Consider the following 282463-nt stretch of genomic DNA (forward strand, 5'->3'; position numbering starts at 1 on the left):
GAAGCAATTATGGCAAGATATTAACATTAGTTAAAATCTTTTTAAATAATAATTTCTATTGGGACCTCTTAGAGCCCTTATCACAGTCCATACATAATCTGCACATGTGTCAAGCACGTTTGCACATATGTTGCCATCATCGTTTTTCAAAACATGGTTAAAATCTTAACAAAATTAAAAAAAACTTCACTGCCTTGGGATTGATTCTGACTCACGGTGACCCTAAAGGACAGAGCAGAACAGCCCCTGTGGGTTTCCAAGACTGGAACTCTTTACAGCAGTAGAAAGCCTCATCTTTCTCCTGAAGAGCAACCTGTGGTTTCCAACTGCTGACCTTGAAGTTGGCAGCCCAAAGAGCAATTTACTACATCACAAGGGCTCAAGGTATGGAAAGCACCTTTTTAACACATATCAAGCACATATATTTAACAATATAATGTTAATGTACATATAAATCTGTTGGGTATCACATTAAAATACAAATTTTGGGGTGCATTAGCAGATGTGGCGAAGAAAGTTGATGGTGCCCAGCTATCAAAAGATATAGCGTCTGGGGTCTTAAAGGCTTGAAGGTAAACAAGCGGTCATCTAGCTGAGAAGCAACAAAGACCACATGGGAGCACACCAGCTTGTGTGATCATGAGGTGTCGAAGGAATCAGGTATCAGGTATTATCGGAACAAAAAATCATATCATAGTGAATGGGGGGGGGTCAGAGTGAATACCCAAAGCCCATTTATAAGCCACTAGACATCCCGTTACAAAAGGGTTTTGGGGAGAAGACAAGCCAGTAAGGTGTGATATAGCAACAATGAAACATACAAATTTCCTCTAGTTTCTAAAAGCTTCCTCTTCACTCAATATCACGATCCCAATTCCACTTTACAAATCTGGCTAGACCAGAGAATGTACACGGGTACAGATAGGAACTGGAAACACAGGGAATCCAGGACAGATGATCCCTTCAGGACCAGAGGTGTGAGTGGTGATACCAGGAGGGTGGAGGGAGGGTGGGTTGAAAAGGGGGAACCAATTATAAGGATCTACATATAACTCCTCTCTGGAGGACGGACACAGAAAAGTGAGTGAAGGGAGACATCAGACAGGGCAAGATATGACAAAATAATAATTTATAAATTATCAAGCGTTCATGAGGGAGGGGGGAGCGGGGAGGGAGGGGAAAAAATGAGGAGCTGATGCCAGGGCCTTAGGTGGAGAGCAAATATTTTGAGAATGATGAGGGCAATGAATGTACAAATGTGCTTTACACAACTGATGTATGTATGGATTGTGATAAGAGTTGTATGAGCCCCTGATAACATGATTTTGAAAAAGAACTTAAGATACAGTATGTAAACTCTACAAGAGGAAAGTTTGTTTTAAAAGTCCAATTTAGAAGAAGTCAGTCTAGACTTCCCTGTCGTGCTCACTCATCACAGAGCTCCCAGAGCCCTTTCTGACTGCAGAGATGTCTGGTTCATCGAGTGCTGCTATAACGGAAACGCCACCAATGAGCAGCTATGACAAATACATTTGTTTTCTCACAGTTTCCAAGGCTAGAAATCTGAATCCGGGGTGTCAGCTCCAGAGGGGTACATTCTCTGCCAGCTCAAGGGCAGGTCCTGATCTCTTTGAGCGTCTGCTTGTGGGTGATTTTCATATGGCTTAGGATCCCTCTTCCCCCATCTCTACTTCTGCTTTTGTATTTAAGATCTTGTGTTGTTTCTCAAAGAGATGAACTCAAGATGCAGTGGGCGTGAAACCTCTTTCATGAATGTAACAAAATCATCCATTTCCAAATGGAATCATAACCCCAGGCAAAAAGGCTAGAATTGACAATGTGTATTTTGAGTGAACAAAGTCCATCTTGTTGTAACAGAGGGCTTGGTACCAGGTCCAGGAATTTGTATTTGATCACACACATATACACCAATGGGAAAAATTCCTTTTGTCAAACCTAGCTCCATATTAGAATCACCTGAGTGTTTTTATAAAAAATACTGCCTGGATCATGGCTGCAAAGATTCTAACCTAATAAGTCTGGCCTGTGGACTCAGTGCCAGAACTTTTTAAAATTCCCTAGGTGACTGTAAAGGAGCCCTGGGAGTCCAGTGGTTACACGCTGGGCTGCTAACCTCCAGGTTGACAGTTCAAAACCACCAGCAACCCCAAGGGGAAAAGACAGGCCTTTCTACTCCCATAAACAGTTACAGTCTTAGATATTCAGCAGAGATGGGTTTTAAGTGACTCTGTGCACAGGCACAGTTGAGAAATACCAGCTGGGGAACACTGTTCTCTGATAACAGATTTAAAAGAACAGTCCCTCACCTGGTAACCCATCCTCCAATCCCCACTCAAAAGGGGTATAGGACAGCCCTGGAGACCCAGTCCTGACCCTTGCCTGGTGACCAGCCCTCCAGAGCAACATGAGACTTCTCCAGGGAGCCCTCTCATCTTACCCCAAGCCCTTGGAAGAAGCTGTTGCCCCACCCCAAGCAGTTCTGGACCTCTTTGGTAGGACTGCCAGACCAGCAACAAGCAGTGCAATGCTATATATACAAACAAACCTCAACCCAATCAATAAATAAAATAGCACATTAATGCCTTGAAGACAGTAGACAATATCAAATCACATAAGGAAGCAAGTGACCCAACAAGGAGACCCTTTATCACCACTTTGATTCAGAATGGAACTGGAAGTCCTGTCTAGACAAGAAAGGTAAATAAAGGCACTCAAATTTGTAAGAAAAAAGTAGAACTATATTTGTTTGCAGATGATATGCCCCTATGCATGGAAAACCCCAGGGACACTACAAGAAAGATACTGGAACAGATAGAAAGGCTTTAGCAAGGGTCATGTACAAGGTCAACAGACAAAAATAAGTCAGGTACTACTACGTTAACAAGGAGAGTTCTAAAAAGAAAACGAGGAACACAATATCATTTAAAATAGCCTCCCAAAAGATGAAGTGCTTAGAATAAATCCAACGAGACCCACAAAAGACTTAAAGAAAACTACAAAACAAAATACTACTGGAATCATAAAAAAAGAAATCTACAAACTAGAAAAAGACACCATGCTCATGGGCAGGAAGACTTACTATTTTGAAAATCTCTATATTATGCAAAGCCATCTATAAATATAATGTATTGCAATACAGATTCCAATGACTTTTTTTAACAAGATGAAAAAAAACCAATCACCAACTTTGCATGGAAAGGAAAGAGCTCCCAGAGAAGTAAAACATGATAGAAGGACAAGGTAAGAGGCCTCACACTTGCAGATCTCAGAACCTACTATGTAGCCATGGTAACAAAAACAGCCTGATACTGGTATAACAACAAGCACATAGACCAATGAAACAGAACTGAAAACCGAGAAGTAAACCAATTCACCTGTGGGCAATCTATCTTCAAGAAAATCTCCAAATTCACTGCCATAGAGTTAATGCCAGCTCATAGAAACCCTTTAGGGCAGGGCAGAACTGCCCTCGGTTAGTTTCCAAGACCCCTGTGGAGCAGCTGGTGGTTTCGAACTGCTGATCTTGAAGATCACAGTCAAACTCATAATCACCATGCCACCAGGGCTTCTCGATCTTCAACAAGGGGTCAAAATTCATTGACTAGAGATGATCTCTCTAACAGATGGTTCTGGCCAGACGGTATCCCTATTGTAGAAAAACAAAACAGGATCCATACCGCACACCATACACAAAAACTAACTTAAGACCATCAAAAGCCAAAATATATCATCTGAAACTGTGAAGATCCTAGAAGAAAAAAGAGGGATATTAATATGGCTCCTAATTTATGGTATCGATAGTTGATCAAACATAACTAAAAATGCACAAACATCAGAAGATAAAACAGATGACTGAAAACTCCTTAAAAATCAAATAATTATGCTCATCAAAAGAGTTCTTTAGAAGAATAAAAGACTTCTTTAGAACACAGAGTAGGGGTAAATTTTATCAACAGCATATCTGATAGAGCTCTAATCTCTAAAGTTTACAGCGCTAATGCTTCCACAACAAAAAGGCAATCTAATTTCTTTCCATTGACAAAGGGCGTGAATAGACACATCACCAAAGAAGACATTTAAGTGGCCAAGAGACATATAAAGAGATGCAGGTTATCATCAGATATTCAAAACTAACTCTCCAACCATGGGAGAGATACAAATGAAAGCAATGTATCATTTCCCCTCCGCCATAACAGCAATGATGAAAACAAAACCAAAGCTAATGCTAGAAAAAACCCATGCTAGCAAGAGTAGAGGGGGCCTGAAAGTCTCGTACACTGCTTGTAGAAATGTAAAATCATGCAACTGCTATGGAACACAGCACAGAACTTCCTTATAAGCTTGAAATAGAACGATCATACAGTTCAGAAACCCCACTACGAGGCGAACCTCCTACAGAAATAAGAGCCATGACACAAATAAGCATATGCGTACTCATGGTTCACTGCAGCTTTTGTCCACCAGAGCCAAAAAAGGGGAGACAAACTAAATATACTTATCTGTGGATGAATGGATAAACTGTGGGGCATACAAACCGTGTCATGCTCAACCAAACACACACACACACACACACACACACACGCACACACACACCCTACTGACATTGATTCCGACTCCTAAAAACCCTATAGGACAGAGTAAAATTGCTTCCTAGGATTTCTGAAGCTTTACAGGGGTCCAAAGTGCATCTCTTTGGTAGGCTTTAACTATTGACCTTGCAGTTAGCAGTTCAACTTGCAACCCATCATATGCCAGCAGTGCTACATGGCGTTAAAGAATGGTGATGTCTCTGAGCGCTGTCGCACAACATAGATGAACCCGGAGGACATTATACTGAGGAAAGGGGTTCAGTCACAAAAGGATAAATGTTGTGTGAGGCCCCTATTATGAAATGTGAAGAAAAGGTTTACACAGACACAGAATCATTCCTTGATGCTGGGCCAGAAAAGAATGGGAGGGAGAATATCTAACTAGGTAGCAGACACTTGCTAACTTTGGTAGATTGCAAGATAATAGCTAATGTGACGAGAGCATCCATGAGCATCTATGTATAGGTTTAGCGGAAGATAGCCCTACATATATACAAGGGGGTACAAAGCTCCATGAAAAATTCCATTGTATTTTAATTTACCTTTCCATGAACTTTTTGAAGCCCTCCTCCCTCCTCCCACCCAATAATTGTACATGCTGTAAAGATACCCATGTGTATTACAGGGAACACAACAGACAGAGTTATAAAATCCTTTTAGCTATGATGAAGCTGTAGGGTTGGGGGCCATGGGCCTATGGAACATGTACATCAATTGGCATAACATAAGCTGTAAAGACAGTGTTCCACATGCTACTTTGGTGAGTAACTAATGGCGTTGGAAAAGTTGGTGAGCAGCTAAGTTACAACTATTCATCTCTTTCTGTCAGAAACCAAGAGTCAAGAAAACCAAAGACTCAAGGAAACAATGAGTCCAAAAACGATGGACCATATATACCACAGTCTCCACTTATCTGAGATCAGAAAAACTAGATCGTTTTATTGACCATGAAAAGGCATTCGCCTGTGTGGATCATAACAAATTATGGATAAAATTTGCCCAAAATTGGAGATCACAGCTTTCAGTATGGATTACATTTCAACATCAAGAAAACAAAATTCTTTACAAATGGATCAATAAGTAACATTGTGTTCATATGAAACCTCCACAGAGATCAAGAGGAGGTTGTTCCAATGGACCGAAAGAACACTGCATGATTTAACATCCTGAGTGGTGTGTATCAGGGCAGAATCCTTTCATCATACTCATTCAACCTGTGTGCTGGGAAAATGATCTGAGAAGCTGAACTATATGTACAACCACTTGGCATCAAGAGTGGAGACTCATTCACAACTTGAGATATGCAGATGACACAAACTTGCTTGCTGAAAATGAGGAGAACTTGAAGTACTTACTGTGAAGATCAAAGATCACAGCCTTCATATGGATTATAGTTCAACATAAAAAATTCTTACAAATAGATAACATTGTAACAAATGGAGAAAATATTGAAATTGTCAAGGAGTTCATTTTTCTTGCATCCACACTCAATAGCCATGAAATAGCAGTTTTAAAAATCAGACAATGTACCTCTTTGGGAAAATCCACTTCAAAGGACTTCTTTAACGGGCTAAAATGTTAAAAGCAAAAATAATCTCCTCCTTGGAAGATGGGCAACAGAAAAATGGGTGAAGGGAGACGTCAGACAGTGTAAGATATGACAAAATAATAATTGATAAATTATCAAGGATTCATAAGGGAGGGGAGAGCAGGAAGGAAGGGGAAAAAATAAGGAGCTGATACCAAAGGCTCAAGTAGAAAGCAAACATTTTGAGAATGATGATGGCAACAAATGTACAAATGTGCTTGACACAATGGATGGATGTGTGATAAGAGTTGTACGAACCCCAAATAAAATGATTAAATTGTGAGTCAGAATTGACCCAATCACAGTGAGTGATTTCCTCCTTGTATGTATGCTTGAAATATTTATTTTGTTCACTTATAACATATGAGTTAAATGGGTTTAGTGTTTTTGGTAGTGTGCTTGTTAGTTGTAACATGTTAGGTACAAGTATGACTTTATTATTGTCATTATTTCGAGATGATATATCACTTAAGGCAGAAGTAGAAAAGATTCTTTTTCTACCAAGGGCCATGTGGCTATGCATAACATCATTCTTGAGCCATACTGGTCGAGTATTTGATTAACTTAACTCTAATGTAATGGCTAGAACTGCTTCTCTTTGGCAGGACAGGTATCGTTAGCTGGTACAGTTGATTTTGTGGGTTTTATATGACCAGCACACCAGATGTTCCCCACTCCTGGTTTAAGATGTGTGCCAAGGTGCCAAATTGACAAGGGGTCAACTGTAATGCTTAGCTTTTTGGGTAAAATGGCCCAGAATTCTCAGTAGTTTGACAGTTAAGACTTAGTAATTCCCTATCCTGTGACCGAACACAATGTACTAATCATAACTGGATCTGCTACAAGCAATTAGTCTTTGTAAGATTAGGGTAGGATGCAGCCTATAGACTCACTCATTCAGCTGAAAGGAAGTTCCCTTGGATGTATGGCCTGCTTCCAATACAAGTGGATGCTGTGGAACTGCTCGCTTGCTTTTTGCTAGATCTGGATACTATTTACGGCTCATTGACCTCCACTTCTTTGGACTTGAGGCAATGTCCTGCCACCTTCCTTGGCAATCCTGTGAGTGATCTGTAGCCTGCCATCTGACCTGCCAACCTTGGACTCATTTGCCTCTGCAGCAATTAGACTGTGACCTGCCAGCCAATGGAGGGTTCATCAGTCCCTACAGGCAAAATCTTCAGCCTGACATCAGACCCACAGACTTGGAATTGGACTACACTTGGATTTGCCCACGTCGACAATAGTTTGAGTCATTTGCTTGATGTAAATTTGTCTGTATAATCAGCTTTGTTGGTTTTACTCCTCTAGAAAACCCAGCCTAAGATTGTTGTTCCAAGTTGGAGCTCACTCACTGGTCCTTAACAACCAAATAGCATACACGCCCCCAAGGCAATACAGCAGCAAGATGCAGGAAGGGGGCTATTCAAAGGCTGTCTTTGCTCCCCTAGGAAGTGCAGCGTGTCAGCTGGAAAGGTGTACACCAGAAACGTGTTTGTCCATAGTTTCCTTTTTCTGTGGCTAATAAAAAAAGTCCTGTGCATTTAATTTCAGCCTTGCCAATTAGATAAAGACTTCCTTGAAGGTTGAGTCTGCGTCTTACCCTTCCATAGCATCTGTGATAATTTGTCATGAGAACATGCCATGATGAAGATACTGCAATTTACAAGGTTGTGTTATAACCTGTCCATAAATTCATAAAAAAGCAATCCACCCAACTCTAACAACAGGGCATCAGAGAGATTGGAACGTAATAGGAACAAGGGTAGCATTTCAGAATGGCTAATTCTGGTGGAAACCCTGATAGCACCTAATACAGTCCCAGCTGACCGAAGGTTTTGCCTGCCCTTGAGAGATTGCATAGTTAAGCCTCAGTCGGGCCAGCCCCCACTTTTGTTTAACACTGCTTACAATGAGCTCCCTAAAACCAGATCACCGTGTGACTTTAAAGTGAAAGCTGAGTAACCCAACACCATTGCATTGACTATGAGTCGCAGTGATTCATTTGGTTGCTGAAGCTGTAAATACTGTGAGAACAGTTTCATCTTTCTCCTGTAGAGCCTCTAATGGGTTTGAACCATTGACCTTGGGGTTAGCAACCCAATGCTTACCAAAAGGTGGCGATTTCCTATCCATTCTGATAAGACCCTCTTTCCCATGGATTGTTGTGCTTTCTGCTAAGTAACTGGTTTTCGTTTTCCCTTCGTGCCATCGTTCGTGAAGGTTCTTCTAGCATGACTTGTCTTGACAGGCAATAGCTTATTAAAATTTGCAAGAATTTCTCTCTCTGCTGCAGATTGATTTTTCTTTTCTCACCTTTACTTCGTAGGATACACTTGATCTATTGCTGAGGGGAGCAGGGGGCAGTCATTTTCTGCAGTTAATAATGAATGGGCAGTTTTGTTTCTGTGATTCGATTACAAGATTGGGGGAGTAAGCCACAGACAGCAGAGGATTTCTGTAAGAGCACCAATCACCCAAATGTATTGCTTCAAAACATGTGCTCCAGAAACATGTGAACTTTCAGAACAAGCATGACCTTAAACATAGGCCATGTTATGACCGTCTAGACTTGAGGCCATATAGATTGCTGCATACATTTTAATCCAGTATCAACATGAAATCAAAATGCCATCTTCACCTCTTTGGACCTACGGAGGGCACAGATACAGGATTGGGCTACTACTGAGTGTGCCAATCACTCCTCCCAAGGACCACTCCTCAATTTTTGTAAACATTCGTTATTGAGGAATAACATACATACATACCATAAAGAGAATAAATCTCCAGGGCACAGTGCAATACCTATACAATGCATGTGTATGTGTATAGAGGTACATGTATGCATATACATATAACTATCACCAGATGAAGAAGTAGAACATTTCCAGTATTCTAGACGATTTCCTGTGCCCATTAAACATCACTGCTACCACCTCTCTTCAAAGTAACCACTGTCCTGACTTCTACCATCATAGAATCATTTTGCCTAGTGATTCTTACTTAAATGGGTCAAACGGTATTGTTTTGTGTCCATTTCCCTCTGCTCATCATTATGCTATGAGATTCAGCTATGTTACTGTGTGTGTCACTAGATTATGCATTACAAAAATTGTTGACCAGTAGTCTATCTTACATACAGTTTATTCTTTCATGCTATTGCTGATGAACATTTAATTTCTTTGAAAGAAATTTAACAAACTGAACTTATAAATGGATTTTTACCCATCACAAAATAACCTCCGAGGAGAAATTAAGAAATATACTTTATCCTCTTCCTGCATATCCAAAATCAGTGTTTTCAATGGCTTTTTTTTCTCTATTATAGCAACACCTAGTGGCTTAAGGAAGCTATAGATCAGAATGCATACACTTAAAACTTGGAAATGCTGAATTTTTGTTGTAAAAGGTCTCGTACAGTTTCAAGACCAGTGGTTTTCAAATCTAGGTGTCCATTAGAACCAGCAGAATGTAATATAAGACATGGGAATGTCCAAGTCACATCCCAGACCAGAAAAAGCAGATAAATGTGGGACCCCAGCATTCGCATGGAAATAAAAGCTGTCCAGGTGATTCTAATGGCGTCAAGAGTAACAATGACTAATCTGGGCTCTCGTACTTCTGTGTGCATCACAATCATGAGGAAGGTTTGCTCAAACAGCCAGCTGGGCCCCATCTGAGTTTGTTTCAGGAAGTGTGGGATAGGGATAATCAATTGCGCTTTGAACAAGTTCTCTGAGGATGCTGGTGTGGCTAGTTCAAGAATGGCTGCTCTAAACTAACTAGGAGAAATGGAGGATCAAATGGTCTGCTCAGTCACTTGCAGGAGTCCTGGAGGCAATTAGAACCAAGGTTATAATTAGAACAGAGGTTTCACAATCACATATCCTCCTGTCTGATAAAAATCACAATTGGACATGGCTAAATGCTATGTCATGTGAAATATGTTAAAAAGCCCATATCCCCTGAGGTCCCATGAAAATTAAGAAAACAGTGGAGTGCCCACCTCCCTGATATGATCACTGAAGACAAGAGGATGCACAAGCAAAAGTGGTGAAGAAAGCTGATGGTGCCTAGCTATCAAAAGATATAGGGGTCCTAAAGGCTTGAAAGTAAACAAGCAGCTATCTAGCTCAGAAGCAACAAAGCCCACATGGAAGAAGCACACTACCCTGTGTGATCACGAGGTGTCGAAGAGATCAGGTATCAGGCATCAAAGAACAAAAAGAATTGCATCATTGTAAATGAGGGTGAGTGCAGATTGGGGCTCCAAAGCCCTTCTGTAGGTAATGGGACATCCTCTTACAGAAGGGTTGCAGGGAAGACGAGCCAGTCAGGGTTCAGTGTAGTAACAATGAGACATATAACTTTCCTCTAATTCTTAAATGCTTCCTCCCATCCCACTATTATGACCCCAATTCTACCTTACAAATCTGACTAGACCAGAGGATGTACACGGGTACAGATAGGAACCGGAAACACAGGGAAACGCAAGACAAGTGACCCCTTCAGGACCAGTGGTGAGAGTGGCAATACTGGAAGGTGGAGTGATGGTGGAGTGGAAATGGGAAACTGATTACAAGGATCTACATATAACCTCTTCCCTGGGTGTGGACAACAGAAAAGGGGATGAAGGGAGGGAAACATCGGACAGTGTAAGACGTGACAAAATAATAATTTATAAAGTATCAAGGGTTCATGAGGGAGGGGGGAGCAGGGAGGGAGAAGAAAAATGAGCTGAAACAAGGACTTAAGTAGAGAGCAAATATTTTGAGAATGATGAGGGCAACAAATGTACAAATGTGCTTGACATACACTGTATGTATATGTGAATTGTGATAAGAGTTGTATGAACCCCCAATAAAATGATTTTTTTAAAGAAAGGGAAATAAGACAATAAGATAGTGGTAACATTTTTCTAGAAATCTATTATAAAAAATCCAACATCCTGAGAAAGAGGAAGCAGATCACATACTTGTATATTATGACCAGAAAATGGAGAGTTGAAAAGAGTGGTGGGAAAAGGAGGATCCCTTTCTGAGCTCTATCCATGGCTCAGGAAAGCAGATGCCCCCAGGACCCCTCTTTATCCTCGCCTCAGTCAGTCACTTCTCAAAGCCCGAGCAGCAGCAACCGGCCTGTAGTTTGGCCAGGAGACACCTGAACCCATAGTTTATCCACTCTTTCCACATCTTTTTATATCGTGCAAGACTTGTCTGTCTTGACTTCAGTGTTGGATCGCGCAACAAGCAAGTTAAGTATGGGCTTACTTACTAACCTATAGGGAGCACTTAATTTTTCTTTTCTTTTTCCCACTAATATGAGAGATTTTGCTTCTAGGTGTGGCTGGCATACATCTCTCTTCCAAGCCCCCAGCACCTTCCTATAGAATGAAGCCTTTCTTTTCATATTTACACTCCCTGTCATTGACGGAGTACCCAGTCAACAAAGCACTTTGATATGGTTTTTAAAAAAATAAATAAATGAAACAAAAAACATGTGAAACTGTTCGTTGTAGATTATCAAGTAAGCACAATAAAACTGTGCGTATCCTGCTTATTAGGGAATCAGCCTCTGCTTGCTGTATTTCCATATTGCTCCTAAATTTCACCCATCCTTGCCCTTTGAAGTAGAACGTTCCCTGTTTTGCCCATTGGTCCCGGCCAGTGATGGTTCATGTCTGAGGTACAAGCCAGCTCTGTGGCTAAGAGTCCTCAGGACCACAGTTGTCAGGCCGGATATGAGCCCATCCTCCCAGCTGTCCTCACCAGCTGGTAATGGCACAATGCCCTGGCAGCTTGGACCTTGTCCTGCTCAACCAGTGCCTAAGTCCCTCCTCAAAGAGCTTTATCGATGGAAGTCCAGGGATCTGGACTTTGAATACACAGCACAGGTGCTTCTAACATACAGCCTGGCCTGGGATCCACTGCCCAGTATCATATTGGGCATTTATTCATGAATCATCATCTGCTATCTCAGCAAGGTGTATTAATGGCATTACACAGTGATATTTCACAGTGTCCACAATTGTCAGCTCAGTGAAGAAGGAGTAGTGAGTGTTTTCCCCCAGTAGATGAGAATAGAGAAACACTAAAAACAAAACAAAAGAAGCTATACTAGCCAGATGCTACAGGAATAGAACATTCACATGTTGAATTTTAGAAAATATTTTCCAGAGAAAAATGGATACAGACTCCTTTTAATTAGAGAACAAGCAAATACTTGAGGATTCGCTAACAAAGGACAAAAAAGGAACCAAGTCCGGTAGGCAAGAACAATTTAAAAGTATAAATAAACAAAAAAAGAGAGGATCTACAAGGGACAATATGATTTTCCTGCAACTCTATCACCACTAACTTAAAAGTACCAGAGGCTGATAGCAGAATCCACCTTTTTGCTTTTTTATGGTTTGTTTTCATCATTGAAAGTGGGCCCAGTTCCCTACCACACTGAGGTGAAACACTAAGGGTGTGCAACAGAGCAGCAAGCGGAGCAAACCAATGAAGTTCCCAAAGAATACCAAAAATAGATATGGGGCCGGGGAGTGGCACCCCATCAGACTTTAGGAATGGAAAACACTCCTAAAGGTCAACAAACAATTTATAGGCTTTTCCTTTTTTGTCCTTGTTGTTTTGTTCTACCCTGTCTTGTTTTCGTGCTTATTATTGGCTCTGTATGTCTATCTATATAAGATAGGCCAGATAAACAATCCAGTGGAGAAAACAATGGTACTGAGGGTTCTGAGAAGACATGGGAGGGTGGGGGAGCCTTGTGAAAGGAAGTGGGGTGTCAAGAAACTCAGGGAACAATAAGTTATCTAAAATCAATGGCGAGGAGGGTACAGGATGCATGGTGGGGCTTGATCAGGGGCGATGCAGCCGAGAGGAATTACTGAAACCCAACTGAAGGCCAAATATGATAGTGGGACAAGAGGAAAGTAAAAGGAAATAGAGGAAAGAACTAGGAGGCAAAGGGCACTTATAGAGGTCTAAAAACAGGCATGTACATATGTAAATATATTTATATTTAACAGTAGGGAAATACATCTATGTACATATATTTATACATCAAGTATTAAGGTAGCAGATGAACATTGGGCCTCTACTCAAGTACACACAAGAACACTTTGTTCTAATTACCTGGCATTCTGCGATACTCACCTTTCCAACATGATCACTGAAGACAAATGGGTGCATAAGGAAATATAGTAAAGAAAACGGATGATGACCAGCTATCAAAAGACATAGTGTCTGGGGTCTTAAAGGCTTAAAGATAAACAAGCAGCCACCTACCTGAGAATCAACAAAGCCCACATGGAAGAAGAACACCAGCCTGTGTGATCATGAGGTGCTGATGGGATCAGGTATCACGCATCAAAAACCCAGAATGAAAAATCACATCGATGTGAATGAGGGGGAGTGTGGAGTAGAGGAGTAGAGACTCAAAGCCCATCTGTAGACAATTGGACATCCCCTTACAGAAGGGTCACAAAGAAGATATGAGCTAGTCAGGGTGCAGTACAGCACCGATGAAACATACAACTTTCCTCTAGTTCTTTGATGCTTCCTCCCCTCATTGATCATGACCCCAATTCTACCTTATAAATCTGGCAAGACCAGAGCATGTGCACTTGTACAGATAAGAGCTCACAGGACAGATAAACCCCTCAGGACCAATAATGAGAGTAGCAGTAGCAGGAGGTGGGGTAAAGGTGGGGGCACAAAATGGGAACCGATCACAACGATCAACATATAACCGCCTCCTAGAACAGCAGTTCTCAAATTGTGGGTCGCGACCCCTTTGGGGGGTTAAACAACCCTTTCACAGGGTCGCCCGTTCATAACAGTAGCAAAATTACAGTTATGACGTACCAACAGAAATAATTTTATGACTGGGGGGGGGGTCACCACAACTTGAGGAACTGTATTAAAGTGTTGTGGCATTAGGAAGGTTGAGAATCACTGCCCTAAGGGACAGACAACAGAAAATTGGGTGAAGGGTGACAGCAGTTGATGTAAGACATGAAAAAATTTTTAAATAAATTATCAAAGGTTCACAAAAGAGGGAGGGTGGGGGAGGGGGGAGATTCGCTGATACCAATGGCTCAAGTAGAAAGAAAATATTTTGAAAATGATGAGGGCAATATATGTACAAATGTACTTGACACAATGGATGGATGGATGGGTTGTGATAAGAGCTGTATAAGCCCCCAATAAAATGATATTTTTAAAAAGAAAGTGGGCCCAGTTATACATCTGTTGCCTTCATGCATGCCCTGACTGAACCACCCCCCTCCCCTAAGATTCCTTGTTACACACACAGATGATGTACACGTCCAGAGGGTGTGTTTATGGATGCTTGAGTGACTGCGATGGGCCCTGATTGTGAATCCATATTTAGGGTCTAGAATGAGCAACACAGGTACGTATTTCTCTGTTGCTGAATTCTGTCCTAATGACACTCTGTTAAGGAACCCTGGTGGTGCTTGTGAGTAAACACTGGACTGGCAACCACAAGGACAGCAGTTCAAACCCACCAGCCATGCTGAAAGCTTCATCTTTGAAGCTGTCTGCGCTCATAAATATTTACCAAGTCCCAGAAACCATATATGGGTCAGCTTGAGTCAGAAGCAACTAGATGGCAATGGGTTGTGTTGTGTTGTGTTGGGGAGATGCTCTTTTGAGAGAGGTGATATTCCCCCTGGGATTTGGTTGCTGGGTTGACGATCTTCAGTCACCCTAGAAATGACCTTCTTCATAACTAGTAGAAGGGGCAACAGGAAGGGGAGCTGATAGGAGAGAAAGGAGTATGCTAAGGTGAATACAAAATGATACAAATGTTGGGAGTTAGACTGTAATCTGAGTATTTCAAAATAATCACAGGAGAAATGCAGTGAATTTTCCCATCTTTCCATGCTTACGAATCTTAACATAGCTTCTTTGGGTGACTGAGTAAAATCTGAAATTTTCTCCAAGCTATTATACCACTCAACTTCTGACTTCTACAGCTAAACATGTCCACAACAGACCTACCTCGGATGAAGACAAAAGAGAAAAACACAAATTCTGATCTTAAAATTTCATACTAACTTATCTACTCAGGCAATGTGCTGGACTACATGCTCTCTACATGTCTTCTAATTCTAAAACTCTGCTCAAACAAAACTGTAGACACAATGGGTGCTTTATACAGTTTCATAAAAGATACAGTGTGTCGCTGGGAGCGACACAGGATGGTGCCAGATTTCAGAACTCCAAATTTCCATTGCTACCATTGGGATTATTTAGTGTGAAGGACAATATTGTCTGAAATGTATTTAAGTAGAATCTACACATATGCACGTGTGTATATGTTTGTATGTGCACACACATATATAGATGTATACCGATGTGTTCTCACACAAAGATTTACATTAAAATGTTCATAGCATCATTATTAGTAATAGACATGTGGTGATTACATAATTTCACATCAACTTGATAAATAGAGTGAAGGAGTGGAGTTTAGTCTGTCACTCAAGTCACAATCTGGGGACTTCTGCTCTCCTTTTCTGTTTTCACTTTCCTGTTGGCAAGCCACGCAGCTGAGACCTGCCAGAGCTCCGGAGATGTATCCACCACCATTGGATCCACAAGACTTTTCACCCACCAGTCTGTGACTTTCCTGTACTTTACATCATTGCATGCAGCTGAACATCTGAAGAGGGTTGTACGGACTAGTATTTGACTTATGGGCCTGATCTGGATTGGGATGGGATGTTTGCTTGATATATAATTACTTCATGATATAAAGCTCTCTCTTACACATATATTAGTGTCTCTGGATTTGTTTTCCTAATCAACCTTGCCTACGTAGAAAAAAATGTAAATTTGAGGGAGTGAAAAGTATATCCATACAATGAAATACTATCCAACAGTAACAAAACAAAACACAAACTACTGATACATGGTATAATGTGGGCAAACCTCAGAGAAGTCCCGAGAAGGGAGAGATGCCACATTCAAAGACTCCATTTGTGCGATTTATACGAAAGTTTCATAAAAGCTCATTCTACACATGCAAAAACTAGACTAGTGTTACCTGAGCTGGGGGTGGTAATGGGGGCAAATGCAAATGGGCATTAGGTAAATTTTGAGTGATTGAAATGAGATTGTGCATCTTCCTAATTCATGAAAACCACAAATCTGTTTCCTAGCTCCTCAATTTTGTAATTTTGAGAATGTTACGTATATTGAACCATTGTTGTTAGGTAAAATCGAGTCATTTCGGACTCCTGGAGACTGAGATAGTTAAAGATTATTGTGCTATCCTGGCCAATAAACACATATGGGGTTAATTGAAGGGCAGAGAGATAAATGGCTCTGTAAGCCTCGCCTTTTGAGTTCTCAGGTCTCTTGCTTTCTGATGGTCGAACCAGGGTACAGCTGCCTTAGCCAGTACCCTGTTTCAACTGTCAAGACTCACTTCCTGCAAGATATCCCCAAGGAGAAGCCACATGGACCTACCCCAATGCAGCCCTGGGTGCTGGAGCAGCTGCATGGAGACCCCTGCCAGTGCTGAGATGTTCACACATTCACTGACTCAGCTTTCCCCCTGCAGTCGGCATCATTGTATGTGTTTTGTGAGATGGAGGAGGACTTTGTGGATTGGTGTCAGACATATGGGCTAATGGTGGACTTGTGGGCTTGGGCAGCACTGGGTTGGGATGTTTTCTTGATGTGCACTTCCCCTTTATATAAAACACTCTCATACACATGAGTTTCTGTGGATTTGCTTCTGTAATGTACTGAGACAAGCACAGAGATCCTGTGAATAACAGATAGAAACATCGTCCATCTGATGTCACCTTCACAGTTGTTCCTCTGCTTGAGTCCATTATTGCAGCCACTCACGGAGGGTCTTCCTCGTGTTCACCGCCCTCTACTTTCCCCAGCATGGTGTTCTTCTCCAGGGACTGGCCTCGCCTGACAACAGGTCCAAAGTACGTGAGATGAACTCTCTCCATCCTTGCCTCTAGATAGTATTCTAGCTGTACTTCTTCCATGGAACAAACAAACAAAGAAAAGTAGATCATGGGGATGGCTACACAGCTCTGTAAATTTACTAAAACACTGACTGGTAAAGTTAAAGTGGGTGAATTTGGTGGTATGTAAATTACACCTCTATTGAGCATTTTAAAACATTGAGATGGAAGTTTCACAACAGTGTGTGAAAGTTTTCACAGAATTTACAGCACAGTGAAGTCTGATATTTGACAAGTGATTCCCAACCATTCTCAGATGGAGAATTTCTTTTTAACAGCAAAAAAGGTCACAGTCCGCCACCTATTAATTGAACCTGTGGCATACGTTGGGAAAAAAAACCAAAACAGCCATAATTTAAAATATTACGGATCCAGTAATAATTGTAATTGAATTTGCATTTAATCAACCACATCATCTAGATAAAAATAGTATATATATATAGATGCAAGACATATTACTTATATTACTTAGTCTACTGATTAAGCTAGGGACATTGTCAAGGACTCCTTATCTAATGTTGAGATCTCTCAAGGACAGAGGCTCCTGAATTGAAGCTTCGTCTAAATCTTTTCACCTCCTGATGTAATGTTATTTTTTAAAAATCAAAAAGGCACAGATACGGTTTTAAGGTCAAATTCCACAACTTTCTTTTTAATTACCTCTGCAGTTAGTTTCAAACTGGAAAGAACATGACTGACTTTTGGACAACAAACATGTTTTATGTGAGGGCCAAATGTACACAAGTGGATCTTATCGAAAAAGAGGAAGTTGTTTGATTGGAACAATGAAGAAAGGTTGGCTGGTCAGACGCGTGTCCAAACATAATGGAGCTGCTTTGTGGATTCCTGTTTTGTCTCTAATGTATCTCCTACGGCCCAGGGCTCATCTGGGGTTGTGTTACCACACTGCTGTACCGGGAAGACCTCACATTGAAGGGCCGTGACCCTGCACAGACAGCCTGCCCCTCACTGTCGCTTCCTTCCTCGGGGATTCTCATGTGCTCTAGGATATCCGCTGGACTTCACCCACAGTACCACAGCATCATTACGTGTTTCCAGCACTACCAGTTGAGGACTTCCCACCCACAAATCATTCACTTCATAGGATCTGAAATGCATTATGTCCATCGCCAAGAAACGGATTGCCAAACCGTTCCAAATTATTTATAAGAAACATTTGTTTTAGTAAGTCCTGTTTTTGCCACTGTCCACTGATGGCCACTCACGCTGCACCTGCTTTGTGTCAGCTGGCAGCCACAAGTGTTAGAAAAGCCAAACACAGAGATACTTATTTTTAAACAGCATGCAATTGTCCTGCGACCCTCTCAAACAGTTGTGTTCAAAATACGTGGCGGTGAAGACTGAGAAATAACTCTACTCCCAGATTCAGGGGGTGCTTTGTAGTATATTCATCAGAACTATATTTTCAGAATAAGATTTGGGTCGATTGCTTTAAATTCAAAGTGCTTCATTCCAAAAGAAAATATAGCAGAGTGTTTGAAAGTGTAAATGGCATACAGTTTACCTTGTGTTTCTGGACCCTGTGGATGTACTGTAATGTCCAGGGCCGAGGGTTGAGGGGCAGAGGGTCGTCAGCCTTGTCCTGTGTTGGCCCATCCTCTTTCAGCTCGGCAGGTCCTGTCCAATTTCCCCAGGGTCACTTCCCTTCCCAAGTAACTTAGGTGCTTTTAGCTGATCATAGTTCTCCAGGCTACTATGGTTGTTTTTTAAAATAAATCAATAAAGCACTCTACAGATTAAAGACAGTAGCCTTCACATATAAATTCTCGACAACACCCAAACCAGACACTCAAGTTAATTCGGACTCTGATCAGCGCTCTCGGACAGGGCAGAAGTGTCCCCATGGCTTTCTGAGACTGCCACTCTTGAAGGGGGTAGAAAACCTGATCTTTCTCCCCTGGCATGGCTGGTGTTTCCAAACTGCTGACCTTGCAGTTAGAAACTCAACTCATAAATCACGATGGCACAGGGTCCCCCGAATTCATGACTCTGATAAATTATGTCATCAATATAGAAAATTGAACAGATAAGGTAATACTCAGTTACCTGACACTTTTTCTTTATAGTGTACGTGAGCATGTACTTTAAGTGAATGTTCTATCTTCACATCTACTTTCCTAACTCGCGTGTGATTTAATTCATTCCGTAATTTAAAAAAATGTTTGATCATGTGACTTTGTGTGATATTGTTACCAATATGTTTTTCAGTTTTAACAGCAAAAACAAAAGGAAAGGTCTAATTGTGAAGTTGTTACACTGAGAAGCAATTTTTCTAAAGCTTACTATCGCATGCACACTTTCTTTAAAAAAATCATTTTACTGGGGGCTCGTACAGCTCTTATCACAATCCATCCATCCATCCATCCATTGTGTCAAGCACATTTGTACATTTGTTGCCATCGTCATTCTCAAAACATCTGCTTTCCACTTGAGCCCTGGGTACCAGCTCAATTCCCTCCTCCCCCATCCTCCCTCCCTCATGAATCCTTGATAATTTATAAATTATTGGGTTTTTTTTTCCCATGTCTTACACTGACCGCTGGTCTGTCGAAGGGCTATGTGGACCACAGAGAGAGAGGTGACGGAGCCAGGAGCCATTTCAGTCACCCCAGATCTAGGGTCTCAGATCTAGGGTCAGATAGAGTTAGGCCTATCTGACCCGAGCCCACCTCCTCCTTCCTGTCCCCCACTGTCCTTGGGAGGATGGCACTGGACCCCGCAGTGGTTCCTTCTGGTTAGCTTGGGGTCTCTGTGAGTCAGGAACAGGTACACAGCCACTAAGGCCAGCAGCAGCAGCCGCCCCTGCCTGTGAGCAGGGATACTTGAGCCCCGCCATGGCTGCAGTCTCCAAGCAGAAAGACAGGTGCGAAGCCTTTGAAGAAGGACACAGAACACGTTTCTCAGATGTAGAGCGAGCCCACAGAGCCACCTGGCATTGCAGGACTCACCGAAGGCCCAGTCACCAAGCAGTGCCACGATACGATGGAGGGTGGGGGCCGGGCAGGCCAGACAGAGAGCTCATTCTGAACAAAATGTGTGGAACCTGTCTCTCCCATCAGTGGGGGCTACAAACACGCTATCCAGGCACGCACATATTCTGGACTCCCTGGGGTATCTTCACAAGCCAGGGCCCATCCTCACCGTGGCATCTGGGGACAGCCACAGAACCAGCACCACTCAGGCAGAGATGTCACCTCAGGAGGTCCTGGAAATGGCTTTTTCAGATTCTAAAGGTCTCATTCTGACAAGTCTTCTCAAAGGACACAGAGCGATCAGGGGAGCTTCGTGTGAAGCTGCTTTCAGGAAATAGAAACCAGTGTTGATAAGAGCTCACACAGGAGTGACAAGAAAGTGGCTTTCTTCCACTAGGTCTTCCTTCTGAGGAAGGAGCCGGTGCTGTGGGGGAATCACGTGGCGGATCCGCACTGCTCCTGAAGAAAGGGGGAGGTTACAGTCCTGGGACACCCTCTGCCCATTGGAGTAGCTGTGAGTTGACATCAACTCTGTGGTCGTGAGTTTGAGGTTTTTTGTTGTTGTTTGAGTTTGAGGTTGTTGAAGACTTTTTTCTGGGTGGAAAGTCAATCTCCAACTTTGGGATGACAGCCAAAATGTGAGCTGTTTGCACCTTGTGAGTGATCAAAAGCAAGCAAACCCTGCCCGTTGTCCTCGAGTCGCATCTGACTTGTGGTTGCTCCCTGTGGAGAGCAGAGCTGGGCCCACATGTGTCTGATGCGGCTTTGGGATGTTGACTGGCAGGTCTTTCTGCAAAGGCGCCTCCTTTTTCTCGGAAAGCCCATTCTGAAGGCAGCCGCCTTGGAAGACAGACTTAGAACCTTCATGCAAAGTTAAACAAGCTGTTACTTACCATCCGCCCCAGCTCTCCTGCTCCCAGGTTCTTCCTGCAGAGAGATGAAAACCCACGTCCACGTGCACATCCGCACATGCCTGTTTATAGCGATGGTGAGAAGGGGAGCAACCAAGTTGCCTTTCAAGAGGCAAACTAGTAAGCAGCTGTGGGAGTGCCCAGGGACAAAGGGACACTCACCGTGCCGAGGGAAAGAAGGCCATCTGAGTAGGCTCCGCAGGGTGTGACCCTGGCCTTGTAGCATCCAGGAAAAGACAAGGAAGTGGAGATAGCGGACAGAGTCGAGTTGTCCAGGGGCTTGAGGGCGTGTACGTGGGATGAATAGGTGGCCATGTGGCCTCCTTAGGGCAGTGACCACATCCTGCAGACTTGGCACTGACGGACACTGACAGCCCAGAGCAGCCTCCTGGGGACTGTGACTGCCTTCACCTGCCAACTCCAGCTCTTTCAATGGACCTAGAAGGTGAGGTGGGAGTCTTCAGTGAGGGGAGCATCTGGCAGGAGATGGGGGAACTCGGTACTTCCCTGCATCATAAAATCATTTAAAAAAAAGACCTATCCCCCAAGGCAGTGCCTTGAAGGGCCTTTTACAAAGATGTCATGGCTGGATTACATGAGCATCCCCATTCCAGAAAGAAGAGAAGCTACTAGTCCTTTGGTGCAGCCGCCCAGGCCTACAGAGCTAGGCCACAACCTCTGGGGCCCCAAGGAACCGTCTGGGCACTGTTTCTCTGTCGAGGCTCTAGACGCAAACTCACTGCCAACTCACGGTGAACATGTGGCACAGAGAGCTGCTCCCGAGGGGCACCCAAGCCTGTCCATCTTAGCCGGAGTAGACAAGCTCATCTTTCCCCCGAGGAGCAAAACTGTTGAGCTCTGTCTCCCAACACAACAGCGAACAGCCTTGTGCGTAACCTACTGGCCACCAGCGCCCATCCTTGCTCTTTCCTTCTCCTGGGACACGTCAATCCTCCCCTGCCTCGGGTCCGGTGTCCTTCCAGCCAGGTCCCTATCTGTTTCAGGGCATCTGAATTCCTCCCTTTAGCTCTGTGCCCAGGTTTCATGATCTCCTAAGGCCCCAACAATCCCACTGAACTACAAATCCCCCGCTCGTCTCTGCACACACGGGCTTGCCCTGAGTTGAACCACACTGCAGAGGGACTGCTGTGGGAACTGCGCTGTGATAGTTGGGGCCTGCCTTAACTTGCCTGGGCCAGGACACTAAGTGGTTTGGTAGTTAAGGCCTAGTTATCCCCCACGATGAGATTTCCTTTGGGATGTGGTCTGTTTCAAAAAACAAAAATGCTTGTGTGTGGGTCTGAATCCGGCACCTGGTGCAAACACCTCTAGTTTTTGTATCTGGAGCCAGCAACCTGCCATGTTGCTTGCTGGTCCAGGGAGTCATCACTGGCCACTAGCCAGACCTGATGGCCTTGAATTCATTCACCTGGCTCACACACACCTGTGAACCATCTGTATATTTCAGACCCTTTGGACAACATCTGAGTCTCACTTGGAACCTGCCTGGTGTCGGTCCTTGTCTGATTGTAAAACTGTGCGAGCCATTTCCTAGGTAGCGTGCCTTTCTCTAGAGAGACACACACAGCCTCACTGGTTATGAGCGCCCAGCCAAGAACACCCTCAAACACAGGCTCCACGAAAGCAGGTCATGACAGTGCATTCCTTGTCTTTAAAGAATGCCATAGTGTTTGAGTATGTTTATCCCACTGAAGAATCACATGTTTAGTTAGTCTTTATTATTCTGATGGGTCCAGGAGAGATCACTGACATTCTGAAGAGAATGCAAGATGTCCATGACAGAGTGCCATGTGCATCTCTAGCGATGTGCTTTTTGGCATGATGCTTGTGAACGGGGCTGCTGGGCCACAGGCAGCACCCATTCCCAACATTTTCCACCCATTAAACTTCCTGTTTTAAGATGATCATAGGTTCTCAGACAGTCAACAGAAATAGCACAGCGAGATCCCAAAGTATCTTTCACCCAGTTTTCTTTCATGATAAAGCATGTAAAGCTCACTATCAGAATGTGAATCGTGAAAGTACACAGCATGCTCCCATCATAAAGCCCACCCCCTTTCCTCCACCTTCCATCCCGCCCGAGCCCCGGGGACCAAACAATCCTCTGTTCTCCACGACCACAGCTTGGTCAGTCCATGGGCTGGGGTTCCTTTCCCCACTGAGCACGTTTCTCTGGGGATCACAGAGGTCGCAGTGTGTATCAGTGGCTTGTTTCTCTTTGGTTTGTTCATCCGTTCACCGGCTGAAGGAGATCAGGGTTAATTCCAGGTTTTTCCCTGTTGTGAACAAAGCTGTTATTGATATATATTTACATGCAGGATTTAGTGTGAACGTGAGTTTTCTTTCTCTGGGATCAGTCCTATTTATGCAGCACCTGGATTCCTGTAGCTACATAATTGAGCAACCTGATTCCTCCAGTTTTCATCTTCTCTTCAAATACTTTTTTAAATTTCAGTTTCATTGCTGTATGATACATTTTTTAGAATACTTTTGTCGATACCAAAGAAAAAATATTGCAGGAATTTGTATCAAATTGTGTTTAACCTGTATTTCCATCTTGTTGTCTTTGTCAAAGTGCGGGTGAATCGATTCCGCCTCATAGTGGCTGTATGTGCACCAGAAGGAAACGTGACCCAGTCCCGGGACTTTGTCACAATTGTTCTCAAGGTTAAGTCCATTGTTGCAGCGACTGTACTGATCTGTCTCATCAACGGCCTTGTACTTTTTATTTTTAAAAGTTTTATTGGCCTCTAATTCACATAGCATACAATCTAATAGTTCAAGCATATTAAGAGAGCTGTATAACTATCATTACAATCAATTGTAGGACGTTTTCTTCTTTCTTGTACTCATTAATAACTCTCAATAGCCCCCTAATCCTCCCCTAGTTGCGGTCTCTATAGATTTACTGATCCGGGATTTCACATACACAAGTAACATTCCAAAACCAAACGAAAAACCAACAACAAAAACAAAGCAAAATAGAGGAAAAACTCAATTGAGAAGAAAGTAGAAAGTACTAAAAACTAGAATAAATTCAAAATGGTTTATTGTGCCAACTTGGCTGATAGACACAGGTGGGGTTAATTGAAGGACGGAGAGATAAATGGCTTAGTGAGCCTCGCCTTTCAAGTTCTCAGGTCTCTTTGTGATGGTTGGACCAGGGTGCAGCTGCCTTAGCCAGTTCCCTGCTTCAACCTGCAAGACCCACTTCCTGCAAGACATCCCCAAAGGAAAGCCGCATGGACCTATCCCGATGCAGCCTCGGGTGCTGGAGCAGCCGTGTGGAGACCCCTGTCAGCGCTGAAATGCTTACACGCTCACTGACTCAGCTTTCCTCCTGCAGTCGGCATCATTGTGCGTGTTTTGTGAGATGGAGGAGGACTTTGTGGATTGGTGTTGAACATATGGGTCAATGTTGGACTTGTGGGCTTGGGCAGCCATGGGTTGGGATGTTTTCTTGATGTGCACTTACCCTTTATATAAAACTCTCTTATACCCGAGTTTCTGTGGATTTGTTTCTCTAAAGTACCCAGACTAATACAAATGCTAAGGTACCGAATTTTACCCTGATTGGATCTGCACTAATCCACTTTCCAATACACTCTGCATGACAGCCATGCTATTCACACCCCTGGTCCGTGATCAGAGGGGATTCTCGGGAGGCTTCATCCACATGTATTTCCCTTTCACTTAACAAAAGCAAACAAAAAGATGAAACAACATAAAGGTGGGTCAAAAGGGACATCAAAGAAGAAGGTATGACATGTTGACCTCACCACATGGGCCAGAAGTGACATTGCAATGCTCTCTGTGTGAGAACAAGGCTCTTGTCATCTGTGGACTCCAGTCAGAGGGGACTGGAAGAGGCTGAATCCAGGGCTGGACTCCATAAGGAGGCTGTCACCCACAGCCTTCTCAAAACCGGGCATTCCCAATTTAAGCTCTGGTAACACTTTCTCCGTCCGATTTGAATTTTGTTATGCATCACATAGACGGCTGGGCTTCTTCCCGTGGACTTCGTTGATGCTTGACTTAGATGACTGCTTGTCGAAGGTAAGCCACCTTCCAACGCAGAGGTTCAGGCTGGGATACGCATTGTTTTGCAGTTTGTGATCTAGCAGAATCCCCCACTGTGACCCATCCTTGTCAGAGTTGTGTCCTGTCTCCGCTGCAGAAAGTTCCAAATGAAAAGCTGTTTCCCTTGGACTGACTGCTGGCAGCTGCCCTTACAGCAGGGCGGTGGGGGCTCTGGCCTGTGTCCTCATACACTGACCCGTCCAGGATAGACTCCCAGGAGTGGGATGTGAGACAAACGAATTTCAGCTAGGCTGAGCTGGGCACTCTGTCGCAAGTTCTCTGAGGACATTGGAGCTGTGGAACCTACCCCAGCTTACTCCCATGTTAGGGACAGGACTGTGAATTATGAGCTGTTGGACTTGCGGGGCAGGGGGTGGGGGGGGAGTCTGTAGATCTGGCCCCCCCTCTGGGTTTTTGTCACAGGTTGTACTCACAGCTGCTTCCTAGTGGGGAGAGAAAAGAGATGGCAGACAAAGAGAGTCAAAGGAAGAAATACACAAGAGAGAGGCAAGACATATTGGGTGACATGAATTGTTGTGACTCAAAACAATAGTCTCCAGAACCCATGCCCTGAGTCCAATCCCCGTTTAAACGAAGGATTCCACAGGATGTGGAGACCGGGCTGTGGGATCGTTTGAGCCATTGTGGTGGCTGCCCGCCGCTAGTCACGTAGAGACCCTGGGTCAGGAATAACTGTAATGGAAGTTTCTGAGGGCTTGAGGTCAGAAGGTGGGCATTCCTGAGGCAGACAGGGGAACAGGCGAAGAAAGCAAATGGCTTTCCCACGGCCCCACCTCTAGAGGGCAGCACTGTGTTGAGGTGTGCTCCAGGCTGCTTCTCACGTGAAATGAGTCCATCTCTGCATTGGTGTAGTCATTGCATGTGACACCAGCCCATACAGGTACATAAGTGTTCTCTCTCGTACACCTGTTGAAATGGATGATAAAAGGTTCCCGGTGTGGGGGGTGTGGGGGGGTCGGTGGAGGCACGATGGAAGCTCTGTGAAGCACAAAGACTTGTCCAGAGTCCCAAACTGGGATCCAGGGAAGTGCCATGTTAGAGGCCGGCTCTGTTGGTCAAAGCTGGGTGCATTCAGGCCTTCCTGAAGGTCAGGAGGTTGTGCTGATGTTACTGGGTACAGCTATAGAGATGGTAAATGGAGAGGCAGAGACTTGAGCAGCCCAGAGGACTTTGGGGAGGTTTTATGCGAGGTTAGGGAACCAGAATATGATCTTACATATGCTTGGATGTACAATGCATCCACATTCTAGAAACAGGCCCTGCTGAGCTCACTTAGTGGAGGCATTTGAGGCAGAAAGACGCTTTTCAGGTGTCTTAGAAGGTCCTGTGAACCCCATGCTGTACAATCGAGGCATTCTACCCTCGATAGGGATGCTGACACATGGTGAACACTCAAACCAGCGAAAGATCTGTCATTCGGCCATAAGGAGCCAAAGGTAACACAGAGCAGTCCCGTGTGGATCAGGCCACCTCTCCGATGCCACAGTCTCCTCTCTGGTCATAGCAGGTTCTTACAGCAAGGGCAGGAAGGGAGTGAGGACAGAACGGATGGATGAAGCAGGAAACTGTTGGATGTGGCAGTGCCCATGAGAGAGAGATGTGGGCTGAGGTCACAGGGACGGTCTGCAGAGACATGGGAGAGGCAGGTGATGATGAAGATAGTACCGATGCTAATCCAGCTGCTGCTTCATTACAGCTCTCATTAGGGCTCCCCCGGGTCCATCCTAAAGATGCCCCCATTATTGAGCTCATGGGGCTGGATCTGACCAAGAGTAGGGTAGTGGGGGTGCAGTGGTCCATCGGGTTGGGTGCTTTAGGTGGTGTGGTGATACAGATTGAGACCCGTTTCTGACCCCTACCCCAACACCCCTCAATCACAAGAGACCCTAGCACCTAAGCCTAGACCAGGGCTTCAATGAAGGATGGTCAGGCCCAGGTGGTTCTCCTCCCTGGACTTTCTCTGAGTTCCAGCTGACCTGATGTGGTCCGCTGCTGACCCTGCACCCACCCAGTTCCTCCCTAGTCCTGCGGCAACACTCAGTGGCTATTTCTAGTCATTCTCTGATGGGGATCTGGGAACTCATCTGAGGCTGAAGGGATACCAGGCTTGAAGGGGCAGAGAGGGAAGGAGCAGCCTGGACAGGCCTTGATGCCTCCCGGTCCACTCTGGGCACTTTCTCTGCAGAGCTGCCAGCAGGTCATCCCCCAGGAGGAGGAGATCACAGTCACATACGTCATCTAGCCCTATAAGGCGGCAAGAAAAGGCTGGTTAAAACCCTGTGAGTATAAGGGGTTGGGGACCCGACTCAAGGACTTGAGATGGCCAGATGGGACTTGATGCTACTATACTGTTGTTGTTGTTATTCGGTGCCATCAAGTCATTTTCGACCTGATTCACAACAGAACCCAATGCTTCCTTGTCCTGTGCCATGCTTATAATTGTCCCCAAGCCTGAGCCCATCATTCCATCTTGTCCAGGGCCTTGCTCTTTTTCACCGCCCCTCTACTTTAATACACACGATGCCCTTCTATAGGGACCAGTCTTTTCTGACAAGTCCAAAGTGTATATGATGAAGTCTTGCCATCCTTAACTCTAAGGAGCACCCCGGAAGTACTTCTAAGACAGATCAGTTTGTCCTTTCAGCAGTCTATGGTACTTTCAATTTTCTTCTCCAACCACAGACGTCATGCATAGATTCTTCTATGATCTTTCTTCAATTCCCGACCTTCATATATATGCGAGGGAACTGAAAATAGCACACCTTCGGTCAGGTGCACCTTGGTCCTCAAAGTCTTGAGTCCTACAGCTTTGCTCTGAGCCAGGATATGCTACTCCATGACAGTGCGTCATAGCTGAATCGCCCCCACCTTAAATTCCACTGGGAAACCCAGCCTCGTTCTCCATTGGCTTCTCTTGTGTCCCATGGCCTGCCTCAGGTCAGAGGTCTGAGACCCTGACCCTGCTGGTGAGGTAGGGTGCCTCTGACGCCAGGTCCTTCCTCCATTCCACATGGGAGTGCCTGTGACTTCATGCAGGATGCAGATGAGACCTTTGTGGCATGATGAAACCAGACCCTGCAGGGGAGGGGGCAAGGGTGGGGCACCCAGGGAGGCCCTCTGAGCGGCAGCTGAGCCAGAGCTCAGACTCACCTATGACCTTCCACTGGGGGGTCACCTTCCGGGAAGACTGCCGGGGTGGAAATCTAGGGAGTGACTGGGGTGTTTTCGGTCGTTGGAAAGGCAGGAGGGAAGGCAGTCATGGGGGTGAACTTTTCTCCTCCTTTTCTCAGCCCCAGAGCCAGGCCTGACACCTGCTGGGAAAGGGAGGAGCTGGTGGTCCAGAACCACCCACAGGCTCACGTCCAACATCACCAGAGGGGGAGTGCGCTGCACTTACCACCGCCTGCCCCGTCCCCGTACAGAAATGCAGATACTGTCACAGAGGATGATCGTTTTAGCCAGATGCTAGTCTGATGATGTCCCTCCGGGCCTCCTGACAATGCTGCCGGATCTACAGGCCCCCATACCCTCTATTAGCAGCCGTCACATGAAGAGCTGATTGACAGTCAGACGTTTTCTTTTTTTCATTTCTGGGCCCTCTGACTGCCCAGCAGTCAGTGCTTGTCTCCCCAGCAGTTTCTCCGGCACTGGACCTGCTTACAGACCCAGGTCTCAATCAGGAGCTCTCTAATCGGAGAGCCAGCTAGAAGGGCAGGCCCTCTTGTTGGGCCACTGCCAGCATGGGTTCTTGGCTCACTGACTGCTGTCCCTGCAGGTCCTGCCCCAGCAGTGGGCTCCATGGAGCACCAGGTCCTCAGCTGCCAGCTCGGTCAATCCGAGCTGACCGAGAGCTGCTGCCAGGCTGGGTTCTCACCCAGTGCCCTGCCAAAGAGACTGAGAACCCCCTTGTAAAACCCGTCTTGCTCCTGAGCCAGCACCGGAGCTCCCAAGAGCACCAGGTTGTCCATGGTGACTTGCATCACTTTGAGAAGTCTGCCAGCCTGCGGGACGTCCGTGCCCTCTTCTTGGGCAGCCTCCAGAATCAGCTCATGGGACACTGGCTCACAGCCCTGTGGGTCCCGCAGCAGAGCGGAGCCGCATCCAGCACTTGGTCCTCTTTGACCAGCTGACTAGTCACCAACCCTGACAGACCAGGCTGGGAGCCTGCACGCTTTCCTGGGCCGCCTGCAGAGCTGGTGGAGGGAGCGCAGGCTGAGTGGACTGTGCTCCCACAGCGTCACGGGAGCGCCAGAGAGCATCAGCTCCCAACCCCCCAGGGCCGTCCCTGGGACCAGGTGCCAAGCCAGCTGCAAGGCTGGACTGTGGTCCTGGACCACCTGATCGTGGCAGGTCGGGAACATCCATTTCTGTCCACGTTGCTCCTGAAGCTGCCGTGGGGCTCAGGGTGGCCCCTGGTCCTCCAGCTCCAGCTCTGCCCGGGCGGCTGAGGCCCAGCCACAGACACAGCTCCTGGAGGAAGCTGTTCCTCCCAACCAGGGAGCATCCGTTCCACAGCCCAGCGCCTTCATATCCCTTACCTTAGCAGTCTTTTTTGTTACTATGTTAATAGCTCAATTAATAGCTATTACATTTATCATTTATTTATAGCTTATTTGTTTTCTCATTAGAGGTGCCCCAGTTCATTCTCTGCACCCGTGAGGGATCTAGCGTCTCCTCCCCCAGGACCCTTGAGCTCTCCCTGACGGAGAAGGGTTCTCCCACCCCACTAGGGGAGGACCTCGCCACAGCCACCCGTCTCTCCACTGGGGCTTCTGCCCTTGGAGATATGACAAGGGGAGGAGCCACAGCCCCGTGCCAGTCAATGCCCACCCTGTGCTGCCCCTCCGTGCTGCCTTCTGGGGGGCAGACCTGAAAGGATGACTTCATGTGCCAGTCAGCACAGCCCTGAGCAGCAGTCTGTACCGGCAGGATGCCAGACTATGAAGCCAAGAGGCTGAAGGACTCAGGTGCTCTGGGCCAGTTGCCAAGTACTACCACAGGCCCGCAAGACAAGCTGATGGATCTACTGGTGCCGCAGGAGCTGGAGCTGACCCAGACCCAGACCCAGTGGGAGGAGCACTGGGAGGAGCCGGAGCCCCACCGGAACTGGTGGCTGGGGCGTATTACGGAGCCCCCGCCCTCATAGCCGCAGATCCCCTGACTCTCCTCCCACCCCACAGGGCTCAGCCCTTCTGCCTCCTGCTGGGCTCCCTCTGACCTGGGTCTGGGGGCAGGGTCCTTATCACCCCACCCCTGTCCCTCCTTCCAGCAGAGCTGCTGTGGGGAGGAGGGGTGTGCCTTTGGCCTCCTGTTGTGAGGCACCAGGTTCTGTGTACAACTTATGCATCTCAGGGAGCCCTGGGTCCTTGCTACCTGCCCATGTCGTACCCTTTAGCTCTGGGAACCCCAGAAGTGGAACCAAGGAATGGAACCGCAAGATGAGCCAGCAGTGAACTCCAGTTTGTCACATACTTTGTTGACGTATATTTTGGGGTGCCCAGCCACTTCTTCCTGCCCCAAACCCTCATCCTCTCCATCCCCTCCAGCCTCTAAAGGGGCTCCCAGTACTGCTGGGTGGGGGCAGGGACCAAGCTGGCATTTGTCTATTGCCTGTGTGGTCCAGGGCTACCCTCTGCCACACCCAGGACCTGTGTCCGTTTCTAGCTGTATGCGGAGCCAAGCAGTGAGATGGTTTGTACTCTGCCTGCGCCTCCCTACCCCACTCTTCTGACCTTCCATCCAGCATCACCTGAGAGTGTGGGAGGAGGGGCTACCTGGGCACAAGTCCCACTCCAAGGTGTGATGACTCCAGGGACCAAGACTCCACATAAATTTATCCTGTCATTTTTCTTTCCCAGCTTTAACGTGTGTGACAGCGACTTTATGTCATTTAATAATCTGATCAAGCCAGTGCCTCTATCTGCTTCCACATGATGCGCCTCACCACAAAGCCTTCTTCCTCTGCACTCAGTGATGGGCTCTCTGTGTCTGTGGGTCCATCTACTCAGAGTCCCCCTTGCTTCCATCACCTCGCTTAACATTCCCAAGTGTCCTCCGCAACACAGCAGCCTCCACGCCCCTTCCCTTCTAAGGCTCAGGGGCATCCTACGGTGGGTTTCGTTCACCATTCATCTGTTGGTGAACACTCAGGTAGTGTCCACCTTCTACCCAATTAGAGTAGTACTTCTGGGAGGATTCTGGACGGGTATGTGCACGAGAGCCTGTCCACAGGATAAATCCCTAGGTGGGTAAGGAGGGATGTGTTAGTGGGTTGACTAGAAAAACAAATTCATAGACGCTCATATGCATCTAAGAGAGAACTTTATATCAAAGAGAATTTGTACATTAAGACAACATCCCAGCCCAGCAAGTCCCATGGGTTCTAATCCATAAATTTCAGATCAACATAGAGTTAATGAAGTCCGATATTACCCCATATGTCTACACTAGCCCATAAACTCATTAGACTCACTCAGCTATGCAATGACACCGAATTCAGGAAGGTCACAGGCCAGTGGGTGGAAACTCTTGTGGATCCAGTGGTGGTGGAAGCATCTCAGTGCTGGTGCGGGTCTTCTCATGGCTTCTCTAGTTTCAGGGCTCTGGCTATATCAGTGTAGCTCCATGTGGCTTGTCAGCAAGAAGATGAAGCAGAGAGAGTCTCCCGCCACCAGAGAGGAATACAGGAGTTCCCAGAATCCTCGGGAGCAGGCTATGTCCACACAAAAGCCTCATTGGCTATGGCCTGACTGATAGGCTAGACTCCATCCATACCTTTGCAAGTTGACAGGAGACTATGTAACTGCCACTGACCACTTGACACTTTCACACAAATCTTTAGCCATATATAATTTTCAAACAAACAATAATATGACCATCTCTGTAACTCACAGGATAAAACTAAAATGCATGTAACTCAGTATGTGCCAAAGCCTCATTTAAACATAACATCCTATATGTGAACAACACAATATTCTGCCTAATATTGCAGTTAAGTGAACACTTACACCAAAGTCCCATGACTATACTCCCTCACCTATGAAAGTTTGTAAGCCAAACACTTCATGCTTTTATCCCCCATTTTGGGTATCCAATATCTATGTTGCCCACTTACATCAACCCAGTGCTCTGAAGAGACAATCCTAATCTTTGATGTGAAGAATCTTCATTCCAGTGGGAACCTTGTGAGGTCTATTTCAAGGGGCAGACAAGCTCTGGGTGCTAAGGAGCTGGGTAAGGCCCAGAGAACTCCCAGATGGGGGAAGGAGAGGCAGACAGATGGGGTTGAAAGACAGCCCTGGTGTGAGGAGTGAGGAGGTGGGAGGGTCAGGAGGAGCCCAGCTGAGGTCAGTGAGGAGGACAGGAAGGCTCCTAAATGGACACGGTGTGGGAGAAAGAAGAAAGGGGGACTCAGTGAGTGCACAGATGTGGCCTCTGAGGGTGAGTGAGGTGGGCCAGGAAATAGGTCACCCAGGTGTGGAGGGGTGAGGAGTGAGGTGGGTCCGTGGAAGGCACAGGTGAAGAGGGTGAGAAGGTGAGGTCAGGGGATCATAGAGTTAATGAAGTAAGAGGCCTCAGAAAAAAGACTTAATTCAAAACAAATTAACTCTTTGCAACCAAGTTGATTCTGATCCAGGTGAAGTTCGATCACATTTGGGACCATGTGTTGATGGGCATTAGTCTGATAAGAGTGTTTCCATGAGCACCACGGACAGGTGTTTGCATGAGTGTAAGTCCACAGGATAAATCCTCAATGTGGAGGACGAGGAGATGCAGGGTGTCAGAAAGCAGTGGTGTGGGTCCTTCTGCAGTTGAGAGGGTGGAAGCAGCCCACGATGGTAAGTGGGGAAGGTGCAGGAAGCAGGAGAAGGTGGAAGCATGGGAGGAGATGGGGAGTGGGTGTGGTCAGCTGTCACTCCAGCTGGAGTATTAGGCCTCGAGGATGCCCAGGGATGGCATGTGAGTTGGTGGGCAGGGTGCCTCACCTCCAACCTCACCAGCCAGGGTCATCCCTGGCCCAGCCAGACCCAGGCTGTGCAAGACCTTGACAGAGTTGGCCTAGAGGAGGCGAGTTGAGGACTGAGCGCTGTTGCAGATGATAACACAGGTTGAAAGTGACACATGCCAGAGGGTGGGGTCAGGAGGTCATGATGAAGGTGTGTCCTGTAGCTGAAGCCCACAGGGCAGGACCCATCGACACCAGGACAGAGGAGACCCTGTGCCCCCTTACTTTCCAGGCAGCACTGAAAGCCATGTCTCCCCACTGCCCACGTGTCTGCTAACCATCCAGGGGATGCTCAGCATCCTCTCTGGGTTTTAATATTTCACAATGGTTGAAATGGAGAACACTAAAAAAGTGTTATTTTACATGATAAAAAACATATCAGCAATTTTTCTTTCCTTCTCGATTTTAATGTCCAGTTATTAGATCGATCCGGGGTTGGTTGTAAACACCTATATTCTCTCCATTATGCTGGTAGGTCTCATAATTAGGTGACCACCTAATTAGAAAGACAGGTATTATATTTCACATGTGGAAATCAACTTTCGGGGGGGGGGGGTTGATAAAAGTGCTTTGCATTTAGGTGTGTTAGTGGTGACTAGAAAGCTAAAGCCTGGGACTCAAGGGTTCTTCAGAAAGAAGAAAAGCTACCAGGTGGGTAAAATGAGAGAAACTAGTATGAAAGGGTGGCCAAGGGACTGAATTGGCAGCCCATGGTAGGTTCACTATTCTTTGCCAGCACCATACACAGTTCAAATGCATCAGATTGTCTTCCGTCCTCCTTATTCAACGTCTAATTTTCACATGCACATGAGGCAATGGAAAATACCATGGCCATCGAAGCAGCACACCAGCCTATGTGATCCAAAGATGACGACAACAAAATCCAAATATGATGAAGGGAAAAGTATCAGAGCTTAAATCGTGAACACCCAATTTGTAGAAGGCGACGGAGGACAGTGGGAGCCCAAAATCCATCTGCAGAGTTAGCTAGTCAGATTATATGTCCAGCAGATCCCTTCTAGCTAGAGACCAGGCAAACAGCTTGACTTGATTACAGTGTATTAAACCAATATGATATACTTGGTCAGTTGACCTCCCTCTAGATCCAGCTTGAATTTGCTTTAGGCTCAAATATTTCTCACTTGTTCCATGACAGAAATTTCTTCTCTGGCTTTTAAAATATTGATGGTGGTCTTGTTTCTTACTCTTTATCTGTTTTATTTTGATTTTTATTGTTTCCATTGGGTTTCCCAGTTTGTTAAGCACAGGAGTGGATACAGTGGTTTATCAGGGATGTGGCAGTAGTGGGGGTTGTGAGGGGATTTGGGGAGCAAACAATGAATGTGGGAGGAGGAAGAAAATAATATCACTTGAGTCAGCCTTACCTTAATTCTCAAAGTAACATCCTTGCCTTCATCATTTTAGAGATCTTGTGCCCTGATGTACCCAATGCAATGTGTCCTTTGATCTCTTGACTGCTGCTTCTATGAGCATTGCTTGTGCATCCAAGCAAGACAAAATCCTTGAAAACTTCAATTTTTTATCTATTGATCATAATGTTATCTCATGGTCTGGTTGTGAGAGAATTATGTTATCTCATAGTCTTCTTTACATTGAGTCATAATCCTTGATCTTGATCAGCAAGTGTTTCAAGTCCTCCTTGCTTCCAGCAAGCAAGGTTTTGTCATCCGTATAGCTCAGGTTGTTGATAAGCCTTCCTCCAACCCTAATACCACATTTTTCCTATAATTCAGCTTCTCTAATTATATGCTCAACATACATATTAAGTATGGAGAGAAGATGCAACCCTGATACACATTTTTCCTGATTTAAAATCATGCAGTATTCCCTTATTACGGCCTTGATACAATTGAAAGAAAGACTCCTTGGGTGTGTTGCCTGCACCTTAAGTAGACTGTGGAAAAGCTTGTCACTTCTGCTGGATCTGGATCTTGCATCTGGTCTTTGACCCACTGCCATATTGTCTGCTGATCCTAGGAGCCACCAGCCATCTAGTAACTTTGGATTCACTTGGCTTTGCATCTAACAGCCTGTGGTCTTTCTACTCTTGGCTTATCAGCCCCCAAGGCTTAAAATTTCTCCTCAATAAGCCTCTGTGATTGCCTTGTGTCCTTTGAGAAATTCCATCAAAATTGCCCCTTGACTTAACTGGCCCAGCAGATCCCCGAGGATCTATTTTGATTGGACCTCTTTTGAAGGCGCCCTAATGAGACTAAGGAAATGTATTACTGAGGAAACTTGTCTGCAGTCACCTAGTGAACCCAGAGGCATGTTGCGCATGCTTTGCTTGATTCTGCCCATTTATGAACTCAAACCCTAATAGCAATACTTTCTTATTTGACCTGGTATTATATATAATGTATTTAATTCTTCCTTTGCAGAACTTAGGCGAGCAACTTCAGAAGTCTTCATTACTAGTCATAAATTCTCTACATTGTGCCGTGACACATAGATTCTGCAGAACCAAACTCATTGCTACTGAGTCGATTATGACTCATAGGGACTACATAAGACAAGGTAGAACGACCCCTGTGGGTTCCCAGCACTGTCACTCTTGGTGGGAATGAAGAGCTTTTCTGTTTTTCTCCTGAGTTCTTGCTCGTGGTTTCGAGCTCAGACCTTGCAGTCAGCAGCCTGATGCATAACCACTATGCCACCAGAGCTCCTGCTCTGCAGAGCAGTGCTTTCCATATTTGAGTTGTTGACTAAGAAATGCATTTACCTTCAAGGCACAGGATTTCTGATAATCAGTAGCTGTGCAATTAGACACTGAATTATCTCACAATAATTCTGTAGGTGGCTGGGTCTAGAATTCATTAGCTCCACCATTTTAAAATGCCGGGGCTGGAGATCACTTTCTGTAGCACATTTGGTTTTCCTGTCATGGTTGCAAGGTTCACACAATCATACTCTCATGGGAAGTGCAGGGAGACAAGAGCTGTCTTTGTTGTCCGGGAGGTACATCTTTCCCAGCAGCACTGAGCACAGTACCCTCACATGACCAGTCCTGGCTGCGAGACAGACTCTGGAAGGGAAAGCCTGGCAAAGGGCACAGAAAGAAGGGCGTGGCATGAGAAGGGTTTGGGGTTATGAGAGAAGCTGTGTTTGTTGTAACTGTTGAAAACAAAAACAGACTAAAAACTCCTGTGTCATGTTATTGTTTTATTAGGTGCCATGAGTTGGTTCTGACTCATAACACACTCTATGCACAACAAAATGAAACACTGCCTGGGTCAGGCATACCACACTCATGAATCAGAGGATCCCAGGAATCCAAATGGTTTATAAGCTCTCTAGATGGCTTTCATAATCACTCAGGTTTGGAACTCCCTGTAAAACATGGTGATGCTTCCGCATAGCTGCCAAATATCAAGGTGTGGTATACCCGACCCCCTGCACTGCACTGATTCACCACACTGCAGCCTCATCTCTAGATGGACGTTCCAAGTAAACCTAGTTCTGAGGTTGGAAAGCAAGATTCTGGAGAGCTATGTTACCTATATAGGCAAATGAACTTAAATTTGCTTAACAAAACAAAACATCCGCGCCTTGCACTGAAGAACTACATGAGTCTATGTCACTAGGTGATGCTCTTTGTTAAATTTCTCTCCTAGTCATCTGCGGTATTACAACACATTCACCTGGAAAGAACTTAAAAGTGAGGTCTGATGATCATTAAATTGGCACTTTAAAATCCAAAGTTGCATAGTTTAGAAAATACGGTCTTTAAAGACTGCAGGCTTAGGATGACAAGACCTCCAAGTACTCATACTGATCCTGCACTAGTAGTTTACTTTGGGTTTATTTTCTTTAACATCTTAATAAGGTTTTATATTTTGTCACTTGGGTCCTGAGTTATTTTTGTGGACTTATTCCTAGGCACTTTTTATTTGGTCTATGCTTTTTTTAATGCTGAAATGTGTAGAAGTAAAGTGATATTATTTCTCAGCAGGGTTTAGTATGTATTTCTGAAATAATATCATCTTTAACAAACATAATCCCTCAGTTTCTTCTGTTGTCCAGTCTAGATTTAAAATTCCTTAATCCCATTACTTCAAAACACACACTCACAATATGCAATAAATATGAAAGGGCTGAAGGTCCTAAGAAATCAAGAAATAAAAATTAGTAACACAAAAAGATACTATTACACAAATCTCAATTTAGGAGAAATTTAAGCCTAATACTGAGTGTTAGCAAGAATATGGAGCTGCTGAAACTTGAGGGAAGAGGCCTTAGGAAAAACGTTTGGGCTTAGGTAGTGAAGCTCTACCTGACGGCCTCTACTATTCCTAGAGCTATATCTAACAGGAACACACACTGCCAGGAGACACATACATAAATGCCCATGGCAGTACCACTTATAACAGGAAAACTCTGATGTCTCCAATAGCACTCAACATTGGAAAGAAAAAAAAATGGTTGGAATCCAGTAATGTGAAATAAATATAGTACATGTCAATCTCACAAATTTTATAATGGTGAAAAAGAGACACAAAATAACATGTACACAGTAGTATGTCTGTTCAGAGAACGTTCAAATTCAATGGCTTCCACTTACTCTCAAATGATTCAGCCAATCAAATGATCAGGTGCATCTATCTATGGAGTCTCTGGGTGATGTAGTAAAGTTCTCAGCTGCTAGTGGAAAGGTTGACAGTTTGAATCCACCCAAAAGCAAGTGCCTTGGAAAGAAGAGTTGGCAATCAACCTCTGAAAGATCAGTCATTGAGAATGCTATGAATCACAGTTCCTTTAAAAAATGTGGAGTCCTTCTTTGTTCAAACTGTCTCTATGCTGTTTGTTTATTATTATTAAATGTGTTTATTATGAGTCTCATTGACATCAGTTCGATGCTGCCTCATAGCAACACTCTAAGACAAAACAAAACAGTACCTTTGGGTTTTTGGAACTTTTGAATCTTTGTAGAAGCAGACAGCCTTTTCTTGCTCCTGTAGAGCAGCCTTTTCTTGCTCCTGTAGAACCCCTGACCCGGTAGTTAGCAGATAAGTGTTTAGCCCACTGCACCACCAGAGCTCCATAGATTAAATTCCCTAAATAGTGCCAAAAGTTTTCACTGGGGGACTAACCAGAAGGTTGGCAGTTCAAATCTTCCCTGTGGTCCCACAAAAGCAAGTCTTGGTGATGTGCTTCCGTAGGATAACAGTCCCTGAAAACCATGGGGAGCCTTCCTAACCTGTAACACGAGGTCACCATTAGGAGAGCACCCGCTTGAGGGTTACTAATAAAAACAATAATGGCATAGAGAAGAATTTTAAGAAATGTAGCAAACGTGCATTATACGTGTTTTCCCCCCTATTTTTCTGTAGGTTTGAAATTTTTCAAAATAAAAGATAGGGGAAAAGTGGAAAAAGACGGCTTCAGAATTTATACTGTTTAAGAAGAAACAAACAGAGTGGTGCAACTATGAAGAAAGTCATTACCCAATCGAAGGGCATGTCAAGTCTGGAAAGGAAGCTGACCTGTGATGAGCGAAGGCCCCACTGGGGGTTTCTGGTAGGAGCAATTATTTTACCTGGCTGATCACTATTCGTTAAACAATATTTACATTTTTGCATCTTTTCCTATATTTCACAAGAGGAAAAAAAGGTAAAAATGTGGGAAAGTATGCAAAAATATTCTCAAAGAAAAACTGCTGTATAGTTGCCATGAAAAAGTATCTGCTTTGCCTTATAGAGAACAGATGTTAAGCATGGGATTTTTGCAATATGGACCGTTTACTTGATATCAATCAATCAAAAAGTAATTACTGAGGACCAATTTTTGAGGTTAGCAACATACAAGGGAGTATCCAAAAAAGCCCAGAAATTTTTGTTTCAGAGCTATGTATTTTTTTTAACAAAACAACCATATCACTAAAGTACTCTCCATTACACTTAATACATTTGTCAAATCTGTAATTCAATTTTTGCAAACATTTTTTCAAACTCATCTGTTTGTATGGCTGACAGCACCTCCCTCTTTTTCCTTCACCTCTTCTAAGACATCAAATCTTTGTCCTTTCGTACCCCTCTTCATTTGCTAAAACAAAAAAGTCACATGGAGCAAGGTCAGGTGTGTCAGGTGCATTGGGCAAGAGAAGCATGCTGGTGTTTTTTTGCCAAAAACTGGTGCACTGAGATAACCAGGTGAACAGGTGCATTGTTGTGGTGGCAAAATCGGCTCCGTCTGCCCCAAATCAGGCCCTTTTTGTAGCACACTGTTACACAATCTTTTTAGAACCTCCAAATGGAAAGCTTGAAGAGCAGTCTGACCTGGTGGAACAAACTTGAAAATGCACTAGAAGTCAACATGTTCATCTGTTGGGGAAGTTGGTGCACTTCCAAAACAACGTTTGTCTTCAATCGACATTTCACCCTTTGATGAAACGAGAAAACCACTCATACCCCGGTTTTTGCCCCAGCGCTGTTTTTGTAAACCGTGTTCAATGTCAGCAATTGCTGCAGCATTTTTCCAGAGCAGGAAGCAACATTTCATAGCCACACACTTTTCTCTTAAATCAGCTATCACAAAAAACAAGGTTTGCGCAAAACTGTCACTGGGTGCGTTAACTCAGATCAAGCTGCTTGATACTCGCCTAGCGGGGAAAATGCGTACCATGAGCGCTATGTTCTGCCCGGTACAATTGCATTTGGGGGGCGGGGGACTAGCCCCTCGCAAACAATGTCTTCTGATATTGATATGAAGTAGTTCTTATGTAACCACCAATTCTTTTCTTTTAATAAACATTTTATTCAGGTGTAACCACTAATTCTTAGTCATTTTCAGTCGGATAATAATGGGTAAGTCTTCAAAAGAATTCCCATCCAATGTAATATAATATCCCAGTACTCACTTTGGGAAATAATCTAGTTGATGGAATTTACTAATGTAAGAAACAAACCAACAAAAAGAAACGCTGGAAGAAAGCCACATAATGACTTAAATGTTACCATACCTAATTTATGTGGTCCATGGATACATTGCGACCATTTTCTATAAGTTTTCCGATTTTATAGGATTTAAAGAAAAAAAAATCAAGCAGCCAGAACTTCATGCTGTTGGACTGACATTTGTTGTAATTTTACTAGTTCACTTAATTGTCTTCTTCAGTGTCATCTAAATCAATATCAAAATCTAAAGCACCATCAATTTCATCTTCATTTCTTAAGTGCCTTCTTCTACAGTTGGAACTTAGATTATTTTCAGTATTTTCTGTCTTTTCTGGTTCCTTGTTAAACCTGGCGATGAAAGAAAAAATAACTTGTGATTATTTATCAGGTTTTCATTATTTTAATAGTGTAGCTTTAAAAGACCTTGAATACCACATTCCTCAATGAACAGAAGCCTAATAAAATAATAAAAGCCCCTTCCCTCCACTTCTGATAACCACTAAGAAACTTTATATATACCGTATATACTCAAGTATAAGTCAAGTTTTTCAGCACATTTTTCATGTAGTTTTTGTGGTAAAATTAGGTCCCTCGGCGGAGATTAGGGTTGACTTATACTCAAGTATATACGGTACACACACACACACACACACACACAGAAAAGATCGAGGGGCGATACTGGGAAGGTAGAGGGTGAGTGGGTTGGAAAGAGGGAACCGATTACAAGATGTACATGTGACCTGCTCTCTGGGGGACGGACAACAGAAAAGGGGGTGAAGGGAGACGTCGGACAAGATATGACAAAATAATAATTTATAAATTATCAAGGGCTAATGAGGGAGGGGGGAGCAGGGAGGGAGGGGAAAAATGAGGACCTGATGCAAAGGGCTTAAGTTGAGAACAAATGCTTTGAAAATGATGAGGGCAAAGAACGTACAGATGTGCTTTACACAATTGATGTATGTATGGATTGTGATAAGAGTTGTATGAGTTCCTAATAAAATGTTTTTTTAAAAAAAGATCAAACTATAAATTTTCACTTTGATTGTAATGATAGAGAAACTCACTAACAATTTTGGGGGGCCAGGAACAAAAATGTCTACATTAGCATGATATACTGCAACTTAAAAGCTCTGTTATATAGTGTTCCAGTAAACATTTACGTGTCGATTTCTTTAAAAATCTAGAACAGTACTCACGGAATAACAATGTCTTCTTTCTTCCCACATTTAGCACAAACTTCAAGTTCACTCGCACAAGGTCTACACATTATGTGATAGGAATCCTTCACTGTCTTTTGTAAACATTTAACACTAAAAGAGACAAAGAAAAAATATTTTTTTCATTAGTTGACTAAGATTTATTTGATGAAATATGGGAAGTCATCATAAAATTTCTTATTTGTAGACATTTTTAAAAATATTTTGTTGTGCTGGCTGTAGCTTTCCAAAAAACTTTACATTTAGATAAATTAATGAGGTAATTTCTATGCCATCAAATAGATTAATCTACAGATATGTATATCATTAGAACACACCTAAATAGAGTTGTACATAATATTGATGGATTAGAAAAATACAGGCATGCCCTAGTTACAGACACCTGGTTTACAAACAACTCGACCTTGTCCTTTCATGTTACATAAAATCGCCCTCGCTTTGAAAAGATAGAATTAATGGTGACTTGAAACAAATTCATCTTGCAGTCTCATCCACTGGCTGCACTTGAAGCTTTTAATGAGAGTAAAGGCTTTTTTTTTTTAACTAAAAACCATGCAAAAAGTTCACTGGCATTGAGTTTATTCTGACACACCGGGCGACACTCTCCCCTGGGGAGTGAGGCAGCGATCCAGATTCAGGGTAATGCAAAAGCAGATACCTATACATCATCCTGGATTACAGGTTACTGTACAAAAGTTGTTAACTGCCAAGGGGGCACTGAGTAGTTGTTTTTTTTTTCTGAAAAGGGGGTGGTAGATCTAATAGTGATAGAGCCTCAAAGACTGGCAGTCACTAGGACAGCCTCATCCTGGTCCCTCACAGAGGCTAGTGAGTCTGAACCAACGAATGGCTTTTCCTTCAGCAGACCACTGCTTACCCAAAAGTACCACCAGGGCACGTCTTCCACTAAAGTGAGGTTAAATAGAACTCTATGCACCTGCACCGACTTACCTACAAATTCTTAAAGACACATCTAGGAATACATCCTGTTTCTAATGTGGGGACTGCTTGCTGTCCCAAGGCTTTTTTGGCTTCAGTTAAGAAAGATTTTTAAAGAATGAATCAATCTTGGTTAGATTCATCTGAAGCTTCAGGAATATTAGGGTATGTTTTCATTTTTATGAGGATTTTGTTTCACAGGAACAATCCCTGGAGTAAACTAATTTCTAAGTATACAAACTGATAACTCAAGGATAAAATTGTAGTTACAGATGGTTGGTATTACAATTTGCATGCAAAATAGGCGAAACGGAGACATCAACTTTGAGGTCAAAAGTGAAAAGATTTTAGATTCTACACTCTCTTCATCTAGTCCCAAGAATAACTCACTGCCATCAGGTTGGTTCCAACCCATAGCAACACTGTAAGGACCGGGTAGAATTACTCATATGGGTTTCTGAGACGGTGGCCCTTCACAGAGCAGAGAGATTCAGATTCATCTTAGTCCCAAAGAGGGGCTGGTGGTTTCAAACTGTGGACTTTAGAGTTAGCAGCCCAATGAGTAACCAACACAACCACTCGGGCTCTGGTCCCAAGACCCACGCCTCTAAATCATCAAATACTAGCATAGCTTATTAAAACACAGATTCCTGAGTTCTAGCTGATGAATTTATAGCATCAGAGTCTCTGGGAATGGAGACCCGGAATCTGTAGGTTAAATGAGGTCACAAAATTCTTACACATGAGAGCCCTTCACCTAGATCACAATAGCTCTGGGGCTTTCTGGTCTTCTGGACTTGGAACTGCGATAGTCATTAAGAAAATGATATGGATTCTGGTGCTGAAAGCAAATTAGGATCTTCACCATCTCAGAGTCACTCTGAAAATTAGTTAGATTTTCCATGTTAAGAGCTCTCTGAACATAAACTCACACTTCTTTGAGAGCAAGGCAAGAATATGTATGTACATGCAGGCACACACACATTTAAAATGACGCTTTCTTTTAAATGTGAAATAAAGCAAAAGTCAACAGCTCTTTCCAAACTCTCAATGAAGATTTTAGGTCCTCTAGGGGAGTATTGTGAGAAAAGGTACGCTTCTGCCTTTTCTTCACCTCAATACTGTATACGTGCCTGTCCAACAAATTTTGAGCTTCTGCACAGAATGGTTTAGTTATTATTTTACTCATGAGAAATATTCATTCCAAGATGAAATTAAAGCTGTATCTTCTATTAGAAACAGTAAGTAAAAACTTTCAATTCACACACATAGACTTCTTTTCCTGGTATATTTTCTCTCTTTTCTTGTTACTTGGGTGAGAGTGTACAGGAACTGGTCTTCCGCTCAACAATTCCTACACACTTTGATTTTGTGATACTGGTTGCAGTCCCCACGATGTAACAGCACTCTGCCCACCTTCTCCTTGCGCTTCCTTCCCATTCGTCCTTCCTCCCTGTTCCTTCCTGCCTCCTGAGCTGTATCCTTATGATCTCATATGGTTGACTGTTCTAACGATGTGTACACTGTTCCTTTGATACTCCTGATTATGATCGGCTTGAAAGCTGAGCCCCCCAGGGAAAATTTGGTTTTAGGCTTGAAAGGAGTCTCACGACTACAAAGGGAGGAGGGACTTTCCAGTAGCCTCTGTCTTTTCACTATTTTGAGTTTCACAGTGTAGTTTTCTTCCGCTCGATCTTGTACCTTTTACTATGATCCCTTTCAGAGTCGTCTGTTAGCCAAGTGCCACCAAGTTTATCTTTTCTCAGGGAATACACTTGCTCCTGAAATGGTTATGTTTTGAACAGTTCATGGGTCCGTTGCTAAAATAATGATAGTTTTCCTGTTTTTCATTTCTCTATGAATTACAATTTCCAGGAACAATAAATGACTAATCATCAACCTTGGCCACAACTAATGCTTTAGCTGGAAGTGTGGCTAAATAAAAACACAGGTTATCTTTCTAACTGGGTTCATAGAATTTACAGACAATGGCGAGACATGAATACAATTATAAAATATATTCTGTGTGATTATTTTATTTTACAATAGGAAGTATACAAGGGGAAGCTACGCCACATAAAAGTGCCAAGATATGCCTCCACCACTAGAAGCTGGGAAGAGCAAAAAAGGCTGTCCCCTGGAGCCCACAAGAAGAGCACAGTCCTCCCAGAGCCTGAAGCACCCTAGCTGTGAGGAAATCAACCGGGGGAGTCCCAGATCAATCAATCATTGGGGTATTCCGTTATGGCAACCAAACGAAAGTAGGACAGAATTTAGGACACTAACATCGTTTAATGAAAAACACAAAAGAAAAAAAAACCAATAAAGAGCTAATAAATATTCATTACATATTTCAGAATGAAAAGGAAGGGCAGAATTTGAAGTTTTCAATTGGACACGCATGTGAAGATATTATTTTGAAAATAAAAAACTCAAAACTCATTGCCGTGGAGATGACTTCTGGCTCAAAGCAGCCCTACGTAACTGACAGGGTAGTACTGCCGTGTAGGCCTCACACACTCCTTCCGGGCCTAGGAAGCCTCATCTTTCTCCGGAGGGGAACAACTCACAGGCTTGAAGTGCCCAAAGCCTAACCCCAGGCCATCAGGGCTCCTTCTGAACAAAGACACTAGCATCAAAAGACACTGCATTCTTCACCTCTACAAATGTATAAAAACAAAAATTGTAAGAACCCACAAAACCAGCAGACTTTGGATGACATCTTTAGTGATATTAACACGATTTTAAAATATCGTATAATAAATAAATCAACATCTAGAAGGTCTGAATAATTCAGTGAGGCAGTATTTCCCAAATGACCACTGTATGTTATAAAATCACACATGGGTAAAAGATCTATTCTGAGTACAAGGCAAGCTAATGGATTTTAGTGTGGCAATGTATAGAGTTCATTAAAATAGTTTCATTTTTCTCTTTTTAATGTAGTTTCTGAATCCACATAAGTAACTAATCATTACAAAAATATTAAGGGCAAGTAGTCACAATATCTGAAAAGACTATTAGCATTCACTCATTCCTGTACTAATTACCTATCTTTATAAGGCCAGACTTGTTTTTTAATTAAAAGATCATTTTATTGGGGGAAACTCAAAACAATCTATACATCAACTGTATCATGCATATTTGTATATATGTTGCCATCATTCTTTTATAGATATTTACTTTCTATTGAGCCCCTGGTATCAGCTCCTCTCCCACCCTCCTTCCCATGACCTTTGGTAAAGTATACAGTATTATTATTTTAATCTCTTACACAGACCGCTGCTTCCTTTCCCCCGTGGTTTCTGTTGTTCATCCCCCTGGAAGGGTGCTGGTGGTGTAATTATGTACCCATCATTGTGATCAGGTCCCCCATCCTCCCCTCCTCTCCCAACCTTCCCTGTACCTTTCTGGTATCACTACTCCCATTCCTGTTCCTGGATTCCATGTGTCATGAGCTCATATCTCTTATCTGTACCTGTGCACATGCTCTGGTCTAACCTGAAGTGAAAGGCAGTACTGGGGTCATGAAAGTATGGTGTAAGGAAGCCTCAAGGAACCAGATGAATATTGTGTGTCTCGTTGCTGCTTTACTGTGCCCTGGTTGACTCATCCCTTCCCTGTGACCCCTTTGTGATGGGATGTCCCATTGTCTACATATGGGCTTTGAGTCTCTGCAGCGATCCACTAGTTCTCAATAATATGGTTTTGTTTGTTTGTTATGGGAATTCTGATGCCTGTTACCCAGTCCCGACAACACCTTATGATGGCATAGGCTAGTGTGCTTCTTCTATGTGAGCTTGTGGCTTCACTGCTAAGTGGCTGCTTGTTTAACTTCAAGCCTTTAAGACCCCAGAAACGACATCTTTTGATAGCCGGGTGTGGTAGTTACGTAATCTGGTGTCAACTTGAGGATTAAAAGTGAAGGGTAGAGTCTGGCCTGTCTATTATATTATAGCCAATGAGGCCCCTGTGTGGGCATGACTTTCTCCTGAGGATTCTGGAAGCTCTGGGCATTCCTCCTTGAAGGTGGGAGACATTCTCTCTGCTCACTCCCTGGGAGACATAGCAGCGCAGATGACAAGACACAGGAAGCTATGCTAGTGCCCTGAGCTGGAAAAGCCACATGGAGACCCCTGCCAGTGCTGAGGTGAGTCCAACGCCACTGGATCCACAGACTTCTCAACCACTTGCCTGTAATCCTCCTGCATTCAGCGTCATTGCATGTGTTTGGTGAGTCTGAAGAGAACTTTATAGATTGGTATTGGACATGTGGGCTAATATTGGACTTAGGGACTTGATCTGGGCTGGGCTGTTTTCTCAATATGCAGCTGCTCTTCTCCATACAGCTCTTTCTTATACACATGAGTGTGCCTATGAATTTGTTCTCTAGTCAACCCAGACTAACACACCAGGCACCACCCACTTTCTTCGCTACATTTGCTTATGCACCCATTTTGTCTGTAGTGATCATGCTGGGAGGATAAGCATCACACAATACCAGGTTGTTAGAACAAAGTGCACTTGCATAGGAGAGTAAGAGCAGAGGCCTGAAGTCTGCTCACTACCTCAATGTATTGCCATATAAATATATGTACATAGACCAATACCTCTATTTTTATGAATTAATGTATTTACATATGTACACACCTATGTTTATACTTCTGTTCATAGCTTTGCTTCCTAGATTGTTCCTGTTTCCTTTTACCTTCCTGCTGCCCACCATCACACTTGCCCTTCTTCTGTCTCTTAGTAATTCCTCTCAGCTAGACTGCTGTTGCTCCAACACCCCCAGGATCTCTACATCCTTCTTGTTGTTGATTTTAATTCCCTAGTGTTCCCCTGTCTATGGTATTGTTTGCTTACCGCTCCTATACCCTGTTTCCTTGTCCCCTAAGTTCCTCCAGGACTGTTGATCCCGTTGCTTTCTCCTCAAGCTTGCTTCCCACGCCTATCTTATGTAAGTAGGCAAACCAACAAGAATATAAAGCAAACAAAAGGTAAACAAAAGATTGAAAAAAACAAAAACCATACAGCATTCCAGGTCTGTCCACTGATCTTATGATTATCTTCCCACTGGTCTAGGGGAATTCCAGGAGCTGCCTGAAGTCTATTTTGGGGGATCTTTAGGGGTTTTGTGGCTTGCCTTTGCTCCCATTGCTGATCTGTTATGTTTACTTTGTGGTTCCCCCAGGTGCAGGGGCTTCAGACCACACTACCTCCTCGCCGTGTGTCCCCAGTCTTGTCCTCTGTCGCAGTACGCTCCAGTTAGGGTTCATGTCTTGAGCTGTTGTCGGCCCTTCAGTCCTCTCTGTGCCTTAGCAACTCCACGCAGGGACGTCGTCCTCTGGGTTTGGTGTGCCGTGAAAATATGGGGTCTAGCTCACCCCTTTCTCTTTTTCCTTCTTGGTTTGCTTCCATGTAGGTAAGGTATGCCGGCCTCTCTCCCCAACCTGGAGGTTTAGTGTTGTTCTCTGTCGCATATATTTCTTGGAAGGGGGTCAATTTGGCTCTGATTGGAGCCAGCCCTGTAAGGCTACACTTGGCTCATAAACTTTTTAATTAATTAATTTTTAAAATAATTTTTTGGGGGGCTCGTACAACTCTTATCACAATCCATACATCCATCGTGTCAAGCACATTTGTACATATGTTGCCATCATCACTCTCAAAGCAATTGCTCTCCACCTAACGAAACAACATTATTACAACAGATTGAAATTTTTATCGGCAGATTGAGATCTAGCTGATTTCTAATAAGACAGACACTAAAGAGATTTCTAAAATATAAACAATGTCACTCATGATGGTTTTTTTCCCCCTCAAAAGCTACTTTTCATTAAAACTATTTCACACGACTATATTTATATGCAGAGGAAGCCTGGTGGCACTGAGGGTTGGACATTGGGCTGCGGGGAGCCATAAGGTAAACTTCTTCTAGGAAGGAAGCTGAGGCTGCCTGCTCCTACAAGGATGGGCTGTCTTAAAAACCCTATTCAGGCCTCTGTGAATCATAATCGACTTGATGGTATTAGGTTTGGGGATTTATATGATTTAATTATTTACTATTTGTATTGTCTACCATGAATTATACATAAATTTGTGTTGTTTACTATAAACTATTTTTTAGCATTTCTCAGGTTCAATATCTATGATCGTGAATATCAATAGTGCGCACATAAACAAACCTCGCCGGTATATTTAATAATCTATAAAAATACAAAGATGAGACTCAAAAGTTCCAAACAGTTCATCCAGATGAGAACTATCAGCGGGAAAAGACGTGTATCTCATATTTCTAGTACTTGCTAGAGATAAAAGGTCTTGTTTTTCTCTTCTATAGATTTCCCGGTACCCTCTTCACTTCCTGGTGGTGTTACACTTTAACCTCTATGGCAATTCAGCTGCACGAGGAAGACAATTGTGTATGTGATGACTAGGTGCTTTGGTAAATGGTGCGCAGTGGCGCCCCACCCTTGATAGAAACTCAACACCGCCTCAGCTCCCTGAAGTCCCATTTCCTGAAATATGCTCAGCATGGGAACATTCTGACATCACGATACGGAATTATATCATACACTACAAAGAAACTGCTTTTAAGGGATGAAAATGAAGCCGAACTCACTGCCATGGAGTCAATTCTGACTCAGGGTAAAACTAGCTCTGTGGGTTTCTGAGACTGGCACTTTTTTTTTTCTTTTTCTTTTCTTTTTTTAAAAATAGTTTTATTAGGGGCTCATACAACTCTTATCATAATCTATACATGCATCAATTGTGTAAAGCACATCTGTACATTCATTGCCCATACAGCGATTTCTTATACACATATGAGTGTCTAGGAAATTGTTTCTCTAGAATTGGTCTCTCCTGATAATACGCCCAAAGCATGTCTCACTATCCTTGCTTTTAAGGGGCATTCTGGTTGTACTTCTTCTGAGACAGTTGTTCTGATTCAAAAGGACTAATCCTAGTCCATTTCAGCTTACTAACACCTTGAATATTGAGCTTTATGCATCCCATCTCATTTTTGATGACTTCTTATTTACTCAATTTGTAGAGACTGGAACCCTTTACTGGAGTAGAAAACCTCATTCCGCCCCCTGAAGAGCAGCAGCAGTTTGGTTTCAAACTGCTGACCTTGTGGTTAGCAGCCCAACATGCAACCACTATGCAACCCGAGCCCAAATTAAAGGGCCCAAATCAAACCAAACTCACTGCCAGTAAGTCAATGCAGACTGACAACAACCCCACCCTCCACCCCTGCCGTGGGTTTCAGAGACCGTAGCTGTAGCCAGGTCTTTCTCCTGTGGTTTAACGGTCAATACCCCTAAATTTCAAGTGCTGTGCATATTCACTTCCCTGTGCCCTAAGATTCTACATATGAAAAATAAATAGATCCTGAACCCGAGGACTTAAGACTGAAATCACGTGATGTGTGAAGAAGCAGAAAACAGTTAAACCAAGAATAATGAACTGTCGGTAGCCAGGCTGACATTTCCTTACTACTTCGTAGCCCTGCTTGCTGTATTAGGATATGTATTATTCTGGCAAACCTGTGACTGACACTGGCAGTGAATATTATTGTAAATTTTGCCTAACCACCAACTCCCATTGTTTGTGCAAATAGTGTCCAGTCACATAAGGATTTATTCTGTACAAGTCAATAATCCAAATTTTGCAATAGGTAATTAGCCTACATTTGTTCAGTCTCCCTCTCTCAATAGTGTTTTAAAAATTAGTACCATGGGCTAATCAATAATATTATAAACAGAAGGTCCTTATCCTCCAGGGAGATGGTCAATAACATTCTCTACCATAAATTAACAAGGGTGTCTCTAAGTGAGCCAGAGGCTGATAAAGAACAGATTCAGGAATGGATTTGGGGCTGGCACTTAACCCTACTTCCAATCTTAGAACAATCAGTTCTTACAACATGGCCCTGCTCGATACTCTCCTTCATGAAGGAAACACGAGGTGCTATAGCAAAGGGTGGTGAAGAGATGACATGGTGCCCGGCTATCAGACAGAATAGTGCTTGGGGTTTCAACGGCTTGTTTCTAAACAAGCACCCATCTATGTGAGACATCAACTAAGTCCACATGGATGAAGTGCACCAACATCTGTGACCCAAGGGTTGTAAATTACATAAACCAAAGTTGAAGGAGGGAGGGAATATCAGACCTTGAACTGTAGATTCTGGTGTACAGAAGGCTTTGGATGACAGTGGAAGCCCAAAATACATCTGAATGGTCTACACAGGGAATAAGCCTCTGGGGGTTTCCCTCTAACCATAAGTGATGGATGGGAATGCCTGGTTATCAGAGAGTATTGGAGAGATGCCTATAGTAGATTAAAATAGCTTTGAATTGAATGGCTTAAACTTTGTCATTTGATCTTCCCTCTGATAACCCTTAGATCTGATTTTTAATATCTTATGGATTCTTTTCTTTCGTGTTAGGGTTCAATTGTATTTTATCAATTATGGGTAGCCTTCTTGAATCTTTGTTACATGCTTTTCTATGTTTTTGGTATATGAAACCCAGGATAGATGAACCTACAGAGACAACAATTATGATAAGGGCTCCTGGGGAGACAACAATTATGATAAAGGGGAGATGATATCAAGGAGTTACAGAAGGTAGGAAATGTTTCAAAACCGATTCAAGTAGCAATTGTACAATACGCTTGATATGATTGAATTATGGAATGGTATGTCTGGATTAGCTCCTAATAAAATAGTTTGGGAAAATAAAAGTTAAGTGGAAGCTTTGTGCTATCTTAAGGCAGTCATTTTGATTAGGGTCATTTAAAAAATCATTTTTAATGGGGGCTCTTACAGCTCTAATCACAATCCATACATAAATCCTTGTGTCAAGCACATTTGGACATATGTTGTCATAATCATTTTCAAAGCATTTTCTTTATACTTGAACCCTTGTTATCAACTCATTTCCCCCTTCCCAACCTTCCTCCCCTATGAGCCCTTGATAATTTGTGAAAAAAGATTTTTCCTATCTTACACTGACCGCTGTCTCCCTTTACCCACTTTTTCTATAGTCCATCTCCCTGGGAGGGGATTCTATGTCCATCACTGTGATTGGTTGCCCCTGTCTCCCCCTATCTTACCCTTACCCTCCTGGTATCGCTACTATCATTGGTTCTGATTCTTGGATTCCCTGTGCTGTGAGCTTTTATCTGTACATGCTCTGCCTAGCCAGATTTGTAAGGTAGAATTGGGGTCATGGTAGTGGGGGGAGAAGCATTAAAGAACTAGAGGGAAGTTGTATGTTTCATCAGTGCTGTACTGCAAATTAGGGTCATTCTTAAGGGCAAAAAAACTATTACCAATAATTGTTTGGAAAATGGAAAACTGAAACCCAAACTGGCTGTGCTAATAAATAATAAGGTCAAAGTGTAGGTTTCCCATACAAGGAACAAAAGGTGGCTGTAAAGCAAACCCTTCCCTTTAAGCCTCAAATTATTAGGATCAAAATTCTGGGCAAGAATACAGCCAAGGTTTACCATCACCATATATGATGCGATGGTGTGAACAACAGCCCGTGACCAAGATGCCGCTCTAGGTCATTGTGCAGTCCTGGAATGTGGTGACACAACACTCATCACGGACTAACCCGCATAGCCCCAACCTTTTATTAAAAAACGCTAGAAATAAGAAACATTCTCTGCCATACCACCTCTAGTTTTCCTTCATGAGGACATGCTGCCTTACTAGGGAAACGGTACCCGGTTACAGGGCTTTCCTCAGCTCCTTATGGTGGACTTTCATATGATGTTCATAGAGGACGTGGTCAAGAAGGGTAAGAAATAAAAGCAGTTGAACACTTTACTACGTTTTAAACTCTGGAAAATAACATACACTGTTCAATTCTAGTCTTTTCTTGTTTTCCGTGAAAAGGACTGGGATGTCCACTGGAGTTTGGTACAAAATTTCATTAAACAATTTACATGTATAAAATGTAATGAAAACAACTGGTATGAACTTCATTTTCCTTTCTCTACCTAGTCTATTTACCCAGTTCTATTCTTATGAACAGTTTTGAGATAGCACCAATGCTTCTTAACACTAAGACAGTTTTTCCACTGGAAGAGCCCATGTTAAAGTGTGGGAAAGAGAGGGCTGGGAAGAGAGAGTATGTGGATGAATTCTTTATTCACATATTTTAAGAAGCTTGGGAGGCTAGGATTCTGCGTGGGGGGAAGCCTTCACATTTGTGAATTAGAGATGAGTTCCAATCACATTCTCATCACTAAGATTAATCCCCACAATATCCTCCCATAATAGTGCTACCTTAAAGTTACTTCTTACAAGCTCATGGCCCAATGCTATCTGCCCCACAGCTTTATCCAAAGGAGCAGACATATTACAATTGCTCTCCTTGCTCAGGGGGCAGTCTCCCCCTTACCGGCCCCCATCACTGGTGTTAGGCTACTCCTCCAATGAACTCAGGGACTTTTAGGTTAGGGAACAACCCACTTTATTACCTACGTGGTTACCTGTAAGAGGAGCTTGCATGCCCGGAGAGAATATAAGGTGATGTGAGAATACAATCCCTCTCTATGCTCGATGTGGTTCCTGATGCCATAGCAAAAGTGAGCACCCCAAAACTTTTGTCTGTCTCTTCATTTCTTCCCTTCAATGACACAATTATCCCTTAGGACTCATAGCATGTGAGTCGGGACCTCACACCAAAGCATTCAATTATCAGGTGCCCTGGTATGAATATATTCTTCAAATTTAAAAGAAAATAATAAGCAAAAGTCTTAATTGTAGGGTATAATGGGAAAAAGATCCACTTATTTTCCTTTTTATTTGAATCTGCTAAGGATTCCATTTTCAGATGTCTTGAAATAAATATATTCTTCAAATTTAAAAGAAGGAAACATTAAGCAAAAATCTCTTCTAAACAAACTTGTGGGGATAAAAAGAATCCACTGATTTTCTTTTCCATGTGAATCTCCTGTTTTTTTTTCCTATGCATGCAATCTAATTTTGTTTTTTGTTTTCAGTTTTGCAATCTAGTTTTATATCATTAAGAGGCTCAAAGCCTGGTCCCAGGTCCCAAGTGTATTTTATTAAAAGAAATGGTGCTTCTGGAATGCAAAGAGTTGCTCAATGCTCATTTTCGTAAAACATCAGAATGAGACAAGCTGAAGTGCTTAGCGCACGCCAGCTGTAGCTGGGCACACTGTGCAGTCATTTGCTCTCTTTGTCAAATAAAGGCAATGGTGCTCTTTGGAGATGTATTTTAGAGGCAAGCCCTTCATCCCTTTGAAAGCAAATGGTCTATCAATATAAAGGAGTTGGCCTTTAAAAGATCCTTAGCAAATTTGTGGTAAAGAGGAAGCAAACACATGGCTAGGGAGGCGGGTCATACAGGCAATGGCATGAGCTGCTTAGAACACTACATTCCCCCAAGTCATCCTACCAACCAGCCTCACTTCTTTCTGCCTCCCAGAGTTTGGAGGGCCTCTCTTCCTGCAATGAACCCCGAAACTTAAAACAAACAAACAAAACTGCCCTTAAGTTGATTCCAACTTACAGCAACCCTACAGAACTGAGTAGAACCACCTTTCTGGGCTTCTAAGCCTTCAGCCTTTACAGGAGCAGAAGCTGCACCTTCCTCCCATCGAGAAGCTCGTGGTTGAAACTGGTGATCTTGTGATTAGCAGCCCAGTAAGTACCCAATTGTGCTAATAGCACAATTGGTTACTTACACACAATAAAAGCAAACAATAAAACAATAAAAGGATACCTATACACACAATAAAAGCAAATTTACTGCCACAGAGTTGGTTGTAACCCTAAAGCACAGCGGTTCTCAACCTGTGGCCCGATTCACGACAGTAGCAAAATGTCAGTTATGAAATAGCAATGAAAATAACTTTAAGGTTGGGGGGGTCACCACAACATGAGCAACTATATTAAAGGATCACAGCATTAGGAAGCTTGAGAACCCCTGCTATCACACGAAGTAAAACTGCTCCTATGGATTTCCGAGACTAACTCTTCACAGGCGCAGAAACCTTCCTGCCTTTCCTCGGAGGAGGAGCGGCGGGGAGCTTTCCACTGATGAGAGAGAGGTTAGCAACCTAATGGCTCACCACTGCCTCACCAGTGCTAGGTTATAAAGCAGAGTTTCTCGAGGGATAAAGTTCCACTCGCCTGCTACTGCAGACTCAATCCTATCTCACTGGAAACTCCTCAACTATTAAAAAAAAATTTTTTATCAATTGTATAAAGCACATCCGTACATTCTTTGCCCTAATCATTTTCTTTCTTTCTTTCTTTTTTTTTTTTTTTAAACCACTGGTTTAGTCAACTCTGGCCCAAAACAGGAACTTAAGGAACAGTGACTTGAGAAACAAGACACATTTTAAAGAAAGTGGGAAATGTTACTTAGTGCAATGAACAGTAGTGAGACAGGCAGAAGTAGGAATAAAATTTGAGAGGCAATAAATTAAAAAATTAGCAACCAGGAGCTGGAGGTACTTAGAGAGTGACTATGTTTAGTGGGGAAAAAATAATATGGAAGCAACCACTATTTTAGGCATAAAGCACTCATATGACAAGAAACCATTGGACCAGACATCCCTAGACAATGTTTCCTTCTTCATCTGAAGGACTTTTATGATGAAATTTACCATCCATGAACATTCGTCTTGCAGCACAGCATGGGCGGCTGGGCCATTTTGCTCCAGCCTGCTGTACTCATTGGATGCCGGAGAAAGCTTTAGTTTTACAGCTGAAAAGTTTTAAAGTCACTGAAATAATATGCAGAGAATGTTTGTGTGGTTTGTCCCTCTGGGTGTCCATCTATTTCATATAGAAAACTGTTTCCCAAAGTGGGCGATACCAACCCCCTTGGTGACACTGGGACAATTGGGAGGAGGGGGGGTGCTGCAAAAGCAGATAGTTAGCTACACTATCGCGGATAATGGTCTACAGTACAAATGTGTTTTATTGCCAAGGGGGGGGGATGATGAGTATTAAAAAAAAATTTTTTTCTGAAAAGGGGTGATAGGCCAAATAAGTTTGGATACCGATGCTACAGCACAGCAAAATTTCTCAACTGGGGTACAGCTGGCATCTTGGGTTGGGAAATCCTGCGTTGTGGGGGGCTATCTTGTGCACTGGAGGCAGCATCCCTGGTCTCTCTGCCCACTAGACATCACTTTCACCAGCCATGCCAACACTCCAAGTGACAACAATCAGAAGTGTCTCTAGGCATGGCTAAATGTTCCCTGGTAGGGAAAATTATCTCTGAAGCACTGGTTTCTTACAGGTTCTCAAATTCTGAGCGTGAATCCCAATCCTTTTGTAGTCTTTGGTTGGTTTACACCAGCTTCTCCTTTATCTTCTGCTACCCTGGCAAAGTTACAAATGAGTCAACACTACATTGATAATGAGTTTTCTTTTTTTTCAATGTGGGGCTGAGGAGGGGGAGAAAAGAGGCAGGGTAGTGAGTCTAAGATAAATGTGGATTTTGCCTACTATGTTTCTAAATTAATAGGAGAAAAATGATTGTAAGTTACCTGAGAGGTCAAGCAAATCAGTATTTAGGTGCTGGTAGGTGTAGGCATATTTCAGTTCCTGAAAGTAAAACACCTTTGTCTATCCATAGATATGAGTATTTAAAAGCAAAGAGAAAACAAGTATATTTGGGAGTCAACCCATGGCCACTTTCACAGACAAGTTATACTTTTTTTCTTTTCCACAAATACACTTTAAAAAAAATCATTTTATAGTAGCGGGCTTGTACAACTCTTATCACAATCCATATACACAGCCAATGTGTCAAGCACATTTGTACATTTGTCTATTTGTTTTTTAATGCATCTATCTATTGAAAGACAATCATGTTTTACTTTTGTAAGAAATAACATAGTAGTAGATTCAGGTGAAGCGGGCCTTTTGAATGAATATGAAGGAAGAGAGCAGGGAGAATAACTATGGACAAATAGGAAAATGTGGGCTTTGGAAATCAATCACTCATGAGTCTAGCTCGAGCCACTTTACTAGCTTTTTGATCTTGGGTGAGACTTTTAATCCCTCTAAGTCTAAAATGAAAAAAAGAATTTTCTTTCTCACAGGGAGAGGATAGGAGGTTTGAACTACTGGACGTGTGGTTATCTGCTCAATGCCTACTTCGGGTGCCACTAGAACTTAGACAATAATGACCTAAATATATTTTTAAGCACAACAATAAAAAACAAGATTTGGTTTCCTTCTTAGTTTCTATTTATTCTTGGGTTTCTTTTTCAGAGATCAACATTAGAGTACTGAAAAAAAAATGAGATTTTATACAAAAGGGTTAGTCCTAGCCCTGAAGCATAGTTCTCATATAAGTATATTAAGGTTGGAAGTTTTCTACTGATGTCTAATAATGTTCATAGCATTCGGAGGTCAGGGGAGATAGAATCTGATTATCACTGGAACAGCTCTCCCCTGGCTGGAGCAGGTACCAGTCCTAAGGCCAAAAGACGTGCTGGACTGAGGGCAAGCTGGGATCCTCACGCACCCTGGGCAGCTTGACATCAAACAAGTGTTGTTACTAGTTTAGGATTTTTACAGAGAAGTTAAGAGAAATTGGGCATTTTCTTTGTGAGCCTTTTACTATATTTCTGTAAAGACCTGAAACACTGAGTATTTGAACATACTTAAAATCACCCTCTCCTACCACAATTTACATATCACTAATAAATGACCCGAGGAGAGCTGTTGATGTAGTGGGTTACACGTGGGGCTGCTGACTTCAAGGTCAACAGTTTGAAGCTACCATTTTGTTTTTGTAAAGATTTACAAAATCTTTACAATTCAAGGAAATTTCAAGGGGTAATTCTACTCCATCCTAGATGGTCGACAGGAGTTGGAATCAACTTAATGGCAGTGCTAACGGATGACCTGCGTTTTAGCTCTCTTCCTCCCATGATGCTCATCTCGTCTCATGCCAGCAGAAACACAATTTTCAGCTCACTCATTTTCCCAACTCACGTTAGGATAACTATCCTTTTAGAAAAAATCCCCAGGGACGGTTCAGGGCTTTTTTTAGTAACTAGAAGTACAGAATGGCATAAATAACCCCATGATTTAAAAACCCCGCAGGGCATGTCTCTTCATGGAAAAAAGAAAAGCAGCAACATTAAATATTTTCTGCCAAATGCTAACACAGTATCATCTTTTCTTCCTGTGATTGTGGCAGGTAATATTTTTTTAATCAATAAATAATTTTATTGGGGGTTCTTTTAACAAGTCATTCATCAAATATATCAAACACATTTGTACATATGTTGCCACCATCATTTTCAAAACATTTCTTTCTGCCTGAGCTCTCTTTTTCCCCTTTCTCCCCCATCTGATACTCCTAATAAATTAACAATTATAATTATTTTCATATCTTACACTTTCCACTGCCTCCCTTCACCCATGTTTCTGTTATTCGTCCCCCTGGAGCAGGGGGGCAGGGTGTTATATGTCGATCATTGTAGTCAGTTCCCCATTTCTCCCCCTTCTACCCCCACCTTCCCCGTACCCGAATGGAATTGCTACTCCAATTACTGTTCCTGAGGGGTTTATCTGTCCTGGATTCTGTGTGTCCAGAGCATTATGTGTACCAGTGTACATGCTCCGGTCGAGTCGGATTTTAAGGTAGAACTGGAGTCACGACAGTGGGGAGAAGGAAGCATTAAAGAACTAGAGGATTGTTGTGTGTTCTGTTGGTGCTATGCTGCACTCTGGCTGATTCAACCCTTCCTGTGACTCTTCTGGGAGGGGATGTCCAATTGTGCAAATGGGCTTTGGTTCTCCACTCAGACTCCCATTGTTCACATCAATATGATGGTTTGTTTTGGGTCTTCTGATGCCTTATACCTGATCCAGTCAACAGCTTGGGATCACACAGGCTGGTGTGCTACTTCCATGTGGCCTTGTTTTTTCCCTGCTAGATGGTCACTTGTTTATTTTCAAGCATTTAAGACACCAGACACAATATCTTTTAATAGTCGGGCACCATCAGCTTTCTTTATCACATTTGCTTATGCACCCATTTTGACTTCAGCAATTTGTGTTGGGAACGTGAGCATCACAGAATGCAGGTCACTAGAACAAAGTATTCTTGTATTGAGGGAGTATTTGAGTAAGGACCCATGCCTTTTGAGGCAGGTAATTTTCAATAGTGTATATGAAAAATTATTTCCCTAGGATCTACCTTGGAAACAAATGTCCTAGACAAAGCAAATATTCTAACTGTACATTTTATTTTGTTTATTTTTTAATTCATAGGCCAAGTTGATGGAAGAAATGGCCTTTAATTTTTCCAGCATTCAAAATATGATTATTTCATCCCAAAAGAAATGTCACTTATAAATAGCCCTTCTTTTTCTTCCATTTTATGACCTGCCAACTTTATCTTTTTATAGATCCATTGTTTCACATTTTATAGCAATAGACAGCTAAGACAAGTGAGACGATACCCAACATTCTAACCAATAATAATATTCAGGGTGCAGGAAAATGAATCTTTACACAAAAGGTCTATCTAGTATGAAGACAAAATTTTTACACAAACCCTAACAAAGGACAGATTTATTTATAAGTGATTAGCATGAGCTTTAGACATGTTATCAGGAGAGACTAGCCCCTGGAAAAGGACTTCATGCTTGGTAGAGGGTCACTGAAAAGATGGAAGGCCCTCAATGAGATGGACTGACACGCGGATGCAACAACGGGCGCCAACAACAAGAACTGTGAGGGTGGCACAGGATTGGGCAATCTTACATTCTGTGTACATGGGGGTGGGGGAGTCATTGGGACGTGGAAATGACTTGAAGGAATGTAACAGTGCAGCATGAACATTAAATTTTCAAAATGAGTTATCAGTACCTCATCAGCACTGTTCACCAACTGATTAAGCTCCCTTACAATGTGGGTCCACTTTTAATATGCAGGCAAGCCAACCAACACTCTTAATCCTGTATTAGAATTTGACAGCTAGCGAGGCTTTCCAATGTCCTCAAGAAGCTTTTTGTCCAAGGCACTCTAAAGTTCATGATGTTCTAAGCATGGCAGATGGCCTCCTGCATAATATAGTTACACCTTCTTTTGACCGGCATTTCTTAGATTCTCATGATCCACCGTTCGTTCTAAATTAGCTTAGGGTTCCTTATTGCTACAGATCTTCCTTTAGGCATGTATACTGGTACTGCATTGCATCTCCTTCGTTTCTCATTCCTCCCTATGGCCTACCACACCTGCGTCAGGATGATGCAGTACAGCAGCTGGAAGCTTTCCTTTTACTCTCATCTCCTTGAACTGAGTTAACTCATAGGCTCTAGTCTCTGTGCTGACTAGATAGTAGCAACATCACTATGAGCTTCCCCAACTCTGAGGACTTCAGTGACTCCAAGATTAGATAGAATTCCTGACCTCTGGATCCATATGTCTTGGAAAACTGAGCATAAGATTTGCTACTGTTTCTTTTCTTTTACTTTTGCACTAAAGTGAGCCCTTGTTTCCTTTTCGGGGGCCTTGCTGTCATAGTGGCTACTCAGTGGGCTGTTATTGCAAGCTCAGCAGTTTGAAACCACAAGCAGCTTCTCAGGGAAAGGGTGGGCTTTGTACTCCTTTAAAGTTACAGACTCAGAAATTCACAGGAACAGATCTACCCTGTCCTATCAAGTCGCTAGGAGTCAGCTCCAACTCCATGGCAGTGAGCTTGATTTCTTTTGGTTGGTCCCTTTTGAATAAATATTTGATCTTCTACAAGGGGTTAACTCCCCCACCCCCAAAAAAACCCCACACACAAAAAAACAAAACCGAATAGTGCAGGGCACAGCTTTCATAATTCACATTTTCCTGCCAGGCAGGCACAGAGCAACTCGCTCGGAGTTAGTGCACCCAGTGGAGTCACCTGGGTTACAGTGAATTTTTACATAAAAGGAGTTTTGTTCAGACCTAATTTTTTTTGTGATGGTTGATGTAAGATAAGAGTGCATGGAGTCTCCACAGGTCTGTCTGAATAGGACAGGCTGGATGAACTACCTGGAGGAAAAACAACGGGACCGACAGTTCTGAGGGGACTTGGGGTGGGGGGGTGGGGGGGTTAAGGAAGTGGTGTTAACAAACCCAGGGACAAGGGAAAAACATGGGACCCCAAATGGTAGAGAAGGGGGAGTGGCAGGCATGGTGGGAAATGATCAAGGGTAAGGTTGCTTAGAGAAGAGGTATACTCTAGCCCACGTGGCGACGAAGCATGGTAGTAGGGCAGGAGGAAAGTCAAGGGAGATGGAGGAAAGAGCTAGGAGTCAAAGGGCATTCATTGAGGTCTAGACAAAGACATGTACATGCAAATATATATCGGAGGATGGGGAAATAGATCTATGTGTCTACATTTATAGGTCAAGTATTAAGGTGGCGGAAGGACCTTGGGCCTCTACTCAAACACTCCCTCAATGCATGAATACCTTCTTTTATTAAATTGGAACTCTATGATGCTTACTCTCCCGACACAACGGCTGGAGCCAAAGTGGGTGAACAAGTAAATGTGGTGAAGAAAGCTGATGGTGCCCGGCTATCAAAAGAGATAGTGACTGGGGTCTTAAAGGCTTGAAGATAAACAAGCGGCCATCTAGCTGAGAAGCAACAAAGCCCACATGGAAGAACACACCAGCCTGTGTGATCGAGTGGTCCCAAAGGGATCAGTTACCAGGCATCAAAGAACAAAAAATCATATCATTGGCTGCACACCTCCATGATAGGATCGCTGAAGACAAATGGGTGCATAAGCAAATGTGGTGAAGAAAGCTGATGGTGCCCGGCTATCAAAAGAGATAGTGTCTGGGGTCTTAAAGGCTTGAAGGTGAACAAGCGGCCATCTAGCTCAGAAGCAAAAAAGCCCACATGGAAGAAGCACACCGGCCAGTGAGATCACGAGGTGTCAAGGGACCAGGTATAAGGCATCATGCAAAAAAACAACAACAATATAAGTGTGTGTATGTATGTGTATATATGTGTATATGTATATGTATATATATACCATATTAAATGAAGGGGGAAGTGCAGAGTGGAGACCCAAGGCCCAAGTGTCGGCCAATGGAGATCCCCTCATAGAGGGGTTTAGGAGAGGAGATGGGTTAATTAGGGTGCGAGGTAGTACCGATGAAGAACACAGCTTTCCCCCAGATCCTGGATGCTTCCTCCCCCCAACTACCATGATCCGAATTCTACCTTGCAGGCTTGGATAGGACAGAGGCTGTACACTGGTACATATGAGGGCTGGAGGTACAGGGAATCCAGGGTGGATGATACCTTCAGGACCAAGGGTGTGAGGGACGATGCTGGGAGAGTGGAGGGTGAGTGGGTTGGAAAGGGGGAACTGATTACAGGGATCCACATGTGACCTCTTCCCTGGGAGAGGGACAGCAGAGAAGGGGGTAAGGGAGACTCCGGATAGGACAAGATATGACAAAATAACAATGTATAAATTACCAAGGGCACATGAGGGAGGGGGGAAAGGGGAGGAAGGGAAAAAAAAAAGAGGACCTGATGCAAGGGGCTTAAGTGGAGAGCAAATGCCTTGAGAATGATTGGGGCAGGGAATGTATGGATGTGCTTTATACAATTGATGTATGTATATGTATGGATTGTGGTAAGAGTTGTTGGAGTCCCTAATAAAATGTAAAAGAAGAAGAGAGAAAAAAATGATTAGGGCAAAGACTGTACAGATGTGCTTTATACAATTGATGTATGTATATGTATGAACTGTGAAAAGAATTGTATCAGCCCCAATAAATTTAAAAAAAAAAAAAAAGAAAAGAGGAGAAAAAAATGATTAGGGCAAAGACTGTACAGATGTGCTTTATACAATTGATGTATGTATATGTATGAACTGTGATAAGAATTGTATGAGCCCCAATAAATTGTTAAAAAAAAAAAAGAGTGCATAGAAAAAAAAAAGAGAGAGTGCATGGCTGTGAAATTTTGTTTCCTGCTTAGGAAAAATGCTGTAGAAACTGTTGTCATGTTGAACCCAACTGTTGTCATGTTGAACCCAAGGACAACGCTGTGGGAAAAACTCAAGTGTACGAGTGGTTTTCTCATTTCAAAAAAGGTGAAATGTGGATTGAAGACGAACCTCATTCTGCATATCCATCAAATTCCCAAATGGACAAAAATATCAACTCATAGTGCATTTGGAGTTTGTTCCACCAGGTCAGACTGTTAATCAAGCTTTCGATTTAGAGGTTCTAAAAGAGATCTCAATAATGTGCGACCCAAAAGGCCTGATTTGTGACAAACAGGGAACTGGTGTTGCCACCACGACTATGCATCTACTCATGCAGTCATCTCAGTGCACCAGTTTGGCAAAAAACAGCATGCCTCTCTTGCCCCACACACGTTACTCACCTGACCTTGCCCCATGCAACTTCCTTTTGTTTATGTGGATGAAGAGGGACCTGAAAGAACAGCGATTTCACAACATAGAAAGGTGAAGGAAAAAATGAGGAAGTATTGTGTGTCAGCCATCCAAACAGATGGGCTTGAAAATGTTTCCAAAAATGCAACTGCAGAATTGACAAATGTATTTAGTGGAATGGAGAGCACTTTGAAGGTGATAAGATTGTTTTGTAAAAAATGTAAATACATAGCTTACAAAAAAATTGTAGGTTCTTTTGGGTACCCCCCGCTATGATTTAAAGTTTGCAAATTGTGTTTAAGTCATAAAAATGTGATGGAGTCCCTGGATGGAAAAAATGCGTAAGCATTGAATTAACAGCTTAAAGGTTAGTGGTTTGAAACCACCCAGAGGAACGGGTAAAGCATGCCTGGCGAGCTGCTTCAGAAAGGCCACAGCCTTGCAAACCCTGAGGAGCTCTTCGACTTTGCACACGTGGGTTTACAAATGGTTGAAATCTACTCGATTGCAACTAACAAGTAACATAAAAATATTAATGAATAAGAGAAACACTGAGAACTATTTGAAATAAATCAGTTCAGACATTCTACATAACATAGGATCTGAAAAATTTATACTAATTAATATAATCTTTGACATGCTGGCATATTCATAATGAAGATAAACATACAGAATGCAGTAATGTTAAAGAGAAGAGATTAAAATGCAAAGATGATGGATAAGGCAAGAATATTTTAAAACTGTTTCCTTTGTTACAAGCATTAACATAATCTGTTAAAATAACCTGGTTGCATATTTTCACCTTTATTTTAAATCACTTGAGAAAGTTACTCTACCAAGTGAAAATGGAGATAGGCCAAGACATCTCAAAATACTTTTCTAGGAACGAAAATATGTTGAGAATATTCAGAAAGTTAAAAATCTTGTATGTAAGCCTATTGATCAAAACTATATGGTTTATAACTTGTGGTAGTCACTTAATTTGGTGTCAGTTAAGGATTAAGAGTGTAGGGGTGGAGTCTAGGCTGTCAATCTGGAGACAGCCAATGAGACTTCTGTGTGGGCAGGCCCTTCTCCTGAGAATTCTGGGAAATCTGGTACTTCCTCCTTGGAGGTTAGAAGACATCTCTCTTTCTATCTGGTACTCCCTGGGAGACACTGCAGAAGACAAGGCACATGGACGCAAATAGACCTTGGAAGCCGGAGAAACCACAGAGAGACCCCTGCCAACACTGAGATGTTTACAACGCCTCTGGACCCAAAGACTTTCTACCTCGATCAATGGCTTGTGATCGTCCTACATTTGGCTTCATTGCATGTGTTTTGTGAGTCTGAAGAGGACTTTATAGAATATCAGACATACGGGCTAATATCAGACTATGGCCTTGGGCTGACTGGGTGGTATGTTCAATTCCTTTTGTATATAAACCTCTCCCTTATATACATATGCATGTTTATTAATTTGTTTCTCTAGTCTACCCAGACTACCACATAACTCAATCACCCTCTAATTACTACAGAACAAAACACAGTTAATTCATCTTGGAGCTCTAGAATCATATAGTGCAAATATTTTACAATTTTTATTGCTATTTTTGGCCAGTAAACAAAAGACCATCGAATTTGTTTAAAGCTATTTTCTTTTAGAACAAAATGCCAAGAGATGCAAAGAAAACATTAAAAGAGAAACTTGTGCAGATACTTAAAAGGAAAGTTAACTATAGCTGTAATAAATACTAATAATTCTACTCTGAGTAGTAGTTGCAGGATAGTGAATTGCTTAATACAGCTCTACAAACCATTCATGGTTTTGAGACTCCCAACAAATGACTGGTTGGAAAAACGCAAATAGGGTGTGGGGAGCCCATCATAGGGATTGGACTGTATGCTAATAATGTAAATCTTGGATTGGTCAGATTTACCATCCTGCTAGGTTAATAATGAGCCATCTCAGAGACTAGAAAGGAACCTTCACCATCAAGGAAGAAAAACTAGAAGCAAATATGTCCTTTGGACCTAGGTCCCCTGTGCTGACGAGATCTTCCTCTACCCAGGAGACAGGAAAAGCTTCTGATACTGGAAAGAGCAGAAGGCGGTGAACCAGCAAGAAGTATGACAGAGATATAGCAGCTACAGAACCAGACGACTGGAAGGACACTTCATAGTGGGCTTCACCCTGAATTGGGGCATGCCAGCCAATGCAGTGAGAGAACTGAGTGCCTTCAAGCAGATTTGTCGGCAAAGTAGGCTACCTCCCCATGTGGACAGGTGCCCCTGCTCCCAGAATAATTTACTTCAGAGGACAGCACTGAAGCTACAGCTCAGGGAGAGGGACATATCTGATGAAAGCACATGGGACAAATGAAGGGGCAGGAAGAGAGAGTGGAGCACATCCTGGCCCAATAAGCCTGAGAACAATATTCCCATTCAGAGCAGCCAATGCAGAGCAGACCATAGGGTCAGCTCCACTACAAGACACGACATCCCTCACTGACCCACAGAGCTACGAGAAACAACACTGGAGACACAGTGTGGGAACTGCGCCCGATCTGACCTCACCACACTGAGGCAAAACATTAAGGGTGTGCAACACAACCGCAAGGGGAGCAGAGCAAGGAAGTCCCGAGGGAATATCAAAAATAGACTTTGGGGCCACAGCATGGCACCCCATCAGACTCGACATGAACACAGTTCTAACAGTCAACAAAAAGACCTTGAACTATTTACAGGCTTTTCTTTTATTTTGTCTTTGTTTGTTGTTGTTTTGTCGCTTTGTTTTGCTATGTCTTGTTTTTTTGTATATTATTATCTCTGCAGGTCTATCTAGATAAAATAGGCTGGATGAATAATCTGGAGGAGAAAACGAGACAATGGTTCTGGGGGCACATGGGAGATGGGGAAGTGAGGGGAAAGGAAGTGGTGTTAACAAACCCAGGGCCAAGGGAACAACAAGTGATCCAAAATCGGTGGCAAGGAGGGTGTAAGAAGCCTGGTAGGGCTTGATCAAGGGCAATGTAACTGAGAGGAATTACTGAAACCCAAATGAAGGCTGAGCATGATAGTGGGACAAGAGGAAAGTAAAAGGAAATAGAGGAAAGAACTAGGAGCCAAAGGGCATTCATAGAGGTCTAAATACAGGCATATACATATGTAAATAGATTTATATATGATGATGGGGAAATAGATCTCTATGCATATATTTATAGGTTTAGTATTAAGGTAGCAGATGGGCATTGGGCCTCCACTCAAGTACTCCCTCAATGCAAGAACACTTTTTTCTATTAAACTGGCATTCTGTGATGCTCACCTTCCCGATATGATCGCTGAAGACAAAGTTGGTACATAAGCAAATGTGGTGAAGAAATATAGCTGATGGTCCCAGGCTATCAAAAGATATAGCGTCTGGAATCTTAAAGGCTTGAAGATAAACAAGTGGTCATCCAGCTGAGGAGCAACAAAGCCCAGATGGAAAAAGCTGAGATCAGCTTTCAGGCATCAAAACCAAAAAATCATATCATTGTGAATGAGCGGGACTGTGGAGTGGAGACACAAAGCCCTTCTGTAGGTAACTGGACATCCCCTTACAGAAGGTTGTGGGGAAGAGGTAAGCCAGTCAGGGTGCAGTATAACACCAATGAAATTTATAACTTTCCTCTAGTTCTTTAATGCTTCCTCCCCCCACTATCATGATCCCAATTCTACCTTACAAATCCAGCTAGATCAGAGGATGTACACTGGTACAGATAGGAACTGGAAACACAGGGAATTCAAGAGAGATAAATCCCTCAGGACCGATAATGACAGTAGCGATACTGGGAGGGTAAAGGGAAGGTAAGGGGGGAAATCGGGGACCGATCACAATTATCTACCTATACCCCCTCTCTGGGGGATGGACAACAGAACAGTGGGTGAAAGGAGACATAGGTCCATTTAAGACATGAAAAAAAAAAGATAATTTCTAAATTATCAAGGGTTCATGAGGAGGGGGTTAAATGAGGAGCTGATACCAAGGGCTCAAGTAGAAAGAAAATGTTTTGAGAATGAAGGCTTGAAGATAAACAAGCGGCCATCTAGCTCAGAAGCAACAAAGTCCACATGGAAGAACACACCAGCCTGTGTGATCGAGTGGTCCCAAAGGGATCAGTTACCAGACATCAAAGAACAAAAAATCATATCATTGACTGCACACCTCCATGATAGGATCGCTGAAGACAAATGGGTGCATAAGCAAATGTGGTGAAGAAAGCTGATGGTGCCCGGCTATCAAAAGAGATAGTGTCTGGGGTCTTAAAGGCTTGAAGGTGAACAAGCGGCCATCTCGCTCAGAAACAAATAAGCCCACATGGAAGAAGCACACCGGCCAGTGCGATCACGAGGTGCCCAAGGGACCAGATATAAGGCATCATGCAAAAAAAAAAAAAGATATAAGTGTGTGTATGTATGTGTATATATGTGTATATGTATATATGTATGTGTATATATATATTATACTAAATGAAGGGGGAAGTGCAGAGTGGAGACCCAAGGCCCAAGTGTCGGCCAATGGAGATCCCCTCATAGAGGGGCTTAGGAGAGGAGATGGGTTAATTAGGGTGTGAGGTAGTATCGATGAAGAACACAGCTTTCCCCCAGATCCTGGATGCTTCCTCCCCCCAACTACCATGATCCGAATTCTACCTTGCAGGGCTGGATAGGACAGAGGCTGTACACTGGTACATATGAGGGTTGGAGGTACAGGGAATCCAGGGTGGATGATACCTTCAGGACCAAGGGCGTGAGGGACGATGCTGGGAGAGTGGAGGGTGAGTGGGTTGGAAAGGGGGAACTGATTACAAGGAGCCACATGTGACCTCTTCCCTGGGAGAGGGACAGCAGAGAAGGGGGGAAGGGAGACCCCGAATAGGGCAAGATATGACAAAATAACGAGGTATAAATTACCAAGGGCATATGAGGGAGGGGGGAAAGGGGAGGGAGGGGGGGGGGGGAAAAGAGGACCTGATGCAAGGGGCTTAAGTGGAGAGCAAATGCCTTGAGAATGATTGGGGCAGGGAATGTATGGATGTGCTTTATACAATTGATGTATGTATATGTATGGATTGTGGTAAGAGTTGTTGGAGTCCCTAATAAAATGTAAAAGAAGAAAAGAGAAAAAAATGATTAGGGCAAAGACTGTACAGACGTGCTTTATACAATTGATGTATGTATATGTATGAACTGTGAAAAGAATTGTATCAGCCCCAATAAATTGTTAAAAAAAATAAAAAAATAAAAGTTATATATTTCTTAAAAAAAAAAAAAAGAGAATGATGATGTCAAGAAATGTACAAATGTACTTGACACAATGTATGTATGTATGGATTGTGAAAAGAGTTGCATAAGGCCCCAATGAAATGATAAAAAAAAATGTACCTCAACCCATCTGACAAAACTATACTTTACTGACCCAGAAGTGAGAGAGCTAAATGTCTTTGGGCCAGTTTCCTGCTGGAGTGGGGTGCCTCCAGGCACATAGTGAAGAAACCAATGCTTGTCCCAGCAGGCCCAAGGGTCCAGGATGGAGAGAGGGGATGCTGTCCTCAAGGGGCTGAAAGGAGTTTGTCCTCAGGCTCCGGAGCCTAGAGGAGCTAAGACAGTTCTGTATTGAAGAAGGGCAACTTTACCTACATGCTTCCGGATCCTGATCCCGACCCCAAATTATAGCCTGTTACTTCCCTTAAAAAACCAAATTTGTGAGAATGGCCTGTAATTTATTTGTAGCCATTGCAACAAAATATGAAATCCAGCAGAAAAGTAGAGTACCAAGGGAGAGGTGGCCAGGATTAGTGAGAATGGATGGACCAAAAAGGAAAACTAAAGAAAGGCCAGAGGTGGCTGGTCTCAGCCTAACTCACAGGTAGCACCCTCGGGCTGACAGGATCTTGACTCGCCTCTCTTATGAAGTAAAACTAAGGGCCGTATGCCCTCCCTCTTCTCACCCTGCCCCACTCCTGCTGTCAGTAATAATGAAAGGGGGGGGGGGGGAGAACCTGAACAACCAACATCAATCTATTAATTTATATTAAGGCTTTTAACTTCCATAAAACAAAGTTCTTGGTGACTTAAATAACACATTTGTTTTAGTTTCTAAATATAATAAAGCTTCAAAAAATCTTCAAGGAGTAAATCTGACTTGATGTTTAAAATGTAATTAACACAAGTTAAAAATCAGTATTTAATACTTACACAGTATTGAAAGTAAGCATCCTAGGCAAAATAAATTGCAGAAATTAAAACCCTCAAAGTAGTTAAATCTCAAACAATTTACCCCAGAGTCTGAGTTTTGGATTCACAACATGGCTGACATAATTTTGCTATAAAAACAAGGAGCAGAGGTTTAAACCTGACCTTCCACACTTTATGTAAACTCTAAAGTAGATCATAGAGAGAATTTTGGCTTTCTCTTCTTTCCCCTACCCTACCGCTCATGAGCAAAGTTCTATGAAAATGGTACATCTTTACCTATGGGCGAATAGAGCAGGCACGATGAGGCCACGTTTACAGTGTACGTGCCCCCAGCGTGGAGTCCAACCTGTAATACTGAAGTTCTACACGGAAGACAAATTGTTTCCCCGTCAGAGTAATTTTGAAATGGGAATAAAATAAAATAGGATAAAAGCATCACTGATAAAAGCCTTTGGTGTTTGTTTTTACTGAAAAACTAGGTCAATATGTTTGTGACTAAAAGTCAATCTATGTAGCAATTTGTTTGACGACATTAATTTGGGCAATTTATTTTGCCTAAAATGCTTATTTTTCATAGTATGTAAGTCCTGCTTTTAACTGGTATAACTTTGCCATTTTAATTAAGGAGCCCTGGTGGTGCAGCATAAGCAATGCTTAATAAGGGCAAGAAAGACTGTTCTTTGGGAGAAAGATGCAGCTGCCTGCCTGCTCCAGTGAAGATTTACTGCCTGGGGACCTCTAAAGCAGGTTCTCCCAAAGTGGGTGAGACCATCCCCTGGGGCGGGGGGGGGGGCGGGGGGGGGCGGCAGGGTGCTGGAACATCCACCAAATAAACTAAATTCTCTGAAGTAGAGTGATTCTGTCTGACTCATAGCGACCCAATAACACAAGTGACTCTATAACACAAGGTAGAACTGCCCTTATGAGTTTCTGGATCTATAAGTCTTTACAAGAGTAGAAAGCCTCATTTTTCTCCAGTGGAGAAGCTAGTGGTTTCAAACTGCTAACCTTGTAGTTAGCAACCCAATGTATAACCACTGTGCCAACATGGGTGGGGGTACAGAAGAGGTTGTCAAAGCAGATTCCTACATTTTATCCTGGATTGTGAGCTATAGTACAAAAGTGTTTAGTTACCAAGGGAGTGCTGAGAAAGGTTTTTTTTTATTTGTTGGCTTTTTTTCTGAAAAAGGGGCATCAGGCAAAATAAGCTTGGTAACTTATGCTCTATGGCATGGGTCCTCAAACTTTTAAAACAGGGTGACAGTTCACTGTCCCTCAGACCCGTTGGAGGGCTGGACTATAGTTAAAAAAACAAACCTATGAACAAATTCCTATGCACACTGCACATATCTTATTTTGAAGTAAAATAACAAATGGGGCAAAAACACCCACTGGGCCAGATAAATGTCCTCGGTGGGCCGCATGTGGCCCGCGGGTTGTAGTTTGAGGCTGCCTGCTCTATGGGGCACTATGCATCAGAATCCACTCCATGGCAGTGGGTTGGAGAAGATAATTAGGAAACTTGTCAACTCACCATTTCTTAGGTTTTGATAGTGGTTTGTACTTGCTGTATTTTACACGCCATTCAAGAACTTCTTTACAGCGCTGACATACTCCATCATGCAGTTTTGCATTTATTTTCTTAAAAACAAATGGAAAAATCAGTTGAAAATGTCACCTATAGAAGCAAGTATAGCTAAATGCATGAAATAGACACAAGGGAAATTTATTTTAATTAAGACAATAATCTAATTTTAATTTGTGTAATGTATTGAATGTTGGGCTGCCAACTGCAAAGTTGGTGCTTCAAACCTGACATCTGCTCCTTGGAAGAAAGATGAGGCTGTGTACCCCAGTGCCCCAGTAAAGAGCTGCAGTCTCAGAAACCCTACATAGTAGAGTTGATTTGAGTCTGAATCGACTCATGGCAGTGGGTGTGGTTTTTAGTTTATAAATTTAGATATCCATGACTCATTTGATTTGGTTCTTTATAAGGCAATATACTAAAAAAAAAACTTTTCAATCTCCTGGCAAGTGTATTTTGAAAATGCCCTCCATGTCACAAGGAAGGGACGAGACGAGTCAGCCAGGGTGCAGCACAGCACCGACGAAAAATACAGGATTCCTCTAGTTCTTTAATGCTCCCTCCCACCCCCCACTACTATCATGACCCAAGTTCTACCTTACAAGTCTGGCTAGACTGGAGCATGTACACTGGCACAGATAAGAGCTCCTGACACCCCAAAACCAGGGCAGATAAGCCCCTCAGGAACAATAATGGAAGTAGCAATACCATGAGGTTAGGTAGAAGGTGGGGGGAGAAAGGGCAGAAAGGGGAAACTGATCCCAATGATGGACATATAATACTCCCCAACCCCCAAGGGGAACGAATAATATAAATGTGGGTGAAGGGAGACAGCGGACTATGTTGATATGAAAATAATAATAATTTGTAATTTATCAAGGGGTCTTAAGGGTAGGAGGGGAGGGAGGGAGGGAAAAAAAAGAGGTTCTGATACCAAGGGCTCAAGTAGAAAGAAAATGTTTTGAAAATGATGATGGCAACGTATGTACAAATGTGCTTGATATGATTGATATATGGATTGTTGTAAGAGCTGTTAAGAGCCCCCAATAAAAAGATTTATAAAAAATAGAAAGAAAATGTCCTTCCTATTGATCCTGATGTGCACATTTGTTCAAAAACCAGTCAGTACACTTCAGATAGGTACATGTAATTGTATGAAAATTATACCATAATAAAAATGTAATAGTAAGAGAAAACCCAATTCATATTTTAAGACTATTGTTTTGACAATTCAAATCCTACCAGGGAGCTAGAATGAGACTGGGAAACCGGCTCTCTTGAGTTACTGGTCTGTAGGGGAAAGGAGAGAACATGGAAGTTGAGAAAGCAGGGCTGGTGAGAAACAGTTAAAAGAAAGCATTTAACTATTCAACACAACCCTTTTGTAGTCTCATGAATAGAAAAATGTTTCAGAAAAGTTAACCTTGCTCACCTGGTTTCTTTTAAAGCAGAAAATAAGTCTATGCGGTAAAAAACAAAAAGGTTTAGTGAAAGAAAACATATTTTATTATAATTTTCTCAAACCTTGTTGGGAAATAAACAAGGCAGGAAAATTGGAAACAAGTTTTCCATGATCGTTGAATACATTGTAACATCTTTGTTTGATTCGGGACCTTGACTAAATGTTTTCACTAACTGCTTACTCAGAATTACTTTGGCGGCTGAAACCTGATTTTTGCTTTTTTTGTTAGAATAATAAGGCCATTTTAAATGTGCTTTGTTTCCTTTCTTTAATGTCTCAAGCAGCGAGAGGAAAACAATGCAAACAATACAGGTTCTGTTGGAGGTCATTTGATCTGTGTTTTGGGATCATCTGAAAGAAAACCAAACCGAGCTTGCAGTTCTTTACAGTTATACACAGGTGAAAGAGTTTGACCAAGGCACATATTCAGAGAGGAAACGCTTCAAGGGTAGATGTTTAGAAACCCAAAATGAAGCTGTGAAGTTAGGGTTCAGTTTAACTCAATGAGGAAAGGTGGATTCTGGTGTGTGTCAATTGTGAACAGGGCAAAAACCAACACTGCCACTGCCAGCAAGCACGGACAGTCCTTTCCTCCCGACACAGATGGAAAACAAGTTCAGCATACCACCACATTCTCACCTGCTGAACACGGTCAGGAACGACAATGCGTGCTTAGCCCTCTCCGCCTCACACTTGGTGACTGTACAAAGCTTGCTAAGAAATTAGCTGGCACCAGAGCACACTTACCATTTCCTCTCACTGCCTGTTGCCTAGAACGTCTCACTTTACTTTTCCCCCCATTAACTCAATAATGGGAACAATGACTTTGAATGAGGATTGTAACATGAATGTGATACACTTTCTAATTAGAATATTCTCAGAATGCAGAGAATCTTGTTGCCTGCAATTTTATTACATGGGTCCAACTCTGGCTTGTTAAATAGGAGGCATGGCTGGGTTTCTTGTTTGTTTCTGTATCCAATGTCTAACGAGTTCATCTTGATTTACAAACCTGTGCATAGTTTGGAAACTGGTTTCCTTTGGGTGGACTGACAGGAGAACAAAAGAGGCCTTTGTGGCAACTTGTCCCATGAGTGATGTGTGAAGCAGTCTAAATGGAGATGCCCGAGATTCACATGACTAACAGGCACTACTGCAAAATTAAGCCAGCTGTTCGCGGGATGGAAAACATGATGAGGGCAAGATGAATAGTAATTTCCTTTAAACAACATTTGGGGAGAAAGAGAAGCGTGCACCTGGCTTCACTGCGTTTTGGCAGGCAAGAACAGGGGACAAATTCCAGGGACGTGAGTTGTGAAAGCAAATTCGCGTTCTAGGAATCATCCAGCCTGGAGCAAGGAAGCTGGTAATCTTTGCTTCCTCACAGCTCTGCTTACAACCAACCAAGTTTGGCCAATTAATTTTAGTATAGCCCTATGGTAAAAGATTATGCAGGGTACCAAGGCTACAAATTAACATGGCCAAATATAAACTCAAAATGTTGGTTTACAGACGTAAACACATTTAAATTTCAGTGAGCTTAGCACCTACTTCCCAGGGTTTTAAAGGAAACATTCTCCTTATCTCTCCCATGAATAATCTTTTCTCTGTTTCAGCAGGGCTCCTCACTCACTGCCATGGTGTCCATTCCAACGCACAGGAGAAAGGAGATAGCACGGAGCACCTCTATCAACAGTGAGGCCAAAGAATAACTTAGGGCATTCAAAGAATCATTCAACAGAGATAAAAGGGTGAAAGGAAATAGAATCTGAAAACCATCTAAGAGAAACTAATATAATTTCATAGCATACTTTTTTCAGAAATGTTAAAGATAAAACTTTTTTTTTACTTAACATTAATTGAAAAATTCTGAATATACGATTCTCAAAATAAAATGCTAAATATCTATTTCTAGGGGCTGACTGACTTCCTTCTTTTTCCTTGTCTCCACTACCCCTACTGTCAAAATATGAGCCAGTCTTCAAAAATTTTGAAGACAGAAAGAATGAAAAGATGCTGGCATCTTTCTATGAACTTTTGGACGCTCCTCATGTTGGTTCTAGTATAGCTATAATCATCTTACTCAATAAAGAAGAACTTTACTTTTATTTAATCAGATTTAAGGTAGTATTTAAATTTTTTCTGTAAACACTTACTTATTATAAATTTGGCTAGCTGATAAACAACCCCTGAATTTAGGAGCATGAATTTTATGACTAAAAATAATAATAATGTCAAAACCTTGTCTGTTAGGTTATAATGTTCAAATCATAGACTATATTATTTCAAAGCTTTTTAGTTGATCTATAATACAGCCATAAAGGACTATATAATTAAATAAGTATACATGGGACAGGGAAGGGTGGGCTCCATAAAACTTCACAAGAGAATGAAAAATTCATTATCTTTGAATTGCATTTTCCATCAACCTTTTGAAGGCCTTCCTAATAGAAGGAAGGATAAGTATGAGGGGAGAAAGATGGGTTTAAAAAATAACTCTGAACTTCCTGCCATTTGTGTGGTTCCAACCACCGCAGCCCTACATTGCCATTTTCCTCGCTAGAAAGGAAATTTTACAAAGATCAACTTACTGCCACAGTTATGACAGATGTACCACTATATGATCTAGGATATAAATACTGAAATATATTTTTTACATGTTTAAACCTAGGGAACTGTTTTAATGTGATAAAAAAGTAATAATATGAATGTCTATTACTTTCAGAAATGCCTTATACCTTATAGATGTTACCGAATGTTACTATTTTTATGTATTATTTCACATAAATGGTCCAGAAATATTTTTGAAGTTTTTAGTAGTATAATTGGTTTCGTCATTTTCAAGAAAACATAAATGTCAAATGAATTAATTTTAGGAAAACTACATTTGTTCACATGAAAGTTGGAGAGTGAATAAGGAAAACTGAAAAACTGAAGCATTTGAATTATGGTACTAATAAAGAATATTGAAAGTACCATGGACTGCCAAAAGAACAAACAGCCAGAAGGCAAAGATGGCAAGAATAGCTCTCACGTGTTGGACATCTAACCATGAAGACCAGCGCGTGGAGAAGGACATCGTGCTTGGTAAAGCAGGGGCAGTGAAAGGAGGGGAGGTCCTAGATGAGATTGCATTGGCAGTGGCTGCAACAATGGGCTCCAACATTAGAACAACTGTGAAGGTGGCGCAGGACCAGGCCGTGCTCTATTCTGCTGTACGTAGGTCGCTGTGATTAAGAGCCGACCACAACATTTAACGACAGCCTTTGTTCATACAGCTGATTAAAAAGTACCAGCATTTATAAAAATTAGTTGCAAAAAATTCAGCTCAAAACTTCTTTAAGCAAAAGATTATTCTATTGTTCTAAAATATTTGGTTAACAAAACAAGTTCACAGCGATCAAGCCAATTCAGACTCATTGCAAACCTATACCTGATTATTCTATAAATATTTGTTACAAATAATTGCTTTTTAATACATTCAATCTCAATTAACACATAGTTAAGGCATTCACCCAAACCACAGTAAAGCATTAGAAAAAAAAAAGATCTAAGGCATAAGAAATGTTTGGAAGCTCTCTAAACAAAAAGAACTGATTTTCTCCCCCTGAAATCTAGTCCTTCATCTTCCTCCAATTTACCCTAAATTCACAAGTCTGTAAAACACCAGTAACAAAAGGAGAGAAATGAAATACCACTATCCTGGTTCAATGACCTGTACATCTGCATGTCACAAAATATTATATTATTCCCCCCTCACTTTCATTGTTGCTGCTGAAATCTTAAACAAATGACATCTGCAGAATTAAACAAACAATTGTATTTTCATCCAAAGACTGAATATAAAATGAGTTCTAATCATCCCAAACAGAGGACTATTCTCTCAATAGTCTGTGATCAGTTTGCATATATACAAAGAGGGTCTATGTACAAGTTACCTACTGATTTATTTCAGCAGCCAAGGAAACTACCCAGATATTCACTGACAAACTTAACACAAACAGAGACTTTGGAACCCCACCTGCCTATACACAGAAGCATGCTGGGGCAGTGCCTTCGGGTAGTACAAGAAACCTATTAAAGAAGCAATTTTATATTCTACAGGATAGCTTGCTTGAAAAATAAAAGAAGTTGCTGCTGTGCATTCTAACAAATAAATACTTGTAAAGCATTAATCAGTAAAACCATTGCATTGATAAATCAAAATTACATCCTTAAAAGGTCTTTGTTGAGAATGTACACAAAGAACACTTTACTATAAAGATTTCAAATTCCCTGAATTCTCTTCCAAAAGGCAAAATCCAAGAGAGCACGTTATGAATGTTAAAAAATGTTTTTACAGGAAGGTCCCAAAGTAACACAAATTTTAGGCAAAGGGAAGGAATTCTCTCTCGATAACTAGTGTAGATTTGCCTTACAACAATCACAATAACAACCTTAATTTGGCATTTAAAGAGAGCATGCTTCCAACTATCCTTGGGCCCCCTTCACTCATGGGGCATTTTTAACAAATACACAAGAACAACTTCTTCAAATAAAAAGAAATAATTATAGTGTTTGAGCAGTTCTATGAGCAATAAGTCTTCCCCAAAGTTTTTTCTGTAATGTTTAAAATATCAATAGTTTTTAAATCTAAGACTAATTTTAGTCTTGCCTGGGGTGGGGTAGGGGGGGATCACTTTAAGGAGGGTTATATGTCACAGACAGGGGAACAACTAAGGAATTAAAAAATCAACAACAAAGAAGACATGTAGGGATCCTGGGATACCGGAGCAACAACAATCTGGCTGAGAGGAATTACTAAGAGGCAGAAGAAGGGTGAGCATGATGGGGGGGCAGGGAAGGTAAAGGAAACAGGAAAGATCCAGGAAGCAAGGCTATGGTTAGAGTTATAAACATAGGTGCACACTTATGTAAATATATGAATTCATACAAATAGAGGCATTGGCCTATGTACATAAATTGATATGCCAATACATTGAAATGTATGGACTTCGGGTCTCTGCTCAAGCCCTGCCTCAATGCAAGAACACTTTGTTCTAACAACCTGGCATTCTGTGATACTTGTGGGAACCAAGGATTTCTCCCAAGCTGTCTCCCCCAACTATATGCCAAACTTAGCTGCTTGCAAATGACTATACACTTGGAGGTCATCAGGAATAGATCAGGGGGTCATTCTCCCTAAGGGTTATCAGCCACCTAAAGCAAGCAGTTACCACTGTTTATTCCCGCAACAAGTAGGGCCCACTTCCTTCTGATAAGGATAGTAGTTGTCTGTTTCCTTGTAGGAGGCCCCAGAGAGGTCAAACCCACCCAAGTATGACCAAGGTTAGGCTGCTATCCTGACTCTAAGATCCACCCATCTGTTCACATGTATACCCCCAACCCCTCCTCTTCCTATTGCGTGTATTTCCTCATTACTGTATGACTTATAGCACAACCCCTTCCTGTGACGAATGTCCTCACCTGCAATTAGGGGGCTTGCATGTCCCCAGAGAAGATAAAAGCCTGGGCTAGCATTAAAGATCTCTCTCTCTCTCCCTCCACGTGGACCACCAATCAGGGCTGAGGTGAGCATGCTACCATGAATTGTGTCTGATTCCATTTATTTCAATATTTCTTTTCTATCTCTCATGCTCTCTATAACTTTAATCTTTACTTATTATCACTGTACAATTGTGCCTACCGGACCCATACTGATGTGTTAGGGGCTGGCTTCCCCTGACAGATGCCCACTCTCCCAGCACGAGTACTGAAGACAAAATGAGTGCCCAAATGTGGTGAAGAGAGCTGATGGTGGCTGGCTATCAAAAGATATAGGTAGTGTCCGGGGTCTTAAAGGCTTGAAGTTAAACAAGCAGTCATCTAGCAGAGAAGCAACAAGCCCACACAGAAGCACACCAGCCTGTGTGATCATGAAATGTCAACGGGATCAGGTACCCAATGGGATCAGAAGACCCAACAAACAAACAAAACCATATTGTTGAGAATGAGGGGGGTTGGAGCACAGACCCCAAACCCATCTGTAGACAATGGGACATCCCTCACAGAAGGATCACAGGGGAGGGATGAGTCAACCAGGACGCAGTATAGCACCAATGAAAACACAATATTCCTCTGGTTCCCTAAGGCTTCCTCATTCTTCACTATCACGACCACAGTACTGCCTTTTACTTTGGGCTAGGCTGGAGCATGAACACAGGTACAGATAAGAGCTCAGGATACATAGAATCCAGGTCAGATAAACCCCCTGGGAACAGAAATGGGAGCAGCAATACCTACCAGAAGGGTAGGGGGAAGATGGAGAGAAGAAGGGGGAAGGAACCTTGGGTGAATGGAGACAGCGTCTGTGTAAAATATGAAATTAATAGTAATTTATAACTTATCAAGGGGTCACAAGGGTGGGAGGTCGGGAGGGGGGGTAAAAAGAAGAGCTGATACCAAGGGCTCAAGTAAAAAGAAAATGTTTGGAAATGATGATGGCAACATATGTACAAATGTGTTTGATACAATTGACATATGGATTATTATAAGAGCCCCCAATAAAATGATCTTTTTTTTTTTAAAAAAAAGGAGGGTTCTATCATTGTACCTGCAACCTCATTTGTTACTTCTCAAGAACCTTTGCTAATATTTCTTCCCTACTTATCCCTTAAACGTATCAATTACCCCAATATTTAGCAAAACCTTCTCTCTAACGTATGTCTTTGTTCAGTCCTCCTTGCTTATCACACTATTTCCTCTCGGTCAACTTATTCCATAAATACAGCTTCATCTATGATCAAATAAAGATGACATCAAAACCATGTCCCCGGCATTCTCCAGAATCCATGGCAGTACTTCCACTGTAAGACAGCAAACACTTACGAGGAAGCATGTATTAGATACTGAGAATACAAGTGTCAAAACCAGAGACAGTTTCGAGCTTGCAGGAAGGCACATAATAAAACGGGGATGTCGTTCTCTACCATCAAGTTGGCCTAGACTCACAGTGACCCCAAGAACAACGTTATTCTTACAATTGTTAAAGATGAGCTCCCTGGTGTAACCCTTGTGTCACTCCATCTCTACTTTTCCTTTTTGTGTGCTGACCCTTTACTTAACATGATGTCATTTTACAGGGATTAGTCTCTTCTGATAACAAGTCCCAAGTACAAGAGATGAAACCTTCACATTCCCACTTATAATGAGCATTATGGTTGTACTTTTTCTAAGGCAGATTTATTTGTTCCTCTGGCAGTCGATGGTACTTTCAATATTCTATAATTCAGAGACATCGGTTCTCTAAGTCTTCCTTGTTCTTATGTTTGAGTCCATCGATACAGTCACGTGTAAATCCACCACATCAAATGTCTTCCTTTTTGTCCACTGCCCCACTACTTTACCAAGCACGATGTCTGTGTTTCTCTAGAAACAAATCCAGTGACATTCATATGTGTAAGAAAGAGCTTTATATCAAGAAGCTTAATATATCAAGAAAACATTGCAACCCATTCCAACTAAAGTCCCTAAGTCCAATACTAGTTCATAAATCCCTTTTCAGACACAGGCAATCACAAGCAATGATGCAAAATGCAGGAATATTACAGGTCAATGAATGCAAAGTCGTGTGGATCCAATGGCAGTGGCTCTGGCAGCTCTCCAAAGTGACTCAACAGCGGGAAGGTGAAGGCATAGAGAAGAAGAGAGAGAGAAGAAGGGGAGGTTCCCAGGGTCCTTCTGATGAGAAGGCCATGCCCACAGGGAGGTACCATCAGGCTGTGACCTGACTGACAGGCTTTCATATATCAAGTTGACATGAAATTATGTTACTACCACAATGTCCTTCTCCATGGATTGGTATCTCTTGACAATATGCCCATTGTACATGAGACACAATCTCGCCATCCCTGCTTCCTTGCCTCTAAGAACCATTGTGAGGACAGCACAGGACCAGGCAGTGTTTCATTCTGTTGTACACAGAGTCACTAAGAGTTGACACCAACTTGATGGCACTTCTTTCACATAAATCTAACACACTTGAAAATACCATGAACTGGGTCAAGCGTACCTTAGTTCTCAAAGTGACATTTTGTTCTCTTTAATATTTTAAATACATCCTAGGCAGATTTGTCCAAAGCAATGCATTATTTGATTTCTTGACAACTTCAATCTTTTCTACTTATCAAGATGTTGTCTATTGGTTCAGTTGTGAAGATTCTGTTTTCTTTATGTTGAGCTGTACTGCATCCATATCGAACATTGTAGTCTTTAATCTTCATCAGCAAGTGCTTCAAGTCCTCTTCACTTTGAGCAAGATTGTGTCATCAAGATATCTAATGTTGATTAGTCTTCCTCCAATTCTGATGTCAAATCCTTATACTCAGCATACTGACACACATCAATCCCGATTTTTAAACCACAAGTATTCCCTTGCTTTGTTCAAACAACTGCTTCATGATGAACACATACATAGATTCCACCACAGCACAATGTGATGTTCGAGAATTCCCATTCTTCAAAATATTACCCATAGTATGTTATGTCTACAAAGTTGAATTCCTCTGCATAGTCAATAAAACACTAGCAAATATCTTTCCAATATCCTCAGCTGTCAGCCAAGTTCCATCCGACGCCAGAAATGCTATCCCTCATGCCAGGTCCTCTTCTCAATCTGTCTTGAGTTTCTGGTAACTCCCTGTGGATTTACTGCTGTAAGCATTTTTGAAATCTCTTTAAGAAAAGTTTACTTCCATGCGATTTTAATGATTTTGTTGGGTAATTTCTGTATTCTATTCAATCAGTTTTCTTTGGACATGGCACAGATATTGACATCTTCCCATTGGTTGGCCAGCTAATCCTCTTCCACATATCTTGCCATAGACCGGTGAGTGCTCCCAGCACTGAATGCATTTTTAAAATATGTCAGAGAAGCAGGAACATCAATATGGAAATTCCCAGAACAGAGAAAACCAAAGATGCGTTGGGATCATTCTCCATCTGAAAGTTGGAATGTGAGGATGGAGACAGGTCCTTTGGGGACCTATAAGCAATCAGGAAGAGCTGAGCAGTAAGTTCAGAGGGGAGAGAGAGCACTTAGTTAAATTATAAGAGAATTTCTTTGTCATGCTACGGAATTTCTAGACTTTCAAGCAGGGAAGAGTTCTAACTAGTTAGGATCCTAAGCAGCAACTGAAGACAGGCCAAAAAAAACCAAAACACTTCAGTGCCATCAAATTGATTCTGACCCATAAAGACCCTACAGGACAGAATAGAACTGTCTCTTTGGGTTTCCAAGACTAACTTTTTATGAGAGTAAAAAGCTTCATCATTTTCCTGAAGGGCTGACCTTGTGGTTAGCAGCCCAACTTGTAACCACTACACTACCAGGGTTCCTGATATAGACTCGAGGGAGGTATGCAGATCAGCTTCCAGACTATACTAATTGAGAAATGAAATACTGAAACGCTAAATTTGCCTGTGGCCATGGGGATAGAAAAGTGAACAAGGGCATGAGAGATAATATAGAGGGGGAAATGAACTAGATATGGTACCTGGCTAATGAAACGATAACTCGCATAAAGTTAGCACAATGACTCCAGATGTTTGTAAAGGCTGCGTTTTTCCTACGTTGGTACTTTCTTCCGAAGAACCCAAATCTAATCTTTTAGTTTGTGGCCTGTGTTAACTGTTTGCTCCAGATAAGGGCGTCTGAAGCTACTTAGCCCACTGCAGTCAAGTCAATTCCGACTCTATGTAGATAGCAACCCTACATAGAGTTTTCAAGGTTAAAAATCTTTACATGGAGCTGTCTTTCTCTCGAGGATCAGTGGGTGGGTTTGCAAGCCTTGAGGTTAGCAGTCTAATGCTAACTGGCCAGTGCCACCAGGTGCCCTGCTGATATCATTAGTTAGCCCCCAATAAGAGACTTTTCTTGAAATGTAAGCCAAATTTTAAATATACTGAAAGGGTGTTATCTACTAATTTCTATGCCTCATACTCTTAAACTTGCTTCAAATATGAGAATGAAATGTCAGGCCAAATCTTAATTAGTAAGGGAATATAAATTAGGAATGTGCTAAGGAAATGTGAGTAATGTCCCAAATCAGTGATTCTCGTCCTTTGTTTCTGCCTCTACTGTCCGTCATGTATGCTGTCCATCCCCCAGGAACCCTGGTGGAGCAGTGTTATGCATTGAGTTGCTAACAGCTAGGTCAGCAGTTTGAAACCACCAGCCTCACCTTGGGGGAAAGATGGGGTTTTCTATTCCTATGAAGAATGACAGCCTTGGAAACCCATAGGTAGCAGTTCTGCCCCATCCTGTTGATACCAACTCACTGGCAGTGAGTTACTATAACTTCCTCTTTGGATATGTTTAGTTCTCAATATTTATTTGACAATTCAAGCTGTCCAATGATTTGCATGAATAGAACATTTTAGTACTCTGGTTGGGTGGCTAGAAAAAAAAGTATAATGGGGGAAGATTTATTTATTTACATGGCTTATTATAAATAGGTATTTTAGATGTTATAAAAATAATAGAAAGGTAAATAATTTTTACACAAAAGACAGCTACAAAACATCTATAACCCACATACCTAATGCTTTATAAAAACTCTCCCTGCTATTCTTAGAACATTCCTGTGGCTAGAGTCAGGAATAATTATCCTTATTTTCAGAAGAGAAACCTGAGGCTCAGAGAATTAAGAGATTTGTTTGAGGTCACACAATTAATCAGAAGCAGCAGAGGCATAACCCATCTATTGTATTACAAATGGAAGTGCTCCCCTGTAACTCTAGAATTTTGAAGCTTTTATACATACTAAAAAGAAATGAGTAAATATAAAATGTACAGAATTTTACAAAATACAATTTATATTATGTTTAAAGGATACAACACTGGAAGCATTCACTCATCTATGACAAAAAATTTAGAAGAAAATTGCCTAGTCAACCAACTAGAATTGATCCATATGTGGGCCTATTCCAAAGAAAGGTGATCCAATAGAATATAGAAATTACGAAACAGTATCATTAATATCACATGTAAGTAAAATTTTGGTGAAGTTAATTTGTTATAGTAATACATAGACAGGAAACTGCCAGACATTCAAGCCAGATTCAGAAGAGGATGTGGAACAAGGGATATCATTGCCAAGGTTGGATGAATCTTACCTGAAAGGAGAGAATACAACAAAGATGTTTCCTGTGTTTTACTGACTATGCAAAGGCATCTAGCTGTGTGTATCAAAAAAAAGTATGGATGACAATGCAAACAGTGAAAATTCCCAAACACTTAATTGTGCTGAAGTGGAACCTGTACCAAGAGGCAGTCATCTGAGCAGAACAAATAAACACTTTGTGGTTTTAAATCAGAAAAGGTGTGTTCCAGGGTTACAGCCTCTCACCAAACTTATCCAGTTGCATACTGAGCAAACAACCCAAGAAGCTGGGCTATCGGAAGATGAACAGTCTGAGGATTGGGAGAAGACTTAGTAACAAGCTGTGGTACGCAGATGATACGACCTTGTTTGCTAAAAGTACAGCGAATTTGTAGCATTTACTGATCTGTATGTACCTCAACATAAAGCTTGAAAAACAACAACAACAACATTCTCACACTGGACAAAAATAAAACATGATGATAAACAGAGAAGATTGAAATTGTCAAGGTTTAATTTTATTTGGATCCACATTCAAAGCCCATGGAGGGAGCGGTCACGAAATCAAAGGACTTTTTGTGCTGGGAAATCTGCTGTAAAAGATCTCTTTTAAAGTGGGTAAAAAAAAAGCAAGATGGCCAAAAAAAAAAAAAGCCCAAGATGTCACTTTGAAGACTAAGGCATGCCTGATCCAAGCTACAGTACTGTCACTGCCTCACATACGTACGAAGGCTACACAATAATTACAAACATCACAAGAATGGATGTCTGTGAATTGTGGTGTCAGCAAAAAATAGTGTCATACGAGGGGGTACCAACCCCCACCCCCAGAATTTTTGTTTCAGAGCTACATATTAAAATTTTTATTTTTTTTTAACAAAACAACCTTATCACCTTTCATTAAGCTCAATACATCTGTCAAATCTGTGATTCTATTTTTGGAAACATTTTTCAAACTCATCTGTTTGGATGGCTGACAGCACCTCCCCCATTTTTTTCTTCGTCCCTTCTAGGCTGTCAAATGGCCATCCTTTTATGTCCCTCTTCATTTGTGGAAACAATAAGTTCTTAGGTCCAAGGAAAGATTGATGCCAAGACATATTGAGATCTCCTAGGAATGCTGGGCCCAGTGATGCTGAAAGGAGACAAACAACTTTTCTGGAGCCAATACAGAAAGCCTTCTGCTAAAGCCAGTGCTCGGAATTTGGGCTACTAGCCTCCTAAACTTTGAGTGAAGAAATATCTGTCTGTGAAAACCCTCCACTTAAGGTATTTCTATTATAGTGGCAAGGGATAAATGAGACAGAGGAAGACCCACAACATTATCAGTTGATACAGTGGTTGTAACAGTGACTCAAACATAGTAGCAATTGTGTTTCATTTTGTTGTATATAAGGTCTCTCTGAATTGGAACCAACTCAAAGGTACCTAAAAAGTAGTGAGCAATAGTGGCCGACCAGTGTACAATTCAATTGGAATGCAAAAAACTCTAGTTAAGTAGCAACTGTACAGTGTAATGAGGCAACACACATGTTTTTATAAGCACTCGCTAAATGTTAGTTAAAATGCCAGCAAGATCTTGTCCAACCGGTAAGGTATGCCCTAAGTTAGTGATCTTAAAAGAGACAAACTACTGGCTGATCACTGCTTAACATATATTAAAAAAAAGAATGATATTCATTTCCTCCTAGCAGTATATTTTAGAAGGTTATGGATTTAAGGCTTTCAAGCAAATGATTATATATTTTAAATAAATGCACCTTGTAACTGATTTATTTGGGAGGGGGTATAAAAGGAAACTAATTGAATTCAACCTAATTAACATCTTCAAACATACGGCCTTACCTGAGCCATATTAGTATACAAGAGTGTTAACTTGTATATGTGGATAATGGGTCTAAGAGTCAAGTCATGTGAGAAAATAATAAGGTTTGTATCATGACTAGACTACTTTTCACATATGTGATTTACTTAACTTTGACTGGGAGCATTTTATCACCCTTAAAAGTAGAAGTAGAGACAGGTGGGAACCTAAGACTATGGCCCTTAGTCACCCTTCAGGCCTAGAACTAAACACACTGCAGCGTTAGAAGAATTATTTAAGATCAGAATAATCTGCAAATCATCTATAACAAAATACAATTACATTTAATTTACATAGTTTAACATTTTTTATCCTAATTTTGTTTCCTATAATTCTTTCTTGATTTTCCCTTACCCCAGTGTAGAAGGAAGAAAGTGGTGATGTCATTTGTTGTTATTCTAATTTACAGAGTTGACATAACTTATCCAAGTGACTAAGCGGCCACACCAGGAGTCTCAGGAGTCTGCCCTATGTGTTACTCCAACCTTAGGACTCCTTCTAACATGTCAAACTATGAAATGTTTCACAGGTTGGAATGAAGTACAGCATGGGTCATGCTTTCTACAGGCAAACATCACAGAGGAATTACTTGGTGTGGACTACATACTATATTAGGCATCTCAAGGATTCGGGAGATTTATGCTGTACAGACTTACTCGCTGTGCTTAAGCACTAGTTGGAGAAACAAAAGAACATGAAGTACATCTAAAAACACAAGCCGTGAATTAAAATATTAGATTAATTGGCTGGCTTCTTTGTTTTTTATTCATGTTTTTATTTTTTTAGTTTATTGCTAATTAGGAGTTAATACATATACCATATAGTTCCATAGTTCAATCACGTCAAGAAGTATTGTACAATTGCTAACACAACCACTTTCCAAATAGTCTATTTCTTTCTACGCTCCTTGACATCATCTCCCTTTGACCTCCCCACCACTTCCACTGCGCCGCCCCGCCCCCCCCACCCCCCCGCCGCCCACTGAAACCTTTACTCTGCTTGCTGTCCCCCCTATAGGCTCATCAGTCCAGAGTTGCAGATACCAAAAAACAGAGCAACATATAACACAACTTCAAGAGTGTGACCACCAAGGACATAATACCTCTGAGATACACCCTAATATGAATGAACAAAAACAAAACAAATATACAGAAAATGTTGAAAACCACATCAGGACCAATGTGCACCAGAGGGGGAATCAACTGGCAAAGTTTTAACTGTTCAAGTCAGATTGATGCCTCTGATTTCTAGCCTCATCTCTCCAGTGCCCTCTGTTTACTCACCCTTACCCTCCAACTCTCAATTGTGTATATATGGAATTCACCAGAGGCTTATTTCCTATGTAGTCCCCACAAATGAATCTTGGGCTCCCACTGGAATCCACTGACTGGTGGATTCTTTGAACTAGGATTTTTAAACAGATTTTTTATTAATGAGGATCACCATATACGGAGGGTAGATTGACAGCCTTGCAGATTCAGAAGCATCATATCATTCAGTCCCAACCCAATGACATGAAGAGGGGAACGCAGTAGCTCCACCTATGGCAAGTTGACAAAGGTGTCACATAATGGAAATGGAATTTTAAATATTCTTCAAGAATATTGATAATCATAAGCAATGCAAGCACTCAAAAGGTTTCAGGTCTAAGTGTAAAGTGACAAATAACCTTATTTGAAACACCAATATCAAGTCTTTATCCATATCTTCCTTGTACCTCTACAATCTGAGTATTTGAACAGGAAAGTATGCACTGACAAGAAGTAGGAAAGATTTTATGCAGCAAGTACAAAGAATTCCAATCTGCAAACACCCTGCCAGATGAACCTGCACGCAGCAGCCATATTGGGCCAAAGCAATAAGTGTGCCCAGTCATCACCATCATTTGGTGCAAACAAGCAGAAGCCACTCTGTACCCATGCCTAGAGTAGACAGAAGTGAGCTTAACCCTGAAAAAATTAAATTCAATCACCTCACAGTCAGACAACCTCCCTACCCCTTGAACTTCCTCATCCAAACAGGCAAGAAGGCAATGCAATGACATATATATAAAAAAAACATGAAAACTGAAGGTGGTGGGGGTGCAGGCGGAAACCCTGCCAAACAAGAATTCTACGTCCAGCAAAACTGTCTTTCATATACAATGGTGTAAATGAGACATTGCAAGATAAACAGAAGTGAAGATTTATAAAAACCAGACCAGCCTTACAAAAAAGATGAAGGGTAGTCCTCTAAACAGAGAAACATCAGATAACAACCTGTCATTGGAAAACTGGACATCAGTCACCTAACAACCAGACAGGGGAATGGAGAACTACCAAGGAGCATGAGAGGAAACTGTTCTGAAATCGATTGTGATAATATGAAGTATATGTGAATACATTTTTTTAAAACCCTGAAAATAGTTTTTCAGTAAATAGTTTTACAGCCATCTGTCAAAACAAAAAAAGAAATTGTGTAGTTATAGAACCTACACAACTGAATGATAAATGACAAACATAATGATAAATGGGAGAAATATTGAAGTTGTCAAGAAGGATCTCATTTAACGTGGACCAACATAAAAGCTCATGGAAGCAGCAGTCAAAACATGAAATTACATTGGGAAAATCTGCTGCACAAGACCTTGGAAGGTATCAAAGAGCAAAGATGTCACTGAGTGCTCTGGGTATGCTTGACCCAAGCCATGGTATTTTCAGTCTCTTGTACGCATGGGAAAGTTGGACAACCCATAAGGAAGACAGCAGAAGAATTGATGCATTTGAATTACAAAGGTGGAGCAGAATAATGAAAGTACCATTGACTACCAGAAGAACAAATAAACCTATCTTGGATAGCCAGAATGCTCTCTAGAAGCAAAGATAGTAAGATTTTTTTCTCATTTTCTTTGGAAATGTCATCAGGAGAGACGAGTACTTGGGAGTGTGTATCACGACTGGTAGAGGGCCAGCATAAAGGAGCAAGACCCTCAGTGAGATCATCTGGCATGGTGACGACAACGGTGGCCTTAGACACAAAGGAACTGTGAGGAGCCTGTAGGAATAGGCAGGGTTACATTCACAGGATCACTAGGAGTTGGAACCTACTTGGCAGCACCTTAACCACACAGAATCTTCATACAATGATGAAGTAAAGACTAAAATAAGAAATTAAAGACTGCTTTCAATTTAGGGAATTAAAGGTAAATTCCAGGACAACTACAAAATTAGCAAATCAAAACAAAAAAGAAGGAAAATATAAAGACTCCATAAACCAAAAGTTAATGAAAGAAACAAAATGAAAATCTACAAACTAAAATAATTTAGCATGGAAAACTAAGAGGAACAAAGGAACCATTAACATCTACACATATGAGGAGGTACCAAAAAACAACCCCGGAATTTTTGTTTCAAAGCTATGTATTTAAATTTTTATAAAACAATCTTATTGCCTTCAAAGTACTCTACATTATACTTAATACATTTGTTAAATCTGCAGTTCCATTCTTGGAAACATTTTGCAAATGCATCTGTTTGGATAGCTGACAGCACCTCCCTCGTTTTTTTTTCTTCACCTCTTCTATGTCTTCAAATCGCTTTCCTCTCATGTCTCTCTTCACTCGCGGAAACAAGAAGTTCCACAGAGCAAGGTCAGGTGAATACGGTGTGTGAGGCAAGAGAGGCATGCTGTTTTTTGCCCCAAACTGGCAAACAGATGGCTGCACGAGCAGGTCTGCCACAAATCAGGTCTTTTGGTCGCACATCTTTTCAGAATCTCTAAATGGAAAGCTTAATTAACAGTCTGACCTGGTGGAAAGAACCCCAAATACACTATCCTCATATCACAACCATTTAACCCCCTCGTATTGGCACACACACAAATAAAAAAATGATAGCACTAAACTCATACCTATAATCACACTGAATATAAATGGTTTAAATGCATTAGTAAAGAGACAGAGAGTGGCAAGATAGATTTTTTAAATGTTACCCATTAACATACTATCTACAAGAGACTCATACACAAAGCCATACTCAAATTATGCGGGAAATATATTAAGCAAACAATAACAAAAAAAAGAGCAACCAAGATGTGAATGCAACATGTCAACAGGGAGTAGGGAACCAGTGGAGAAATCTGAGGGACCCCAGTCCCAAATACGTGGACAGCTGCCCCTCCGCCCAGAAGAATTTATTTCAGAGGACAGCAATGAAGCTGCAGTTCGAGAGGGACATGTCTGATCAGAGCACATATAGATCTATGTGCATATATTTACAGGTTTAGTATTAAGGTAGCAGATGGGAGATTGGACCTCCACTCAAATAGTCCCTCAATGCAAGAATACGTTGTTCTATTAAATTGGCATTCCATGATGCTCACCTTCCTGAAACAATCGCTGAAGACATAGTGGATGCATAAGCAAATGTGGTGAAGAAAGCTGAAGGAGCCCAGCTATCAAAAGATATAGCATCTAGGGTCTTAAAGACTTGAAGGTAAACAAGTGGCCATCTAGCTCAGAAGCAACAAAAGGCACATGGAAGAAGCTCACCAGGCTGTGTGATCACGAGGTGTTGAAGGGACCAGTTATCAAGCATCAAATAAAAAAAAATGGTATCATTGTATGCTCACCTCCCCGATATAATTGCTGAAGACAAATCTGTGTTTAAGCAAAAGTGGTGAAGAAAGCTGATGGTGCCAGGCTATCAAAAGATATAGCATCTGGGACAGGGGTCTTCAAACTTCTAAAACAGGGGGCCAGTTCACTGTCCCTCAGACCCTTTGGAGGGCTGGACTATAGTTTAAAAAAAACCTATAAACAAATTCCTATGCTCACTGCACATATCTTATTTTGAAGTATAAAACAAAATGGGGCAAAAACACCCAGCGGGCCAGATAAATGTCCTCAATGGGCCGCATGTGGCCCATGGGCCATAGATTGAGGACGCCTGGTCTGGGGTCTTAAAGGCTTGAAAGTAAACAAGTGGCCATCTAGCTCAGAAGCAGTAATGCCCACATGGAAGAAACACACCAGCCTGTGTGATCACAAGATGTCAAAGGGATCAGGTATCAAAGAACAAAAAATCATATCATTGTGAATGAGGGGGGAGTGCAGAGTGGGGACCCAAAGCCCATCTGTAGGCAACTGGACATCCCCTTACAGAAGGGTCACGGGGAGGAGACTAGCCAGTCAGGATGCAGTATAGCAACAATGAAACATACAACTTTCCTCTAGTTCCTAAATGCTTCCTCCGCCCTCCCCCCAACACCACTATCATGGACCCAATTCTACCTTACAAATCTGACTAGACCAGAGGATGTACACTGGTACAGATAGGAACTGGAAACATGGAACCTAGCGCCGATGATCCTTTCAGAACCAGTGATGAGAGTGGCGATACAGGGAGGGTGGAGTGGAAAGGGGGAACTGATTACAGGGATATACATATAACCTCCTCCCTGGGGGACGGACAACAGAAAAGTTGGCGAAGGGAGATGTCAGATAGTGTAAGACACGACAAAACACTAATTTATTAATTATTAAGAGTTCATAAGGGAGGAGGAAGCAGGAAGGGAGGGGGAAAATGAGGAGCTGATGCCAGGGGCTTAAGTCGAGAGCAAATGTTTTGAGAATGATGATGGCACTGAATGTACAAATGTGCTTTATATAATTGATGTATGTATGCCTTGTAATAAAGTTGTATGAGCCCCCAATAAAATGATTTTTTAAAGAATAAAGTATACAATGAAAAGAAAAAGAATATACATTGTAGAGCAAAGTGACATACAAGTGAAATAAATCCATTAATTAAGTAGTATGACTAAAAACTATGCTCTAGTTTTTAAGTATTTCCTTCCCTTACTATTATGGTCCCAGTTTTACCTCCTTAAGCTTGTTAGAACTGCAAATATTCATTTGAGTAACAAATATTTTCTATGCATAAAATCCAAGATAAATAAACCCATCTGAAATAGTAAAAAGAAAAGCAAAAGTGGCAGCATTAGTCTCTGCTAAAATAAATTGTAAAGCAAAATATAAAAGATAAAAAAGGATATTATACAATTAACTAAGGGGTCAATCTACCAAGTGAATAGAATCATAAAAAGTATATACATATCGAATGACAGAGCTACAAGATACATAAAATGAGCTCTTTTTTGAAAATCATTTTATTAGGGGCTCATATAAAACCAACTCTTAATGGCATTAAAAAGAGAAACAGGTAATTCCACAATAATATGAGACTTCAACACACTATTTTATTTTTTTAAAAAGGAGCAAACAACAAAGATACAGAAAGTCACAATGCCAAAATCAACCAATCAACCTCATAAACATAGATTGAACACTCCAATCAATAACAACAATGTATATATTTTTCCTCATGTATATGGAACATTCTCAAGAGTACATCACATTTGAGGCCACAAAGCAAACCTCTATTAAAAAAAAAACCCAGCAGTTTTTTTCAAACTGGCATGTTTAACAGTTCTGTTTTTTTTTAATATTGTAGGGTGTGGATTTTTTGGGGGTTTAAAAAAAAATTCTTTCACTGAAATTTGTTAGAGAAAAGAAAGAAATATGTACATAGTCATGTTGAATTAAGAAACGTTAATATAAGATGACAGATTTTTCTTTTCACTGAGAGCCAAAAGGCCTTCACTTTAAAGAAGACCCAAGAAAAACCTTAAGATTAGAGTTGGCAGGTTATGTGCTTGCTTGCTAACCAAAAGGTTAGTGGTTTAAAGCCATCAGCTACTCTGAAGTAGAAAGATGTATCAGTCTGTGTCTACGAAGATTAGTTATAGAAACTCTATGGGGCAGAGAGTTCTCTTCTGTGCTAAGGGTCACTATGAGTCAGAATTAACCCAACGGCTTGGGTTGGATTTTGATACCACAGTAAACTGCGGGATTGTTATCATTGTTATTTGCTAGGAGACAGATAATATCACCACATACGGGTCAAAACACTGAACAAGGTTAAAAAGTAGTTTAATAAAAATAGTACTATATATATATAATGATAATATCCTTCTGTAGAGATGATATGTGGTAGTATATCCTCCCCATGTGTTCTAACTTTATTAAAAGCTACATATAATGGGGCTTCAACACGTCTGAGTGCTTACAGGAAACATGGTATCACATTACTATAGTATTACTGTTAGTCTTGTGATATAGGCTAATTGTAGTGATGAAATACTAACATTCATATATGTAAGTTCACACTATGATGTCAAATAAATTACTCAAATTGGTGACTTCAGTAACATGAGTAACTTCAAAACAAACAAGTCAGCCACCTGGTTGGAAGGGCTTAGCATTTACTAACAAATACATATTCACAGAACAATAAAGCATTTAAAATAATCCACAACCTAGCTTAGTATTTCACACCCATGTGAATGACCTATAATCCCAAGGGACCTTCAACAAAGATTTGATTATTGTAAAGTGATAAGAGAATTCTAATGCTGATGAAACATCACTAAAACTACTATTATACATACATAGTTATATTACCTATAAGAAGGAATTGCTAATGGCACCTGATTCTTCCAAAACAAAAAGGAAAGTTCGGTATACAACTTAGCTTCAAAGACTACATGAATAATTATAGTAACTTTAGGAAACTATTCCTACTTGAAATTAATGAACTAAAATATCCAAATGAATAAAGCACATGCCCAACAAAAGGACTGAAAGACAGTTCTGAAAATGTCATTCAGCTTCATGAATAATCAGGCTGAACTGAAAGAGGATGAGAAGTGGGGCTGAGATAAACAGCTGCACCACTGTGGGAACATTCAATTTTATTCTTGAGACTTACGGCAGCCAAATATCCTGCAGGCACCAAATTAGTCAGTGTTGGATAACCAAAACCACATTCATTTCTTTCGGTCAAAAGAAGACGAAATGCAGTTATAATGTATAACTAAATAGTTCAAATTATCCTTAAAGTATGCTTTACACACACACACACACACACACACACACACGACATGCACACTGTATGTCACACAAGTACACCTGATATGCGTTTAGTCAGGCAATAGGGAAGGAAAGACACATTTTCATTCCAGCTGAGGTTAACAGCTGAGCAGCATGTGAGGATGATCAGATATCTTAGCAAGATAAAGGAGAGGACTAATATCCACAGAATGCTGAATATTACACGTCAAGTACCATGTGACCATTTACATAAACTGTACTTAACTCTTACATAAAGCTAAATCCAATACAACCCCAAGAAGTTAAAGAATATGGCCAAAACTACACAGCCACTAAATAGCAGAGGATCTGACCTAAGTCTCTACCATACCACGTTGTCATTGTAGACATGGTATCTTTGGCTAAAACCCTAAAAGCCCACATCTGAAATCTGATAAAAACAGACAAGGAATTTTCTACTCAATGAACACTTCAAAATAATTTTTTATTCTTAAAATGTCTCCAGACAAGAGCAAAAACAAACCATAATTCTATTTATGAGAATGATAAGCCTAAATCGACATTTTGGATTTTTCTTTCACAGCTTCAGTTCAATACATTCATCTATCATTTTGGTAAAAAATGTCTGAGTTGACTACAGTCCTCTAACCCAAGAACCTATTACACAGAAAAGGCTTTCATTCTTATGCTATTGTCTCCATAAAGTAATATATTCATTTTGGCAAGATGCTTAGTTGCCTAATTATAACCTTTGTTTGGAATAGCCTCCCCCTGACCTTCTTTTGTGCACTTAAGAGAACCATCATTTCTTTATTGAAACATTACTGAAAGGCATTAAGTGCCAAGGACTCTTTCCTACAAGACGAAGAAGAAAGGAAACCCCTGTTTACAAAAGATTCCACAGTGTAACAATTTTACCTGATCTTTTTCATTTTACTTCCTTTTGTTTTCAAATTAAACTCCTTCAACGTCCAGTCCCAGGATCTACAAACTCATCAGTAATTTTTCTTTCTGCCTTGCTCCATTCTTCCGTCTCAGTCTCTTTTCCCCAAGCTGTACTATCACCTTGAAAATAGTGTTGTGTTGTTGTTAACTGTCATTATTCCAGATCCTGGCAACACGATGTATCAGAGGAAAGCTTCTCTACAGAGTGTTCTAGGCTGTAACTTTGATACAACTAAATCAACTATCCCCTTTCTCCCCGATTATCATGGAATCACTCTCTGTGTTACCTATGACATAGTACTTAGCACCACTGTTATTATCAGTCACTACCTCTTAATTGAATATGTATTGAGGAGCCTTGGTGGCAAAGTGGCTTAAGCATTGGTCAGTTAACCAAGAGATTGGCTGTTTGAGCCCACCGGCTACTCTGGGAAGAAAGATAAGGCAGTCTGCTTTTATACAGATTCACAGTCGTGGACACCTTAGGAGCTCTCCCCTGTCCGCTAGAGTCATGATGAGTTGGATCCCACTTGGTTTGGTGAGTGGGTGGGTTGGTTGGTTGGTGGTTGGTTGGTTAGCTGAATGTACTGACTGACTCCTAGTGTAAGTCCTGAGGGTATCAAGAAAACTCTTGCCTTTGTCAGAATTGTATTCCAAAACAGACTACAAACAAACAAATTAAAATATATTATCAAGGAGTAATAAGAAGACTAAGAAGAAATTAAAACAAATACGAGTTCATTTTCATTGATGAATTACAATATAGAGTTGTAAGTTAAGATCAAGGGTCAAGACGATTCTTATGCTTCTGTGAGACCGAGTAAAATAAGTACCAATCATTATAGGCAAGGATTTGGTAACACAAAGACAAATGAGCTTGGTTAAGAGTGGATTGAGTACACAAGTAGGAATACAAATTCCCTACGACCAAGTAATCCTTTTGCCTGGGTAGTAACACCAGATGAGAAAGAGTCATTACATGAAAAGATATAAAGATATATGGATTGGCTATTCCATCTCAAAGTTTGTTGACGTCTCTTCTAGCTTAAAGATGCTGCCCTCTCCGCCTAGGTAACCCCCAAAGCCTGTTCCCTTTGGTATGTACATCTTTGTCTTAGTTTTATTCTTTATAACAACAGTTTTATTAAAGAACTTATCTGCCTCAGGCTCCCCTTAGAGACCTCCTTGTTAATTTATGGTAGAGAATCTTTTTGTTCATCTCCCTAAAACATATGCAGCTCCTCTTAATGGTGTCATTGATTAGCCATGGTACTAATGTTTAAAACACAGTTGAGAAAGAAAAATTGAACAAGGGTAGGCTAATTACATATAGTAATACCGGAATTATTTACTTGTACTAAAGGAGTCCTTACAAACAATGGGAGTTGATTGCCAGGCAAAATTTACAGTAATATTCACTGACAATGTCAATCACAGATTTGCCAGAATAACACATAACTTAATACAGCAAATAGAGCATTGGTATATTGAGTCAATGTTGGTCCATCAATCTACAGTTCAATACTCTTGCATTAGCTGTCTCCTGCTTCTTCACACAGAATCCAATTTCAGTCTTAAGTCTTCTGGTTACAGGGTGTGTTTGAGATAAGAGTCCAGTTCACCTAGTGGAGTTTCCACAACAGATCCCTCTGGCATGGCCTTTGGATATCGATGTGCGCCTGGAAGATACAGGATTCAATGCTCCTACTTTCTATGGTACTTGGCCAGGGTCCCCAAAATGGATACAGAAGCTCAGATCAATGTGGCTCATTAGGTGCTTATTACCAGGCATATCCCCCCCTTAGGGTCCTTGAAAGTATTCTAATTCATTACACTATGCAGAGGCACCTCAGAAGACAGCCTGGAGATCTGCTTCTAAGCAGTTCTAGTCTGCATGCCCACATGGGGTGGCCATGAGTTTACAAGGAGAGAGCCTGGTTGGTAACTACAAGAGGCCATAGGAGGACTTCAAGATTTTTGAAATAACCCATAGGACGTGGGAAGATAAGTGATAAAAGAAAGCAAGGGCATCAAAAGATATAGCATCTGGGGTCTTAAAGGCTTGAAGGTAAACAAGCAGCCATCTAGCTCAGAAGCAACAAAGCCCACATGGAAGAAGCACACCAGCCTGTGTGATCACAAGGTGTCAAGGGTATCAGGTTATCAGGAAGCAAAGAGAAAAAAAATCAAAACATTGTGAAAGGGGGAGTACAGATTCGGGACCCAAGACCCATCTGTAGGCAACTGGACATCCCCTTACAGCAGGGTTGCGGGGAGGGAGGAGAGGAGTCAGTCAGGGTGCAGTGTAGCAACTTTCCTCTAGTTCCTAAATGCTTCCTCACCGCCCCCTCCCCCACATCATGATCCCAATTCTACCTTACAAATCTAGCTAGACAAGAGGATGTACACTGGTACACTTAGGAACTGGAAACACGGGGAATCCAGGGCAGATGATCCCTTCAGAACCAGTGATGCGAGTGGTGATGCCAGGAGGGTGGAGGGAAGGTGGGGAAGAAAAGGGGAATTGATTACAAGGATCTACATATAACCTCCTCTCTGTGGGGTGGACAACAGAAAAGTGGGTGAAGGGAGATGTCGGATAGTGTAAGATATAACAAAATAATAGTAATTTATAAATTATCAAGGGTTCATGAAGGAGTCGGGAGCAGGGAGGGAGGGGAAAAATGAGGAGCTGATACCAAGGCTCAAGAAGAAAGCAAATGTTTTGAGAATGATGATGGCAACTAATGCACAAATGTGCTTGACACAATGGATGGATGGATGGATGGATTGTGATGAATTGTAGGAGTCCCAATAAAATGATTTTTTAAATAAAGCAAGAGCAACTGAGGAGCCTTACGCTGGTAACTTCTTAGGGCAGGCAGGAGGGGGATGACTTCCAGGGAGGCAGCAGAGGGGCCAACCTTAAAGAGGGGAAAGCCGTCAGCACAGGAAGGCAATAAGCACCCGTGCAGGTGTAGGTAGTTTGGCAGGGCGCCAACAAAGGGCAGGGAGCTGAGTTTCAGCAGTTTTCGGATCCTGTCAAATGAGCCACAGAGGAAAGGCAGGACAAAGGAGTGGAGGTGTCGGCAAAGAGTGCTTATACTGATGGCACATGTGCTCCCAGCTAAGTAATGAGGAGAAAAGGGGGGGGGGGGGCATTGCTGAGATAATGCAGAGTAGAAGGACCAATAGGCAGGCAGTCCCCAACCCAAATCCACTGCCATCAAGTTGACTGTGACTCACAGTAATCGTGAAGGAGAAAATGAACGTGTCTTTTTGGGTTTCTGAAATTAAATTTGTATGGGCATGGGCAGACTCATCTTTCTCCTGTGGAGAGGCGGGTAGGGTTAGGCACCTGACCAATTTGTAACCCATTATACCACTAGGCTCTTAGAGTTTTCAAAGTGGTCAAACATTTATTTAAGGAATAAGGAAATCATATAAATAGATAGTGGTAGTTAGTTTAAATAGAAAAAAAAAGTCCACACATGGGGCAGTTACCAGCAATGCACACGTTTAGGGAACCCAGAAGTGAATGTCTGAAATAGGAGTCTAAAAGATGCGAAGTTGAGGTGTTGGTCGGTTTATTCAAGTGGATGAAGCAATCACTAAGTATGATGACAAGCACTTGGGAAAGGCAGTGAGCCAGGTACTAATGAGAAGGTGTAGCTAGGTTTAAGTATGACTTGGAGGAAATAGTAGTCTTATGACATGTATTTCAAAAGAGCTGAGGTTTTTTGTGAGAGGAAAAATGGGCTTCACACAGTAAATGGAAGCAAAGGTACTATGTGGAGAGGGGGCGTGGAAGGAGAGAGGAAAAAATAAAAACTAAAATCCATCACTTAAAATGGTTAGAGGGAAACAGAGTGCTCAGGAATAATCAGGTAGAGCAAGGAAGTGAATGAAACGTCACTGTCAAAACTGTCTCACATGGCCCTGCAAGATGCTCAGCCTTGTGAAGAGATCACTGAATATATGAATGCTATAGGAAAGTGTGGTGGATAAACTCTACAGTGCCCCGCTATCAGAAAAAAAAATAGTGACTGGTGTCTTAAAGGCTTGATTTTAAACAAGCAGCCATCTAAGTGAGGTGTCAACTAAAGTCCACATGGAAGAAGCACATCAGCCCATGTGATTCAAGGACTGTAAATAATGTAATCCATCAAATCTTAATTTGTGAAACCTAGTTTTCAGAAGGCTATGCGTGACGGTGGAAGTTCAGAATACAATTGCAGATTCCACCTGTGGATTGAGCAGCCAGTAAACCCCCTCTGATCATTGTGGAGGCATGTGAATAATCCTGTTATCAGACAGAGTAAAGATTACAGCAGATGGTAGTTAAGTCAAAATGTAATCACTTGATCGTCTTTTACCCATTTTAAAGCTGTTTCAATTTATTAAAAAAAAACAATAATGGGTAATCCACATGGATCCTCCCCGAGCAGGATCCAAGGGCAAGAACAGCTTTGCTAACATGCAGAAGCAACTGGAAAGGGGATTGCTGCAGCTGCAGCTAGGCTAAAGTTTAGCACTCTAACATGCGATGTTCCTTGGGATCCATTTAAAGTTGTTCTACCTTCGACTCTTTCTGCTTTTCAATAGAAGTCTTCATCTATTTTGATATTGTTATTTTTTATTTTTTTAAATGTTTTACTCTACATGAAACCCAGGATAGGTAAATCTATATAGAGACAGTAACTGGCTTAATGGTTCCTTGGGGTGTGGCAGGGGAGGTTGGGAGAAATGGGGAGCTAATAATAATAAGCTCCCCCTCCCTCTCAAGAACCCTTGATAATTTATAAATTATTATTATTTTGTCATGTCTTACACTGTCCGATATCTCCCTTCACCCACGTTTCTGTTTTCCTTCCCCCAGGGAGGAGGTCATATGTAGATCCTTATAATTGGTTCTCCCTTTCTCCCCCACCTTCCTTCAACCCTCCCAGTGTCGCCACTCTCACCACTGGTCCTGAGGGGTTCATCTGTCCTGTATTCCCTGTGTTTCTCCAGTTCCTACCTGCACCAGTGGATTGTACTATTCTTGATGTGAATGAACTATTGAATTGTATGATGTGGGCATTATATGCCAATAAAACTGTTGGAAAAACAACAACAAAAACTGTCTCAAGGATCACATTAGAAGGTCCTGGATTGCTTGGGAGAAAATATGAAATAAAATTCAAAATCATAAAAGAGACCAGACATACTGGTTGGATGGACTGTGACCCTTAGTCACTCTAGGTTTGGAACTGAACTCATTCCCACAATATAATAACCTACCATTTAAGATCAAAAGGGCAGCATTTCCCTAAGGACGGTGTTTACAGAGTTAGGGGAAAAGGAGGAATGGAAAGAAGAAACACAGGGAGGGAGTGGGTTAGTGATGGTACATTGAGGGGATTGCAATGGATGAGTTGAAACAAAATGTGTATCCACCAAGTTTCATCAAATTCACAATAAAAAACAAAATCAGTGTCTCTAATGATAATAAATCTTGGATTCTAGGGAGTGTAGTGAAAGAGATGGGGGATGGAGTGGCATGGAAAATTACATTAAAAAATTAGAAAACTATATGGAACATTACATTACACTAGGCTATGTGCAAAACCAAATAGGGAAGAGATTCCCCAGTAATGAAGACTGACATGAGGGAAGGCATGGACACGAATCAAATGCCTTCTATAAGCTTCAAAAAGCAAGCCAGAATCTTTTTAATACATTTCCTTTTATTTTCCCAATGAAGTACTGATTAAAGAATCCTAATGATAATTATCTTCATATACAATGCCTTGCGCACACACAAGTTGAGAAAAGGAGCATTTATTACTCAGTACATTGAGGTGGTAATGCTGCCTGCAATGATAGGGTGATCTCAGGAAAACAACGTTCTTAGCGGTATGTTGCTCACTGCCTGGCTGTCAAGTCCATTCCAACCCACAGCGACCCTCTAGGACAAAGCAGAACTGCCCCGTAGGGTTTTCCCCGCTGGAAAGCTTAACAGAAGCTGAGCACCACTATCTTTCTCCCACAGAGCACCTGCTGGGTTCAAACTGCTGACCTTTTGGTTAGCATCTGAGTGCTTTGATCACTGCCACCAGGGTTTCTTCGGCATGTCAGCTATTCTTCATTTCACAAAAGTGCATCATGAGAAAGAGAGCAATAACAAGATAGTCAAGGGAAGAAGGGAGCAGGCAGCTGGGTTGTTCTGAGGACAAGCAGATTCTCCGAGTACACCTGTCAGTGACCTCACAGTAACACTTCTACAGGTGTAGAAAGAGCCCTACAGTTAAAACAAATGCTATTGTCTGGAACTCTCAGCCCTCGTGTTCTTTGTCCAGATGTGTCACTCGCTTCCAATGTATTACTCTAAAAGGAAAATTAGTGATTTAGGGGAGAGTAATACACACCACTACCATCTATCTGTCAGTTTGCCCTAATGTGCTGGATTAAGTGTTGTGGTGATACCGAGGCTACATCACTGGCAGTAGGATTGCTCAAAGTGAAGTGACTTCCGCAGAGCTTCCAGACTATGAAGAGACTACAGAGAATAAGCTGTCCATGTCAGAGGTGGTAGCTATTGAAAATCCTATGAAAAACATCAAAACACTTTCAGTTACTAATAGCTGCATGAAAAGAAGCGAAGCACTGTGAAAGAGTGTCAGTAGATGAACCACTAAGGTTGGAAGGCACTGAAAACACACTGAGGAAGAGCTGCTGTCTCAGAGTCCACCACAATAACTCAGCGGTGAGAGGAAAGCCTTCGGGACCTGAATTTGCTGATGGGACACTACTGCAAAGGGGAAGAACCTGCTGGAAACCTCAATTAATAATCAAAACGTGGGGTGTATAAATTATGACTCTAAGAAAATTAGAAATAGTTAAAAATGAAATGGAATGCATTACGTTCCATATTCTAGATGTTACTGAGCTGAAGTGGATGGTCAGCCAGAAAATCATGGTATGAATCAGAAAATCATATAGTTTATTTACTATGCCAAGAATGATACACTCAAGATGAACAGCACTGCCCTCATTGTCAAAAAGGGCATTTCAGGATCTTGAAATATAATGCTGCCTCTGATAGGATAGTAAATTCAATCAATACATCTATTACTCAAATTTATGGACTAACCATGAAAGCTAGTGATAAAAAATCCAATCAATGGAACTATTATTCAAGATCATGCACCAATCATGAATATTAGGGATGAAGAAATTGAAGAATTCCAGCAACATCTTCAGTCAGAATTGAGCATTATGCAATCAAAGTGCATTGATAATTACTGGCAGTTGGAATACAAGAGTTGGAACAAGAAAGAGCTCAAAACTCACTGTCTTCAAGTCGATGTCGACTCACAGGCACCCTAAAAGACAGGATAGAACCACCTTGGTAGGTTTGCCAGACTGCAACTCTTCAGGGGAACGGAAAGCCCTGGCTTTCTCCCTTGGAGCAACTAGGAGTTTCAAACTGCAGCCCATGTGAATTGCAGCCCAGAGCATAACCACTATGCCACTGGGGCTAAAGATGGAACCAAACTCACTATCACTGAGTCATTGCTGACTCATAGCGGCCCCCTGTGGGTTTCAAAGACTGTGACTGTTTACAGGAGTAGAAACCCCTATCTTTCTCCAGAGGAGCAGCTGGTGGTTTTGAACTGCAGACCATGTGATCAGAGCCCAACGGGTAGTCACCATACCACCAGGGCCCAAATGAAGGAGTAGTAGCTGGACAATATGGTCTTGGTGATAGAAATGAAGCTGGAGATCACATTACCGAACTTTGCAACACCGCACAGAAATCAAAGTGACTACAAAGAAGCAATGGAGAAGCTCAGTATCAGCAGCTAAAGCCAAGCCAAGAGCCAACTATGGAATACCCAATCCACCGCTCACATGTAAGTTCAGATTGAAGTTGAAGACAATGAAAACAAGCTCACAAGAGCCAAAATACAACCTTGAGGATTTCCCATCCGAATGTCATCAACAGATCCGATGCATTAGACATCAATCATAGAGGGCCTGATGACCCATGGGAAGGCCATCAAGAGCATCATACATGAAGAAAATATAAGGTCATAAAAAAGACAGGAAAGACAGAAGAGATCAAAGTGGATGCCAGAAGAGACTGAAACTTGTTCTTAATCTTAGAGTGGCTAAGGCACGTGGAAGAAATAATGAAGTCAAAGAGCTGGACAGGAAATTTCAAAGGATAGCTGGAAAAGACAAAGTAAAATGTGATAATGAAATATATAAATGCCTAGAGTTAAAAACCAAAAAGGAATAACATGTTCAGCATGTCTTTAAATGAAAAAAATTCAAGTCTCGGATGCATATTGAAATATTCCACAGGCAGAATATTGACTGATGCAAGAAACATCAAAAAAAGATGGAAGGTCTACACAGAGTCACTGTACCAAACAGAACTAGTCAATAATCAACCATTTCAAGAGATAGCATTGTACCAAACAGAACTAGTCGATAATCAACCATTTCAAGAGATAGCATATGAGAAAGAACCTATGGTACTGAGGGAAGAAATGTAAGTTGCACTGAATGTATTAACCAAAAACAAGCTTTCAGCAATTGATTTGATACCAACTTGAAATGTTTCAACAAGATGATGAAGCAGTCACTAGTTTATGCCAAAATTTTGGAAGATACCTACTTGGCCAAATGACTGGAAGAGATCCATATTTGTAAACTTCCAAAGAAAGAACTGGAAGAGATCCATATTTGTAAACTTACAAAGAAAGTTGACCCCCCCAAAATGGTCAAATTAGAGAATATCATCAATATCACATGTAAATAAAATTTTGCTGAAGATCATCCAAGAACGGTTGCAGAAGTACATTGACTGGGAGCTACCTGAGGTTCAGGCTGGATTAAGATGAGGACTTGGAACGAATGATATCATTGCTGGTGTCAAAAGGATCTTGGCTCAAAGAAGAGACCACCAGAAAAATGTTTACTTGGGTGTTATTGACTAAGCCAAGGCATTCAACAATGTGGATCATAACAAAACTGGAATGGGAATTACAGAACATTTGATTGTACTCATTCAGAGCCTATAGATGGATCAAGAGTCAGTTGTGCAAACAGAAATGGGTTTATTGCATGGTTTAAAATCAGGAAAGGTGTACATTGGGGTTATATCCTCTCACCAAACAAATAATTAGAGAAACTGGATAACATGAAGAAGAATGCAACATCAGGATTGGAGGAAAACTTTTTAACAACCTACAACTTGCAGATGACACAAGAAGAACTTGTTTATAAAGATCAAGGATTACAATTCAATTTAAAGAAAACCAAAATCCTCCCAACTGGACCAACAGGTAGTATCATGACAAATGGAGGAAAGATTAAAGTTTTAAGGATTTCATCTTGATTGGATCCATAATTAGTGTTCATAGAAGCAGAAATGAAGAGATCAAATAGCACACTGCATTAGCTTAATCTGCTACAGAAGATCTCTGTAAACTGTGAGAAAACAGGGATGTTACATTCAGGACTACGGTGCACCTGACTCAAGCCATGGTATTTTCCTTTGCCCCATAAGCATTTAAAAGAAAGGTGGACGTTGAATAAAGAAAACAGAAAAATTGATGCAGTTGAATTATAATGTTGGTGAAAAATATCATGCTTAGTGAATTACGGTAGTCAATGACAAAAGGACAAATATTGTATGAGACCACTGTTATAAAGAAAACCCGGTAACTTTCATATCAAAGGAACTTGGAGGTTACCAAGGGGAAAACAATAAGGGAGGGAAGATGAAGCAGTAGGCTCAAGCATTGACAGGCACCAACATGGGGGACAGGGACAACTGTCCACAAGAGGGAAAGGATAAGTCAAAGGAGCGGCAATGGGAGGAGGAATGTAAGGAAAGTGACTGGGTGATAAGTAGTTTAAAGCTGAATACAAAACTGATCATCTGAAATGTGAATCTCCATCTAATTCACACGTTTTAAGAATCGTCTCAAAGTGTGTAGACCTAGGTAGAGGATATGGCAAGAAACAAAAAATACATGTGGGTATTTTTGCTTAATAGAGATTTCTATGATTTTAGTAGCAACAATAAACACACACATAGAGTCTATTCACAGGTGAAAAATAAAGGAAGAAGAAGAGCAACACAACCAATCTTGGAAGAAGTAGAGCCAGGATGCTCTTTGTAAACAAAGATGGCAAGACTTTGTCTCATGCACTCCAGACATGCTATCCGGAGAGACCAGTCCCTGAAGAAGGACATCATGCTTGTAAAGTGGAGGGGCAACGGAAATAAGGAAGGTTTCTGATGAGGTGGATGGACACATTGGCTACAACAATGGGCTCAAACATAAGATATTGAGGATGGTGCAAGCCCCCTAGTGGTGTTTTGTTCTATATTACACGGGGTTGCTATGAGATGGAACCAACTTGACAGCACATAACAACAATATACATTATGACTTTCTCACAGGTGAATGAGCACACTTGGATGGAAAACTTTGTATTCAACTTTATACAGAAACAAGTGTTGACAATAATGATGTCTAAATTTCATAATTCAAAAGTCAGTGCACAATAGAGCCAATTGACACAGGTTAATTTCAGCTGCCATTCATTATACACCAAATGAAATGTTTAAAATATAGAACTAATACTGAAGAAAACAAACATTTTGAATTAGGCATCAATTTATAACAGGCAGAATCACTTTACTGGCTTCAAGCAGAAGCAACAAGGAAATGTAGTAAGTAAATGGAATGTCCCTAAGCATCAATGGAATAAATTTTTTTTGTGTGAATAGGAGAAGAAAATAAAAGGAAATGAAACATAGATAATAAAAGTAGTCGAGGAGACAAGGGGTTCTTCAAAACATTTATAAAAAATAGAATTACAAATAATGAAAAATGTCTGTGAACTTCCTAAAGTCCCCTTGTATTTTAAAATATGGAAAATTCCACAAAAGAAATGCAAAGACTTTGTCAGGTAACCGGATAGAGAGTTGTCCCACTCCATGCCAAGGCGCCTCATACGGCAGGTTGCTGCATAGAATCAGGCGAGGAACCCAGCCAGCCATAAACGCTGAAGAGCATGTGCAAATTCAGGGTTGAGCACGAAGGGGCAGCACACCTAGTTGGGTGGTACACCTGGATTGGCCCAATCTAGGCCAGGCGGATTTACTTCAGCCAATAGGGTCAACAGGTACCTTTGACCATGCCTCCCAGCTGAAGGTCCTAAAAAAAAAATCAGACCCAGGAGCCCACTGTGCTCTTTTCCAGCTGCTCCTCTGCAGGGCTGCAGGTGTCTCTGGCCTCAGGTTTCTACAGGGGAGTGTGAAGTGCCCTGAGGGTGCCTATACAAAACCTGACACTTCCTTTATAAAAACCCACTTGGATCACAAACCCGGCTTCAGCGTGAGTTCTTTCTCATGAGAAGCCAAGGACAGAGGTATTTCTAACCCAAGAAACCTAACAACTTCACCTGCACTATCATTTGTAGTAGAGATAATACTTCTTGTGAATTATAATGCCCACCATGCCATAAGTTTGCCTTGTAAACTGAAAATGCAGAATTTAAAAACAAACCGATTTGATTTACATAAATTCATTTAACAGACAGCACTCAAGAAACATATCAAGACACATTTCCCAAAGTGGAAAAAGACCGAAAGAAAATAAGTATTACGTGACTAGATGATTACAGGTGGTTACCTGGATTCTACAGTGGATTCTAGTATCTATCTGCCCAATCTCTTTGATAAATAGTTACCCATTTGTTTAACCTCTAACTACTAATAGATATTGCCCTGCTGCACAGTGGGCTATAAATTGCGATGCTAACTGCAAGGTCATCAATTCAAAACTGCCCAAGGCTTAATGGGAAAAAGATGTGGGTTTCTACTCTGACAAAAAGTTAGTCTTAGAAACCCATGGGGCAGTTCTATAGGGTCACTATGAGTTGGAAGTGACTTGATAACAGTGAGCTTTTTGGTATTAGTTGAGAAATAACATTTATTCACATAACTTGCACTTCATGATACTCCCAATAGGGATTACCAGAACAATCTTTAATTGTTCCTTAAAGCTAGGGGAGGTATAATAAATATTCCACACCACCTGATCCCAAGCTACCGAAACAAAATGAACCTCACCAACACTATAGCAATCTTGTATATCAAAGTTTTACTCATTCATGTCATAGTTTCAGGTACTGCAGTCAGCTAATTTACGATACTGACTCTGTCCTGGAATGAAGAAAAAATCCAGAGTCAAAAATCTTACACTTAAAACCTACTTTGTATCAGTCATCTCTATAGTTTATACAGTAATAGAAACAAACCCAAGTACAATGACTGGAGTGTGTAGTTCATATGTTCCCAAACTTATTTGGCCTACCACCCCCTTGTCAGAAAAAAATAATAACTTAGCACCCCTTAGCAATGAAAACTTTTGTTTTTAATCCCATAATCGGGGATAAAGTATAGGTATCTGCTTTAGCAGCCTACCTGGATCATTCTAGTGATGTAGATAATGACTTATTGAAGGTTAAAGGTAGGTTGACTTGTTTTTTATAAAATATCCAATATCTGTTAGAATGTTAGCCTATCTTTTGTTTTCTTCTGAAGAAGTTAACAAAATAGTTTTGTTTTTTTAAAAAAGGGTTGATATTGGTAGTTTTTCTGAAATTTCTCCAAACAAAAATCCAACAGCATTTCAGGAACCCAAATGGTGAATCAGTCCTTTAGTAATTCCTGTTTTCAATAGAGGTAAAATCTACATCAATGTTAAAGTGTAGACCTTAAATGTGCAATTCCATGAGTTCTGATACGTACATTTACTCTGTGGTCTTTACATTTACATCACAAGTAATGTTTCCTGGTACCCCTTCCTGTCAATTCCCCCAACACCCAGAGGGAACCACTGCTCTGATTTCTACAAATGGAATTACACAGTAAACCCTTTGTACCTGTCTTCTTTCTAAACATACTCCCCAAGATGCACTCATCATAAATTCATGTATCAATAGATGATATGTTGAATAACAGAGCTGTATTACATCGTATGAATTTATCACAATCTGTTTATCTGTTCTCCTGCTCGTGGATATTTGTTGTTCCTCACCTTTGGTTTTTCGCTGCTGCGAATAAATGTATTTCTAAACACAGAATCCTCTCTTGCTGAATCATTTGTATTCATGCCACTTTAAACTTATGACAACTTCCTACCTGCACCAAGACTTGAGGGACCTACCAGATCCATACCTGCTTTCACAACAGGTGAGGGAAAGGAGTTCCACTTCTGCTAGAGGCTTGGCTAATTCGGTAAAACACACTCCAGCCATCAATATGACGCACATCTATGATATGTGGCACTTAACTCCTGAGTGTACACCACACTGATTAAGGAGAAACTCTTTTCCTAGCACATTTCAAACAAGCAATGTTTATGGGGAGTTACAATAAAGCTCGCCTCTATTCTGATACTAATTTAGTGACACATGGATTCTACTCGAAAAGAAAACAGGGTATGGACAACAAAATAACAAAAGAGAACTCCTGATTTCCTTGTCCTTGAAGGTCTCCTAGCATAGATCCTGTTACCACACAATCAAGAGATCCGTGTGTTAATTATGTAACTTACTGTATGCTGTTCACCTCAGAGCCTGATTTCCCAATATGTAACATAGCATAATTACAGCATCTATTTTAGAGTTTTGATGCTCAAGTCAGATAATGTATATAAAGTATACACAGTGCCTAACACATTGAAGTACAGAATGATGGGATATTATTAATTAAACTCTATTTCCAAACTATTTAGAAGTAGTTTTCATTTTCCTTCACAACAGCAAGGTAAGGATTAGTTTCCTAAAATGAGTAAGTTCCACAAAAATAGTTCAAGGTACAGTAACTGCAAATGTGCTGCACTGTACATTGTACATCAATGTCGAGAAATATTCAGACATCAAATGCCTGGGGAGTAGGAGTAGGAGTGGGAAAGAGGAGTTCCATTTCTCCCCATTATATGTAGTGATGCACTGGATTACTTAATATGGCCAAACTACTAGCTATATAAAGTGTGAACCCAGGGAAATTGTCAAAAATAAATGGAACACAAAGAGATCGATGTATAAGGTACTAGTGAGCTAAATGATGTGGTATTGGCCATTTGGAATCATATCATTACATGGTTTTTATTATGCCTGGAATGACAAATCTGAGAAGAATGGCACTTCATTGATCATCAAAAAGTACATTTCAATATCTATTTTGAAGTACAGTGCTATATGAGATAGGGTAATATGTAAACACAAACAAGGAAATCCAGTTAACATGACTATTATTAAAATTTGTATAGCTCCTAAATCCACTGATAAAGAAATTAAAGAATTCTACCAACTTCTTCAGTCTAATACTGACTGAACACACAATCAAGATGCACTGATAATTACTGGTCATTAAAATGCGAAAGTTGCAAACTTACAGCAAGATGGCAACTGAGGAACACATACCAGAGGGACTCCGCAGAAATCAGCACAGGAGAGTCACTGAGAGGGAAATTCCACACTGTCAGATTGTAGGAGGAGCACCATAAAGATAAGTAGGTCAAGATACTAGATTTTGAGGAGCTGCGGGCTTTTGGCTTACCACAGTGGATGCCAACTAGGGTTTAACCTTAGCCCCACCACTCTCTCATCCAAAGCTGGGATCATTAGGAGCCTGCCCAAGGGCTTTATCTCAACAGAGATACACCTTGCTGCTGCATCAGGGCAGAGTTTAAAGCCGTCCAGCCCCATGGTCAGGGGCCCGGGATCAGCTTTATTGTTATTTTTGTTTCCCTCTCTTCTCTCTGTCCCCCATCAACCCAGTAGACTCAGGTTTCTTTCTTTATTTTTTTTTCTTTATTCTGTTTTTCTTCCCATTTCTCTCACCCACCACTGCCAACCTCCAGGCCACTCCACTTAGCTTAGGGCACTTACTTCTGTGCTCCAATTAGTTGGGAGCATTCCATACTCTGCAGATCAACCCAAGGCTGGGGAGAACCCGTCCACCTTCCTCGGGGGAAATCTCTCCCACATTCCTCTGGGGAAATTCTGACCGCCTGCTCTCTGCAGTGCTTAACACATGGCTGGGGCAATCCTGCCCATCTTCTTCCAGGAGAAATCCTGCGTGTGTGGCTGGGGGAGCTCCTATCCAACCTCTGTGGCCCCACATGACTGACGGAACTTTCTCCCACCTGTTGTAGTGCCTCACATGGCCTAAGGCAGCTCAGCCAACACTCGCCAATGCTCCACGCTGCTATAAGAACCTCTGCCTAACCTCTGCAGCGATCTAGCTGACTAGGGAAATGCCACCCACCATTCACGGTGCTCTACACAAAAGCAGGGAAACCCACCTGTCTTATGTGGCACCCCCGTTGCAGCAAGCACCCCTGCACACCCTCTGTGGCACCCCAAACTGCCGTGGGCCACACCATCACAGCTTCCTGTATGATCATCCAGTGCAGCACCATCCTTGTAGGTCCACAACCACCCAACCAGCGTCCACTGAGAAGACCATTCAACTTGCCCTACAAATAACAAAATACTAGTTGATGAGGGAGAGAGTGAAGCGACAGGAGGATAAAACAGTAGGCCAATCCCATAGTGCAATTTGCTGTAGGAAGATCGAAGAAGCATTCCTACAAGTCTCTAAGAAATAGCCCAGTGCTCTTTGACTCTGAAAAATGGCACCGGGCACCTCTAAAACAACACAACACAAACAAACGTCAATCAGCCCCAATGACCTCAATGAAAAAACAGGAGAAATAAAAGGCAATGTCAGAAGATGTCCTGAACCTAATGACATGCATAGAAGAAGCAGACATTGAGCTGCCACTGAAAGAAATTTTCAGAATGCTGTTTACAGTCATACAGGATATGAGGGAAACAATACAGAAAAAGGATGAAATGACAGAGGTTATATAGACCATACACCAAAGGTACATACAAGAGTTTAGGGATGAGATATCAAAACAACAGTAGCAGACTCACATATGTCACCAACTAGCTGGCCAAGGCAGAGAACCACACCAATGAACTGGAAGACATCCAAGCAGACTTTAACAAATGTGAACAAAAATCTACTAAGATCACCAGAGAAGCTGAAGAAAACCTAAGAGCTATGTATGATGCTATAAAGAAGAACAACACCAGAATAATTGGATTATTGGAGGAAGACACAACAAAGAAGTCATCTGCAACAATAGCGAGAATGCTTGGAGGCGAACTTCCCCAGCTTAATGAATTAAAACCAGGCAACGATTCAGAAGGTAGAAAGAACACCGGCTAGATTGAATCCCAAGAAAAGTCGCCAAGGTACATAATAGTTAAATTATTCAACTTTGAGGAAAAGGAGAAAAATCAGAAACTATAATTAAGAGGAGAGTGGAGTAACATATTCCAAAAATGTAAGAAAAATAACACAAGGATACTCTATCCAGCCAAATTACCTATCAAGATAGAGGGAGAAATAAGAGTCTTCCCAGAAAAGGAAAAAACTCAAAGAATACATTAAAAAAAACTCAGCCCTACAAAAGATCCTTGCCAATCCAGTATGGGGAGAAGAACAGCACTCACGGAGCACAAATAAGAGACAGCCACATAGAACAATCCCACACAGAGGGGAACAAAGAAAAAACAGCCCCCAAGATAGCATTGGCTTAAGGGTGGAAAGAAGGCAAGAATGAACCACACACACATGTACAACACACTGATAAGAAAGGGAGGTAGGAAAACACCCAATACAAAAGGTATAAGATAACAACACAGAATCCACAGATGGATGTAATAACTCTGAATATCAATGGACTGAACTCAGGCATTAAAAGACTGAAGTTAGCAGACTGGCTTAGAAAACACAACCCATTAGTCAGCTGCCTACAGGAAACACATCTCAAGACTACAGAAAAAATAGGCTGCAAATCAAAGGCTGGAGAAAAACCTACCAAGGAAAGAGCAATTAAAAAAAAAAAACCCTGCAGGGGCTGTAATCTTAATCTTGGATAAAATTCACCTGAAAGTGCAAACCATAAGAAGAAATAAGGAGGGATACTATATAATGTTCAAGGGAATGGTAGACAAAAAAACACTAAACATTTAAAATATATTTCCTAAAGGAGAGAACCACTGAATACATCAACGAAATGCTCCAAAAGATAAAAAAGAAATCACAGGCTCAACAATTATAGTAGGTGACCTCAATATACTGCTCTTTGAGAAAGATAGATCACAGAGAAAGAAACTACACAAGGATGCTAGAGATCTAAACACTACAATCAGACATTTTGACCTGATATTTACAGAGTTCTTCACCTAAATAAAAAAAATAATTCTTTTCAAGCCCACATGGCACATATTCAAAAATAGATCTAAGCACATTGATATCATACAGACCCCTCTCTCTGATTACTGTGCCATAAGGCCAGAAATCAACAAAAGGAAGATAAAAAACAAGGGCAAACAACTGGAGGATGAATAAACCTTTATTGCAAAGGTAGTGAGTACTGGTCCAGATCAGAGATGAAATTAGGACATTTCTACAAACCAACAAGAATGAGAACATGACGTACCAAAACTTTAGGAGACACAGCAAAGGCAGCTACCAGAGGAAGTTTCATTGCAATACATGCACACATGAAAAATGAAGAAAGACTTATGATTGATATGCTGGCATAAAATTTATAGAAACTAGAGCAGAGTCAACAGGACAATCCTCCTAATAGCAAAAGAAAAGAAATGATAAAAATCAGGGCTGACATTCAAGAGAAGGGAAATAAGAAAACTACAAAAAAATTAATGCTGCTAAAAGGTGGTTATTTGAAAGGATAAAGAGAATCCAGTCTGCTGGCAAACCTATCCAAAGAAAGGAAGGAACAAATTTCAATAGCAAGGATGGGGATGGAAGAGGGGACATTACAACAGACCCTAATGAAATCAAAAACATAATTACACAGTACTGTGAAGGTCTGTACTTCAATGAATTCAACAACTTGGAAGACCATGGACAAATTCTTGGAAAAACAATCCCTCCCTGGACTATCCCCAAAGGACACCAAGAATCTCAACAGACCCACGGCAATAGAAGAAATAGACAAGGTTATCAAGGGATTAACAACAAAAAAATCCCCTGGACCAGATGGCTTCACGGGAGAATTCTATCAAGCATTTAGGGATGAACTAACACCAATACTACACAACTCTTCTAGAACATAGAAAAACACAGCAAACTCCCAAACTCCTTCTATGAAGCTAATATAACTCTGCTACTAAAACCGGGCAAGAATCCCACAAGAATCGAGAACTATAGACCAATATCTATAATGAACATCGATGCCAAAATCCTTAACAAAATACTGGCAAATAGAATACAAAACTATATAAAACAAATGAGTCCCCATGACCAAGTGGGATTCATATAAGGGATTCAGGAATGGTTCAACATACAAAAGACCATTAACAGCATTTGCCCCATTAACATGAAAAACTGTAATAACTACTTGATGGATAGTATAATATTGATAGATGAGGGAAAAGCATTTGACAACATCCAACAGCAATTCCGGTTAAAGTCACTTAGGAAGACAGGAATGGAAGGAAAATTCCTCAATATAGTACAAGCTATATATGAAAAACAAACAGCCAACATGGTAGTCAATGGAGAAAAGATTAATACAATTCCACTGAAAAAGGAGAGCAGACAAGGGTGCCTCTTGTCCCCACTCTTATTTCATATCATGCTGGAGGTTTTAATTAACAGCATAAGGCAAAGAAAAGACATCAAAGGTATTTGCCTGGGGAAGGAAGAGATGAAGCTACTGTTATTCGCAGATTATATGATTTTATATAGAGAAAATCCCAAAATCTCCACAAGGGGAGTACTGGAAGCAATAGAGGAATAGGGCAGAGTGACAGGCTACAAGATCAACAAACAAGTCTCTTTGACTGCTATACACATTGGATAAGACCACAGAAGGAGAGATCAAAACGGTGGTACCCTTCACAATAACCAAGCGCAAATTGAAATATTTGGGATATACCTGAATAAAAGAACTAAATATTTGTATGAGGAAAACTACAGAACAATATTACAAGAAACCTAGAGTGACCTCATCAAGTGGAAGAATATCCCATGCTCATGGATTGGAAGACACAATAAAGTTGTCAGTTCTGCCTAGGGCACAATGTAAGTTTAATGCAATCCCTGATACAATTACCCTCATCTTTCTTCAGAAATGGAAAAACTGATTACCAACTTCATATGGAAAGGTCAGAATTAGCAGAGAACTCCACAAGAAGGACAGAGTAGTAGGGCTTGTTTTACTTGACTTTAGGACCTATTATATAGCCACAATGGTCCAAACAGGATGTTACTGGTATAATGACAGATATTCAGACCAATGGAAAAGAACTGAAGACCCAGATACAAAATCATCAGCATGCAGACAACTGATCTTTGATAAGGGCCCAAAATATGAAATGGGAAGCAGATGCCCTCTTTAACAAGTGGTGCTGGAAAAAATTGATATCTACCTGCAGAAAAAAGGAAGCAACACCCTTATCTCAATCCATGCACAAGAATAAACTCAAGGTTGATTGCAGACCTTGACTTAAAACCCCAAACTATTGGGACCTTCGATGAGGGAATTGGGACCAACCTGAGAACTTTGGCACAGGGAATACATAGGCTATCAGAAATAGGGAAGGACACAAATTCAGATGAGTCAAAATTGACAAGTGGGATATAATGAAGATAAAACACCTGTACACATCAAAAGAATTCACCAAGAGAGTAATAAGAGAGACCACACTGGGAAAATATCTTTAGCAATGACACATCAGACAAAGACCTTATACTAAAATCTACAATACTCTGCTAGCTTCCAAAAAGAAAAAAAAAATAATTTCCCACTGAGGAGGTTGGCAAAGGACCTGAACATTAGTTTCACAAAGGCAGATAACCGAATTGCCACTAAACACAGGAGAAAATGTTGCCAATCATTAGCCATATGAGAAATGCAAATTAAAACGACATACCACCTAACACCCTCAAAAGATAGCCCAATTCAGAGATTAGAATTTAAAAAATCAGAAACCAAAAAGTGTTGGAGGTGCTTTGGTGAGACAGGAACTCTCATCCACTGTTGGTAGACCTGTAGGTATGTACAGCCACTATGGAAATCAATTTGCCGATATATAAAACAGACAAATTAAAGTACCATACAACCCAGCAAACCTCCCATTGGTCATATACTCAGAAGAAGCAAAAAACAAAGCATGGCCAGACATCCCTAAAAAGCAGTGATGAATGCATGAAGCACATTATGACATGGGAAGAACTGGAGGCAATTATATTAAGCAAAGTAAGCCAAGCACAAAAGTAAAGTACAACATGAGTCCACTGAGGTAAACTTAAAAATGCAAAAGGGAAAAGACTACTGTATACAAACATTCCTGGGGTGAGGTCCAGGAGTAAGGCAGGAGCCAGATCAAATCTAGGGATACGTATGGTAACCAACTAAAAAGGAGGGGGGGAAAGGAAAAAAAAGACATGGGTAGTGGGGGCACAGGACACTAACCCACCCAAGGAGAGGGTATTGTTTATATCTCCACAAGGAAAGAGGGACCAGACTTCAAACCGATGCTCCAAGGCATGAATGTAACATACCCGCATGAAACAGAGAACCAATAGAGGGGTCTGAGGGGCCAGCCCCAAACCCAACTATGTGGACAGCCTCCTCACCCTGCTGCAGAAAAATTCACTTCAGAGGACAGCACTGAAGTATAGCTCAGGGAGAGGGGCATGTCTGATCAGAGCACACGGGAAAAAATAAAGGGGGAGGAAGACAGAGTGGAACAGATGCTGGCCCACCAAACCCTGCTCAGAGCAGCCAATACACAGAGAAGACCACAGGGCCAACCCTCACTAACCCATAGAGCTATGAGAAACAACACTGGAGACACACTGGAGACCCCACCACCCTGCGGGAAAACACTAAAGGCATGCAACAGAACAGCAAGGCAAACAGAGCAATGAAGTCCCCAGGGAATACTAAAAATAGACTTTGGGGCCAGGGCATGGCACCCAATCAGACTGGACAGGAAAATACTCCTAAAAGTCCATAAAAAGACCTTGAACTATTTACAGGCTTTTTTTTTTTTGTCGTTGGTTTTTAGTTGTTTTGTTTTGCTTCATTGCTTTGTTTTTGCTCTGTCTTGGTTTTTTTGTGTGCATATTATTATCTCTTCAGGTCTATTTAGATAAGAGAGGCAGGATAAACAATATGGAGGCGAAAACAACAGAACCGACAGTTCAGGGGGACATGGGAGAGGGGCAGGTGGGTGAAAGGAAGCAGGAGTTAAACCCACAGACAAGGGAACAAGCGATCAAAATTGGTGGTGAGGAGAGTATAGGAGGCCTGTAGGTGAGGAGAGTATAGGAGGACTTGATCAAGGACAATGTAACCTAGAGGAATTACTAAAACCCAAATGAAGGCTGAACATGATAGTAGGATAAGAGGAAAGTAAAAGGAAATAGAGGAAAGAACTAGGAGGAAAAGGGCATTTATAGAGGTCTAAACACAGGCATGTACATATGTAAACATATTTATAGATGACGAAGGAGAAACAGATCTATGTGCATATATTTACAGGTTTAGTATTATGGTAGATGGAAATTGGGCCTCCACTCACGTACTCCCTCAATGCAAGAACACTTTGTTCTATTAAACTGGCATTCCATGATGCTCACTTTCCCGACAAGATCGTTGAAGACAAAGTGGTTGCATAAGCAAATGTGGTAAAGAAAGCTGAAGGTGAACGGCTATCAAAAAATAGTATCTGGGGTCTTAAAAACTTGAAGATTAACAAGTGGCCATCTAGCTGAGAAGCAACAAAGCTCACATGGAAGAAGCCTGTGTGATCACAAGGTGTCTATAGGATCAAGTAAGTATCAAGCATCGAAGAACAAAAAATCATATCACTGTCAATGAATGAGGAGACCCAAAGCCCATCTGTAGACAACTGGACATCCCTTACAGAAGGGTTGCGGTGAAGAGACAAGCCAGTCAAGGTGCAGTATAGCAACGAAGAAACATACAACTTGCCTCTAGTTCCTTAATGCTTCCTACGCCCCCCCCCCATGATGATCCTACTTCTACCTTACATATCTGGCTAGACCAGAGCATGTACACTGGTACAGATAAGAGATGGAAACACAGGGACTCGAGGACAAATAAAACCCTCAAGACCGATAATGAGAGTAGCTTTATCAGGAGGGGAAGGGGAAGGTGGGGGCAGAAAGGGAGAACCGATCACAATGATCTACATATAACCCCCTCATTAGGGGACAGACAACAGAAAAGTTGGTGAAGGGTGACACTGGACAGCGTAAGGAATGAAAAAATAATAATTTATAAGTTATCAAGGGGTTGTGAGGGAGAGGGTGGGGAGGAAGGAGAAAAAATGAGGAGCTGATACCAAGGCCTCAAGTAGAATGAAAATGTTGTGAGAATGATGATGGCAACAAATGTACAAATGTGCTTGACACAAAGGGTGGCTGCATGAATTGTGATAAGAGTTGTATGAGCCACAAATAAAATGATTTAACCCTATAACACTGAGTGTGACGTTTTCATAACATTTCATTAATATAATTAATTTAATTAAAATATTGATAACTATTAAAGTAAAGAATAAAAACAAAAATTTTTTCTCCTGAAATTAAAAAATTCTGGTGTTATAAGGTTAATAAATAAAAGCTGCAAACAAAGAGGAAAGACCAGTAGTTGGAATATACAGCCTTGGTGATAGAAATGAGACTGGACATGATGTGACAGAATTTTGCAAGAATTCTGACTTCTACATTGCAGATACCTTTTTTCAACATTCTAAATGAATACTACCTGGGTGGACCTGCCAGATACACAGGAACACACAGGAATCAAATCAACTACCTCAGCCAAAACAAGGCCAGGAGCTAACTGCAGGGTCAACTGCATCTAAAGACTATATTATGCATCTAAAGCTGAGGAAAATTACAAGTTCCTGAAAACCAAAATATGACTTTAATTACTGACCATCTGAATTTAGAACATCCTTAAAACAGATCTGACACATTGAACACTAGTGACAGACCAGATGAATTGTGCAATATCAAGAACATCTTCCATGAAAAAACAAAGTCCTTACAAATGCAGGAAAGAAAGAAAAGACCAACTGGATGCCTGCAGGCTCTGGAAGCTGCTCTTGAACACGGAAATGCTAAAGCAAATGCAAGAAACAATAAAGTAAAAGAGCCAAACAATTTCAAAAGGTAATTCAAGGAGACAAAGTAAAGCATTATAATAAAATGTGCAAAGACATGGAGATCGAAAGTTGACAAGAAGAATATGTTAGGTAGCTACCTAAGTGCCTGCAAAGACCCCCATAGAGGTGGTTGGAAAGAAATCAGGCAACCATTAGACACCTATGAAGACCCCAAACTGAACATGCTCATACTCAAGTACCCAAGCTAAGTGGGAGGTACCCCTGGGCGTCCAAATTAGGTGCAGGTTCATGACATCTCCCAGGTAGGCTTAACTCAGCCAATGGGTTCAACCATTACCATCAACCATGCCTCTGCAGCCAGAGGTTTGAGATATCCTGGCTATGGGAAGGATGTACTCTCTTAACCTGCTTCTGGACAGAGGCAGGTGGAGGAAGAGATCTCCCTACCCCTTGCCGGTGAACATGCACCCACTCCAGGGCTACTGGGCGGGGAGAGGGAACCAGCCTCTGGGCCCACATGCTCTTAGCCTTTAAAGTTCTTCTGTTTCTGGCCTCCCAGGACTCCCACCCCCCAGGTCCACACCCGTGGGTGGTTCTTTTCTGTGTGGTTGCTTGTGCCCAGTTGTGAACCCCTTTGATACTGTAAAACCTGAACTTCTCTTTTCCTTCATAAAAACCCCTTGGATTACAATACGGGCTTTGGTGTGAATTCTTTCAGCGTGCAAAGTAAAGAAACAAGGTATTACCCATTCAAGAAACCTAACAAACACACTCAGCAAGTTTCAAGCTGAAAGACCTCTCAAAACTAAAGGATTACATGGGGAAAATATTGACGATCCAGGAAGTATAAAAAATAAGATATAATAAAGAGTCATCATACCAAAAAGAACTGGTCAACATTCAACTACTTGAAGAGATACCATATGGTCGAGAGTCAAAGATACAAATGGAAGAAGTTCAAGTTGCCCTGAAGGCATTAGCAAAAAGCAAGGCTCCAGGAACTGACAAGCTACCAACTGAAATGTTTCAACAATCTGATGAATGTCCAAAGCAGTCACTGGTCGATGCCAAGAAATTTGGAAGACACCTAATTGGCCAACCTACTGGAAGAGATCCATATTTGTGACCCTTCCAAAGAAAGGTGACTGAACAGAATATGGCCTTAAATACAGCAATTGCGAGAATGGCACAGATCGTGGCAGTATTTCTTTCTGTTGTACATAAGAGTTGTTATTAGTGGGAGTCCACTCAAGGGCACTCAACAATAACAAGCTACAAAAGTAATAACCAGCTATAGTTTGTGTAACAACCATTAAAAAGAATGGGTCAAAACCAAACCAAACTCCCTGCCATTGAGTCAATTCTGACTCAGTAGCCTCCCTGTAGGACAGGGTTGAACTGTCCCTGTGAGTTTCCAAGACTGTAACTCTTTATGTGGGTAGAAAGTTCTTTTCTCCTGAACAACAGCAGCTTGTGGTTTTGAACTCCTGAAAATCTAGCTTTCTATAGCTGTGCAAGGCTGTGAGCACAAGAATTTGCTATGACTGTGGAACAAAACTCAAAGTCATAAATGAGACCAAGCTTACTAGTCAAATAGAAACTGGTGGAAGCCCCAGGACTAGGGCTCTTAGTTACCCTTCAGGGAAACAATAACACTAGTGACCTACCCATATGTAGGCTCAGAAGAGTTAGGAAAGGAAGAGGAGTGGAAATAAGAGACATAGGAAGTGTGAAAAGTGATGGTACATTTAGGGATTGTAATTAATGAGATGAAACAAAATGTGTACGAACGGTTAAATCTAAAACTGATAAACCTTCTGCGAAAACCTTCACCCAATACTCGATGAGAAGTTTGAGAAAGAAAAAAAAAATCTATGATTGTTACATTGAGAGTAACTGTTGTCAACGAGAGCCACAAAAAAAAATGTGTAAATTGTTGATTGGAAAATGAATTTGCTCTGTAAACATTCCCTCAAATCACTTTAAAAAATGAAAGAAGAATCTGCTATGAACACAACCAATTATCAGTTCTCCACTGGACAGATGACAATCTGGTTATCTTTCCTCAGGAAACCACTTCTTGCTATTTCTGTTACAACCTCTAGCAACCAAATGTTCCTCTGATGAACAAGCAAGAAGTCTCCAGGATCTCAAGATATATAAGATCAACAGTTAAATCTGTAGTGATTGCATTTGAGACTGGGAAAATATATGAGACCTGAATGAGCAGTTTGTTAGGAGATACTAAAAGTGCAGGATGAAATGTGCAAGAAAAGTTAGTTCAGTTCAAGAATTCTAAGAAATGAAAGTAGGTGGGGAGGGAGCGGATAAAAAAGAGGAGCTGATACTAAGAGCTCTAAAGAAAGTAAATGTCTAGAAAAGAAGGAAGGCAACATATGTACAAACATGCCTGTTTCAATCGATGTATGGATTGTAACAGGAGTTGTAATAGTCCCTCCCCAATAAAATGATATTTTAATAATAAAAAAAGAATTCTAAGAAAAGCTACACTATAGTTAAATATTTCTGAAAATGGCCCTTATTGGATGAAAAATTATCAGAATTAAATGCTTATACAAAAGCGTAGGAATAGGATGAAGACAAATATTAGGAACCAGCTTTAATCTATTAATAGGAGGCACAGATTTGAGAGTCTGGGCCAACAGTTTCCCAACTGCTGCTCAAAGTATTTTTTCTAGAAATCTTATGGTAAAGGGAAATTAAAAGTCCTATGAGCACTCAATTTAAAAGAATCTTCCTTATTCTTCCTTAAAGAGCTATGTTTTCCTTCATCAGCATTTACAAGAATGTTTCATTACAAACCGTTGTACTTGCTTACTCTCTCTATGGTCCATAATGTTTCAGGTTTCCTGAAGGCAAACCAACCCTTTGTAACACTATACACCCATCAGCACAGGTAAGGATTCACTAAAATGTTGTATAATCAGTGTAGGAATGCAGAAAAGAGAAAATAATCACAAACATGAGCTACTATAAACATATTTTGCTTTCTTAATCAATGTAGAAAATCATTTGTTTAACACCTATCATGATCCAGACCTTTCACATACTGGGAGATCATTTCCTTTATCCTCACAACAACCCCAGATTTATCGTGAAACCAAATATATAATACATTGCTCAAGGCCACACACCTGATATTCTTGAATTCGTTTATGTGACTCTCAGGTTTACCTGATATAACAGCAGGCTCCCTGCTCCAGCACTTTGGTGTACTAAATAAAACTCAAAACTGCCATCTATTCCGATTCAAAGCGTCCCTAACGGGCAGGTAGAACTGCCCCCATGGTTTCAGGGTAGGCAGTCTCATCTTTCTGGCAGGGAGCAGCTGACCCTGCAGTTAGCAGCCTAAGTGGTAACCCACTGTGCTGCCTGCCTGGGCTCCTACTTAAGCAGTGTGAAGTGAACTCTTCTCACAGGCTTTCTGTGATAACCAGCTAAAGAAGTAAGTTCAAAACAGGGCAGCTTTACATTAATGAGAACGTGATTCTCCAAACCACCTTACAAGACAGAAATGGCCATTCTTACGCAGTTGGGGCTGTGTGTGCCTAATCATTCTTCTCCCAGTAAACCTGTTTAAAAAACAAAACAAACAAAAACGTGGCCGCAGAAACATTTTGAGACTGGCGCCACAGCAGTTCGTTTTTTCTACTGCAAATAATTGCAAATATGTGATCCCCAATAGTGTGTTCCCCAACTCAATACTGTCCATTGACGACCATTTAAAATGATGATGAGGCTCCCGTTGACTCGTTCGGTAAATGTGATGTGATAACCATCTTCTTTAAGGAGAGGCAACGTAACCAGGTCCAGGAAGGGGCGTGAGAACATCACTGTTTTAGAAAGGACTGCATTACAGCCCAAACGAACTCCGGGCTGCAGTCCACTCTCGCCCTCCCACCTCCTCTCAGTTCCCCTCTCTTCCCCTGCCACTGAACCATTCCTTCCCGGAGTCAGATTCAGGGCAGCGGGCAAACTCCTACCTTGGTCTGCACACGCTTATCAAACTTGTCATTTTGGAAGCTAAACGTATTCTGGTGCCTCTGAGGCCTGGAACGAGCCACGTTCCCTTTCTGAGAACTCATCGCGGAAACCACGAGCACCAGGTCTCGCCGGGAACAGCGTGGAACATCCCCCTGAGGTGACGCGTCTGTCGTGACCCGGAAGCAACTCCTTCCGGCTCCTCTGCCCCCGCCCCAGGTCGTCCCACGTGACTTCAGACCGAGGTGAAAGGACACCCTCAGGCCCCTTCCCAGGGTCTGGCCGCCTCCGCGAGGTCCAGCCTCGACCCCTCCCCGCGCCCCCTGCTCAGCGTGTCTCCCATGCTTTGCGAACGAGTCCCGCTTTCTTCGAAATGGGAACTGTCCCCATTGGTCGGAACGTGCCTATCTATCACGCGAAGGGGCGGGAAACCTTTACTCCTATTGGCTGTTCTTTACCGCAATCCCCGCCTCCTGCTGACTCCGCTCGGCCTCTGCCGGCGCTTGGAACGCGACGGACTCTGTTAGGCGGCGCGTGATTGGTGGAAGGCGGACTAGGGTGGGCCCTAGTCTTCGCCCCGCCCTCCCGCGGGCTGGAACCCGGGTCAGCCTTGGCACCTTCTTCCAGTCAGAGAGCAACTCCAGTCACCGAGAGGGTGCCGCTCGCCCCTCCGGTACCCTCCCAGCCGCCCTCCGGTGACGGGAGCGAGCCCCGCGGTCCGGAGCCTGAGGAGGAGTGGGGAAAGGAAGATTAAAGAGAGAGGATTAAAAAAAAAAAGATCGGGCCGGATCTGGGTGCTCTCTGCAGCGCCCGAAAGGGAGGGGGCGGCGGCGCCTGCGACCACGGCCGCACGGGACCTGAGGCCCGAGAGTAGCCGGCGGCGGCGGCCGCTCCAGCGCCTCGCGCCGGGGCCGTTAGTCAGCAGAACGCGAGCTCGTGCCGAGGAGCAGGGCCGGTGCGAGGTGAGATTACTACGCGCGAGCCGGGCCCCCTCGAGCGCTTCCGTCCTCACTCGCCCAGGCGCCGGGGGCTGCAGCCCTGTCCCCCGGCCTCGTCCGGGCTGCCCGCAGGCGGGGAGAGCGGCGGCGGCGGGAGCGCGGATCTCGCCTCCACGAGGACCGCGTGTCCGCAGAGCTTGTCTCCGGGCCCTTTGGGCCCCGCGCTTGGGCGCCGGCCCCTCCGCTGCAGGTGCGTGTGGCCGCGGGGTGCCAGGGGCACTGCGGCTGCGGCCGGGCTCGGAAAGGGGGGCGCTAGGCCCGGAGCCGCAGCGCGGGAGGGAAGGGCCGGGCGGGGGGAGGGGAGCAGGAGGCGTCTTTGTTGTTGGCGACGGTGGGGGGGGGGGGGATCCCTCTCGGCGCGGGAGAAAGGCGAGGCGAGGAAGCCGTCCCCGATCGGGGCTGGATTTGCGAGCGGATTCTGTGCTGGTTTCGTGAAATGGAGAGGTAGGAGGTCCCTGCGATCCGCGCGGCGGCCTGAGTCAGGGGGACGGGGAGGGGATGCACGGACCGGAGGACTGGGGAAGGTCTTGGGTGCTCCTTGCAGAGAAGTCTCGTTTCCCTCCCTTTGCTTTGCTCCCTGTGCACGAAAACGTGAGGTCAGGTCCCCTCCCGGGCTCCCAGGGATCGGCGGGAGCCGGATCGCTGGTCTCCTGCTAGTTCTCTGCTCTGCCAGCCTCGGTTTGCAGATCGACTGGGCTCCGTGTGGGTTTGTGTGTTCCCGGCTGGCCGCCTTCCCGAGGGTTCTCTCCTAGTCTGTGGTTCAACTTGAATCTGGTCTGTTGCAGAACTCTCATCAGGATTCGCTTGTGAATTGGAAAATTCGTGTTTTGGGGTGAAAAATGCCCCGTAAGTGGGAAAAATCAGGAAGTTCCATCCATCAGATTAGATGTACAGTGTGGAGGACTTTTGTGTAGATGAGACCGTTTAACCTCGGTTTCGTGTGCGTGTGTGTATATGTGTGTGATTTTCAACACCAGAAGACGCACAGTGTTTTTTAATCCATGTGATGGATTTGGTAAGCAAAAGGATGCCTAACGGAACCTGGAAAAGGTGACCTCTAAATTGTGGCGATTAGCTTGTGAAAGACATTACTGTGTAATATTTTTTGCCATATGCTTGGTCCATCTAAGATAATTCGCTGGGGTTTTGTTTGTTTGTTTGTTTTGCGTTTCCAGTAGTCAAAAATTTTGGTGATTTTGTGCTAACAGTTCAAACTACCTAAACACTCTAAGTAGAAAGTCACGTCCTTGTAATTTATTTCCCTTAGCAGGGAGATTTACAGTAAGATGAAGTTTTCTCCAAAAAGAAAAAAGGTCCTTTAATATATTTGTAACTTGAGATCAGTTAGGTGGCATGTCCAATATCTTCTAATCACAGCCAGTATTTTGAAAGTTACTGTGATTGCTTGTTGGTGATTTTTTATTTTGGAGTAGGGTAGTGACGTAAAGAAGTACTGTGGAGGTAATCATGTTTCAAGTCCTAAGAGCAATACAGTTCTTGATAGGGTAGTTGAAATATTACTTGAGATCCAGTAGAAAGTGAATCAACACCCTCAACTATATTTTGACCTCTCTTTCCCCCCACTCTAGAACTAATCCTGTTATTGGCAGAGATAGGATTCGATTTTAGCAGGCTCTGCAGCGGTACCTGTGTCTCTTGGTGTGCGGTGCTGGAGTTACTGCAGTGGTTTGCTTCCTTGTTTCACAAGCCCATTTTGAAATTGTGTGTGAAATGACAACTGAAAACGAATTTCTATTTTCCTGTGCCAAGCTGAATTACAATTGAGCATGTTGGCAAAGTGCTTTTTGTAGCTTAAGGAACCCAGGAGAACTAGGCAGTTGGTGGATGTTTCAAGTGCTGTGGCTGAATTGGTATATACAACTGCAGCAGTTATTACACAGCTGAGTCAGTTTCTCCTTTTGTAATTTAGAGCTATTAAAACGTGCACCTGTTCACCTAGAAAAGGCAGCGAGACCCATATAAATTAACTGCGAAGACTTTTGAATGCAGTTTGAATCTGGTTTTGTTTTGGTACTGTGGATTTCGGTTGAAATAGTAACTATGTTCATGTGCCATTGTTTAGGAGTGGATAAAAACTCAGTGTTTCTCTCATACTAAGGTTAGAATCAGTGTAGACTGGGAAATAGAGTGACAAATTCATCCTAATTCTCAAAACTAATTTCGACCTGTTAAAAATTTCTCATGTACATGACTCCATTTGCTTCTCAAACCCAGCATTATGGGTTTGAGAGGAAAATTTCCACTACTGCTATCATTGATGGAGCCCAGAAAAGTTAGTTACTTGAGTTGATTCTGTCAATTCGGGAGCTCTGGTTACATGTGGTTTACATGTTGGACTGCCAACACAAAGTCAGCAGTTTGAAACTACTAGCCACTTTACTGGGGAAAGATGAGGCTCTCTACTACTCTGAAGCAGTGGTTCTCAACCTTCCTAATGCCGTGACCCTTTAATACAGTTCCTCATATTGTGGTGACCCACAACCATAAAATTTTCGTTACTACCTCATAACTGTAATTTTGTTACTGCTATGAATTGGGCGACCCCTATGAAAGGGTCCTATGATCCGCAAAGGGGATTGCGACCCACAGGTTGAGAGCCACTGCCCTAAAGGGTTATAGCCACGGAAACCTAGAGGCCATTCTACCCTGTCTAATAGGGGCACTGTGAGTCAGAATTGACTTGATGGCACTGAGTTTTCGTTTTTCCAACTACTCAGATCTAGTATATGACTGGTTACTGCTATGTAATATGTGCGCCATTATGTAGCTATACCTGATTTCTGTTTTGTTGATTCCAGTTTGCTGTTCTTAAACAGTACGCTATGTGTATTTTCTTAACTGCATGTGCAAGAATTCCTCTAGGGCAGTGGTCTGGACGCTATATCCCTTTTATTAGAAAATTGTTTTAGAACTTCTCTATTATTAGGCTAAAATGAAATTCTTAATGAATCTTTCAAAACAGTAATACTTCTTAAGAGATGGGACAAAATGTATATAAATTGTCAAATGTAAAACTGATGATCAGCTCTAGACCTTCACCCAATGCACAGTAAATAGTGATAGTTTTTGTTTAATTATTAATACACTTATTAAAATAAAGACATAAAATAGTGTATGATTCAGTATGAAAACGTTTGGACTCATGGCTGGCCCCACTATGAGAAATGATGCCCCTCAGTGACTAAGGGCGATACAGGGGACAGACCTGATCCCACCACACCGAGGCAAAGCACCAGGGGAGTGCAGCGGAACAGCAAGGGAATGGAGTGGCAAGGTCCCCAGGGAATGCTGAAAGTGGACTTTGGGGCCAGGGCGTGGTGCCCCAACAGACTGGACTGGAAAACGCTCCTAAGGGCCAGCAAAAGATCCTTGAACTAACTACAAGCTTTTCTTTTGTGAAGTGTTTTGTTTTATTCTTTGTCAGTGGCTTGTTTTTGTTGTTTTGTTGTCTGGTTGTATACTGTTGCTTTGTTATCCTCTGTCTTGTTTTCATGCATGTCAGTGTCTCCACAGGTCTGTCTGAATAGGACAGGCTGGATGAACTATCTGGAGGAAAAACAACTGGACTGACAGTTCCGGGGGGACTTGGGGTGAGGGAGGGGGATAAGGAAGTGGTGTTAACAAACACAGGGACAAGGGAACAACATGGGACCCAAAATGGTAGAGAGGGGGGAGTGGCAGGCCTGGTGGGGAATGATCAAGGGTAAGGTTGCGTAGAGAAGAGGTATAGCTGTAGCCCAGGTAAGGACGGAGCATGGTAGTGGGGCAGGAGGAAAGTCAAGGGAGATGGAGGAAGGAGCTGGGAGTCAAGGGGCATTTATGTACGTCTAGACAAAGACATGTACATGCAAATATATATATGAGGATGGGGAAATAGATCTATGTGTCTATATTTATAGGTTTAGTATTAAGGTGGCGGAAGGACCTTGGGCCTCCACTCAAGCACTCCCTCAATGCATGAATACTTTCTTTTATTAAATTTGCACTCTATGATGCTCACTCTCCCGACACAACTGCTGAAGCCAAAGTGGGTGAACAAGTAAATGTGGTGAAGAAAGCTGATGGTGCCCGGCTATAAAAAGAGACAGTGACTGGGGTCTTAAAGGCTCAAAGATAAACAAGCGGACATCTAGCTCAGAAGCAACAAAGCCCACATGGAAGAACACACCAACCTGTGTGATCACGTGGTCCCAAAGGGATCAGTTATCAGGCATCAAAGAACAAAAAATCATATCATTGGCTGCACACCTCCATGATACGATCACCTAAGACAAACGGGTGCATAAGCAAATGTGGTGAAGAAAGCTGAAGGTGCCCGACTATCAAAAGAGATAGTGTCTGGGGTCTTAAAAACTTGAAGGTGAACAAGCACACCAGCCGGTGCGATCACGAGGTGCCAACGGGACCAGGGATAAGGCATTATGCAAAAAAAAAAAAAAAAGAATATATATGTGTGTGTGTGTGTGTGTGTGTGTGTATACCATAGTGAATGAAGGGGGAAGTGCAGAGTGGAGACCCGAGGCCCAAGTGTCAACCACTGGAGATCCCCTCATAGAGGGGTTTAGGAGAGGAGATGGGTCAGTCAGGGTGCGATGTAGAACCGATGAAGAACACAGCTTTCCCCCAGATCCTTGATGCTTCCTCCCCACAACGACCATGATCCGAATTCTACCTTGCAGGACTGGATAGGGCAGAGGTTATACACTGGTGCTTATGGGGGCTGGAGGCACAGGGAATCCAGGGTGGATGATACCTTCAGGACCAGGGGTGTGAGGGGCGATGCTGAGAGAGTGGAGGGTGAGTGGGTTGGAAAGGGGGAACTGATTACAAGGATCCACATGTGACCTCCTCCCTGGGAGATGGACGGCAGAGAAGGGGAGGAAGGGAGACTCTGGATAGGGCAAAATATGACAAAATAACAATCTGTGGATTATCAAGGGCTCATGAGGGAGGGAGTAGCAGGAAGGGAGGGGGAAAAAAAGAGGACCTGATGCAGAGGGCTTAAGTGGAGAGCAAATGCTTTGAGAGTGATTAGGGCAAAGAATGGAAGGATGTGCTTTATACAATTGATGTATGTATATGTGTGGATTGTCATAAGAGTTGTATGAGCCCCTAATAAAATGTTAAAAAAAAGAAAGAAAATGTTTGGACTCAACTGACCCATGTTACCAAAACAATGACAGTCTAGCAAAGATAGCATCCTGTGGGGGTTGTTAGAAGTGCAGACCCTCACATGCCATGCCACAGTTCAAGATTTGTGTGCACGTTGAAATTTGAAAAGCGCTACTAGAATAATAGTCTTAACTGTTACCTGGCAGTATCACTGAATACATCTGCTACAAAGACAAATTGGAGCAAGTGTAAGGAATTGGCAGTTCCAGTATCTAAGGTAGCACCATTGTTGGTGATAAAATGACTTTTCTTTAATAACTACTTTCAGTAAAGTTTGAATAAAAGCAAAAGAATAATCTTTATTCTTCCCTCAGTATGCATTGGTTTCATGCTGAGAAATCTTCATCTATTTTAGAACAATCCATAAATACTTGATTTTAAGTCCTGTTTGTAATGGTGTTCCCTCATCCAGCCCACCAATTAAATGTCCTGCACAATATTCAAATGTCGGAGACATGAAGAGATAGCATATGCTTTTGCAGGAAGAGTTCCTGACCTTTGTTGTGTCCCTCATTCATGAGATAACCAAAGAGCCCTGTAGACTAACCTCCCTAGCGTATAAACCAAGTAGTAAGTAGTACTACAGTACACAGTACTGCAGTGTATTATAAAAGCAAGGGGTGTGCCCTTTTCTCTCCACTGGGGTCATAGTGATTGAGTTTCTGTTTTCCTCTTCTTTTATAGACTTCTTAATGTTTGCCAACTGGAGTGTGAAATGGTACCTTTTTGTAATTTTAATCTACCGTATATACTCCTATATAAGCTGGTTTTTTTTCCCCAGCACATTTCTTATGTTGTTTTTGTGGTTAAAATTAGGTGCCTCGGCTGATACTCAGATCGACTTATACGCGAGTATATATAGTGTACTCCTCTGCCTGTTCATTACTCCATGGAAAATAGTTGTTGGCCATTTCTATTCCTTTTCTCTTAGTTACCTCTTTTCTCTTTTTCTTATTCATTTGTAAATGTTTTTTATGTATTCAGGAAAACCTCTGTGGCAGGCTTTACAACTATCATGGCAAAGTCAAAATTGGGCAACTCTATCATTTCTAGCCTTCGCGTGTGTGTTTTTAATTGGTCTTGGGAATGCTGGCTGCTTCCTGTGAGTTTCTGTGACTCACGTTCAATCCCTAAAGCGCCGTACAAAATGAGCCAGTGGCCTCTGTATCATCCACATTTAAGTTTGTTTTATGTGTCTTCATCACTTTTTATTTCTAACTAGAGAATTTTTAATGATACTTGTTCCCCCTTCCCCACATTTTAAATATTGGGGGTACATCAGTGGACAAAGCAAGCAAAAAATCTCTTCCTTCTTGGAGTTTATTGTCTAAACCAAAGACTCAAGCCTACTACCATTCAGTCAGTTCCACCTCACAGTGACCCTATAGTGGGTTTCCAAGATGGTAAACCTACAGGAACAGATAGTCTTCTCATTCTGCCATGCAGCAGCTGGGGCTTTGAACTGTCAACCTTGTGGCTAGTAGTCCGACACCTAAGACACAGGACCACCAGGGCACCTTAGAGTTTATTTTCTAGCAGATAAAAACTCAACTGCCATCTAGTCGATTGCAACTCATAGCAATCCAGCAAGGTAGAAGAAAGAGTTCCCGTGTGGTAAAGCAGCTGGCTAGCAGCCCAATCAATGTTTTCCCCTCTGTGTCACCTGGGCTTTTTGTCTAGCAAGTGCCATAGGGAGTATGTCCAAAGATAAATGATCAACTCTGCTGGGAACTGATAAATGCTTTGGAGTAAAGGAAAAGTAGTAAGGTTCAGGATGTAGTTTTATGTATTAAGTAGAACAGAATTCATTGAGAAGGTGAGAATGAGCAGAGGTGTGAAGTCAGTGAGGACACTGCACATGTTGATGTTAGCAAAATGCTGGCAGAGTGAATAGAACTTAATCTCTGAGCAAAGCTTTGTTCCTGGTTCTCCCAGGTGTGTGAACTAGAAGTTAATTAACTTAACCTACCCCTTTGATTTCCTCTTGTAAAAAAGAAGGATAACCTACAGGAAGTGGTATTAAGCTAAAGTTAAAGGAAAATACCTATCTATGTCCCAGCCAACCCCAGTTTGTTCTCATATGGTACTCTGTATTTTATGTTCGTAGCACTTAGCAGTTTATAATTAAATGTGACATTTTTTGATAAATACTTACCTCATTCTCATATCAATAGGCAGAACAAGTCGGTTCATTAGATATGATGGGGCTTCAAAAAATAGGTGGATCAGAAGACACCCCCCCAAAAAAAATAATAAACCATGTTGTTGAGAACAAGGGCCGGTCGGAGCATAGTGCCAAAACCCAATCATAGACAGTTGAACATCCCCTCACAGAAGGGTCACAAGGAAGGGATGCGTCAACTAGGGCTCAGTATAGCACCAATGAAACACACGATTTTGCCCTGGTTCTTTGAGGCTTCCTCACGCCCACTATCATGACCCCAGTCCTGCCTTTCAGTGCTGTTTAGTCTGGAGCATGTACACAGGTACAGATAAGAGCTCAGGATACATGGAATCCAGGTCAGATAAACCCCTCAGGAACAGAATCGGGAGTAGCGATACCAGGAGGGGAGGGAAAGGGGAAACCAGTCATGGTGATCAACGCATTTACACACACACACACACACACACACACACACACACCCTGGGGGATGAACAATAGAAACACAGGTGAAGGGAGATAGCGATCAGTGTAAGATATGAAACCAATGATAATTATAATTTATCAAGGGGTCATGAGCGGGGAGAGGGAGGGACAAAGGAGCTGATACCAAAGATTCAAATAGAAAGTGTTTAGAAAATGATGGTGGCAAAGTATGTACAAATGTGCTTGAAACAATTGATGTATGGAATGTTATATGAGCACCTATTTTTTAATTGGAAAAATTCCATTAACCTTTCAATTCAATTTTCCACCAACTGTTTGAAGCTCCCTCAAGTTTATTTGTATTAGTTATTTATAAGCTATCTTAAGACCTTTTTTAAATTTGGAAATCGTCTCATCCAGAGATTGAAAAAGAGCTTCAAATTGTGTTATAAGCATTAGTTCATTGATCATTATACACCATCTTTGTGATGTAGTCGTTACATAGATATTATTGTGCACTTAGGCTCCTAAATCTCTTAAAGTGACAAAGAGAATTTGGATCAAATCCGATTACATTTGGTTGTACTTTTTCCCTATGCTGGCTTTCCCCCCCTTAAATGTTGCTAAAATTGATTCTCCTTAAATTACCCAAGTAATGTGGCTTGTGCTATCCTGTTAGAGCATGGTTTTTGGAAAATCACTAGAAAACAAGCAAATAATATTAGGTTTCTTTTCAGTAGTTCCAGTGCCTGAAGAGGTGATCTTGGAATGAGCAAGAGTTAAAAGTCTTTAACTTAAAAAACCCAGTTAAAAATATGTTTCACTGCGGCTGTCTTCTAAGATAGTATTTAACCACAGTTATTTGGAAACCTTAAGCAACTACAGGTTTTATGCTCAATTCATATTTGTATCCTTGTTTCATACAAGTATTTTTAGGATGATTCTCAGAATCAGGATGAATTTGTTGTCTTCTGGATTTAGGATTTTCTTTAATATGTTTTGGAAATTCAAAGCAGGGAAAATAATGTATGCAATACACTTTTCTCAAAAGTACCATCTGCGCACTGTAGTGTGGATATTTTGTTTCTTACTGCTATCCTTTACTCTGGCTCTGCCAGCCTCTCCTACCTCCCTTCCCCCAAAATGATTCTCTGCATTATTTACTAGGAAAGGAAAGAATTTGCCATTCAATAACATGTATTGGCAAGCTAAAATCTGAGGCACTGCAGGTTACATTTTGTTCAGAGCCTTTTAATACTTCCATAAAGATTTAGGGGAAAATGACAAGTAAGGTAAATGTTATAGCATACAACTTTGCAACAACAGTAATTACCAAAAATGTATATGTGGTTACAAAAGGTGGGTATGGATTCTATATATAGGTGTGTGTGGGAGTCTTGGAGTACATGTGTGTACATGCATGTGTAAACTCAAAACCCAGTGCCAGAGTTGACTCCCACTCATCCCAAACCAGACTCACTGCCATTAAGTGAACACTGACTCATATGGACCCTATGTAGAGTTTGTGAGACTGTAAAGCTTTAGGAGAGCACGCAGCCTTAGCTTTCTCTAGCAGAGCAACTGGTGCATGTGAACTGTTTCACTTACAGCAACATTAGCAGCTTGATATTTTACCAGTACCACTACCAGGGTTCCTTATGTATAGATATGGTTGTGGTCATTTGTACGTACTGTTACGTCTTTTCCTATATGCATATGAATAAAGGGGCATATAGCAGTCGCAATTACAGAAATCTAGATTTAACCAAACATCTTGTGAGACTGAGTTACCAGGCATGAACTAAGGCCCATAGTCATGGGATCCATCAGCCTAGGTCAGTGGTTCTCAACCTTCCTAATGCTGTGACCTTTTAATACAGTTCCTCATGTTGTGGTGACACCCCCCCACCCCCGGCATAAAATTATTGTTGTTGCTGCTTCATAACTGTAATTTTGCTACTGTTATGAATTGGGCGACCCCTGTGAAAGGGTCTTTGACCCCGCAAAGGGGTCGTGACCCACAAGTTGAAAACCGCTGTTCTAGGTCAATTGGCTTAATAAATATAGTTCATAATGTTCTACATCCTAGTTGAGTAGCATTTGAATCTTAAGTGGTTATCTATGGTACAACCCTTGGCCTTTTATTGCTGGGCCAAATGAGTAAAGGAACCAAAGGCCTGAGATTAGCAGTTCATCCACAGAATTAGTGACCCACAAGAACCACAGCCTCTGCTTAAGACCAGAAGAACTAGGTATTGCCTGACCACTCTCACCGGGAGTGCAATAGAAGGTCCCTAATAGAATGGGAGAAAAAAGCTAAACTTACTGCACTGAGATTGGAGGATCCCCAGAGACCACTTCTAAGACACCCCCTTAGCGTAGAATTGAAGCCATTCCCAGAAGTAGGTTACCGTTCTGCTTAGAACAATAAACTGTATGAGACCAGACCAAGGTAAGGAGGGAGGGAAACTGGAGGAATGGAAATGGGACAAGCAGGATGGAAACAGGAGAGTGCTGCCTTGTGTGGTGAGGCCAGGAATAGCAGGCAGCCAGCATTATGGAACAATTTGTGTTTGCATTATTGAATGGGAAACTAGTTTGCTCTGTGAGCGTTCATGTAAAACAACACCATATTCCCAAGAAAAGTGTATGCTAGTAAAGGTAATAAAAGTGAAGGGACTTTTTAGTAGTGGTGGCACACATAAAGGAGAATGGCTTTCAGGGTTTTGTCAGAATCCATATGAAATACATTTTTGTGATATATGCACAAAGAATAAAATTTCACAGAACAGATTACATCAACATGAGGCATGATTCAAAGCAAATAGTTTGTCTTTCCAATAGAAGTAAAACTTACATTGAGGCTATTTGAAAAGGGTGGGGCCTAAGGACTTATTTGTACTACTGTAAGTTGAAGATGACTTTATTGGCACCATAGATGTGTGCAAAGAAATAACATATCTCTTACTGAGGTGTACACTTGTTTAATAGAATGAAGACATAAGGAAGTGCTCAGAATGAAGGTATGTCATGAGGGATGGAGGATGGGGGAAGGCAGGTGGGGAATGAGCTGATGACAAAGGCTCAAGTAGAAAGAAAAGGTTTTGAGAATGATGGTGGCAACAAATGTACCTGACATGATGGATGGATGGATGGATGGATGGATTGTGATAAGAGTTGTATGAGCCCCCAATAAAATAAGTCCATCTGTAGGTAACAGGACATCCTCTTACAGAATGGTCTAGGGGAGGAGAAGGGCCAGTTAGGATGCAGTGTAGCAACAATGAAACATACAACTTTCCTCTAATTCTTAAATGCTTCCTCCCCCACTATCATGGTCCCAATTCTACCTTAACAATCCAGCTAGACCAGAGCATGTACACTGGTAGATAGGAACTCAAACAACAGTGAATCCAGGACAGATGATATCTTCAGGACCAGTGGTGATAGTGGCGATAACGGAGAGTGGAGGGAAGATGGGGTGGAAAGGGGGAACCGATCACAAGGATCTACTTATAACCTCTTTCCTGGGGGATGGACAACAGAAAAGTTAATGAAGGAAGGGAGAGGTCAGACAGTGTAAGACATGACAAAATAATAATTTATAAATTATCAAGGGTTCATGTGAGAGGGGGTAGCAGGGAAGGAGGGGGGCAATGAGCTGATACCAGGGGCTTAAGTGGAGAGCAAATGTTTTGAGAATGATGACAACGAATGTACAAATGTGCTTGACACAATGTATGTATGGATTGTGATAAGAGTTGTATGGGCCCCCAATAAAATGACTTTTTTTTAAAAAGAAAAGAAAAACCTAAGTATGGGGGCAATTAGGTGTAGGAGAGCATAAGGATGATGTATAGCAAGCTAAGGAATTTAGATTTATTGAAGAGGGCTTGCAAAGGCCAAAGGAAAGTGAGCCACTTTAGTCATGTAGAATATGGATTTTGGGGAGGGGTCTGAGATTAGTCAGTGGACAGTTTTAAAATGTTAAAAGTACTACACACAATAACAAAGAGCTTAGGGGGGAATTGGCTAGAGCTTTAGAACTGGACTTTATCGATGTATTTAAAAGCACAACAAAAACAAAATCCACTGGTCTTGAGTCAGTTTCTGATTTATAGTGACCCGGTGTAGGATTTCTGTAGAGGCTCTATGTTTTATGGGAATAGACAGCTACATCTTTCTTCTTCTGTCATGGTAAGTGGTAGAAAAAGCCAGGGATATGCTTACAGATAGAAGAAAGACGAACAATGTAGTAGTTGAGCCTTGGATCTTCCAGAGATTAAAAGACAAGAGGATGGGGGGGAAAATCAAATCTTGAAGAAGCCATCAGAGAAACAACGTTTGGAGGTTAGTTTAAAGGTAATATGGTATAAAAAAAGAAATAGCAGTGTTGTATTATGTCACACGTTGCATATAAATTGAAGACTGAGAAAAACTTGTTGCACTTAAATTTGATCAGTTTACAGGTGATCCTAAGTGTAGGTCACATTGTTGCTGCCACTCTTTGTTTAGTCTAATGGGGAATACTGGAAAGTGACAAGCAGAAACATCTGAAGATTACTTAATTGTCTTTATATGTAGAAGGGAAGGCATCCCCGAAGGTTTGAGTGTACCCAGAGGTGTCTCTGAAGCAAGGCCTAGCCAGTCTACTTCTCAAACGTCAATCATTGAAAACTTCTCTGGAGCATCACGTGCAAGGAGCTGCAGAAAGGAGTGAGAGGGACTGAAAAGAAAAGTGATCTAGAATATGTGTGGAGAGAAGCAGATAGGGTATCAGGCTTTGATTAACTGAATTCTAAGGCACATAAAGAGATGATCAAATACATACTCCAAAAAAAAAAAAATGCTCCCTGCCATATGTAAGTTTCCAAGACTCTGATTACAAAAATCAAAAGCCACATTTTTCTCCCAAAGAACAACTGGTGGTTTTGAACTGCTAACCCCATGGTTGCAGCTCAATCCATTACCACTACGCCACTAGGGCCCCAGTTAATAGACATACTTTATTTTATTGCACTTCACAGATAATGCAGTTTTCACACATGGAAATTTGGTGGCAATTCTGAATCCAGTAAGTCTTTTAGCACCATTTTCCCAACTTCATGTCTGTCCCATTTTATGGTAATTTGCAATATGCAGGCTTTTTCATTATGCTTTTATACTCACTTGATAGATTACAGTATACATGACTTTCATAAGCCCTGGGAAACCCATGGCTTGCTTTATTACAGTGTTTCTTTACTCTGGTGGTCTGGAACTAAACCTGCAATATCTCTGAGGTATGCCTGTGTACATGGCTGTTCCCAGTAAAACACTATCTTTTTTCATACTTTGTAAACCAGGAATTTATTATCTCATTTAATCCTCCCAGCAGCTCTACAAAGATTACAGATGCGAAGATGGTCTCAGAAAAGTAATTTGCCAAAGGCACACAGCTACCAAATACCTAACCTGTGGATTGAATATAATTGTCTCTAGCTCAGAGGCCAAAAAACCCAAAACTCGTTGGCATGGAGTTGATTCTGACTGATAGTGACCCCGTAAGACTGAGTTGATGTTTGCCCCATAGGATTTCTCAGGCCATAATCTTTGTGAAAGCAGATGGCCACATCTTTCTTCTGCAGAGAAGCTAGAGTTTTTGAAACACTGGACTTTGTTTGGCAGCCAAGCGCTGTAACCACTGTGCCACTAGCACTCCGTCATGACACCAGGTTTAAGAAGTGAGCGTGGGAAGAAGCGTTTTGAACAGTAAAATCACTTTAATACACTGCAACCTAGTAGCCATTACCGTTGTTTCATTTTTCTTTCTTTTTTTTAAACATTTTATTAGGGACTCATACAACTCTTATCATAATCCATACGTACATCAATTGTGTCAAGCACATCCGTACATTCTTTGCCCTCATCATTTTCAAAGCACTTGCTCTCCACTCAAGCCCTTTGTTTCATTTTTAAATCATTTTGTTGGGAGTGCATAGCATTCCATAGTTCAGTTGCACAAGCAGTATTGTACATTTGCCACCACAATTAGTTTTAAAACATTTTTCTTCTTGAACTCCTTGATATCAGCTCATCTTTATCCCTTCCCTCCCTCATCCTACCCTCCAGTAACCCTCTTTTCCCCCTATACTATTTTTGTTTCTTTTTTTGTTAAATTTTATTGTGAATTAGATGAAGGTTCAACTTTAAATTCAACCATCTTTTTCTTCCTGACCATCTGGTGGTTTCAAACTGTTGACCTTGAGGTTAACAGCCCAGTGCATAACTCACAAGTGCATAACTAACCAATGACATCTTTTAAATTGACTACATTTTTTTCTTTAGCAATTTTTATTTTGACAAAGAATGGTAAATCAAATCTCTATTACCAAGAAATGCTCATGAAATGATAACTTTGATAAAAATACATAATTTTGGTTTTATATAATATACTTTGTATCATACAAATTATATTTGTATAAATTTAATCTGCATATTTTTGTATATCATTTATAGCAACCTTCAGTCATGGCTAATTATTTTACTTTGCTCATAAGAAATCATTTATTTCCTCCATTTTATAACTTCTATTTTGTTTTGCTGAAAAATATTTCTAAGGATTGCATTCATTACTAGACTTGTAAGAAATTAATAAAATAACTATAAACATTTAATTCAGAGAAGTAGACAATACTAATTCATAAACTTTTCTCCTGTTAATTTAAGATACTTCTGGTTACTCTGGCTCTTTAAGAATTGCTGAGTGTCATTGTAAATCTATTAATATTTTCAGAAATAAGAAATCATTATGCTCTGTTTATTTATACCATTAATTATTTGCCTACTCTGTCCAGTTTCAGAATATTACCTTGCATACATAAACTACCGTATATACTCATGTATAAGCTGAGTTTTTCAGCACAAAAAATGTGCTGAAAAACTTGGGTTCAGCTTATACACGAGTCAGTGGTACCCCAGCGAGGTGTAACATCTTGCTGGGGCCCCCCTTAGGTAACAGGAGGAACGCCAGTTATCTTGCGGTTGTTTGCCATTTCTCTGCTGTTCATTCAAGGCCTGCTGTCACTGCAGGGCTTTGAATGTTTGTTTACTTACATCTAACCAATCAGAGCCGTCCTATGACATGTATCTTTGAAAAAGCCTTTTAAAGACCGTGTGCGAAGGATGTGGCATGAATGGATGTCATCTGGTCAAGCCCGACTAACAAAAGGAGGAAATCTCATGAAGCCTGACATAGGGTGAATAGCAAAGTGGGTTCGACATGCAGGGGAAGACATTCCAAAAGACATGGTGCAATGTGCCTTCCAGAAATGTAGTATTAGTAATGCTATGGATGGCAGTGAAGACTGCGCTTTGTATGAAAATGACAGCAGTGATGGTGATGACGGCGATCTCAGTGAGGACAGCGTCTATGATGACCTCACGCCAGCTGAAGCTCTGCATTGGGATACGGATGATGAGGAGGAGGAATCTAGTTTTGAAGGATTTTAACTATTTTTATTTTAGCTTGTTTGCTGATTGAGCTCAGGAAATAGTACTCTTAAGGTATCATTGTTGAAACCTTATTGTTTTTGTTGAACCTATTTTCCACTTACTGTGCTGGTTTACTAATGTTAAATGACTTGTCCTTTTATTTAAAATAAGTATTTAAATACATTACCCCACTGATGTCTCAATTTTTTAGTAATTTTATTTTCATTTGTTTTGATTATTGAAACTCACCGATAGCTTCTGCATTTTCCACCCTAGACTTATATTCGAGTCAATCAGTTTTTCTGGTTACCCAGGTAATAATTAGGTACCTCGACTTATACTTGGGTCAGCTTATATTTGCGTATATACTGTACTTTCACAGGTCATCAGTGTACTACCTAAAGAACGCTTACCAACCATTCTTGGTGTTGAGGAAGGAAATGAGAGATGGGAAAATGAGTTTATTATTGTGTTAGATGCAGAGTCAGAAGCAAAGACTTTGATGGAGAAAGTAAACCAAACACATTGCAACTAAAGAGTTATAGTCATCGACAAATACACATCTTAGAGCATATAAAGCAGAGTGAACGCTTTTGTAGGAAGAAATAGGGATAGAGGTTACAAAGGAGGGTAGGCAGACTGAGAACAAGAGTTCCCTAGGGTCTAGGCTCATAGAGAATGGTAATATGCTGTGCCTGTAACTAGAAGTTCCAGACAGTAGTGGTCACATCTGACTGACTACCATTGGACCTTCAGCATCAAGCAATGCAGCTGACAAATAGTAAGGTTTCAGTACTTTTTAAATGAGTGAGTGAATGAAGATTAACTCACTCCTCTGTATCTAAAAATCCCCCACAAAAGAAGAAAAAGTTTACTAAACTTATGAAAGAATGCAAGTGAGATTCGTGACTACTAGATTTCTTATATTTAAAGCAAGCGAAAAAATACAAACAGGAATGTAACATGGGGGAAGCCATTGTTACTTAAAATCAGTTTATTAGGAAGCACAGAGTAAGGCAGGCTTCCAGAGAAGAGGAAATCTTGGCCCGCCCTAAATCAATATACACATGAAAGGTCATCTCAATGTTATGCAGATGGTCCATTGTAAAAATTAAGGTTTTTCCTTTGGCGGGGGACTTATGAAGTTACTTCATATATAGCGAGAGGAATTTCCTAAAATAGTATTAAATAATTTAAGACCCTGCTTCGCCTGGTAATATTTTCCTGTGCAATGGCAAAGGAAAAGGATGAACACATTAGTTCTTTTTCAGTAAAACAGGATGAGTAGTGTTAAAAAAATGTCCCTAAATAGAATGACCTAGCATGTCTCTTTCCTTTCTTCTGACAAAATACATTACTGAAATGATCCCTGCCAGTTTCTGATGCAAGAACAATTTACAGGGAGTCCCAGGGTGAAGGACAGTTACAGCCCTTTACCATTGTGCAAACGTGCTCTAGCAACATTTCATTCTCCAATACAATCATCTTCACTTGTGCACGTAGTACAGCCTTTACAGCTCTGAAAAGACTGCTATTTCTTGCACTAGACTGAGGCTACATGAGAATCATATGCACCTGCTTTATCTATCTAAAAATTCTTAAAGATGTACTCAGGAATGGGTCTTGTTCACAGCCTGGGGAATTGGTTAGACTGAAAAATATTCTTGGCTTCTTTGGTGAAGTTGTATTCACATCACTACGATCTACAAAGGACACCTTGAGCGCTATGTACTCCCACCCCTGAAAACCCAGCGTGTGACTTGCAGTGGCATTCAGCAAAGTAACAATATGCAAGTGTTAATAGGCTTTAAAGAGGCCTCATATATTATAGAACTTAGTATACACAGAGAAACATGAATATTCACCTTGAAAAGTTCAGTATGCCTTTTCTTTTTTACAGTAATTGAAGCCGTAAGCTACACATGTAAAAAGTTGAATTGGCAATTATTGTGTGATATATATATATTTACATAGTTACAGCAGCAATTAAAAAGAGCAACTGCTGAGAAAGCTTACGTACAACTAGATAGCTCATGGGATTTGATTTCTTGGATTGGAAGTTTAGTTTCCAGGGACATCCTACCATCCTATTTAGTGGTTCAGTTCTACCTTCTGGTTCATTGCGTAGTACCTAGGTCTCAAAAGCTTGCAAGTGGTACAATTGTATTTCCCAAGAGCATAGATAGGTTCTCAAATTTATTTGGCTGTCACCCCTTTTCATAAACAAAATAAAACAACTCGATACCTCTTCCCACAGGCAATTAAAGACTTTTGTTCTACAGGCTGATAATCCAGGATAAAGTGTAGGCATTTCTTTTTGCAGCCCCTCCTAAATTATTCCAATGCCTCTCCAGGGACAGTATAGCCCACGTTGGGGAACACTGGCCTACATCAACAGAGAAAGAAGTCAGGAATCGGAGGAAATGGAGTACATGGCTAATTGTTTCCATGAACAACTACTTCCTGAACTATGGGCCAGAAAAACTGGATGATGCCACACTGTCATCATGGAACATTCTGATCAAAGATGCTACAGAAGAAACCTGATTAAAAGTGGGCAAATAGAAAGCAGAATTTCAACTTCCCATGGAATCTACACACCCTGGAATTATGGAGGCCGGAAGAATCCCCAAAACTATAGTCAAGCAAATCTTCAAACCTTAAACCAAAAATATTCCTTGGGGGGAAAAATCAAATATTAGTTTAGTGTCATTAGTAAAGAATGTCTGTCTAGAGCAGTGGTTTTCAACCTTCCTAATGCCATGACCCTTTAATAGAGTCCCTCATGTTGTGGTGACCCCCTACCATAAATTTTCATTGCTACTTCATACCTGTAATTTTGCTACTGTTGAGAATCGGGTAACCCCCATGAAAGGGTCGTTCGACACACACACACCCTGCCCCCCAAGGCGGTCACGACCCAAGCTTGAGAACCGCTGGTCTAGAGCATTGAGCTCTTTTAAAGATTTATAATGATCAAACTGACAATAGCAACTCAAAGTTAAAATAGGATGCTTAAGAGTCAGTGCCCTGGTGGCATAGTGATTAACCCTTGTGTTGCTGACTGCAAGGTTAGCAGTTCAAAACCACCAGCCCTCAATGAGTGGTAATCAATTCAGTGGTAGTGAATTTGGGTACAAGTTTATACTCACGAGGAAGAACAATTAAACAGCTGATTGTCAGATCACTAATTTCTGATCACAGCCCAAACAGCATTCTAAACACTTCAGCCATCCTGATGATCCACTTAGGCAGTGTTCTAACAAGTGGATCAAGTCTCCCTGAGTAGGCAGTTGGACAGGTTGTTGACTTTTGCATATTCTAAAGCTATAGATTCTCAAGCTTTTGATGACTGGAAAGTGCAATTAGCTCACAGCTTTCAAAGGCACACCTTTATATGTTGCTGAGTATGAGTGAAAACATGACCAGGCTTATGTTTTACTCATTTATGCATCAGCTTTCGGCACTTCAACTGCCCGAGTCATCCTTATCCTCCACGTTTGCAGAAACAGCCCCCGAGGGTGCTGGGTGTACAGCTGTGCAAGCACATTTGGTGCGCCTTGTTAGAGGGGAGCCTACTCACAACTCAGAGCCACCAATCCACTGGGGGCGGGGCGGGGCTAAAGAGGATCAAAGCTAATGCATTTATTATTTATTGGCAGGAAGCATGATCACTATTTGTACTTCATGCTGACAAACAAGGATTGACATGTCAATAGGTTTTTGTTGTTGCCAGTTATCATCAAGCAGATTTTGGCTCATGTCAACCCGTGAGTGGGGAGAACTGCTGCCTAGGGGTTTCAAGGCTGTGACTTTTCCGAAGCAAATTGCCAGGGCATGATGGGTAACACATCAAACTGCTAAATAGTAAGGTCAGCATCTGGACACCGCCAGATGCTCTCTGGAAGATGGGTAGGCTTTCTAATCCCATACTGTCTCAGAAATCCAAAAGGGCAGTTAGTTCTACCTAGTCCTATAGGACTGCTAGGAGTTGGAATTGACTTGATGGCAGCGAGTTTTTGAATCTTTAGAACCACCTCTGACATTTTGGCTTACCGGCAAGGATCTAACAGTTTTCACCACCAGGGACTCCAGAAACAAAGATGTTTCCGTAGGTCTGTTTTCAACTCCTACTGACCTTATACAACAGAGTTGTCCTATTTGGTTTTCCAGGATGTATTCTTTACTGAAGCAGATTGACAAATCTTTTCTCTTTCAGAACTACTGGGTGGGCTCAAACCTGGAGAATGCCTAACCCATTGTACTACCAGGGTTCCTAAACAAGGATTTGCTGTGTGCTGTTGAGTTTTTGACTCCCAATTCCCTGCAGAACAGGGGAGAGTTGTTCCACAGTTTTCTAGGTTGTAAGGTTTAAGGATGTGGGTGGCTGATGGGTTTGAACAACTGCTGTTAATGCCTCACATCTGACCAGGAAAGTAACCTAGATTGGTTGGGTCCAAGTCCAGCTTCCCTCTGGTTGTGTTTCATGTTAGACTTTTCATGTGTCTGAGAATATTTTTGGTTTCTCTTGGAAGAGCCCTAGGAGTGTACGCACTGCCTGTTAAGGAAAAGGTTCACAGATGGAACACACTCAATGGTTCTGTGGGTGAACAACTGGCAATCTGCTTCCATAAAAAGTAAAACCAAGAAAACCCTACGGGGGAGGAGTTCTACTCAGTGCCACATGCTGTTGCTATGAGTTGAAAATTCTACCCTTAACAAGACAGCCATGCAGACCCCTGAGCACTGGAGCTTGTACTAATCCAGTGGGCACATGGTCTGTGAGACTAAAAGTCATCACTGTCCAACAAGCTACCACTATTGAGCGCTGGTGGGTGGAGTGCATGCTGATGTTCCATAGCAGACCTGCCTTAGATGTCTGGGAGGGACAGCACGTCTTCATAACCATATGCTCTCCTTACTATTTTAGTTTTGGGGCTGTCTGAGTAGAAGTCATCAGTCCCATGATTGCATATTGCTCTGCTGGTCTACCTGCTCTCTCTCCACAATATCAACAGCAGATTTATGGGTTTCACTGGTAGCAATAAGGGAGGTATTTTTAGATCAGGAATTAAGCAAATTATAACCTCTCAAGGACCATAACTAGGCCAGTACTTACATGCTGAGGGTATACTGTGGCCAATGGGTTTATACAGGAGGGATTTTAAAAGTTTGTGGGGGAAAATTTTTTAAAATTTGAAGCCTCCTCATTATGTCTCGGGCTGACTGATTTGTTTTTGCATCTTGCTCTCACGACTCTTCTGCCATTCATAAAATACCAGCATAGAGATTGTCAACTCCATCGAGCTCAATTGACTGCATTCCTGTTCATTTTGCCCTCCCTATACAAATGGAACGGAAGCTAGGGGTGATGAAAAAAACAAAACAAGTTGATTCTGACTCATGGACCTTATACAGGCTTCCCAGATTCTAACACTTTAAGGGAGCAGTGTCATCTCTCCCTTGCTGAGGCTGATGGGTTTGAACCCTGCAGCTAGCAGCTGAACACCTAACTCACAGTGGCACCAGGGCTCTGGGAGGTAGGAAAACTCACTGTTACCGAATTGACGCCAACTCACAGGAGTCCTACAGTACAGGGTCGAACTGCCCCAGTGCGTTTCTGAGGCTGTAACTCTCTATTACTCTTGAGCCTGAGGTGGTGGCTACAGCTTGAGTCGCTGTTGCTCAAAGGCTGCCGCTCCTTCACCACCTGAGTGCCCACCACCCACTGCAACCCCCACAGCTGGTCCCTGACCCTGATGCTCACGTGTCCTGAGTGGGTTTTGAGGTTGATTGTCAGGTGCTATCACGTCAGTTCAGACAATGCACGATGACCCTATGCATAACAACCATACATATAACTGAATGAAACACTGCCTAGGCATGCACCAAAACACTGATGTGTTTTTAAGGTCCTCTGTTTCCCCATGTCCCTCCCTCCTTTTTATTAGGCACCCTGTAGTTCTTTCCTCCTGGCTTTTCTTTTTCTTAAATCATTTTTTTTGTTTTATTTTTTATTTTTTTTAACAATTTATAGGGGCTGATACAATTCTTTTCACAGTTCATACATATACATACATCAATTGTGTAAAGCACATCTGTACAGTCTTTGCCCTAATCATTTTTTTCTCTTTTCTTCTTTTACATTTTATTAGGAACTCCAACAACTCTTACCACAATCCATACATATACATACATCAATTGTATAAAGCACATCCATACATTCCCTGCCCCAATCATTCTCAAGGCATTTGCTCTCCACTTAAGCCCCTTGCATCAGGTCCTCTTTTTTTTTCCCCCCCTCCCTCCCCTTTCCCCCCTCCCTCATATGCCCTTGGTAATTTATACCTCGTTATTTTGTCATATCTTGCCCTATTCGGGGTCTCCCTTCCCCCCTTCTCTGCTGTCCCTCTCCCAGGGAAGAGGTCACATGTGGCTCCTTGTAATCAGTTCCCCCTTTCCAACCCACTCACCCTCCACTCTCCCAGCATCGTCCCTCACGCCCTTGGTCCTGAAGGTATCACCCACCCTGGATTCCCTGTACCTCCAACCCTCATATGTACCAGTGTACAGCCTCTGTCCTATCCAGCCCTGCAAGGTATAATTCAGGTCATGGTAGTTGGGGGGAGGAAGCATCCAGGATCTGGGGGAAAGCTGTGTTCTTCATCGATACTACCTCACACCCTAATTAACCCATCTCCTCTCCTAAGCCCCTCTATGAGGGGATCTCCATTGGCCGACACTTGGGCCTTGGGTCTCCACTCTGCACTTCCCCCTTCATTTAATATAATATATATATACACATACATATATACATATACACATATATACACATACATACACACACTTATATCTTTTTTTTTTTGCATGATGCCTTATATCTGGTCCCTTGGGCACCTCGTGATCGCACTGGCCGGTGTGCTTCTTCCATGTGGGCTTATCGTACAACTCTTATCACAATCCATCCATCCATTTCATCAAGCACATTTGTACATTTGTTGCCATCATCATTCTCAAAACATTTGCTTTCTGCGTGAGTCCTTGCTATCAGCTCCTCATTTTCCCCCTCCCTCCCCGCTGCTTATTCCCTCATGAATCCTTGATAATTTATAAATTATTTTGTCATATCTTACAGTCCCATGTCTCCCTTCACACTTTGCTGTTGTCCACCGCCCCGCCCCCCGCCCCAAGAGGAAGTTATAGGTAGATCTTTGTAATGGGTTTCCCCTTTCCACCCACCCTCCTATTATCACCATTCTCCGCACTGGTCCTGAGGGGATCCTCTGTCCTGGATTCCCTGGTTCCAGGTCCTATCTGTACGAGTGTGCATCCTCTGGTCTAGCCAGATTTGTAAGGTAGAATTGCGATCATGATAGTGGAATGGGGAGAGGAAGCATTTGGGAACTAGAGGAAAGTTATGTGTTTCATTGTTGCTATACTGCACCCTGACTGGCTCATCTCCTCCCCGCAGCCCTTCTGTAAGGGCATGTCCAGTTGCCTATAGATGGGTCTTGGGTCCCCAATCTGCACTCCCCCTCATTCATAATGATTTGATTTTTTTCTTTGATGCATGAAATCTGATCCCTTGGACACCTCATGATCGCACAGGCTGGTGTGCTTCTTCCATGTGGGCCTTGTTGCTTCTGAGCTAGATGGCCACTTGTTTACCTTTAAGTCTTTAAGACCCCAGACACTGTATCTTTTGATAGCCAGACTCCATCAACTTTTTTCACCACATTTGCTTATACACCCGCTTTGTCTTTAGCGATCCTGTCGGGAAGGTGAGCATCATGGGATGCCACTGTAATAGAACAAAGTGTTCTTGCATTGAGGGAGTACTTGAGTGGAGGCCCAATGTCCACCTGCTACCTTAATACTAAACCTATAAATATATGCACATAGATCTATTTCCCAATCATCATATATAAATATATTTCCATATGCACATGCCTTTATTTAGACGTCTATAAATACCCTTTGCCTCCTGCTCCTCGCCTGTTTTCCATGTTATTCTCTCAGCCAGAAGTTCTCCTCCTTGTGTAATTACCAAAGGTTTCCCTGGTAAGTTCTCTCCACTTTATTCTGAGCTCTAGCCCTGCAAATGTGCCTCAGGTCACACACCGCTGGTGCTTTAACTATAGGAAAAGAGCTATTTCTTCAAACTTGTACTTACAGTTGAGGATGGTAAAGGGGAAGCAGCTGACAGAGGTAAAGGAAGTGGTAGAGATGGCAGTTAATTTTAAAACCGAAGGCCTAAGAAATAAAAGGATTGACTTTGTCATGTAAAACAATATAGGTAAAGAAAATTAAATGATTTATGTTAAAGGATATTATACTTACATTGAGGCTGTCCAATCCCCCATTCCTATAAAGTGATTGATGGAATGAGGAATATGATTTGCAATTGTGGTTCTACTGAGCCAGCGGTTGATAAGTAGACCTCTTTAGCCTGGTAGCTTGAGTGTTTTGTTGGTCTTCTTTGTATCTTATATGTGCTCCATTTCTCTGTGCTGTGTTATTAAATAAGTGGTTTAGAAAAATGAACTTAATTTAAATAACCCAAAGTTTAATCCTTCATTTAGGAAACATTTTTAAGGGGCAACTTCGTGGGAAGGTCTGGAAGTATTTTAACTGAGGGTGACCTAAAAGAACAGCGATGCTTCTGAAGTTCTATGCCATGAATTCCAAATGGGCAGAGGAGTGTTTGTGTTGGTGGTAGTGGGGGAAACCGTGTGGGAAAAAAGAAAACAAAAACCCAAACACAATGCCAAGTGTCAATGCCAGTTCTGTCGTGGCCCTACAAGACACAAAGTAGGTCCTTTGGATTTCTAAGGCTGTACGTTTTATGGGAGTAGGACACTGCATCTTTCTCCCTAGAGGGTTCGAACTGCTGACCTTGCAGTTAGCAGTCCAATGCATAATCAATCCACTGTGCTACCTGGCCTGCAATCGTTAGTTTTAGGTAGTTTTCCTATCTGGAATATCTCTGATATAAAACGTGGCTGGAAAAAAGTAGTGATGAAAAGAAGCCTGTAAGATGGGCTGTTCACTCATCTTTTCAAATGGCATCCAGTAGGTTACTAAGAGTGATTTTAGAGACCACTTTGGGTATTGATGTCACAATATGTAAATATTACCAAAAATAGGTATTAAAAGTATCTGATGAATAAAAAAACTTAAGTTTTTTTATACTTCCCTCTTGTTTATAAAATATTAGAATAGTAGAAAAAGCACCAACCCCTAAATAGGGAGTTCAAGTTATAGCTAAAACTATTTAAAATGTTTCCAACTGTATAATTTTAAACGTGGAAAGAGTGAACTAATAGAAATATAGATTTCTCAGAAAGCATACACACATTTTATTATAACCAAGTCCTCTTTCTCTTCCTCTAAACTAAACCACCTAGATTTTTTTGGTGTCACATTTATGCTCACATTGGTTTTTAAATATATTTAGATATAATTTACTTTCTCTTCTTGCCCCTATAGAAAACTGTGATTTCACATTCTATTAAACATTACTGAGAATATACAAACAGCTTCTGTTATGGATAGGATGGTGTCCACAGAAACTGTGTTTAAATCTTAACCTCTATACCTGTGGCTAAAATCCTATCTGGGAATGAGCTGTCACTGTTATGCTAACGAGGCAAGGTCAGGATAAGGTATATTTTGAGTAAATCTCTCCTGTGATGTAAGAGACATTAAACAAGAAAGTAAGGAAGTAGAGGTGGGGAGCAAGAAATGTCAAGCTACAAGATCACCAAGGAGTGACATGGATCTTCTTCCAGTATTCAGAGAGAGAGACAGAGACTCAATCTTCTCTTAGAATCGACAGCCTGATTTGTACTTCTAGCCTTCTAAACTGTGAGAAAATAAATCTGTTGGTTAAATCAACCCACTTTAGGTGTTTCTATTATAGTAGGACCAGGTAATTAAGATAGCCTCTAAACAGTCATTTAAAGAAATAAAATAAGGAAGCAGAATTTAAAAGAAGTCAAAAACAGTATCAAATAGAAAGATACGTTTTACTGACCTCAGTATCTTAAAGTCTAAAAAACACACACAAAAAGCATTCAGTTAGAAAGTCATTCCATTTTTGTTATTCCTGCTCTAAATGAGAACCCATTCACTCAACACATTTATTGAGATTATCCTTTATACCTGTTTGTAGTAGTTCTGGACCCTTAGAAATGAAAGGGTATTTATAGAGAAAGGAAGAACAATAGAAGACACAGCTTAGAAATGTTAATAAACAGACAAATGGGACAAAACTGAGGTGTGTGTGCAATTTCTTCCATTCATGTCTTTCTAATCTATTATAATCTCTTTTCCACAAAGCCTATGAAGGATTTCTAAGATTTCCCTCTATAATGGTAACAAAACAAAAACCTCAGGTTCTTCAAGACCTTTTTTGCCTACTACCCTCCAACCGTATCTTGACAGTCTCCTTGTTCATGATGGCTCCAGTCTGACTACCTTTCAGCTCTTTGCAAGCTCAAAGCTATCTCCACATCAGTTTCACTTTTTCTCTGACCTCACTGTTCTGGACTTATGTGTCACATTTCCAGAGATCATCTGAACTCCCAAACTAACTTAGCTTATTCTTTCTCAGAGTCCATCTCTTTTCTTTTATTTTTAATATCTGCCCATGGGCTTGATTCATACCTATCTTCCTTATTTTTAAAGTTTTATGATGTTCCCGCCCCACTGCCATCTAATTGACAATGACTCTAGTAACCATATGTAGGGTTCCCACGGCTTTCTCAGTTTCTACAGGAATGTGCAGCCTTATCTCTTTCCTTCACAGCTGCTCATGGGTTTGAGCTGTGCGCCTTGTGGTTAGCAATCCGAAAGCACCACCAGGGCTCCACTCTGTGACTTTAGTGACTGTACATTTTGCTCAACAGCATATAAGCATATAAGCAACATTTGAAAAAAACCTATTTGCCAAGAAAATATAAATTTGAAGTTATACTTAAAGATTTGATTGAAATAAATTGATAATATGAAATATAATCAAAGTAGGTTTCATTTTCAACTAGGGTTCAGAACAATAATGTAGGTCATTTATGGCTTGAATTAAAAAAATCCCTCATTTTTATATGCAGGTAAGTAAAAAAAGTACTTCTTCAAGGGTCCCAGGTCATAAATGCATGGGTTTATTCCAAACAAAATGTGTTTGAACACGTCTCAACAGTCAGTAGATGCCTGCCTGCAGGCAAGTTCTCTCAAATATACTTGTTTTAGTTTCTTTATGGTGTCTTCAAAAAAAGAGGGGGGATTGGGGAGGGCAGCTCAGATGGCTGTGGCACTTGTTTTTGGCTCTCCAAAGGGATAAGCTTGATAAAATTTTCTAGAAAGGAACAAGACAATCACTGAGGCTTTTTATGAGTAGTTTTAAGAAAACTGAAAGCTTTGAGGACATTTAATCCAGCACCTGCTCATTTTTTGAGGGCAGCAAGAGAAGTTCACTGGAAAGCTTTACCTCATCTACTCAACAAACTTTTGCTCTCTAAACTCAAAGACCATCGAAATAGGAACACAATTTGAGTATCCTGAAGATACCATAATTGCCATTTTTACATGACATATGTCTAAGAGTGCAGAATTAGAGAATTAAGGGAAGGGTTAGAGATGGGAAATCCACATTCAAAAGCATATCAACCTAGATGGAGGATATGCTGAAAAACAATAGCTTCACATTTTGATAGTTTTAATAAAGGTTTCTATGATCTTGTAGGAGCGCTTTTGGATTCATTCTTATATGCTTAAAAATCATCTTAACATATATATATATATATATATATATATATATATATATATATATATAACCTCTTAATTTACTAGTGGGGGGTATATTTTATCTGGTTAATGCCTAGTAACTACAACATATCAAATCAATTTCTTGATTTTTAAATTAAAGCTATAATACTTTAAAAAACATCAAGTTACTATAAGTATTCAATGGTAGGAAATCTCCTTTTGCAAAAGGTCATCTGGATAATGGCAGGGGAGAAGGGGCTGAAATCAGATTCCCAGTTGATTGATTTGGGAGGTCATTTTAGAGAGCATGACAATCATGAATTATTTTGAAGAGACAATTCCTTGTATTGGCAAACACAAAACATTCTCTCATGTTTGAGGTTCTTATGAGATGATGTAATATGCTTCCTGAAATGTGCGCTAATGGGAATAACTTACATCCTTGAAGCATTCTATCCTGAAATAGTTGGCTCATTTAAAATGAGTGAGTTGCTTTTGTAGCCTCAGATGCAACACATGCTCCTAAGTAATAAGATATCAATGAATAAGTACCCTAACAACATTATAAAATAAGCAATTTTTGCTTTTTAAGAGAACTTTGACCTTCTAGGCCTTCTCAACCTTCCTAATGCCGCGGCCCTTTAATACAGTTCTTCGTGTTGTGGTGACTCCCACCCATAACATTATTTTCGTTGTTACTTCTTAACTGTCATTTTGCTACTGTGAAAGGGTCGTTTGACCCCCAAAGGGATCACAACCCACAAGCTGAGAGCCACTGTTCTAGGCAGCATGGCCAACTGCAACTGCTCAAGAGTTTCAGCTGCTGGATCCCATTCCTCTCTCAAGCCTGTTAAGTAAAGCTCCCAGTTACATATACTCAGAGGCAAAAGCCTAAATTTTTCCCTTCTCCGCCTTCAGCATCAACACCAGGAGGCTAGTATGAGCCCTGCTAACAATTTCTTCATACTCTGCAGGACACAGGGAAAGTGGATGTTGGCAATAATGCCAATGGGCCCAGGATATTCACTTTCTATTATCCTCTCAGTACTTTTCAGCACCATCACTGGTAGAACCAGAACTAGAAGAAGCAGAAAAATGGTGCCTAAGTTTGTCTTGTACTGTGATAAAAATCATAAAACAATGTTATGTGAGTATAGGTTAAAGATGTACTATTACAACTTGCTCCTGATTTGTTTATTTGTATAAACAAATTACTGTATATACTTGAATATAAGCTGACCCGAATATAAGCCGAGGTACCTAATTATTACCTTGGAAACCAGAAAAACTGATTGACTCTATATAAGTCTAGGGTGGTGGCTATTAGTGAGTTTCAATAATCAAAACGAATGAAAATAAAATCATTAAAAATTGATACATCAGTGGGGCAATGTATTTAAATATTTATTTTAAATGAAAGGACAACAAGTCATTTAACATTAACCAGCACAGTAAGTGGAAAATAGGTTCAACAAAAATAATAAGGTATCAACAATGATACCTTAAGAGTACTATTCCCTGAGCTCAATCAGCAAACAAGCTAAAATCCTTCAAAACTGGATTCCTCATCATCATCCGTATCCCAATGCAGAGCTTCAGCTGGTGTGAGGTCATCATAGATGCTGTCCTCACTGAGATCGCCGTCATCACCATCACTGCTGTCATTTTCATGCAAAGCTCAGTCTTCACTGCCATCCATAGTATTACTAATATATTTCTGGAAGGCATGTCACACCATGTCTTCTGTAATGTCTTCGCGTGCATCTTGAACCCACTTTGCTATTGACTCTATGTCAGACTTCATGAGATTTCCTCCTTTTAGTCAGGCTTGACCAGATGACATCCATTCATGCCACATCCTTCGCACGCGGTCTTTAAAAGGCTTATTCAAAGATACACGTCATAGGATGGCTCTGATTGGTTAGATGTGAGTAAACAAACATTCAAAGCCCTGCAGTGTCAGTGGGGCTTTGAATGAACAGCGGAGAAACGGCAATCACCCACGAGATAACGGGCGTTCATCCTGTTACCTCGGTGGTGAGAGGGCCCAGCGAGATGTAACATCTCACTGGAGTACCACTGATCCGTGTATAAGCCGAACCCCAGTTTTTTATACACGAGTATACACAGTACTTCTTTAAATTACCCTCCAACCATGGGGTTCCATGTCATAGGATGATCAGCCATTCATAAAAGTTCCTGTTCCCCCACATTTTAACCACCCTTGATATTATTCCGTTTTTGAATACTTATCATTCTATAGTTTTAAAGTATTTTGTGCCTTTCTCTAATAGTTGTTAAGACTGAACCTCTCTGTATATACTTCACCTTGTGACTTTATCCTGAAAATTGTTCAGTAATACCTTTTGGTTAAATTTTATGAGTTCCTTTTCTTTGGCATTTTGGGGTGATGAAAAATCATTTCTCTGTTTTAAAGACATTTTTCTTTTTTTGATTAATCATCTCATTGGAGCTTGTACAACTCTTATCATAATACATACATCCATTGTGTCTTTTGTTGCTGCCATCATCATTTTCTTTCTACTTGAGCCCTTGGTATCAGCTCGTTTTTAACTTCCCCCACCCTCCTTCCCTCACAAACCCTTGATAATTTATAAATTATTATTTTTTCATGTCTTACACTGACCAATGCCTTCCTTCACCCACACTTCTGTTGTTCATCCCCCAGGGAGGGGGCTATATGTAGATCAGTTTGATCGGTTTCCACTTTCTCCCCTCACCTTTCCCCTACCCTCCTGGTATCCTACTCTCATTGTTAATCCTGAGTGGTTTCTCTGTCCTGGATTCCCTGTGGTTCGAGTTCTTATTGTTACCTGTATGCATGGTCTGGCCTAGCTGGATTTATAAGGTAGAATTGGGATCATGTTAGTGGGGGTGGGGAGGGGCGTTAAAGAACTAGAGGAAAGTTGTCGGTTTCATCAGTGCTATATTGCACCTGGACTGGCTGGTCTCTTCCTTGTGACCCTTCTGTAAGGGGGTGTCCAATTGTCTACAGATGAGCTTTGCGTCTCCGACATTTTTCATTGAATAGAAATTCTTTCCTTTTGAATGAAGCTAACTAATAATTTTCTATCATTTATGGTTTTTGGTCTTTTAAATGTATCTGTGTCCACTCTGAAATCATGTGAGGCTTTTCTTTTTATTTAATTAATTTTTTTAGTTTTGCTTCTTCTCCCCATTAATCCACCTAAAGTTTGCTTTCTTATACTGAAAGGTAGGGGGACAGTGGTCAAACAGTTTTGTTGTCATATATTTCACATCATGCAATTCAGGAGTTCAAAAAGAATTGTACAATATGTTTGAACTATTGTATGAGCTGTGAATTATATGCCAACAAAACAAGTTAATAGAAATATACGGTCTTCTCCACAATCAATTTTAGAACATTTACTACTTTCTTGTACTCATGATCATCAGCTACCTCCCCACCACCACCAAGGAACCCCTGAGTGCATCACTGCCTCTCTAGCTCTACCCATCCTGGATTTCATGTACAGAAAAGCATAGAAAAGAAAGCATGTTTTGTAATAACACTGCACTCTGCATGAAAGCAAGACTGTTCACATCACTGGTCTATGATCAGAGGGATTTACCAGAGGCTTAATCCATGTGTGGACCCTGTGCGTGGATTTTGGGTTCCCACTGTCATCCTTAGCCTTCTGCAACCCACGTGTTCACAACTTAAGTGTGGATACCAATTCCTCCTTCAGGTTAGGATTTTATCATTTACTGTCCTTGGATGCGACAGGCTGGTGTGCTGCTTCCATGTGAGCCCAATTGACACTTCACTCAGATGACTGTGCTTAGGTGTATTTGTGTCTTTGTCAGCACTAGTTTGCTTTAATTACTTTGGCTTTTACTTGATTGCTTTAATATTTGTAAGGAAAAGTTCCCAGCTATTCCCAAACCACACAAGAACTTTTACTCCTTTTCTTTAAAAAAAATTACTTTAGCTTTTCTTAGACCTTTCATATATTTTATAACAGATTTCTTAAGATTTAAGTCATATGTCATAAAATTCACCAATTTAAATGTACAATTTAATGATTTGTAATGTCTTAAGAGTTTTGCAACCATCACCCAAATCCATTTTTAGAGCCCTGTGATTCCCCACAGAGAAAGAATTTTCCTTTAACAATGACTCCCTATACTCCTACCTACTCTATGCCTAGTCAACCACTTACCTGCTTTCTGTCTCCAGCTTTGCCTGCCCTAGACATTTCATATAGATAGAGTCATATAATAAGTTGTATTTTATGCCTGGCTTCTTTTACTTACCATAATCTTTCAAGGATCATCCATAGGGTGAGTGTCTTATTTTTTGTTATGGTCAAATATATTCAAGTCTGTGAATATCACATTTTATTTTGTGTGCTTATTATAGTTTATGGTCATATGAGAGGTCTTTTGTTTGTTTTACCTTTTGATTTTATAAATAATGCTGTTGCTATCATTCCTGTACATGCAGTTTTAATGTGGCCATATTGCACTGGTTGGATAAGTCACATGTTGAACAGCTAACTACAAGATAGGCAATTCAAATCTACCAGCTATTCCAAGGGAGAAAGGTCAGACTATGTGCTCCCATAAAGATAAACAGGGGTCACTATGAGTTGTCATTTACCCATTGCAGTGAATTTGGTTAGAGGTAACCTAAGAGAAGAGGTGACCTCTATATTTAACTTTCTGAGGAACTCCTAAACTGTTTTCCAAAGTAGCTCCACCATTTTAATTTGCACAGTGATTTTTAATGTCCACATATTTGTCTTTATATTTTAGCCAGCCTACTGGGTATGAAGTGGCATCACCTTGTGGTTTTGACTTGCATTTCCCTAATAAAAAATGGTGGTGAGCATTCTTTTGTGTGCTAATCAGCCATTTTGCCTCTCTTCATTAGAGATATACCTACCAAAGTTCTTTACTATTGGTCTTTGTTTTTAGAGTTGTTTTAATATCCTTATCAGATACATGATTTATAAATATATGTTACCTTTTTGTTAATTGTGTTTTCACTTTATTGTGTCCTTTAGCACACAAGAGCTTTAAATTAGAACAAGTTAAATTTCTCTTTTTTTAATATGCTTTTGGAATCATTTAAGAAACCATTGTTTTATCTAAGGTAACAAAGATTTATGTCTGATTTTAAAGTTTGCTTTTTTGGTTTATTTTTATGGTGAGGTACAGGGACCTATAGTCAATTTGCTTCTGGATAGCCAGTTGTCCCTGCACCAGTTTTTGAAAATTCTATTCTCCCTTTATTGAATCATCTTGGCACCACTGTCAAAAATTAACTGGCTATAAATGTCAGGGTTTATCTTCTTGATTCTTAGTTCTATTCCTTTGGTCTATCAAAGGGGGCTTCTGAACGTTTGTGGAAATGGAATTAAAAGATAAGGGAATGTTTCCACAAGCTTCTGAAGCTTCCTTGTATGTCTGTTCTTCTGCCAGTTCCGTATGGCCTTAATTACAGTTGCTTTGTAGTAAGTTTTGACATTGGAACGTTTAGTTTTTAGGTTTCAATATTGCTTGGGGGTATTTGGAGTCTCTTGAGTTGGTATATGAGTTCTAATTATTATTCTTGATGCTTTTTGTAACTGAAGTTATATTCTTAATTGCATTCTTAGATTTTCCTTAGACCTTTTGATCTTAAGGCTTTATCAGCTAGAGTTTGCAAAATTTCTCCTAGAATTTGTATTGGTATTACCATGAATTTATTAAACTGATGTGAGAGAGTTGACTTCCTAGTAATTTTAAGTCATTAGTTCTGTGTTCTCAGATTATTTGTCAGTATTCCTATATCTGCACAATTGCTTATATCTAAGTTCAGAATGAACCTGAAGAAAATAAAACAAGTCCACGATAGTCAAAATATAACCTTGAGTCTATCTCACCTGAATTTTGAGAACATCTTAACAGATTTGCCGCATTGAACACTAATGACAGAAGACCTGATGAGTTGTGGGAAGACACCAAGACCGTCATTCATAAAGAAACCAAAAGGTCGTTAAAAAGACAGCAAAAAAGAAAAGATCAAAGTAGATGTCAGAAGAGACTCTCAAGCATATTTTTTAATCATAGAGTACCAAAAGCATATGGAAGAAAGGATGTAGTTGAGGAGCTGAATAGAAATTTTCAAAGGGCAGCTTGGAAGACAAAGGCAGAAATTATAGAAATGTGCAAAGACCTAGAATTAAAAAACCAAAAAGGAAGAACACCCTCATATCTGAAATCGAAAGATCTGAAGAAAAAATCCAAGCCTGAAAGATTCATTAGGCAAAATATTGAATGATGCTAAAAGCCTCAAGAGAAGATTGAAATATATACAGTCACCATACCAAAAATAGTCTGACTTTCCACGATTTCAGGACGCAGCATGTGCACAGGAGCCAGTGGTGCTGAAGGAAGAAGTTCATACTGCACTGAATGCATCAGCCAAAAACAAGGCTCCAGGAATTGGTGGAATACCTATTGAAATGTTTCTACAAACTGAAGAAACACTGGAAGCACTCACTCGTCTGCCAAGAAATTTGAAAGCCAGCTATTTGGCAAACTGACTAGAAGAGATCCATTTTGTGCCCATTCCAAAGAAAGGTGACCAAACTGAACGTACAAACTATAGAATGTTTTCATTGATGTTACATGCAAGTGAAAAAGTTGTATAAGATTTTTTATAAGATCATCCAACAACAGTTGCAGCTGTACATTGACAGGGTACCACCAGAAGTTCAGGCCAGATTCAGAAGAGAATGTAGAGCAAAGCATATCATTTCTGATGTCAGATGGATCCTGGCTCAAAGCAAAGAATGAAAAATGTTTCCTTGTGTTTCATTGACTATGCCGAGGCATTGAACTGTGTGGACCATAAGAAACGGTAGATGATCTTGAGAAGAGTATTCCAGAATACTTCATCGTTCTTATGAGGAACTTGTACATGGATCAAGAGGCAGTTGTGGGTACAGAACAAGTGAATGGTTTAAAATCTGGAAAGGTATGTGTCAGGGTTGTATTGTATCCTGGCACCATACTTGTTCGATCTGTATGCTGAGCAAATCATTCAAGAAGCTGGATTATATGAAGAAGAGTGCAGCATCGGGATTGGAGGAAAGTTTATTAACAACCTGTGGTGTGCAGATGACACAACCTAGCTTGCTGAAAGTGAGGAAAAATTGAAGCATTTGCTAATGAAGATCTTCAGTAAGGATTACAACTCAGTGTGAGGAAGGCAAAAATCATCACAACTGGACCAATAGGTAGCATCATAAGAAATAGAAAGGGGGTGAGGGAGTGGGGAGGGAGGTGAAAAAACGAGGAATTGATATCAAGGGCTCAAGTGGAAAGCAAATGTTTTGAAAATGATGGTGGCAATAAATGTTCAAATGTGCTTGAAACAATGGATGTGTGTATGGATTGTGATAAGAGTTGCATGAGCCCCAATAAAATGATTTTTTTTAAACAGAGAAAAGGTTGAAATTGTTGAATATTTGGTCTTACTTGATCCATAGTCGAAGCTCATGGAAGCAGCACTAAAGAGATCAAAAGACATTGTATGAGGTAAATCTGTTGCACAAAAACCTCTTTAGAGTATTTACTTCGAGGACTAAGGTGCACCTGACCCAAGCACATGTGAAAGTTAGACATCAATGAAGGAAGACTGAAAAAGAATTGAACATTTGAATGGTGATGTGTGCTGGAGAAGAATTTTGAAAGTACCATGGACTGCTAAAAAGACAAAGCAATCTCTAATGGAAGAAGGAAGGCCAGAGCGCTCCTTACGGGCAAGTATAGAGCAAGACTTAGAGGAGAAACCAGTGCATGGAGGACATCATGTTTGGTAAAGTAGAAGGGCAGTGAAAGTGAGGAAGGCCTTTGGCAAGTTGGATTGCCACACTGGCTTCTTCAGTGGACTTAGGCAGAGGAATAATTATAAGCATGGCTCAGGAGTGTGCAGCATTTCATTCTGTGTGCATAGGGTTCTATGGGTCAGAGCTGACTCAGTGGCACCTGACAACAATGTTTTAATTTACCTCCTAGGTGTTTGTTTTGGCTATAGATGACAATATCTTATTTTCTATTCGATTTTCAGTTACTTAAAGCTAAAGTGGACATAAAATATTTTGGTTTCATACCAAATCCAAACCAAACCAAGCTCATTGTCATTGAGTCTATTCCACATCATGTAGCAAATGATAGAGTAGGACCTGTCCCTGTAGGCTTTCTGGGGCTAGAAATCTTTACAGAAACAGACGGCTTGCTGCATTCTCCCACAGAGCAGCTTGTATATTTGAACCATGCATCTTTCAGTTATAAAACAAGCACTTAACCAATCTGCCACTCTATAAATTAATATCCTTGTCAAAAACATGTGCCCTCTTCTAATTTCACTACTTTGTATTTTCATTGTTTTCTATGTAGGTGATCATATTGTCTAGGCTACCAAGAAAACCATATGGGGTTTCTCCTTAACCCACGAATGTTGTGAATTATCATGTTTTACCATTGGAAGAGTCATCGTTCTTGCCTTTCAACTTCATTTTTAGTGGAAAGCACTTTATATTTGGAGTAAAGATGGTTATGTGTCCCATAAAGATTTGCAGTCATAGAAACCATATTTAGGGTTGTTATGAGTTGAAATTGACTTAATGGCATTGGATTCTGTCTAAGGTTATGTAATTAAAGTTTTGCGTCTGTGTTTCGTCTCAAACGGTACTATCTGATTTTCCATTTAGGGCAGGGGTCCTTAGACTTTTTAAATGGGGCCAGTTCACTGTCCCTCAGACCCGTTGGAGGGCCGGACTCTAGATTTTTTAAAACTATGAACAATTTCCTATTCACACTGCACATAACTTATTTTGAAGTTAAAAAAAAAAGGTGGGGGGGCAAAAACACCCGGCCGGCTGGATAAATGTCCTTGGCAGGCCGCAGTTTGAGGACGCCTGCTTTAGGGTCTAATATTTGTTGCAGTGACTACACAGAACTCCCAGACAATATTCACAATTAAAGGGGTTCATTAAGGAAGTTAATAAGTTACCACAATCCAGAGTGGCAAACAGTAAGGACACAGTCATTGGTCCGCAACACCTCTCCTCCACCAAAGCCAAGTCTTTCTTAGGTTCGTGTCTCAGCCACTTGGTCCCTTGGCCGCTGCCAGCACTGGCCAGTAAGCTTTCTGCACAGTTCCTTTCATTGTCTGTGCCACAGGCAACTGGTGCATCTGGTCTTGGCTGCCCTCCATTAGTTCAGACAAAAATCTTGTCCACATTGAAGAATGGCTTTGATGGAGGTGTGGTTTATCCTTTGGGCAACTGTACTCCCAAGGAAAACAAAGGAGTCTCATCCTCTAGTACTTTTAACAAGATGCCCCCAAAGAAAAGGGTGTGAGTTAGTTTGTACCCTCTGCAGAGGCCAGTTCTTAAGCTGCCCCCCCCCCTGTCTATCAGCAGAGTAGAGAATGCCCTCTAGCCATACATGTGGAGTCCAGAATTGCAATGTGCTACATAAGTTGTTATGGTCAAAAGGACGTTTTAATTGACTACATTTTACAGTCTTACTTAGTTTAGAAATGGAGGTTGTCCTAGCCTAAAGTTATTATTGAAATCTGATCCTTTATATGCACTAGAATAACTATTCCTTGAAAATATTTTTTGGTGTGGCTTGTCTTTGTTCTTTCAGTGTTTTTTCTTAAACCTTTTATTAGGGTTGCATACAACTCTTATCACAAGCCATACATGTACATACATCAATTGTATAAAGCACATCCGTACATTCTTTGCCCTAATCATTTTCAAAGCATTTGCTCTCCACTTAAACCCTTTGCATCAGGTCCTCTGTTCTTTCCGTTTTTTATGATTATATGTATATTAAAGTTTCCTAGTTCTTGTACCATTTTATCCTTTTAAATTTATCCAGAATTTAATCTATTTCATCTAGGTATTATTAACACAATATATATTTTTGTTTAGACACTATTATGTGTAGCTCTTCTTTTTCACTTAGTATTTTATTTGCCCTACTACTTCCTCTTGATCAAGTCTTGTATGAATATACTTTGCAAAAGACAGTGGTTGAAATTTTAACTCTAGAGTTTGTCACATAATATTTCCTGTGGTTGTGGGGTTTGGGTATGTGATATTAGACAAGTTACATAACTACTCTATGCTTCTTTGTCCTCAAACGTAAAGTGTCTGTAGTAATATAAATGAGTTTTTATATGAAACCTGTTTACAGCAGTGCCTGGCACAGAATAAGATACTCAATGTCAGTTGCTGTTAATAATAATGGAAGCTTTGTGTAAGAATCATTCTGTGTAATTTTTTTAAGTATAAGCAACTCAGTGGGTTCACTGCTATTAAAAATTGATTTTAACTCCTAGCAACCTTCTAGGGCAGTGTTGGACCTGTTCACTAGAATTTCTAAGACTAACTTGTTACTAGAGCAGAAAATCTCTTGGATTTATATCCCTCCTTGCTGCAATCTTTCCAGAGGAACTTGGCATAGGAAACCTGAGTTTTTGTTTGTTTGCAGGTGTTTTTATTTTATCCTCATATTAAAATACTGTTAGCTACATATAAGTTCCCACATTTAAAATTTCATTTCTTTCCAAATTTAAAAATATTTGCCCAGTGTCTTCTGGTATCTAGGTTTTCTGTTCAAAACTCATTTGCTCATCTAATACTTCCCCTTAATCTGTTCTTTCCTTTTAGATTTATTTTTGTTTTGTTTTACTCTTTTAAAACAATTTTACTGTACTGTGTCTGAGAGTCTTACATACCCTTTCACTTCTTAAAATATTTCGATGTAATTGTACTCTCTCTTTATTTTCTTCCTGCTACTCCTATGTTTCTTAGTATTTCTACTTGTCCCTCCATCTGTTCCATTTTCTTTTATATTTCTTTTCATCTGCCTACCCTCCAAATATTCATACTAGAAATCTCGAAACCTGATCTGTGAGCTTACTAGTTGTTCATCAACTGTTAACAGTTCTCCTAGCTAGTCCATCAAGAACAGGGATGGCACATGCAAATTGTAGTCAGCTGCTATCGGAAGACTGGGGCTTCAAACCCAACCAGAGGCACCAAAAAGAAATGTTATCTAAGATCTGTTTCTGTAAAGATTCTAGCCCAAAATTCAGTGGAAGTTTCCTTGAACACATGGGATGACTCGCAGCAGCTCCCAGCCCCACCCTCAACCTATCAGTGCATTTGTGATACTCTTTACTGTTTCCTACTTAAACGCTCTTTCTTTTCAATCATTTATTTAAAATTCTTCTTTTGTCTGGTCCAAAAATTCTGTTTCTCATCTTAAAGTATTCAGTTGTTGTCACTGTTATGGTTTGTGTATATGTTTAGGTGTCTGTTGATTTGGCCTTGGAATTTAGTCTCTGACTTCTCTGGGAGTATGTACTTGAGAAGAAAGAGTAATAGCAATCCCCAGACCCTAGCTTGTGTTCCTGGAGAATTTAAGGTATATAGGATAGGGACACTCATCTCAACAGTGTAAAACTCTGCACCAGAAGATCCCTTGTTTGTTGGATCACTGCTGTTACTCCCTACGTCACCAGGCAACTCTGTTTCTCAAAGGACCTGCCAGGCACACTGCTCTTTCCCAGGAATCATTTCCTCTAGAGGGTACTTCTCTAACCTGTAGTTAGGGAAAAGAAAGAAATGCTTGATAGCAGAACTGATTCTTGCCAGCCTTAATTGTGTGTTGTACAGGATTTGTGGGAGGGGGGGCAAGAAGTAAGTTATAAATGATATTTTTATTCATGTACATTTATGTAAATGGAACTTCTCATTTTTATCAAGAATAAGATTTTCCTCCATCTTGCACAGTATTTTTGTCTTAATATTAATCCGGAAATGTTTCCATTCAAGACTATTTAATTTATTGACACATAGTATTCTTTTGTTTCTAAACATTATGTCTGTTACACTTCCCCTTTTTTGTTTCGGATTTTGTTCCTCTGCCTACTGCTTCCTCTCAATCAGTTTTGTACAATTGTACCAGATATTTGTTGAAAATTTAGGCTCCAGAGTTTGTGATAGAGATCAGACATACAGAAAAGTTTAAGGAGGGCTTACTGGATTGGTTTAAATAAAATTTGTATCAGGATATTGTGTATCTATATCGTCTATTTTAAGTTTAATCTAATATTGCCATAAATCAAACCTACAGAAAAGTACCAGGAGGCCTTATTAGTTTTTACTAAAATCAAATTATATGTACGGAACACTTTTTGGTGATTTTGCTTGATTGCCATTAGATTTAAAATACAGAATATAAAATCAATCAAAATCACCAAAAAGAGTTCCCCATAAAGTGGGTAATACTAAAATCACAAATGAAAAGAGATACCATTTCCTAGAACCTGTGGTCAGTGTGGGTTGCTTTTTTCCCCCATTGTGCATACACTGTGAGTTAGAACCAACTTCAGCATAGCTCTACAAGTCAATTTTCTAAAAACTTTTATTAAGAGTGCATTACTACCTTGTTATCAAAGTTGCTCAATAAGTGGGCCCCAGTTACCTGGGTTTAGGGCGGTGGAGGTGGTATACTTTCTTCTGCTACCATTAAGAAAGGTCGTTTTTCCATTACCTAACCTAGGCACTGCAGGTTTTCTCCTTCTGCTTCTGTTTGTTGGTGTTCATCCGTAGATGCATATGCAGCATTACATGTGCTTGACAAGCCAGCTTATTTCAAAGCTATATTGTAATAGTGTATTAAGTTCCTCTATGTTCAACAAGTAAATTATAGGAACGTAATCTAGCTATATGTACTTAATAGTTTGTTGGTCAAACTTTTACGATACTTTTGCTCTGGTTTAGGGCAGGAGTCAGTGGCAGATAGGGTAACTGGAAGCCAGAAATCATCCTAGCCTGTTGATTAATCAGACGTATTTTACCTGATCTTTGTCCACATCCCACCTCCTCGGTAACTGACTTTTGCACTACCTTTGTGCTTTGAGTGAAATGACCGCCTCCTGGGACAAATCATGTTTGCGTTCATGAGAAAGTGGAGCTCAGTGGCATAGCAGTTAATGATCCCGGGCCACATCCTGTGGTGATGGTTGTGGAAAACGGTGACTATCACCTGCGTTCTTCCCATTGGTTTTCACATTTGTATTCCATATTATGAGATCATCGTAAACATTGCTCTTTAAAATGTGTCATAGAGTATTAGCGTCTGTCTCCTGATCAGGAATATTAGCCTTGTGTAGTTAAAGTGTTTCCAGAAAGGCGCCAAAAACTCTGGGAGAGTGCCACCTTTTTGTTATTTTTTAAATTTTTGTTAGGTTTGAGTTTGTTTCCTTCAACTAACATGCCACATAAATTACACACCGATGCGTATAATGGACAGAAATGAAGTGAGACAGTTCTGGCATAAGAAGTATATTATTTGCATAAAAATGTAGAACCAATAGTAGTAGGCATGAACCACATAAAATTTACTCTTGCTTTTGTTGTGAACTTCAATTACATGAGAGTGCCGAATCCACCTTCAGTAATTAAACATATGCTCTCTCCTTTTCTTTTTCAGAAGATGAATAACCTTTCCTTTAGTGAGCTATGTTGCCTCTTCTGCTGTCCACCTTGTCCAGGGAAAATTGCTTCAAAATTAGCATTTTTGCCACCTGATCCAACCTACACACTGATGTGTGATGAAAGCGGAAGCCGCTGGACTTTACATCTCTCAGAACGTGCAGACTGGCAGTACTCTTCTAGAGAAAAAGATGCCATTGAATGTTTCATGACTAGAACCAGTAAAGGCAACAGAATTGCCTGCATGTTTGTGCGTTGCTCACCCAATGCTAAATACACTTTACTCTTCTCACATGGAAATGCTGTTGATCTTGGTCAGATGAGCAGCTTCTACATAGGACTGGGATCACGGATCAATTGTAATATATTCTCATATGATTATTCTGGATATGGTGCAAGTTCTGGGAAACCAACAGAGAAGAACCTCTATGCAGACATTGAAGCTGCTTGGCTTGCTCTTAGGACAAGGTAATGGTGACTTCAGATTACTTTTCATACTGCATAGTTTATGAAAATTGACCTGATACATATAGAGTAAAAGCTATTCTTATAGCACATGTCTTGGCCTACTAAGTAGAAATTATATTTTTGGATGTGCAGCTGAGATTGTTTACTCAACTTTATAACATTTCAAATGTATGAGTGAAAATGGTGATTTAACTAGTTAATAATAATTTCATTGTTTATAGTAATGGTTGGAATGTTGTTTTGTTAAGATCCTCAACCAAGAAAAGAATTGCATCAAATAAGTAAGCTAACTTCTATATCTTTTATAATTGTCTCTTGGTTGGTGCTCAAGATAGCTGAGATTGTTTTAAAAGTAACTCATTATGAAAAATAAATGAAATGTTACTTTGTATTTGATAGTTCTAAAATTTGAAGTTATGTATTAATCTGGGTTCACAAGAGAAACAAATCCATTGACACATGTGTGTATAAGAAAGAAATTTATATGTAAGAGGAATTGAACATTGAGAAAATATCCCAACCCAGTTCAGATCAATTCCTTAAGTTCAGTATTAGCCCATATGTCCGATACTAATCTATAAAGTCCTCTTCAGACTCATGAAACACATGCGATGATGCCAAATGTAGAAGATCACAGGCTAGTGGGTAGAAAGTCTTTGGATCCAGTGGCATTGGAAACATCTGAGCGCTGGCAGGGGTCTCTGCACAGAGGGCTGCATCAGGGTGGGTCCATGTGTCCTGTCAGCTGGGTGTGAATAGAGAGAGAGGGAAGTGTCTCCCACCTCCAGGGAGGAAGTACGGATTTCCCAGAATTCTCAGGAGAAGGCCATACCTACACAGAGGCCTCCTTGGCTATGATTTGATTGACAAGCTAGTCTCCACCCCTACACTTTTAGTCCTCAAATTGACAAACGATTATATATCTACCACAGATAGCAAGTTATTTTTTAAGGTTATGATAAATTATTTTAAATGAATTATTCTAGGCCAACTCTTTAACAGTAAATTATAGGGAAGTTACATTAATCCTTTCTGGTCATTAATACACTTATAAAATTTTCTAGAAGTACTAATTTTAAAGATTTAGGTACATTCCCATTACCTGATTGGTTTAAAATAAACTGTTCTCAAAATGCTTGACTTCTAGAATATTTTAGAAAGTGTTAAGCTAGAGCACAATTTTAAAATAACTCACTTGTTTCCAATTCAGTGCTTAAATATTAATGACTTCAGCTCCAAAGAGAACTTCAATTTTTCTAGTTGGCATAACTTTTAATACAAAATTTTTAAAAATGTTCTCCCCTCTAAGATAGGTAATAAGGAGCCTTGGCGGTAGAGGGGTTAAGTGCTCGATTGCTAACTGAAAGCTTGTTAGTTCAACCTACTCGCTGTTCACCAGAGAAAGATGCGGCAGTCTGCCTCCGTAAAGACGAACACATTCCCATCAAGTCGTTCCAAATCATCTTGACCCTATAGGCTAGTGTTGAGCTACCCCATGGGCTGTTTGAGGCTGTAAATCTTTATGGAAGTAAAGCCTTCTCCTTCTCCTGAGTAGTGACGAGTAGGTTCAGATTACAAACCTTTTGGTGAACAACCATGTGCTTTAACAATCCCTATGTCACTGAGGTTCCACATAAAGATTACACCATAGAAACCGTGTGGAGCAGTTCTATCCTTTTCTGTGAGTCAGAATCAACTTGGCAGTAATGGAGTTAAAATATAAAATAATGTTACCCTCCCATAGCAAACTACTCTCTATAGGGGATTATTAAAGCAGTGGGCCTTAAGAATTTGTGGACCATAAAGTTCATTCTTAGACATTCAGTGGACTAGTGTGTTGCTAAGTTAAAGGAAATAGCCTTTATTGCTAGTGTTTTTAGTAGGACAAAAATATAGTCTTATTTAATGCAGTGGGTTTATGGCAGTGTAAAAAAATCCCCTTTTATGTAGTCAACTTTGACATTTTTTTAATCGGCTATTAAAATTTTAAGTTGTAAAAATTTATTTCTAGTTTTGATTCTTTTTCAACACACCTGATGACCCAGTAAGGAGCCGTAGGTGGTGGTACAGTGGTTACAGTCTCAGGCTGTGGTCTGTAGAGTCTGCAGTTTGAAGCTACCAGCAGCTCCAAGGGGAAAGGACTGGCCTTTCTACGCCGAGTTACAGTTTCGGAAATCCACAGTGTCACGGAGTCAGCATTGACTCTATGACAGTGAGTTTGGTTTGGTTTGGTTGTGAACCAGTACTACCATATTTTATGCAAATAACACATGTATCAGTATGGTGGGTTTTTTGTGGGTTTTTTTTTGTGTGTGTACCACACAATGCATGTTATATAAGCACCCTGATGGTATACTGAACTACAGTTTCAAAACACTCTTTGGGAGAAAGATGAGACTTTATGCTACCATAAAGATTTACAATCTCAGAAATCTACTCCATCCTGTAATGTCAATAAGTGTGCACATTGGTTACATAGGTGAGTCATAGGCACATCAAGCAGGGTAATGAAGAACAAGGGCAGACTAGATCAGTTCCTAAATAGTCACAGAGTAGTACTGTTTTAGCAGAATTTCAGACTTGTTTTTCCTCTTAGGTTGAATTTTTAGTGTGTATTAAAAAGTAAACTTCAGTAATCCCGGGAAATTATTTCCACAGAATTAAATATCTCAAGATTCTTTCCAGTTCTGGAATTTTATCGTATAACAGAATGTATATATTTCCTTTACTGGTAAGAGTAAAGAGTCAGGGCTTAAGTAATCAGAAGAGGATAGACAGCAAATAAATATCTGAAATATTTATTATTTGGGTGTTCTTTTTAAGAAAATTGAACATCTATTAGTTCTATTCTGATCTTCTGATGGATAAATAGAAAATAAGGGCCTGATATGGAGACCCTGGGTGGTACAGATAAATGGTTAAGATTCTTGGCTGCTAACTGAAAGATTGAAGGTTCCAGCCCACCCAAAGGTGCTAAAAAAAATAGCTTGTTGATCTACTTCTGAAAAAGCCGCCACTGAAAGCCCCGTGGAGGCCAGCTCTACTCGGATACACATGGTCAGACACAACTCCATGTCAACTGGCTATTCTGTGCATGCAACCTTCCCCCATAGTCATTAAACCTTTTCTCTGGTATAGTGATAAAAATATCCCTGTTGGCATAATGTGCTGCTAACCACAAGGTCATCAGTTTGAGCCCACCAGCTGCACTGCAGGAGAAAGGTGAGGCTTTCTGGTCCTATAAAGATTTGTAGCCCAGAAAACCCAAAAGGGCAATTTAGTTTTATCCTACAGGGTCACTGTAAATCAGAATCGACTTGATGGCAGTGAATTTTTAAAATTCATAATGGGAGAAGCGCCAGAGTAGGAAACAAGATATGTGGGTTCTGTTTGCAGGTCTGTCACTAACTTACTTTGAACATCTGTTAGTAGGTAACTGGAATAAATTGTATGATCTGTAAAGTCCTTCTGAAATTCCATTATTGCTTTGAATCCTTACTGGTAACTGTCTCTAGGGCCATGTCATTGCTTGCTTAAACAAACTAACAAAAATTGCCACCACCTTTGCAGCTGTTCAACTCTGTAGCCTCAATAATTGTGGTGATCTGTAAATGATCGTTCCCCTCTCCCTTCCTGTGAAGCTGGGGTCTGTTGTAAAGAAAAGGTTTCTCTAGGCTTACTACAACATTCACAATCATTCCGGGGTAGATTGCACCAAACCTCTGGGGCATATGTGTGTAGGGCTCCCTGGAAGAAACTCGGTGGTGTGTCACATAGCCCACAAGAAGAACATGTGAACACGCTGTCTTGTCCTTTCCTGATTAATGCTCAAATTCTATAAAAGCTCTATTTGCTTTCCAAAAGAATGAAGGCTATTGTGCAAATGGCCCTTAGCATCCAGAAATGAGTGATCTCTTCCTTCTAAAAATAAAAGGCATATTTGCCACTGGAACCCTTAATGCCACATTAGTTTCTGGATCATGTCATCCGTCCTTGAAGTAGTTCACAGCCAGAGCTGTTACACTCCCAGGCATACCTTGCTCTCTATTGTGCTCTGCAGATACTGCATTTTTTATAAACTGCATGTTTGTGGTAACCCTGTGTTAAGCAAATCCATCAGCAACCACTTCTCCAACATCGTATCCTCTCTGTGTAACTCAATGCACAGTATTTCAAGCGATTTTCTAATTATTGCACACTGAATCTCAAGGACAGTATGGAACTGGGAAACCAAAAAATTGGGGTTATTTGCTTTAATTGCAATTTTCTCTTTGTTACGGTGAGCTGGAACTGAACCCACAGTATCTTTTGAGGTTTGCCAGTAGATAAGGAACGTGCCTGGGACATACTAGGTGCCTAATATGATTGAAACAGCAGTGTCACATCGTTAAAATGGTAGCCATCAGAAGTAGGATCTGTATATATTTTACTCTTCCCTCACTTTAAGTAGATACAAGGCTGCTTCCAAAATCTCATGGGAAATGCAACTTAAAAAGCTTGGATTTTTTTTCCCCAAGAACTTTTGAAAGTACCTTAAACATCTATTAAACATGAACACGTTAAAATACTGTTAATTAAATGTGTTCTGAACTTAGTCAACAATTGGTTTTAGTAATGTACCATTAGTGACTTAATGTGTCAGGAAGGTGGGCACCCACTGATGTAATTTTCAGTTCTTTGATGTCTAATAACTGGTCCCTTCCACACCTCATGGTCAGCCAAGCTGGTGTGCTTCCTCCGTGTGGGCTTTGATGCTTCTCAGCTAGATGGCCACTTGTTTTACTGAAAATAAACATGTGCATAAACATGTATTGAAGAAAGCTAATACTGCCCGGCTATCAAAAGATATAGCGTCTGGGGTCTTAAAGGCTTGAAGATAAACAAGCGGCCATCTAACTGAGAAACATCAAAGCCCATCTAGCTGAGAAGCACACCAGCCTGTCTGACCACACGGTGCAGAAGGGGCCAGTTATCAGACATGAAAGAAAAATCATATTAATAGGTGCCCTCCTCCATGATACGATCAATGAAGACCAATGTGTGCATAAGCAAATGTGAAGAAAGCTGATGGTGCCCAGCTATCAAAAGATATAGCGTCTGGGGATCTTAAAGGCTCGAAGATAAACAAATGGCCATTTAGCTCAGAAGCAACAAAGCCCACATGGAAGAAACATAACAGCCAGTGTGACCATGAGCTGTCCAAGGGATCAGGTATCAAGCATCAAGGAACAAAAAATTCATATCATTGAAAAGGTGGGTGAGTGCAGAGTGGAGACTCAAAGCCCATGGGCAGCCAACAGGATACCCCTTACTGAAGGGTTGTGGGGAGGAGATGAACTAGTCAGGGTGCAGGGAAGCAACAATGAAACATAACTTTCCTCTAGTTCTTAAGTGTTTCCTCCCCCCACTATCATGATCCCAATTCTACCTTACAAACCTGACTAGACCAGAGGATGTACATAGGTACAGAGAGCAACTGGAAACACGGAACCCAGGACAGATGACTCCTTCAGGACCAGTGGTGAGAGTGGTGATGCCTAGAGGGTGGAGAGAATGTGGGGTAGAAAGGGGGAACTGATTACAAGAATCTACATATAGCCTCCTTCCTGGGGAAGGGACAGCAGAGAAGAAGGCGGGGGGGAGACATCAGACAGTGTAATATATGACAAAATAATAATAACTTATGAATGATGAAGGGTTCATGAGGTAGGGAGCAGTGGGGAGGGAGGGGTGAAATGAGCAGCAGATACTAAGGGCTCAAGTAGAAGGCAAATGTTTTGAGAATGATGATGGCAACAAATGTACATTTGTTCTTGACACAATGGCTATGATAAGAATTGTATGAGCCCCCAATAAAATGATTAAATTAAAAACAGAATTAACCTCAATGGATGTATGGATTGTGATAAGAGTTGTACAAGTTCCCAATAAAATGATTTTTTAAAATAAATAAGTAAATTTTTTAAAAAGAAAAAAAATAACAATGTGTTCATTTCTGAAGGTTGAAATTGTAGAAATCCTGTTTCTTCTCCTCCCACCTACGCCACATAAAAGTAAACTTGAAACAACAATATTTTAAGTGAGAATGTAGATCGTAGTTCAACATTGTACATGGTAGTGATAGTTAAACATTCTATTACAAGATCAAATACTTGGAAGTGATTTGAACATTTTATACCAGTCTTACTTGTTCTCTTCTTCAACTTCCGTTTAGATATGGGATTCGTCCTGAAAATGTGATCATCTATGGCCAGAGTATAGGGACAGTCCCATCAGTGGACCTCGCTGCTCGGTATGAGAGTGCTGCTGTTATTCTGCATTCTCCTCTGACCTCGGGAATGCGAGTTGCTTTTCCTGATACCAAGAAGACCTACTGTTTTGATGCGTTCCCAAAGTAAGTAGTGATATTCAACATAATACAATAATGGATTTCCAAGAAACTGTAGGGGAGAGATTGCTTTCTGTCACTTAAGGTATCCATGATACTTAAGGTATCCATGATAGTCCATGCATCCATGAACTTCAATTTTATAGAATTGTGAAAAATTAATTCCTGAAGAAAGTAGCGGCAGCCCAGTCAGGAGGCTGAAATGTTTGAGCAGTCATAAATAATCCTGAGGGCTTTATACCCAAAGGAATAGCATTAGTATTACTGATAAGAGGATGAATTTATTTTAAAAAATTGACAAAAACTGAATGTCAGGAATAAATGCAGGATGCTAAAGAGAAGAAGTTGGCATAGTGGTTACAAGTGTTGCTGCAATCAGCAGTGGACAGTAAGAAACCACCAGCTGCTCTGAGGGAGAGATAAGGACCTGTTCTACTCCCATAAAGAGTTAAAACCTCAAAAATTCCCAGGGCCACTTTCCCCCTCACCCCCCCCCACCCTCCTATAGACTCACTATGAGTCAGCATCCACTCAGTGGCTGCAAGCTTAGTGTTTCTTAATCAGGTGAGTGAGTGATAGAGGGGCATGTGCCGTGATGCTATCTCAGCTTTTCTCTCTGCCTATCTCCCTTGTTCATTTCTGGCCCACCCAAAGAAAAGGCAGCACTAACAAACCATTTATAATTTATGCTTAAATTCCTCAATGCTGAACATATTTCTGACAGCAAGTGCCACACTATAGTTTTCTAACCAAATGCAGCCTATAATTATATCGTTGCTTTTGATCTTCTATTTTCACTTCCTGAAATCCCCATGATTTGTATATAAAGGACCTTTTTAAATAGGCCCTGCAGTATCCCATCTTTCATTTTTAGCTGTTTTGCTCTACTTTCTGAGGAATTTTTTAACAATTCAGTTAGGTTTTTCACTTCTGCTATCAGGATTTAACTTTTCAAGATTCCGTTCTTAGTTATCCATTCATGAAGGAGAGAGTGAAAGACCCAAGAGCTGATCTGAAGCAAGCAATTAAGGCTTGTTGCTCTTGAGTTTCACTATAGGGTGATCTCGCCAAGCTAGTTAGTTAGGAAACTCTACCTCCCTGCCATTGTTTATAAGTCATACCTTTTCAAGGTAGATACAATCTCCAAAAAGCATTCTTTCAAAACTCCCCTTAGACTGAGGATGAAGACCTGGCTGCCAGGGTTTTAGAAGGCAGGTGAGCAGGATGATGGGTTCCTGCCATCCAGTATGCATATATTTGCTTGTTCTGTGTGCTGGCGCTCCCCAAAAGTGTGTGAAATGTCCTCCTCTACATGTCCTCTGATCTTCTGCCTTGCAGGGATGGGGACAGTCACTCAGCTTCATAAAAGGGATGAGAGACCTAGGGAAAGGAGGGAGACCTAAGGAGGTTTTTTATCAAATCCTATGTATTTTCCCCAACATCTTCATCTCAATTCCTTTGCCTTCGAGGATACTCTATGCTATTGAATGGTGGTTCCCTTATCTTCTGCCCCTTTAGAATTATACTTTTTCTCCTGTCCATTCCGTTCATTATCTCACGTACCCATTTGTTTTCCAGCACCAAATCTGTGTTATGTTTTTGCATTGGTGCCTTAAAATAAAAATTTTAAAATAATCACTCATTTTCATAGGAGGCTCAAATTCAGTGCCATCGAGTCAATGTCAACTCAAAGAAACCCTACAGGATGGGGTAGAACCGCCCCTGTGAGTTTCCGAGGCTGTGCTTCTTAATTTGAGTAGACAGCCCTGTCTGTCTTCTGCAGAGTACCTGGTGGTTTGGGATAGCATGAAGAGGTCTGCTCCTGTGTCTGAGTCTTTAAATGGCACTTCCACGTGAATCAGAACAGATGTGTTGATTCTTACTGAGCTTTACCATGAGGAGACGTGGTGTGGTGGTTTTGTGTTGCGTTGCTAATCTCAGAGTCAGCAGAGATTTTTCTACTTCCACAAAGAGTTGGTCTCAGAAACCCACAGGGACAGCTGACCTCCCTTAAAAGGTCACTATGAGTCATAATCGACTCGATGGCAGTGAGTTTGTTTGGGTTTTGTTTGATTTTTAAGAACTGGTGATGAAATTGGGTAAGCTGATAATTGCAAGTCTGAGAGTTCAAACCTACCAGCAACTTTATGGGCCATCTGTCTGAAAGGGGTTGCTATGAGTTGGCATCCATTCACTGGCAGTGGCTTTGTTTTTTCAGGGTTTTAGAGCAAGAAAAGACTTCATAACTTTAACAGGCAAGGAGCTGTTGTCCTTCTATAACCTGGGAACTACCTGTACTAATGAACATTATTCAAAATGTCTATTAGTTTCCTTCTAGAATTCTAAATTTCTTGGTGAAAAAATAAAAAGATTATTATAAAGTGGTATAGGTAGGATATACTAGCTGCTGAGTGGCTCTGAAACAGGGTGTATGAAGTTACTGTCCTCACATCAATCCTTGGGTATGCAAAAGATGACATTTGAATCTTACTTGAAATCTAAGAGGTTCCCACTTCCTTCTGAACTGATTCAGAAGCATTCTCGTGTTTATATTGTTTGTGTGAAACAGCAGAAGAAAATGTCTTTTATAGTCTTTATATAGTTGATTTATTGATTTCCCTCTTACCCTTACATACAGCATTGACAAAATCTCTAAGATAACCTCTCCAGTATTAATAATTCATGGGACTGAAGATGAAGTCATTGACTTTTCTCATGGCCTTGCATTGTTTGAGCGCTGCCAAAGACCTGTGGAGCCTCTGTGGGTTGAAGGAGCTGGCCACAATGATGTGGAACTCTATGGACAGTATCTTGAAAGATTAAAACAGTTTGTATCACAGGAACTGGTAAATTTGTAAAATATTCTGTAAATTGCATACTGGGTTTTCTTTTCTTACTGAGCTACACTCCTTGGTAAATAACATACAACCTGAAGGTTTTGTTTACAAATCATGTCAGTTGCCTTCATAAATGTACAGGTAATGATTTGTTAACAGACTTAATGAAGGTTTTAATTACCAGAAACTGGAAATAACAGTATCATGCCAAGTCAGGCTGTGTAATTTATATTTTTTCTGTGAATTTTTTTTTAAGCATCAAGATGAGTACTGTATGAAATTTTAATTCTATAAAAATCAAATGCTGTAAAAGTATTGCCAAATGCTTTTGCATATCAAATACAAATTTATAAGTATTTTTAAAAACATCTCAATGTACTAAATCTTATCCTGGTATACAAATGTAATATCCTTCTTTTAAAAATGAAAAACACTGTATATCAAAGTTCAAGTACTCAACATGGAATAAACTGTAAAAACCAATAGGGAAACATAAAGGTTCAGTAGAGCGGACCTCAACCCTGTTGTACAGGGATGGAGGTTTAAACGGTTATTTTATTGTAAAATACATCCAATTTTCTGTATTCTCTGGTTATCAAAAATTTTCTCCTTAAAAACAACAACAAAGTAAGTCTTAATTTTTACACCATCAGTTTACCAACTAGCTACCTATGTTGTAAATGACAGGTCATAGTAGCACTGAATTTTAACTCTTGATTTTAGAAGTTTGGTACTGTGGGGCAACGACTTAAATTGTTCATTCTAGTTATCTAAGAGGCATTTAGAGCTCTAAGAATGATTTTGTATGCGCTGTTGTTTTACACTTTGACTAACCCGGTAGAACTGCGGTACTCAGAAACCTGAAAGTCCATTAGTTGTTCTTCAGAACCACAAACAGACAGGTGATTTGGCCCTTTTCCAAGTTCACTTTGAATATTTTTAAGAGTAGGACCTATTGTTTTGGATGACAGAATTTCATGGATCCTCACCCAGATATAGAAGATGACAAAACATTTAATTCATACTTTTATATTAACCAATATAGTAAAAAATAAATAAATAAAGCTCACACACACAAACTAAGTTGCCTTTCTTTAAATGAATCCTGCCTGAATAAAACAATGAAAGAAAAATAAAATTAATGGTATGTAGTCTAATTTGTAAATGAATGAATATTGAGATAATACACACTGTGGATATATTTTAAGGCCTTATGTAGTTTTAATTGTTCTGCTTGCTCTGTGGTTATGTCTAAGACTAGAGTAGATTTTCCTCAAAGTATATCAAGTATTGTGAATGCTTTGGTTCAGATGTGTCTGATTAACAGTAAAACAAAAATATATCACTCGGCTGTGCTTGTTTGCCTTCTTCTACGCTCCTTACCCTCCACCAGGGCTTGGAACCCAGAATTCTTATTTGATGCCCCTTTAAGAATTTGCCTTTACATTCCCTCTGAGTCATAGTCTACATTTTAACAAAATCTCCAGGTGATTCTTAATAGATTCCAAAGTGACCCTTATGATAAATCATTTTTTAAAAATGTAGCTCCTGATTCACTATATGTGGGGGACTTCAAAAAATGTGAGAAAACAGTATGAAAAGATTGTGGAATTTCTCTAGGAATTTTGTAGTCTCCTGTGTCTGGGTTGGAATACAAGCTTTCAACAGAGAGTCAACCCAGAATCAACTGTTTCGGGCTCTGCCCTTCATGAGCAAGAATGAAAACCATGATCATCCTTTACAGAGTATAACTATAATTAAAGTTTTTTATTATCACTCCTTTGTTTTGAAGAGATTTTTTCCTCAGTTTTGTCTTTGTACTCATAAATTTTCTGCTACCTACAATATATAACCAATGTTTAGCTAAGTCTTTTCTGTAATAACCTGAAAAATCTTAAACATTGGTCATACTATTAATTCAGCATTCATTCACTCAACAAATATTTCAAGAATATCTAAATAATACAAAACATCTTTAGAGTATTTACTTTGAGAAGGAAGGTGCACCTGACCCAGACCAGGGTTTCCCTCCATTGCCTCATGTACATGTGAAAGTTGGGCACTGAGAAAGGAAGACTGGAGAAGAATTTTGAAAGTGCCACGGACTGCTAAAGGGACAAACCAGTCTGTATTGGAAGAAGTAAGGCCAGATGCTCCTGAGAGGCAAGTGTAGCAAGACTTAGAGGAGAAACCAGTCCACTTGACCAAACCTGAAGGGAAAGGGCAGTAAAAAGTGCAAGGCCCTGTAATGAGGAACGATGACAGACCATGTTCTCAAAGACTTCAGAGTGTACCCAAGAAGACAGATGCCCCATTACACAGTATTTATGACTGTTTTTGATAAGGACTGAAGGAGATTCATAGGATTACAGTAAGTGAAAAGGTACTCTTGGGAGGGGTTAAACACAAGCATCCCATGAAGAAAGGTATTTGAATGTAGCTCTGAAGGATGTCCACTAATTTACTAGACATGGATAGCCCAAGGGAAACACAACATTAGTATACAGAAAAAGCAGAACTTTAACAACGTGACATGATTGAGCTCAGTGGAACAAAAGAAGACATCGTTTTGTCCCTAAAGGAAAGGGACTGCCTCCCAAGGATAAACACGTCTTTGACCACCAAGGTGGATTATAATTATTATCAGCAAGCGAGATAAATAGTCAGCAGGTGCTGGAAAACTCTTAACTGCAGATTGGTAAATAAGCACAAGTAAGCCTATGCTTACCCTGCTAGTACTCCCATCTCTGTCAGGAATTGCAAATTGAAAAGAGGCTTTGATTCTGTAGAGCAAATGCCGAGAAGTTGAAGAGAAAAACTCTAGCCATACCTAAAAAGCAGAACCTTTGATGTGAAAAAGATGTAACTTGTTCACTACCTTTCTTTACTGGGTAATCTGACACTTTACGACACACACAGCAGAGCGGAAGTTGAGTGACATCTGTCCTGGATTCCACAGAAGAAATCATACATTTTTGTGCCCAGTTATTCTAGATGTACGACGTAAGATCTTTTAGCTTGTATATGTACCTTTTAGACTCCCTACCTTCTCAGAACATGAGTTCATCCAGAAGATGAAGGCAAAAGAATTAACTTGGCATGCCTATCCGGACTGTCAGGTGATGCTAATTAGATTGCCCATTGATCTAGGGATGGGACGGGTTGGTTAATAACCCTGACATTTCTAACATTACGTTTAAATCTCTTCATCCCACCCTTATATAATGGCTCGTGCCAATTTGTAGTCAATTTTTAACCATAGCTAAAGTAGCCTCAATTATCTTGTTTATGATTTTAGGCCTTTGGACATAGTAACATGCAATTTAGATAACTAATACCAAGAAAATGATCTGTCATATACTGTAAGTACAAAAATAAAGAATCCGTACAGAAGAACTTTACCTTGATTCTCACTTAAATGCAAAATTACTAGTTAGTTCTGTACCTAAGTTAATATATCGCAGTGTTTTCCCCTGAGTGTTTACTGAAAGTGTCACCACGTTAAGAAATCTTAATACATGAAAGTGACTTTTTTAACAATTGTAAACATCCATTGTGTTGTAAACAGTGATGGTACATTTAGACATTCTGCATAATAAAACTGAATTTGTTTGTTTCAAGAAAAGGTATGGGAAGCTAGATAAACTCAAATTTCAAAATTTTAAAAACTAGAGCTATATAACCTGGTCCTTCACTGCACAAAAAAAAATACATGAAGGGAATTTTAAAATTATTTTTTATTATTTTATTGGGAGCTCTTACAGATATGACAGTCCATCATTCGGTTACTGCAAGTATAATTTTACAATTGCTACCACTATCAGTTTCAAAACATTTTCTTCTGATAATATCTCCCTTTTTCCCCCCTCCCTACCTCCCAGGAACCCCTATTTGTGTGTGTGTGTGTGTGTGTGTGTGTGTGTGTGTGTTAGTTACTGTGTCTTACACCATCCGACTGCAATTCTGCATTTGTTTCCCCTCGAGTGGAGTTAATACAGTCATCATTGCTATTAGCTCCCCCTTCCCCCAGGAAATTATTTTCTTTAACATCGGCTGTCATCTCTTCACCAAAAGAATCTAGATAAACCACTTATCCTTTGGAACTTCCGTGCATAAAAACTGGTTTGTTGGCCAGTATTTGTTATACTTTTATTTCTTTAATGTTGCCTCTGAAATGAACCCTGGTGGCATTGTAGTTTACAAGCTAATCTGCTAACCACAAGGTCACCAGTTAGAAACACCACTCTAGAGGGAGAAAAATGAGGCTTTCTACTCCCATAGGAGTTAAGAGCCTCTGAAACCCTCAGGGAGCAGTTCTACTCTGTCAACTTTGATAGCAATTGGTCGTTGCCTTTTTTGTGTTTTAATGAGTTGTGCTAAATGCTGACCATTACGTACACACTCATAGTGACCCTGTGTACAACAGAAGAAAACACTGCCGTGTTCTCACGGTTGTGCTATTGAACCCTTTGTGGCAACACTGCATTGGTCATCTCAGTGAGGGTCTTCCTCTTGCTGCCCTACGGTACCAAGCATAATGTCCTTTTCCAGGTACTGGTCTCCTGCTTGCATGGCCAAAGTATGTGAGATGGAGTCTGGCCAACCTCCCTTCCAAGGAGCAGTCTGGCTGTACTTCCAAGACAGGTTTGTTTGTTCTTTTGGCAGTCCATGCTACTTTCAAAAATGGTGCCTAGATTCCTTCAAAGTATTATCAGCTGCTTATTCATTGAATACCAAATTGGTAAGTGTGCCTTTGACATTTCTCCAGTTACTGATTTGTATATTTAAAGTGACTACCACTTTGCTAGACTTACTAACAGCCCTTTAGTTATATTAAAACCTAGTTGGGGTGGTAACCATAGTTACAGGAATAAAATCAAGTGTTTGCTTCAGCAACACAGGCTACAAATTAGGACAAGAATAAACAACTGCATTCATAAATTTATCAAGGGAGTTATTAAAGGGTTTGGCTAACCTGTTAGCTTTTTTGCTTTGCTTTAGAATATTCCATAGTCAGATCCAGTGATAGCATCAGCCTTCTCATAGAAACGAATATGCTCCACAAGTGTCCAGTAACAGAAATGTAGCAATTTATATGTGTCATTGGAATGACATAGTTTTACTTTGCAGAATTTAGTATAAAGTAGTGAAGGCATTTGTCTGCCACCGCATCTGAGTGGATTGGTGCGTGTGATTGACTCACCGAATGAATAATACTAGAGAAGAAAGCAAACATCTAACCTGGCTTTGACCCACATTAGATTTAAAGCAAACAACTGGGAGCTTCAGCAATAGACTCTTTACAATTGTGAGCTGGAAGCTAGCAATCCACAGCTGGCTTTTTCATGTGAGCCAAATGGAATTGAAATGATCTACTCCCTTGATCAATTTCTTCATGTCCTTGCACCGAACTTATATAATGCAAGGATAGTTCTTGAAACAAAAAAGTTAATATGGTTTTTAAAACAATATTCTAGGCTTTCGGGGGGTGGGGGAGGGGATAAAAGTAAACAAAACAATATTCTAATATTAGAAAAAATAAATTGCTGTTTTTAAATATTTCATAGTCATTTTTATCTACTGGTAAACTGCAAGTTTCTGCTACTATAGTACTTGATTATTTCAGAATTGAGGATTTGTTGTTTTCTCCACCCTCACCCCACTAAAAAAAGAACTGCTTAATTGAGATACAGAGGTAAAGGTTATATATAGAGAAGCGTCTGAATTAAAGTTGTTTTTGTTTTGTTTTTTAATTGAAGTTTTTAAATTACTATCCTTCTAATCTGTTTTTAGCCCTTTTCAAGAGTACCAGCTAGGTATGTTAGATTTATAGAACATGAATCCAAAGGTCTAATCCGCATTCTATGATATACTTCTTCCTCAGATGAAACACTATATATTTTTTGAAACAACTCCAAATTTGTAAATAAATTCAAGTTTAAAACTGGTTAATTGGAGGTGAATCTGTATTCAAATTTCAAAACTAGAGCACTTTGTTGAGATTCAAGCTATTAAGGTTATTTTGAGTCTGGAAGCCTGACATCCAAGTCCTCTACATCCACTACAAAAAAGGAAAAACAACCAAAACGGGGTAGGTGGGAGGGTGACACAAGAAAATAACTTGTAGGCACTCCCTGAATCAATGTGATAGTACAAAGAATGATAAATCAACAGGCTGATATATCCAATGTAGTACCAAGTGAAAATGTATACATGATTGATTGATTAATATGTTTATACCTCAGTAAAATAAACGTGACTGCCTCAGAAATAAAACAGAAGGGACCATCTCCAATAGGAACCGATTGTGTTACGGTCAGCAGTTAACCCCCAGGAGCTCCACAGAAGAAAGGTTTTCCCCTCCTGTTAAGATTTAGTCTGAGAACTCAAACAGGCCAGAGAGAAATTATTCTCAAATGTGTTTTTAGACTAACTGCTGGAAAAGCAACTAAAAAGTAGCCCAATGAGAACAAGCAGGAGCAACAGTATCGGCCTAACTTGCAACAGTGGATTATCTAATAATGAAAGTGCAAATGATAAATAAATGATCCCTCATAAAAGTTTACAACTCTTATTCATTGGAATGCTTTTTATAAAAAGTGAAACGCTGCCAACTGGGAGAATATCTTCAGAAACCATTATGTAGCAGAAATCTAATAACCAAAATACAAAATGTCATCATCATAAACAGACTAGTAACCCTATCAAAACTGAGCCAAGGACTTGAGTAGACAGTTCACGCCAGAGAACAGCCCAATGGCCACCAAATAAACACATGAGAAGGTGCTAGAGCATCCTGAGCCATCAGGGAGAGGCAATTCAATATCAAAATGAGGTAAAATTTCATTTTTACCAAGATGACTGTTAGAGTTGACTAAAGAAATAATTTCAGACACTTGTGTGTAAGAGAGAACTTTACATCAAAGAGCAATTATACATTAAAACAGCCCAGTCCAGGTTAAGTCCACAAATCTGATATTAGTTCATGCAATTATGCCGCTGAATGCAGGAAGAAAGATCACAGGTCAATGGGTGGAAAGTCTTGTGGATCCGGTGGTGTCCGTGGAAGCATCTTAACCCTGGCATGGGTCCAAGGCTCTGGCTCCATCAGCACAGCACATCTGGCTTGTCAGGAGGAAGAGGAAGCAGAGAGAGTGTATCTGGCCTCCCATGAGCTGTTTATCTCGTGCCTTCAAATGAGGTCCTCAAGCTGCCGCATGATTGACAAGCTAAACTCCACCCCTTCGCAAGTTGACACCAGATTATGTAACTACCACAATGAGCCACGATTAAAACAAAAATAGAAGACCACAGATGTTAGGAAGAATGTGGGGCCCTTTTACCGGTTACTAGTAGGAATGCAAAATGGGAGTCTCTGGAAACAGTCTGATGGTTCCTCAAAAAGCTAAAAACAGTGCCAGCAATTCCACTCCCGGGTACAAACCAAAGAAAGTGGACGTCAGAGACTCGGAGAACTGTTATACACCCACGCACCATGCAGCACTGTTCACAGTAGCCAACGCAGTGGAAACAATCCGCCCATCAGCAGGTGAAGCAATAAAATGTACATACATGCAAACGGGTGGGATTCAAATCATTTAACCAGTTCACTGCTGTAATGGCCAAGTATTTTTTAAATTATATACAGAACAATAGTTTATTAGTTCATACAGTTACATAGGAACAAAAAGTAATACTTGAAAAAAATACAGTAAAAATGTTCAAATATTTCCATATTGCTTCTTGATGCTCATTTGCCATATTCTTCACTTTTATTGGAGCATCATCAGCTGTGTAATTGATTCTCAGTGATCTTTTTACTATAGGAGTAGGATCCGATTCCTTTAGTGGCGGCTAATTAGACAAGAGTCATTATATTTAATATGACAGAAACCGGCAGCTTCTCTGAACATATTGTGTTCAACTTTGAAAACCCCCTTTCCACTTCTGCTGAACACAGCATTTGTTCTGACAATGTTTTTTAGCGCTTTGAACACGAAGGAACTGCATACTTAACTCATAAGATCTTGTGGGAATTTGGGGCAAAACACAAAGCCGAAATGAGTGACAGCATGGCATCTTTGCCTCTTTATATGTTTAATGAAATAACAAATGCAAAGAAATAAAAATGTGGGGAGAATGGGGGGGGGAATTAAAATGTAACATTTCATCAAAAGTATAATGAGTTGAATGAAATGACTAACCAAATGCTACTTGCCTAGTTCCATCTAATTTTTTATACCTATGACTGAATGAACATTACTGCGGGTGCCTAGAATGCGCAGTTGCTCAGATGAACATTGGAGAGGAAGGAATGTGAATATGTAATTTCCACTTTGGGTGGCTACCCAGCTGTGTGCCACCTTAGAACCCTGTTCACAAGTACCATTTTAATAGCCAATTTGCCAAACTCAACCAAAAGCCAGCTCTCTATTCTGCTTAACTGACCGAATCACTGCGTACAATGGACTTTTACTCACCTAGTGAGAAAACTCAGACTCACTGCCATTGGGTCAATTCCCACTCAGAGAGACCCTCAAGGAGGGGGCAGCACTGCCCTATGGGTTTCAGAGACTTCGTCCTCAAAGGAGTAGAAAGCCTCATCTCCCAAAGAGTGGCTGGTGGTTTCCAAGAGCTTGAAGACAATGCTGAATAAAATAAGTCCATCTAAAAAAGGACAAACATGATCTCATATGAAAGGCAAATGTATGGAGACAACAAACATTTTTTAATGATTAGCAGGGGCAGGAAGTGAGGGGTATGGACATTAACAATGATGGGAAATTTGTATTGAGTCAAGTGGAGGGCTGCACAGTTGATTATTATAATTACTGTCAATAAATTATAAACTCAACCTGTAAAAAGTTGAACTGGCAAAAATATGTGACTTACAACAATGACACACAAAAAAGTGTCAGTATGGCGACTGCTCATATACAACCAACCACCTTAAGGCATTTGGTTCTTGGTTAAAAGGTTTAGGGTCACACTTTTATGGAACATCCTAGTTAATTGACTTAACAAGACTTACTTGCTCCTGTTCTACTACCTAGTTCATTGTGTAGTGCATGCGGGCTCAAAAGCTTGTCAGGAGCCATCTAAAACACAGTAAATGGTACCTATTCACTTGAAGCAACAGAGGAAGAAAAACTGGAAATTAGAGGATATGAAATATGTGGCTATTTGGCTTCATGAATAACTGCTTCCTTTGTCATCGATAAATTGGTTGATGCCTGGCTTTCCTTACTGAAACTTTTTTTATCAGATTCCAGAGAAGGCTTCTGATCAAAAGGAGGAAATACAGAGCAGAATTTTTAATTCACATGGATTTTCTGGAGACATGGAGGATAGGTAAACCCTGAAATTATTTATCTAAGATAATCTTTAAACTCTAACTCAAAAATCGTCCTTGAAATCACCTTAATATCTGACAATAGTAGAGTTTAACCAGTAAAACAAATCAAAAGCTTGCCTGGAGTGTCATATTCTTTTAAGAACTATTTAGGGCAAATTGACCATAGTAATTCAAAAGATTTGATCTTAGGGGAAAATGAGTTAATGAGAGAGGAACAATTAGAGAAGGATGAGAACAGTTGCACAATTCAAAAAATATGATCAGAGTTTCTAAATTGTACACGGAAACTTTAATTGGTGTCTATTTTGCTGTGGGTAATCATCCCTCAGAATCCACAGGGAATTGGTCCCAGGACTCCTGCAGACAGCAGACTCTGGATGCTCGAGTGCCATATGTAGAATACATAATATTTGCATATAACCTACGCACATCCCATATATTTTATATACTCTCTAAGTTACTATGATACCTAATGTGAACGCTATGTAATTTGCACTTTACAGCTTAACCCCTTGTGTTACATTGGGTTAAGCACTGAGCTACAAGGTTAACAGTTCAGAACCACCAGGTTTCTACTACAAAGAGGTAGACATTAAAAGTCTCAGAAACCCACAGGGGTAGCACTTCCCTGCCCTATAGGGTCGCTGTGGGTCAGAATTGGATGGCAGTGAGTTTAGTGTTTGGGGCTCGGCCTTTGAAGGAGTCTTGGTGATGTAGTGAACTACACATTAAACTGTTTAAAAAAAGATCAACACTTTGAGCCCAGCAGTCGCTCTTCAGGATAAAGATGGGACTGTCTACTCCTGTAAAGATTTAAAGTCTTAAAAACCCAAAAGGACCGTACACTCTGTCCATAGGGTTGGAATCTACCCAGTGGCTTTTGACCTTTGAGAGATTGCTTTGACCAGTGCATTGCGCCTCACCAAAAAGTATTTTCTTTGGATTGGTTGAATCTGTGGATAAGGACACTCAGGAAGAACCAACGGTATTCTAATCAACAGTAAAATTTAGAGAGAAACAAGGAGCCAAAAATATTTCTTGCACTTCTTACTGCCATCAAGTCAATGCTGACTCATAGTGACCCCCAGTAGGTTTCCTTGGCAGGAACTATGAGACTAGAAATCCCATCTTTCTCTCTCAGAGCTGTTGGTGGTTTTGAACTGCTGACTCTCCAGAATGCAAACCAATGTGCTACCACTGAACTGCCAGGCTTCTTGGACATGAGTGATTCAGGTCACTGATATCAGATCAGTTCTGACTTGTAGTACACTATAGGACAAGGTACAACTGCCTCCTTTCTATTTCTTTTCAGGGCTATAAATCTCTACTAGAGCAGAAAAACCTCATCTTTCTCCCAAGAAGCGACTAGTGGGATCAAACTACCTGGCCTTGTGATTTGCAACCTAATAAAGTATTGCTCACTAGACCACCAGGGCCTTGGTGATAGCTGGTTATTTTCTGTTTTTTGTTTGTTTGCTTTTGCCAGGGAGTTTACAAAGTAGTTTGAGTTAGTGCCTAAAAGCAATGGCACCCCTGATAGAGCCCTGGATTCATCCTAAACCTTAAGATTAGTCCAAATGCCATATTGAGTCCCCCACATGCACATTCTGACCATCTTGCTGCCAAAAAGAAACCAAGAAGACAGGAAAGGACAGTAGTCCTGAGCAATTGGGTTATTCCAGGTAGACTAGCGAAACAAATCCAGGGAGACTCGTGTGTAAGAAAGCTTTAGATACAAAAGCAATTGAATATTGAAAAAACATCTTAGCCCAGCCATATGTCCAATACCAATCTCTAAACTCCTCTTCAGACTCACGAAACACATACAAGACACTGAAAGCAGGAAGATCACAGGCCAGTGGGTGGGAAGTCATGTAAGCATCTCAGCTCTAGCAGGGGTCTGGCTTCTCCAGCTCCAAGGATCTGGCTGCTATCAGCCTGTCTCCATGTGTCTTTTCAACAAGAATGTCTCCCAAGGACTCAGCTATTTATCTCCTTAACGCCCCCAAATAACTTCATCAAGTTGGGATCTGATCGACACGCTAAACTCCACCCCTTCACTCTGAAGCCTCAAATTGACAACAGAGTATGTAACTGCCACAGCAATCTTGGTGATCCAGGAAGGCAGGGAGAAGCAAGGTACTTAGCAAAAAGATCGATGAAGGAGGGACATACATTGAATAGACCACCACATAGACAAAAACTAGATAGATGAAGAGGTAAGATACAAAAAAATAAGGATAGACATTAGGAAGTTCCTCCTCAAGACCGATAAGCAAATAGGAGAAAGCCATCCTTTGTCCTCCCCAATTCTGGCCTGCTAGATCAACGAAGGACTCCTACTGACTGCCTTTATCACAATGACTTTGAAAGGTTTTGCAGAAGCTACTGTTTCTGTTTATCTCCTCTGTTCTAAGAACCAAACCACTACCAGCTCTATAAAAAGACCAGATCTCGGGTGTATTTTTGGATTCCACGAGACAAAGCGTTGACAGTGTGTTGGTCCATTTCCCATCTCTTCTTTTTCCACATGGGCTGAGTAAAGTTTTGTTTTTTCTCACTATTATAATATTATGAGGATCTCCCCCCTGCCCAGGAAAAATATAATGTCTTACATGGCTGTAAGACTATTTTCTAGATGTGTTATCAAGAGAGACTAGTTCCTGGGAAAGCACCTCATGTTTGGTCAACTGGAGGAACAGTGAAAAAGAGGAAGACCCTTGACAATATGGATTGCCATTGGCCGCAGCAGTGGGCTCAAACAATTGTGAGGCTGGCACTGGACTGGGCGATGTTGCATTCTGTTGTACATATGGCCACCGTGAGTAAGAACTGATTTGATGGCACCCAACAACTTTTTCTAGGAAGTGCTTTCATGTGTCAGTTATAATTCAGCAGCATGAACATTCTTTGCAGTCAGTGTTAGACTTCTATATTTGGTGTTTACTTTACTCACCTACCCGCCTTCCAAGAAGATTATATCATAATTGTTGTTTCACAATGGTGGGAAAGGGAGTGTCTCTCTTATACCCTAAAACAGGCCTCCCATTGAGGTTGTAGACACGAGCCAGACAGCCAAAGTCAAGGTTGCCCCCAGCTTGGGGGAAGAATTAGTGAATGACTGCTCAGGGGCATTCTTTTTGTCTAGTAAATCTAAATCTCTAACACTAACTACTAGGACTCTGTTTTTCCCGGAGCATCTTGCTGCTGCTGTCTTCTTTTGTGAGAGGAGGAGGGGGGAGTTGTGAGTTCCTTTTTTTTTAATGTTTTATAGACACAAGAAAATAATGCTATTTTTAATTTTAATTTTCATCTTATTTTTCTCTTTTTTTAATGTTTTACTAGGGGTTCATACAACTCTTATCACAATTCATACATACATCAATTGTGTAAAGCACATTTGTACATTCATTGCCCTCATCATTTTCAAAGCATTTGCTCTCCACTTAAGCCCTTGGCATCGGGTCATCTTTTTCTCCCTCCCTCCCTGGTCTCCCCTCCCTCATGAGCCCTTGATATATTATTTTGTTATATCTTGCACTGTCCGATGTCTCCCTTCACCCCCTTTTCTGTTGTCAGTCCCCCAGGGAGGAGGTCACATGTAGATCCTTGTAATCGGTTCCCTATTTCCAACCCACTCTCCCTTTGACCTCCCAGTATTGCCACTCACACCCCTGGTCCTGAAGGGATCATCCACCCTGAATTCCCTGGGTCTCCAGCTCCTATCTGCACCAGTGTGCATCCTCTGGTCTAGCCAGACTTGCAAGGTAGAATTCGGATCATGATACGGGGGTGAAGCATTTAGAGACTAGAGGAAAGCTGTATTCTTCGTCAGTGCTACATCGCACCCTGACTGACTCATCCCCTCCCCTAGACCTCTCTGCAAGGGAATCTCCAGTGGCCGACAAATGGACTTTGGGTCTCCACTCTGTACTTCCCCCTTAATTCACTATGGTAAGATTTTTTTTTCTGATGATGCCTGGTACCTGATCCCATCAGTACCTCATGATCACACAGACTGGTGTGCTTCTTCCATGTGGGCTTTGTTGCTCCTGAGCTAGATGGCCGCTTGTTTACCTTCAAGCCTTTAAGACCCCAGATGCTATACCTTTTGATAGCCGGGCACCATCAGCTTTCTGCGCCACATTTGCTTATGCACCCGTTTGTCCTCAGCGATCGTATCATGGAGGTGGGCACCCAATGATATGATTTGATGCCTGATAACTGATCCCTTCAGAACCTCATGATCACACAGGCTGGTGTGTTCTTCCATGTGGGCTTTGTTGCTTCTGAGCTAGATGGCTGCTTGTTTATCTTCAAGCCTTTAAGACACCAGATGCTATATCTTTTGATAGCCGGGCACCATCAGCTTTCTTCACCACATTTGCTTGTTCACCCTCTTTGTCTTCAGCAGTTGTGTCAGGAGGGTGAGCATCGTTGAATGCCAATTTAATAGAAGAAAGTATTCATGCATTGAGGGAGTACTTGAGTGAAGGCGTGATGTCCCTCCACCCCCTTAATACTAAACCTCTATTTCCTTTGACTTTCCTCCTGTTCCACTATCATGTTGCATCCCCACCTGGGTTTCAGCAATACCTCTTCATTAAATTACCCTTGATCATGCCCTACCAGGCCTCCCACACCCACCTCACCACCAATTTGTATCACTTCTTGTTCCCTTGTCCCTGGGTTTCTTAACACCACTTCCTTACCCCTCACCGCCCCCTAACCCATTTCCCCCCGGAACTGTTGGTCCAGTTGTTTTTCCTCCAGATTGTTCATCCATCCTATCTTATTTAGACAGACCTGCGGAGATAATAACATGCACAAAAACAAGACAGCAAAACCAGACAACAATATACAACGAAACAACAACAACAAACCACTGACAATAAAACAAAACACAGCAAGAAATAAAAGCTTGTAGTTAGTTCAAGGATAGTTTGTTGGTCTTTAGGATTGTTTTCCAGTCCAGTCTGTTGGGGCACCACGCCCTGGCCCCAAAGTCCACTTTCAGCATTCCCTAGGGACCTTGCAGCTCCATTCCCTTGCTGTTCGGCTGCACTCCCCCAGTGCTTTGCCTCGGTGTGGGGGGACAGATCGGGTGCAATTCCCACACTGTCTCAGGTGTTTCCCACCCCCACCCCCCGCAGGGCCATGGGTCAGTGAGGGACGTCATGTCTCATAGTGGGGTGTGTTCCAGTTTTTGCCAGTGTTTAGAAGATGTCTTCTAAATGCCTCAGGACATACTGTGGCATGCATCATTCAGCTTTAAGTTTAGCACTGTTTAATCGCTATTTTTGACCAAGATGACGGATTTGAAAGTGCTCGCTTTATAGTGACAGAAAGTTTAGCAGTTGCAAGCATCAGGGATGCAGAAATCAAATTTAGAGTGACCTCGAATATGAAGCAAGAGGTACAATCCATTCTAGAAAGAGGATAAGACAAGGCAATAGCTATTGGAACAAAGAAATCATTTCCAACAAATATATGCCTCATCAGGAGGAAGCCTAAATATAGCTGTAAATATAGCCAAATATCTTGTCAATCCCGTAACAGGTCCTAGCTTATGAGATACACAAAAGTAAAACGTAAGAAAAGGTTCTAGGCTAATAACTTGAACTTCAGTAGCCCATCCAACCCCTCCCATCAACTTGAATGTCATGTATAGAGGTTGAGGCTGCAAATTTTTTCAGTATCAGACAACCTCATCTCCTGAAGAGTGGCTCATGGATTTGATTCAGTCCTTCGCTTACCCAACAATGGCACCAGGGCTCCAAATAGTTTTTGATAAGATGTTCGGGAAGTATGACTAAGAATTTGTCTTGCCTCTCCTATATTTGTTAAGCCCTTATTTTGGTCAGATTTCACCTCTGCATTTTATGCTTTAAGGTCTGGCTAAGAGAAACACGCTAATTGTTAAATGACTATAAAAGCGACTTCTGGGATATTGACAGCGAGGTAGAGGTCACCACATTGGGAGGTCTGTGGGTGATTGCTGATTTGGGGCTGAGAGGGAGGTCCAGGACATCCAGTTTGGCCTCACAGCACCCAAGGGTCTGTCCCAGTGTATGGGCCAACCTTCCCCATGGTGTTGCTGCCCTGACCTCCCCACCCCCAAGTGTGCTGCCGAACTACTGTGGCACGTGGCCTGGGACCAGGACCACATCAGCCTGCACCACCCACTGCGGTTCTCTAACAGTAGTCAAACTGCATCACTTGCAACTTGATGCACCACCTGCCACAGATTGCGGCCCACAGACCCCACCCACCACCACTCCCAGCCTGCGGCCCACTCACCACCCTTGCTAGATAACAGGCTTATTATTAAATCCTCCAAGGCTACAAGAAAAAAAACACATAGCCCATTGAGGAGGTGGGCAAAAGACTTGAGCAGAAGATTCACAAAGGAGGAAACCTGAATGGCCAATAAACATGAGAAAATGTTCCTAATCATTAGTCATCTGGGAAATGCAAATTAAAACAACTATGAGCTACCACCTAACACCCACAAAGATAGCCCAATTAAAAAGAAAAGAAAGCAATAAATGTTGGAGGGGGCGTGTTGAGATAGGAACTCTCATCTCATGGAAGGAGTTGGAGGATATTATGTTGAGTGAAGTTAGCCAAGCAAAAAAGGTCAAATACACATGAGCCCACTGAGGTAAGTCCAAACAGCAGAACGTGTCTAAGAGGAAATGCACACAACACACAATTCCTGGACTGAGGACCAGATATGCTGGCATGAGCGAGACCCCTCCTAATGATACATGCGTCATCCAACAAAAATAAATAAATAAGCAACAACAACAGAATGATGTAGATAGTACCTGTGCTGAAAGACATCCTTTCCATCCCTCTCATATACCTTTATGGCCCACAGAGGGGTGGATGGAAATACAGCAATGGGGGACCAGGGTACTAATTTACACAAGGGGAGGGCTTTGCTTATGTCTCCACAGGAAAGAGAGACAGTAGACCTCGTTCCAGTGTGCCAGTCCTTGAAGGCAGCGTTTGTGCTCAGAGCAGCTCATTCCCAGGGATGACTGCAGGGCTGCCTCAGCTGGAGACATGACGTCCTCTGCAGACACAGTTCGGGGAGAGAGGTTGGTCTGATGTGCACACGTGGGGCAAACCAAGAGGAGAGTGCCACAGACCAGCGATGGGGTGAAGTCTGGGAATCCCCGAGGAATCCTGATTGTAGACTTCTGACTCTGGGGGCAGCACTTGGCACTTCACCTGGACTGGCTGGGGGCTACTTACAGGGGGCCACACTGAAAGTCTAAAGGTAGAATGAGGTGGGGGTGGGGGAGGCCACTAGATCGCTCCATCCCTGACTGCAGGAAGTGCAATAAGGACCTGTAGGATGTGTGCCTTTCGGACATGAAGGCTGAGGACTAGGAGGGTTTGAGTGCTGTCAGGTAAATGGGTCCCAGGGTATAGAACACTGGAAGAAAAGGGGATTGGGCTGAGAGATCATAACAGGTCCTGCTCACTATTTAACAGAGAGATACTCATCTACTCTGGGTCAGGAAATCAGTTAGACTTGCAGCTATTTATAGGGTCTTTCTCTTTTTCTTCTTTTTTTGTGTGTTTGTTTGTCTATCTATATAAAATAGGCAGGATAAGCAACCCCATGGAGAGAGCAACAGGACCGATGATTCTGGAATGGGGCATGGGAGAGGAGGTGAGGTGAGGTGAGTGGCAAGCCAATCATGACAGGGACAGGAATAGCAAGGGTTATAAAATTGACAGTGAGGAGGGTGTAGCATTCCTGGTGGGGTTTGAGCAACTGAAGTGTCTGAGAGGAATTACTGAGAGGTGAACAATGGGGGCGCATGATAGTGAGGCAGAAGGAAAGAAACGGGGGAAAGAGGAAAGAAGAATTATATATATATATAATATTATATTATTATATAATATTATATATATATGTTTATTTGTCTATTCATGTCCAGATATGTAAATACAATAAGGAAGCAGAAGGACTTTGGACCTCTACTAAAATCTCACCTAAATACAAGAATGGTTTGTTCTAATATTGTGGCACTGTATCGTGCCTTCCCAACACAATCGCTGAAGACAAAATGGGTGCATAAACAAAAGTGGTGAAGAAAACTGATGGAACCCAGCTATTAAAAATATTGTGTGTGCGGTGGTTTGTAGTCAAACAAGTGGCCATTGAACAGGGAAGCATAAAAGCCTTCATAGAAGAAGCACACGAGCCTGTGTAATCATCAGGTGTCGACAGGAACAGAAGTTCAAAACAGTTGCTGGGAAGAATTTGAATGCTGGGGCTCCAGACCTTCGGAAGCGGTTCCCACTCAGGACTGAATTTCCCAGTGGGCACCAGGCTGGAGACCACCGGCTGGTTTCCTGCGACCCACGGCAACTCGAGGCAAGGATGACGAGACTTCATCTCACGTACTTTGGATACAGTGTCAGGAGCGACCTGTGCCTGAGAATGGAGACATCACGCTTCTTGGTGAAATAGCAGGGCAGTGAAAAAGAGGGAGACCTTCGACGAGATGGATGGACATGGGAACTGCATCGATGGACTCACACAGAAGAACCCTGTGCGACTGGAGCAGGACTGGGTGGTGGTCCATCCTGTTGTACAAAGGGTTGCACTGAGTCGGAACCGACAGCACCTGACAACAGCATGCCATTGTATTGCAGGGCATGTTTTATTCGGTCATGCTACAGGCTTCTCTTTATATGTTGTCTTTCTGAGCCTGGGTTTGTAGTTCCGCCCATATGATAGTACTATTACTTACTATGCCAGTACAGTGCGTCACGTCGTCATGGTGATTGGTAAAATTAAATCAGAAAATGGTATCTGGTCAAGGGGATTGGTCAGTTAGTGGCCATGGTGGGAAGGATAGGCTTGTAAAAGTGAAATTCCAGATATGAAAATAATAATTTATAATTTGTCAAGGGGTTTCAGGAGGTAGGCAAGTGGGGAGGGAGGGAAAAAAGAGGAGCTGATACCAAGGGATCAAATAGAAAGTAAATGATTAGAAAATAATGATGGCAACATATGTACAAACCTGTTTGAAACAATGGCTGTATATATGGATTGTGATAAGAACTGTAAGAGCCCCCAATAAAGTGATCTTAAAACAAACAAACAAACAAAAAAGAAGTTCAAAACCAAGCAATCAAATAGATGTGAAGGAGCATGGACAAAGTGGAGACCCAAAACCCACCTGCAAGACAGACTCTCACAAAGGGTCTTTGTGGTTGCGGGTGGTGGTAGGGGTGGTGTGAAAAATTCAGGGTACGGTATAGCACTGATGAAACACATAACTATCATCTGGTTCTTTAATATTTCCTCCCTTTACTATTAAGGCTTACGTTTTACCTCATTGATTCTGTTAGACTTTCACGTGTATAATTAAAATTGTTAGATGCAGGAATGCCAAGATGGCTGACCCTTCAGAAACAGCAATGGAAGTACTGATTCCCTGAGGACACGGGAAGGTGGGGTGGGGGAGTTGCTGATAGTAATGATGAGGGGAGTGTATAACACAATTGTAGGTGAATGGATATATTGGATGGGGTAAGATACAGCTAACAATATATATATATACATATAATAATATAATAATAATATATAATAGAATTATTATATATAATTATTTAATAATAATAGTATATCCAAAACAACAAAGTTTCTGGGGGAAGGGTGTGGGAGGGTGTGGATAAAAGGGAGCTGATACCAAAGAGTTCAAGAATAAAGAAAATGTTTTGAAACATTGTAGTAGCAATTGTATAATTATGCTTGATCTTTTTGAATTATGGAACATTTTATCTGTTAGAGCTCCCAATAAAATGGTAAATAAAAAATAAATCAGTTCATTAAAAACAAACGCACTGTAAATGAGGACATATAGTTCCTGGGTGGCACAAACCTTTAAGCAATCCACACCCAAAGGCACGTCAGAAGACAGGCCTGCCTGGTAATCAACTTCTGAAAAACCTCAGGCTTGAAAGCCAGATGACAGCGTTCTACTCTGTGCCCTGTGATTGCTGAGACAGAACTGACTCAAAGGCAACCACCAACAACAAGGAAACCTGATCATTCTTGTTGTGGTTGCCTCCATCTTTGACATCCTTCCTAGTAAAGTCCCACTGCAACAAGGCCTAGAACGTATCTGGCTGTGTAATGTCCCTTTAATCTAGACCATTCACTAAACAAATAGACCTGTGTGGAGTGTTGTACAGAGTGAAAACCCTAAGAGAATCCACATTGTGAGTCTGCCCTTCAAACAAGCTGTCTCTGCGTTCTTATCTTTTAGCTTTAAATGTAGAACCCACCTTCTGCTCTTTATATTTCCTGATCTTTCCCTTGGTAACAAAGCTTCGTGGAACAATAACTTTCCACACCATCCATTTGCATTGGGTTAATCCCAATTCATGGCTACCCCCTTCCCAATTCACGTTAGAACAGACCTGTTCTCCATAAACTTGCAATGGCTGATTTGGGGGCAGGTAGAGGAGAAAATAGATTATCCAGCCTTTCTTCCAAGGCACTTTTGGTGGAACTCAACTGTTTATACCGGCCAGGAACTCCACAATTGGTAAACATATGGGGAAAACGTTTCAAAGAAGTGGCAGTTCCTTTTTGAATGTTTTAAGTCAATCAGAAAGGCTCATGATTCAAAACTGTGACTACATTTTCCCCTTGAGGAACATCTAGCAAAATTACCAGTACCAGGAGAGATAGATGGCCATCGATAGCTTTGAAAATCTTAGACATATCAATTTATCTTTTAGCCGCAATTCCATCATCCGTGAAAGGAAATGATGATCTATTTGGTTTTTTATAAGGACTACGTATTAGGTGCCATCAACTTCATCCTGATCTATAGTGAGTGGCCTTATGTTCAGCAGAGCGAAATACTACCCAGCCCTGCATCATCCTCAAATTGTTTTGTTTTGAGCTCATTGTTAAAGTCACTGTGTCAACAGGACTAAAAAGTAATCCTAAAAGGGATTTTTTTCTGTACCCTAAAAAAAACCCCAAATTCTTCACTACCACCAAGTCATTTCTGACTCAGAGAAACCCATTAGGACAGGGTAGAAGTCCCCATGTGGGCTTCTTAAACTATCTCTTCATTGGAGGAGAAAGCTTCATTTTTCTCCCAATCAGTACCCTAAAGATATAAAAATATAAGGAAAGTCAAGATAAATATTTTCATACCAAGGGAACAAACGTTGGAGATGGCCAGGGTGGGGAGGGCAAACGAGGGAAGCTAATCAATGAGCTGGACTGTTCATGGGGGTGACTGAAGCGGCAAATGGCATAGTCCATAAGAGGGAAAAATCAAGAAGTGGGTGAAGAGTAATTAATAGGAAGGTTGATTAATTGTTTAAACAAAGAATACAAAGTTGAAAATCTAAAATGTAAACCCCCACCCAATTTACAATGAAAAGTTGTTCTAAAATAATAAAATATTTGATCCATTATGATATATATACATATATATACACATACATGCATACACACACAGGCTCATGTATGGCCGTGTATGCTCCATATGGTATTAAAAGTGGGTTTTTAGCTAGAAATGAAGACTGTCAGGCAATGGATTCTTTCCAGATAACTTTAGGGAGTTTTGAGTTTTGATACTGTGCTAATTTGCTAGCAAAATTAGCAGAGAATATGCCAAGTTCATGGAAGTCTGGCTAAAACTGCCCGCCACCTGCCCTGTCCAGTCTTTCCCTGCTTTTGTAACACTTCGGTTTTTAATGTGTTCTATTGCCCACTAACAAGCTGCCATTGAATCCATGGGTCTAAGACTTAAACCAGAAGGATGAGAGGCAAGCAAAGACCAGGAAGACATGAAGCCGCAAGTACAAATTACTCTGCTTCACTGAGACAACTGAAATGAACTCATGAGACTTCAAGAGTTCAAAAAAGATTTAATCCACTTTGATCACCTTTCCTTAAAAAAAAAAAAAAAGCCTACCTCTGTGATCATGGTGTCAATGGGAGCAGTTATTAAGCAGCAAAGACCCAGAACAATCGATGTGAACGAGGGGAAGGGCAGAGTGGAGACCCGCCAAAGCCCATCTGTAGACAACTGGATATCCCTTCACAGAAGGGTCACAAGGAAGAGATGAGCCAGTCAGGATGCAGTATAGCTCTGATGAAACAAACAACTTTCCTCTAGTTCTTTAATGCTTCCTCCTCCCACTATCATAACCCCAATTCTACCTTACAAATTCGGCTCGGCCAGAGCATGCACACTGGTACAGATAAGAGCCATCAACACAGGGAATCCAAGTGCCCTCAGGTTCAGGTGCCCTCAGGATCTAGAATAGCGATACCAGGAGGGTAGTGGAAAGGTGGGGTGGAGAAAGGTGGAACCAATTACAATGATCGCTATATTGACCACCCCCTCCTCCCAGGGGATGAACAACAGAAAAGTGGGTGAAGGGAGACAATGATCAGTGTAAGACATGAAAAAGTATAAATTATCAAGGGTTCATGGGGGGGGGAGAATGAAAAGCAGATACAAGAGCTGAAATAGAAAAAGAATGTTTCTGTCTGAGGGGCTGGACCCAATCCCACCTATGTGGACAGATCCCTCCCCCAGTAGAATTCACTTCAGAGGACAGCACTGAAGCTACAGCTCAGGGAGAGGGACATATCTGAGCAGAGCACACAGGAGCAAATGCAGGGGGAGGAAGAGAGAGTGGAGTACATCCTGGCCCATCAAGCCCTGAGGGTGATATTTCTGTTCAGAGCAGCCAATGCACAGAAAGTACCATAGGGCCTGCCCCACTGTGAGACATGTCCGTCACTGACCAATAGCACTACAGGGGACAACATTGGAGACACAGTGTGGGAATTCCGTCCCATCTGACCCCAGCACACTGAAGCAAAACACTAAGGACGTGCAACCGAACAGCAAGGGGAGCAAAGCAATGAAGTCCCCAGGGAATACCAAAAATGGATTTTGGGGCCAGGGCGTGGCACCCCATCAGACTCTACCGGAAAACACTCCTAAAGGTCAATAAACTGACTTTTCTTTTTTGGGGGTTGTTGATTTTATAGTTGTTTTGTTTTCTTTTGTTGCTTTGTTTTGCTCTGCCTTGTTTTTTGTGCATATTATTATCTCTTCAGGTCTATCTAGGTAAGATATGTGAGATAAACTATATGGAGGAGAAAACAACGGGACCGAGAGTTCCAGGGGGACATGGGAGAGGGGTGCGGGGGAAAGGAAGTGGGTGTTAATGAAACCAGGGGCCAGGGAAAAACAAGAGATCCAAAATCTCTGGTGAGGAAGGTGTAGGAGGCCTGGTAGGGCTAGATCAAGGGCAATGTACTGAGAGGAATTACTGAAACCCAAATGAAGGCTGAGCATGATAGTGGGACAAGAGTAAAGTAGAAGGAAATAGAGGAAAGAACTAGGAGACAAAGGGCATTTATGGAGGTCCAAATACAGGCATTTATATATGTAGATAGATTTATATATGACGATGGGGAAAGAAATCTATGTGCATATATTTACAGGTTTAGTATTAAGGTAGCAGATGGACATTGGGCCTCCACTCAAGTACTCCCTCAATGCAAGAACACTTTTTCTATTAAACTGGCATTTAATGATGCTCACCTTCCCGACACAATCGCTGCAGACAAAGCGGCTGCATCAGCAAATATGTTGAAGAAAGCCGATGGTGCCAACTATCAAAAGATATAGTGTCTGAGGTCTTAAAGGCTTGAAGATAAACAAGCAGCTATCTAGCTGAGAAGCAAAAAAGCTCACATGGAAGAAGCACACCAGCCTGTGCGATCACAAGGTCTTGATAGGATTAGGTATCAGGCTTCAAAGAACAAAAAATCATATCACTGTGAATGAGGGGGAGTGTGGAGTGGGGACCCAAAGCCCATCTGTAGGCAACTGGACATCCCGTTACAGAAGGGTTATGGGGAGGAGACAAGCCAGTTAAGGTTCAGTGTAGCAATGATGAAACATACAACTTTCTTCTAGTGTTTCATGCTTCCTCCCTGACCCCCTCCCCCACGACCGTGACCCCAATTCTCCCTCTTCTCCTTACTCAACCATCCTCCTACCCTCATGATATCACTACTCACTCTACTGTTCCTCAGGGGTTTATCTGTCCTGACTTCTATGTATAGAGAGCACTTATCTGTACCAATGTGTATTTTCTGGTCTAGCCAGATTTGTAAGGTAGAACTGGGTCATGATTGTGGTGGTGGAGTCGAGGGTGGGAGCATTCAGGGCCTAGAGGGATGCTATACTGTACATTGGTTGAATCATCCCTTCCTTGTAGCCCTTCTGTGGGGGGATGTCCAATTGTCTACATATGGGCTTTGGGTCTCCACTCCAACCCCCTCATTTGCATCGATATAGTTGTTTGTTTTGGGTCTACTGATACCTGATCCCATTGGCCCCTCATAATCACACAGGTTGGTGTGCATCCTCTATGTGGGCTTATTTGCTTCCCTGCTAGATGGCTGCTTGTTTAACTCCAAGCCTTTAAGACCTGAGATGCTGTTTTGATAGCGAGGCACCCTCTGCTCTCTTCACCACATTTGCTTATGCACTCACTATGTCTTCAGTGATCGTGCCAGGAAGGTAAACATCATGGAATGCCAGTTTAATAGAACAAAGTGTTCTTGTTTTGAGGGAGACCCAAATTCGTTCTGCTATCTTAATACTTAACTTATAAATATCTGTATGTTGGCCTCTATGCCTTTCATTATAAATTCATATATTTACATATATACGCCTATAGCTATCCCTCTATAAATAGATTTTGTCTTCTATTTGTTTCCTCTATTTATTTCACCTTCCTCCTATCCCACTATTGCTCTCACCTGCCATTCGGCTCTCAGTAATTCCTCTTGGATATATTGCCCTTGATTAAACCCCACCAGACATTGTATGCCCTCCTGGCCATCAATTTAGGTCTCTTGTTGTTCCCTGATCCCTCAGTTTGTTGGCTCTCCACTCTCTGTCCCTGCCTCCTCCTCTCCCATGTCCCCTGGAACCACTGGTGCCATTGTTTCCTCCTCGGGATTTTTTGTCCTTTCTATCATATATAGATAGACATAAGGTGAAAGAAAAAGAAAAACAAACACACAAAAAAACAATAGATAGTTCCAGGTCTGCCTGCTGACCCTTATGCATATTTTCTGATCAAGTCTGATGAGATACCAAGCCCTGTCCCCCGAGACAGAAGTCTATTTTCAGGATTCCTTGGGGACTTGGTTACTTTGATCCCCTGCTGCTCAGTTGTACTTCCTTCATGTTTCACCCACTGTGCATGGGCAGAACAGACACACTCTCTGAACAATGTCTCCAGTGCTGTCCCCGTAGCGCTATGGGTCAGTGAGGGAGCATCATGTCTCGTGATGGGGCTGGCCCTATGGTCCACTCTGTGCATTGGCTGCTCTGAGCAGGGATGTTGTGTCCAGGTCTTCATAGGCCATGATTAAGGTACCATCTCTCTCTCCCTCTTAATTCGCTCCTGTGTGGTCTGGACAGACCTGCCTCTCTCCCCAGGCTATATCTTCAGTGTTGTCCTCTGTATTACCTTTGTCTGGAGAGGGGGTAGAAATTTCTTTCTTCTTTTTTTTTAGATGGATTTTTTAAAATCATTTTATTGGGGGCTCTTACAGCTCTTATCACAAGCCATACTTCCATCCACTGCATCAAGCACATTTTTGCATATGTTCCTGTAATCATTTTCAAAACATTTTCTTTCTAAAGTCCTTGATAACATCTCCTCATTTTCTCCCTCCCCCAAAATTTCTTAATATGGCTCTTCTATCCCAAGTCTCTGTGACTCCCACCAAACGATTAGGTGGCATTTTTCAAATAGGTGTATGTAATCCGAAAAGAAGGGGTTGGTCAGTTTTTGTTACCACCTGCCCTGGCTATAAGAGGGTGAGCTGTCTTTGAAGAACCACCTATGAAGCAGCAGTAGAAGAGAAGCCCAGCAGACCTGAGAAGAGCACACTGAAGATCTGTTTGAAGTGGCAGAGGCCACTGAGCCCAGGAGCCCAGATGTACCAGAGACTCAGAGAAGCAGTACTGAAACTATGGGTTACTTTCCCTCATCTGTACTGAGACTATGGGACTGCGGGAGAGAGTGACAGGCTGGCTTCCTGGCCCATGGAGACAAAGGCGACGGGACCCCATGGCTGAGAGGCTGGGATCTGGAGAGGGACGTGGCTGTTGACTGAGGACACCAATGACTGTATCCTGACTGTTTGCTGACCCTGGCATGTGGTACTTATTAACTTCCCTAATAAGCCCCCTTAGCTGTGAATATGGTCTGTAAGTTCTGTGTGGCCATTGAAACGAATGATCAAACCTAGCACAGACATAGAGTGCTATGGGAATGACATGCATGTCAAAATAGGTCACAGGTGATGGAGCGTAGAAGCTTGTATGACTCTTGCGACATGGCAATAAGAAAGTCAGAGGAGGCCAGATAGGTCCACCTCCATTGCCAATTATTGCAGAAGACAGGCACACCTTGAATGATCAACCGCTTGAGATCAAAAGGGCAGTCTTTACCAAAGACAAAGTTCAAGAGGGTTACAAAAGAGAGGAATGGAGATGGGAAACACAGGGAGGATATGATGTTCCGTTGTGGGGATTACAATCAATGACATGAAATAAAATGTGTATGAATTATTGAATGGAAAATTGATCTGCTCTGCAAACCTCCACCCAAATCACAATAAAAAGTTTTTAAGAAAAAGAAACTCTACATCTTGACCAAATTCTCATCATAATTGATGTCGTTTATGTTCTCATTATAATGTTGGTTCCTTTCTACAATCCTTTAAAGTTAGATGGAAGAATTTTTTTTAAGTAATTCAAACCAGGAGGAAGTAAAAGGATTGTCCAGGTAGAGTTACCCTTTAGCTTCTCTGAAATACAAGCTAATAATTGCAAATCTCCCATGTCAGACTGCCTGGAATTCTCCCAAGACTTCTCAGTGAAGTCGCCTTAAAATATTGTACTGCACCAGCCCTTATTGAAGCAGGAGGGAGTCGCACTTGATTTAAACTAGAGAGAGAGAGAGAGGTAGTCCTTTGACTGCATAGTCTGGTATACCCACTGTTACCAAGTCCTTTCAACTCATAGAAACCCTATAGAACAGAGTATTGTTTAGGGGGGGGAAGTGGGGGGGGTTCTGGGGCTGTACCTTGTTATAGGAGCAGGAAACCTCATCTTTCTCCCAAGGAGCTACGCACAGAGTCGAACTGCTGCCTTTTGAGATTAGCAGCCACTCCACCACAGGCCTCGCTGTCTGTTCCAGAGGTCTATGTGACAATCCTCTCAGGTGTATGTGTGAACGGGCTCTACAAATTGTACAGCTGTTCCATTCCATTGACTGCTTTATTGTTGTTGTTGTTGTTGTTGTGCAGTGAGACTTGGGAGAGCCAGAACCAAGCAAGCCGGCTTTGCTTACCAAGTCTCACCCATTTTCCCACCTTTGGGCACACAGTCTTATGCTCTCTGTCACGTCCTGTTCGTGGAACATATTCGGGTTTTCCTTCTCTGTCAGGTTTCTGCCTCAGACAGATCCTGGTGAGTGGGTTTTACTCTAGTAGAAAAGTGAGTCTGATGTCCATGTGTACAGCAGTCCGCTGGTTCTCCCATGTGACACTGTCCATACCTCGCCCATAGTCTCCCACCCTTACCATTCCAGCGCACACAGGCCTACTGGCAACTGCCAGCGTCTATATTTCTTTTCCCCAAACTTTGTCTTGCTGCCTGAACCTACGTTGTTGTTTAATAGGCTAGGACTGTTGGAGAATTAACACCCACTGAGAGCAACCCTCAACCAAAGACCATGGAGCACGTGACACAATCCAACTCCCTTGCCTGCCAGTTGGGAGAATTCTGCATAGGCATGTATCCTGCACAGGCTCCCAGAGTTTCCCCGGAAGGAAACTGTGCTAATAATTTGGTATAGAGGAATTAATAGCAGGCTGGTCCTAGCAAGGAGTTGGAAATTAAAGATGCCCCAAATGTCAGACTTTTCCAAGATACTATTCTTCTCCATTTTCCCCTACTCCCACCCCAACTCATCCCTAGAATATATTCCCTTATGACCCTGGGCTCTGCCGTTTGCTAAAATGTTCCACAGAAGCTCTCCAAACTTCGAGGAAATGTCTCATGTGGTGGTAGGTGCTGATCAGCCCCCAATTCAAAGATCAGGTGGAGGTGTGCCTACTGCAGGGCCCAGAGCCAGCAGCCAAAAGGATCTCAAAATCCCAGCAGGTCTTCTTGCTTCTACCGTCAGGAAAAAATGGTATGGCTTTTCCAAGCGATGTGATGTGATATTAGGACTGTATGCATAGTGGTATCCATAAATGATACCCCACCCAAGGAAAACAAAAAATGGTGCCTTAAGTCACACCCCCTACTAAGAGTCTTCAAGTTGCTTCCAAGGAAACTGAGGGTGTGACTTGGTTCACACCTTGTACCAAGGTCAAGTCTAAATCCTTTCCATTCATGTAATAGAGGATACCCTCGTACATGAAACTATAGTCATGGGTATATGGAATCTGGAACTGTATCACATAAAGAAGTATGACTAGAAGAGCCATACTATTTAGCCACAACTTAGAAACCAGATAGCTTGGTTTCATAGACTTTATTGGCGACCTCTCCTTCCCATTTCACTTCTTAGCGATTCCTTGTCACCCAAAAAACTATCTGCACTCGAATCCTAGTATGAGAGACACACTACTACCCCTCAAAAGAACTGCCATTACTTCAAATATATTTGCAACTCCTAGATAGCTGAATCATGGACTATCAGACATCAATGGAAGAACACCTTCACAAAGCATCACAATGGAAAGAGAATGGGTTTTGGAGCAAGAGATATTATCTAGGTTCAGATTTTGACTCTACCACTGTGTGACTTTTATGGAAACTTTTCTAAACCTCAATGTCCTATCTGTAAGTGGCTTAAACATGATACCTCCCCTGCCTACCTTACTGAATCTTTTAAAGAAGGTAATAAGATAATATGTGTGGAATGAAAAAAATCATATACAGTGAGAAGGTAGATGTGCTTTATTAGATCGGTTGATACAATTTGGGGATTGGCAAATCCAGGTGAGCCTGATGTAATCACAGGTGAGGCAGGCTGTCTGAGAGAAGACTCTGACTTTCGGGGCAGAGGTTGGAGCAATGTAGCCCAGAGCCCAGGAGGATAGGCAGCCCCCAGAGACTGGAAAAGGCAGAGAATCGTTTCCTCCAGATGGAGAAAATCTCCAGAAGGAGCCAGCCCTGTGAGACCTGTATTCTAACTCTCTCATATTCATTTTGAAGTTCTTAATTTCAGAACTTTCAGAGTGGAAATGTGTATGCTGGCAAACCTCTAAATTTGTGTGCGCATGTTAGTAGCACTAGAAAACGAATACAGGGTTTTACATAAGGATGCGCAACACAGGGTCTTACTGTCTGCTGTGTTTTGTGTGTGTTGGTTTGTTTCATATTGGGATCAGTCAGCTACATTACTTGCATTGTAAGATCGAGTGGTCCCGAAGGGATCAGTTATCAGGCATCAAAGAACAAAAAATCATATCATTGGCTGCACAACTCCATGATAGGATCACTGAAGACAAATGGGTGCATAAGCAAATGTGGTGAAAAAAACTGATGGTGCCTGGCTATCAAAAGAGATAGTGTCTGGGGTCTTAAAGGCTTGAAGGTGAACAAGCGGCCATCTAGCTCAGAAGCAAAAAAGCCCACATGGAAGAAGCACACCAGCCAGTGTGATCACGAGGTGCCAAAGGGACCAGGTATAAGGCATCATGCAAAATATATATATGTGTGTGTGTATGTATATATGTGTGTATATACATACCATATTGAATGAAGGGGGAAGTGCAGAGTGGAGACCCAAGGCCCAAGTGTCGGCCACTGGTGATCCCCTCATAGAGGGGTTTAGGAGAGGAGATGGGTCAGTCAGGGTGCGATGTAGTACCGATGAAGAACACAGCTTTCCCCGAGATCCTGGATGCTTCCTTCCCCCAACTACCATGATCCGAATTCTACCTTGCAGGACTGGATAGGGCAGAGGTTGTACACTGGTGCATATGGGGGCTGGAGGCACAGGGAATCCAGGGTGGATGATACCTTCAGGACCAAGGGTGTGAGGGGCGATGCTGGGATTGTGGAGGGTTGGAAAGGGGGAACTGATTACAAGGATCCACATGTGACCTCCTCCCTGGGAGAGGGACAGCAGAGAAGGGTGGGGGGAGACTCCGGATAGGGCAAGATATGACAAAATAACAATCTGTTGATTATCAAGGGCTCATGAGGGAGGAGGGAGCAGGGAGGGAGGGGAAAAATGAGGACCTGATGCAGAGGGCTTAAGTGGAGAGCAAATGCTTTGAGAGTGATTAGGGCAAAGAATGTACGGATGTGCTTTATACAATTGATGTATGTATATGTGTGGATTGTGATAAGAGTTGTATGAGCCCCTAATAAAATGTAAAAAAAGAAAAGAAAATGATCAGGGCAAAGAATGTACAGATGTGCTTTATAAAATTGATGTATGTATATGTATGTATTGTGATAAGAGTTGTATGAGCCCCTAATAAAATGTTTTAAAAAAAAAGAAAAACAAAGAAACTATTCATTGGTGCTTTTTACTGAGAATAAAGAAGGAAACTTAGTTCAGCTAATAAAGGTCCTTAATTGTTACCTGGTTAAATTTCTATACCATTTCCTCCTGGTGGTTTCTCTTCTTTCCACGGCTCCATGGTTTTTGTTTTGCTTTGCTTTGAGCCTCATCACTTCACCCCTTCTCTCTCTCTTCCTTTTTCCTCCTCGCTTTTCCCTCTCCGTTTGAATCCCTTTACATTTTTTTCTGTTATCCAACAACAGACCACTGTATCAGGCTGTCATCTTATTGTGACTCAGAAAATAAAAATAGGCCAAAACCACCAAATACTCAAACTTCTTATCTCATGACAAAAAGTAGAGTATTTAGTTTTAGGAACCAACTGGCTGCTTTGCTGATTACTCCTGAGGTTAGGCGGCGTCCATTCTGCTCAGACACTGATGTGCTGTGGTAGGTGGGGCTAGCCAACTCTGGTTGATCTAAAAGAATGAACTAAAATTTGAGCCTGAGAAAACATGGTGTAAAAAGCATGGTAATCCACCACACCGAGGCAAAGCACTGGGGGAGTGCAGCGGAACAGCAAGGGAATGGAGCGACAAGGTCCCCAGGGAATGCTGAAAGTGGACTTTGGGGCCAGGGCGTGGTGCCCCAACAGACTGGACTGGAAAACACTCCTAAGGGCCAACAAACGATCCTTGAACTAACAACAACAACAACAACAAAAAAAGCACGGTAGACACAATGCCAAGAGAACATATTTCCTTTTCTCACCATCCTTCTGCTTGGTTGGTGGGTTAAAGTAAGGGGGGGGGTATATAAGGACATTTTTTCACTATCATGTCCAATATGACATTGAATTACATAATATTTAAAGATCAAAATGCAATTGTCATGGCTGAATGTCAGCCACTTCAAATACAACTTTACAAAATCCAGTGATTGTGAATATGTCAAAAAATAAAAGTAATCAAAATCGAACCAAGTTTTATCAGATTCAAGTATACTGTGGCAGTTACATAATCTCCTGTCAACTTTTGAAAGGGTAGAGTCTAGCCTGTCAGGCAGGCCATAGCCAATGAGGCCTCATTGTGGGCATGGCCTCTTCTACTGAGGATTCTGGGAACTCCTGTATTCCTCACTGGAGGCCAGATATACTCTCTGGCTCATCTTCCTGCTGACAAGACACATGGAGCTATGCTGATGGCAGCCAGAGCCCTGGAGCTAGAGAAGCCACCTGGAGACCCACGCCAGCACTGAGATGCTTCCACCACCACTGGATCCACAAGACTTTCCACCCACTGGCCTGTGATCATCCTGCATTTGACATCATTGTATGCCTTGTGTTAGTCTGTAGAAGATTTTATGAACTAATATCAGACATATGGGCAAATACTGAACTATGAACTTGATCCGGACTGGGCCGGGATGTTTTCTTAATGTACAATTACTCTTTGATATAAAGTTCTCTATTACACACATATTTATACCTATGGATTTGTTTCTCCAGTCAACCTAGACTAACACACACTGTCTTGGGAAAGACTAAATACTGTGCCAGATTAATGTTATTTTAATGGTGGTGCTGCCGGGTAAATGTTTATGAACCCAAACAAAAACCAAACTCGCTCCCATGGAGTCGATGCTGATTCGTAACGATGCTACAGGACAGGGTAGAATTTCCCCCTGTGAATTTCAGGGACTGTAACTACTGACATGAGTAGAAAGCCTCATCTATCTCCCTCAGAGCAGCTGGTGGTTTTGAACTGTTGCCCTTGTGAGTCGCAGCCTAGGCAGTTCTAACCTACCACCTATTTTATGGGAGAAAGTTGGTGCTAGCAGTTCCCCCAAAATTATAGCCTTTGAACCCCTCTATAGGGTTGCTATGTGTCCAAATGGATTCAATGGTAAGGAAAGAAGAAACCAGATGAACCGTGCTAAAAATCTTTATACCAAGCCTTGCAACTAGTTTCCTTCAGTTCAGCACCCTTCTCACCCCTCCCACCTCTCCTGCCCCTGCTGAGATTCTGCACTTCTACCCCAGATACACTGCATCAGAATCTGTATTTCATAAGATCCCTCTGAGAGTAGGCTTTGGTGGTGCAGTGAGTTACTAGTGGAGGCTGCAAATCACAAGGTCACCAATTCAAAAGAGTGAGTTTGCTGAGTGGATCTAGAAACCCCCATATGATTTTTAAGCACACAGAAGCATCACCTAGGGAACCTTGTTAAAATGTAGATTCTGAGCTGCTCCACAGAAGACGAGGCGTAGGCATTCTACTCCCATAAAGATATGTAGCCTTGGAAACCCCAAGGGGCAGTTCTACCCTGCCTTAATGGGTGCTATGACTCAGAATGGACCCAAAGCAGTGAAAGATGTCTAAAGTGGAAATGAAAATCATTAGCCAGAGATCAAAAGAAGTCCTGCTTCATATAATCGAACTCAGTGCCATTGAATTCAGTTCATCGTGACCTTATAGAATGGGGGAGAACTGCCCCCTGTGGGTTTCTGAGACTGTAACTGGATGGGGGCTTCAAAAAGTAGGAAATGGAATGAAACGATCATGGAGTTTTTCCAGGGACTTCCCCTCACCCCCTCACCCCCCGTGCATGTCCTAAGGACCACAGCAGCTTTCTAGCATTCTTCTCAGTCAAATGGAGTGTGCAGGAAGACATAAGGAAAGTAAATGGCAAGAGTCATTGGGATGGGTGAAGAATGAGGAAGGAAAACCAAACAAGAAAACACAAAAAGAAACAAAGAAGGAGTCGACCTATAAAACAGAGACTGATGCTCTGACTCACAGGGATGAGAGGTTCAGGATTACCATGTTTTTTATATGACCGTTTTTCTTTAGACCATCATGACTAGCTATGAAGGGAGGATTAGGAAAATATGTGTATTTTCAGAAGGTTTTGCAATATACAAATATGTGCAAAGATTTCCACATAGTTTTAGTGTTGGCCAGGCTGCTGGCTGGAAGTATTTAGGAATATTCTGGATGCTAAACTGAAGGACGCCTAATGAGCTAACCTCTAAGGTTTAGCAGAAAGATACTAAAAGACATTTTCCAAAGGCTCATCAATGTCCAGCAAAAGCTCCAGTCACTGAGAATATCTGAATAAAATAGATAGTAGACTCATTATGCCCTTCAATGACAACAAATGGCATGTCTACCTTTCTCAACAAATATCATCAGTCTCCTCAAGGGCGGCGACTGTTCCTGTGCTTGGTGCAAAGTAGACAGAATTTTGGGGGAAATGATTAATAAAGGACAGTCTTTAAAGCTCTTAAGCATTGAACAAGATAGAGCCGAAGGGTAAGAATACTTATTCTAGAATATTAAATATTCTTATTTATATTCTATGACGTTCTATCAAAGATTTTAGTTTGATTAAAATAAAGACAGGTGATATTTGCCCCATACAATAGTAGTGACGGGCCCCAAATAAGATACAGTTTGCATGCTTTGTTAGACTCCAGCATGGTCTGGCAGGAAGGCTATCAGGCATGTGCTCCTGATGTAACAGCATCCGATGGAAGGGGGTCAGCATGAACCACAGTCTTTCGGAATTCCTTTCTCCAGCCCAATAAAGAGAAGGTTAAAGTCACCTTGTTGGTTTGCTATGAGGACTACAGGAGCTAGTGTTTGAGCAAAAGGCACCAGAGCTCCTTTTATAGGCCAGTTTTATGAGAAAACTAGCTACGCTCTCTGTAAAATACCTAGCAAAATGAGCAATCAAACTGCCAGAGGGTTCCTTTGATTCAGGGAGCTACAATAGCAGAGATCTTGTTTTGTCTCCAGAATTTCTGAATCTGTTAAAATTGGTACGTGCTCCGCTGCTTCCAAGCTCTCAACAATGACCAGGGTTTCTGCTGGGAACTTTCTAGGTGTGATTTTTACATAACCTGCTGTCAATTTGAGAGGATGAAGAGTACAAGGTGGAGTTTAGCCTGTTAATCAGGTGGTAGCTTGATGACCTTATTTGGAGGCACTAAGGAGACAAATAGCTTCCTTGAGGTGGAACACAAGCTGACTCCCTGGGAGACATTGCAGCTGACAAGACACATGGAACTACAATAGTGCCCTGAGCTGGAGCAGCCACATGGAGACCCCTGTCAGCGCAGAGATGCTTACAACTCCGATGGATCCACATGACTTCCCACCCATTGGTCTGTGATCTTTCTGTATTTGGCATCATTGCATGTGTTTCATGAGTCTGAAGAGGACTTAATAGATTTGTACTGGACATATGAGCTTATGACTTGATCTGGACTGGGCTGGGATGTTTTCTTAATGTACAATCACTCTTTATATAAAGCTCTTTCTTATGCACATATGAGTGTCTATGAATTTGTTTCTCTAGTCTACCCAGACTAACACAACAGGTCTGTCAGGAGAAAATGTGTCCTAGTTGCTATCAAGCAGTCAGATTAAAAAAAATTAATTAAATTTAAATCTAAAATTTAAATTAAATTACTACCAGTTGACATTGGTGCTATGTATGGTTATTTGTGGTTAGAGGGAAATATTTTGGAATGGTCCTTCTGCTAGGGTTTTAAATTTGACTTACATTTAAATAATAATAAAAATAATTTCTTTATATGCTCCTGCATCTTAATTTTGCTCCCGATTGCTTAGAGGATAGAAAATAAATCATTGTGAAAGTTGTGAAAGGAATGAGTCACTACTGGTGGGTGATGAAAGCCAAAATCTCTCCTCAAACATCACCCTCTTCTCTCCACCCGCCCTGCAAAATGAAACAAAACTCTTTAGTAATTTAATGAACCTGCACTTGCTTCACAGATGAAGCTTCTCTGAAACTAAGGCATCAATTGTCAAGTTGATTTCTTTTTGAGACCTTCCTAACACGATGACCATGATGCTTTATGGCAACGGTTATGACGGAACTGATTAATTCTACACATGTCTGTTTTAGAATTCTTTCCAGAGATAGCTCAGTTCCAGATTCTCCTGCTTGGAGTTCAGTCAACTTTTTTAATCTGTGGGTTTATGTCTTTGCCAAATTTGAGGATGTTTTCATCATTATCTCTTGGAAACACATGCAGCCCTTTCCTCTTTTGCTTCGCTACGTGGGACGTAGACATCGCCTCCGATGTTATAGTTCTACACGTACCGGATCTTCATGATTTCACAGGCTATCTCTCCTTAGTTCAGATTGTGTAATTTTCATTGCTCTATTTCAAGTTCACTAGTTCCTTTCCCTGTCCTCTTCCATCTGCTATGAGCTCATTAGCTGAGTTTTATTTCAATGATTACACTTTTCGTATTTAATTTTAAATTTGGTTCGGTTCTTCTTGATACCTTCGATTTCTTTACTGTGAGTCTCTCTTTTTGTTTCCAGTGTTTTTCATGGCTTGTTGAAACATTTTTAAAACAAGCTCAAACAATTTAAAATCCTTGTCAGACAACGCCAACATTTGTTGATTGATTGTAAAAGTTTAGATTTTCCTGGTTTTTGGAATGAGTGATTTTCAATTGCGTCCTGAAGATTTTCTGTAGTGTAGCATTGAAATAGGATTGCTAGCAGGAGCACTAGTGGTCCAGTGGATGACACCTTGGGCTACTAACCACAAGGTCAGTAGTTCAAATCCACCAGCTGCTCCTTTGGAGAATGACGAGGCTTTCTGCTCCCCTAAAGATTTATAGTACCGAAAACCCACTAGGGCAGTTCTACCAGCCATGCATAGGAAATGACTTTACAGTGAGTTTGAGTTGGGCAGACTCATTATGAGTCAGCAATCAGCTCAGTAACATACAGTGACATGCTCAGATTCTAGATCTTCTTATAGTTCGCTTTAGCAGGTCTCCTCGGACAGCATGCTGATTGAGGAGGAAGAATGAAGAGTGCCACCTTATTCCTGCTGGATACGGATAGAAGTCATGGTTTCCTACTTGGATCGTCATTGACATCCTGCGAACGAGAAGGGGGTGTCAATGCTGGGGGAGTCGGGGTTCAGGCTTCCCATCTTGCCTCTGCTCATTGTAACCAATTTAGAAAACACCAGAGTACCTCACTACTTTTCCTCACTAGGGCTCCGCTGACATCACAAGAGGCGGGGGTGGGAGGGTAGCCTAATTATATCTAAAATGAGGTTACTGTTCCACGATCCAACTCGGCCATTTTTGAGAACATCCTGGTCTCTTCTTACTGCTGGGAGGAAGCTTAAATCCAGACCTCCCATGTGTCTCTACTGACATGACGGGGCAAAAGTGGTCAAGAGATCTTTTCACTGCCAGGTGGGGATGGAAGTTCCAACTCCCTAGTTGCTTTATCAACTACCACCCAACGGAGGAGGGAAGATGAAGGCACCTTGTTACAAGTGGGTAAGGGTAGAAATGTTTGAAACTGTCAGCCCCTCCTCAGGAGAAAGAGGAGGCTTTCTACTCCCATAAAGAATTATACTCTCAGAAGCCCAGATGGGCAGGTCTACCCTGTCCTGCAGGGTCACTATGAGTGGATATCACCTTGGTGGCAGTGAATTCTTTCTCCAGGGACCGATCCTTCCTGATAACGTGTTCAAATATGTGAGACCATGCCTCATTATCCTTGTTTCTAAAGAATATTCCACCTGGACTTCTTCCAAGACAGATTTGTTTGTTCTTCTGGCTGGCCACAGTACTATCAATATTCTCCACCAAGACCATAATTCAATGCATCAGGTCTTCCTTAGCCATAGTCCACATTTCACACGCCTAAGAGGCAATGGAAAATATTGTGGCTTGGGTCAGTGTCACCTTACTCCTCCAAGGAACATCTGCACTCTTCAATACTTCAGAGGTCTTTTGAAGTCGATTTGCCTGCTGTAATAATTTGTTTTCTTTCCTGCAGCTTCCACAAGTGTTGATTATGGGTACAAAGTAAAATGAAATCCTTGACACTTAAACATTTTCTCCATTTACTATACACTCACCAGATACTATATATAGTATCAAGTTGATGCCGATTCATAGCGACCCTATAGGACAGGGTTGAACTGTCCCTGTGAATTTCCCAGACTGTAACTGTTAATGGGAACAGAAAACCCATCTGTCGCCCAAAGAGCACCTGGTGGTTCTGAACTCTTGCAGATCAAAGCCCAACCCTAACATTACCCTGCCAGAGCTCCGACTCACCAAGACCACTTCTTAATTTTCTAAGTCAGGAAAGCTCCATCTAAGCTTAACAATCCGTTATCTCTTCAAGATAGAGCCTACTTTTAGGGGAGAGAAGGAGCCAATTGCATTCCCATATTTAAAATACAGATGAACTATTACAAGCACATCAAGCCTTTAATCCTTTCTGCTGGGACACATTTCACATTGCCTTCACGGAACGGTCGCGTGTGTATTGCACAAAGGCGCCTAGCCAATGGGACACAAGGGAGCTAAGATCCAGTCCAGCTCCACTTGCCAAATCATGTACCCACAAGGCTGCAACACCCAGAGGGGGGTGCATTTTTCAAATTCACACAAAGACTCCCTAGAAGCAATCAGCTGGGCCTCCAGCCTAACAATAGCAGTATTGCAGTATCTCAAAAGAAACATTCTCTTGTATTCCATAAACTCATTATACTGGAAGGTTCAATAGATAGCCATATACGTTTGATATTATCATTCCAAAATAATGTATTTTTAGGCCTATTAAAATGATCGCCAAATGAAGGATTTGGGCCTGGGTCACACTGGCCTTTGTAAAGGGATTTTTCATTATGTGCTAGGACAAAGTTTTTCCATCAGTGAGAATTAACTATCTTCCGGGGCTGGGCAGTTAAGAGACTTTCTGATATGCACAATTCCCTGCCCCTTAGTTGTGACCACACTTCTCTCCCACCCTCACTGATCTGAGGCACATCAGTTTGTGCTTTGCAGTCACTGGAAATTCCTGCTTTTGGGGGGATGGCTATATCACTGAATGAAGACCCTTCTAACAGGTAACTAAGGAGCTGTGGTTTGTAGCTCCAGTGGTGCAATTAGTTAGTCCGCTGTGGTTAGCATAGTGGGTTAGTAGCACTGAACCACAAGGTCAAGGGAGTGAATCCATGAGTTACTCCAAGGGAGAAAGATGAGGCTGTCTATTCCCATAAACATTTAAATTTACCCAGAGGGGCAGTTTTACTCTGTCCAATAAGATCACTATAAGCAGGAACCAACTCAGTGGCAGAGAGTTTTCATTAACAGGTAGTAAGTGCATTAGTTTGAATCAATTGGATGGCAGTGAGGTTTTGAGTTTAAGTCCATATGGAAGAGACCCATTGCCTGGCTACTTTGCCAGCTTAAAACGGTCAGCCCATGCTACTGAACCAGTTCCACATAAGTCCTTCTTCTCTATAATCCTTATGAAAGCAGGTCACCAGATCTGCCAGATTTCAGGTTAAGAGTCAAATGCAAACCATTTGCACCACCCAGGATCCTCCCTGAGCCAGGTGTTGCCCATTTAATGGTCAAGTGCAGGAGTTCTTCACTTAAGGAGTCCTAGAGGTGCTGTCGGGTAAGTATTGGACTGCTAACCGAAAGATGAGCAGTTCAACCCCCAGCTGCTCCTCAGGTGAAAGATGAAGCTATCTACTCCCATGAAGATTCACAGCCTGGAAACCCAGAATTGACTCAATGGCAGTGGGTTTGGTGACACAAGCGGCGTGATTGATAATTACTTAATGCTCTTTGACATTTTCAAATGCTCTGTTTATTCGCTTCAAATACATATCAAACAATCTAACAATCTTACAATTAACTTAAGTCATAAGTTATTAGGGTAACACAAGATTAATTCAGCATCTGAGGTAGTTAATTGTACCAACCTGGGCAATAAACACATGTGGGGTTAATTGAAGGGCGGAGGGATAAATGGCTCAGTGAGCCTCGCCTTTTGAGTTCTCGGGTCTCTTGCTTTGTGACTGTCGCACCAGGGTGCAGCTGCCTTAGCCAGTTTCCTGCTCCACTAGCAAGGCTCACTTCCTGCAAGACAGCCCTGAGGAGAAATTTTATGGACCTACCCCAACGCAGCCCTGGGTGCGGGAGCAACTGTGTGGAGACCCCTGCCAGCGCTGAGATGTTTACACGGTCACTGACTTGGCTTTCCTCCTGCAGTCGGCACCATTGCATGTGTTTTGTGAGATGGAGGAGGACTTTGTAGATTGGTGTCAGACATATGGCCTAATGTTGGACTTGTGGGCTTGGGCAGCACTGGGTTGGGATGTTTTCTTGATGCGCACTTACCCTTTATATAAAACTCTCTCTCTTATACATATGAGCTTCTGTGGATTTGTTTCACTAAAGTACCCAGACTCACACAACATCATATCAGTTACTGGCCCTTACTTGTGTTAGGCATTGCTTCATCGGTGTACTCACCTGGGTAGAGTTGCAGAGAGCAGGAGCTGATGTCTCCTGCTTGGTTCCTAGCTTTCTGAGTTCAGTCTTTCTACCTGGGCCTTTTATAGATGGTCTTGCTGGCTCTTTGAGGTCATTCAAGGTCTTATCAGGGTTCCCCAGATGTGTTTGATAAGCTTCTAGATGCTGCCCTGGTAAGTGGTTTACTTCTTTTCAGTGAGTCTGCAGTGATTCAGCATTTCTTACTGGGCTATTAGCCTCTCTCAGAATGGAGTCACTATGTTCACAGGTGGTATGTAAGTCAGCATCTTGCAATGAAGTTGCCTGTCCTGGAAGGTGATTTTAACATGCCCTCATTAGTTTGGGTTTGGTATTCCTCATGTACTGGCATGGATAGGTTCCAAACCAAGTTGTTACACAAAATTGACATATGAGGAGAAGGAGGCAAATGTGGTAGCTGTTCTGGAGCCTGGAGCCTTAGAACTGCTATATCCCTCGCACTTCTGTGCCCTGGACCAAAGCCCTGCTTGTCAGGGCTGGGATGCTAGTGAGCCCGGGGCCTGGCACCTCTACTGGATGCAGTTAGCTTCTCAGGCAATTGACAGGACCGAGTATCAAGATAGTTGATAAGGGTGTGGCCTGTGTCCCTGCCCCAGCCCCAGCCCCTTCAGCTGCTACCCTCATAGCCCCAGCTGCCTGCTGCCACCCTTTAGGTCAGCCAGGACCCCATGAAAGTGAGCGCCGTGCTGAAGTTCAAGGCCCATAGTCTGGAGACTAACAGCAGCTCGGAGGAAGAGCTCAGCAGCCTGGGTCATGAGGAGAAGACGGCGGCCAGCTTCCATGTCCCCCGGCCCCCAATTACCCCAGTCCCCTTCCTACTGCAGGGTACTGCAGCAGCAAGCCCCCACCTCACCCCCCACCCCTCAGCTACACTTCCTCCTGGGCCTCCCAGGCAATTCCTTCTCTCAGGGCTCCCTCAATATCCTCTTCTTTCAGGGAGACCGCAGACAGTGTAAGGCATGACAAAATAATAATTTATAAAATACCAAGGGTTCATGAGGGACGGAGGGTGGGGGGAAATGAGGAACTGATACCAAGGGTTCAAGTAGAAAGCAAATGTTTTGAAAATGATGAGGGCAACAAATGTGCTTGACACAGTGGATGGATATATGCATTGTGATAAGAGTTGTATGAGCCCCCGATAAAATGATTTGAAAAAATATATCCTCTTCTTTCATCTGAAGAACTGCATGGTAGTTCTGGCACTGGGAGTAACAACAGACCCTTGGGAGAGCTGCCTGCTTTGCCCGGCAGACCAAGAGCCACACCTCAGGAGAATGCCCAAGAGAGTAGACTCTTTCACTAGTGTTGGAAATATCAGATAAAAATTAGTTGATAAGTGAGGAGTAAGAAAATGAAAGCATTTCCAAAAAGCTTGTGGAAAAATTCCATTATCTATTTTTTATCAGATTTTTGCCATATAATTAATGAACTATACAATTCAGTAGTTCGATCATATTAAGAAGAGTAATACAATCATCACCACATTCAATGTTAGAACATTTTATTCATTCTTATATTCCTTATTAGCTCCCCATTTTCCCCCCATCACTCCTGCCATAACCACAAGAAATCATTCTGTCTATAGAATTGGATTTCATTTACAGAAAAAAACATTTCAAAAGGAAAACACACAAACAGATTAACAAAAGTCAAACAGAGAAAAACCTCAATCAAGAACCAAAAAAATCATAGCACTGTGAATGAGGGGGAGTGCAGAGTGGGGACCCAGGGCCCATCTGTGGACAATTGGACATCCCCTTGCAGAAGGGTCACGGGGAGGAGATGAACCAGTCAGGGTGCCATGTAGCAACGATGAAACATACAGTTTTCCTCTAGTTCTTGAATGTTTCCCCACTGCCTACTATAATGATCCCAATTCTACCTTACAAATCCGGCTGGACTGGAGGATGTGTACTGGTACAGACAGGAACTGGAAACACAGGGAATCCAGAACAGATGAACCCCTCAAGACCAGTGGTGAGAGTGGCAATACCGGGAGGATGGAGGGAAGGTCAGGGAGAAAGGGGGAACAGATTACAAGGATCTACATATAACCCCTTCCCTGGGGGATAAACAGAAAAGTTAGTGAAGGGAGATGTCGGAGAGTGTAAGATATGAAAAATAAAAATAATTTATAAATTAGCAAGGGATCATGAGGGAGGGGGGATCAGGGAAGGAGGGAGGGGAAAATGAGGAGCTGATACCAAGGGCTCAAGTAGAAAGCAAATGTTTTGAGGATGATGAGGGCAACAAATGTACAAAAGTGCTTGACACAATGGATGGATGTGTGGATTGTGGTAAGAGTTGTATAAGCCCACTTAATTATTTTTTAAAAAGAATAAAGCAGAAAAGAGTAAAAAATAAAACACATTTTAATTCCATTTTCCATAAACTTTTTGAAACCCCTTATAGTTTCACAAAATGAAAGCTTTAACATTTTCAAACCATAGAGACTTTACAAAATATAGCATTGGTCCTAAGTCTTACTGTAAGTTAAGTGGTGAAGAGTTGACTCACAACAAGACAAAGAATAAAAGACTATCCAAGCATAACTTGGTCTTTCAATTCACAACATGGGCCTTTGTTTCTTGGCTTCACCAAAATAGGAAGCTCAACAGTGACCAGTGTGATGAGCTGAAGAGGGCCAGAAGCACAGAAACGAGGTGCAAAGCCTACGGATCCTTTTTCCTCTCTGCCATTGACCTATCTCAGTTCAGCAGCTCCTCCAACACGCCTGCACCCAAGGTCTATGCATACTAGATGAGGAGTGTTGTTGTTATTTTTCATCAGCTATTGAATCGATTCTGACTCATAGCAGATCCATGGGTGTAGAGTAATGCTACTTCAATGCTTTTCTTTTATCTATTTATTTATTTTTAAACATTTTATTAGGGGCTCATACAACTCTTATCACAATCCATACATATACATACATCAATTGTATAAAGCACATCCGTACATTCTTTGCCCTAATCATTTTCAAAATATTTGCTCTCCACTTAAGCCCTGTGCATCAGGTCCTCTTTTTTCCCCTCCCTCATGAGCCCTTGATAATTTATAGATTGTTATTTTGTCATATCTTGCCCTGTCCGACATCTCCCATCCCCCCCTTCTCTACCGTCCATCTCCCAGGGAGGAGGTCACATGTGGATCCTTGTAATCAGTTCCCCCTTTCCAACCCACTCACCCTCCACTCTCCCAGCATCACCCCTCACACCCCTGGTCCTGAAGGTATCGTCCACCCTGGATTCCCTGTGCCTCCAGCCCTCATATGTACCAGTGTACAACCTCTGCCATATCCAGCCCTGCAAGGTAGAATTCGAATCATGGTAGTTGGGGGGAGGAAGCATCCAGGATCTGGGGGAAAGCTGTGTTCTTCATCGGTACTACCTCACACCCTGACTGACCCATCTCCTCTCCTAAACCCCTCTATGAGGGGATCTCCAATGGCCGACAAATGGGCCTTGGGTCTCCACTCTGTACTTCACCCTTCATTCACTATGGTATATATATATATTCTTTTTTTTTTTGCATGATGCCTTATACCTGGTCCCTTTGGCACCTCATGATCGCACAGGCCGGTGTGCTTCTTCCATGTGGGCTTTATTGCTTCTGAGCTAGATGGCCGCTTGTTCACCTTCAAGCCTTTAAGACCCCAGACACTATCTCTTTCGATAGCCAGGCACCATCAGCTTTCTTCGCCACATTTGCTTATGCACCCATTTGTCCTCGACGATCGTATCATGGAGGTGTGCAGCCAATGATATTGCTTTTTGTTCTTTGATGCCTGATAACTGATCCCTTTGGGACCACGCGATCACACAGGCTGGTGTGTTCTTCCATGTGGGCATGGTTGCTTCTGAGCTAGATGGCAGCTTGTTTATCTTCAAACCTTTAAGGCCCCAGACACTATTTCTTTTGATAGCCGGGCACCATCAGCTTTCTTCACCACAATTACTTGTTCACCTGCTTTGGCTTCAGCAGTTGTGTCGGGAGGGTGAGCATCGTAGAGTGCCAATTTAATAAAAGAAAATATTCATGCATTGAGGGAGTGCTTGAGTAGAGGCCCAAGGTCCTTCCGCCACCTTAATACTAAACCTATAAATATAGACACATAGATCTATTTGCCCATCCTCATATATATTTGCATGTACATGTCTTTGTCTAGACCTCCATAAATGCCTTTTGACTCCGAGCTCTTTCCTCCATCTCCCTTGACTTTCCTCCTGCCCCACTGGGCTCTGTTCCCACCTGGGCTACAGCTATACCTCTTTATGTATAATATATCAAATCTGTTCTTGGAATGTTCTTGGCATTCAGGTGGGGTACCTTCAAGGTCATATTTTGGGTGTCATGGACTTGTTTTCATTTTCCTTTTTTAAAGCAGTTTTATTGACACTTCATCCATGTATCATAAAATTCATATTAATCATATCAAAAAGAATCGCACAATCTTTACCACAATGTTTTCATTTTCTTCAACTTCCACATGAATTTACATGTGAGCAATTGATGCTCTGTACCTCAGTCTGCCCCCTGGTCTGGTTTTAGTTGCTGATATTGAACGTCTCCATTGTCTCTTCCCACAAATATAGTCCATTTGATTTCTTTGTATTCCATCTGAAGAAGTCCACGTGTAAAGGTGCTTTTTATGTTGCTGAAAATAGGTATATGCTATGAAGTCATTAATCTTGCAAAATTGTATCATGTAATCTCCAGCTTTGTTTTTATCAATTAGCCCATATTTTCCAACTACTGTTTCTTCCTCTTTATTTCCAAATTTTGCATTCCAATGCCAATAATTATCGATCCTTTTTGATTGCAGGTTTGATTGATTTCAGACAGAAGATATTTGAAGAATTCAATTTCAGCATCACTAGATTTAGTGATTGGTGCATACATTTGAATAATAGTTGTACTGATTGGATTTCCCTGTATGGGTATCTTATTTGATCACAGACAACATTGTACTTGAAATGTCCTTTTTGACGATTAATGGAATGCCATTCCTCTTATTTGTGTCATTTCTGGTGTAATAAACCATGGTTTTCTGGTTTATGGCCAGTATTAGTCCATTTCAGCTCATTAATGCTTAGACTATTGATCTTTATGCATTCCATTTAATTTTTAATGGTTTCCAATTTTCCTAGATTTATACCTCATATATTCAAAAACACATACATTATGTGTAGGTACATATACGTATAAATAAATTATATTAAGGGACTGATTCACGCAATTGTAGAAGAAGCTAGGTCTAGTCTGTCCGGTTCAAGTCCATGAGTCAGATGTGAGGCTAGAGGCTACGCCCAACTTGAGTGACTGCAGGCAGGGGCTGCTGACAGTGCAGGAAGCAGGAAGACAAAGCAGGAAGGCCACTAGTGGATGCAGAGACAGAGAATCCAAGGTTAGCAGATCAGTCCTGTGGCTGAAGAGTCCAATGGATCCAAGTTTGGCAGGTCAGGTGGCAGACTAATGGTGGCTCCCAGGCAATATGACGGGCTGTTACTCAGGCCCAAAGAACCAGAGGTTGATAAGTCAGATGCAGGATCCAGGACAGCAAGACACAAATACGCTCCACAGATTCTACTCACATACAGTGAAGACCACAAAGTCACACTTGCGAGGAAACTTCATCAGAGATGTGACCTGAGGTAGGGGGTTGTATTCCACCCTCAGCTCCTTAAAACTGCTTGACTGAAGTTGATTACACTATGTGAGGTTACATCACGGGGTTTACTAGTCCTGAGACTCCTGACCCAGCCAAGTTGACACAATACCCAAGGATCACATCAGGCCTGTGTTCCAAATCGCCTCGGGGTGGGTTTGAACCAGCAACCTTTCAGCTAGTGGTCAAGCACTTAGCCATTTGCACCACCCAGAGAGTGTTAGTTTTAAAGCATTCTATATGAACCAAACAAGTACTGCTTAAGTAAAAAATTGCCTTTAGGTTGCCATTGTTTTTTCTTTCTTTTTTTCTTTTAAATCATTTTCTTGGGGCCTCGTACAACTTCTTTAAAAAAAAATCATTTTATTGGGGGCTCATACAACTCTTATCACAATCCATGCATCCATTCTTTTATCTCTCAGGTGTTTAATATAATTTTCCAAATACACTTGAATTTTGTTCTCTTTCCTGTAGAAATTAGACTCTCATCTTCTCATTTCTCCTCTTGAAAATAATCATTTCTAATAGTAATGACAAGAGTTCTATAAATAGCCACACCCATTTTGCTGAGCCCCAACATGACACAAGGAAGAGTTTTTAATTTATTTTTATTCACTACATAGAAAAATAAAATCAATTTTGGAGACTTACTATAAGTTTTCTTTTAGCAGTTGGCAATAAGCAGGGTGAATTCTTTGTATCCTTCCACTATTAATATGCATTTTTCTCAACATTGATATGATACTTGAATTCTAAAATCTGGCTAATGTGGCTTCTTTGAAATGCTTATTTTAAATCTATACCTGTTTTGCCATAGAATTGGCAATTATTTAGCTTTGAAGTGTTTGGTTTGGTAAGACTGAAACAATGTGGAGGATTAAAGCTAAAGAAATTCATGAAAATCCCAGGGAGATGTCAGACGGTGTAAAATATGACAAAATAATAATAATAATAATTTATAAATTATCAAGGGTTCATGAGGGAGAGGGACTGAGGGGGGAAATGAGGAGCTGATACCAGGGACTTAAGTGGAGAGGAAATGTTTTGAGGATGATGAGGGCAACAAATGTAAAAATGTGCCTTACACAATTGATATACATATGGATTGTGATAAGAGTTGTTTTAGCCCCCAATAAAATGATTTTTTCAAAAAAGAAAGAAAGAAAATCCCAGAGTTCTGGTCCTTCTGCTATAAATTATCTGTGAGAACACGCCTAGTACTTACTCTCATGAGAAGTCTGATTCCACATCTGTAAAGAAGCTAATTAGATGCGGTATTAGTTCTCTTACTTTCCTATAAGTCTGTCAAATTATTTTTCAGTTCTTCAGAAGTCCCAATCTGTCATAAGAGCAAATATTTTCCATTTTATAGATGAAGAACTGAGACTCAAATCAGTTATGTAACTTGCTTAACAATATCACACAGCTAACGAATGGTCCCATGTCCATGAATACCTAACGCCTAAGCTCATGCATTTAGTCTGCTTCCAATAAAGTCACCCCTTATGAAAGGCTCAGAGGAGAAACCTTCCATAAGCCAAAGGTGCACAGATGGTATGGTGAAGTGAACGTGCTTAGCATGTCTCTTCTACCCAAGCCTCTCTAACTCCCACCATTTGGTGCTTGGGGGGGATTATGCAAAGAGTATATAACACTAAAAGACCAGGGGATTGGTCCATTTTCATTCTTGCCTCACCGTCCTAATCAAGGATGAGAAATGTTTGAAGCAGCTTTAGAAGCCTGTGAAGCAGCCGTAGAGAGGAGAGAACCCAGACAATCTTGGGGCAGCACATTCCAGATTTCTGTCTGAAGTCGTGAAGGCCACTGAGACTCGAGACTTCAGAGACTTTGGCATTGAGACTCGGAGGCAAATGACTAAGTGTGGGGGCTATTTTCTCCTCATCTGGCCTGAGACGATGGGACTGTAGGGCAGTGAGAGGCAGGCTGCCTTCCTGGTGCCTGGAGACAAAGACCAAACGACCATGTGGCTGAGAAACTGAGGACCTGAGGAAGACTTAGCTTCCATGAAGCTTAGAGGCTGAGAACTGGAGAGAGAGAGAGAGAGAGAGAGAGAGAGAGAGAGAGAGAGAGAGAGAGAGAGAGAGAGAGAGAGAGAGAAGAAGAAGAAGAAGAAGAAGAAGAAGAAGAAGAAGAAGAAGAAGAAGAAGAAGAAGAAGAAGAAGAAGAAGAAGAAGAAGAAGAAGAAGAAGAAGAAAAGGGAAGAGGGAAGGAGGAGAAGAGAAAAGTGGAGAAGAGAGAAGAGAGGAGAGAGACTTGGCTGCTGGCTGAAGAGACCAGTGACTGTATATTTACCATTTGCTGATCCTGACTTGTTAACTTCCCTAATAAACCCCCTTCCCTGTGAGTATTGTCTGTTACTTCTGTGTGGCCATTGCAACCAATTATTGAACCCAGCATAGACGTAGAGTTGCATGGGAGGCATGAGTGGTGTCAGAATACTTAATGAAGGATGGACCGTGGCAGCTTGGTTGACCCCTGACTGGCAGTAGGGACGCCAGAGGAGGTCAGATGCGTCTCCTTCCATCGCTCTTTACCGCCTATGCCTTCTGTGTCATTGCTGGGTGTCAACCAGTTGGTTCTGGAATAAAACTATACCTTGAGTTTTCTTGGCAGTAATCTTTTTGTTTGCTTGTTTACATTAAACAGGAACCACTTAAAGAGTTTCTACATGTGCGATTCAGCAATACTGACCATATTCTTAGCATGTACAACCATTCTCACCCCCCTTTTCTAATGATTCCTCTCCATTAACATAAACGCATGCCCACCCACCCCTGCCCCCCAGGTTTCCTATCTAATCTTCTGAGTTGCTATTTTCAATTTGATTCCATATAGAAAGTTATCAAAAGATCATAATACTCAAGACAACCATTCTTTCCTAGTTCACTACAACTGTGATTTGATTTTAAGGAGACTTCCAGAGATATTTTGATTTAAGGTTTAAAGATTTCACTTAGCACAAAAGTTTTGGGTTTCACCCCGCTTTTGTGACTCCATACAAATTTTAAACTCAGTTCTGCATTTTATGCCTTTTGATTGGGTTTCTGCGATTACACTCTTCAGTCATGGTGGTGAGCACCATTCAATTCTTCTAGCCTCACAACTGGCAACCAATTGGCAAGAGCCAATCCTGTCGCTCACAACAATTTTAAAATTATTTGTGAGCCATGAATATATTTTTACGAACAAATGAAATTACTATTATCTGAGTCATGTCTTTTAAATTTTTTCTATTTCACTTCAGATCTACATGTATGCACCGAAAGAGCCACATATCCCGAGCTGCAGTTTGGAACCCTGTTCTAGCTTCTTGGCAAAGGAGGCAACTGGCTCCACTTTGCATGTATCACTCCTATTCCTGACTATCTTTCTTTCCTCGCTGCTCCAGGTAAACACTTCTTGTGTCTGGAATATCCACCTGCAAGCTTTTAAGACCTCAGGCATTTGTGGCAAATTAGGACATAGAAAAGAAGCAGGAAACACATTATTAAGTTAATGAATGGGAATGGCCAATGGCCAATGAAATCATGACCTTAAACCTAAAGAAAACAGGCTCAGTCAGGACTCTTTGTTTTTGTTATCAGTGTTGTAATATATCTATCACACAATTTTTTTCTGATTCAACTATTTTACAGATGTGTAACTTATCAACAATCTATTATGTTAATTGGTTGTATAACCTATCCTTAGTGGATGGACTATTTCCGTCACTATAAACTGAAACTCCGGGAGCAAGTAACACTCACCTTTCCCTCTCCCTTCCTCCCTGGGAACCACTAGCAGACTTTCATCGCTACACATTTTCCTGTTCTTGTCTTTTTACATAGATGAAGCCATATAGGTTTGTCTTTTTGTGACTCATTTCATTCAGCAAAAGGTCTTCGAACTTCCTCCGTATGTTAGGCTGTCACCAGCACCAGGGTAACTTGACAAAGCTTTCTCCCAAGGAGCAGCTGGATGAGTTTAAACTGCCCATCTTTCAGTTTGCAGCAAAAAGCTATATCCCACAAGAGATTCCTCTTGAAAAACATACTGAACTCCTTGAGAGATGGTCACTATAATTTGTCCTGCAATTAAGAAAAGCAGTAGTTCTTAAATTGTGACCCAAGCCCAAGAAACATCAGCATCACCTAGGAGCATGACTCATGGAAAGACTCATGGTAACTCTGTGTGCACCAGCATGAAACTGTAATCTTCAGGGATCCCAATGGCATTTTCCCTCCAAAGTAGACCTGCAGGTCTTTCTCCTAAAGTACTTCTTGGTGGATTTGAACCTCCAACCTTCTGGTTAGCAGTCAAGGGCACGATACCATCTGCAACACGCAGAAACTTCTATGGGAACCTGTAGGAAGTTCAAATTCTCAGGCCTAAGCTAGACCTACTGGGGGTAGGATCCAGGTGTCTGTTTTAACAAGCCCCACGTGATTCTGACGCAAAGCCCACTTTGAGAACAACTAACCTGTGTGACCTTGGATAGCGCACAATCCAGCCATCAGCTCTAACATCCAAGAGCCCTTCTGTGGCATAGCATCTGAATTAATAAGATCAGTCGCATACCTATCCGTAATTTGGAGACCTGATACCCAATGAAGTGAAGAAGGAGAAGGCAGGTGAGGAGGACAGAGGATGCCCTTTCATGTGGCCCCTGACCGGATACGGCAGCAGTTTCGTTGCGATGATTTACAGCAGTGAGGCCTGTAACATCCCAAATTAGAACATCCTTTATAGAGTCACTCTGAATGCAGCCAGCTCTCTTGGGAATTAAAAAATGTATTAGGCTGCTTTCAGCTTGGCTCAAAGAAAGACCAAATCAATTAAAAATATGCATTCTGTTTCCTTAGCCCAGCTTTCAGTCATGGTGGGGACAGTTTCTGGGCATGGAGTCCCGTAGATTTTTTTTTTTTTGTAAATTGGAGCAAAGTAATATCTCACTTCCCAGGAGTTAAAATCTCTCCCTCCTCATCCGGGAGATGCCGTTTATTCCAGGATTCATTGCAACCAGAGATGACATAATCAGCCTTCCAGGTAGCTTCAGGAACTCATGTTTCCTCCGCTTAGCGATGACTCAGCAAATGGCAGGGTGTGTGAATGGCACTGAGTACCATCCTGGCGCCAAGAGTCATATTGTCATTATTTATTAAACGCTTTAATGGCCCACAGCCTGAGTCCCTGTAACTCCATTCTTATACAGGACCCAGGACAGAAATGCTTCATTAGCTCTAATTTCTGAGGTTAGAAAAGAAAATGTTGCTTTTCATTTGTGAGTTTGCAGCTACTGATCAACCCCCATATGGTCCAATAAGATATTAATCACTGAGGTAGTGGATGGACTTCAATATGGTTATTCAACAATGATGCTGGTTGTGCACCACTTGGACCATACACTCTTATCTGTTTCTCTCATGACGATGAAGGACAGGAACATTTTCTGAGTGCTTATTATGTGCTCAGGAGTTTGTGCATGTTAATTTCATCCTGATAACATTCTTTTTTAAAAAATCATTTTATTGGGGGCTCTTACAACTCTTATCACAATCCATTCATCCATCCATTGTGTGTCAATCACATTTGTACATTTGTCGCCCTCATCATTCTCAAAACATTTGTTTTCTACTTGAGCCCTTGGTATCAGCTCTTCATTTTATTCTCTCACCCCACCCCTCTCCCTCATGAACCCTTGATAATTTATCAATTATTATTTTTCATGTATTACACTGCCATCTCCCTTCACACACCTTTCTGTTCCTGACAACATTCTTATGAGGTTACACTTCTTAGTCCCAACTGGGAGGCAAGAAAACCGAGGCCTCAGCTGGTAAATGATTGGATTGGAGCCTAGTTCTTCTCCTACCACTTTCCTCCCACTTTTTAATATTAGACTTTGAATATGGACAAAATGGCTCCTTAGATTTGGGATTCAGACTATGACCTTGAAACTGGTTAAAGTTCAAGCATCGTAGACAGTTTGGGCATCTTAAAATAACAGAGACAACTGATCATGGCAGATAAAGGGAGCTGCTATTTATTTTCATTTAGTAAATACTCTAGTCATAAAATATCATTATGGAATGTAAAGGCAAATTATAAAGAATGCATCAAATAAATTCCACACTCCGTGTCATGTTTTGACTGCATTCCCTAGCCCAGAAAAACTATTGTCCTGAGATTTTAAAAATAATTTATTTATCTTTATGATTTTTTTACTTGCCAGTGTATATGTATGCACAAAATATATTCCCCTGGTTTTTGAACTACACATATAGGTATTTAGCTGTAAGTCTGACTCTGCAGCTTGTTTTTTGATGGTTTGCCTAACATTACGTTCTGAGTTTCATCTACTTTGTCACAATGAGCTACGGTTCATTCATTTCCAATAGACTGAGTATCAGGGAGTTTACCAAAAAGATGGCGGCTTAAGCTTACCAGTCCCTCCATCGAAGAGAGATGTGGCCACCTGCTTCCATAAGGACTTATAGCCTTAGGAATCCTGTGGTACAATTCTACTCTGTCCTCCAGGGTAGCTGTGGGCTGGACTCGACTGGAGAGCAGTGGGTCTTGTTACACTAAATATCCCATTTATGAAACTACCTTGACCTAGCTCCTCTTCTTCTGCCAGGGGCATTGGGATTGTTTCCAGCTTTTTTTGTTTAATCATTGTATTGGGGGCTCATACAACTCTGATCACAATCCATACATACATCCACGTGTCAAGCACATTTGTACATTTGGTGCCCTCATCATTCTCAAAACGTTTTCTTTCTACTTGAGCCCTTGATATCAGCTTCTCATTTTCCCCCTCCCTCCCCGCTCCCCCATCCCTCATGAACCCTTGATAAGTTAAAATTTTTTATTTTGTCATGTCTTACACTGTCCAACGTCTCCCTTCACCACTTTTCTGTTGTCTGTCCCCCAGGCAGGAAATTATATGTAGATCCTTGTAATTGGTTCCCCTGTTCTCCCCCATCTTCCCTCCACCCTCCCGATATTGCCACTCTTACCACTGGCCCTGAAGGGATCATCTCCCTGGATTCCCTGTTTCCAGTTCCTATCTGTACCAGTGAACATCCTCTGGTCTAGCCAGATTTGTAAGGTAGAATTGGGATCATGTTAATGGGGGGAGGAAGCATTTAAGAACTAGAGGAAAATTTTATGTTTCATCATTGATACCCTGGACCCTGATTGGCTCATCTCCTCCCTGCGAACCTTCTGTAAGGGGGTCATGAGAAGGGCCGTGTTTCCAGTTTTGGCCAACACAAATAGTGCTACTGTGAACATCTTTGCCCGTATGTCCTGGCACATATGTATACATGCGTCTTTCATATGTGACCTTGAAGAAATTGCTGAGTCATAGTGTATGCACATACCTTGACAAGGTAATGACACATTTGTTCTAAAGAGACCAAACCAATATACACTGCTCCTCCAATAGTTAAGCATTTGCATATCCTTCCAACGTTTTATATTGTACTTTTCCATGTTTTCCAGTTTAGTGGGATTTCAAGCAAAATGGTATTTTGTGGTTTTAATTTGTAGCTACTACATAATTCATTAAGTTGAGCATATTTTTTCATGTGCTCATTGGCTTTTTTATTTCCTCATTTATGAAAAAAATATTTGTTTGTATCTTTGACATACCAACCCTCTCTTTACCTTCTTTTGAACTCAACCTTCTGTGTGGGTGAGGAGTTTGGAGTACATGAGCAGCAGTAAGCCAAATGATGAGGAATGGGTCATTTCTACCCCACCTAAACGCCAGAAGTCAGTGCAAGTCGAGGGCAGTGGTTCTCCACCTTCCTAATGCCGCGACCCTTTCATACAGTTCCTCATGTTGTGGTGACTCCCCAGCCATACAATTATTTTCATTGCTACTTCATAATTGTCATTTGCTACTGTTATGAATCATAATATAAAAATCTGATATGCAGGATGTATTTTCATGGTTATAAATTAAACATAAGCATACTTAAAGCATAGTGATTAATCACAAAACAATATATAATTATATATAGTGAAATATTTATGTGTTTTCCGAGGGTCTTAAGTGACCCCTGTGAAAGGTTGACTCCCCCCCCTCTCTACCCTACCTTTCCTCCATTGTCCCGCTATCACCACTCTCACCACTGGTCCTGAAGGGATCATCTGCCTTGGATTCCCTGTGTTTCCAGTTCCTATCTGTACCAGTGTACATTCTCTGGTCTAGCTAGATTTGTAAGGTAGAATTGGGATCATGATAGTGGGGGTGTGAGGGAAGGAGGAAGCATTTAGGAACTAGAGGAAAGTTGTATGCTTCATCGTTGCTACACTGCACCCTGACTGGCTCGTCTCCTCCCCGAACCCTTCTGTAAGGGGATGTCCAGTTGCCTACAGATGGGCTTTGGGTCCCCACACCACACTCCCACTCATTCACAATGATATGATTTTTTTTTCTTTGATGCCTGATACCTGATCCCTTCGACACCTCATGATTACACAGGCTGGTGTGCTTCTTCCATGTGGGCTTTGTTGCTTCTGAGCTAGATGGCTGCTTGTTTATCTTCAAGCCTTTAAGATCCAGACGCTATATCTTTTGATAGCCGGGCACCATCAGCTTTCTTCACCACATTTGCTTATGCACCCATTTGTCTTCAGTGAGCATACTGGGGAGGTGAGCACACAATGATATGATTTTTTGTTCTTTGATGCCTGATAGCTGATCCCTTCAGCACCTCATGATCACACAGGCTGGTGTGCTTCTTCCATGTGGGCTTTGTGGCTTCTCAGCTAGGTGGCTGCTTGTTTACCTAGGTCTTTGTTTCATTGAAAATACACCACTCACATTGAAGTTGGGTGTTTTTTTGTTGTTGCTTTCTCCATTGCTTGCCTTTAAGTCAACCCCAGGCTTGTGGCAACCCCAGGTACAACAGCAAGAGACATCGCCACTCCTTTGCCATGGTTGTTCAGAGGTTCACATTCATTGTGGTAGCTGATTTCCCAGTCATTTCACAGAGGGCTTCCCTTCCCTGGATTGGCCCTCCCCTTTATCCATCATGATCTTCTTCTCCAGGGATAAGTCCCTCTCCACGATGCATCCAAAGCAAGTCAGTTGGAGTCTTGAATGGTGTTCTGTGATCCATCAAGTTTTTATTGGCTACTTTTCAGACATCGATCAGAAGGTCTTTTTTTTTTTCTCGTCTGTCTTAGTTTGGGAGTTCTGATGAGCCCTGTCCACCATGGATGACCATCTGGCATTTTCCTCGTGGCATCTTCTCAGCATCATAGCAACATGCGAGTCACCGTAGTCTGACGAACTGACAAGTGGGTGGTAGAGGGTCAAGGCAAGACTGTAATTTAAAGAAAGAAGAAGAGTTCTTATATAATTCTCGAGCTTGAGATATTTGTATTTTTAGCAATTTCAGCAAGATATAATTATGCTTGTTGCAATCATGGAAATCTATGAAACTCCAGATTTCCAAACTCTTGAGATAACTCTCAAGTTGCCAGGGTAACATTATGTTCCTCGCCAAGCCCAGAATTCCGAGATTTATCTCTTTGAGCAGTTCTTATCAAACTGTAGAGTGCCTATGAACCACCTAGGGATCTTGCTAAAATGCCAATTCTGATTCAGTAGGTCTGGGGTGGGGCCCCAAATTTTGCAGTTTTAATAAGCCCCTAGGGCTGCTGGGCTTTGGGCCTGATTTTCTGAGAGAAAAAAACTTTACATGAGCTGAAAATTTCTCAAAGTAGATGCAGTCACGGGGAGAAATATGGGGGGCAGGAAATCCCAGAAACTGTAATTATGTTAGAAATAAACAAATGAAGGCCTTGTAAAATGATGAGGTAGACAATGTTTCTCAGGCCTCTTTCCAAAGTCCTTTACTCCTGTAGTGCCTCCCCCATGCCTTAGTCCGCCTTTCTGCAGATAGTTAATCAACCGTTGCCAAGGGAGACTGCAGAGGGATTTTATACGCCGAGACCCAATGGAATAAAACATTAGATGGTAGAATGGCAGGCGGTGATTTTGCATTTCTGGGGAGGGGTCTCTGTTCAGAATCCCCTAAACATCTAAACAGCAAGCAGTTACTATTGGGTCAATTCCCACTCAAAGTAACCCTATAGGACAGAGTAGAACCACCTCATAGGATTCCCAAGGCTACAATTTTTATGGAAGCAGACTATCAAGTGGCTGGTAGGTTCAAATTGCCAACTTTCTGGTAGCAGTCAAATTCCTAACCACTGCACCCCCACGGCGCCTTTTCCATCAACATGTAAACCAAATCCACTGCCCCTGAGTTATTTTTGACTCATAGCAATACTGTATAGAATTAGAGAAACTGTAAATGCCTATGGAAGAAGGATAGCCTCATCTTTCTAGTATGGAGCAGCAGGTGAGCTTGAACTTCCAAACTCGTGGCTAGCGGACCAATGCTTACCTGAAAGTGCAACCTGGATTCCTTTCATCAACATCACTCATGGAAAAAACTTGGAGAACACACTCGATTTATGGGAGATTCAGTCTTGTCCTTTCTACAAAAACTTAGCCTGACCAATTCCTTATAACTCCTCAAATCTTGAAGATAAGCCAAACAGTAAAAAGAAATAATTTATTTCTGTCAAAGAATAAAATCTTACCTATTTAGGGTCATAAAAGGCCTAAGTTTAGTGAATAATAGAACAGTTATACATGAACAGAACTTAAGTACACACAATTTTTCTGATTAGTTATATTTGTCAGGATACTTAAGTACAAAAATATCAAGAACTAGCATGTATTATTTCCTAATTGGTTGATATATACATGGCTTTGTGTAATAAGCTACAAAGTTACCATAAGATCCCAGCAATTTAATTAAGAATTAATTAATTAAAATAATTAAAATATTAATAAATATTTCAGAACCAACTTGTTTTTCTTTTTTTTAAAAAAAACTTGTTTTTCCACAAAACATTTAATCTTTAGAAATCTTTGAGCTGACCTGAATAAACGAGATGGCTTTTCTGAGAACAAGTTAAGCAAAAAGTTATTTTTCCATACCGTTTTTGGATCATTTAGCTTGCATTCTTAACCATAATTTTTCTAAGAGTAGCCACATTTTCTTAGTATTTCCTCCTCTTGCTTTCTCGTGGGCAGCCCAAACTAATTCTTCAGTAAGGGAGTTTGCTCCAACTGCAGTTGTATTTGGGACCTGTTAACACATTCCCAACTTTTGGTCAAACTTCTCCTGGGGACACAGGAAATCCACAATGGGATATGCCTTATCTACAGGGTCTTTATTCGGAATGGGTGGAGTAACATTTGTCAAAGGAAAATTAATCTTTCTTCATTTTGCCAATCTAATGTGCTCCATTTTCAGGATGAATGGATTACTATCAGATTATGGCAACAGACAAAACTGAATTAGAGGAACAAATTTAAAATGGGGCCAATAAAAGTAAACACCTTGATTTATGAGTACCTAAAGAAAACAAAGAGCTCCTTTATTTGAGTTAGTTTAGTTATATAGATTCAGCTCCTTTGAAATGCATGAGCCTATTTGTAGATGGTTTTAATAAAAGCAGTAGACAAACATTTATTAGTACATTTAATCAATCCTATACTATTCATAATTAAGAGCAAATTTTAGTTTACCAATCAAACTAAGAGCCAGTCCCATTTGGTCACCAGCTCACTGCATACAAGAAGAAGAAGAAGGAGAAGAAGCAATCACAGGAACGGTTGAATGTACTGAGTAACTGTCTGCAAGATCTTTGGACCATCTTGTTCCCTCTCCCTGTTCCACAGTGTGCTCTTATCTTGCCACTGGTGGACAGCCTGTTTCCTGGCCATCTCATACCCCAGTGTATCATTCACAGATGTTTTTGGTTGGTGACAAATAATACAAGAGTCTTTTAGAAGATGCTTGAATCTGTGCCCACATTTTTTAAGACTAAAAATTTCTGCAATCATTTTATAACCATCATATGAAGCCAGGTTTCATTTTTTTCTGAACCTAATTCATTTTGCCCAGAGAGATGTAGCCACTTACTTTCTATCTTAACTCTTCTATTTTATCTCATTGGAAAGCATTCAAAGTGGTTCTCGAACTTACTGCACAGAAGAGCAAATAAACCTTCAAGTGGCCACTCATTTTCTAGGCTCTCTTTAGTAAAGTGACGCCAAACAGACAAAAGCATATATGTTATTGGAGCGAAGTGCTTATTCATATAATGGGCCAGAGTCCCAGAGGGTGGGTCCAAAATGACCTTAGTTGACATTTCCTAGTTTCCAGAAAGAGATTGAATGTTATTTATAAGAGCAAAAACTGACCCTTCAATAAAATTTTGAAGAGCTACCAGTGAAAAAAGAGCAGGACTTAGATTTTAGGTTTTATTTGCCTTGAAACAACTCCTAAAAAGTGGCAGAGGAAGAACCACCAAATAGCTCAGCTGCTGCCGAAGATGGAATCCACGATCTCTTAAGGTCATTGGAGATAACACACCTTCAAAATAGCACTTCTGACACTAAATGAAACACAACATTCCTACTCTGATAAAAGCAGAAACAAATATATGAGTCTATTGAGACATAGAACAGCCTTGACTATACAACAGTTACAAATTCAAAGTGGCCCCAATAAAATGATTTTTAAAAAAAAGACAAAAAAATTCAAAGTGCCCCATTAGCTAGATTTTTCAGGGGGCTTCAATACAGAAATATCGGGAAGTCACAGATTATTTTTCTGATTGGGTGACATATGCGAGGCTTTGCACAGTCGCAGGATTATCATAAAACCCCAGAAGTCTCGTTGAAACACCAGGAACATTTTAGAATAATTTATTATCCTATGAAGTGAGTAATATTTGGACACTTGGAGCCAGCGTGCGTCAACCAGGTGACTGTTTTGAGAATAAGGTAAGCAAAAACAGTGACTGTGCCGTGAGTTTTCTGCATCATTGAGATTGTAATCTTAACTACGTACTTTCCGAAAGTAGCCACATTCCTTCCCATTTCCTGCCTTGGCTTCTCCTGGCAGCGCAAGCTAAGAGAGGCTGCTCCAGGTCTTTCAGAGCTGCAGGCCTTGGTGGTGCTGTGGGTGACGGGTTGGGTGCTGTGGGCAAGGGGTTGAGCTGTTGGCTGTAAAATCTTCCAGTCCAACCCACCAGCTAATCTGAGAGAGAAAGATGAGGCTGTGTGGTCCCATAAATAGGGATGCTAGGAGCTGGGATGGACTCAATAGGAGCTGGAATGGACTCAATAGCGGTTCATGTTTTCATCTTGGAACACATTTACAAAGAAGAGTTAGGTGCAATGACATAATAGAACCTTAGTGAGTGAAGTCCAAACCTTAGTAGTATCTTGACTAAATCCAATTAATGACACTGAGTTTACAGGCAGATTCACTTGGTTTTTCTGTGTCCTCTGTTACTTTGGGCAAGCAATCTTACGTCTTTGGTGTTCAGCTGCTGACTGTGTAAAATGCAACAACCGTGCAATGTGAGATGATCTCCGTATTTCATTCTGGCTCTAAAAACTTTGTTTTTAAAGTTTTGGGTGTTTGTCAAGGTAAATTTGGGTGAAGCAAAGAAGTTTTAGTCTGAATATTTTCAATGGCTGGTCATCAGAAGTGTTTTAAAAATATAGATTTCCACCTACTCTCTTCTGATCATTATGGGTACAGTCTTGAAAAAAAAAAACAAACCTGTCCATTATATCTGATGATCACTAACCTTGGCCACAAGAGGGAGCTGGGAAATTATCCTTACTAGCTCTGATTTGAAACCATTTTGTATATTAAACTAGAAATAAAACTACTTTGACATTTAGACATTTAATTGTGCTTCATATCATTTTAAATAAAATTTTTTATTGAAAACACCTATTTCCAAATTGGTTAATTTTCTTCCATGTTAACTAAAGCTATATGTAAGTAATATGTACATACTCTCCATCTTGACATACATGTACAATTAATGTAGTCTTCAGCATTCAGGCTAAAGTTGAAGGATGGGAGAGGGACAAAATTGATTGCTCATATGAGTGAGGATTAAATGTTCCAAATTTTCTAAGACAAACCTTGGCTCATGACCTCCATATTTCTCTAGTTCTTTTCTTCGAAAGGAAAAGATTATATTTACTGCTTCAAAACTGTTTTATCTTCTTTTCCCTTGAAACAGCTCCACTCTCCTGCCCTCATGGTGGTGTAGTGGTTATGCTTTGGACTGCTAACTGAAAGGTCAGCAGTTCTTTTTTTAAAAATCATTTTATTGAGGGCTCATACAAGTCTTATCACAATCCATACATACATCCATTGTGTCAAGCACATTTGTATATTTGTTGCCATCATCATTCTCAAAACATTTTAGTTCTACTTGAACCCTTGGTATCAGCTCCTCATTTTTCCCCTCCCTCTCCGCACCCCCTCCCTCATGAACACTTGATCATTTATAAATTATTATTATTTTGTCATATCTTGCCCTGTCCAACGTCTCCCTTCACCCACTTTTCTGTTGTCCAACCCCCATGGATGGGATTATATATAGATCATTGCGATTGGTTCCCTCTTTCTCCACCCCTTCCCCTTCCCCTCCTGGTATGGCTACTCCCATTATTGGTCCTGGATTCCCTGTGCTTTCAGCTCTTATCTGTACCAGTGTACATCCTCTGGTCCAGCCATATTTGTAAGGTAAAATTTGGATCATTATAGTAGGGGGAAGGAAGTATTAGAGAACTAGAGGGAAGTTGTATGTTTCATCGTTGCTACACTGCACCCTGACTGGCTGTCTCCTCCCTGCAACCTTTCTGTAAGGGGATCTCCAGTTGCCTACAGATGGGCTTTGGGTCCCCACTCCACACTCCCCCTCATTCACAATGATATGCTTTTTTGTTCTTTGATGCCTGATGCCTGATCCCATCATGATCAGGCATCAGGCATCACATCATGATCACATCATGATCTCACAGGATGGTGTGCTTCTTCCATGTGGGCTTTGTTGCTTCTCAGCTAGATGGCCTCTTGTTTATCTTCAAGCCTTTAAGACCCCAGATACTATATCTTTTGATAGCCAGGCACCATCAGTTTTCTTTACCACATTTGCTTATGCACCTGCTTTGTCTTCAGTGATCGTGTCGGGAAGATGAGCATCATGGAATGCCAGTTTAATAGAACAAAGTGTTCTTGCACTGAGGGAGTACTTGAGTAGAGGCCCAATGTCCATCTAGGTCAGCAGCTCTAAACCACCCGTTGATCTGCAGAAGAAAAGCAAGACTTCCTATTCCTGTAAAGGTTTATTAACCTCATTGTCATGATGATTTAATACATTCACATATCTAAAGCATTTAGAAAAGCTTAGAATATGATAGACATCCAACACATGTAAACTACGTATATTGTTGTGTTTTTATTATTCTCTGTCTTGTCAAGGCCTCCATCACTTCATTACCCATTCCTAAATCCCATACACCACTCCTCTCCCCTGTCCCTCAAACACAGTGGTTCTTAACCTTCCTAATGCTATGACCCTTTTATATAGTTCCTCATGTTGTGGTGACCCCCAACCAAAAAATTATTTTCATTGCTACTTCATAACTGTAATTTTGCTACTGTTATGAATCATAATGTAAATATCTAATATGCAGGTTGCATTTTCATTATTACAAATTGAACATAATTAAAGTATAGTGATTAATCATAAAACAATATGTAATATATTGCAAAATATTTATTTCTAATCACAAATACATGAAATTTTGTCTTGAAGTATGGTGTAGCATGGGTAACAGTCTTAATATAACAACAGTAAACTACATTGCTCCATTTTGTGACAGTATGTCTAAAAAGCCAATGTCAGTGTGGAGGTTGAGAGAGCCTCTTTTTCACAAGATAAGAAATTCTCGGGGAAGTCTCTGTAAGAGCACAATGAAGATCATCTTCCACAACAAATCTGCTTCTGTATTTAGACTTGCTGGGAAACCAACAAGCTAGGAAACCCTGTTTCACAAAGATATGTTGTTGGTAATGTAAGAAGGCACAACACAGTTTCAGACAGAACAGGATATGACTGCAAACACTTGATCCAGAATTTTGTAACTGGCATTGTAGGGAAATCAGTTCTCGCTGCATCACTGTTAGTAAGTTCAATGAACTCCTCTTGTGCTGTCTCGGGAACATCTTCAACTTTGATTGTGAATGATCTCCTGGCAAGTACAAATGGAATATCAGGTAGGTTTGGGAAGTACAATGAAATTTCATCTGCAAGCAAGTGTTCTTTCACAGAAATTATCATCGTAATCCTTTTGTCTGGTTCAATGTCATGTTACTCAAAGAACGCAGATAAGGTAGGCAACATGCAAATTTTATTTTCATCCCTTTTTTTTTTTTTTGCCAAAGCTGAAGTTTCATTTGGAATGATCAGACAAATCAAGGCATGTTGCATTTGGTCCTTGCAGTGATAAATTTAACTCATTCAAGATGGCAAAAAGGTCAACCAAGTAAGCTATTTTCTGCAGTTCACTTTTATCGCTGAAAAGTGGTTCAAACTACGGTCTTGCTTTCTGATTAAAAAACGTTTTGAGTTCATCCCAAAACTCAAAAACACTTTTTAAAACTTTTCCTCTTGACAACCATCTCACTTCAGAGTGAAATAGCAGAGCATTATTTGGTGCATCGAACTCATTGCACTGTTGCGAAAACAGTCAACTGTTTAAAGTGTTTGCCTTTACAAAATTGACAGAACTTATGACGCTTTTCATTACTTCTTTTAAGTCTTGTGGTAGCATCTTTGTTGCTAATATTTGCCAATGAATCATACAGTGAATTCCGATGACTTTTGGTGACTCATTCAGTACCAAATATTGAAATCCAGATCGACATCCTAGCATAGCTGGAGCACCATCTGTGCAAACACCACAAACCTTTCCCCAAGAGGTCTTATGCTCTTTCAGAAATGAACCAACTGTGTCAAATACATCATGCGCAGTAGTTGTCCTTTCAAGAGGTTTTCAAAATAAGAAACTCATCTTTAACGTTGCCATCATTAATATACTTCACATAAACCAGTAACTGTGTACAGTTTGCAACATCTGTAGATTCATCAAGCTGGATACTAAATAATGGAAGTTGAGCAGTTTTAATTTCCTGGATTACCTGATCAATAATATCAGCAGACATGTTATCTATTCTGGCAGTGTCATTAGATAAGGAAATTGCACTCAATTTCGTAACAAATTTGGCTCTGATCATAACTCAAACAATGTCTTTGGCCGCTAGGGACAGTAAATCCTCAGCAATGGTGTGAGGTTTCATAGCTCTGGCAATTCTGAGTGCCACCAAATATGAAGCTTCAATGGCTGTTATGTTTTGTTTGTGGTACTTACCACCAGTGACAAGCCTGGCTTTTTTGAGTCCATCAGTTTTGCTTCTAAAATAGTTGGTATCCTTGCCAGCAAAGCTTGGATGATTGCTATAAAAATGGTGTTTTAGTTTGTTCGACTTCATAGATTTGGCTGATAGAATTTCACAACAAATAATACATTGCATTTTCTCAATTCCTGCTGTAATTATTGAGGTAAAACCATACTGTAAAAAATCCTCATATTTTCTTTCCTTAATGTTCTTCTCTACATGATCCATTGTCATGGGATGGTTTCCTAATGAAAATAATATATAACAACAATTTTAATAATACAAACAATTATACATGGCATAGTTCAGTCAATTCTCTGGTTGTTGTTGTTTTTTTTTTTTTACATATCTGTTTCTATCACAAGGGGGCAGTATTCACATCAACCACAGATGAATATAAAAAGACCAATCAGCATCAAGAGTACGTTCCCATGGTACAGATATATGTGTACATATCTATAGCTATATATTTGCAGTAGTTGATGATTTTACATTTACTCAGTACTTATAAATCATGAAGTGTCTTTTTACCTCCAATACTGTTGCTTTCAACACAGTAGCTGCTTTTTAACAGAGTAGCTACTGTCTACACAGTAACTGCTCTCTACACATGTGTGGCTGGTCCACATAAGTACATTATTACGCCAACCCTATCACATACACCTGTGTTTGTATGGAGTATATGTGATGGGGTTGGCGAGATGATGTCATCACTCTGGGTACTCGTATGTGGGCATATCTGCATGTGGGTGGACCTGCCCGGCAACGGATAGGAGAGTGATGTCTTGGTTCCTAAGACTATCAGAAATATGTGTTTTCAGATGGTCTTAGGTGACCTCTGTGAAAGGGTCATTCAACCCCCCCAAAGGGGTCATGACCCATAGGTTGAGAACCACTGCTCAGACACAGCATCTTATACATCATATGTTGTTGTTGTTGAATCAGATCCAACTCATAGTGACCCTTTGTACAATAGAACAAAACACTGCCTGTTCCTGCACCATTTTCACAAGTGTTCCTATATTTGAACTATTGTTACAGCCACTGTGGCTTCAGGAGAGAAAGATGAGACAGTTTGCTTCGGCAACGATTACAGAAGCTGTGCAGCTAACTGTTCTACTCTGCTCTACGGGACAGTGTGAGTTGGAATTAACTTGACACGGGTTTTTTGTTTGTTTACTCAAACACCTCTGACCACAGAGCACTTGTGAGTACTGAGTATTTTCTACACCGTTATGGAACACATCACGTGCTTAGCGTTTGCCTCTTGGGAGCATAACAACTTTGACGCTGAAACAAATGCTTCATAATAACAGGGGCCTGTCTTTCTTGTTCAGCACCCAATCTTCCAGTGCCCCAGGCAGTGTCTGACCCACGGAAAGAACCCAGAAAATATTTAATGAACTAATAAATGAATGAAACCACTGAGTCTGTTTTGGGGGATGTCATGGCTCAACAATGTAAACATGTTGAAGAAAATGGAGAGAAAACACCAAAACTCTTGGATCGGCAGGGTGTTTAGGCCCAAGTTCCATCCTAAAGCTATCATTTGTTGACTCTGCTTCATAGAAAATGAACATGTTCAATCACACTTAGTCAAAGTGTTCCTCCTTGGTGGATGGTGGGTGTTCTGAAATTAGAGGTGTTATCAGTATTTTGTTGTTGTTCTTCCATGTTCCCGTCATTGCATTTCATGCAAGGTTTTCTGAGTCGTTTGGTAGTGATAAAGGGTTAAGGAACCTGCAGCCATCCTTTCTGTGATCTGTACTTTTTTGCCACTGTAGTTTCCTGCACCTATCAGTGATGGAGAATCAGTACATCTGACATCAGAACACACGAGAAGCCCAAAGCTACGTGGGGTTCATCTATTGGGGCATGGATTGGAACTTTGTTCACATTTTAAATGATTTCATTTTTTGTGTGTGAAGGTCTACTTTTGTATGTTTTCACGTTGGCCAGGTCTAGATGTTTCTAATCTACCACATGTATGGATTCTGAATAATTTACTCCGTTTCTTGCTCTTCAGTTTGCAATGATTGACAAATGGCAATGCTGGGGGAGAGGGAGAGGCCTTAAGACATACTCTATAAATCATTAAAATTTTATGTACTGTTCCTTCTCAGCAAGAACCGGAAATGGGAAAAGAACAGAAACAGGCTACAAATAGGATTGATTCCTTTGGGCTTATATTGCATTGGCAGCAGTCCAGATTCTGCTGTAGATTGAAGTCATTTTCTCTCGGAGGCATGAATTCACAGTAAGATCTGGGAGCAGGCCAGCATCTACATCTGCTCTGAACTGTAAGTGGACTGGAAAGCCACTCTGAAAAAGAGGATGGGGGGTGGCAGTAGTGGCGGGTAAGAAGGGGGTGCAATGAATAAAACCACAGAACTGTTGCCCTGAAGAAAGGTCACAAAACAATGAATTGATCTATTATAAGGAGATTGGATTGAAAGAAAAGATTCTATGTAAGTAAACGTTAGTCCATTCTTTCTTTGTCTCCCTTTTTTCCTTGTTCTATAATGCTCAAAGGAAGGACTAGAGAATTACTTCTAGTACTCACAACGAGCCTTACTGCTTCATGCCCAGTGACTTGGTAGCATCTAGGAAACGCTGAACACACTTTTAAGTGAATTGCCTAGTGAATCTCATTTGTCCAAATATGTGATGAAACTATCTTGTATTATTTATTGTTACTTTTTGAATCAAGTTATTTTACTTAAAAAATGCTTTATTCAATTGAATGCCATGAAAACCATGGGTGTGGTTTACTTTTTAGAAAGAGTTTGGAAGCAGATTGCTCTGGGCTCGAATTCCAAATCCTTTGATTCCTGGATGTGCGAATTCTGGTACGTGATGCTCTGACCCTCGATGCTTCCCATGTAAAATGGGCTGAGTTGTATTTCATTCAAGGTCCCTGATTGGTGCAAGCTAATGTATACAAGTTGACTGTCCAAACCCACCCATGGTGGTGGCAAAGCGTGGCCTCGTGAGCTGCTCAGTAAAGATGGCAGCCAAGCAAACTCTGTGGAGCAGTGCTAGTCTGTCACCCCTGGGTGGGGTCCTCCTTGTGTTGGCTGTGGGTTTGGGTTGGCAATGTCTTATCCATCGGCTGGTTGAGAGGAGTAAGTGGGTTCTTGGACAAAGTCAGCTGCTTTTGTCTCGGTTAGGGGTGAGCATTTCCTTCGGTTCTCCCACTGCCCTCAAACACTTATCTGAGCAGAGTTGTCGTTTCTACAGTAGGCGATTTTGTCTGATGACTGGCGAGAATAAAACAAACTTGGCTGTCTAAACTCGTGTTTTCCCCCCTTCACTAGTCAGAGTTGCTGGAAAAGACAAGAGCCACAAGAGGCTGCGTGGTCTGTGTGCACAGGGAGGGAGGTTTTCTGCGGAGGAATTATAGTAGAGTTTATGCAGCTGAAGCAAGGGCCAGCGGTGCTATCTAGCCAAAATGCCAGACTCCTTTTTCCGTGGGAAGGACGTTTTGAAATGTTAGTCAAATTTCCACAAGTAACACACAGCCAATTCAAAATCAGAAAAATCATAGGAATGATTTCCCTAAGATTGGTGGTGGGGGCGGGGAAATATCTGTTTAATTTCTTAGAGAAGCCTATTACATTTTCTAATCAATCAACTGCACGATTATATAAAAAGACTAAAATAGCTGCCAAGGGTCCCTGGGCCCTATTCAATTCCCTTGAGTCCTTATGATTATCATTATTTTACATGTAAAATGAGAGGGTTGAAATGAAATGAAAGATTCATAAAGTCACCTTTAAATATCAATTCTAGGGTCTTATATTTTGTTTCAGGAGATCCTACAATTATTTTCACACTTGTTATATTAATGCTACCAGGTAAGTGTTTGACTGCTAACCACAAGGTTGGCGGTTTAAAACCACCAGCCAATCTAAGGAATAATGACGAGGCTCCCTGCTTCAGAAAAGATTTATAGTCTCAGAAGCCATCTAAAGTGTCACAATGAGTTGGAATCAACTTGATGGTACTGGGTTTGGTTTTGCCTTATATTAACAATGGACTCCCTCGATGCTGCGTTGCAAACAGTTAATTGCGGGCAAATATGTTCTAACTCAGAGGTTGTCCGTTTCAATCCAATCAGACGTGGATCAGAAGACAGGCTTGATGTTCTGCTTCCAAAAGGCCACAGCTGTGAAAATGCTGTGGAATCATCCTTCTCTGAGACGTACAGTCACCACAAGTAGGAATCGGCTCGGCAGCTGCTGGTACTGGTTTCTAGCAATAACAAAATAATAGCATTTGAGCACTTACTTTGGGCCAAGACTTTAATGGGCTGCAGGCCATTTCCCACCCCCATAATCGCTCTGGGAAGCAGGTACTATGATTATCCCCGTTTAACCGGCAAGGAAACCGGTGCTGAGAGATCGTAAATAATGCCTAGCAAATGAGAAATCTCAGATTTAACTGGGTCGCTGTTTCCAATAAAGGAGCTTTGGTGGTGATACACATTGGGCTGCTAGCTAACCACAAGGCTGCTGGTTCAAACACATCGGCTGCTCCTAGGGAGAAAGAGGAGGCATCTCACTCCAATGAAGACTCATCATCTCAGAGACCCCCAGCGGTCAGTTCTACTCTGTCAGATAGGGCCACCCTGACTTGGAACCAATCCCACCACAGGGAGTTTGTTCTGGAGTTTTCGGTTCCCATTAACTCTTTTAACTCAAGCCTACATTGCCTACCTAGGTCAACATGCATTATACTAATAAACACATTACTCATTGACAGAGGAATAAGAAGATGTATTGGCAATGTAGAACATTCAATCTCGGTGAAACACATCCTCTCAAATAAGTTGCCCAGTAGGTGGGCATGCTGGAAACAGACAACGCTTGACTGCTTTGGCCTGCGTACGCAGCAGCCTCCTGATGTTGGTTCTTCCTTGTCAGGGATGATAGGCATCGGGTACATTTTTATTCGCTGAGATGTAGATCGGGTAATTTTCATATAAATCATTCTGGACATTTTGATGGCGAGAAACAACTTTATAGCTCAGGTCACCGACCCTGCCCCCCTCTGTTTTAGAGAGGAAGGAACTGAAATTCAAAGAAGGGGACGGAGATGTCACTAGAATCCAGGGCTCTTAACTCAACAATCGAAGGCCTCTGCTTTGCTGCTCTGTGGGACTCCTGGCCTTAGAAAGAGGGTCACTGCTGACAGTGATGTTGCCAGCCTCACTGCCTGTCTTCTCACTGGTCTAGATGCTCAGGAAGGCTTCTCAGCTCTCGTCCGCCGCCCACCCTTGAAACAGGCCTGGGCATTGCAGGCAATGCCAGCTGGCGGGAGACGAAGTGCCCTTGAGAGAGGGCTCATTTTGCCTGGGCTTGGAGAACTCATTTGCCTTTTTTCCCAGCTGTGGCCAAACCAACATGGCTGGCTTTGCAGGAACCAAGGGGCTGTTTCACCATCTGCCTATTCAAGAAGGAATGAGCCTTTCCGCTACTCTAAAAGGGGGTTGGAAGGCTTGGTGGCTCAAGGCCAGGCAGCGGAGGCCGTCCTCCTTGGACTGCATAACTACTACAGGAAAGAAACGGGCCTGGACTCCAGAGCCAAGGGAAGCTCTGAGGCTTGATAACTGGCCCGCAAGCATCTGCGCTAGCAACTGTGAGCTGAACACAGTTTGCAGCACAGCAGCAAACGTTCTGTGGATCAGCTATCCTCATTGTCTTTGGACAGTCAGTTGAGAAAGGCCTGACTTTTAAAAACAAGGAACAACATTTTTTCCCTTTAAATATGAACGTGCTGTAGGTTTTTATAAGAAATGTAGCCCACATGGGACAATATGGAAAAAGCAAAGACTAGGGTATTCCTGTTGGGTTTAGGGCTGGTTTTCCCGAGTTCTTGTGTCTCTACACTGAGAGAATCCACTACTGTAAGTCCAGAGCCGCGAATAGGAAGTGTTGTGTGGTTCGTACAGCCTCAGACAGCGCACGGTGTCTGTCCGGTGAGCGGGTAGGGGCACAAGGGAGTCTTGTCCAGGATCAAAATGGGCTGCCCGCTTCCAGGGAGCATGGAAAAAGCCACGTGGAGGGGCGAGTGGGGAGCAATGTGAGGATGCCTGGAAAGGAGAGTGGGTGGAATGCAGGAGAACTGGAACCTGCCCCCTTCTCGCCCCCCCCCCCCCGAGATTTCATCCCTTCTCGGCCCCTGGTGGGCCTGCCTGAGGGTATCGGGAGAACCTTAGTGACCTAGGGGTGCTACTTTCTAGTGCGTATGTCCAGGGGGCTTTAACCTGCACAACCAAACTCTGGGTCCTGTAACAGAACATAGCCCCACCTGGAGTCCTTCACTGCATACGTAGGCTTCTAATGTGTGCCCAATGGTGGTTGTTTCTCCCAATGGAATCGCTTCCTTTGTGGCACAGCCAGCTACTTGTCATTTAGCTCAGGCATGTGGAGGAGACCACCATCTTTCGCTACGTTTCCTGCCTGTCGTGACTATTCAGAGGGAACCAGTCAGAAGAGTTCGGTGTATGGCCTCGTTGCATTAGTGTACCTCTGCGGAGGATATGGAGCACAAAAGCCAGCGCCCTCAAGTTGGTTCACTTACAGTGACCCGAGGGTTTCCCAGGCCGTACTGTTGAGGGAAGCGGATCGCTGCTTCTTTCCCCCCTAGGAGTTCCTGACAGCCCACCTGGTAGTTTGCAAGTGATCACTTAATAGCTTACCACCAGGGCTCCGTGTGTGTGTGTGTGTGTGTGTGTGTGTGTGTTGCCTTGTTTCCCTTAAAAGTACTTTGTGCACGTGTTCTTAGGCTGTTAAATATGATCATTTAGCAACATTGTTAGCATCTTGATAACTATAGATAAGGACTTCTCTATTGTTGGGTAGTGAAGCACTCTTCAGTTTTGCTTCCTTTCTGCTGTTGTGGTTGTGATACCTACCTCACATGGGTTACTTCCATAAATGTGTGAGTCTGGGTACATTAGAGAAACAAATCCTCAGAAACTCACGAATCAGAGAGAGAGTTTTATATAAAGGGTATGTGTACATCAAGAAAACATCCCAACCCAGTGCTGTCCAGTCCCACAAGTACAACATTAACCCATATGTCCAACACCAGTCTACAAAGTCCTCCTCCATCTCACAAAACACCCACGATGAAGCTGACTGCCAGAGGTAAGCCGAATCAGTGAACATGTAAGCATCTCAGTGCTGGCAGGGGTCTCTACATGGCTGCTCCAGCACCCAGGGCTGCATCAGGGTAGGTCCATGCAGCTTCTCAGGGATGTCTTGCAGGAAGTGAGTTTTGCCAGCTGAAGCAGAGAACTGGCTAAGGCAGCTGCACTCTGGTCCGACCATCACAAAGCAAGAGATCTGAGAACTCGAAAGGCAGACTCACCGAGCCATTTATCTCTCTGCCCTTCAATTAATCCCACATGTGACTATCAGCCAGGTTGGCTACCTTGCATAACTAAATTCTTAAAAATAAACTGGTCAGGGTAAAGATGACAACTAGTTTTAAAGATTTTCATAGCCATTACCAAATTGCATCCAAGAAAAGTTGTACCAGCTTACAGTCCCAATGTACCATGATTTCAGTGTCACCATTAACATGACAAATGAGCTAGCTTTTGAAATCTTTGTCAACATGATAAATGGAACATGTTAGTAGCCAACCTTTACAATTAATTATAAGTGATTTACTGCCACAAGTTTCCATCCTTTAAACCAGAGTTTCCCAAAGTAGGGGTGCTGGAACAATCCAGGGAGGCTGCAAAAGCAGATACCTACATTTTATCCTGTGGCATAGTGGGTCACATGTTGTGAAGTTAAACCGTGAAGTCTGCTGTTCAAAACTACCAGCTGATTCTCCGGAGAAAGATGAGGCTTTCTACCCCCATGAAAAGTTATACTTAAGAAACTCACCGGGGCAGGTCCACTCTGTCCAATAGGGTCACTATGAGCTGACATCAATGGCAGTGAATGTGAGTGATGGTAGCCCAGTGGGTTCCATTGGGCTGCTAACTGCAAGGTCAATGGTTCAAACCCACCAGGGGCTCTGTAGGAGAAAGATGAGGCTGCCTGCTTCCATAAAGATGTCCAGGCACAGAAGCCCTAAGAGACAGTGTCCCCTGCTCTATAGGGGCTCCATGAATCAGTAATGGGTAGGTAACGTTATGAAGCAGTCACTGCTTGCTGCATATGGTACATGTGTGGGGGTGTTAGCTGGCAGGTTGGTGTTCAGACCCAGAAGCCTCTTGGAATAAAGTCCTTTCAATGTTCTTCCCAAAAACCAGCCTGTAAAGTTCTAGTGTTCTGTTCTAACACACATGAAATGGCTCCAGGACCACTGGCCTTGCTATGGTTGACATAAGCCTGCTTTCAAAGGATCACAGACAATTCTATTCCTAAAGACCATTCCATTTGAGCCATTTTTACAATAAGATCGTCTTTACCATGTTAATTACACTGACGATGTAAAAGAAAGCTTGCAGTTGTATTTTATGTTAAGTACATTGATGTAAAAATGTCTACATGTGGTTTTCTCAATATATTTGTAAAACGACCTCTTGTGTGTGTTGTGCTGTTGGGTAAGCATTGGACTGTTAGCCACAAGGTCAGCAGTTCAAACACACCAGCTACTCCCGGGGAGAAAGACGTTGCTATCGGCTCCCACAAAGATGGGACCTTAGGTCGCGTAGCTGTGAGTCAGTATCAACTTGGTGACAGCAAAGTTGGTTTTGATTTTTTCACACACTCTGTTTCTGAGGTATGATAGTTTATCATTTAAATGGAAAATATTTACAGTTAATAAATATTTTAAAATATTATTTATTTTCTAAACGTGTTTTAAGATAATGAGTGGAAAAAGAAAAACCTAAGGAAGTTGATTTCGGTCCTAGGAGTCTGACATTTCTTATATGAAGGAACACATCATTGTACTACAAGTGTTTTTTTTCTTAACCGCATCAATGACTACTGTGATAGTTAGGTTTATTGTGCCAACTAGTCCAAACAGGAACAAAGCTTGATTGGAGGGCGACCAAAATCAATGAAGACTGCCAGCATCTCTTACTCCCTGGTAATCAGACCAGCGTGCTGCTGCCTTAGCTAGTTCTCTACCTCAACCTGTGTGCTACACTACCTGTGGGCCCCGACAACCCGTGGATCTTGTTGCTAGAGCTTGAGGTTCATTTGAGACCTGCTTTGCCATGCTGTTAGTATGCGCATCTCTTGAGCTTGAGGCTGGTGGATTCTGCCATCGTGCATTACTTGAATTCAATATGCCATTGGGGCCTGCTTCTCCAAGCTCCCTTGCTACTAATTTGCTAACCCACCCTGCTGTCTGCTGCATAGGGGCAGAATCTGCCTGTCTTGCCTGAGGGAAGAACATGACCTTGGACCCAGCAGTCCACATGAGTTGAAGGACTTCCAGTATATTAACTGTTTCATGAAAGTGAGTTGAACTGAGTCCTCTGTACAGCTGTGTGCACTAATTAGCTGTTATAATCCTTGTCACTGAATAAACACACACACACACACACACACACACACATATATATATATATAATTATAAGTGTCCTGGTTTTGTTTCTCTAGAGAACCCTGCCTGGGCTGCTGACCTCAAGGTCAGCACTTTGAAGCCTCCAGGGACAAGGCTGGAGAAAGGATATAGAAACCCACAGGGGTAATTCTGCCCTCTCCTAGAGGGTTGCTATGACTCAGAATCGACTCAATGACAGTGAGTTTGCTTTTTGTTTATCAAATTGACCCTCTACTCATGGGACCCCCGTATACACTGTTTTTTGTCATTTGTTTGTTTCTGTATGTTTTTCTGTATATGAAATCCAGGATGGTGGAGGAGATGAGCCAGTCAGGGTGCAGTGTAGCAACGATGCAACATAGAACTTTGCTCTAGTTCTTAAATGCTTCCTCCCCAAACCACTATCATGATTCCAATTCTACCTTAAAAATCTGACCAGAGGATGCACACTGGTACAGATAATAGCTAGTAACACAGGGAATCCAGAATGGATGATCCCTTCAGGACCAGTGGCGATACCAGGAGGGTGGAAGGAGGGTAGGGATAGAAAGGGGAAACTGATTATAAGGATCTATGTATAACTTCCTCCCTGGGGATGGACAACAGAAAAGTGGGTGAAGGGAGATGTTTGACAGTGTAAGATATGACAAAATAATAATTTATAAATTATCAAGGGTTCCTGAGGGAGGGGGAAGCGGGGAGGGAGGGGGAACAATGAGGAGCTGATACCAAGGGCTCAAGTGGAAAGCAAATGTTTTGAAAATGATGAGGTCACCAAATGTGCAAATGTGCTTGACACAATAAATGTATGTATGGATTGTGATAAGAGTTGTATGAGCCCCCAATAAAATGATTAAAATAAAGAAACCCAGGATGGATGTGTTAGGCTGGGTTGACTAGAGAAACAAACAAATTCAGTGACCCTCATATATGTGTAAGAAAGACCTATATATCAAGAAGTAATTATATATCCAGCAAACATCCCAGCCCAATCCAAATCAAGTCCATAAGAACAATACTAGTCCACAGTCTCTCTTCATACTCACGAGGCCACATGCAATGATGCACAGAATATCACAGGCGGTGGGTACAAAGTCCCGTGGACCCAATGGCAGTGGATGTATCTCCAGGGCTCTGGCAGGTCCCAGTGTGTCTCTCCAGAAGGAAGGGGAAGGCAGAGAAAGAAGGGGAGGATCCCAGAGCCCTCCTTATGAGAAGGTCATGCCCATAGACACCATCAGGCTGTAACCTGACTGACAGCCTAGAGTCCACCCATACACTTTTTTTTCACCCCTACAGTTTTATACTTCAAATTGACATAAAATTATGTAACTACCACAATGGGTGAATTTATAGAAATGGCACTGAATTAATTAATGTTTTCTTGGTGGTACAGCAGAAGGGGCTGGGGAGCTAATAACAATGAGTACAAGAAAAAGGGAAATGTCCTAAAATTGATGTGGTAATGACTGTACAGCTCTTGATGTGATTAAGCTGTTGAATTATATGATATTTGGACTATGTCCCAATTAAACTGGAGAGAGAGAGAGAGAGAGAGAGACCCATGAGGCTTCTACTCCTGTAAAGATGTACACGTTTAGAAACCTGCAAGGCCCATTCTACTCTGTCCTATGAGATTCCAATGAGTCAGAGTGGACTAGCTGGCAGTAAGTTTGTTTTCATTAAGAGATCAATAACAAAATCCTCTTTGGAAGTAAAATTTGTGTTCCTTATCAATATGCCACAGTGATGAACCCTGAAATGAAATGCTGTAATGAGCTAACCAATCAACTTTATAGGACAAAATAATACTTCTCTAGGATTTTCAAGGCTGTTGGTATTTATGGGAGAAGATAGCCTCAGGGGGAAGCTGGTGGATTAGAACTGCTGACCTCGGGGTGAGTGGCCCATCACATAACCCACTATACCAGCAGTGCTCCTTGACTTATGAGCTAGGGTTATTTCAACTTCAGCCATCATCCATATGATAAAGTAAGGCAAAAACCAAAAAACCAAAAGGAAACCATTTATTGAGTATGCCTCTTTATGAATATTATATTTAATATTTTGAACAATTCTACAAAGCAAGGTTGTTGAGTTTTTTCCCACATAAGAAATCTTGAATCAAATAGGAACATTTTGTACATTCCTGCAGTTACCTCCGTCATTTTCATCTATCCTTAGTTGAAGTTGTTGGGTCCCATCAGTTAACCTCCATGCACAACCGTGCTACACTACACAGAAGGAAAGACTGGTCTTTTGCCATGCTCACGATTGTTATGTTTGAGCCCATGGTTGCAGTCACTGTGTCCGTCAACTTGTGGAGAATCGTCCTATTTTTAATTGCCCCTCAACTTTCCCAAGCATGATATCCTCTTCCAGGGACTGGTCTCTAACAATAACATGTCTGAAATAAATGAGATGACGAAGTCTCACCATACTTGCTTCTAAGGAGCATTCTGGCTGTATTTCTTCCAAGGTAGATTTGCTTGTTCCTCTGGTAGTCCATGGTACTATCAATATTCTTCGCTGCACCATAATTCAAAAGCAGTTAATTGTGAATTATGCCAGCAATTTAAAACCCACTACTTCCAATCATCCTAGCAACCTGGTAGACTAGAGTGAAACTGCTCCACAGGGTTTTTTACGGATCACCGCCTCATCTTCCCCGTGCGATGTTAGGTCCAACCTGCTGGCCTTTATGTTAGCAGTGTGAGGCCTTTAGTTTATTGTACCATCTTGGCCGATAAACACATGTGGGGTTAATTGAAGGGCGGAGGGATAAATGGCTCAGTGAGCCTTGCCTTTCTAGTTCTCGGATCTCTTGCTTTCTGATGGTTGGACCAGGGTGCAGCTGCCTTAGCCAGTTGCCTGCTTCAGCTGGCAAGGCTCATTTCCTGCAAGACGGCCCTGAGGAGAAGCCACATGGACCTACCCTGATGCAGCCCTGGGTGCTGGAGCAGCCGTGTGGGGACCCCTGCCAGTGCTGAGATGCTTACACATTCACTGATTCGGCTTTCCTCCTGCAATCAGCATCATAGTGTGTGTTTTGTGAGATGGAGGAGGACTTTGTGGACTGGTGTTGGACATATGGGTTAATGGCTTAATGTTGAACTTGTGGGCTTTGGCAGCACTGGGTTGGGATGTTTTCTTGATGTGCACTTAACCTTTATATAAAACTCTCTCTTATATGAGAGTTTCTGTGGATTTGTTTCTCTAAAGTGGCCAGACTAACACACAGTGTAATGCAAAACCCACTGTAACACCAATGCTCCATATGCCAACATTATACCTTTCAAATATATGCTCACTTGAAGGAACCTTTTATCAGTATAGTGCCTTAAAAAGTATGAATATATTCTTCCCACCTAACTCAAATTAAAGAATTCATTTATTCACCCCCCACAGAGGGGTTGCCAAGAAGGGATGAGTCTACCAGGGTGCAGTAGAACACCGATGGATCACACAATATTCCCCTGGTTCCTTGAGGCTTCCTCACCCCCCCACTATCATGACCATAGCGCTGCTTCTCATTCTGAACTGGACCGGAGCTTGTACCCAGGTATAGACAAGAGATAAGGCTGACGACACACGGAACCCAGGAACAGGAACAGGAATAGTGATACCAGAGGGTAGGGGGATTGGGGGAAGGAGAAGGGAGGAAGGGAGAAACATCGCAATGATGGACACATAACTACGACACCGCTCCGCCTCCACGGGGATGAACAACAGAAATAGCGGTCATTGTGAGATATGAAAGTAATTTATAATCTGTTAAGGAATCACGAGGGTGGGGGCGGGGAGGGAGGGAAAAAAGAGGAGCTGATACCAAGGGACAAATAGAAAGTTAATGTCTAGAAAAGAATGATGGCAACATATGTACAAATATGCCTGATGCAATTTTTTTTCTTTTTAAAATCATTTTAGGGGCTCATACAATGCTTATCCAAAACCATACATACATCAATTATGTAAAACACATTTGTACATTCATTGCCCTCATCATTCTCAAAACATTTGCTCGACACCTAAGCTCCTGGCATCAGTTCCTCATTTTCCCCCTCCTTCCCCACTCTCCCCTCCCTCATGAACCCTTGATAATTTATAAATTATTATTTTGTCATTTCTTGCCCTGTCTGACGTCTCCCTTCACCCATTTTTCTGTTGTCTGTCCCTCAGGGAGGAGGTCACATATAGGTCCTTGTAACTGGTTTCCCCTTTCTACCCCACCCTCCTGGTATCGCCACTCACACCCCTGGTCCTGAAGGGATCATCCGCTCTGGATTCCCTGCTTTTCAAGTTCCTATCTGTACCAGTGTACATCCTCTGGTCTAGCCAGATTTGTAAGGTAGAATTGGGGTCATGATAGTGGGGGAGAAGGAAGCATTTAGGAACTAGAGGAAAGTTGTATGTTTCATCGTTGCTACATCGCACCATGACTGGCTTGTCTCCTCCCCGAGACCCTTCAGTAAGGGGATGTCCAGTGACTACAAATGGGCTTTGGGTCGCTACTCCATACTCCCCCCTCATTCACTATGATAAGATTTTTTGTTCTGATGATGCCTGATATCTGATCCCTTCGACAACTCATGATCGCACAGGCTGGTGTGCTTCTTCCATGTGGGCTTCGTTGCTTCTGAGCTAGATGGCCACTTGTTTACCTGCCTGATGCAATTGATGTATGGATTTAATATGCTACAATTGATGTATGGAGCATAATAAGAGTTGTAAGAGCCTCCAATAAAATGATCTTGAAACAAAAGAAAAGGAATTCATTTCTTAAAAATATGTACATCCTTCTACACCAAATAGTCAATGAACAGAAAGGTACAAAGATAAACTTCCATAACCGTCTAACAGCTATGTGAGAAATGCAAGCCCTTTTATAGTAAGCCTATAGGGTGAAAGCCACAGCAAAGCTTTGGAAAGGTCCTAAGTGGGGCCGCTTCCTGCTCCGGAGTGCTCCCTCTGCTCCTCCGCCTTCTCTGCGCAGCTCCAGGGCCCAGACTGAACCAGGGTCAGGGCCGCCCGCACCAGAACGCGCTGCGTGTCTCAGAGTCCCGTAAGTCGTTTCTCCAGCACTAACAGCGGCCCACAGCGGCCCGCCGCGTCCTTCCAAGGGCGCGCGGCAGACGGACACGCAGACACCCGGACACACGGAAGGCTACTGTAACTGTGACGGTCCGGCCGCCGCCGCCCAGCACTCGCTGGGCGCCCTCCGCTGGCAGCGTGGAGTCATTTCCAGCAAGCGGAGAGAGACTGCTGGTGGCTTTGATGCTCCATTTAAATCAGACCACAGCCATCACGGAGATCTTTCTAACAGTTCTTTCTTGTAAATATTTTCTTTTAATTTAGAGTAGTTTTAGGTTTGCAGAAAAAAATGGTGAAGAAAGTTCCCGTTTACCACCTCCCCAGGCACATCATTTCTCCTACTCACATCTGCATTCCTGTGATACCTGTACTGCAGGGAAGGAACCGATATTGAGACATCATCGACGATGTCTATGTAAGTCCATCACTTGCACTAGCATGCACTCTATGTGTTGTACGGTTCTATTGGGTCTTACCAAATGCATACGATATTATACAGAATACATATGCAATTCTGTGTGCATGCGTTGAAATATTGAAAATACAAAGGGCTGCCACAAGAACAAACAAATCTGTCTTGGAAGAAGTACAACCAGAATGCTCCTGAGAGGTAAAGCTGGTGACACTTTGTCTTGTGGACTTTTGTCATGGTAGCCTGAGTGACTAGTCCCTGGAGAATGTTAGGCTTCGTAAAGTGGAGGGGCAATGAAAAAGAGGAAGACCTTCCACAAGATGGACTGACACAGTACCTGCAACCAGGACTCACACTTGTGGGGAGGGCCCAGCACTGGTGAGGCTCCTTCTGTTGAACACCGAGTTGCTGTGGATGGGACCCGACTCGCCTGCACCTAACAGCAACAACCACCATGGTCCACTCTTCTCCCCCCCCGGAGAAAGAGCTGCCAGTCAGTGACTGCCTACACAACACATCTAACACAAACAACACAACACAAGCTTGAAAAATTGCAGTTATGTGCAGAGCAAGTTGGATGGCCCTGCAGACAATTTTGGAAGCAGTGAGCCAAACTCTATTGTCTACATAGAACTCGGTGCCAATTTCTGTGATGGTGGTGGTGGTGGAAGTCAACTACCCCATGATCCCTAATCCTCAGGATGTCCTAGACACTGTGTGCTGGCCTGGTCACACAAAGAGCTAGGTGCTAGCCCATAAACTGAAAGGCTGCCTATTTCAGCCTACCCAGAGGTGCCTTCTGAAGCAGGGTTTAGTGATGTGTTTCTGAAAGGAGGCAGGCACTGAAAACCACAGTCCAACTCTGCCACTGGTGCGGATGAAGTCAAGAGGCTGTCAACTGGCTTTGGATACAAATTAGGAAAAGAGTTAAGGTGATGAGCAGCTTGGCGGTGAACCTGTGTTGGAGAGGCAATCTGCAGGTCATTTCCTAGCAGGAAATGATGGTCCTTCCTCCGCATTTTCCTTCCATGGTCTCACCGAAATCACCCTGCAGCCAACAGTTGTGTTATGTGACTTGAGTGTGTCCCAAACGGCCTGAGGTCACAGAAGTTTGAGTTGCTTAGCCCCTTTGAGATTTCTATATTATTTTTCTTCCTGAAACATTTCCTTAAAAAAAGCAAACCCTCTTTTTATCTATGTAAGATATTCTAAGTCCACACACCGTGGATTGTCTAGAATGCAAATTCTGTTTCAAGAAAGAAACTTCCACAAGAGGCCTCATATTCATTCTCCCCATCCTCACCCTACCAACCTTTCTAAAACACTATATTGAATTTTCTCAAAGCAAGCAAAAACAAAAGCTGTTTGTTTGAAAGCCAATGGCTTCTTTTGTATAGTTCTCTTTATTGCGTAATTTAAAAGAAGAGAGGAAAATTCTTCTAAAACTGTGATTGCAAGTCTCATAAAATGCAGCAGATCATAGGAAACATTTGTTTTCTTTTCTGTGAGTGGAAAAAAACAAGCGTAAACAATGATGCAAGCAATCTAGACACTCTAATGATTTTAGAAAAGATATACTATGTTGAAATCTGTGTATTAAGTTTCAATGAAGTGATACATTTTGTGCAGGGATGGGAATATGTAACCTCCATTTTCTTCATGCTCTTTATAAATAATGTGACATCTTCAAAGATAGAACTGTTAGAAAATGGAAGCAGATGTTTGAGGAAAGGGATTTATGCAGCTATGACTATCAAATATGCTCAAAGTTGGAGCATCCGCTGTTGCTATAGGGCTCAGTCAAATCCTCACAACTTCGATGCGCTTGACATGGAATAATGAATACTCAAGATAAAAATCAATCATATTCAGAAAAATACTCAACTGTCTGGATTTTCTCATTTGAAAGAATTTCCTCCGTGATATTTCCATATTTGCATTTCCCTGTGCTGCAAATAGATCCATGGATGTGGTGAAGTGTACAGGGGCTGCGTTGTGATAACTTCTTACGCATAAGCAAACACTGGGAGGGACGAAGTCCTGGGCCTAAGGGCTCAGGGGCATCATTTCTAGAGACACCAAGGCCAGTTGGCATACACAGATCACAAAGGCAGTGTTCTAGATCTTACTGTGATGAGTAATGACTGGGGTCTTAAAACTCATTAGCAGACATCTAAGGTGCAAGCAGAGGAAAGAAGAGTGGGGAAGATCAAAGACACTAAGTCCAAGGGATTAATGGATCCTATGAGCAACTCTCTCCATGACCCTCCAAGACCAGAAGTAGACAGTGCCTAACTTTCACTATCAACCTCTCTGAAAGGAATTACAGTAGAAGGTCCTCGACGGGGAAGGAGGATGCTGTGGAACAAAACTCGAAGTAAAAAAGACAAGACTTACTGATCAGATTGAGATTGGTGGAGCCCCCAAGACTCTGGCCCTTAGTCACTGTTCCAGCCTGGAAATAAATTTACCCCCATGGTTGACTTTTCAACCACATGATAGGTTTATAAGGGGAATGATAATCACTCACACCCACCTTAGTATAATCAGTCACCCATCTGAGATCACAAGAGCAGCCTTGACCTGTGGATAACATTCAGATGGGTTAGGGAAGAAGGAAGAATGGACATAAGAAACAGTGAGGAAATGGGCTGGGAGTGTTACATTGTGGGGACTGCAGTCTATGACACGACAAAATGTATATGAATTGCTGAATGGAACTTTGATCTGTTCTGACAACCTGAACCAAGTCACAATAAAAAGTTTGAAAGTATTTTTTTCTGAAAACTGGAAGGGAGAAAATTCCCGTTTCTGAAATGCACAGCCTCACTGTATGAAACACATACAAGCGATATTAGGCCATAACACCATATACAGACTTTATTAGTAACTAAGACTATCTATCGCGAGAAGTCTGAAACAGAGCCAGTCAAACTCCAACTCATGCCCATGTCTGTGCATAAGAGCAGGACCACGTGTGCTGCGGTCACTTCTCAGTGGCTGATGTTTGTTGAATGTAGACGAGCAGGCCTTTTTTCCTGATGTGCCTTTAGGTAGACTTGAACTGCCAACCTTTCTGTTAGCAGCCAATTGCACTACCCAGGGACTTGGAAACCTTTTAAAAAAAGGTTAAAAAGTCAGCTTGGAAAAATAGTTAACAACCTTACTCACACTTGCCAAATATGCTTTCATCAAATTAAGCCTCAGCTGTGTACTGATGAGACTGTCCTCCCAAATGGGTCAGATTTTCCAGCAGTGAGTCGTCAACATTTACAGTTTTGTCCTTTTCATTTGGGCAAGACCCAGAGAGAACTGCATTAATTTCCATCTCTAATTTATTATTATTTAGATAAATAACCCAGCTATGAGTCATTTTAAACACCAGATGAACATTTAATTCTAAAGTTTTAATTTGGTCTTAAACACATGGTTTCCTACTTGAACATGTAGGAGAGAAGACAATGAACAGTCTTAAAAGAAATTAAGTAGAGTGTAATACTTTTCCTAAATTTCTTTTTTAAATAATATTTTGTTGGGTTTTCGGTAAAAATTTATATGATAGATTAGGTTCCCATTTAACAATTTCTCTGCAAATGTTCAGTGACATTAATTTTGGTTCTCACCATGTGTCAACATTTTCTTTAAATATATTCTGGTGGTTCTATTGGCAGCTCTCTAGTTTCCACGCTCCTTTATCGTTCATAGTTGCTTTCCAGTAAATGGAGAGACCGTTTGGGCTTCCTAGATGGTGTGACAGTTAGATTTCAGGTTAACTTGTACTGGTATGAAAGTGTATGGGTGGAGTCACAGCCTGATGATACCTCCTTGGGGCATGGCAATTTTGTAAGAATGGCAAGGAGAACTTCTCTGTGTCTGGCCCTTGACCTTGCTCCTTGCTGGGACTCTGCCAGCCTTGAAGGCATGGCTACATGTGGGCTACTGACCCTGGAAGCCAACTTCCAAGATGTATGCGTCCTGCTCTGCCATCATCCCACCAGCCTTGGATCCATGTGGCTCCACTCTGCCTGTGATGGCCCTGCTATACACATCACCATCAGACTGAAGCTATGGAGTCTCAAGAGGGTTCTGACTAGAATTGCACCCATGGACTTGAGTTGCACTGGGATAACTTCTTGATATAACATTTTTCCTTATATGTGTATGAATGTCACTGGTTTAGTTTCTCTAGACAACACCTAACACATATTTTTTTTAGGAAAGCACCATTCTTATAGATAATATCCTTTGTGCGCCACTCAGGTATTTCGCTAACAGGGGGTTGTTTCAATCAAGATTTAGAGAACATCACTATAATAAATACGCATCCAATGAAAGAGTCACCCGATACATAAGTAAACCATAGACAAAATAGAAAAGAGAAGTAGGAAAGCATCACAGTATAATAGTAGTAACTTCAACACAGTGCCTTCGACGGAAGACAGAACAACTCAAAAGAAAGTCAACAAATATACAAAAGCTCAAAACAACACAATCCACCAACTTGACCTCAGAAACAAATAGAACATGTCACCCAACAAAAATTCAACGCACACTCTTTTCCAATACACATGGATCATTCTCCTGAGTAGACCAGATTCTAGGCCATAAAGTAAGCTCTGAAAATTTTTAATTTTTAAAGTTTTTAAAAATTCAACATATTTTCTTGGATCCCGAACCCACTGTCATCACATCCATTCCAATTCATAGTCACCTTCGAAGGCAGAGTAGAACTGATCCTTCTGGTTGCTGAGACTGTATCTTTTCAGGAGCAGACAGCCTCTCCTTTCTCCATGTAGGAACTCCGATGGGTTCGGCTACTATTTCCATGAGTGTTGAGGATCCAGGCAAGATGAAATCCTTGACAACTTCCATCTTTTCTCCACTTATTATGATGTCACCTACGGTCCATTTGTGAGGATTTTGGTTTTGTTTACATTGTAATCCACACTCAAGGTTGTAATCCCAGTCTGCATCAGTGAGTGTCTCAAGTCCTCCTCACTTTCAACAAGCAAAGTTGCGTCATCTGCATATTATTGGCTGTTAATAAGCCTCCTCCAATGTGTTCTGGGATTCTCATTCTTCTCAAGGCTGTCTGTAGATTGTTATGCCCCCCTAATGCCTTAGCATAATCAATAGAACACAAGTAAACATTGTTCTGGAACCCCCTGCTTTTTGCCAAGACCCATCTGACATCAGCAATAATATCCTTGTTCCACATCCTCTTCCGTATGCAGCCTGAACCACTGGAAACTCCCTGTCACTGAACTGCTGCAATCGTTGGAAGGTTGTCAGCAAAGTTTACTTGCAGGTGATAGTAATTATATTGTTCAATAAGTTGTGCATTCTGTTTTCTTAACTTTCTTTGTAATGGGCACAAATATGAGTCTCTTCCAGTCAGTTGTCCAAGTAACTGTCTTCCAAATGTCCTGGTATACAGTTCCCAGAGACTTGTTTTAGGCTAAAGCTTTCAGTGAACCTCTAATGTCTTTCTTTAGTATCATTGGTTCTTGCTCATAGGCTATCTCCTGAAGTGGCAGAATGTTGACTAGTTTTTTGGGGACAGTAATTTTGTGTATTCTTTCCATCTTCTTTGATGCTTCCTGCATCATTCAATATTTTGCCCATAGAACCTTTCAATATTGAAACTTGGTCATTGAATTTTTTTTCTTGAGTTCTTTCAGTGTAAGATAGGTTGGGAGTGTTCTTCCTCTTTGGTTTTCTAACTCTAGGTCTTTGCATATTTTATTATAATATTTGACTTTGTCTTCTGGAGCTTCCCTTTGAAACTTACTATTCAGCTCTTTGACATCATCATTTCTTCCATTTGCCTTGGCTTCTCTATGATTAAGAGCAAGTTTCAGAGTCTCTTTTAGCATCCACGTTGATCTTTTCTTTATTGTTGTCTTTTTAATGACTTTTTGTTTTCTTCATGTGTGATGCTCTAATTTTCAGCCCTCGGCTCTTCAGCTCCATTGTGAGTGTTCATTGAGTCAAATCTGTGCTTGAGATGTTCGCAAAAGTCAGGTGAGACTGACTTAAGGTTGTATTTAGACTCTTGGGGACTCCCCCCCACCCACCAGCTTCAATCTGAACTTACACATGTGCAATTAATGGTCCGTTCCAGGGTCAGACCCTGGCCTCATTTTAGCTGCTGATATTGAGCTTTTTAATCATCTCTTTCCAAAGAGGTAGTCAATGTTCTTTCTTTCTGTTCAATCTGGAGAAGTCCACATGTGTCTTTTGTGTTGTTGAAAAGAAGGTCTCTGTGACGAAGAAGGTGTTGTTCTGGCGAAAGTCTACCATGAAATCTCCAGCTTAGTTTCTTCACCAAGCCGATATTTTCCAATTTCTGTTTCTTCTTTATTTACAACTTTTGCATTCCAATTGTCTCTGTGCTCAGTGGACAGCTGCAGACAGGCTCGTCAGACAGTAATATACTTGTCTTAATCTTGTTAGGGTGGCTTCAAAAGAGAAGCATTAAAAAAAAAGGACAAAAGGAAACGGGGAGGGATGCATGAAGATCTACTAGCTCAAAGAGTTGACCTTTCCATCAATCTTTTAAGCAAAATGTAAGTTAATGAGGATTAGTTTATGGAGTGACTGATAACCAGGGAAGGCTCTTGGGCTTACCAAGTTATGATGATTGATTTCTAGAATTCCAAAGGGGTAATCTTGAATTATTTCCTTGAAGGAGACAAAATAATCATGGGCCTTATTATGAAGACATTTTAAGAACGTTGAAAGCTGAATGTATGAGAAAAAGGCCAGGGAAGTTGAGTCAGGGTTCCCCCCCCCCCCATTACTACGATGCATCTGCTCAGTCTTCCTTAGAATGCCTTACTCCATCCACACTACAGCCCCAGATTTTTCCCTCTCAGATTTCTTCTTGGTCCCCACAGTGAAAGAACATCAGAAAGAAACACACATTGCTAAAATTGCCTTTGTGATGTGGTGTAAATTAGGGTGCAGAATTCTTTGGGGAAGAATTAGAGCAAGGGAAAGACCACCTTCATAAAGTATTTAGAAAGATGGAGGATATGTTGAGAAAAAAAAAGAGCTTCCTGTCTTGATGTTTTGTTGAATAAACATGTCTATGCTTTTGTAGCAATATTTTTCCTCTGGACCTCATGGAAGGGCAAAGAAGAGGCAGAGAGATGAGAACATCTTAGACATAACCAAACACCTTGAGAGAATGACTCACTGGGTCTGGAGACTTAGGCCAGTAGTAGTCTCAAGTAACAGCTATGCCAATTTGCACAATGTACTTCATAAAGTCACCGTTCTACATTATGCTGTGGTGTGGTAGGGTTGTGTGCTCATGTTTACATTCGGAGGAAAGAATGAGGAAAATCCAAGACTCAAGGCAAGAATTAATCCAAAGGACAAATCGATCTTGTGAGCCACAGCCTCTGCTAGCGGAGGCCAGAACTAGATAGTACCCAGCGGTCACTATCAAGTGTGGCCATCTGAGGACTTGGTAGAAAGCATTTGACCTTATTTCTACACGTGCAACCACAGGCATGGAAAACTAGCCCTATCTGGAGAAAGATCTCCATTGTTCTGAGACAGAAATGTTTTTAAATACGTGTTCTCCAGGCTGAATAATGTGCCTCCCCCCCCCCCCCCCCCCGCAATAGCCCTCCCTTAGGGAGCAGTTGTAAAGGAGTTAGCCATTCCTTTAAGATGAACCATTCCTGCATCTGGCCAGTTACTGTGCCTGAGGTTATCTGTAGATAAGAGCAATCAGGCTTTATAGTCAAACCACTATGAATGTAGCAACCCACTGGGGAGGGCTAAGGGGCATTCAATTAGCACTAGGTCTACATGGTGTCACCTCAATGCTGGTTTCTTATGTTATCTGCTGTGATGTGTAATATGTTAGCTGTAATATGTGTATCCATCGACTATGTAATGTGTTAGCTGTATGATGTGCATGCCTCATGAAAGATCTGTAAGCCCCATTATATATACCCACTGGAAAATTCACTCACTCTCTCAGTCCTGACATAGGGATAGAAGTCCCTGTGCCCCACTGTCTGTCTTATTTTCCACAATCTCAAAGTCACTCCTGAGGACCCATTCGAGTGTTGAAGATCCCCATCCCCCCGACAACCAAACACTTTGATTAGGATTTCAGAGGGTGCTGGACAGAATAGGTACAGTAGAGAAGACTAAAAGTGATGCCCCAAAAAAGGCTAGATGGAATGGTCTGATGGAGACTGTTGCAACCCTCGAGGCTGTGACTCTTAGACATCCTTCAGACCTGAGACTGAGCCCACCCCTGGGATCATCTGGCAGTCAAATTACAGACAAGCCTATGAATCATAACACAGATGAGGAGTATTCTTCCCAGAATAACTAACCACACAAGCCCCAAATGGCTTTATTTGCTCCACCCCTCCTTCAAAACCCCGCAGACAAGAAGGAGCAGGGAAGGAGGGGGGATGGTTCTGGGTGGGTGTGAGGAACCCAGGGAAGAAGTGGAAGGAGTGTGGCTAAAGTGAGGGAATTGCGATGAATGCGAGCAAATGAATTTGCTTGGTAAACTTTCACCAAGCCCACAACAAAAATGTGGGAAGGGAGTACTGTAGGGCCTGGAAAATGGGAATAAAAAGGATTTTTTAAAGGAAGTGAATCTACTCTTTATGATTCTGTAATATGGACACATGACTTTGTCCCCTTTGCCAAAAACCCAAAGAATTATACAACACTGTGTGCATCCTAAACTGTGGGCTTTACTTAACAATAATTAATCCATCTTGTTTCATCATTTCTAATAAATGGACCACACCAAGGCAACCTGTTAAAAATAGGAGAAACAGAGGAAATAGTACCATCTGCTAAACCAACTGTAAATCTAAAACTTCTCAAAATAAATAAATAAAATCTACTAGTTAAAAAAATGGACTAGGACTTTCCATTGTGCAATCTCTTCCCATCAACCCGTCATCATTGCAACTCACATGCTAGAGGAACAAAAGCTTAACTGGGAAAGGTAAAGGAAAGTGCCAACAAACACAGGTCCTCTCCCGTTTGTGAAGTTGTCCCCAGGGTCTCAGCTGGCATCCTGTTTCCCCTCTTCTTGGCATCTGGTGACATTCTGTTCTTGTCCCGGAACACTGTAAAAGTCCCAGATAGACATCAACATTCCCAACATTGACCATCAAAAATGTCATTTTGATTTTTGTGTGAATTTTCAAATGCCCAGCCATCCCCACCCAGATAAGAAAAATGTGAACGTATATAAATACTTGTTATTATGTGCTATGGACTCCCCCTCTAAGAAGCCCGATGTGCAACGTTGTCTGGTCCTGCGCCACCTGCACAATCATCGCTGTGTTTGAGCCCATTGTTGCAGTCGCGTGTTCATCTATCTCTTAAAGGCTCTTCTTTGTTGCTCACCCTCTACTTTACCAAACATGATGTGTTTTTATTGGGCTCAAACTCCATAAATAGTTTGTATAGATGTTTGAAAGAAAGGATTGCCAATTTTCATGGAATAACATATCCAATAATAGTAAATGGGTTAATTGTTCTGTAGGGACATAGGAGGGGAGTTTGGGGTGGGTGGGTGGAGCACTCATAACAATAAGTACATGAAAGAAGATAATGTTCTAAAATTGATATGATGTTTGCACAACTCTTTGTAATATAATTGGACTATTGAGTTGTATGTTATATGAAGTATATGCCAATAAAACTAAAAATGAAAAATAAAATTTATTGAGCATTTATTACATGTCAGGCAGGGTGCTAAGAACTTTATATGCATTATGTCATTTACTTCTTAGGGTCACTTCATGGCATAGGTATTATTAATCCCATTTTATAGATGTAGTAATACATACAGTAGTTTTAAGTGGCTTGCCTAAGCCCTCTTCAAGCCTGTATATTGCAGGATTGAAATCTTAACTCAGGCTCATTGGCATGAAAACATTCTTCAAGAAAGCTGATGGTGCCCAGCTATCAAATGATATAGCATCTGGGGTCTTAAAGGCTGGCAGATAAGCAAGCAGTCATCTATCAAGGAAGCAATAAAGCCCACAAGGAAGTAGTACACCAGCCTGTGTGATCACTAGTTGTCTATGGGATCAGGCATCAGAAGATCCAGAACAAACAATCATATCAATATGAACAAGGTGGGGGTGAGGGGAGCAGAGACCCAAAACTCATTGGTAGACCATTGGACTTCCTCTCATAGAAGGGACACGAGGAAGGGACGAGCCAGTCAGGGTGCAGTATACCTCCGACAAAACACACAACATTCCTCTGGTTCTTTAATGCTTCTCCCCCACTTCCCCACCCCACTATCATGACCCCAATTCTATCTTACAAATCCGGTTAGACCAGAGCATGTACATTGGTACACCTAAGAGCTCTTGAGACCAATCCAGGACAGATAAACTCCTCAGGAACAATAGGAGTAGCGATGAGGGTAGGGGGAAGGTGGGAGGAGTAAGGGGGAGCCAATCACAATGATTGATGTATTAAGCCCCCCACCCCCAACCAGCGAGACAGACAACAGAAACATGGGTGAAGGGACACAGAGGATGGTGTAAGACATGAAAATAATGATAATTTATAAATTATCAAGGGTTCATGAGTGAGGGAGGAAAAAATGAGGAGCAGATACTAAGGGCTCAAGTAGAAAGAAAATGTTTTGGCAACATATGTACAAATGTGTTTGGCACAATGGATGCATAGAATGTTAGAAGAGCTGAAAGAGTCCCCAATACAATGATTTAAAAAAAAGGAGACAAAAGGAAAGGCTTACAAGTCAAAGGATGGTTGAAATAGCCACTGATGTGCTCCTTGAAGCCTAAATTTGCATTTAATTTTATAAAATGTCTAAGATTTAATAGAAAATGTGTGAGACTGGGATGAATCATCAAGGGGCCCTAATTTTAGTCATATTGGAAAAATGATCACATTATCAGTTACACTGATAATGATTGTGTAAATAGGATCCTGTAAGAAGTAGTTCTCAACCTTCCACATGCCAAAACCCTTTCATGTTGTGGTAACCCCCCAACCATAAAATTATTTTCATTTCTACTGTAATTTCAATTCCACTGTCATTTTGCTACTGTTATGAATCGGGTGACCCCTGTGAAACCGTCGTTTGACCCCCCCCCCAAAGGGGTTGCGACCCACAGGTTGAGAACCACTGCTGAGAGGCCCCAGCAACCTCAGGCCCCACCTCTGTGCAAACTAAGACAAGATGCTGATTTAACTCAATAAAGGGGTCCAATGTATAATTCTCACGCATGGCCTTATTTTTTATGTTTAAAGGGCTCACAAATGCACACAACACACATATATTATTGATCATTTTATTGGGGGCTCTTACAGCTCTTCTCACAATCCATACATTGATTGCGTCAAGTACATTTGTACATATGTTGCCATCATCATTTTCAAAGCATTTTCTTTCTACTTGAGCTCTTGATATCAGCTCTTTTTATCCCTCCCGCCCCCATCTTCCCAATCCTTGCGACCCTTGATAAATAGTAAATTATTATTATTTTCATGTCTTACACTCTCTGTTGTCTCCCTTCACCCATGGCTCTGTTATTCCTCTCGCTGGGGTGGGGTGGGGGTGTTATATGTTGATCATTGCATTCGGTTCCCCCTTTCTTCCCCTTTTCCCTCCAACCTCATAGCATTGATTCTCCCATTATTGTTCCCGAGGGGTTTATGTGCCCTAGATTCCGCTCTTATCTATACCAGTGTACATTCTCTGGTCTAGCTGGATTTGTAAGGTAGATCTGGTAGCATGATAGTGTAGGGGGAGGAAGCATCGAAGAACTAGAGGAATGTTGTGTGTCTTGTCACTGTTGTATTGCACCCTGGCTGGCTCATCCCTTCCTTGTGACCCTTCTGTGAGGGGATGTCCAATAGTGCAGATGGGCTTTGGTGCTCCACTCAGACCCCCATTGTTTGCATCAATGTGATTTTTTGTTTGGGGTTTTCTAATGCCTGATATCTGATCCTGTCAACATCTAATGATCACATACGCTGGTGTGTTTCTTCCATGTGGGCTTTGTTGGTTCCCTGCTAGATAACTGCTTGTTTAATTTCAAACCTTTAAGACCCCAGATGCTATATCTTCTAATAGCCAGGCACCATCAACTTTCTTCACATTTGCTTAAGCACCCATTTTGATTTCAGCGATCATGTTGAGAAGGTGAATGAATGCGCATATATTATTCCTTCATTTATGTTGACCTGGTATCTCAGGCTCAAACATGACAATGATTGTGGGCATGACACAGGACTGGACAGCATATCCTTCTGTGGTTCACAGGGTCCCCACGGTCCAGACCCACTCAGTAGCACCTAACAGTAACAGCATTATCCTCTGGAGTGGGCTCCTGAGTCATGGTGCCCCACGCACGATAGAACTAAAGTCTGCCTGGTCCTGCACAACCCCCTGACTGGTTCTGGATTAACAATTAGGATTCATACAATTTTCAATAACTGATTTTCAGAAGTAGATCATCAGGCTTTTCTTGCTAGTCCTTGGTCTAGAAGGTTCACTCAAGTCTCTTAACAACACCCACACCTCCACTGGGAGATGGAGGATGGCATCCCGAGGTGCACTGGCCAGGCATGGAACCTGGGTCTTCCAGGTGGAGAGTAAGAATTCTACTGCTGATCTACCAATGCCACCCTCCACGTGAAGCTGTTGTGTCTATACATTGAGTCTATTCAGACTCACTGATGTTACTGGAGCAGAAAAAGTTGCTTGCCTTATAGCTGTGTATTAGGCGATGGTTTAGGGCAGTGGTTCTCAACCTGTGGGCCATGACCCCTTTGCGGCTTGAATGACCCTTTCACAGGGGTAGCCTGATTCATAACAGTAGCAAAATGACAGTTTTGAAGTAGCAATGAAAATAATTTTATGGTTGGGGGTCACCACCACATGAGGAACTGTCTGGAAGGGTCGCAGCATTGGGAAAGTTGAGAACCACTGGTTTAGGGGAAGGAAGGTGCCCTTCTATGAAGCTACCCAGGAAGGAAGGTTTGCATCTCACACACAATCTCTGCATTCCTCCCCCTATTTCCTCTGGTGGGAAGTATCAAAGAAAGGTTTGAAAAACAGAAACAAAGGAGATACAATCTGGAAACTTTTTGGAGGGTTTTTTGGGACTTTTATCCTATCAAAGTAAAAACAAATGAACATGGGTGAATTCAGGAGAAGGCAATCACATTAAAATACAACAGAGCCAAATGATCATCAATCTTAAAAATCCTTTTTACTTTCTAGCTCTAGAATTTTAGCAGGTGTAATCATCCCAGATTTTATTCCAAGAGGACTCTTTACAAATAAAAGAGGCATTTTTTCACATGACTTAGATGCTAAGATTTGAGACATGGCAAGCACGTGGGGCAGCATTTGTGATGGCCTTTGACGTCAGATACACAGCTGTCCCAAAAGCAGCATTCTCATCAGATGACTGAGGAGCCCTGGCTCCACAGGGGTATGTTTGGGACTTCGAACTGCCTCTCCTGTAAAGAGTTGGCCTCAGAAACCCACAGGGGCAGTTCTGCCCTGTCCTACAGTGAGGCTGTGAGTCTGCGTCCACTCCATGGCAGTGATTTTAGACATATATGACCCATCTGGCCCTGAGCTACAGATGTAAACTTTTTGAGTATCAGTTTCACACCTGTTGGAAAAGCAGCACTATTGATTCGGTGAAGGAGTCCGGGGGCCTATGAGATACTAGGTGCTCAACACAAAGCTCACACCCACCAGAAAGAAGGGTCTGCTCCTGGAGAGAGTTCGTCTTGAAAGTCTTAAGCGGCCATTCTACCGTCCTATCAGGTTGCTGTGCATCAGAATTGACTCGATGCAGGTGTTATTGATTCTATCAAGATGAATAGACAGAGCAGGTCTGAGGCCACTATCCTTGAGGCCAGCTGGCAAGTTTGCTCCTCATCTGGCATCTAGGAACTGCAATTTAGGGAGCGTCTCTACCGTTCTCTGATCAGGGTCACTCACTATGCCGGAAGGATGCAAACCAGATGGACACCTGGTGCCCTTGTAGGAGTCTAGAATTTTGATACAGGTTAGGCAGAAGGTACCTATGTGACTGACCCTAGCTACTGACTCTCTAATGAGCTTCCCTGGTAGACATTTCCCACCTGTCTTCACAAGTGGTAGCTGGAAGAATCAAGTGTGCCCTGTGTGACTCCTTTGTGCAAAAACTCTTGGACGCTGGCACCTGGGCTCCCTAGACTTTGCCTGCGTCCCTTTTCTCTTTGAGGAATGTGCTTTGTACCACTCACCATCATAAAATCACAGCCATGAGTCGGCGAGGCCACAGGTGGAGTCCTGTGAGTCTTCCTCCTAGCAAGCCTTAGAAACTAGGTGTGGTCTGGGAGACTCCCAACCCAGCCTGCTTTACAAGAGTGTCTTAAAGCATTACATTACATTATACTTAGTATCCCCACTCATCTGTCCGTTTGTCCTAGTGTGATGGCCTGTGTGTGGATGTGGGGCTGGAAACCATGCTACTGGCATTTCAAACCTTAGCAGGGACCCCAGCATGAACAGGATGCAGCCGAGCTCTCTGACTAGGAAGAAGAGACTACGAAGTGGAAAGGGGCTGCGTGGCTCTGAGGAATTAAGCACGGAAACCTTCGGAGTCACAGCAAACAGCGTCTGATGCAGTGCCAGATGATGCGCCTCCCAGGTTGGGGCGCACTCAAAGCATGATTGGCATGTGGCTGCAGCAATGGGTTCAAACATCACAAGTGTGAGGATGGCACAGGACGGGGCAGTGTGTCATTCTGATGGACACGGGGTTGCTATGAGTAGGGGCTGGCTCTACAGCTCCTAAAAACATAATCATAGACTATTCGAGTGATCAGTAGGAGCCCTGGTGGTGTCCTGGGCTACAAGTTGGCCCACTGCTACCCACAAGGTCAGCGATTCAAAACCATTAGCAGCTCCCCAGGAGAAAAAGGACGGCTTCTATACTCCTGTAAAGAGTTCCAGTTTCGGAAACCCACAGGGGCAGTTCTCCTCTGTCCTGTAGAGATGCTATGGGTTGGAAATGACTCAATGGAAGTGAGTGAGAGTGGTAAAGCCTACTAAAAATCAGTAGTAAATTATTTTCCAGTTGCTATTAAGTTGACGCTGACTCATGGTGAACCCACGTGTGGGGTGAGAGTGGAACTATGCCTCACTGCATTGTCAGTGGCTGCGTTTTTGGGGAAGGAGATCACCAGGCCTTTCTTCTAAGGCACCTCTTGGTGGATTCAAGCCTCCAGCGGAGGTAGTTAGTTTATTGTGCCAACCTGGTCGGTAAACACATGTGGGCTTAATTGAAGGGCGGAGGGATAAATGGCTCAGTGAGCCTCGACTTTCTAGTTCTCGGGTCTCTTGCTTTGTGATGGTCAGACCAGGGTGCAGCTGTTTTAGCAAGTTCCCTGCATCAGCTTGCAAGGCTCACTTCCTGCAAGACATCCCTGAGGAGAAGCCACATGGACCTACCCCGATGCAGCCCTGGGTGCTGGAGCAGCCATGTGGAGACCCCTGCCAGCGCTGAGGTGCTTACACGTTCACTGATTCGGCTTTCCTCTTGTAGTTGGCGTCATACTGTGTGTTTTGAGGGAGGGAGGAGGACTTTGTGGATTGATGTCGGACATATGGGTTAATGTAGGACTTGTGGGCTTGGGCAGCACAGGGTTGGGATGTTTTCTTGATGTGCACTTAAAACCTTTATATAAAAGTCTCTCTTATACGTCAGTTTCTGTGGATTTGTTTCTCTAAAGTACCCTGACTGATACACCAGCCTGTTTAACCATTTGTACGCCCAAGAGCTATCGATCAAATGATAGCTAGCATGATGACTTCCCTCCTGACAGCGTGGTAAGCCCGAGTCACATGCTGATGAGATGGGGCTCAAAAATAGTCCTGGCCAAGCTCTTGAGCTTGTCATAACCCTTTCTTAAATTACCTCAGGGAAGTGCTGAGCTAGTATTTATAGCGGAACCATGAAAACATGACTCATTCCAGGTAGATATATTCTCGGGCGTCTTCTGTTGAGGAAGGGAGAGAGGCATTGCATTATTCCGAGCCTTTTGAAAAAAATTATTTGCCTTCACCACTTCCTGTAGGTTGAAAAAAAACGCAGTGTATTCATATCTAAGACAAGGCCATCGGAGAGGAAAGCACAGGGCGACAGGAAACAGTTTCTTCTTGTCAGCGTAAGAATCTCCTGCCTGGCGAATTAACCAGAAAGCCTGTCTTTTGCACAATGCAGCAAAACTCATACCACGTACCAAGGTGGTTTGGGAGGTCTCTCATTTTAACTAAGCCTGACCGGAGCCCTTCATGTCCATCGATGCTCTTCCACCAGCATCTTCCCACTTCTGACCATGTTTACCTTTGTGTTTACCAGGAACAAATGCCAAAAATCACAGTCCTATGCATGTTTTAAGGCACCCTGCTGGCACAGCAGTTGTGCACTTGGCTGCTAATTGAAACATCATAGGTTCGAATCTCTAGCCTCTCTGAGGGAGAACTATGTGCAAAGGTTGTAGCTTGGAAAACTCCACAGGGCAGTTCTCTGTCTTACATAATCACTGTGTCAGAATTGACTTGACAACAATAGGTTTTTAAAATGTAGGTTTTTAAAATGCTTTGCTTATTGCTGTAGCTCATATAGGAGCTGTGGTGACACAGCATGTGGTAGTTACAGAATCTGTTGTCAACTTGAGATGTAAGAGTGAAGCGGTGGAATTTAGCCTGTCAATTAGGTCGTAGCTTGATGACCTCATTTGGATGTGCTAAGGAGATAAATAGCTCTCTGGAGCCTGGGCACACTGTGAGACATTCTTGTCAACAGGTCACATGGAGCTACGCTAGTACCCTGGAGCTGGAGGAGCCACGTGGAGACCCCTGCCAGCACTGAGATGCTTATACTTGCATTAGATCCACAAGAGTTTCCACCTACTGGCCTGTGATCTTCCTGCATTCAGCATCTTGCATGTGTTTTGTGAGTCTCAAGAGGACTTTATAGATTGGTATCATATGGCCTAATATTGGACTTATGGACTTGATCTGGACCGGGCTGGACTATTTCTCAATATTCAATTGCTCTTATATATAAAGCTCTTCCTTATACATATATGAGTGTCTGTAAATTTGTTTCTCTAGTCTACCCAGACTAACACATAGTAGTGACGCTTTGCGTTGCAATCTGAAAGGCCAGCAGTTCAAAAACCACCTGCTGTTCCGTGGGACAAAGATGGGGTTTTCTATACCGGTAAAGATTACAGTCTGTCTTCAGAAACTCACAGGGGCAGTTCTACCCTGTCCTGCAGGGTCACTGTGAATGGGCATAGACTCAGTCACCATGAGTTTTATTGAGCAGCTTGTATACTCAGTTACATGAACAATTCCCAGGTTTGTGGAGGGCCTGAAGTAGGAAAGGGCTCTGCCATCAGTCCAAGCTGAGGTGTAAGCAGCCCTGTCACTTGGGCCATAAGATCCTGCAGCCCCTATGGTATTGGAGATATCAGTGGTGGGAAGAGATGCTGTATGGATTTGGTAGTAAGCCCCAGAGGGATAATCCCAATACAGGACCTCTGGGCTCTGGAGCAAGGTCATGCCGTTTGCTGTGGAGAATTATATCCTTTTGGAAAATTATCCTTGGTACATTACAGGGTATGCTAGGGATAGAAAGCTTGCCACTGGGACACCAACCCAGAATAAGCATCCTGACTCGGCCTCTCTACTTCCTCCCACCTACTGTCTCTTCTCCACATAGTTGCTAGATGGACCATTCATAAAACATAAGCCTGATCCTGAGTCTACCCTACCGAAAACCTTCCAGTGTCTTCCCCACAAAGCTTGAAGACATTCGAAGGAACCCTGGTGGAGCTTAGGGCTAGGTATTGGGCTATCAAATACAAAATTGTTGGTTCAAACTCGCCAGCTTGTGCTCATGAGAAAGACGGGCCTGTGTGATCCTATGAAGATTTATTTATGGTCGTGTAAACCCTATATTGGGTCCCTGTGAGTCAGAATCAACTTGGTGGCAGTGGGTTATAGGACACTCCAAGCCATTGCACGGTGTGATCCCCAGCTATCTTCCGGATCTCCCATCTGTCTCCTTTGCTCACCACTTTCCAATCACAATGACCTCCTAGCTGTTTCTCAACACACTAAGCACTTTCTCCGCCACCTCCTCCTCCTACTTCCTGGAAAGGGATTCCTCCAGACTCCTGCCTGACTCACTCTTTCATGCCTTCCCAACATCTGTTCAGAAAACGAAGAAGAACTCCTCCAGCAGTTGTGGTTGTTATCATTCCCCAAGGCGGGAATGAAGCCTCCAAACAGAAGGAGAATGTTTCAGGATGCAGATCTATTGATTAGACAAAGGTTGGAGTAGGAATGGACGACGGAAGTTATCTGTTCTCCCCCTAAGAGAGTCTCACAATATAAAAGAGGTGTGGCTAATATGAAAGTTCACTGTAAGTGCTGAAAACCCGCGGTCAACCCCATCTATCTGCCCAGCTATCTCTATTCCTTTATAGGAAGCTGTGCAATACACATTCACACATATTGGTCCATCTGTCCATCCATCCATCCATCCATCCATCCATCCATCCATCCATCCATCCATCCATCTAAAGTGTTTCTCACATTCTGTTTTCTCTACAGAGGCATAAATAATTCCATTGTCAAATACACTGACATGGCTTCTTCCCTATTATCTTTCAGGCACTTCTGATCCTAGACATTAAGAATTTCATTAACATTTTTTTTTCAGTGACAATTTTATGGTATCATTCAGCGCACTTTTTGAGGGTGACTACCATTCACCAGTGCAAATAAGAGAAACATTTTTCCTTATTGAAATGAGAATAACTTCATTTTCTATTTCATGAAATAAAAGTTGGGATAAAAATTCAAATGACACTAAAGCTGAATCAGTAAAAACAAAATATTTCCAAAAGGCAATCAGTAATGATCTAATTAAGAAAGGATTATATTACTATATGGTGGCTTAGAGCTGGTTTTCCCATGTCCTATATGATGAATACCTTTCACTAAAACTATATATGATATATAGGTGTGTGTCTCAAAATTATTTTGCCCTTTTAAGCATAAATGTCGTGGTATTAGTTGTATTTACCATGGTGTGCAACCATTTCCACTATTTCCAAAATTTGTTCATTGTCCCAAATAGAAACTCAGTCCCCCTTAAGCAAGAGCTCCTCATTCCCCCTCTCCTAGTGGTAACCACAAATAAGCTTTAATCTATATATATTTGTCTGGTCAAGATATTTCCCATAAGTGGGTGATATTATATTTGTCCATCTGCTTCTCACTTATTTCACTTAGTTTCAAGATTTACTCGTGCCATAGAATGGATCAGAACTCTATTTTTGTGGCTGACTAATAAATATCACGTCTTGTTTTTACCTCTTGGCTAGTGTGAATAACACTACCGCGACCATTGGTGCACACATACCTGTTTGAGATTTTAATTCTTTTGGACATATATGTAAAAGTGGAATTAGTCCGTTCTATAGCAATTCTGTGCTTCGCTTTCCGAGGAAACACCCCACTGTTTGCCACAGTTGCCACACCATTTTACATCCTTGTCATCGATGCACAAGGATCCCAGTTTCTCCACATTCTCACCGGTATTTGTTTTCTGTATTTTTCTGATGATAGCCATTCTAGGGAGTATAAAGTAGACATCATTTATTCTAATAACAATGCAATTCTATTGCATTGACAAAACACTAAAAACAAAAACAAAAACCAACTTCCCATTGATGGCCATTGAGATTGTTTCCTTTCCCGCATGACTGTACCGAGCTGGTGAACCTCCTTATGCAAACACCCATGTGTGTTTCCCTTTCCCTGATGATTTCCGTAGGACACAGGGTGGGCCTTGGTCGCTTTTTCTGTCAAGAAAGGGAATTGATTAGTATTATTTCTGAGGTTCCTTCTAGCTGAATCCAAATTCTGGAAGCTATTTTAAGAGGTCATCAATTTTATTTTCTTGATTTGCATAAAAAGTCTGCCACATTTCAAATAAGGAAATATTTATGCTAAATTTGAATAAGAAAACATTAAAGGAAAAGAAAGTCAAACTTTTCGCGATTTCCAGTGAGTCCTTTGATAATATTTCAATACTAAATTACTATGGTTGTAAATTCTCTTTTGACCGAGCTTAAACCTGACATTATCATACAGACTTATTAATAAATTTCTTTCCTATCAGGGGCCTCTTGGAACTGTCTCCTAAAAAATACCTCTTTACAACATCATGGTTTTACAGTTCAAATTTCCTCTTCTTTTACAAAAGTAATTCTATCTCTTGTGGAGAAGTGAGAGGCTGAACTCAAAGCCTTTGAAGCAATAGCTAAGGAGAGTTCACCATTTTTCCTGCCCAAAATGAAGGACCTTATTTAAGACATCTGGTCTGTGTTCATCCCTGTTTCAAAGGCACAGAAAGGGTGAGGACTGGTCCAGATGATGGGGACCGAAAAGATATGGCAACTAAGTTCTGGGTCCTCTATGGGATTCTGGAACAGATGAGGGCTCCCATGCAGTTGGCCAAGTTTGGACGTTGTTGTTAGTTGCAGTCAAGCCAATTCTAGTTTGAGATCAACCATGTAGAACAGAAGGACATGTTGTCTGGTCCTGTGACATCTTCACCTTCATTGAGTTTGCTCAAATTCATTGCTGTGGCTACCTTCCTGAAATGCAGGGTGCTTATCTTCCATCACTACAGTGGACAATACTCTGTAGCTTTTGATAAGGTTTAAATGGACTAATTTGTGAAGTAGATATCCAGGCCTTTCTTTCTAGTCTACTATAGCCTGGAAGTTCCACTGAAATCTGTCCACCATGGTTGACTCTGCTGGTGTTTGAAATACCAGTGGCATAGCTTTCTGCACCACAGTGACATGCAAGTGATAATAGTGTAAAAAATGGAGATATGGGTGGTAGAAAACTCGAACATAATGCTGAATTTTCTGAGTTGGGTAATTATGGTGTAGTTATGTAAAAACAATATCAGAGCGCTATTCATCGATACTTATTGAAGTACCTAGAGGTCAAGGGTAATGACGCCTACAAGTACATATAATTAGGTAGATGATAGATAAATACTGTAAACTTGGCAATGCATTAATAATTGGTGAATTTGGATGAAAGGTACACAGAGGTTCTTGTATTATTATTATTTTAAACTCTTATTAGTTTGAAATTACTTAAAATGAAACACAAATAAAATTACTGTGTTTCAAAAGAGATATTTTTTCTATGGCCTCTATATATATATATATATATATTTATATCTCCATTTGATTTTCTTTTCTGAGGAATTTCTTCCCATTCTGCGTCTTGGGCCCATTTTGTCACCCGGCGTGCTAGAGGGGAAGAATGAAGTTCAAGGTGATGACAGCTGTACATTTTCAGTCAACTCAGGTCATGTCTTCCCTTTGTGTCACAAGCACTCCTCATTTTCTGTACAATGAAAAGGAGCTTGGGGAAAGGTAGAAAAACTTAAAAAAGGCAAAAGATATTCAAATTAAGAAAAGATATTCCAATAAATAAAGGATGGGTCACCATTAAAAAATTTTTTTGATTACAGACATTTTAAACCTATAAAAATCAGAAACATCAGTGACGCAAACACTCCTATATCCATCCCTAGATGTAATGGTTAAAACATGTCGCCGCAGGTGCTGCTTCTGTTACCTTTTGCCGTTTTAAAGTTAGCTTAAAGGCGTCGGGCATTTCAGCTGCAACTTGTCAGTGGGAAGCTCTGACATGAAGAAAAGATGTTTTCTCTGTGTAACCACTACCTCTGATGGTGGTTTAAAAAGAATAGATTTATCATTTATAGATTTTTATAAGAGCTGTACGAGCTTCCAATAAAATGATTTTTAAAATGGTTTACTATCATTCCTTAGGTATTCAAGTCCACAAATTCAGCGTTTCGAGCCCACTGGCTGCCCTGCTGGAGGAAGTTACAGCTGTCTGCTCCTATGAAGATATATAGTCCTAGAAACCCTCTGTAGGCGTGCTGAGTCAGAGCGGACTCTCTGGCCGTGGGTTTGGTTTGTGGCTTACTTGTTTTAAAGTGTGTAACTAAAAACAAACAAACAAACAAGGGCACTTCCATTTCTTAGAAACAAAGGGAATACTATTCTGAACACCGTTTCCCATGCCTCTGAACATCGCTTGGCTTAACCACCTAATGGGAAAGGTAATCCTGGGCTTGTCTGTTCCACAGGTGCGCTGTGAGGATCAAACACGGCAGTTGGTGGGCACATTCTATTACCTGATAGGCACCTATTAACCATCATTATTTTTATTATTAGTTTCTCCAGCAAAATGCCTTTAACCCCTTTAACGGATAGTGAGCATGAGAGAAGAAATCAAAACCCTCTGCCATTAAGTCAACTCTGACTCACAGTGACCATACAGGACAGAGGCAAGTGGAGCTGCTCGTTGGTGTTTCCAAGACTGTATTCTTTCAAGGAGGAGCCAGCATCAGATTTCTTCCATGGAGTGGTTGGTGGGGTTGAACCACCAGTGTTGTGATTATCAGCCCAATGCCTAACCTACAGCATGGCCAGGACTTGTTGGGCATGAGACAGGGAAGTCTTCTAAAGACAGAGAGGGACAGGAAAGGACTGTTCTTTAATGGTCCATGGAGCCTCTTGTTTTCCTTCTCCCCTTAGAAAAATTCCAACTGCAACAACTCTTTAACCCAGATGTGGCCTGGGGCAAGGGAGAGAGCTGCAGCAGGCAGAACAACATGACTGTGAGCAGCATGTCCGTACAAACAGCCCTGCTCTCCCGCCCACGCCCTTTCCACTCTGCGTCAGTGGCCCGGCAGCATCCGCCTCCCATTAGGGGCCTGCTGACAGTGCTGTTTCCTGTGCAAATACAGGTGCACAAGGATGGAGGGATGACTGGTCATCCTGTCACACGGGTGACACCTAGGGTCTGGCATTAGGAAACATGACTGGGTTGCTGTCTGCTTTGTCATGCCGCTTATTCTATCTACCTAACAATGAGGGATGCACTTTTCCTGAGTTAGGCTGCATGCATATAATGGAATTAGACATCATCCGGTTGGTGCCACGTGTCCCTCACCAGCCTGACCACTGTTTTCCCATGTGTCTGTGCTAGGTGGGGGCATCTACTGCCTCCTTTCTAAAACGTGTTTCTTCAGTGTGTGGTGCTGGAAGCCCTTTTACCATTTGTCTGACACGGAAGGTATGAGTCTATGGGCTTTCTGTGCTGGAAGGGACCCCAGGGTATGGACACCAACCTGTGATTGTTAGCTCTCCTCAGGCTTGCGATGAGTCCATGGGCAGCATTCCCCATGAACACCATTCCCTTGACGGGTTGCAGACTGGACTGTCATGATCCATAAGGTTTTGTTGTTGTTGTTTTTTGATCCATAAGGTATTTACTGGCTGGATTTTGGAAGTAGATCACCAGACCTTTCTTCTTCAGGTAGACGCATTCAAGTAGCACAGTAACAAGCAAGCCTTCACTGACAGATGGGTGGTGGCTGCACCTGAGACTGCGGATGAACCGCCGATCCCCTGTAAGGGAGATGAGCATTTTACCACCGAACCACCACATTGTCTTGTAACCCTGTGGAATTACCTTTGCCCACTTTATCGATTTCCTTCCACAGGGAAAAACTGAAAGAGAGGGTTTATGGAAATTATTGAGTCGACTAACCAATTAGTCATGTCAGCATTTGAAACTGAATTCCTTAGACATTTGAAACTGAATTCCTTAGACTCGACTATTCTGCTAGGCTGGGTTGCCTAAAGGAACCAATCCGGTGATGCTTATCTAGTATAAGCAAGAGTTATAGCAAGAAGTAGTTATATACGAAGAAGGCATCTGAGCCCAGTCCAATTCACGTCCACAGGTCTTTCACTAATACATAAGACTTATGTAGCCACATGCCATGAGGCAGAATGCAGGAAGATCCTTCGGATCCACGGTTGGTGGGAACATAGCAGGACATCAACAGCTCTGAGAGTCAGTGGCAAGAGTCCTAGCAAGCAGGAAGGCAAAGGGGCAGGAAGAGAGGGAGGGGCTCCGGTTCTCTAGGTTAAAAGAAGGCCCCTCACACCCCTAAGGAGAAACCATCAAGTTGATTGACAGGTTAGATTCCACTCCTACACTATCATACATCTCCAAGTTGACATAAAATCATCTAGCTACCATAAATATCTTCAAATATTGGAAACTAGCTGTCATCTTCCCCTTGGAGACCTTTAAGACATGCTCTATAATGCAGACTTTTTGATTCGTGATTTGTCTTTTATTGGTGCTGAGAGAAACTTGTTTGCTTTTTTGCTAGGATCATTTTTCTGTGTAAAGGGTCTGACAATACAATTCAATGCCAATAGGACTCTGAAAAAAACAAACCCCAAAACAATAAATGTCAATTATTCCTTCATCAACTGTTTCGCTATAGCTATAGCTTCCTCTTGCAAACAGAGTGCTCCTGAGACAGCCTATTCCAATTTGAAAAATCAATCCCCAAAACAAACTCACTGCCATCAAGTCGATGCCTGCTCATCATGACCCTTTAGGACAGGGTAGAACTGCCCCTTTGGGTTTCCAATTTGAAAAACTCTTGTATTATTTACTTCACTCATTCACTAATCCATCCATCCATCCATCTATGTATTCTATATACATTTCATGAGTGTATGTGCCAAGGAGCCCTGGTGGCTCGGTGGGTAAGCATTGGGCTGCTAGTTACTAGGTCAGAAGTTCAAATCCACCAGCCATCCTACAGGAGAAAAGTAAGGTCGCCGGTTCCTGTAAAGATTTACAGGCTATATAGATTCACTATGAGTTGGAATTGACTTGATGGCAGTGGGTTTGGTTCTGGTTCTTCCATGTGCCCAGCTCTGGGTTAGCTACTGGAGACCAAAGAGCTAGTTGTTTCTTAGGCTGAGCCAAATACTGCATTCCCCGGGCTTCTTCCCTCTGGTATGACTTCTGTTCTCCAGCACCACAGAGAATAAGGCTAATTTCTGGGACTCACAGTGACTCTTCAGATGCTTGAAGATAAGTTTCTAATGGCCTGTGTGTCTAACTAAGATTCCACAGAAGGGTGAGGAGGAGCTGATAGGATCGAAGCAGGTGAATGGATAACATTATAATATAATAATCAGGGTTCCTGGGGGGTAGGATAGGGAGAGAGGGAATAAAAGGGAGCCGATATCAAAGAGTTCAAGAAGAAAGAAAATGTTTTGAAACAGATGGTGGTAGCAATTGTAAAATGATGCTTTATCTAACTGAATTATGGATTGTTATAATTAAAAAAATCATTTTATTGGGGGCTCATACAACTCTTATCACAATCCATACATACATCCATTGTGTCAAGTACATTTGTACATTTGCCATGATCATTCTCAAAAACTATTATTTTTTTTTAAAGTTTTAAAAAGAGATTCTTTCTGTCTGTTTTAGGAACTTCTAGCCATACGTTCTTTAATACTGGGAGACGACTTGGGGATGGTGAAAGAAAATGAGTCTTATTTAGTGTCCCTGAGCTTCAGTTTCTTCATCTGAAAAAGGAAGGATAATCCTACCCAGTGGATGACTGAAAATTTGAGCTACTGTGTCACTTGTCTAGAACAGTGTGTGTGTGTGTGTGTGTGTACCGATGTGCACGTATTAACACAATCAGCAATGGTATGTCTCTGTGCATCAGTCCCTCTTCTAAATGATCACATTAACCCATTGACCCCCACCACAACTCGTTGATGTATTCCCATTTCATAGAGGAGTAAACTAAGGCAAAGAGTGGTTAAGTAACCTGTCCAGGGTCACATAGCAGTGGAGTTAAGAGTTGATCTGGTGTGAGAGAGTGTGGTCTTAGAACCTTGCATCTAATAACTACTAGATATTAATGCTTCCTCTCTTGGTAGCCATTTCTACGGTAGGAGGGGTTGGGAGTGGGAAAAGAGGAAAATAATTCAGATGAGGAATAGACTAGAGATTGAACTTAGAGGTAGATCTTTGACTGATACTTTGTGTTACTTAATTTATTCTTTAAAACTATTGTGAATTGTGTAAAGGCTTATAGAGCAGCTCATCAGTTTGACATCGAACAATTCATGCACATGTTGTTCCATCTCATTCACCAACACCACTTATCCCACCTCTTTGTGCTTCCTCTTTCCAGGATTCCTTCTTGCCTAACCCTTCTGAAGGTTATCTTTGTGGAAATGCTGCCCTTTTGGTCTGCTCTCGTTGATCCCCTAGGTGTGATTACCTCGGTAGACTGATCATTCCCTTTGTAGATCCGTCTAGTGTGTGGTTAAAAAGCTAACCACAGAGTGAGTTCCATTCCAAACCTAAAGAATGACTAAGGACCATAATTTTGGGGTTTCCACCAGTCTCTGCCTAACCTGTAAGCCTGGTCTCTTTTATGGTTTTGAATACTTTTCCATATTTTCCTCACACTCTATCTTGGTCTTTCTGAACAGTTGGTAGTAGGAGCCGGGGACCGTCTAGTTCTTCTGGTCTCAAGAGCTGTAGAGACTGATATGCGTGTGGCCCATGAGTCCATTGGACTAATTCTTTCCATGTGCTCTCAATTGTTATCACTCTTCTTGCTTCTGGACTGGGAGGGACCAATTGTGGCACCTAAGATAGCCACTTATGAGTTCTTAAGAACCTGGTCACAATTCCCTGAAGTGGGATGCAGAATGCTGTCTTTGTCGACTATGTCAGGCCAATTGCCTTTGGTGTCCTTGGAGCCTATGGTCCTGAGTCCCTAGGCCCAGTTAATCATTCTTTCAAGGTGTTTGGTTTTTTCTAAGAAGGCTCATAACTTGATCCCTTGTATGCTTCACCCATTCATGGATATATTTACAGTCGAGGTGAACACCCATGTACATATATCCTCTGTCAGAGCTAGTGGTGAGGTTCAACTGGTTCCCAATGATTTGTCAGATTGATAACTAATTTTTCATTGAGTTTGGGGAGTCAGTTGTTAAAATGGCACTTGCAATCAGGGTTCGCTCTAAGGTAGGCAGTTGGGCAGCTGCCCAATGTGAAAATCACAATTTTACATTCTTCAGTCCTTTTTCACGTTCATCTGTGCAACAGCATATACTAAGCAACTATAGTAATGTTCATTCCATTCATAAGTATAAAAAATTAGAAAAACAAACAAACAAACAAAATTAGAACTGTACTTTTAATACTTATTTATTCATTTCATAAAAGTCATTGTACTTTTGAGGAAATACTACCTTTTTACTGCCTTGGGTTTGTTGCTTCAGCACACACACATAGACCGCAAAGAGTAAAAGGTGCCAAGCAGCCAGAGGGTGACATGCTGTCATTCGTTTCAGCTTTGTGTTACGCCCAAAATTTGCACGCTATATGATGCGTGAGTCATGAAATTCCTACATGGGCCCAAAGAGCCGTCAATATTGTCAGAATAACTGCTGTAATTGGCAAGGCAAGCAGTTAGAAACCACCAGCTGCTCCTTCGGAGAAAGACGACTTTCTACTCCCATTAACAGTTAGTCTCGGGAACTGACAGGGGCAGTTCTACCATGTCCTGTAGATTTTCTATGGGTTGAGATCAAATGGAGAGTGAGTCTTTTGGATTACTATCTTCTTCTTCACCCAAGTTAATACCTGTTAACCTTGTAGATGATCCTTCCCTTACCCTCCCCACTTTTGATAATCTCCAAAATCTGCTTTCTTTGGTATGAAAGTATGTCTTTTTCTTCTTCTTTCTTTATAATAGTAGGTTCATACAATATTTGTTCTTTTGTGATTGACTAATTTCACTTTGCAGAAGGTCCTCCAGGTTTGTCCATGATAGGAGGTCTTTCACAGGTTCATTGCTGTTCTTTAATGTTGTGTGGTATTCCATCGTGTTTTTGTACCGAAGTTTCTTTAGCCAAATGCTTTCATGATGGAGATGGAGGGTGTCACTATCTCCCTGATACTGTGGACAGTCCTGCGATGAACATAGGTGTGCACACTCATCTGCTATTTTAACTAACTGCCTAGAGTTTGGAGTTTAGCGCTTTGGTTGGCGGCCTGCATCTCTGGCCTCGCAAGGAGCCTCCCTGTGTTGGTGAATGGTCAGACAGAATTCAACGGCCATCAAATCTATGTAGAGACACAAAAATGGCTTGGGGGCTTTCACTGTAGCCATAGCCTTCCGCAGACCAGATTAATAGCTCCTTAGGGTTGTGACAGGGGAGGTGGAGGGGACGTGGGGAGCTGGTCATAATGGAGACTGGCATGAAGAAAGGGGGTCTCAAATTGACTGTGGTGCTGAGGGCACAAGTCTTTTCATGTATTTATATCGTTGAATTGTATGGGCATGAATTATGACAATAAAGCAGCTAAATACATGAAAGTTAAAAATTAAAGCAATCTGCTTAAACTGTCACATAAGGAAACGCTATTTGAAAGAATCCATTTCGAGCAACCTGAGGAGAATCCGAAAAGGACACGGAGGGTGATGGTGGAGCGTGCTTCTGTCCTGAGAGGATTGGGAACTGGGAACCGCACAGCCAGCAGAGGCACTAAGATGCCAGTGGTGGGTGTCCTCGCCCCTTTCCAAATCCGGGAGCACGTTCATCTTCTCTGCTCAGCAGCTCCTCCATAAAGCCCTCAGAGAGCACTAGGGATTGAAATTGGAATGAGGCTCCATTTTTAATCTGAAGGTGTGGGGGAGTTGGAGGATGAATGGGAGTGAGGTCACATTGTGCTCTTTATCCCCCAGCCAGGAGCCCAAGGGGACAGTTTGCTACACACACACACACACACACACACACACACACACACACACACTCTCACACACACACTCACTCACACACACATGCACACTCACACACACACTCACACACACTCACACGCACACACACACACACACACACGCACACACACACTTTCTCTCTCTCCTGTTTACAATCTCCTATATCCAGTTACAATTTAGGTAACCTAGGAAGGCTAAACAGGATAGGATGGAGAGCACTCAGGGAGCTGAGCACGTTATGTGGTGAGCTACTGAGCCCCTTGCCAAACCCAAACCAAACTCACTGCCATTGAGTCGATGCCGACTCATAGTGACCCTGGAGGACAGGGCAGAGGTTCCCTTGTGAGTTTCTGAGACCAGAACGGTTCATAAGAATAGAAAGCCCTGTCGTTCTCCCTCCAAGCAGCTTGGGGTTTCAAACTGTCAACCTTTGCAGATCACAGCTCCAACGTCTAACCACTACACCACCAGGGCTTCTTAAGCCCCTTACAGAATTACCATGTTTAATTCTCAGAATCACTCTGTAGTCTAGGTACTGTTATTATTCCCCTTTTCAACTGGAGGAAACTGAGCCACACAGAGGCTAGGCATCTTGCCCGAAGTTACATTGCTAGAGTGCAGAATGGACCGTGGATTCTAACCCAGACGGGGGAAGCAACCCTTCGTCAACATACCATCCTGCTCCAAGACCGAGAGGACTGTGGGCACATTGTCATCAGTGGGGAGAGTAATGTGTCGTCAGGGCCTCACCCTCACCCTGGAGCCTTCTTTCCTCAGATGGGAAGGGCAGCACAATGGTGAGAGGGACGTGTCACATGAGGGTGATACTGAGGTGTGCCTCCCAGGTGTGCCTGTAAGGAAGGGCTTGCTTTATTACACGGCTGGCTTTCGGAGAACAGCCTCAGTTGCAGTTGATCCACTCAGGTTCTACCACTTGCCAGGGGAGAGGTCATATAATGGTTCCGCCATCACTGCTGCTGGGTGCCGCCCAGCTGGTTCCGACTCACAGCGACCCTGTGAAACACTGCTTCGTCCTCACAATCACGCTTTTGTTTGAGCCCATTGTTGAAGCCCGCATGTCAATCCATCGCCAACGAAGGGCCTTCTTCTTCTTCCCTGCCCCTCTACTTCACCAAGCATGATGTCTTTCTCCGGGGACTGGTCTCTCCTGACATGTATGATGAAGTCTCCCAGGAGACTTCTACAGAGTCTCGAAGGAGAACTCTGGCTGAGCTCCTTCCAAGAGCAGCAAGCTAGATCCAGTAAAGCTGAAGGGCCATGCGAACTTCAGAGCCTCTGGGTCTATACTGCAGCTCCCTTTCTTGTCTACTTCCTGTTCTTCCCTCCACAGGGGCAGACCGCACCTCATGGCCTACAGTGGGCCATTCCTTAGTGACCATCCTGACCATTCTCTCGAAACACCTGCTTCCCTGGTGTAATGGATTGGGCTGTATGTGTTTCCCTTTCCCAGCCCCCAGATATGCCGGGATCATAATCTCTTTTAACTGTGGATATAATTTTAAAGTAGGGTTGTCTTAGTTATGTTTGTGAGGCGATTGCCAATGTCCTAAGACTCATCCCTACTGGATGACAAGGAGCCGTGTAGATACAGGGACAGGGAAGCACAAAAGGTTAGTGAAATGCCATCAGGACACCACCAAGGTGCTGAGAAGGTACGACGAAGGGTTTCCCCACAAAGACAGCAGAGAGCTTGCCCCTAAGGCTGGGCCCCGAATTTGGATTTTTAGACGTCTAAACTGTGGTGAAATAAACTTCTGTTCTTTAAAGTAACCGATGTGTGGCATTTCTGTGACAGTGGCACTTGGAAACCTAAACTGTGACATCTATTCCACTGAGCGGAGAAACCTGGAGCCGCTCGGTTGGCCCATGGCCCCCTTTGGAAGTTCCTTTAGTTAGCTTCCTCTGACGTCGAGACTCCACATGCATAGCTAAGAACCAACATCGACTTGAATTCTCAAGGAAAAGGGCACACAGGCTTCGTTTCCCATCAACTCTGGCAGTGTATACAGAACGCAGAGCTAGATCCTCTTTAAAACGGAACATTCAGTTTCTTTGAATATTTATTGTCATTTGTAACTATCGAATGATCCATAGGCTTGGGTGTTAGGTTGGGCTCTCTGGAGAGGCAACACCAGTGATGTTTGTATGTGTTGAATAAAGAAAGTGATTTCTATCAAGAAACACAGTTGTGGAAATAGGTAAGTTCAGTCGGGTTTAATTCAGGCCTCTTGGAATTGACGTGGAAGCTGATGACCGAATGGTGAAGCTGATGACCAAATGGTGAAGTGGGCCAGCAGGGGGCACAGGCAGAGGCCCAAAATCAGTGGAATGAAGCTATAATCTGTGGCCCACCGACAGCTCCAAGGACCAGCAGGTGATGCAACAGGAGATAGAGGGCCCAGTGGCAAGGTCCAGTTCTGGCAGAAGGTGAAGACCAAAGAGAATTCGACTCTGCATGGTCTCTTTCACTGTCTTATACAGAATGGCTTATGTCACCAAGCAGGTGTCATCAGGCTGCACTGTGAATGACAGACTCAGCTCTGTCCTTACCCTTTCCCAGGAGTGTCTAGTTGATATAATCCCAAACCACCCCAACTTGATTCCTGTCCATTCTTGCTGTGTAGCCTTGCATGGGTTCTTTAAACTTCGAGTCCCAAACCCACTGCCAAAAAGTTGATTCCTGCTCCTTGTGGAGTTGAGTTATATAGTGTTTCCTAGACTGTAAATCTTTATGGGAGCAGACAGCTTCCTTCCTCTTTCTCCCTCCATGACCTGAGCAGTCCCACAACACCATCCTTATTTTTGGTTGGAATACTAATTACTGGGGAGGTTACATTAGATAATCTCAAAAGTTCAAGCCAAGATGCAGAAATGAGGGTGTTTTTACATGTTCAGTTGGTCCTACACAGGCGCTGGGAGACGCAATTTGGAAGGCACGATCCTAAACATGTCACCTTTGGATTGCCAAAATAGGTCTTTGCCCCTTCTAGTTTTCACTCAAAAGCAACTGCCTTATTTTTAAGAACCCATCATCTCTCCCTTCTCTAGGAGTTGCTGTGTAGTTTATTTGCACTTAAGAATACTTGACGTGTGTAAAACTCTCTCTGCATGGTAGGATTTTCAGTAGCTGCTTTTTCAGAAGTAGATGCAGCTTGCAAAGTGCCGATAGGTGGGCTGGAACCGACAACCTTTCTGCTAGCTGCCGAGTACTTACTGTTTGCACCCCCAGGGCCTCCTCAGAACCCCAGACTAAAGTGTGTGCTATTTCGGAGCTGGTTTTCTAAGGTTTAATTAATTTGCAGACTCATTCTAGCACTGCTTCTGAAACACACATTACAGGCCCCTCTGATTTAGTGGGCTGGGGGAGGGCTGGGATTGCATTTTTAATTATTAAAAATTTCCTAAGTGCCCCCAGAGAATTCTTCTCATCAGCCAAGATTTGGAAACACTGATTCCTTCTACAAAATCCTTATCCAAACCCTCGAAGTAGGGAATTCCCCCTCCACGCTGGGTGTGTCATGGTTATATGACTGAGCTTTTTACCGAAAAAAAAAAAAAGGGGGGTGCGGGTGGGTAGGGGGGGTTAGGTGGAGCAATTCTGAAAACGGAATAATCCCATTTGTACAGAATTCATTGAAAGAGTTTCCCTAGCTGGAAACCGTCCAATTCCAAACGAAATA

The 282463-nt window shown here is 41.8% G+C and overlaps 2 protein-coding genes across 3 annotated transcripts; one reads left to right on the forward strand and one right to left on the reverse strand.

Annotated features, from left to right (window-relative positions):
* Nucleotides 1-31563: 31563 nt before the first annotated feature.
* C10H9orf85 (chromosome 10 C9orf85 homolog) lies at nt 31564-121388 on the reverse strand. Its single transcript, XM_075560546.1, has 4 exons — nt 121206-121388; nt 70514-70620; nt 41366-41479; nt 31564-40514 (listed from the first exon to the last, which is right to left on the reverse strand). Exons 1-4 carry the CDS (start codon nt 121305-121307, stop codon nt 40370-40372), a joined length of 468 nt encoding a protein of 155 aa, XP_075416661.1. The 5' UTR covers nt 121308-121388; the 3' UTR covers nt 31564-40369.
* A 428-nt stretch (nt 121389-121816) lies between these two features.
* Nucleotides 121817-174245, forward strand: ABHD17B (abhydrolase domain containing 17B, depalmitoylase). 2 transcript variants are annotated; one of them, XM_075560547.1, is made up of 4 exons: nt 121817-122165; nt 162775-163244; nt 169459-169638; nt 172271-174245. In XM_075560547.1, exons 2-4 carry the CDS (start codon nt 162778-162780, stop codon nt 172488-172490), a joined length of 867 nt encoding a protein of 288 aa, XP_075416662.1. In that variant the 5' UTR covers nt 121817-122165; nt 162775-162777; the 3' UTR covers nt 172491-174245. The 2 variants fall into 2 exon arrangements, with proteins under 2 accessions (XP_075416662.1, XP_075416663.1); XM_075560548.1 differs by lacking the exon at nt 121817-122165 and adding an exon at nt 122186-122391.
* Nucleotides 174246-282463: the final 108218 nt, after the last annotated feature.

The sequence above is a fragment of the Tenrec ecaudatus genome, chromosome 10 (assembly GCF_050624435.1).
Source record: "Tenrec ecaudatus isolate mTenEca1 chromosome 10, mTenEca1.hap1, whole genome shotgun sequence".
Taxonomy (NCBI): domain Eukaryota; kingdom Metazoa; phylum Chordata; class Mammalia; order Afrosoricida; family Tenrecidae; genus Tenrec; species Tenrec ecaudatus.

Bases quoted from the DNA above. Each gene is read 5' to 3' on its own strand.
- ABHD17B (XM_075560547.1), top strand. From the start codon at position 162,778: ATGAATAACCTTTCCTTTAGTGAGCTATGTTGCCTCTTCTGCTGTCCA. The intron at 163,245-169,458 runs GTAATGGTGACT...ACTTCCGTTTAG, and splicing joins TGGCTTGCTCTTAGGACAAG to ATATGGGATTCGTCCTGAAA. The intron at 169,639-172,270 runs GTAAGTAGTGAT...CCTTACATACAG, and splicing joins TGTTTTGATGCGTTCCCAAA to CATTGACAAAATCTCTAAGA.
- C10H9orf85 (XM_075560546.1), bottom strand. From the start codon at position 121,307: ATGAGTTCTCAGAAAGGGAACGTGGCTCGTTCCAGGCCTCAGAGGCAC. The intron at 70,621-121,205 runs GTAGGAGTTTGC...TTTGTTTTTAAG, and splicing joins ATAAGCGTGTGCAGACCAAG to AAAATAAATGCAAAACTGCA. The intron at 41,480-70,513 runs GTGAGTTGACAA...TGTCTCTTTTAG, and splicing joins CTATCAAAACCTAAGAAATG to TGTTAAATGTTTACAAAAGA.